Source organism: Amphiura filiformis, chromosome 4 (assembly GCF_039555335.1).
Source record: "Amphiura filiformis chromosome 4, Afil_fr2py, whole genome shotgun sequence".
NCBI lineage: Eukaryota > Metazoa > Echinodermata > Ophiuroidea > Amphilepidida > Amphiuridae > Amphiura > Amphiura filiformis.
The window spans coordinates 76,894,738-77,157,979 of NC_092631.1; the positions used below are offsets into that span (position 1 = coordinate 76,894,738).

General features: G+C 35.8%; 4 protein-coding genes across 5 annotated transcripts; 3 read left to right on the top strand and 1 right to left on the bottom strand.

Moving 5' to 3' along the window:
- The first annotated feature begins 10,948 nt into the window (after positions 1 to 10,948).
- Positions 10,949 to 135,192, top strand: LOC140151435 (myosin-I heavy chain-like). Of its 2 annotated transcripts, XM_072173776.1 has the most exons (25): positions 10,949 to 11,145; positions 30,059 to 30,375; positions 78,449 to 78,592; positions 99,564 to 99,820; positions 108,574 to 108,740; positions 118,748 to 118,844; positions 121,316 to 121,393; positions 121,638 to 121,797; positions 122,828 to 122,934; positions 123,635 to 123,761; positions 124,395 to 124,513; positions 125,134 to 125,281; positions 125,497 to 125,642; positions 126,075 to 126,172; positions 126,809 to 126,884; positions 127,271 to 127,374; positions 127,878 to 128,077; positions 128,511 to 128,571; positions 128,713 to 128,818; positions 129,038 to 129,244; positions 131,243 to 131,511; positions 131,848 to 131,944; positions 132,852 to 132,966; positions 133,726 to 133,859; positions 134,289 to 135,192. In XM_072173776.1, exons 2-25 carry the CDS (start codon positions 30,081 to 30,083, stop codon positions 134,319 to 134,321), a joined length of 3,345 nt encoding a protein of 1,114 aa, XP_072029877.1. In that variant the 5' UTR covers positions 10,949 to 11,145; positions 30,059 to 30,080; the 3' UTR covers positions 134,322 to 135,192. The 2 variants fall into 2 exon arrangements, with proteins under 2 accessions (XP_072029877.1, XP_072029878.1); XM_072173777.1 differs by lacking the exons at positions 10,949 to 11,145; positions 30,059 to 30,375 and adding an exon at positions 53,211 to 53,815 and having other exon boundaries at positions 134,289 to 135,190.
- A 17,140-nt stretch (positions 135,193 to 152,332) lies between these two features.
- Positions 152,333 to 165,530, bottom strand: LOC140149590 (uncharacterized). The gene is made up of 10 exons (XM_072171666.1): positions 165,347 to 165,530; positions 160,502 to 161,096; positions 159,872 to 160,016; positions 159,086 to 159,115; positions 156,847 to 156,929; positions 155,639 to 155,709; positions 154,564 to 154,663; positions 154,418 to 154,515; positions 153,500 to 153,537; positions 152,333 to 152,824 (listed from the first exon to the last, which is right to left on the bottom strand). The coding sequence occupies exons 1-10, from the start codon at positions 165,426 to 165,428 to the stop codon at positions 152,666 to 152,668; spliced, it is 1,401 nt and encodes a 466-aa protein (XP_072027767.1). The 5' UTR covers positions 165,429 to 165,530; the 3' UTR covers positions 152,333 to 152,665.
- A 95-nt stretch (positions 165,531 to 165,625) lies between these two features.
- Positions 165,626 to 197,812, top strand: LOC140151436 (nuclear protein localization protein 4 homolog). Its single transcript, XM_072173778.1, is given in 17 exon segments — positions 165,626 to 165,754; positions 177,360 to 177,440; positions 178,194 to 178,306; positions 180,437 to 180,646; positions 181,901 to 181,949; positions 182,840 to 182,934; positions 184,006 to 184,129; positions 184,647 to 184,826; positions 186,598 to 186,684; positions 187,855 to 187,926; positions 188,209 to 188,335; positions 189,808 to 189,968; positions 191,512 to 191,583; positions 193,502 to 193,720; positions 194,851 to 194,962; positions 195,909 to 196,010; positions 196,013 to 197,812. Coding segments are annotated over 17 exon segments (1,857 nt in total). The 5' UTR covers positions 165,626 to 165,739; the 3' UTR covers positions 196,051 to 197,812.
- A 23,794-nt stretch (positions 197,813 to 221,606) lies between these two features.
- LOC140149936 (uncharacterized) lies at positions 221,607 to 224,039 on the top strand. Its single transcript, XM_072171949.1, has 2 exons — positions 221,607 to 221,678; positions 222,378 to 224,039. Exon 2 carries the CDS (start codon positions 222,415 to 222,417, stop codon positions 223,834 to 223,836), a length of 1,422 nt encoding a protein of 473 aa, XP_072028050.1. The 5' UTR covers positions 221,607 to 221,678; positions 222,378 to 222,414; the 3' UTR covers positions 223,837 to 224,039.
- The last annotated feature ends 39,203 nt before the right edge of the window (positions 224,040 to 263,242 follow it).

Genomic DNA, 263,242 nt, shown 5'->3' on the forward strand with positions numbered 1-263,242 from the left:
TTATAAATGTAAAGATTTTTTCTACTAAAATTGGTTTTTTTGTTGCTATTATTCCAAGACCACGAATCCAACGTGGGTGCTATGCTGTGACTAAATTGGGCAGGCTTACTAATAAATACTACATGTTTAAAGTTGGTAATAGCAGTGGCGTAGGCCTACCGTGACCGCTCCTACCCAGGGGGGCTGAAGAAATTTAAATTTTGACGCCCCTTCCTCAACAGCCCGAAAAGGTTGACCCCATTTTTTTTCGGTGGTTTGAAAAGTGAAGAGCAAAAAAAAAAAAAGGGTTTGACCTGTACCATTTTTTCACAGTTTTTTATACTTTTTCAAATTTTTCCACCCTCTTTTCTTTGCACAGCCGCCATCGGCGCTGTGCATTCTTTTTTCCGCGTTCTTCTTCTTTCAGCCATCGTAGCCACATGCTTTCAGCCATGTTGATCATAGTTGGTCACTAGGACTATTGGTGCTTCAACATTTCTGGTTGCCTGAATTTGGAACATTATATAATTTGGGTGATTTCATTAGATGGGTGTTATCATGAGCAGCATAAATTCTGCTCTTTTTCTTGAGCAGCTTGTTTAGGGACCGTTCACAAACACTTGTTAGGGGGGCCTGATGCAAAAAGGGGGGCCCTGAAAATTTTTTGACCATCCTAAAGGGGGGCCCTGAAAAAATTGACCACAAATTTTCCTGGAAAAATTGAGTTTATATGCTTTTCTATGGGGTTCACTGACCCATAATTTTCATGTCAAAAAGGGGGCCCTGAAATTTTTTTTTTTTTTGCATCAGGCCCCCCTTATAAGTGTTTGTGAACGGTCCCTTAGTACATAGTCTCCTACGCAGCCAGTTTGGTTACGCTCCATCCACACAAACCTGCACAAACAATAAATTTTGTATTTTACACTATTTTGGCCCATGATCGGGGTGAATTTTGGTGGAAAAGTGGCTCCTTGTCCCTTTTCTTTTCCTATGCCCTTCAGATTTTCTCTTTCAAGTCATTTTTTGTCAGAGGGCATTTTTTTCTTTCACAATACTAGACCAATTTGTGCCAAATAACTTGCATTGTATTGTGTATGCTTCATAGTACTTTGTTACCAAAGCAATAGCTACCAAGGAGGCATAGGCCTATTTATATTCCTAAGAAATCATACACAAGACATTCAAAATATGAAACGAGACTCCAGAAATGTGTTAAAATGCATGTAAATGCAAAAATCTGATATAAAAAGTTGTCTGAATTAATGAAAATGCTGCTTCTCCTCCATTAGTCTCCACGGCAGCCAGTTTGGTTCCGCTCCCTCCACAAAATGTCTGTGTGGAGGGAGCGTAACCAAACTGGCTGCGAAGGAAACTACTCCTCCATGCATGCTGCTCGGGATGCCATTATGATTATTAAAGGATCTCTGGGGATGCTGCTGCAACTTGAAGATCATCAGCTTTAGCTTTAGTTTAGTCGCCATGATAGCATCATGTTTGTAGCCAGTGGCCCGGGCCAGTGGTTTGCAGGTAAGATGATTCGTCTCTCCATGGTAGGTATTATAGTCTCTCAAACCAACATATGGCAGCAAGCGGGGCAGCAAGATAATGTAAGATAGTAAATGTAAACCTGTATTTTAGCCAGAGTCCGGGGCTAGAGTATCTCTAGTTCACCACGTAAACTTATGGCTCAAAATTCGGACCGATAGTATCAGTTTGTGAATGAGGACATCGTATAAGTTCCTTGTACTAGAGTATCTCTAGTCTTGCCAGCAAGACTTCAGTCTTTATCATAAACATAATGACATCTACAACTACAAAAGTATGCTGAGTTATAGTTACTAGAACTATAGAGTATCTCGAGCTAAGGGACCATATTTTTCCAGTTTTATCTATCTAATCAATCTGCAGCATAGGCCTACTGCTTACTTGATTTATCTTACAGGAAATGAGTCAAGGAAGCTTAAATTGTACCCGGGGGGGGTACTTGGATTTATTTTGGATGGGGTGTGCAGCTCAGCCTCAAAACCCATACCCACTTCTAAGAGTAATTTTGCAGTGGTAGGGTATTCTGAAAGAAGTCCTAAGTTAAAGAGACTAAACTTATGTTAGTCTCTCCTGTGGCCAGTGCGTGGTGGCACCAGGAATTTTTTCGGGGGCACAGTGAATTTCTGGGGGAAATTTACATAATTTGGGGTTTTTGCCTCAAAACTGGGGGCAAACTTTCATTCATTCATTCATTCATTCACTTTATTTATACACGGTTACATGTTCAAAAAAATTTGTTCTTCCACACGTCCGTGGTGTAAAACATTAAACATAAAAACAAGATTAAAAGATCTATATAATAATACTGGTAGTCTGTGACTCTGTCTGTCTGTCTGTCTATCTGTCTGTCTGTCTGTCCGCCTATTTTCTCGGAGACTGGGGGTCGCACGTTCCTCAAACTTGGTGGGTGGGTGCAGCTTGACCCGAGACAGAACAAGTTTGTATTGGTTAGTGGGTCAAGGTCACCCGAGGTCATCCAGGGGTCAAATTAGTAAAACTATTTTTCTCGGAGACTGGGGGTCGCACGTTCCTCAAACTTGATGGGTGGGTGCGTCTTGACCCGGAACAGAACAAGTTTGTATTGGTAAGTGGGTCAAGGTCACCAGAGGTCATCTAGGGGTCAAATTAGTAAAAACTGTCATATGGGCATGTAACTTGGTGGCTAGGTGCATCTTGACCTAAGACGGAACAAGATTGTATTGGTTAGTGGGTCAAGGTCACCCAGGGGTCATCTGAGGTCAAATTAGTAAAAACTGTTTTCTGCCTATTTTCTCGGAGACTAGGGGTCACACGTTCCTCAAACTTGGTGGGTGGGTGCATCTGGACCTCAGACAGAACAAGTTTGTTTCGGTTAAAGGGCCAAAATCAACCAAGGTCATCCAGGGGTCATCTGAGGTCAAATTAGTAAAAACTGTTGTATGGGCATGAAACTTGGTGGGTACAGTCAACTTTTAGAGTCAAATTTTTGGAAGGTCATTTTGGGGTCATCCAAGGTCAAATTACTAAAAATTGTCATATGGGCATGAAACATGGTGGGTACAGTCAACATTTAGAGCCAAATTTTGGAAGGTCATTTCGAGGTCACAAGGGGTCATCTGAGGTCAAATTAGTAAAAACTGCCCTATGGACATAAAACTTGGTGAGTACAGTCACCATCAGCCAGGTAATCGCGACAGCCGAGAACCGCAAAATACGGGTAACCGCCTAGTAGATATATAAAAGAACATTATTATATACAGGTTATTACAAAACATGATAAGAGATCGTTTTAAAAACAATTATCTTACAGATGTAAAGAACTTTAAGAAAAAATACATAAATCTTTAAATAATTCAAAGTTAAATTTACAATTTTTCAAAATAATAACACCAAAAACAATTACACAAATAATATCTAGTTAAAACATATTGAGATGGATTGCATTTAAAAATAATGTTTCTCTTAAGTAACCTGTTTTGAAATTGCAAAATATTGCACGCTTGTTTAGTCAAATCAGGAAGAGCATTCCAGCATATTGCACCTTTAAACGATAATGATCTTTTCTTGAACTCTGTTCTGGGTTTTGGGATGAGAACGTTTTTGTGGCCCCTTAGATTGTATCCAGAATTTCTTGTAGAAAATCTATTTGTCAGATAGGAAGGCACATGGTTATTCATTATTTTATACAGAGTCCACACCACCAAATCACACCACCAAGGTAAATGGCCGATAAAAAAATCAGTGTTTTTATTGTGAGAACCACACCAGGGTTGATTTAATGGGAAAAAAAGTTAGAAAGAAGGCTGATGTGCCTATTTTTTGTGATAGCTGTACTTTGTGGATGGTTTTCTTATTATCTAAGTATAAAAAGATTACATTTGTCACAATTCTGAAATTTGAGGCACGTTTTTTGTTCTTCTTCGCCAGATGACGTCACTACATAGAATCAGTGTGCTGTAAGATTGACAGGATGTACGTAGTTTTCGACGCCATCACTGCGAAAAAATCAAGCCGCTTACCTACCCAATATTTGTTGGTTTTATGGTAGAAAATATCATAAACAATAGGTAAAATGGTGTTTTGAATGAACCAGGGAGGTTTAACAATGAGAAAACGACCAATTCCTCCATATTTTTTAACACATAAATGAATAGGAACTCTATTTGGTGGTGTGGAACCTGTATTTGACATGTATGACAGACACTCTAGAAACACTGTCTGGCGATGCGCTATATTTAGATCACCGAAGCGAGATAAAATTCAAATTGTGGAATAGTATATAACCAGATTTGTCTGTTTTGGGGTAAGTTTTTTGCTAATTTTGCATTACCTGGGGGGGGGGGGTGGGGGTGGGGCGGGGGGCTAGATATGGGGATTTGGAAATATGCTCAAAAATGGCTTTAGATTGAATTTTGGAAGTTTAAGCTTACTTGAAAAAGTCTCAGTACTGGAACTTTACCATGCTAAAGTGCATGTAATTATTAATCAGCTAGTCAAGACCATTCTTCTTGCACAAGATATAAGGCCTATAGGCCTAATCCTGAACTAAAAAATTGGTGTTTTGTCGAGTAGGCTAGGCGCTAGTTATTGACTCCGAGACATGACTGAGTTCAGCTAGGCCTATGCAGTTGCAGTAATCTGTCTGATTTCAATGTTGTTTTTGTTCAGATATGACCATGTATGTGACCATCTGGCATCATGATGAAGGTTACAGAAAAAATCCCTCAAGCATTTTTGACTATTTACAAGAAAACCGCCGCAAACAAGAAAAGCCTTTAAAAAGGGAAGCCGTGTTTCATGGGTAAGTCCAACTATCGCTTTGCCTACCTGACAATAGGTCTGGATATGTTTGTTTCAACTTTAACATGTGTTCTGTGACTCAATTAAAAACATCTGAAAGGTTGAGAAGCAAAAAATTAGGCTCTGTCTGATTATCATATCTTAATGTTGCTATCTTCAGTAGATAGCACATGGTTAGCAATGCACATGCTGCATTAATTTGAGTCGGCATCAATACTTAAACTTGAATGATTTCACTTTTAATGGTCAATATATGTTCAGAAAGGCTGAAGATCATGTAAAATGGGGTTTTAAGAAAATTTTGGATCCTGTAGAGTCCACACCACCAAATCACACCACCAAGGTAAATGGCCGATAAAAAAATCAGTGTTTTTATTGTGAGAACCACACCAGGGTTGATTTAATGGGAAAAAAAGTTAGAAAGAAGGCTGATGTGCCTATTTTTTTGTGATAGCTGTACTTTGTGGATGGTTTTCTTATTATCTAAGTATAAAAAGATTACATTTGTCACAATTCTGAAATTTGAGGCACGTTTTTGTTCTTCTTCGCCAGATGACGTCACTACATAGAATCAGTGTGCTGTAAGATTGACAGGATGTACGTAGTTTTCGACGCGTCATCACTGCGAAAAAAATCAAGCCGCTTACCTACCCAATATTTGTTGGTTTTATGGTAGAAAATATCATAAACAATAGGTAAAATGGTGTTTTGAATGAACCAGGGAGGTTTAACAATGAGAAAACGACCAATTCCTCCATATTTTTTAACACATAAATGAATAGGAACTCTATTTGGTGGTGTGGAACCTACATAGTACTTGCAAGGTGATTATCATGCCTTTTTCTTAAATTGTGCCACTTCATAGTGCTTAATGCTGCCATCGCAGATTCATATCGACCAACTGGGGGGCAAGAAAAATATTTTTGGGGCAAATGCCCCCTTGCCCTCCCCCTGTAGCACCGCCACTGCCTGTGGATTTATTTTGCCAATCCATACCCAGGAATCCATGTTCTTAACAGCATTCGTGAATGGAATATCAACAGCGATTGCACACCATTGCATACCTTAAATTACCTTTCCGAGTGCGATTTATAGCACACCTCAATTCCTAAACTTCTTACCGAGTGCAATTTAATAGCACACCTGACAGTCTGCATTAACATTTTTAGAAGTGTGTATAGCACCCCTTTTATTTTCAAAACTCAACCCCTGCCAATAATTAAATGTCGGTTCACAAGCTTTATTCAAAATCTCGGATTTTGACAAAACTACAGCACAAAGTCTCGACTTTGCAGGTATTATGTTGGTTTAATCAGAGAAGATGAGATAAAGTACATTACAATTGTGTAAAAAACAAAATTTTGAAAAAATTTTGAGGGCGTCCATCCTCAGTAAATGTTACAATATGACTTTAAGCCTTATGATCTCCTTTTATAGAACCCATACCATTACCATTCCTCTTGTGTGTCTGCTTTATTTGTCTCAATATTTGAGTGGAACCACTTTAGATCATGCTCCCCTTCAACCTGTGCCTTACACTATATACTGTCAATGCTGCAATTAGCCTGTTCCAATAGACTGCTTGCAGTCCCTTTTTGATTAACAATTTACTCCAGCTGTGCCCACACCGCATGGTGACCCCTCTGCCTTTGCAGATGGGAGCAGTTCTCGTTCGGAACTTGTAATCATTGTGAGATGAGTTGATATTTAGGTATAAATTTCAAAAGTATATAACAAATTACAATTTAATTTTTTTCAGTGTACAGTGGCATAGCAATGGGGGGGGGGGGGAGCAAGGGGGCACATGCCATCCGCATTCTGCACCCCCTCCAAGCAATGAAAGTCAACATTTTTGCCAAATCATTTGGAAGATCAATTTAAGACTGATTTTGCGATAAAAAATTCAAAATAAAAAGCATCCTCTTCCTCCTTTATTTCAAAAACCCAGATGTGAAACATGTTTTTTATTTAACTTGGCCTTATGTTCACCCTGAAGACTTAAATGAGAATACTTTGTGTTTACATTAACAAGTCAGTACTGTTTAGGTGATCATAATGGTCCCGTAAGCCAATAAGTAAGAAATGTAAACTTTTCCTTTGTATTCTATATTAACCCACATCCAAAAATCAAGTCTTCCCTTGGTGCATTGCATGAAATTGAGCTAGATCTAACATGGATCTGGCTATCGGTCTTTTTGGGTACAGGGGATCCTGGCCAGCCGGGCCTATCCCATCAAAAAAAAAATTTTGGGTACCGGGTGGGGAAATTTGATACAGTTTTAGGCGATTCTGACAAAATTGTTGCAAACATTTTCGACTCCAAGGGCTTCCCCCCCATCCAGAATGGCAAAATTTGCATTTGCTGTAAAATTTGGGAGCATGAAGCGTGCCAAATTTTTTGGTGAGTTTTCAAAAATCTGTTTCTGCCCCTGGCTTTAGAGAATGGTTATTATTGATACATTAGAACAACTGAACGCGATTGATTATCATGTCCAGTTGACATCTTAAAAGTATGATGTCAACCAAATCATAGTTAATTTAGGATTTTGTGATCCTAGCATTCTCTCTTTGACATTTTTCAGTAGATATCCATGATAAAAAGTTTATTCCCAAAATGTCAGTAGATATCCATGAAAAAAGCTTATTCCCAAAATTTCAGTTGAATCAGATTTGTGATGACGTGTATTACACGTACCCAGGGGGCAACTCAAGTTTCATAGTGTACAAATGCGTTACCAGAAAAATGCGAATTAAGCGTCCTTTTCAGAGTTTCAGATAATGAAAGCAAATCATGCAAATCCTGTTTAGGGGGTCAAAAACACCTGTTTTCAAGGAAAAGGGTTGTTTTTAATCTTTTTGTTGGTGTGTTTAGGGGTCATTTTTGGATGCTGCTATTTCACAAAGCATGTTTCCCAGGAACATCCCCTAAGTATAAATATTAGAAAATTATAAACAAAAATATGTAATATAAGGGTTTATTTTATCAAAAACCTGTAAGGGTGGTAGCTTTCAGATAACATTCTGCTTGGTGGTATCTTTCAGGTACAATCCTGTTTAGGCGGTAAATTTTGTTGCGAAATAGCACTAAATTCCCGTTTAGGGGTGTATTTTGCTGAAAAGGACATCCTGTTTAGGGTATGTTTTGAAAATCTCTGGTCATGTATGTATACACTATGAAACTTGACTGGTGGCCCCCTGGGGTATTACACTGTTCCATAGGACACTATGTTGTAAGTTTGTTCTGGTTAACCAGAACATAATATTTATTTTTGCTTAACAAATTCTGCAAAGAAAGTTTTTGTACGTACACATTATGTAGCCAGATGTTTCCAGTGGTATAAAAATCTCAACTTTTTTTGAGAAGTGGGGGGGGGGGATCAGGTTTATGGATCACAAAATGCCTCTTTAAGACCCTGTTCTTCAACAAAGATAAGTAAATCTTGATTTAATTAAGCGTGCTTACACATTGCGCTGAATGAAGATCAAACAAAGACCATACTCATTTTACAAAAATTAATGAAGATCCAAGAAAGCTGGGTGAAAACATTAATTAGTGCTGATTCCTTGTCTTCTGTTGACATTTTATGCTAATGTATAAATACGATTGCTTGTAAAACAAATTAAATCCTAAAAAACAATTTCTAAGTGAGTAAAACTAATGCTGAATTTTTTTTTTTTCTCTTTTCCAGCTAATGCTGAAAGTTAGTGAAACGGATGCAAGTTGACACAAATACCAATAGACAGCTGTGTATGTAAGAATTTGGACTTAGGCTAGCCATTGTCAGCTGTTATGTGATCACTTTACTTCATCAAATAAAGCGAGCATACACATTACAAAAATAGCTTCGCCAAATTAAGAATGTTATTGCTTCATCAAAAGTACTTTTTTTGCTTCCCTAAGTTGAACAAAGCAATTTTAAGCTTCATTGAACGAACACCCTAGCCCTACTATAGGCCCTTTTAAACACACTATACCTGAGAACCGCCCGCAAAACCCAGTGACCGCTCCACCCCACCTGGAGGAGTGGTCACTGGGTTAAAAGCCAGGGTTAATGATGATATAGCATGGTTTTGGATCACCATGGTCTAAAGGCCCTATAGGGCTACGAACACCCAATGCCCCCCATGCAGTCAGAACTCTTGCACCCCTGTTGTCTCCCAGTAAAAACCCAAAATTATAAAAATTTCTACTTTTTGCTGCAATTTTGTGCAAATTTGGTTGATTTTGTCCCCTGAAATTCACTTTGCACACCCCCCCACCCCATGCAAAAAAGTCCTTCTGAAATGATGCATGATGGGAAGCCAGTTTGCTTGCTGTAACCCATCCATAACCCAATCCATGCTGAAAGAATGTAATTCTGATGCATGTCCTTGATAATTGATCAGATTTGTAGGATTATATACTATTATCCTCATTTAGATTAAAACTTAAGCAGCCTTCAAAGTCACTGATCCAAAATGGAGTAAATCAGTCATCCTTTTAGGACTCAATTCTGAGTAATAAATAAAGAGAAAACACAGTTTTATTACAAATCAATAACAAGATCATGACTATTATTTGAAATTTTATACATTTTGATCATGTTGATAAGAAAGAAACTGGATATTATGATCAATAATCAAACATCAATAAAAGTTGGTGCTCTTTTTAAGAAGCCTTTTTGAACAAATTCTTGAGCACACCCTCATGCAAATAAAGCTCAATCCTGATATAGATAATCCATATTTACCTTAAGTAGATGGGTACACACATGAAGGGCTTTAATATTTTGTTGGCACATTTGCGCATTATTATTATTTTGGTAGTATTGATATTTTCATGTGTTTATGGGGAGTATAATAGCTGCCTTGTTGGTTTCACTGACATTTGATGGATTCGTTGGAATCGCGGTATGTGAAAATAAAACCCATGAAATTCATGCTTGCTGCATCTCCACTGAAGTAGTACATGACTGGCTGATGTTGATAAGGCAAAAAAAGTTGTTTGATCAGACCATCTGACCCTAATCTGGAAAATTTGGAAAAAGAGGTGTATTAACTATTATGGCCAAATTTACCATTGGGCCCGGGCCCCAAAATTGCCCTGTGCATCTATTAAAATCAGAACAAAATATGCTTTTCTCCCTCTAAAATTTTAATGCTTCTGCCGCCACTGTCGATCTCATTCGTAAACCAAAACTTGGCCACTTGAGTACACATGTACTCCTGATGGATAGTTTTGGGCCTCCAAATTTTGACCTGACCCAGGGCCTCCAAAAAATGTAAATCCGGACGCACATTTTTGGGGCCCTGGGTCCACGCCCATGGTAAATTAGGCAGGGCCGTAGCAAGCGGGGCGGCCGGGGATGCCATGGCCGCCCACTTTTTGAGAAATTTATTATGTTTTTCTTTATATCTTTATTTCAAATTGGGCATATATTTGTATTTTGGCCGCCCCACATTTGTAATGGCCGCCCCACATTTTTCAACCTTGCTACGGCCCTGAAATTAGAACCTGCACAGCACACAGCTCTAAACTGTTTAAAAACATACAATAAAGAAATATTCCAATTCATACCTACTTGGGCTATTTATTAAGCTACTCAAGCCTATGATGTTTTAGCTATGACCATTTAAAGTTTCACTATGGACAATCAAACAGTTAATTTTTTGTTGCCTAATGCTGTTCATCAGGTTGGCAGGTTGGCAAATCATCATGAGTCATGACCGTCCAGAAGAAGAATACCGGATGAGCACTCTTATCTGAAGACTGCATCCTGGAACTGCATCATCATTTTAGCCAGAATAAAGTTCAGTGGTACGTAAGGTCCGAGTCAGGTCCCAGGTTCAAATCCAGCCAGATAGTCACTAACAGATAATCTGTGCATTTGTTGTGCATTTTCCTTTCATTGAATTCATAACAATCTAACATGGTTCAAAGATTTTTTTATGTTAGCCATTGCAATTTGGCCTTGTATTGGACAAAGTTCTGAGCATTATCACACCACATACGGCAGCTATGTGACATACAGCTTTTCCTCACTTCACCTGTCCATTGTCAGTATTGGGACTTTGCCTTAAGTCACAAATACCTGGCCTATTGTTGGTTTTTATGTATAGGTGATGGGAAGGTGTGATTCCCCTATGTGACAGAACCTGATTCAGACATGCTCATGCTTGCATAGCGAGCACATGGACAATATGGGCTGTTGTTATGAGGTCATTAATAATAAATAGAAATGAGGACATCAGTTAGTTGGTCAATTGGTTTATCATAGGAATTCAAGTTGAGAAGTTAGTTGTTCAGTTGAGGAATTATTTGTGTGCATGTGATTATTGAGGTGTTTGCTGCTTGTGCAAAAGGTAAGTTCCAAGTTTTGTATCGGTATTAAAGTATATTTTCTCTAAAACTTGAAAATGTTAAAAAAACCACTAATCCGCAGTGGTATGACAGGTGCTAGCTCACAGCAGAGACGAATTTGACAGTTTACAGCAGTTTGTGCACAAGGTCACTCGCAATACACACTTTACTATTGCCGCTTGTGATATCATTCAATAGCTCATATTGGTGCAACCCTAGACTGTGAGGGGGGGGTATACCACCCCTCCATATGGTTTTTCATTTTCATCATAAAAAATTGCATGTGTTTACACCCAAATAACCGATCAAATAAAAGATCAATCCTTTGTGCCCATTTTATTGATACAATTTCTCAGGCAATTTTTACCCCAGCACCTTACCCTGGGGTAGGGCCAACCATCAAAATGACCATGGAGGGCAGTGAAGCCACCATAGGTTTCTAATTATCATTTTGCTCTCCTCAAATTATTCAAACAGATATTGACTTTTTACATGGTAGTTTGGTTGAAATAGTCATTTCCTTTCGGAGATTAAAAAAGTAGTATCATTATTGAATTTAGACTATCTACTGAAGATAGCTTTTTAAAATTCATACATGTATCTCAACTTCATATCTGTGTTCACTGTTCAGAGCTACTTCTCAGCAGTGGCATAGCCAGCACTTTTTCAGAGGGTAGGTAAAGGGAGGGGGGGGGGAGCCAACTTTTAAGGGGGGCAAAAAGTACAATAAAAATTCCCTTTAAAAGGGAAAGCCAGCTTCAATGTAGAAGAAGTCTTGTAATTAGCTTGGCTGGAAGGCATTTTTAGGATCACGCTTTTGTACAAAAAGGGCTAAAAAAACATATCAAACATATCAGGGCAGCCAGCATCCCACAGGGAGGGGCAAGAGGGGGGGCAAGACTTCTCACAGTGGGAGAAGCTGCCCCTTATGGCTACGCCACTGCTTCTCAGTGTTGAATATCTCACTTAGTGGCTAAATTTCCAATGGTGGAGGGGGAGGGGCCGGGGGGGCACATCAAAACTTTTTGGTGGGTATGCTCCCGGAATTTTGAGGTGGTGGGTCTTTGGGAGCTGACGGCGTACTGGTAAAAGGGGGTCTTTCGGAGCTGCGAACCGGGCTGTGAACAAGTAAAATGGGGTCTTTTGGAGCTGCGAAAAGTCAAAATCAAGGGTCTTTCTTGGCTTGTTGGTTGAAAATCGCCTGGAAAAAAACCAAGAAATATGAGGAATGAGCAATTTTTGGGTCATTTAGAGCTGAAATTATCAAAATCAAGGGTCTTTCGGAGCTTTATTTTGGTCAAATATAGGGGTCTTTCGACTGCGAAACCCAAAAGGGGGGTCTTTCGGGGAGCATACCCATATGGTCATTTGTGTTGAGTGCCCTCCGGAGGGTCAAATTCAAAACTCGTTCAAATAACTGTTCTAACAAAATTACTCTCGCAGAGCAAATGCGCACAAACATTTTCAATTTTATGGGGCAAAATGATGATAATTTTGGTCTAAAGCAAAAACACATCACAAATTTTGGTAAATTTTGTCCAGGTATATTTTTTTGTATGCCACTGACCTTACTTCTTATACCACCCAGCTGATATATTAGCCTGAATATTATGTTTTCAACTTTTTCTTTCTCTTTCCCTTTACAACAACTATCAATATTATTTTCAATTGGTGTGAGGAATTCAAGAAAACCGCAATCTATTATTATTTTTGAACTAGCAAATTAACTACAACTTGTAAGCTTAAAGAATATAGCATGTAGACATGTTATATCAATATTATTGAAACCTATCACATTGATAGGATTATTTCAATTTCCCTTTGATCATGGTCAATCATCATTATTAAGAAATTGACATTATCGATAACAATCCGCAAGACCTTTGGTATGGAACTTAATAATAAGCCCAAGTATATTGTTAATCTATATATTAATGCATGGTTAATGGCTGGCCTTTTGAAGTTGGCGTCGTATTAGACCTATGTGAAATTCAAATTATTTTGATTCTATGAATGTCCAGTAGGGAACAAAAAATTGTTGTTCTCCATTGTGTGACCTAAATTTTGAAAACTGTACAAAAACTGTTAAAAGAATACCAACCCTAATCAGTGGGCAAGGGGGCAGCTTCCCCCTGTGAGTGAAGTCTTGCCTCTTGCCCTCGCTCTGTGGGATGCTATAGCCATGCGCGTATTTTGGGGGGCTTTGGGGGCGCGAGCCCCCGGGGTAAAAGTAGGGGGCGGCCAAAACAAAGGGGCAGTGGAATTGAAGAAGAAGGGGCGGCAAAACAAAGGGGCGGCAAAAAGAATTAGTAAAGAAAAATGGGCGGAAATAATTTGAAAACATATACAAAATTGTGAAAAATCCTATAATCCTTTTTCACCTTTTCGAGCTGTTGAGGAAGGGGAGGCAAAATTGAATTTTCTTCAGCCCTCCAAGGTAGGAGCGGCCATGGTACGCCACTGATAGCCGCTCTGATATGTAAGATTTTCATTCCTTTTTTGTACTTTTTTTTTTTTTGGACCATTTTCGTCAACTTTTCCCCCATTGAAAATTACCGGGCACCCCTTTACCCCACCGAAAAAGTTCTGGCTACGCCACTGACCCTAATATTCTTTATACAGTTCTTTTGCTTTCATGTATTTTATTTTGACACAAAATTATACTTTGTAGAAACATGAATAATGTGAAGAAACCAAGGGGGGAAATTAAAACATGGTGCAAACTTGCAAATAGTAATAACATTCCATGGCCAAAGAGGTTAGTAACCCTCCTGTGTCTTTCCAAGAAATTGCATTATTTTGAACACAATTATACCGGTATTAATAGTCATGTCTTTACATGTTCACAATAAAAAGATCAATTACCAACAATATCTCATCTCTTGTATTAAACCTCAAAAATGCCGACAAAAGTGCTCCCTATATAGGCTACACCTTTATTAATTTTTTTGTTTTTTTAATCAATACTTGACATGTTCTACATGGGAACAACCCATAAGCCGAAAGGGTCATTAATCCAAAACTGGTTAAAGGCACACATAAAAATAACAGATGTAAAAATTAGAGTATAAACTGACCAGTATCAGTAGGTACCAGTTGTAGTCCTACTATTTCATGGCATATTGGATGGCCTAGAGGCAATGCCGCCAAGAGCCATTACGGGCCCGGGGGTAAAATGAACGTCAGGGCACCTTTTTAACGGGCCCCTGAGATCTCTTTTCTTTGGTTTTATGGGCCCATTAAGGTATGTTTTCTTTATTTGTACGGCCCCATAGAACCCCGGGCCCAGGGGTAATGCACCCCCTTACCCCCCTTGTCGGCGGCACTGCCTCGAGGAAAGTTAGCCCATATTTGCCAGACTTTCTTGCCTTCAAGGTTAAATAAACCTACTCAAGTTGCCGTCTGGCCATGGTCAGGCATGCAGTCGGATCTTTCCCAGGGAAAGATGACATTCCAATCTTTCCCTTTAAAGTTGGTATTTAGGGCATTAGATTATAAGGATTATGGTTAAGTGTAGGGTTAGCATTTTAGGGTTATCTGTTAGGGATAGGGTTAGGGTCAGACTTAGGATTGGAGTCAGGGTTATTTAGGGCATAGGGTAAAGTATAATGATTAGGGTTTAAAATACTGTTATTGGGTTTTCAGGCTAATGACCCTTCAGATTGACCTGTAACTGTTCTACCAATCATCATCATATGCCATGCAGCCTCACTATTTCATTCTACTACCCTTTACTTGTTGTTATGGTAACTTTATAGCAAAGATGATGCAACTTGTTTCAGTTTAAAAAAATTAAAAATGGCAGTGTTGATCAATTATGAAGCTCCGTTCAATTGTGTGTAACTACAAGTGTCCGTACAGACAGATCTCGTGAAATCCTCCAACATTGACTAAAATGTAAGCTTTCATCCTTGGAGGTGAGAGGAGAGAAAAAGAATTAAGCTGAATTTATACTTGATCGCTTTTGCAAAAAAGAAGTCTCAGCTTTCTAGCGATTTCGCTTGACACATGAATGCATCAACCAATCATTTCCTATCAACTGGATCTATTATTTTGCTAATTAATCTACATTTCTCGATTATTAAAAGGGCATTTTGTGATCCACAGCCTCATCCCCCCACTTTTCTCAAAAAAAGTTGAGATTTTTATATCACTGGAAACCTATGGCTACATAATGTTTATGTACAAAATATTTCTTGCAGATTAATTCGTTTAGCAAAGATATCGTGAAATTTGAATTTCGTTGTGGGGCACCAGAATGAAATTACAACGCATTGTCTATGGAGCAGTGTAATACACATAATCATGCATAACTCGCAAACGCAAAATCGGAATCAACTGAAATTTTGGGAATAGGCTTTTTTCATGGATATGTACTGAAAAATGTCATAAAAAGAGGATGCTAGGATCACGAAATACTCCTTTAACTTGCGGTACTGAAGTAATTCAAAACAATAGTATTGACAGCAATGGATGTTCTAAAAATGTATTTTGTGGCATTTAGAATATTTTAATTTCGAGAAAGTACAAATTTAACAAAGTTCTCACAACTTACATTGTGGAGGTTGGTGGCCTGCGACCAGCATCCACTGGTCTTCAATGCCGACTGATGTTTTAATTGTTGTCTGCAATCGCTATCGACATGATAAATATAAATGCAAAAGCGATGAGCGATGTATCGCTGATTTCCAAAAGCGATGCATCGCAATCACTCAGATCGAGTATAAATTCAGCTTTATGCATAAAGGTTATGGGCAATTTGGGGCAAAAAATGGGTGTGTTTTGGTGGATGTTGACATTGAGGATTCTTGTAATTGTGTATGACTTTGTATTCACTCTATTAATACTTTGAATTTGTGGAAAGAAAGCAAAAAGCAATTATGTGTGGCTATTGGGCATAATTTTCTTTCATCAGAAAGTGTTACCCTTTTAAAGTTCTTTAAAGCAGTCATGGGTGTCACCGCAACCGTTGGTGCCACCTTTACTTGTGTTCATTTTCTTGTTTGAACTCTCAGTCATTCACCTGTAAGCATGGGTTGATTCATAAACTGATAATTATTATAAACTTATATTATCAGCATTATTAGATGTAGATATGAAATTACCCATAATGGCATTCTTTTATTGTTAATCGTCATATTGATTGACCAATCGTATTATCTTGATATCAGTATGTCTAAGATATAATTCCACTAAGTTCTGTAAATTGATAAACATATCGAAAGTTAAAGTGCAGTTGAACAAGTTAAAGTTAGGAAAGTCCCATGACATGGCACTAAAATTTGTTTGGCTTATAATTGGCATAATGCGTGTCTGGCACGTGCTTATGTGAATTTATGCAGCCATAACGAAAACCAAATAATATTCGCCAATTAAGCTGAACAAACTTTAATTAGGGAAGAGACATTAACTAGGTTGTATATGGTACATGGGCGTGGTGGCGCAGCAGTAAAGGCTTCAACAAATCACACGGTAGATGGAGGTCATGGGTTTTTAATACCTGAAACGCCAATATATTTTGCACTTGGGCAACACACTTTACCTCACTTGCCTCACCCCACCAGATGTATAAATGGGAAGCTGCTAGGGGACACATACAATAAAAGTCAGTAGCGTGGCATGAGTCATCCTATGGGAGGGGGCACCACCTGTGATATGGGCTCAAGCCATTTTTTGGCAATTTTCCTTTGGGATTTTCTAAATTTTTAATTTGAATGGGGGAACATGCTGGTGGTGTAGCATGAGTCATCCTATTGGACGGCACTGCCCATGATGGGGGAGGCACTGGGCTTGATCATTGATGGGGGAGGCACCAGGCTTGATTGGGGGACACAAGCTGTATTGCTGCAAATTTTTCTGTTGGATTTTCTAAATTTTCAAATCGATTGGGGCATGTACCCCCATGCCCCTATGATGCTACGCCACTGATCTAAGTAAGTGCTGAGAGGTGCTGTGGATGTACCCTTGTTGAAATGAAATGATTCTGACGTATCTCAGTGGCAACTGGAATAAAACATTGTTGTAAGTGTTACCTTATGGTGAAGTGAATCACAAACATTTACTTATATTATTTTTATTCTTAATCTTACAGTTACTAGGCTTAGATTTCACAACATGACTGTTAAACCTAAAATTAAGCAAATCCAAGAAAACCACTTGTTTTTCTTGCTTGAACTTAAGTCATTCACCTGTTAGCAATAAACAGGTTGATCAATTATATAGATGTATATTATCACCATATCATAGATGTAGAAATGAAATGACCAATTATGGCATTAATTCTTTGTATTTGGTCATTGTCATATTGATTGACCAATCTTGAAATTTAGAGGAGGGTCATTTCTCAAAATTAGTGCAATTCCAGATAGTTTTCCTGTGGTGGGTCATTCCACCAAAAGTTATAAATTTGTGAAAATAATAACTTGGGGTTATTGACCTCCCATAGATCACTGATCAGGCAATCTTGATTGTTATTATTGTTGGCACCATCATCATTGATAATTCTTTTTATTGTTATTGAACATACATGTTATTGTTGATGTTATTATCATATTTTCATAGCAAAATGAGCAACAAATGTGTAAGGCCAGTAAAAAGTTTGTCTGTTCGTCTTAGTAAAATAGGCAATGCGAATTCTTAATTCTTTTTTTGTTGCGTTCTCGTACATGGTTTTACCCGGCAGTTTTTATGTTTTTGGGTATGTATAAAAGTTAACCAAACATTAACTCATGAGTGATGATTTCTGTTTAAGATTGCTCCCTGTTCTTGCTTGAACTTTCAGTCATTCACCTATGCATTAAAAATAAAAGGTTGATCAATAATGTAAACCTATTATTATCAGCATTATCAGATATAGAAATGAAATTATCTATAATTGCATTTGTATTTTGGTCATTGTCATATTGATTGCCCAATCTTGTTATTGTGATACCAGTATGTGGAGGGTCATTCCACCAAATTTGGTGAAAGCTAAAAATGCATGAAAATAACCACTTAGGGTTATTGCCCTGTTATAGATCAGTTGGCTGATGTAGGAAACAAGAATGCAACTGAAAATAATGGCAGTGTTGCTGATTTCAGTCTGATCAGTTTGATCTGTAAAATCACCAGAATCATAATAATTTTTCATATCTTGATGCACTGATGAAGATTAATCATAGATTACTTAGTGTTTATTAAGGACCAGTGGCGGCACCAGGAATTTTTTTCAGGGGGGGCATTGGGGCAGAGTGAATTTCTGGGGGCAAAATCGACAAATTTTGCATAAAATTGCCGCATAAAAAAGCGGAAATTTACATAATTTTGGGGTTTTGCCTCAAAACTGGGGGCAAGAAAAATATTGGGGGGGCAATTCTTTGAGAGAATAAAAAAAAAAAAAATATTAAAAAAATGATTAAAAAAAAGAGGAACTTGGAATAGGTTGTAATGTACATCTTCCTTTGACCTGGTTTTAGGCCACAATTGTCCAAAATTTGCCGGATTTTAATGCAAATTTTCACGCACTTTGAGCACTTTGCCAATGTCATTTGAGGATACTAAAGCAACTTTAAAGCAAGAATTCTTGAAAATGTTACTGCACAGTGGGGTGGGGGATATAACACCTCGATCCGGAGAGCCAGGGGGTGCCAATCATGTTGCCGGCAAAAGGTAAATCCAGCTCTGTTGTGGAAAATGTTAAAAAACACAGAAACATGCCTGGAAACATGATCTATGCGTCTTTCAGCCAAAAATCAGAACTACATGTAGCAGACAAGTTGTTACTGTTCTGAAAATATTTGCTGCACTGACGCTTATGTTTGAAATTTGAAATATTTGTATCATGTGAAACAGTTATCTTTCATGTTAGATACCATACCTGTTTAATTATGTATTGAAAGCTTATTGAATTTTGGAACTATCATCTAAATATTATTCCTTGTAGATTAAAGAGCGGCAGCATAATCTGTGGGGCCAATGTGCCAATTAAACATTCTAGTATTGATTCTTCTTTTTCTCAAGGTGAATTTATTCACTGCACTGAGAACTTTGTTGAATATAGATTCTGTCTGGCCTCTCATTGTCCTTAAATGATGACGTACTTTAGAGATCTGCCTATTTAGTGTAGGCATCAGTGTTGCCAGATCCCTTACATAGGGCCTGATTGGGCTAGATTGGAACTACCGGATGATTTTTGCCACAAAGGTGCAGACTGTTGGGCAAAAATTCACTTTTCAGTGGTGTCACATGAAAAAGTTAGCATTCTGGTGCTTTTGCATAATTGTTTTTGCCAAATTCAGCACCCCTTAAAAAGCCCTGACTTAACATCACACAAGTTGTTACCCTCAACATGCTCAATAAAGAAAAAATAAACCAACATCTACCTGTTTCATTTTCGCTATATTTCAAAGAATGATTGAATATATAGGTTATTTATTTATTTATTTATTTATTTATTTATTTATTTATTTATTTATTTATTTATTTATTTATTTATTTATTTATTTATTTATTTATTTATTTATTTATTTATTTATTTATTTATATCTATTTATTCATTTATGTATTTGTATATTCATTGCAAGTTTATGGGTTTTTTTTGGGGGGGATGGGGCAAAGTTAATTTCAGGGTGGTCAAAAATCATGACATTTCTGCAAACTTGCTGTCAAAATTGTAAATTCTTGATTTTGTTGGTTTTTAGGGAAAGGGGTAACATGGGAAGAGGATCTCTGACTGTGAGATCATCGACATATATAATCCAATATTTGGATGAAAGAATTCACTTACTTAAAGGAGTATTTCGTGATCCTAGCATCCTCTTTTTGTGATATTTTTCAGTAGATATCCACGAAAAAAGCTGATTCCCAAAATTTCAGTTAATTCCGATTTTGCATTTGCGAGTTATGCATGATTATGTGTATTTTACTGCTTCATAGACAATGTGTGTTGTAATTTCGTTCTGGTATACCAGAACAAAATTCAAATTCCACGATATCTTTGCTATTAAACGAATTAATCTGCAAGAAATGTTTTGTACATAAACATTACGTAGCAAGAGGTTTCCAGTGATATAAAAATCTCAACTTTTTTTGAGGAAAGTGGGGGGATGATGCTGTGGATCACGAAATGCCCTTTTAATTCACCAAAAATTGTGCTTTTCTTTTTGGCAACTTAGTTGCCACCTTGGGTGTATTTTGCTGCACCTTTGGGAATTTGAAAAACTTGAGAACAAAAGGCAAATAATAGGACTGACATTAATAGGAATGTTATCATAGCACCAATATTGTGATCATTAATCAATAATTAGAGCACATGTTGTTTAGTTGAGTCAACATTATTAATGTGATATTCGATAGCCATTTTGTTGTTCAGGTGAGTTGTGGAGGAATAGATTGGCACCTGTGCATGCGAATGGGATCCATAAGTTATGAACAGATAATATCCAGTAAGTAATGATCAGTACAATTTGCTTGATAATGATTTTGTATATATTTATGATGCCTTGACATTGTCATATAGTTCACATTCATATTTTGTTAGATCCAGAAGTAACAATTAACTTTTACAAAATGATAATTTTGACCTCTCTGGATGCATTTTTTTTATTTCAATCAAGAACGGATATTTGATCCCACAATTTGCATTGTGGGACTTGCATATATTTTTGTTTTGACAGGTGTATTTTGTTGGTTCAAGGAAGAGCTTGGGATGGACTGCTTGAGCCACTGTGATATCATATTATGGTCACTGTCATTAGTGACATATTGCAGAGAAAATATTTGGCTTGGATGAAAATAGAAAGTAAACAAAGTTAATGCAGCACGCAATATTATTAAATGAAAAAAAAAACGGGTATACATATGTGCATAATGTGCTACTGTGTCATGCAAAATTGGTCTTCTTTTGAGCAGTCAGGAGAATCAAGATCCTGCCCCCCCCCCCCACTTTTGAAAACTTTCATTTTTAGGACTTTTTGGCAACTTTGCAGCCCAATTCTTTCACTTTTTATCATGACATAAAACAAAAACAATCTGAGATAATAAATATGAGAAAATAAATGCATAAAGTTTCAAATTTTAAAAACTATGCACTTGATCTGCTGAGATAAACCTGTTTGAAACCTTGTCAACATGATTGTTTGATTGGTTCTAAATTTGACGATGAAAGGAATTAATTTTCAGTTGTATTGCATACATCTATTGCCTGCAATATTTTAAAAATAGAAATGGTATTTTAAGAAAAAATCCTCAAAATTAAAAAGTGCAACATCATTTGGAGGATATGAAATTCATCATGAAAGTATGTGCACTGTTAATAGTGTTAATGTGTTTTGTTTTCACATTGATTAACATGATTAAGTTTTGGTTTTAACTTTTAATGTCGGAAAATATTTAAATGCCATTTTTATCAGGGTAATAAATGTCAGATTAAACTCTATGATAAATGACTAATCCAGATTATGAATGATATTACTGGATTATGTTTGATATTATTTTGTTATTAGTCAATCAACTTAGACTAATCAAAGGTGATGAACAAAAGTAGCAATATCTCAAAAGGCTGCCTTGTTAGAGTTCTGTAATGCGTGTTAATTTTTGCAGTATTTTGCGATCCTCTTTTTATGGTATGTTTCGGTATACATCCACAAAAATAATTTATTCCCAAAATTTTAGTTCATTCCGATTTTACATTTATAAGTTATGCATGATCATGTGTATTGCATAGGCGCCATAGGTCATTGTAATTTCATTCTGTTATATAACAGAACATAAATATGAATTTGACAATATTTTTGCCAAGCAAAATCTGCAAGACATTTTTTGCAAGTAAACATTATGTAGCCAGAGGTTTCCGATGGTATCAAAATCTCAACCTTTTGTTTTCAAAGGTGGAGTGATGAGACTGTGGATCACAAAATGCCCCTTTAATAATTATTTATTTTTTTTTGCTTAAAAATATTTGTGTGCACAATAAACTTTGACCATTCACATGTAATTTGAGGAATCATCTTTTATGGTATTTTTAAAAAATTATCAGCCTGAGTATAAATAAAAATAACACAGGGCAGCAACAGTATATATCACTTTTTGCATCTGGACTCGTCAAATCATTATGTGTCAAAGTACTTCAAATATCACAGGTAAGAGGCTTACATATAATACACTGGAGCATTGAAACATTACACATAAGCACAAAAGATCAAGTAAAGGATAGTAAATAATTCAAATTTAATGTTTCTCATGTTCTTTGTGAAGCGTGGTTCAATTGGTAAGTACCCACTTGTCTGACCGCTGGTCCTATCGTCGTATAAATCTCAGGCATCATCAAAATATAGTTGTAAGAGAATTTTTCGTTTCTACTCCCCTCACTTTTTAGACCTCGAGTGGGCTGGTGAACAAAATATTAGGGGTCAGCAATTAACCATTTCAGTCTGCAAGCAATATTTCTGTCTCTGTATGCACCGGTTTAAACATGTCTTACACCAAGCAATTCTGTAAAATTTGTCAGAATTTGTGAAAAGGTTCACTAGTCTTCCTTCCTTCCTTCCTTCCTTCCTTCCTTCCTTCCTTCCTTCCTTCCTTCCTTCTTCCCTTTATAGTTTTATATTCACACCTTGCTATCTACTGAAGATAATTTTATACTCACACCTTGCTATCTACTGAAAATAGTTTTATATTGCATCTTATCTACTAAAGATAATTTTATATTCACACCTTGCTATCTACTGAAGATAATTTATACTCGCATCTTGCTTCCTACTGAAGATAGTTTTATATTAACACCTTGCTATCTACTGAAGATAGTTTTATACTCACACCTTGCTATCTACTAAAGATAGTTTTATACTCATGCCTTGCTATCTACGAAAGATAGTTTTATACTCATGCCTTGCTAAGATAGTTTTATACTCATGCCTTGCTAAGATAGTTTTATACTCATGCCTTGCTATCTACTGAAGATAGTTATATACTCACACCTTGTTATCTACTGAAGATAGTTTTATACTCATGCCATGCTATCTACTGAAGATAGTTTATACTCACACCTTGCTATCTACTGAAGATAGTTTTATACTCATGCCATGCTATCTACTGAAGATAGTTTTATACTCACACCTTGCTATCTACTGAAGATAGTTATATACTCACACCTTGTTATCTACTGAAGATAGTTTTATACTCATGCCATGCTATCTACTGAAGATAGTTTATACTCACAGCTTGCTATCTACTGAAGATAGTTTTATACTTATGCCATGCTATCTACTGAAGATAGTTTTATACTCACACCTTGCTATCTACTGAAGATAGTTATATACGCACACCTTGCTATCTACTGAAAATAGTTTTATACTTGCATCTTGCTATCTACTAAAGATAGTTTTATACTCACACCTTGCTATCTACTGAAGATAGTTTTATACTCATGCCTTGCTATCTACTGAAGATAGTTTTATACTCACACCTTGCTATCTACTGAAGATAGTTATATACGCACACCTTGCTATCTACTGAAAATAGTTTTATACTTGCATCTTGCTATCTACTAAAGATAGTTTTATACTCACACCTTGCTATCTACTGAAGATAGTTTTATACTCATGCCTTGCTATCTACTGAAGATAGTTTTATACTCACACCTTGCTATCTACTGAAAATAGTTATATACGCATACCTAGCTATCTACTGAAGATAATTTATACTCGTATCTTGCTTCCTGTTGAAGATAGTTTTATATTAACACCTTGCTATCTACTGAAGATAGTTTTATACTCACACCTTGCTATCTACTAAAGATAGTTTTATACTCATGCCTTGCTATTAAAAAGATAGTTTTATACTCACACCTTGCTATCTACGAAAGATAGTTATATATGCATACCTAGCTATCTACTGAAGATAGTTTTATACTCACACCTTGCTATCTACTGAAGATAGTTTTATATTCACACCTTGCTATCTACTGAAGATAGTTTTATACTCACACCTTGCTATCTACTGAAGATAGTTTTATATTCACACCTTGCTATCTACTGAAGATAGTTTTATATTCACACCTTGCTATCTACTGAAGATAGTTTTATATTCACACCTTGCTATCTACTGAAGATAGTTTTATATTCACACCTTGCTATCTACTGAAGATAGTTTTATACTCATGCCTTGCTATCTACTGAAGATAGTTTTATACTTACACCTTGCTATCTACTGAAGATAGTTTTATATTCACACCTTGCTATCTACTGAAGATAGTTTTATATTCACACCTTGCTATCTAGGCCTACTAAAGATAGTTTTATACTCGCATCTTGCTTCCTGTTGAAAATAGTTTTATATTAACACCTTGCTATCTACTGAAGATAGTTTTATACTCACACCTTGCTATCTACTGAAGATAGTTATATACGCATACCTAGCTATCTACTGAAGATAGTTTTATATTCACACCTTGCTATCTACTGAAGATAGTTTTATACTCACACCTTGCTATCTACTGAAGATAGTTATATACGCATACCTAGCTATTTACTGAAGATAGTTTTATACTCGGGCCTTGCTATCTACTGAAGAGTTTTATATTCACACCTTGCTATCTACTAAAGATAGTTTTATACTCACACCTAGCTATCTACTGAAGATAGTTTTATACTCACACCTTGCTATCTACTGAAGATAGTTTTTATATTCACACCTTGCTATCTACTGAAGTTAGTTTTATACTCACACCTTGCTATCTACAATCAAAATTATTATTATTTATCATGATTATTGGCGGAGCTACACACAGCTGATGGGATGTGCAAACAAGACGTACTACAAATAGCGATATGCATACAGTTTATATGATAAATCACTGATTCAATGTTTTAATATACACAAGCAGGCAATGTATTTATTCAGCACTCGGTCGGTGAGCTCAGAATAAAACCGGGATACCAGGTTTTATTATAAATGTTAAATTTTACTGTAATTAAAGCACTTCAGGCTTAGTCTTTCACAGGGCATTAATGTACACCAATGGCCATTACAATGGTGCAAAAAGTAGAAATTCGAAAAAAAAAATTGAGGGCGTTGCTGTGGAGCAAATCACACATTATGGCTTTAATGGGGAAAATCTGATTTCTTAGCTTGAACTTGTGCTATCTACTGCAGAGAGTAGAATGAAACACTTTGAATAATTAGTCAGCTGATGGCACCCTTCCATTCAGCAATTGATTAGAGAGATGTGGAAGTGAAATACTTCAAGCCTCTTCAAAAAGTGAGCTCTAGAGGGCAGCATGATAGATTAATTAACAGTGCAATTTTGGCAATTTTACTGACTTACACATCTGCAAAACAAATTCTGGCACCAGTATACAAATTGTAAAATGGATGAAGGTAAAATGGCAATCAAATTGCATTGCACTTTCCTGCTACAAATTAGTCAAAACTAGTGTAGGGCCTAAATAGTTATAGGGAAACTCAATAAGGCCAAAAAAAAAATATTGTTGTGTTGCCCTCAAGTGGGAAAATGGGAAAGTTGGGTAGGACGGTCGGATTTAGTTGTTTTTTTTTTCCTTCAGTTTTTAAAAATCCCCTCAAATATTAAATAATACTTCTTCAATTAGGAGACATTTGTCAATTTTGACTTCTGGATACCTGTTAGACATCAATTAAAGACTAGTCTCTCAATAAAATATTAATTTAAAGTGAAAAACTTTGATTTTTTGAACAAATCTGTAAAAATCATCATTAAAAAAAAAAAAAAATTGCTCCCCTGATTTTCCAGGATTTAGGGTCGGGCGATTGAGGGCAACACAACAATTTTTTTTTTTGCCTAATGGAAAGATTTATAAGCCTGAACATAACGCTATCTACTGCAGATAGCAACTGAATGAAAATGCTTCAATGTATAGTCAACTGATGGCGCCCTCATAAGTTTTGACTATTGCAGATAGCACCTGATGTAGTCATGGTGGCACCCTTCTATTCAAATGCAGTGGCATAGCCAGGGCGAAAGGGGAAGCTGTCTCCCCCCCCCCCCTCTTGTCCCACTACTAGGATGCTGATATTTGTATAATCTTAAAGATTTTGAAGCCTTTTTGTACTCTTTATCCCATTTTTGATCATTTCCCCCCTTGAAAGTGTTCTATATTCTACACTAACATACAGTAAAGCACCACCAGATCTGTATAAAGTGGGAGACAAGGAAACAGAACTCATGATTAATATACCAAACACATAATGCCCCCATCTGAATCTGGATATTCTACTATTCGGATATCGATTCAGGTGCATCCCATACAGTGTTGTGCTATTTTTAAAGTGATCATCAAAAGTGATCATCTTTTGATAGTCTGTCATTCAGGCAAATATACTCTGAAGGACTAGGAAGGCCAAGATATGATGCATTCAATAATACATTGTACTTTTACTGTCACTAAATTATATAAACCTATGGCCATTTATTTAATACTTTACTTTTGATAAGATCTGTATAATTTTGAGTTCAACTGAATGCATTCATCATGATTACTAACATATTTTTTATTTATCCAAAAACAACTATTCCATTGTTTACACATTTGATGAAACCAATTGAATTCATCAAAGATATGAGCCATGAGAAAATGACACATGTCATGTATTCAATAATCTGCTCCTCCTATTCTTAACATGACATCTCCTCATAGTAGGCATAGGAAACCACAAGTTCCTTGATGTTGACAATAGGACAGATGTAAGATGCCAGTTAAATCATAACACATCAATGATTTGATGTAGATATGTATGAAATCAAAGAAGATATCTTACCCGTCCCAAAATCCTTTGCAACAGGGCCGTAGCAAGCGGGGCGGCCGGGATGCCATGGCCGCCCCACTTTTTGAGAATTTTTTTATGTTTTCTTTTATATCTCTATTTCAATTTGGGCATATATTTGTAATTTGGCCGCCCCACATTTGTGATGGCCGCCCCACATTTTTCAACCTTGCTACGGCCCTGCTTTGCAATATGATACCTTTACCTCCTTTCATCAAATGACATTCCCATTACTTTGTACAGGTTCCCTTCGTTTTTCATTTTGAGAATAGACTGGCTAAACATGGGTCTATAGTCAAGAAATAAACATATTTTATAAGATCTGGATGTGCACTGTCCATTGAAGTACATTTCGTCACTAACAACCTGGATGCACTAGATAGCAAATCAGTACAGAAAATTGAAAAGAAAATTGAAATGGAAGAAATGCATTATGGGAAGGGTACAATTTTTTCTGGTATGAAATATGATTGTCAGTGCAAGAGCTGTAGGCATTCTTGTATTGTTTGTGATATTTGTACAATGTGTGAAATAAAATACGTTTTTAACAAATATTATGTGTGAATCTGTCTGATTTTTTTACTCTTTCTGATGTTTTAATAAATTTATAATTAAAAGACACAACAAAATATTGTTAATTCCACCGTAAATGATCGTTTTAAAATGGTATTCATTTACTTGCCCCTCTCCCCCTGAGAAAAATATCCTTCCTAAACGCCACCACTTTTCTGATTTTCGCGACACTATATACACGTAGTAAACGCCCAAAACACGATACGATTCAATCGGATCATGATAACATGCATATTCATGATCGATAAATGATATATTATTCATAAGTAGTGTTTATTTCCGCATATTAAGCGTTAATCAAGTATTCTGATTGGTCCGCATAATGTGAATATGAATATTCATCTCGAAATGTCAATATGAATATTAAGTAGATTCGGCCGTCTTTCATCTTGATCATGTCAAGTATATAGTGATTTATGAAAGGTTCGATCGGGAAAAGTGGTGGCGCTATATTAATAATTAATCAAACCAGCAGGGACACGATACGATGATTCGATATTTATTGAATATTTTTTATGATATTTTCTGATTACTTGTAACAAACAGAAAGAGACAAAAATAAGATAAATGAACACATAATATTTTAAAGATGTATTTTATTTGACAAAACATTTTACAAACAATACAAGAATGCCTACAGCTCTTGGTCAGTGTTAATTGATAAGACTGAGGACTATGCAGTACTGGATATTTGAAGTACTTTATAGCAAATTTGAGCCTTGACAAAAGGTGATTCTACTCTAAAATTTTCTTCGAATTGAAAGGGACAGGCATCAGTTGGGTAGACAAGGGATGAGGAGACAAGGGAAAGTAAGGGGAGGCAGGTAATAAAAATGTTGCTTGAGAGGGTGCCTCCATCTAGTCCTCATATATATAGATAAAACCTGTAAAATTAATAATATGTAAATACTGTAAAAACTTGATAGTTAGCATATGTGCTTACTGCTTACTATCGAGCACTTTTAAAACATGAAAACATGAAGTGCCCATCCACAAAAGTGTAAAGGGTTTTGAGCAAATCATTGATACACATACAACAAGTAAACCTGCAAATTTGTGTCTCAGCTCAACCCCATTAGCTCAGTTGGAAAAACGCAGGACTTTGGTTAAGCGCTTGATAGTAAGCACATTATGCTATCTATCGAGTTTTTACAGTATGCATTATGTATTTTATTTCCCACACTTACAATAATTGAACCAAATCTTAAACTTTAAATGTTAATTGTATTTCATGTTTGGGTTTAGTTCATTTAATTGTCATCTGCAGTTTTTAGCAGATGGGGAGGTGTCAGACATTTTGTGTTTCGAAGAAAAACATTCAGCTTCAAAAAATATGGGTTTACCAATTTTGGAAAGTGAAGTGAACTGGAGATTGTAATCATGAAGGCCCCCTTCAAAAACCTGGATCCACCCCTGTTTAGAAGGATCAGTGTGATCAAGCATTGTGTATGGAGACAGAGTGACAAGAATTTTGAAAGCAAAAATATAACCCACTTAACAATATGAGATTGATTATGCTTGATTTGAGAAACTTAATAAATTGAATATGAAAAATTATTCATCTGGCTACTTGGTTGATTGATTGATTAAATACTTGATTGACTTTCTGTCTAGTAGTATATTTATATTGGCATAATTTGAAATGACTTTTGTGTTTACAAATCACCCCCTCATCCACATGATACAGCTGCCGGATTCCCCACAAATTTCTAGCTCATTAACCAATAATGCATAAAGTATTATATTTGGAGAAACTTGACTGGTTTTAGGTAATCTGGTTCATTTAATCATAATAGAGGATTACTCCGGATATTATATTTATACCAGCTTAACTTAAATGGTTGTTTTGATTTCATAATCAAGATAATTGAATATTCCACATCTTTGTTTTGTTGCATTTATGATTTCCATTGTATTTTTGTTCGGACCTTTTCCTTGTTTTATTGAAAATTGGTAATATTTGTGCATGTAATTTTCCATGTTTTGACAATAAATTTTGAACTACTTTTGTTTGTAAATCAAATTTTGGATTTTATTACATAAGTTACATAGACCTATTTACATAAAAAAAGTCGCATATTTATATTACTACAGTAGCTGTGTTGAGCATGAAAAGTGCAAAAATGAATGCTCTGTGAATATGTCCACTTTTACAGTGTGACAGTGTCTAAAACTTTAAAAAATAGTTTTTTGCATTCTCATCAATTTTTTAAAAATGGTTTGTGTTCTTATATTTGTCATTTCCTTTTTTTTCTCTTTTTTTTCCCCTGTTCTTTCCCTTGCCCTTCTTAAAATTCAGAATTGCTCTTTCTACATGTTTTTTTCTCTTTTTCAATATTTTTGCTCCATTACTTAAAATTCTCCTTTAATTTGCCCTGTGCTACTTTGCTATCTATAATACTTGTTGGTTGCTTGTATGCATGTTTGCTTGCGCGCTTGCTTACTTGGTTGACTTGTTTGCTTCATTTCATGCAAGAACTTTCCAACTTTAATACAGCCAAACTTGGAAACTAGAAGAGATGACAGCCTTGATGTTCTTCACCTCATTGTTTCATTATTCAACAGGTGGTGTCAATATTGAACCAAAATGATGACCACAAGCTCTTCATTACCATCAACATCACCATCATCCTCATCCTCATCGCCAGCTGATGATGACATGGAGGAAGATACCCTCAGCATCTCATCCCTGGTCCATAACTCCACACAGACATTGGGAGTGCTGAAGAAATCAATGGCAGATATGTCTTGGATGGATTTGATGCAGAAGGGTGAGGATAGGAGGAAGAGATTGAATGTCTTCAAGACGGTACTGAGAGAACTGTCTAAGTGCTGCACTGATGTACAGGTGGGATTGAGGAGTACAAAACAAGATGCAGTTGGTAAGTTTGATTATATTTGCAGTTCATCTACATTTTGTCAGGTATAAAGTTTGTTCGGTTTATATAAGGCGGAAAAAATAAGACTTATAACACTGTAAATTGATATAGAATGGTGTGCACACTGTTGGGCGCAGTGCTTACTCTAGTTGTGTGTTGTGTAATGCGTGACTGGCGCATGCTTATGTGAATTTATGTAAGCATGAGTTGGGACTTTATTGATGTGCGCAGGAACAAAAGCTGAATAATTTCTGTCATATATAAGCCGAACAAACTTTAGTAAAAGAAGGCAGCAGGCCTGTATGCCAGGATTTTTTCGTGGGGATGCGGATTTTCCAAATGCAGCCTTTTCAAGAGAAATCTTTATTCTGGCCAAAAGCAGACATTTACCAACACTACAATTGATTTTTGGAGCCTATATTTGAGACAGATTTCACAGAAAGGTCATGATTTGGGGTATATTTACCTAAAATTGTGATATCTTACTGACAAGTAAAAAGTCAGTAGCTCTTGGAATAATTTGACTAGAGTAAAATGAAAATCATTGATTTTACTGTAGAAACCAATGGTGGGCCTCACCAATCCCCCCTCGACTCTATGGTCATCTTTGACAGCCATTCCTTCCCCGGGTAAGGCTGGGTGAACTTTTTTTCACATAAATGAGTGCAAAGGATAGATCTACGATTAGCTCAGATCATTTGGGCGTAAACGTGTGCATTTTTTGTGATGGATAAAAAATCTTGGGGGGATGGGTGGTACAACCCCCCTCTTTGTAGTTCTAGGGTTAATGGCACCACCCCCTCACACCCCTGGCTATGAGTCTGAAAGCACTCGGTTGTAAATACTCATCAAAGACCCAGTTGAATGATAACATATAGCATCAAGAATTTATAAGGTATTTTCATTTAGATCACCATGCTTTTTGCCACATTTTTACCATCAATCAACAGAATTTTTGCTTGATCAGTATTTTGTGCACTACAACAATGTTTGTGTACAGCGACAACTTGATTGCTCATTTTTAATTTCCCTATTTTTTTTTTCTATATAGACAAGAGAAACTTAAAAAAAGATTACAATGAACACAATCAAAACTGTTTCCTGATGACATTCTAATATTTTAATAAAATTTAATTTTATCTAATATTATCATGATTATACCTAGCTGCATGCCTGAATTTCTTTATAGTGGAAGTACTTTCCAGACTGCCCCCCCCCCTATCCCCTCCCCCTTTCATGGAGAAGTGTTGTGTAAAGCTTTGTGCAGTACTTTAATATACTTGTGTATCCTCAAGGAAGAAAACTTAACATCCGCTTCTCATGTTTACCAGATCTTTTAGGGAGAAAATGAGCTAAAACATTGCGTTTACTTGGTAAAGTAACTGTTGGTTTTAAAGATAATGCGATCCTAAACCATACAAACTACAGCAGCACTTTCACTTTGTTATTATATTTGCATGTGGCTTGGTACAAACCAACATGTTCATTATGAAGATGTTTGAAATAATGAGAAATCTTATCTAAAATGCAGAAGGAAGGCGATTTGTGAGAAAAGAATGGGATGTACTGACAGCAGGTGCAAAAGGCAGTAGGAATTGGGTTCAAGCTCCCCAGGTAAAAAATTGGACAAACAAACAAAAAACACTAAAAACAAAAAATTGACATTTCAATAGCGCAGTGTTGTGTTTGTAGCTTTTTGGTCTGTATGGTCCTTGACAGCAAAAATAGATGCAGGAGAAAAAATCCAACTCCCCGACACCATTGGCGATGCGGGGGGGGTGTTACGTGTGAAACACCCCCTTGGATCTGTCCAAAAAATGGGGAAAAGAACAGACAAAGAAAGAGAGAGAGAAAAAAAAGAGAAGGAGGGAGAGAGGGGGGGTAGGGGGAGATGAACAAAGCATAGGGGACATATTATCACAATTATAGGCCTATAGATGCCTTAACAACTCCCACACAAATTATCTCACCCCTATACCCGGTATTATCTCACCCCTATACCCGGTATTGACCGGCAACATACGTAAAGATGTTAACTGTTAAATACATGTCAACACCCCCACACCCGTACCCTCCCCACACCATCACACCCCTGGCAACAAGTTTTAATTGTTAATTGATATAGATATACATGTTTACACCAACACCCACCCCTACATCATCACACCCCACACCCTTACCCCAGCAACGTACTTGAAAATTATAATTGTCAACCCCATCATCACGCTTAAAAAACTGCATCACTTACACCGCATTGCGCCATGTTATCAGCTGAAACCCGTTTGCAATTTTTTTTCTGTCAACACACGGTGCAAGTACGCAAGCATAATGTACTTCAGATGATTTTTTACTTTGTAATCCAAATCTAATCGCTTTTCAAAATAAAATAAAGCATAATTAGACAGTATTTTGCATTGAAATAGCGTAAAAATTATGCACCAAATGGCTTCAATTGGACCTACATTTTGCTAAATTTCTGAGGCTTCATAGACCGTCATTTCACAAGTTTTCGGCTTTTTGAAACTAAAATTTTACACACTAATAGTGCCAAAATGTCCAGCAAATCGCTTCAATTAGGTCTTCATTTTGCAAAAGTTTCTTACTTCTGAGACTTCAGACACCCCTCTACATAGTGGATAAACAACTTACCATATTCGCTTCTGCTTTCGACATTTACCAATTTGTGTTTAACACAATTTATAGGCCTACAATTAACATGATTAAAGGGAAAACTTGTTCACGAAAAGCTTCATGGTCCGTTATTTCACAAATTTTCGGCTTTTTCAGACTAAAATTTTACACACTAATAGTGCTAAAATGGTCCACCAAATCTCTTCAATCAGGTATTCATTTTGCAAAAGTTTTTACTTCTGAGGGGCACATCCCCTCAGACACCCCCCCCAAGCGTCGCAAGAAGCTCAATGCGATGTCCGTTCATATGTGCCATTTTTAACATTTTTTTGTCATCACACCCCCTTGAAAAATTCCTCATGCACGCTACTGCCCGACACTGAAGACCACCAGCTTATTGCCACTGATCAGCATGCCCCACATAATTATTCCTGGCTTCCCCACCCCCTCCCACCATGCTCCCACACATTAAAAAATATCCTGGTACCACCCCTGCACTAGATGGAGTATGTTTTAAAGTCATCTTTTGAGAGCATGAGACTTGAGAGACCCCAAAGTAAAGCTATCTTGAAACATGAAATAAAATTTTGTTGGAAATCATAAAATGCTCTAATGAATATGCAACATATAATGGGAAAAAAGCAGATCTACAGCATACCTACCACATCCTGTGATTATGGTTAGAGTTTAGGGTTAAGAGTTATGCTGATTTCATACTCAGGGGCATAGCCAGCTTTCTTGGTCAGGGGGGGCAAAAAAAATTCAGGGGCACAGCTGAAAAAAATTGCAGTTGCAACATAAAATTGTTGTTGTAGTGAGACTGTACATGTTTTGGAGCTTCCAAAAAAGGCTTTATTAGGGCGATATGCGCGCGTAGCACGCAAAAAAATTTGAATTTGACACTATTTTTGCCCATCTTCGAGACGGAAATTGCTTTATTGTGACAATGTCTGCGCGCAGCGCGCAAATTTTTTGTATTTTACACTATTTGGGCCCATGATCGGGTGAATTTTGATGCAAAAGGGCTCCTTGCCCTTTTTCTTTTCCTTTGCCCTTTGGTCAGAGGGGCACTTTTTTTCTTTCATTTTTTGTCAGGGGGGGCAGTCTGCCCCCGCTGGCTACGCTACTGTTCATACTGGCATAGCACTTGCCACTTTGCTGTTCTGATGACAAGATTACTGTACTCAATCAGCGTCAGTCACTGCATTAATTTATTTTCACAACCCATTATAACTTTTTCATAAATGCAGGGTGGAGCTGTGCATAATTTGTAGTACATGTAGACCTGATAGAAGAATTATGCCTTTCAAAACTACCAGATAGGGTTCCTTCTATGTTTATCTTACCATCAACCAATGTTATTGATGCCATTTAGCAGGTCTTTATTGAGAAACCAACAACTAATTATCCCCTCTTTTTACCTGTCTCATCTACCGACAATAGCTAGCCATTAGTTATGGATAATAAATAGCGGCATGTTTGAAACAGTCTACTTGAAGTTATTGACTGAGTTTGTCTTGGTAAATACTTGGTGGGGTTAGCAATTAGACCAGCCAAAATATTATTACATTTGTTTGACTGGTACCACGTCCATTTCAATTGTGCTGGTATTGTTCAGTGTTGGTTGTTTGAGGTGGATAACTTAAGTAAACTTAACTTCAAGACGGATGTCCGGTTTTACAAGAATATGAAACCTCACTTGGCCTGTAATGTGTAGAGCTGCCCTCAAACAATATACATTGGATCCAGGTTTCTCAATGTTGAAGGCCTATTCTTACAATGATTTGTTCATCTGAAGGATTGTAAAAATCATTCAGATTTTGACACCTTTGTTAGTGCCATAGATGTGCCAACGTATAGCCTGCTAGTCGTTAAGCCGAAAGCTGTGTTTTAAAGGCAAAATGAGACATTTTACATGAATCTGTAATTTTGAAGCAGAGAAATTAACTACATGTATTTGAATTTGGCTTCAATACTGCTGTTTCCTTGTTTTTTCCTACATTTTTCATAGCAAAAATACATGCTGACAATTTTAATGATTTTAATCCTTCACTGACTCTTAGGCAATTTATAAACAATTTAAATTTTTTACACCTTCGCTGGGATCACTGAATAGGCCTTTAAAACAAGATCATTTTGGCAACATACATACATACATACATACATCGATTTATATTGCGCCTATACAATTTTAGCTCTAGGCGCATTACAATAAGAGAAAACAAAAAAAAGAAATAGCAATGACAAGAAATGGATCAAATTGGAAAAAGATGGGTTTTTAAAAGCTTTTTGAAGCTGGCCAGTGTTTGGGCCTCCCTGATGTTGCATGGGATTGTGGGAGGAATGGAGAGCTGTGTAGTATCCATGGAAGAGCGTAAATGACGAGATGTGGTGTAAGAATGAATTCCAGATTGAAGGTAGAGTGGAGCTATGTCATTGACACATTGATATATGATGGTGAGGATCTTGAAGTTGACACGCCCCTGATGGGCAACCAATGTAAGTCCTTGATGTATGGGGTTATGTGGTCACGACGTTTGAGGTCGTAGATGAGACGCACCGCCCTATTTTGAATACGCTGCAGTTTGGATAAATTGATGTTGGTGGTGCCAGCAAGGAGAGAATTGCCGTAGTCGAGGCGAGATAATATGAGTGCACGGATGATGTGATGGCATGAGTCTGTATCTAGGAAGCGCCTGACTCGAGCAATATTGCGAAGTTAAGAGTTTGGAAGTTAAGAGTTTGGCAGTTTGGCAGTTTGAGTTAAAAACATAATGTTTTTAGCAAATTCAGAATAACATGTTCAAATTTGTTCATCAAGCTAATCTAATAAGTTGTTTATTTTAATATGGTCAGCCCAAGTGAAAACTGTCAAAATTGGAAATTGTATAAACAAGCATTCTACACAATACCGTAAATTCCTTCTACAAACATATATGCCTCTGATGGTTTTTTTTATGAAAAAGATGAACGGCAGACATTCTCCACAAAAACATTTGGAGTTTGAGCAACCTTATCACGGATACAGGTGGCTGTACAAACATGTATTTATATTGTAAGATCAATCACAGATCTGTGGACCAATATATTGTAATATTTTTGTGGAGGGTGTCTGCCTTTCGCATCTTTCGTCAAAAAACCTCATTTGATTTAGAGGCATATTATGCTTTAGACGGAATTCTGCAGTAGCTCACATGCCATTGCCAATATTTATCTATGTTTTATGCAATAAAGATGAGCTACATGTATTATGATAAAAGTGACCAGTAATAATACAAATTGTATGTTTCTGATTCAGCAAATGTTTTATGAAGAAAATTTTTGATTATCCCTTTAATATTTGGCCTATAGGTGATTATTAAAATATTACACAGTTCACCTTTTACCCCTCCGCTAGCAGGTGTTACAACAGAACTACTGAAAATGCTTTCAGCCATAGACACCCTTACTCACATTGGTTAAAGGTGGGTGGTCAGATTTTTCCATATCGCTCATTCTACAAAATCCGGTGCCAATAGCCTTTTTTCCATTCTTTGGTCCACAAAAACCTTGTCGAGCATTTAGGGCATCAAATATGTTGTTTTTCTGGTAGAACTCAACGAGATCTACACGGACATATATAGTTTTCCATACTTTAAATGCTTTCTTCAGCCTGATTAACCCTTGCAAAGGCTCAAAAATCGCTAAAAATGCGTTTCCACAGCTCAAGTGTCACATCTAAACCTGAATATTTTCTTTGAATAAATACGATTTCTTTACATATTTGTTGTTTTTTAATTAGATAACGCACCATCATATTGTTTATCAACATTATTTTTTAGTGATTAAAATGTCTTTGTGTAATTCTAAAATAAATTGCACTTTCCACCAAAATGCTGTGAGCTACGTTACCCCTTTTTAACACACGTTATTGGAAAGAAGTAAAACAGAGGTATCAATGTAATTTGCGGTTTTTGAAAGGAAACACTCATAGGTTTTTAAAATCACAGTAAAAATCGTGATGCTGTAGCATTTTTGGCATAGAAATGTTGTAAACATTGAAATTTCGACCGACCATGTTAAGATTGGTGAGCTACGTTACCAGGATTCTATAGTATGCACTTGTATTACATGTACTTCCTAATAATATGTGAAAGCTACCAGTGGTCGAACCCCATTTATATTAGAATTAACCGACATAATGTTCTAACGTTCGCAAATTACATTAAAAACATTAAAAACCAGTGAACTACGTTACTGTGAGCTACGTTACACACTCATTTAAGCATCTTCAAAACTTCTATGAAATGGTTAAATCTGTTTTACATTTCACTCAAGTGATCTTTAATTTGCTTTTTATGACCTTGGATTGAGTAAAACCAGCCCATTTTATAGTCGGTAACGTAGCTCACATTACCGGTACATTGAGTTTTAGTGTTAAAAAACATCATGACTTCCTGAAAGAAAAATATGCAAGTGGTGTTGGCAATTTTTTACATCTGAAAGTAGTGATACATTTACTTTTAAAAAACACAAAAAGCAGGTCTTTTTGAACAACTTTTATTTTTTCTATTTTTTTAGTGGATTGGCACCGGATTTTGTAGAATGAGCGATATTGTGTTCTGTAACTCACATTGAGACCTGTACCTAAATGATCTGATTCCTATTAAAGTTTTGAGTTAAATTGCACTAGCAGTTTTGATATTACGATCAAAAGCGTGTTTCACAACGGCCTACAGAACAGTGGGTGGTAATCACATAGGGGAAGAGGCCCGGGATGAGGCTATCACTTTTTCGTTCATAACAAAAATAGAACATATTTCAGGCCTAAAATTTCAATGAGATTATCATTATGAAGAAAATGGGGGTTCTTCTGATGCTGAAATCTCCATGTTGATTTTGATAAGATTAAGTTGGGGGATGTGGCCTGGGGAGGTGGCTGTCGATCCGGTCATACTCCTTTAAGTGCCATGTGATATAAATATCAGTTTCATAAAATTATGACATGGAATTTGTAGTGTCAAATTGGTACTCATATGGGAGTGTGTGGCTTCAGGGAGGTTCCCATACCAAAAAAGGAATCTTAAATTTTTCATACTGTGTGAAGCATTAATCCTTAAAAAAGCTTACATGATGTAATTTTGTTTTAAATGATTTGCAATAGTGAATCACAATTTATTATTATATCTACTATATATACTAGCCCATACACATGGTTTTATGGGGATGCAGAGTTTGAAAAAGTGGACTTTTTTTTTTTCCAGGGGAGCAATTTTGTGAAAAGTTGACCTTCTCCCCCAAATCTGGAGCTTTTTTCACCAAAAAGGCATAAAAATCTGATTTTTTTTGTTGGGCCAGCCTATATAGGCCTACAAGTGAAACTACCTAGCAAATCACAGATCATAATAGAGATTGTTAGAAACAACTTAATGCACAAACAAAAGCAAAGATTATAAATGCTCAAACATTCATGTCACCTGCATGTTGTTTATAAAGATTAAGTTCGAATGTGTAATATGTTGCTATAGGGAACCATGATTCATTTTTTAACCCAGTTTTCAATAGAATTTAGTATTATATTTATTTCTTTTGTACTTTCTATTTCTAGTTTCCATAAGTGGGGCATACAAAAGTCCTTACTTTATTAAATGTTCATGATATTGAATGAAAGGCTTTAATAATATTTGTCACCTCGATTTCATGAATTTTATGAAATTTTTTTTGAGTCCTGGCTGTAAAAAATAAATGCAAATTTTGAAAATTATAAAACTAAGATCATGTTCCTCGTACTCAGTGAAACATCATAATTATTTAATATGTTGTTTAATATCCTGTTATGGTGGGGCAATCTATGATTGAAACTTCAAATCATACCAAGATTTTATTAATATTTAAATAAGTCTTAATTTTGTATTTGATGATAATTTTGTCGGGCTTATTGTTTTGTCTTTGTTTCATTTTGGTATTTCATTAGGAATTGAAATATCTGACCTATAAAGCTCTCAAAGCTTCATGATTTTAATTTTGTTTGTTTGTTAATTTTGATTGAAATTGCATTTTGATTTTTTAAATGATCCTAAGTAATAACCTCTAGTCTTACATACCATCTGTACCAAGTCTGGTTTACATCCTTCCAGCCATATCCATATTTTTATCCTCCAAGTAATTTTCAAATACCCATGACAAGGCTAACCAGCTTCCCACATCCCCCAGCCTGAAACCATACATATGAATTGCATTAGATTCCAGTATATTGTCAAAATATGGATTGTTTATTTTGGAAGAGTTCTTGGCAGTAAGACTTGAAGCAAAATTTCTACTACATCTATAACTGAACTGCATCTGTTTCAACTCTGAAGGGCCTTAAAGGGCCACATATGTGATCTGATCTGATCCAGCAGGCTATTGCAGTTGAAATCCATACACCCCCTATGGAAGACATGACCTTAATCTTCCACACAGGGAGTGTGTATTTCAAATAGGGTTACCTGAAATTAATGGGTGACTCCATTTGAAATATACACTGGTCATGTCTTCCATAGGGTGTTTATGGATTTCAACTGCAATAGCCCACATCGTGACTGATCAAAGGCAATTGTAAAATTGATATAAAGACAAAAATAGGGAGGAAAAAAACCCCAATAAAATGCACAGAACTTCACATTGCATAGAAGCTGTAACTTTGTCAAAGTATGCTAGTAGGATGTGTAGGATAGTTGACCAGGAATTATTATTGAACAAAACAAACACATAAGTTGCAATCTGCTACATGATGCATCATCTCATAAATGTTTAAAATACTGTATGGTTTCCATGGTAAATCATTTTTAACTAATCAGGTCTGGTTCTATTTTGCCTGAGGCTCATCTTGGTCAGGTCAAGTTTATTATCTGCCGCTGATATCATTTTAATAGGTTGCGTCAAAATACAGATGTCCTCAAATTCATCAATATTTAACCTGCCATCTTGAAATAATCAATTTCCAAAATGTGTTCAATATGTGTTATACCAGAATAGAAATAGCTACTTGATTGCATGTTTATTATTTGTGACTGCTATCACCATAGATTTTTTGTAGGATCTGAGCTCTTTATACTTAGCCGCAGTATGTGGCCTCTCAAACATGCCAAGCGCGTAGTTTGAGAAGCGAGTGCAAATCATGAGCTGACGCAACCAGGGCCGGATTTACCATTGGACCAGATGGGCCCGGGTCCTAGGGCCCCCAAATTTGGGGCCCCCAAAAATTGCCCTGTGCATATTCCTTTCTAGCCCGAAAACATCTTGGGCACACTGGGCCTTTGCATAGCAAAATGCATAGCTTGATTTGAGGCTAAATTAGTCTGAACTTAATATTTTTCACGCGCAAATATCCGAGTATAACATATGCTCGTCTTCCCGCCGCCACTATCGACAATATACCTAAACCTTAACTGAGCACTTGAGTGTACTTACCTTCCTCACGGTGAGTTTGGGGGGCCTCCAAATTTTGGTCTGGCCCAGGGCCCCACAAAAGGTAAATCCGGCCACGCAACCTGTCTGGGTAATATGGGGGGGGCACTTAACACAAATGGCCATACAGGTATGTTCCCCCAAGTAAACCGCTGTATTTGGACTGCATTTTGGCGGTTTGCATCTCCGAAAGGCCCCCTTTTACTGGTACGCCATCAACTCTCAGGGTACTGAAAAGGCAGCATGATTGCCCCATGTTTGGTACATGAGTAACATTTTATATATAGAATGGTAACTTGGTAATCAGCTGACTTTTCAGTTATTTTATGTTAAGAACTGGTTTTAGTCTTCAAATATTTTTGCATATATTTTGTGGTCCAGTTTTGTAAAAGAATCAGGCCTAAGTGTCGCTTTTGCATGGGTCAAACATGGTCAAGGTTAATCCACCAAATTGCTATCTTCAGTAGAAAGCCTGCCAAAGATTATTGAATAGCTTCTTAGTAAAGCCAAATAAGTTTTCAGCAAGAAAGACAGTAGACAACAGTTGTGTATAATTATACTGTGGGTTCTTAATCATATTAATTACAATACCCAATTAATTGAACTAAAAGATTTAAAAGTTTAATCTGCTGAATACATGGTATAAGAGTTGGATAATACATCACATTGCACCTGCCACTTTATTTAGATTTGTATATACGGACATATTATAGTGCCTATTATTTTGGTTAATTGTTTAGAACATAATCTTATGCATGTATACATAACAGTAAGTGTAGATTTTCCACAGCAATGTTAGGAAAGGCTAGGGATAGCTCAAAATAATTTCAGTACAATTGGGCCATACTCAATCAAATGCAATTGATACACAAAGAACTTAATAGTAAATTTGTGTGATCATAATAGTACTAGGCCTATATTAAAATGTTATTTCCAACAATGTAAACCAAAATGAATAAACAATTATTGTTTGTAAAATATTGCAATTAGAGCTCGTATTATTTCAAAAGTGGAAACCTTGTTTTTATTAATAAATAATTTGATCAATAACAGTAAACTAGGTTGTTTGTCAAGAAGGGTAAGGTAGTTTCTTTTGTTTATATAGTATTATAATAAATATCCTGGTTATATATAAATGAGGTGTGGCTGTGCATATAATTTGCATATGCAGGAACCCATTGTTAAGTGAATTTCAGGAAAATGCATTTTTCAAAAGAATTTGGTATAAATAATAAAGTAAAAAATTATAAAACTTTAAACATACTTTGTAAATTGTGCAAAAACAACTTGACATAAAATTGGCTTAAAGCAATTCTTCCCAAGTTTGAACTTTTGCATCCAAATCAGGCTACACAAAGAGATCCCAGGTCGTCTTAAAGGGAACGTTTTCACTTGACTCGTCTTATTATCCACGCAACAATTAGCCAACACACCTTAATGCATGTTGACGACTCCACTATGCACACCTGCCGAGTTCAACAACGCCTCAGAAGAAAACCCCTTTATTCTCTGTAACACCTTTTCTATTTATTTTTCACAACTCCAAATCACATGTTCGGAGTGAAATATACAAAACAGACATTTTCAAGTTAAGCTGGGATTTGAAGAAAATGAAAAGCGCTGTTGAACTGCTTGAGTACGTATGGTAGGGATTATTGGCGCATTGGTAAATTTGCCTTTTGGCATAAGACTGACTTTTTGGCACCTTGAAGAAAAACATGTTGGTACTTGATCGTTGTCAGTGGGAGGTTTTAAAAGTTGGGAATATTGGTAAAACTAGAGCGGCATTGGCTATGCTGTATATTAAAGTATCATAGAATTTCAGTTTTGTCTATTTAGTTACAAGAAATGTAAAGAAGTGTGTAATATCATGTGAAAACTTCCATTTAGTCAATGCAGGACTGAGAACTTGAGATCCCATGTTTGATTCTTGCTCAAGGAAATCATTGCATTCTAGGGTTTCTTGGCTGTCAAGATGAACTAGTGGTATGAAGTAAGCTGAAGTACTACCAAGATGAGATGGTAATAAAAATGAAGTCCATGTACATGTATGGTAGTTTATTTAATTAAACTATTTAATCAAGTTTGAAATTGAATTTGCTTATCAATGACTACACGATAGAGCACTTCAACACTGCTTTTTTAATGGATTTTTGCAATCAGTTGAGTAAATCGCCTTTAAACTCAATTCTTAGGTTTGTTTTGTTAACTTTTTGAACAAATTTTCCTTAACCAACTTCTTGTGCTTAGATATCTTAGGGTCAAGTTTTTAGCATTGTGTTAATATTAAGTCTTGTTGTATGAGACGGCTTAAACTGAACCCTTCCCATCATGCAGTGCTGAAAGTGCATATCAGTTTGCCCACTTATTATAATAGGCCTCTCCATTGGGTGGTTATGATACTGCGATACCTTTTGACACCTTTCGTGCAAGGAGAGTCCACACCTGGGGGGACACACAACTCTGGAAGTGACCGGGATGAGCGGACAGCAGTTCAAAACTATAGGGGTCTTTTGGTGAGAGCCTAGACACCGAAAAAGGGGGACTTTCAGTGAGAAGGTCTATAAAAAAGGGGGTCTTTCTGTGAGACTGGGGATAATCTGACCAAAAAAGTGCGTCATTCAGTGAGACTGGGAAAATTTTGGGTCAAGATATAAAATTTGATACAAAAATTTGAAAATTTGATAAATTTGAAAAAAAATAATACAAAAAATTGGGTCATTCAGTGAAAGATTATCAGAAATTTTACCAAAATTCAAAGGGGTCTTTTGGTGACAGGAAAACAAAAAAGGGTCATTCAGTGAGAGGGAGTTCATCAGTAAAACAAAAAAGGGGGTCATTGGGTGAGAGGAAGTTGGAAAATGGGGGTCAATGTGGCCCGGTTCATATCAACACAATTCTGAGGAACAATAAACCAATTTATTTTGAAGTATCTTAGCATTGCATTGTGGGATAGAATTCATTCTTCCTTCTGTTGTGTAATTTCCTGGTTAGATTCATTGTGGTAGAGATGTAATAATACATGTAATTCCAGCCATTGCCTGGAGAGGTTTGAAAATAAAATAATCTATAATACACAGGTGGATTGGATTGGTGAGAAAATCAGGACAATTATACTAAAATTGAGAAATATTAATGCTGACATAAGAGTTGAACCAATTTATTTTGAAGTATCTTAGCATTGCATTGTGGGATAGAATTCATTCTTCCTTCTGTTGTGTAATTTCCTGGTTAGATTCATTGTGGTAGAGATGTAATAATACATGTAATTCCAGCCATTGCCTGGAGAGGTTTGAAAATAAAATAATCTATAATACACAGGTGGATTGGATTGGTGAGAAAATCAGGACAATTATACTAAAATTGAGAAATATTAATGCTGACATAAGAGTTGAACTTTTCTTTAACAAATTAAATGTGTAAATTATGTGTTTTATCATAAAATAGTCTATGGTTTTATGCAGAAAATGTGACAACATGTGCAACATGCAGTTCATCAGTACTGGTAGCACAGACCAGCGGCGTAGCTGGGATTTTTTCCAGGGGGCATGCTTGTATGGGGCGGGGGCCCAAATCCACCAAATTTCCCTGCACTTGGGGGGGCAGGGGCCCAAATAGACAATTTTTGCCAGGCTTTTTGATAATAATCGTATGGTATTGTATATCCGGAGGGAGAGGAGGGGCAGAGAGATGGGGAATCCATACGATAATCGTATGGATTCCCCATCTCTCTGCCCCTCCTCTCCCTCTCTCCTCTTTTTCCTCTCTCTCCTCCTTTTTCCTCTTTTTCCTTGCACTAGGGGCAGGGGCCCAAATAGGCAATTTTTGCCAGGGGGAAAATTGACCCCCCTGCCCCCCGGTAGCTACACCACTGGCACCTACTGCCTGGACCTACTGCTACTCCTAGCAATTTGTGCCTACTAAGTTCCACAGGGCGTACACAGCTACTAAACATTTGTATGCTTCTGTGGTCATAACTTTGGCAATGCAAATCGAGACGTTTTCTAGAATGTTCTAATATTCTAAATGATGCCAATTCAATGCCAGGGAAGGGGAAAAGAATATAATTATATTCCCTAACGTCACATCAAATCATTGCGATATAAAAAGTGAAAGTAGATCACATGGAAATGGGCATGGAAAGCATACCTCCTTCATAATTGGAGCAAAACAATGTTTTTATGCAAACTTGTATACTTGACATATTTGTACCAAGCTGTTCAATCAAACTTCAATCAAAAGAAAAAAGAAAGAAAAAATAAGCCCCATAATTCTTTTCAATAGAAATATGTTTTATTATTTTGAACTTTTGTTGTAAAAGTGCACTGAATATATTATTTTGTTTTACCTTTCTGGAAAGATTCAAGTTGCATTTTTCTCCTAAAATATTTCTGAAATATGTAACCTAAATATTTGTTCTTTTTTACCAGTAAGTATTTTTAAGTAACAGCAACAATACCATGGAACAAGAATGGGAAAATATTTATTTCCATTCCACCTAAGAAAATAACATTAATATTCCCATCATTTCTTATGTATTTCTTACATGAGGAATTAAAATTTTCCTCCAAATCCTGAATTTCCCTGAAATAAGCTTTCTGAATTCTACATTTTTCTAGGCCTGCCAGGGAAATCAAATTATGTTTCTCTATACATAATCTATGGTCACTCTTAGATCAGGAATAGATTGAAAGTCTACTTGACTGATTAACCGCGGACTTTATACCTATCACCTTTCATGTACAGCATTTGACGCATTTCTTATGACACCAATCGCTCTTCATTATTTTTCTTGCAGTACAATATTGATAAAATCAAGAAAACACTAGGTTTTGTTCTTTGAGAAAACATCAAAGCACACCACCATAGAGAAATCTTGAATGACCTGTTTTAAATGGCCTGAATCATGTCAAGGATATTACCAGAACCACCCTACAATAAAACTATAGACCCTTAAGACTGTGACATCACCCTGTACTGTTCTGTTAATGGAGCATAATGTAGATAAAGAGAATAGTCGGTAAATTTTATTTTATGTGGTTTCTTAAGATCAGATTGGTTAAATAGGCAATTTGGACCAGATAGATCATTGAAAGTAAGTCAAACAAATGATGTCCAATTATGAAGGTTCTGCTCTGTTTGGAGTCTTTGGATGTTTTGTTTTTGATTTAATACACATTGGGATTGCTGAATGCTGAATGGGTTTATTGTTGGGATAGGTTTTATGTGCAAGTGATGTTAAATTGTTTTAATGAATTTGACATGTTTTATACACCTTATGAAAAGTGTTTGTACCAGGATGACTGACCTCAAAGGCAGGGCAAAAGTCAATTTATTGGTGTTGCCGATTCTGAGTTTCCCATTTAAAATTGCTGGCCTTTTGAAATCTGTTCAATACTGAAAACAAAGCCATCTTTTTTTTGCAACTGATTTATAAAGATAAACTAAAATATAGATGAATATACATTAAGGGCTCTGGGATGAGCATTTGGAAGGTATTTTTTGTGGGACATGAGAGCACATATCAGACATATCAAATTGCATTCTGAATATGTAGAATGTCCTGATATCAAATAATTTGGATTTTTTTGACAGTCAGTTGAAAATTTTGACCTTTCATATTGAAGATATACATTTTTCCCCCAAAAGACCTAATTTCTTTTGGTGTTTGGAAAAAATCCATATCTTCAATACAAAAGGTCAACATTTTCAATTGATCGTCGGTTTTTCATCCCAGCTACATAGCCTACACTTAAAGTACATAATGGGCGTTTAGCTGTGTTTAATGCCACTTTCTAAAACTCTGTCTTAAACTTTTGAGTCTATTATAGAGTTGGCTTACAGTAAATAGTTTTCTTTTATGTAAAAACAATTGTGTAACATTGCATTTTAACTTCCGTCCAATGGTGAAATAACACACAAAAAGTTGTTAGCATTAACTCTAAAAATCATGCCAATTTGAAAGGTGTCTGAAAACAATATGTGTGCTCTGTAGTTTGCTCTCTCTAATTTGGGACAAAAACAGACAAATACTGAACTTGCCTACTTATTCATTGCAAAATTTATATTTTAAATTGATGTTTACATTGTGGACTTCCAGTGTCAAATAGAACAAGATCAGGCAGCCAGACAACAATGGCTTTACAAGGAAAATGCATTGTAAAAATAAAGTAAAGTTGAGATGCCAAAAAAACTCGTGATTGACCTGCAAATTGACCTAGAGCAAAATCAAACAAACTTAATTGTTAAATTGGGAGAAAGTTTCATAAGATTTTTGTGATTGGAAAACACCTTTGAGGCTATAAATTTGACATGGATAATAGATTTGGGACTGAAGTTATACATACAACAAACTTAGTTCTTATTAGCAGGTCCGTGGGGGGGTGCACACACACCCAATTTGGAAAAGTATACAAAAGTCCCAAAATTTCAGAATTTGCGAGCATAGCGAGCAAAAAAATCAGGTTTTTTACGCTTTTTTGGACAAGAAAGGTCCAAATTTTGGGAAGAAAGTCCACTTTTCACAAAATGAAATCCTGCGTACCGGTCTGCTTATTAATATTAGGCTCCACTGGTAAGATGGTTTATTTTACAAAGTCTTAAGGAGAACATGGATCCTACACTTATGTGCCTCTGCTCATGCTGAGAACTTGGACCCTACACTTATGCTTGCTATTTCGGCCGCATCACAATCTGAGGAACTGAGCATTGAAGTTTTTATACATAGTGTGGTGACTGGGGAGAGACCCACTTCCCCTTCCCTGGCGGTTAGTTACAAGGTGATCAACTTCCAAACTACAGAACAATAGCTCCAATATATTTCAACACCAATCAATTGTTTATATACCCTATATAGATCATATCAGTACAATAATGGTCTCTGGGATCCTTAAACCCTGATTTAGGGAAAACAGGATCAGTTTATATTCTGCTGTAGGGTTGGTGAACTTGGTTTATAGATCTGTTTTCATTTCCACTTTGGCCTTTGGCAAGAAAAGATAAGCCTGTTTTCACTTTTTGAGGATGTGGAAATTATATGTGGGTTTTATAAAACAAAGAGAAAAAGCACCATATTTAGTGATTTTAGGGCACTCCATGACCTCTTCTTGTGGTTTGATTTGGAAATTTCATCTAAAAGGGTAGACTAGGTATTTTTGGTCGAAGCAGCCACAAAAATTGATTTTCATTGTCTAAATCATATATAATTGTTGTTAATGAGTTATGTATGTTTTACAAAAGTATTGTTTCAGCCCTCACTATAACTTTACTCAAGAACCACGGGACCTACAAAAGTATATCTGTGATATTTGAATTCCGGCCTCTACACACTCGCTATGAAATGTATCTATGAATATTCTCAATCATCCAGGTAGTTGAATAAAGTTAGATTAGGTTATAAATCTTTTCAACTGGACTTACTGTTTTGTTGACTACAGTATCACATCATATCTCTGTAAATAGGGAGTACGGTGGCCGAGCGGAACGGGCTAGGACTCATAATCGGAAGGTTGCGGGTTCGAGCCCCGGCGACACCATCGTGTTGTGCCCTTGAGTAAGGCACTTTATCTCGATTACTCCTCTCCACCCAGGTGTGAAATGGGAGCTGTTATGAATACTGTCCATTGAGCGCCGCCCCAAGGTATGAGCATGCCTTGGGCATTGTATGGCAGCTGACATATTCTAACGACGGCGGAATAAATGTAAAGCGCTTTGGTACATGTTCACATGTGAAAGGCGCTGTATAAATACCAACATTTATTTATTTATTTAAATATTTTTATCAAAAATTATTTGAAACATTCAAACTTTTAATATCAGTGATGTAATAAGGAAGTTTAAACAAAAAAATATTTAACATTAAACATGCATGAAAGTGTGGTTGATTGTCAATCAAGTGTTTGGCATACACATCTTGATTATAAGGAAGGTAAAAGTGTTTGATTTATACCCTGCCTACTGGCCATAGTCTTCAACACTAAAATTCCAAGTTTTGAGAAATTTTCTGATTTTTTGATAAAATATCAAGAGCTACATGTATATCAAAAACCACTGAACCAATGCTGGGCTTGTTTGTACTCATTTTAATGCATTTTTCATACTGATTCCAAACATGGACATGAAAATGTACAAATCTAAAATTTTTTAATTTTTAAAGAAAATTTAGAACTTGTCGTCTGCAAGCGACAACGGTGTGGAGTGGGTTAAGTTATTCATCTTGTTCAAACAATTACTCAACAAGTTCAAGCAAAACTGACAATTAGTTTAATGTATTATTGTTTACCATGAAATTATGAGGATAAGGAACATGCTAGATCCCTAGTTTTGTATCCCTTGACAACAAATTTTGGTGGTGGTTTTGGTGGTTTGTACTTATACATTGTACATATTTATTTGTTGGTTGGCATGCATTTTTGTAAAACACATGTTTTGATTGCATTTGAAATGAATCACTACCATTTGTAAACATTTTGGCATTATGAAAATACCGTAGAATTCCGTCTACAAGCATATAAGAAAACTCATATATGCCTCTAAACGAGGTATTTTTTGACGAAAGAGACGAGAGGCAAATACCCTCAACAAACACATTACAATAGATTGGTCTTACAATAATACGTGTTTGTACAGTTGCCTATATCAGTAATATAATTGTTCAAACTCCAAATAATGTTTTTGTGGAGAGTTTCTGCCTCTCGTCTCTTGCATTAAAAAAAAAACCCCGTTTAGAGGCATATATATGCTTTACAAGGTTTTACGGTATGTTATTAATGCACCCTAGGAAAAGTGTTCCTTACAAGAAGGTCCTAAGTTAAAATGCAGGCAGGATCACTTTTCCAGGTTATGTTACGACAGCAAAACCAATAAAATCATGCAGGGGCATCACTAGACCAATCAGATTGGGATGCACAGCATATTTTGCAGATGTGCATTGAAGAAAACTCATAATGTTTCCTCACAGTGGAAATGTGACTGATAATGGTTTTCGGTATTTCCGTACCCAAAAATTAATGGAGAAAAATAAAATGTGCAGTAGTGTGTTTTGTATGGAAACATGCTGTTTGATTCAAGTTCTTGCAATTATTTAAAATGACCAACTGAATGAAGAGGGTATTTTCTGAAACTGACATTTCTATATCTACACCAAGGTGAGCCTTATTTTAGGCGTGTGAAAGTCAATTCCGAGTTTACCGTCCCCTGCTCTCGTCACTTTTTGGAAACCAAAAATACCCACATCAAATTTTCAAAAATGCCAAAATAATTCATTATTTTCAAAGTATCAGTGTTTTCACCAGTTTTAGCAATTTGGAAACATATATTTTTGTTTGTAAAACATATAAATTCATAACTTGGAAGCAAAACCAGGCTCTTTTCTAAATTTTCTAGTCCATACCTTTCGTGAAAATTTCTTCATTGCACTTATTTCCATTTTGCAAATATCTGATGAAATAATGAAAAATGAAAAAGTCACCTCACCAACCTGGAAAAAAAAAGTGATGATAAACTCGGAATTGACTTTCATGGGCCTTAAACAAAACAACAAATTTCATGTTCCCCATTGGCATCCACTCAAAATTTCTGATTCCGCCTTGTTTCCCCCTTTTTCTCCATTTAAAACTTGTTGACATTCTCCTGGGCATTCTCCCCTCATGGTTCAAATAAAAAATCCAGATTCCTCCCTCAAGAGTCAAGACCCCCCTCAACAAAATTTGATTCCCTCTTAAAATACCCACTCCCCCTGGCATAGATATTGAATGGTCCCTAAAGCATTGTTTGTTTCCTAAGCTTCATCCATGAACATCAAGGGGCAGGTGTCCAGTTTGTTATGTACCAGGTATATAACCTTAACCATAGACCCTATTATGGTGTATGATATAACCATGATACCTCCTTCAAAGGAGGTAGTTCAAGTAGGTATGAGCATATTTGACTTGGGTTTAGACTTCAGGTTCTTTCTTTAAAAATAAATACTACCAAAATCTATGTTTGGATTTCTTTTATTCCTAGTCCAAACTTGGCACAATTTGTGATGTTGACTTGATGGCTTGAATCCATATCATGAGAGACAGAACTGGTGGCTGGTGACTTCTAGTCTAGGCCTGAAGTTTCCACTATATCAGATGGGCAGACATGCCCATTGCTCAACAAATTCATTCAAACATTTTGAAGAGAAGGGACATTTAAACTCTAGTGGGATGCGGATCTACCCAGATACAGATACAGATACATGTTCACAACCAATGACATAGCCAGCACTTTTTCAGAGGGTGGGCAAATGAAGGGGGACAAGGCAACTTTCGAGGAGGGCAAACTTTGACGCAAATGGTCAAAAATAAGCTCAAAAGTACAAAATAGGCCTAAATCTTACATACCAGGATGTGTGTGTGCAGGGTTACCAAAACATTTCAGCCCAAATTGCGGGACAAAAGGTGTCCCAATTTTTCTCTTAACCACTGGTTTCTATGGGAAAGTTAAGTACTGGACTCAGTCGCTGGAGCCAATGTTAAAAAGTCACCCAATTGTTTTCTTAACCATTAGTTTCTATGGGACAAATTGTCAAAACAGATAAAAGTCGCCCAATTGGGCTATCAATAATGAGTTTGGCAGTACGCATGTTTTTGCTTCATTAAAGTTTGAATATAATGCAAACATCCCATTATTCTACCATTTTAACTGTGCATCATATTTGTCTCATTTAAGAGGCAAACATAAACTCTTTTTCACCTAAAATGGTTTATTTACTTCCACTTTTTTGTCTAATATATCTATATTCAAATGTTAATTAAACTTTCTTTGAATGTATTGATTTGTTTAATATGGGGCACTTGGCAAATCTATGCTATTAACCATGATAACAATAAACTTGTTGAAATAGCACTCATACTTGACACTCAGGCTTGGGCAAGTCAAGATGAAAAATTGATTTTCAAATATTTCTTTGAATGCTAACAAAAATATCACTCAATTGGAATTTTATCACCATTTCCTAGCAATAAAGTTGGAAGATTGAAATATAAATCTTTTATGTACAAGTTTATTAAAAGTTTAGTGATATCCATATCCTCCAGATATCCTCAGCTCTCATGTTTTGTAAAACATCCATCTACATGGGCTGTGTGTGTGAGTAAATTCTCACCCAATATTTTGCATGGTAAGCCAACTGTTATAGCACCCTCACCCCTCCAAGTGCCTTTGAATAGTCCAAAACTATTATCAGCCATTGAGAGGCCTGGATTGGAACTGCTAGACTTGAACAAGACTTCAGCTCAACACACAATGTCAACAGGGACCATGCAGTGATTTCTTCTGCAGTCTTTCCATCGGGCTTGGGGATGAATCCCCCTGGATGATGTTTACAAATAAATTTATGTTTTTATGCATATTTATTCAACATTATAACAATTTTATGTTTCTGACTTGAAGTAAATTAAATTTTTAAAAAAATTGAAGAGAAAAAATTACTATGTGAAGTATGTTTACTTGGTTTCACTTAAAAAATCTTTAATAAATTATATAAATTTCAGTTTCCAAATTCCAATACTCCCTTTCCTCCATGACTTTGCAATGCCAGTGAATTGACTATGTTTAGATGATCAAGGCAGGTAGATTAAAATGCGGGTTAATTGTGTGAGCATGCATGCCAGCTTTCACACAGACAAACAATCATAGATAGACACAGAGAGAAATGGACTTTCAAAGTGCAGGAAAGGAAAACAATAGGAAACATTCCTGGAATATAGGGGGGATATAACAATAGCAGCAGGAAGTGAAATGACACAGTGAAGCTGTAGATAAGTGAATGGGGGAGGAGAAAAAAGAGATGCAGGGAAACAGAAAATCTGGAAAATGTCCCAATCAGGAAGTTTCTCCCAGGGAAACTTGGGCAGTTGTATTCATCCAATGTTACTTTTAATTTGTAGGCCTACATTTTGTGTAAATTACAAATATTTATAATGTTAATGTATGTATACTTTGTATGAGGTCCTGCTTGGAAACAGTGCTTGCCACTTAATCTGATTTACCCTCAATTACTCAGGAAATTTGGCTTTTCTAGATTTAAAAAAAAAACTGCATTTGAATATCAGAAGATTTTGATATTTTTTTGGGAAATTTGGTTTATCATTCTGGGGTATAAACAATTTACTGAGCATGTGAAAAACCTGCCTGTCATCAAGATTTTTTGATGGAAACCTCTGATTACATAATGTTTATGTACCGGTACCAAAATTTTCTTGCAGATTAATTCATTTAGCAAAAATATCGTCAAATTTTAATTTCGTTCTGGTATACCAGAACAAAATGACAACAGTGGCCCACGTAATCATGCATAACTCGCAAACGCAAAATCGGAATCAACTGAAAATTTTGGGAATAAGCTTTTTTGTGGATATCTACTGAAAAATGTCATAAAAAGATGTTAGGATCATAAAATACTCCTTTAATAATGATATCAATAGTGAATTAATGTGGAAAATAGCAAACTGATGAAAACTTGAATATATACCAACTGCTTTGATGCTCATCAATTTCAAGACTTATATCAAGTCTAAGTGCAATCAACCAGTGCAGTGAGCAGTAATAGTGCCACTTCTCAAACCAGTCAGTCAAGCAGCTAGTGCTGAACCTGTGAGGATAGCTCCCAGTCAATACCAGTGCTATGCAAGGCTAAGCTATTCAACATGATCAACAGAGAAAAGTTATGCTTTTAGCTTTGAATACATTACAAATTTGCAATAACAATCGGGCTGTTGCTTGAATTTTCAACTCTGACGACAACGCATCTCTCCTTGCAGGCAAATTACGGAATTTTATTTCACAATGAGGAGCTTCAAGCATGCTAAAGCTGTTCTAAACCTTGAAGCAAAACTGTTCCAAGATGTGGCATACATGATGTAGTATTTTGTCTGGTGGCACCACCCCCTATATATTCCTATGTGTACAAAGGATATAATTACACAACTTTATCCGTGGAATCGTGGATTTTTACATTTTACTGAAAACTAGGCCATGGTTGTGCATCTGTCTTGAGTGAAATCTAATATTTGAATGCAGATTGTTGTTGGTAACATATTTCCTGGGGTTGCACCATATGTCTGATATGCTGCTCTGGATTTATATCATGATGTACCTGAAGAAAATGGATTCATACTCTTGCTACTAGCCAGCTGGATACTAAACTTTGTATGTTTTTGATGACTTTGATGCACAAAATAAGTATATCGTAATAATTGTAGTCTAAATTTTTCATCAACTTGGAATTTTATTGGATATTTTGACAACTAGTGAAGCTTCACAATGACAAGCATCGCAGGCAAATCATTCCTATTGAATAGATACTTAGGGGAACTGAGGAACATGGGGCACCAGGAACGGGTACCACCATCGGGTAAGCAAGGTAGCCTAAGATTTTGCGGGACATTTTCTTGTAATTAAAATTACTTTGTTTCCGTTGACCATTCAATACCAAAACTTCTCAATACGTTATCCAGCTCAGGTGTGTCAGGTGGCAGTATTTATGCATGGACCTGAGGTTTTTATCAGTGACATCAGGACCCTGACAGCAAGTTCAGAAGTATGTTACTGCGTGGAAGCGGCCATTGACCCTGTCATCGCGTATCAGGAACTACCGGTCGCTTGCGCCCTATACGCATTATTGATCGCATAGGACACTTCTGCTGTCGACGCGTTCGTTAGCACCCGGCGACCCCCCGCGTTGCCATTAGCACCCCATGGCAGCTCCCATACCTGTGTCAATTTGTGATTCACGGGATCTTATTTTTCAGGCTCTGTAGCGTGCAAATTTGGCTGGTCCGATTTTTACAGTGGGGGACCTGATGACACACTGACTGGGGCCCTGCAATCCCCTCCCAGCTAGACAGGCAAAGTTTGATTCTGCCGACCTGCCTGACTAATTCAACTGTATTAAGCCAAACTAGGAAGAAAATGATGTAAAAAAAACCCTGGCTGGCACTGGCACAAAGTAATTAATTTATAAGAATTAAAAATACATTTGTTCTGATATAATAAGGTGTATCTGCTACATGCCATGTAGAGGATTGCAAATATCTGGGTAAAGGTGTTTTAATTTAGTTACTTTGTAATTTGACACTACTGACCAGTAAGACTTTTAACAATGATAGGTAAACTTTTATAATGTAACTCAGGTTTGAAAACAATGTCCAACTTCCTGGCCATTTAACTCAAGCAAAATTCACCCAAAGCAAGAAAACAAGAAAATCTTGTGTAATTTCCGGGTCATCAAAAGAAAGGGCGGTGAAACGGGTGCACCTAACTTGTATTTAAAAGTTTACAAAATGGAAAGTAAAATAGAAAACGGAAAAGCTCCAAGCTAAAATCTGAAAAACACTTGTAATTCGCACAATTAATCCCACTTTGATTTACAATCAATTGTGGTTACATTTAAAAAGGATTTGCCCCTTATTTTTGTTTCGATCACAAAATTTGCCCGACTTTCATTGGCTTAATTAGTAATAGTATTTTAATACAGCTCAAACCGACCAATCATAGATCATGTTTAGTATTAATTGGAAATAAAAAGAAAATCAGGGGTTGATTAAAACTTGACCCTTACACAAAGAACATGGTCAGACCACACCCCCAGGGGGGTTGCAACTTCAAAACAAGATCAGAAAATCGTCAAAACAGCCCCCTTGGTTGGATATATTGTTTGCCCATTGTGTCAAGAGTATTGAAGGTTCCGCACATCGTCACACCAATACCCACATGGTGGGTCGTTTGTCTTACTATATCATGTAGTGGATAGATAATTTCTTGGTTTTTGCTTCATTAATTTCTTGCATTAATTAGTGATACAAATACCTTTGCGTTGGTCAGTAAATAGTGGCAATTATAACCTGTAACTAGTAGTAGTACAAGTCAGGCAAATGTCTATTTTACAAGTCTGTATGTGTATTAGCAAACTTAGTTTGAACAGGATATACATTGTGGCCTCCTTAAAAAAGTGGAAGAAATATATTTGTTGTTTTTCCGTATGCAAATGTTTCCATGATTACAATTATGTCTGAAACAATTATTTTTATTATTAGTTCTTCTTGGCATATGGTTTATATGGTTAATTAATTGTTGTAAAAATCACATCATTGTTGCTGCTATGATGACATCAGAGATTCAGTTCAGTAAAGTCCAACTAAGAACATATCATTTGTCTTAATTGCTACAAAACAATTCAATGTTTAATTTCATTGTAATTCCCTTAATTTCATCTTAATGTTATATTTTTAATATAGTTACCACATCAAGAGTGCAAGCACATCCAAGAAAGCCAATTGAACCAATTTCCTCATAACACCTCTCCTCAAAAAAAAATACTATACAATAAACAATTATTATTGATTTGTAAAAACAAGTAGAATTTTTAAGGCCATTTGTATATTTACCAATGTGATAAGTGTAAATGTTGTGAATCAAATGTTCCTTAGGGGTGTGTGTAGAGTCAGCATTGGTCTCCTACCATCCATTGATGGGGAGATGGTGAAGTGAATCTCTCATTCTGGATGGCTTTTGTTTCCTCTTCATCCTCCAGACCTGATGTCTCCATTAAAGCATTGGAAGCTTTTAACTTGGTGGTGCAGTGACCTCTATTTTGGAGATTGTTTTGGTACATTTGTACTTTTTTAAAGAATTATTGTTTTACGTATTGATAAAAGAAACTGCTGAAATGCTGATTCGTTACTCTATCATCACCAATTAGTTCACAGTTTAGTAATAGTGCTAATTTTTTTGAATGCTAATTTTTTTGGATGCAAAAAAATATTATCCTGTTTTGCCAAAATACAACATTAATTTTGTGGGATTAAAAATATAATATCCTGTTTTGCCAAATGAAACATAACCAGATCCTAATCCTTTAGTTAGTTCCAACTGGCAATAAAAGTTATTTCAAACCAATTTTTGGAAATAAAAGGGCCAAAAACATACATTTTTATGGTGTTTTCTGTATACTGTGACAATCAATGGATTGGATACAAGTTTGGCAATACACCATGCACCGTACTGTAATTTTCAGTACAAAATATTCATGCATTGTAAATAGTCTCCCCACTTCCGTACCCTATGGTCCCCGTACAAACAAACATCACAAAGTCTAGGGATTTACTCAATATTCTTTTTCTTATTTTAATTCTGAACCACAGTACTATTAAAGCTTATTGCCAACCCACTTTAGTCAAATGAAACCAGGCTAGATTTTATTTTCAGGTAGTGTTGAATATGGAGTGTGGTCAATCTATTTATATTTTGGGTATTATCCTGACTACACAATGCAAATCTCAATACTTGCAATTAACTTTGACCCAAACAACTTTTGGCATCACAAATGAGCTTGAAATTCCAGTGTTCAAAGTTTATATCACAGGTTGTTTTCATTTGAAGTATTGTGACTTGTATGTACTGCAATACGACTTTACGACTATTGAATATGGAGAGACTTTAGATCTATTTTGGAATTAGCCTTTTTTTCTATACCCAAGCAGTAGATTTTCAAAAACAATGGTATTGAAACATGCATTAAATCTATTTGAAGAAAACTGACAAAAAAGTAATGTCTGACAAATTCTATATTCAGAGAAGAAGATTGCGATCATTACTACAGCATGCTAGGTGACAGCATGTTGTGATGGACAACATAATGCCTGGTAGAGACTATAATCTGATTTTCTTCTTGAAATATTTGTTTTGTTGCACAACAATGTATTTTAAAGACAGGGTAGTGATTTGTGAGGAAATGTTAGTAAAGAACTTATTAAGAATCTTAACTCCTATTGACTGTTGAGCTTGAGGTTTTGAAGTAACTGTAAAAGTGGTTATTTTTGTGTGTGTACATTTTTCGGCTTTGCCGATTTTTAACCATTTCACTTTTTTTTAATTGTGTGATTTTGAGTTTTCTTACGTATACCGATACATAAAAAGAACATATTTGTGTGTTTTTATTTTCACGGTAGCTACATTGCGCGTGACAATTTTTACTTTTACATATTTGTCTGTGGCTTGGGCAAAATAAATGAAAATGGGAGCTTGTGATTTGAAATTCCATTCATGACCATGATGTTTAAATCACATGATATCCTTTTTTTCACAAAATAAATCGCATCCCATTTTACTATTTTCCAAGTAATTTATGTATGACATATCATGAGTGAATTTCCAATACAATTCCATATCATGAATTTATCAATTGCAGTTACAGACTATTTTTGTACATTATCGTCTCTTCATGCCCATCTCTTTGATTTGCAACTCAGTTTTGCTCACACAGAATGTCCACCATTTCACACAAGAACCGCTATAATGTATGTTTCATAATATGAACCAACCTTGTGGGTTATTTTAAGCAAATGCTTACACACTTCTTACAAAGTCCTTGGTGCTATTTTCTAACCAACCAAATTAGAAATTGCTTCCCTGGTTGCAGCCAGTCAGGTCCTAATTATCATTAGAAAGAATTGCTTCTTTGGCTTGGTGAAGTACTTTGGTTGCCAGGGACAATGCCACAATTACTTCCATGCCACTGAATATATTTAAAAGATGTTTTGGTTTGTTGTAATGAAAAGTTCCTGGTTCCCTGGCTGGCTGGCCAGTTTGTGACCTGAAATCAGGCCAGAAATCAGAGAAATACTAGACAAGCTATTATATAGCTCTAGACGAACAGCTGAACATGCTGATGGTGAAGACATTTTTCCAATATTATTAGGATTATTATGTATGTGAGAAGAGGAAATGTTTGTCATGTACTGTATCCGCCCCTTTATAAAACCTCCCCATCCCCTCACATCCCCACAGATTAGACTGGGGTTTTCAAATGGACTGAAGAAAGATTGAGTTCCAGGGAGAATGAAAGTTTTTGTTATTCAAATTATAGTCCGATCCTGACTCCACTTCGCAGCGCGATGCGATGCTGCGATGCTTTTCAAACATCGCAGCATCGGGCGGTGAAATTAAAATGTACATTTTAATTTCATCGCGCGATGTTGCGATGTTTGAAAAGCATGTGGGGTCTGCATCTCCTTTTAAGGTCATTCTACCGACCTTGATTTTCCAGCAGCCAATCACCAGCGTGCACGGCTGCAATATCGCATAGCTGATGCGAAAAAGTTGAACATTGTTCAACTATTTCGCAGACCGAAATTTCCACCACACAATGATAATTTTCAACGCTGAGCTCGTAAAAACCTGACTCGGATTACAGTTTTATAGCATCGCAGCATCGCATCGTGCTGCGATGTGGCGTCAGGATCGGGCTTATGACATCGAAAGTCATCTGTAAATTTCCTAGAGGCTGAAAAAAAAACCTGTATAAAATATTCCTTTTGACAAATTAATGTATTCATTAATATCAATAATGTGATATGTGTGCCCATGTAGTCCACTCATGTTGTACATGTACATTGTCAAAACTCAAACCACAAGGCAGTCCAACATTGATTTGAACTTGGACCATACATGTACATAAACAAAAAAGGAACAATAGCTTTTTACCATAGCAAGCAAAAAGTTGTGATAATTGATATCATTTGTGTAATGATGTGAAGAATTCAAGAAGTCTCATGTCCAGAAGTCCCTTCTGTTGTATGGAGCCACCTGTCAGATTGTCATATGGTTCACTTACAATCAACACTTGTACAAAGACATTGAACACAAGGAGCAAACCAATAAAACAATCATTAGCCAGTACTAATTATAGCCTTGATGCCAATATGTAAGGATATAAAGTAGCTTATGGGAAAGGGGTGACCTTAGATGGGGTCATGTTAGTCTCTGCTGTAAAATGGAAAGAGAAAACTCTGTTAATTACAGCTTTGATTAGAGGCAAAGTCTTTGGGGAGAGGGTGACCTTAAATTGGGGTCATGTTGTTAATCAGTTTAGCAGACTGAAGTTTTGGTTGTCTGGGTATAATATATTTTAGGTCTGTAAATCATGATATGGATGGAGATGAACTTCATGTGTGGTAGTAAATCAAAATTAGTTGACAGGTATTGAAAGATTTGAGTCCATATGTGGAACAGAAAATGGGTCTGGAAGTGGTCAATCTGTTCATCATGTTCATAGACAATTTTTTTTACAGTCTATGGTCATCTCTTTCATCATGAAAGTAATTTACATGATTTATGATTTTTGAACTGTTTGGGATGAGAAAATGACATCACCACCTTTGTGAGTGGGAGATTGGGATCCCAAAAGTGCACTAAGGAGTGTGCAGACCCAGAGGTGCAGACCTTCCCTGATTTTAAGTTCAACAATAAATATATTGAGTCAATCTGAATGTGTCAATAGTATACTCTGGATTGTAGGAGGAAGTTTGGGTTAGTTGGTATACACTGCTTCAAGTAGGCCTATAGGTATAAGAGTCATCTAAGAGTTTGTATTGGATTCAATCCAAATATCTTATTCATAAATATTCATCTATAGTTGTTTGTTTAATTGTAAATAAACAAACTTGCCAGACATATATCACACGCCCCGGTATAATGCATGATGCCATACAGAATAATCACAATTTTCTATTGAGAATTATAAATTATCTGAAGCAGTTCCAAATTTAAGGTGGATCGAAGGGGACCATGACCTAGTTGTGTTCATGTTGCACTCATATATCTGTGAGCAGTTGTATGGGACCTATAATATAAAGGAAATCCCATGGCTTGATATAAAGGGTTTCATTTTTGCCCCATGTGCATGATTTTTCTCAGGGCATTCATTTTGGGGTTTTAACTTTAAAAAACATGTTAAAAGAACTGCAAGATGTATGAAAATATAAATGCAATTATTGGCTTCCTTGACTTTTTCTTTTTTCCTATAAAACATGGCTCCTGCCATCCCACAAATGAACATAAATTTGATTGTCATTGTCACCAGAAGAGAGTCATCACCTTTGTAATGAACATAATTAAAAATGCAGCCACTGCACTTCGTTAACAAGCTACAGTACAATGACTAGTACTGAATGCATTACTTCCTTTGTTTTTACTTAACATGCCCTTTTGATAAATAAATACCAACTGTTGTCATGGTTTTAGGCATCATTGATTTCTTGTTTTATGAAAGTGTTTTATTTTGTGCTGTACAATTTTGTGGTATTTTCAATATTATTGATGCAGGGACATTAGAAAACATATACAAGATTTTGAATTTTTCAATTAATAAAAATTGATCGAAGAACTTGGTAATGTCACTAATGTGTTCACCTGGGTTGGTTTATCATGTTTATTAATGGGAAATAAACAACAATATTGATGATTATGCAGACGTACTAATTTTGGCCTTATTGCTGACTAGTTGGACTAGGTAATGTTTTCTGTGCCAACAGTTAGTTACTTTACATCTAGGTTTGCCATTTAACAGATAATTTACTAGAAGTATTACCTACTAAATAAAAATACACTGTAGTAGATTGATATACACAAGAGAAAATGATGTAGGTCTACATTTTAATGGCTACGAAAAAAAACCCTGAAAACCAAATGAAATATAATGTATTTCTATGTGACTTTTCAAAAAGCTTACAATAGAAATCACAGTGAGTGACAATCCAGGGATGATAATCCCAAAGATGTAGCACCTTTTTTTTTTTTCTGGGCTTGAAGATTTCTGTTTTGAATTCAGCACACCATCCACACCACCAACCATCTTAGTTGACAATCCAACCAGATCTAATCCTAAATTTAATCCTTTGATTCCATTACTTATTATTTGTCTGTTTATTGGGAGATTTGAATAAAAATAAAATCAGTTGATATTCATGAACAAAGGTGTTTTCATGTGAGTACATCATTGTACCAAAATATTTTGGGTCATTTTTCATATTCACCGGTATATAATTTATTAGACATGCATGACAACAACTCAAGGAGCAAGGAAATGATGACAACCAAAGCTTCCACATTTTCAAGCCTACAGCATCGAGTTGGTTTGTGATTTCATTCAATAAAGTGAGAACTACTTGAGGAGCTGATGTTACATTTGTATATGTTGTTTACTTGTTTGTTTGTTTGTTTGTTTGTTTGTTTGTTTGCTGTTCTTCAGACCAAGGATTTATGAAGAGCAACTTTTCTACAGGGTTGTTGTGAATCATCTAGCCAATCAAAATGTAAACATACCATAATAGGTTTGAAGTACTGTAGGCTAAATTTGGGTGTCAACAGGTCTATTCAATAGATTTTTGTGGAATGTGAAAAATTAATAAAGACCTAGAAATGGTTAGACCACCTAAACGACTGAAGAGGTAGAATCATCAATAATAGCTTCTCAAAAATTGCCCAATATCCAGGTACCATTAGCAACATGTTCTATTGGAAACTATTGGAAGCATGCACACTTTATTTGTTGTAGAATGTGTACAGGAAACCACCTCTATTTACATCAGAATAGCAATTCACTTCCTCTAACTAGCCGACATTGTTCCCTGAAGTGCAATTTCGGGCCTTTTTACAACAAACCTATAATTTGGGATCCCAATTTTCTATTATATGTTCCATATGTGGCCAATTTAGTTAATTCAAGAATTCTTTGGTGCTAACCGTGCTATCAGCATTGAACACACCCTGCATAATTTGATGTGAAAAGGATCTCTTCCGCCTGCCTACCTGGAGCATTTTGGCATGGTAGTTATCATACCATGCCAGTAAGTTTGTTACCCTTTTAAACCTCCTGTCTGGCCCGACATCACAGCCCTAAGCAAACTCCTTGCGTCATCGGTAGTCTTTTGTTGGGCAGTGGTGCAAAGCCCCCTGGCTGACCGGCTTGTTAAAAAATGCCGACCCCCTTTGCGAGTTCACCGCTAAGACTTCTTAAGGATGCTTAGCTAGCCCAATGTTAAATACTTTAACTTGTAATGAGTTTAACTTGTGGCATAAAGTGACAAATATGTTCACAACAACTTCTGAACTACAAGCCAATGCAAAATAACTTTATACCCTAGTAAACATATATAATTATGTTGCAAAAATTCAAGTACCGGCATATGCAGAGCTCTATGTGTATGCATCCTAAAAACACAACTAATTTGGTTCACTCGTGTTCACAAGTGTCAGGGGGAGGATGAGGAATAGCACGGAATAGCCAAGTTCTGACAATCAGACGGACAGAATAAAAGACAATGATTGATCACATCTATTTTGTATTGTAAAAGTTTCAGGAGAGTAAACACAATTATCAGTATTTGTGAACCTAGGATATAATTAAAATCATATATAATTTTTATGTTGATGGACTTCATACATGACTGGATGTGTATGGGCAATTATATTATACAATAGTGCAAATCATGTATAGTACTATCTATTTATTAATATTTTTATGATTATTTCTTAATAATATATGGTTGAATTCACTAGTAAATTTAATCTATATTGTATATGGCATTATCATCATTCAAAGTAAAGAAATTTGGCAGCAGTAAAAAAGTTTGACCCTCTCCCCGAAAAAAAAAATGCAACAAAATACAGCAACAAAATCATACCAGCTTTCTAAGACACAATGGTTTTTTTTTAAATCTTACATTGTAGGCCCAATTTTAGTTTTTTTGAGGATTTAGTATTTGCAATTTGCATTGTCAGCAATTAGCAATTGTAGCATGTCTATAGTTCCCTAAATTTAGGCTTGCTAGAAATGCATGGATTTTCGAGTCCAAGATACGCACCTTAATTTGTTTGGTAATTTCCCCCAAAAGTTTGTTAAAATTTATCAGGAATGCTAGCACTTGGCTCTTTTGAAACAATTTGTTTTTAGATTTTCCTCCAAAAGATGCATTTGTGCCAAAAAACTCAATTTGCGACAAAATAATGCAATTTGCCTAGCAGGTGTCAATATATATGTTACAGTGCTGCCAGTTGCTAGTATTTTGAGACGAGCATAACAACAACCGGTGTCATCAACCTCCAGGATGATGATGCTATGACTTAATTACTATAATTACTAGTAATTGTCTCATGCAGTCCTTAATTAACTCTAGACTCATTATGCTCAAGATAGTGTTTTGTGTTTGATAGTTACATGTAAAAGGCTCCTTCTGTTTGCAGTATAGCTAAGAGCTGCTATTATGTATGATGGTGTAATAGCTGTGCAAATTTATTAATTAGGTTATTTTGTTTTCATGTAGTCCTATACAAGGACCTTTGTTAGCCTGGTATTTAAAGACATGATCTATGTTGTGGGATGTCCAAAAGGATAGCCCCAAACCAGACCTCTGGCTAGGATTTAATGTTTTGTGTGCATATCTCCAAAATGAGGACTATTTGTTGTTGAAAATAAACAAACAAACATTGGTGCAGTAAGCAAAAAGTGGACCTAGGGTGTATTTTTAAAGCATTTTTAACCAAGAAGAAAGTGAACCTTGTGTGAATTTTTGTTTCAGACTAGCACCTTTTGGATACAACATGTTTCACACAAAAATTGACCTATGGTGGTGAATTTAGATGGGCGCATCCCCACAAAATATGCAATGTGTAGGTTATGTTGAGAAAATTGTGAGTTTTTAGAACGCTTATGTACATGTGTATCAACTATCATTCACACTCTTATAACGATCTAGTCAATTTGACTAGCTTTCTAGTGAAATAAGATATCTCACTGGATTTTCCAAGTCAAATTTGACCCAAAATCATGTGTAGAATTGAATTAATTATTTAGGTCAAATTTTGTGCTGAAAATCTAGGGAGATAATAGTTATACCCATCCAAATATAGGTAGGTCATTTTGACTTGCTGTGTCGTAGGAAAAAAATAATTATATCAGGGAATTTCTTATCACCATGGCGTTGCTATCACTACCAGCTTCACAGTTTCAAACTGCACATTCAGAATTAAATGAGCATGCCTGATCACAGTAATCAACTGGTCAATATTGATTATTTCTACAGGTTTCTTACAATTATTTCATTTCTTGTGGTCACTAAATTCACCAAATCTACTGAGGCTGAAGAATATAAAATCCATAGTGTAATTACCACATCTATTAGTGATTATAAATCGATATATATCATCTATTGAGCTATTTATACACGTACCCATAAGTTGTTGAATTTGGCAATGTAACAATACCAACAATGGATTTATTAATGAACTTGAGTTAAATAGTCACAATAGCAAGTAACAAGCGTGTGGTAAATTAAGTATGATACCATACATTTTATTGATATATGGATATTTTCTGTATTGTATTCATACCATTGTTGGGTACAATATGTCATCTTTCAAACTCTTGTATATTACAATGAAATGAACTAATCAAACAAGTTCAGAGCTGTACGTGTCATCACTTCCACAACATGCTCATCTATCAGGGGCACAGTTCTTTATCCCCAATACATTTGCACATTCATTGGATAACTTTTGACAATTTGGGAACTCATACTCAGCAATTGGAAGTCAAATTTGCATCATGATTGTTTAATTGAGGTTATTGAACTATGCCATTGGGATGAGGCCATTGTGGTCCAAAGTGTTAATGAAAAATTATTCAGTTGTTGGTGAACATCAACATTTTGATATGTACACTAAAGCACTGCATATTGGTAGAATCAGTATTAAGTCATACCCTATTGTTATACATTACCTTTCAAACTCAAGTTCCTACATTGTTATAGAAGTGAATTGAAATGTGCAATTTACATTACGTGTCATCATGTTCAGAAGTTTCCAGATATGTCATCTATTCATGTTACATACATACCACTTTACTTGTGGTTTATTGTGGTTTATTAAACCGTAAAACTATAGTAATATTTTTGTTGTATCAGTATTGTTGTAGTGTATTTTTGTTGAAAAGAAACGTTGGTAATATGAGCTAACACCCTTTATTGTTCACACATTTCTTTTTAAGATATGAGGGAACAAAAAGGTTCATGTGCAGCTTGATAACAGATTTAAAAATAAAATGACTTTTACAAATAGACAATTTAGTGGGCATAGATTGTTTATTTTATCATTATTATTATAGTGACTTTGTGCACTTTTGTCAGAAGCGTTGGTAATAAATTTGATAGGTTTTCATAGTGTGTATATGATAATTGGATTTTCTTTCATCCATTGTTGATTTTATTACCAATAATTTCCATCATAAAACCAAAGATCTCACTTATGATGTATAATTATAATGCCGCCCAATTGGGCTACAAAATCCCGGGTTTGACAACCCTGGTTTTGCATGCATTTGAAAGGAAATAGTGCCAACCTTAAATTTAGGCAGTGGCAATGTCAATATGTCTGTTTTTCAAAATATCAATGAAGCATGGTAAATAGCTTGCCATATTAGTTGAGCTAATGGTTATGCAAAGGTGTCATCCTTTTCAGATGTGTGTAAACTTGACCCTACAAATGGACCAGGTGCTGCTTCACAATGCAAAGGTGCCACCCAAAGTCCTTGCCATACTTGTGTTCTTTTTAACCCTTTGTGCCATGTGGCTATCTTCAGTAGATAGTACAAATGTAAATGCCTGACAGGATGGACACAAATAAAGGGTTCACAAAAAATAACTCCCCTTCTAAAATTACAAGACATTTCTGTGCATAACTTGACATACATTTCGTTGATTTGAAAAATCCAAAAACCTGTGAATAAAGGGATCATTTTCCTACCCTCCCAAAGTTCTTTCCTTAAAAAATCTTTTTGTTTTGGCCAAAAATAATCACATTTTCCAAAAATGATGCTTTCAGAAAAAGTTGCACTTTTCCACATCCTATACATTTAATGTACAAAAACATTCTCGATATCATTGTTTTGATTTATTTAATGGTGTTTTTGTTTTCTTTAATTTTTATGTATACGATTACCCAGTCACCCATGCAATCATCTTGCAGTATAAAACAATGACTAATTGACATGTACTGGGTTTTTCTAGAAGATTTTATTGAGCCGGTGTTTCAAAAATAATAAAATCAATTTAGGAGTTACAAAACATTTCTTTGCATAACTTAACATTCATTTTGTTGATTTGAAAAATTAAAAAACCTGTGAATAGAGGCATCTTTTTGCTACCCTACCAAAGTTATCCCTTCTCAAAATCTTTTTGTTTTGGTCAAAAATAATCACATTTTTCAAAAATGATGCTTTAAAAAAAGTTGCGCTTTTCAACATCCCATACATGTAATGTACAAAACTTTCTCGGTATCAATGTGACAATTGATTTAATTTTTTTTCCTTCACCTTTTGTCTCTGAACTCTTAGTCACCCATGCAACCATCACATAGTGCAAAATAATGATTTGTTGAAGCCAATTTTGACATAAATGAGGATGTTGAAAAGTGCAACTTTTTTTGAAAGCATCATTTTTTGAAAATGTGATTATTTTTGGCCAAAACAACAAGATTGTCAGACGAAAGAACGTTGGGAGGATAGAAAAACAATTCCTTTATTTGCAGGTTTTTAAATTTTTCAAATCCACGAAATGTATGTCAAGTTATGCAAAAAAAACGTTTTGTAATTTTAGGGGGGAGTTATTTTTTGTGAACCCTTTATATGTAGTTTATTGTAGTGTAACTATGTTAAAATCTAAATTCACCAACAATTGTTTTAAGAATTATCATATTTCTGGAGGATATTCTTGGACAGCTTGCTAAGGTTTTTGTAAAAAAAAATATAAAACAAGTATTTTTATTTAAAAATTACAATATTCTTGAAAATGTGGAAGAAGTGGGCTATTCCAGTTGAAATCCATACACCCCCTATGGAAGTCATGACCTTAATCTTCCACACCGTATTGTGAATTGCAAAGCTGGTTTACCTGAAAGGTGACTTCTTTTGAAATCTACACTCCCTGTGTGTAAGATTAAAGTCATGTCTTCCATAGGGGGTGTATGGATTTCAACTGGAATAGCGGAATGTAGTGTTCTTGTTGAAGTACAATGGGTACAAATGGGAATAAAATAGCAATAAAGAGGATATTATAGTCTAGTTTGTTTTTGCTGGTTTTTGTTCATGTGAACTGAAATGGAAAAGTGAGGATTTTAACAACTGTTGCAAGAAATTGAAAAAGGAAATTACAAATTAGAAAATGGGTATTGTTTTGGATGATTGGTAACCAGGCAGGTGTGTTAACATTGAAGGACAATGATAATTTTATTTGTCTAATATCGCTTGACCAAAATGTTTTGATTTCTGTTGAATTTTAAGATAAGTCATAAATTAATGGAAATACAGTGAATAGTGAAAATAATTATTGAGAAAACAAATCCAATTTTTAACATGTAATCACCATCTTTATAAAATGTGAGTGTCTCACAGTTACATAAAATCATCAGCTTATTTATTGGTATACATAATGTATTTTCTACATATAATTGAAAAAAAAACCAACATTTTAAAACCAAAATGATCGGGAGATTTTAGAACAATCATTGAAATTGATTTCTTTGAAATTTGTTTCAATACTCTTTTCTTCAACTGTTATCTAGATAGACATAATATTCCATGTAAAATGAAACAGGTCATACCAAAGCATTTTGAAACAGCTCAGAGGATATCTCGTCCAAGTTCAATTGGATTGGTTCCTTTATAATTAGGCTGATCAAAATGCTTACATCAAGGTAAACCGAAGCTATCTAGTCCGGCTTAGGATAATACGATAAGACCAGAGGATTTGATGCACTATGAGTTCCATTCATGGGGAACGGCTAATGCACTATGAGCCAAAATGATCTCACTTCATAGGCAAAGTTCAATAACCCATATTCAACAAGCATAGCTCAAATTTTGACCTCACATTGTTGGGTATGAGTTTTTGTGCTCAATATATTCAAAGGTCATTCTATGAGTGTATACTCATAATAGGGGTTAGGGAACTGTGCCCTAGGTGATGAGCATGTTTAACATCCTATAGTGATGGATTACATACATGTACTTTGATACTGATTAAGTGGTCGCACTAAGAAATTTTGTCGAGAAATTAACAGAATCGGTATTTAAATTTTGTTTAGAAATTAACGAGAATCGGTATATTATTGAAGAATTTTCAGAAATTATTCATAATTGTTTTAAGAAATCACCCTTTTTTATACCTATATATGATCATGATAGAATACAAAGTATTACAGTTAAGAAATTTACATGGAGCAGGAAACATGGCTTTTTATCACACTTTTCTATCTTATGGTTCGTATAATATTTCTGATATTGTAGAATGTTGGCATTTGATGTAGTAATAGTTCAGTAATTACTTATTCATTCTGGTGTGTGTGTGCATGATGTTGTAATGGCTGCTGCATGCTGCGACCTGGGTACTGGGTATATAGTTGGACTGGGCAAATAATTTAGATTTTGTTATAACAGCTTTCTGGTTGTTCCTTTTGTTTGTCTTAAACTTAAAGGTTACTAAGGTATACCTTTACCAATTAATCCAATAACTTCCAGTTCAATTAACTTTAATTAAATCATTTAACCAATTTACCAAAGGCATGTTTGGGGCAACAGTTTCACAATATAAACAAATTTCACAAAAGAAATTTAATAATCTGGCTTGATTATGTAGCGAATTACAAAATCAATTTCAAATTGAGGATATTATAAGAATTAAGCTTCCTTCTGAACCAGTTTGTGGTTAATTATATACACCAGATGCATAATTAACATACATATTATACATCCAGGAATTGTCATTTCAGATGCATATTAAACATTGATGATGCATGTAAATGAGTTGTAGCATGTGAATTAGTAAATGGGATAATTATGATTGTTGTTTATGAATGACTTTTAAAATTGATATATTGATGCTTGCTGTCTTTTATTATTACTCAACTGCTTTATGTAAATGGATGAAAAGTACAATACATGGCACTTGGCTCAGTGCAGTGAATTGGACTTCTAAATATACTTGACAATGAATCAACATGTACAGAAATGTTGGATATTTTCATCAAAAAAGCTGAGTGTCAAATAAAACTGCTCAATTTATATATCAAGAAATCTGGATATCTTCATCAGAAAATTTGTAACAAATGATCCAATCAAATAAAATTGCTTTGCATGTATCCATGAAAGTTAAAATTCACCTCTGATTAGGTCTCAATTAAGTAGAAGTTCAAGGCTATTACTAAAATCCCTGACAGTATAGATAATGGTTTCAACCTGTTATAAAAGCATTTTAATTCATCAGTAACAATTTGTTTATAAGGGCAACAGGTGACCTGTGTAGGGTGTCCCATCATGCTGATTGGTCACTAGTTTTACAAATCTCTTACACAGGCTGTCCACATTTTTGTTTTATGGCCATCCAGGTTTAGCAGTTAAGAGGATGAACCTAAATTTAATGCAGAGAGGTTGATTTGTGAACTTGATAGGTAATTTGAACAGGAATTACTGTACAGTGTGATATTTTTGTGGTAAAATTTTTTTTGCAGTATTAATTTTTTTGTGATTTGAAGTTGAAGTGTTTGGAGTAGTTTAGTGGTAACAAACAATTAGGCCTACACATTAAAGCATAGGGTAAAAAAATTGCTGAAAAGCATGAAAATAAAACCTCAAAAAAAAAACCACACTATAGTTTTCTAGCCAAGTTATTACTGTATTCACCTGACCGTGACATGTAATATTTCAAGACTGTGTGGTCTGTGGTTTATGCATTGTACATTTATGTATTGCAAATTAATATCTAGGCTCAAGAAGGCTAAAAAAAATTTAAGAAGAAACAATACGAACAGATCAAATTCATGAGGAGCATCAAAATAGTCATTGGCATGCTGGCAATATCATCATTAAAGAAAAGTCAATTTATGTTCATTTCATGGTAAATTGTAAATAAATTATAGTATACAATTAATTAATGCATAATTTTGTGATTTTCAACACCAGGTTCAGATACCTTCATAATTAAACATGGTAAACAGTGGAGCCAAGCAGGTATAGGCCTATATGTATGTTGTGGTGTTGACACAGCATAACTATTCAAAAACAGAATGTCTTTGATCTTATTATTTACTTACTTAAAAGTGTATTATATTAATATATTCAAGGTTGAACAAAAGTACCAATTAATAAGTTATAACCTTCAGGCATTTTATTAGCTAAATTGGGTAAAAATAGTAAATATCCTTTAAATATTACCCTAAATCCATTTCCTGTTTGCATATACGATAGGCAAACCAATTACTTTTCTGATCATGTAAGCTTTATACCGTAAGCTTTCTACGTAGAAACTCGTACGGTATCTCTCCATCTTGGCTTATAGGCCAGTAATCTCCAGCAAAATATCATTGGTCACATTCTCCCTGTAGCAACTTGAATCCTGGGTTCAGATGTGATCAGTGAATTAGACTATTAGATTATGAAACCCTTAAACTTGTTTTGATATTTTGAATGTAAGTGTTAACTTTTTGTGCAAAATTTAAGTGGTAAATATTTGACTTAATTCTTGCAAATCTTACCTTGGAGCAGAATTCTGCTCTTGTAATTTGGGTTAATATGGAGGTATTAAATGTGTTTATAACGGTGTTTTGTGTATAAAAATTAGGCTATCAGGTAATCAGTTGTTTACATTCTGAAATGTTTAATATTGTTGGCAGACTGAAATTAAAACTAACAAAAGGTTTTAGATCTTTTGAATAATTTACTAATAGGTCGAAACATATAAATTTATTAGTTAAATTGGATTAAAGGATTTGATCGCAGAAAGTTATGTACCTTGCATTTATATTTTGTAGATTTTGGTATGAAATAAAATATATTGTACACTCATAGTCATACCACAGAAGGGTCATACTAAAGCTTATTTACACTTTTGAACTTTTTTAGTTTGAGATTTTATCAATGGAACTTTCACATCTTTCATCTGTGAAATATATTAGCCTGTACACCCTCACCTTTCCTATGCCCGCTCAGAAATGTTTCATTTTCAATTTCATAGCATACTAACCATGATTTTTTATACATGTTTTGAAGTAATGTGCATGCATGATTTTGCCAAATGAATTGGAAATCAGTTACGCTCCATGTTATTTTCTCAATATAAGTATGTTTTACCTCTGTTAGTTATATAAAGTGTTTTTATTTTGTCAAATTTTTGCAATTCATGTAAAGTTTATGTCTATACAAGAAATAACCTGTGTACCCTAAGTACCCTTACACCTTACAGTGGTAATTTGCCCAGGTAATTGGTTGTCAGTGACCTCTGAAAGTGATAAATACAACACAAATTTGTCATGGACTAAGAAAATGTGGCATAGAAATCGGTAATGCTCAAAGAACACAAATACACTGGTGACCCAGTGTGAAATCAGATATAAATTTGAAGTAAATTTGGTCTTGATTTTGAGAATAATAGGCCTTTCTGTTCAGGGTTGAGATCATGACAGATTTAAGGAGGTGCTTTTGAGGGTAAATCATCCAAGAGAAGAATCAATTTAATGGAAGTAATTCCTTTTGGGAGGAAACAAAATGTTTTGGTGAGAACTTCCTATCTTTCACCTTTATTGCCCCATCATAAACAAAATCAAACTCGTTAGTATCATTATTAACCCTCTTCATGTGGGTGATGACTGTAGACGACAAGTTATAAATGTTTTTAAAAATTCAAAAATTTCAGAAATGTACATTTTTATGACCACATATGGAATCAGCAAAAAATATGTTGAAGACACAGGTTGGATGCCATGAGTGCCTGAGTCCAGTACCATTTGACATCAACTGTACCCAGAGAAGATACTGTACCCTTCCCAGAATGCTTTGTAACATGATCATCTCATTTCCTCAAATGACACTCCCGTGCACAGGTTCCCTTGTTTTCAGTTTAAGAATAAACTGGTTAAACATGGGTGGATAATCAATAAACATATTTTACAAGATCAGATCTGGATGTGCTTTGTTCATTGAGGTACATTTTGTCACAGGAAATAAAAATGCATTGTGGGAAGTGTAAGATATATTCTCTGATCTGTGACTATCCCTTACCAATAGGTTACCATACATTCAGAATTCACCTTTCCATACAGGATTAAAATGCACCTTCAGTGTAATGTATACGGACATATGATCCATCAAAAATTAACTAAGACAGCCTAATTGTTATCATTAATAAAGTTTTAATTACGGGGATGGCTCCAACTCTACCTGTATATGCACCTGCTCAGCGGAGGCCCAGAAAAGTAGTAGTCCTTTGTTTCAGTTTCTAAGACAATGCTTCTCACTTCTAATTGCCATAAGGCAAAAATAACATAATGTGACATTCAAAGAACCATGGGACTAATACTGGGAATGTTTGTACTTATTTCTAGTGATTTTAGGGACTTGAGCTTTCAAACCTAGGAGGATTTTTTTTCAAAAATTAAAAATAAGCTTTTTATAAGTGAATTGTTTTTAGTGCGACAGGTGTAATGTAATTAGATATATGGGTGGGTAACACACCAAATGGAAACTTTTCATTCAAATTTGCAATATTACAAACAGAAAAATGTTGCAGCAAGAGTAGACAAAATTTAACTTGACTTGTCACAAGATCAGTAAAATTAATATTTTTCATTCATGACAGTAGCACAAGCACAAGGTTTATTCAATTGTATCAGATGTCCGTTCGCATACATAGGCTGGACATTGTCTAGTTGATTATCTCAGTCTCCTATTTATTCAATAATGAGTGAGATATTTGTCGCCAGTGTGCTCCATAGATAGCCTTGCTAATTATTTGCCTTTTATAGATAAGTGACATCTGTATTGAATACAGGTGGGTAGTAATGATATGTGACATACGGATAATGAGATAAGAAATGATATCAAATCGGACGACAATGTTTGGGAAATTAATTTTTGGACATCAGTTGGCTATCTGATCTCAAAATATTGTGCATTACAGAGGGTATATTTAAAAGTTGAAAGTACTGATGTTACATTGTATTGAAGTTATGTATTAGATGTGCTATCTTCAGTAGATAGTAGTTTGAAAATATTTGAGGTAATGAGATGATATCATGTTCTACGTTAAATCTTTATTCTTTAGTTTAATCAAATATGTATTATTTTTTAATTGTTTGTTCACTTAATTGGCAGATACTTGAATATTGAAATGTCATGAACCTAAATTTTAGCAGGTCTTTAATAGAACAGTCAATTTGAATGGATTTTAAAATGATTATGTCACTGCCACTCCACCAATCAAAAGCAAGTTGTGTAATAATGTGCTATCTTCAGTAGATAGTAATTGAAGTAATTGTTGTGACTTGTGAAAAATCAGGTACTCTATCCTAGTAATAAACTGTATCTATGTGATAATAAAGAAAACTTGTGACTAAAGTTTACCAGGTTTATTGGTGAAAAACAAAAAAGATAACTTGATCAAAGGCTTGAAACCAACCCACTCCTGGCAATGTCTTTGTAGTTGTTAAGGTTGAGTCATTACAAGTATGTGAAAAGTTACACTGGATTTGATTATAAAGTCGATAAGTTAGAATGTTACTTTGTGTAGTCAAAGGTCACACCATTTTGTTTGTCTGAGTTTTTCTTATACCAATGCTGCCAAACAAGTATGAAGGCATGCACCTAAGCTGGGCAGCAAATATTAGCTTAATAGCTTTTGATGCTTCCGAAATGTGTTGAATTCAAAATGGTTGCTAAATGAATTATTTGATGTGGGTGAATAAGATCAAGTTAAGACGTAGCTGTTGTTTTAGTTTGTTATTTCTTTACGTATCCATTTACATTTTGTGATAACATTTTGTATTTTTAACTTATGACTCAGAAAGGAATCATTATTAACAGATAGTAGTAGTATTGATTTTTTGAAGCATGGAAATAGTAGATAAGATGATTTGAAGGTATGTAATTGGAAATAGGGAGAATGTCAAAGTCATGGTGCAGAACTAATGTGACAAACATGACAAAAGGGTTTTATCTCACTGTAGTCTTCAGCGAATCTCTTAATAATTCTATTTTTAGATCAATAAAATGTAGTAAGTTGCTACTAAAACAAGTGCATGAACCATGCGAACATGTCTCAATACGATCTACAAAATTACAAGTGATTGAATGTAATTATTTTGCAGGTGGACTAAACTATTGTGATCATATTTCTCACCAATTTATTTTGCACAAATCTTTGATTATTTTATCTACTTAGTATATAATTTTCCATGTTAGAAAACATATGGTGTAACTGACCATGTATCATCAATTCAATTCAATCTCTTTTTAACCCAGCCTGCTGGTGTTCAACCACGTGTACACACATTGAGTTATGGCAAGGCGCAATGAAATACAACTAATTGAAATGTTCACACTCATAAGTGAACTTTGCTGATGTCTTTATTAAAACCCACAAAAGCTTCAAATGCAGGTGTTGGCAGGTAAACGCTAGCCAACCAATCACACCCCTACCTGATATCACAATATTGCCTTAGCCTCCTACTAAGACATGCTTCATACAGACTTGCCAATTGCCTAGTCTCCTTCCAAGGCTGGAATTATCTATCCTATTCTGGTCATTATAATTAGGTTAGCCTCCTACCAAGACTTGCTTTATATACCTGTCTATTCATCGCTGGAGGTTAAACACATGGTGAGGAATCCTAGTGCTGTTACTGTACCTATGAGTTAGGTATAATGAATTTATTTGAGAAATATATTAATTTAAATTTTACTTGAGCATTTTATTTGAATCAAATTAATGTTCATTCATTAGTGTGAAAAGATTGATTCATTGCCATGTATTTTAAAGTAATGATGATTGGTCATCCTGATGTTCATAAATCAGCATTGTTTTATGATGACCAAATTAATGGCATTTGTGGTCACATTAGAATATATTTTCTGATGATTAATTTTAACTGCTAATTCAATAGTCATGTGTCTAAAAATGCTTTGAAATAATTGAAGAAAAGTTATTTTAGTTATATTTGTACATAAATAATTTTAACTCATGCCCATCACAAACATGAAAAGCAAATGGTTTCTTAGAGAACCACAGAATGTTTAGTCCCTCTCTCACTCCAGGCTCTCACTCTCTCTTCTATGTTTTTGGGTATTAATGTGTTTGTTCTTTTCAACCATTTTGGCCATTTTCCAACCACTGCACCCTCAAAAGAAAGTAAAGGTCTTTCAAGTTTTCAAATCATATTTCTCAGTTCAATATACAGGTGTAATTGTGGGTATATCTGTAGGTTAACAGAGGTCACACAGGTTAACATTTTGATTGTATTGTTAATTGCCGATTAAAAAACGTTTGCGATTAAAAAATGTCTGCGGTCTGTGGCTTTAAAAATATATTCTTTCAAGATAATACACTGAGAGGTGGAACATTTCAAAAGTACTTTGATAGACTAAAACTCTGAGCTGAACTGGGGAGATTCTTATCGATTCCGTCTAATCAAAAACAAGGTTAGCAAAACTAATTTATCATGATTATTACCAAATTTCATTTCTTATCAGAGGAAACAAGTGAGATTTGCAGACATTTAATCACACCCAAAGGGTGAATCTAATCATGTTACCATGGTAATTACAGGTGTTGTTGACCAATAGATAAACAGGGATGTAGTTTCAATACCAACTGGATGTTGTTTAGTGGACAAACATTAGATGCATGTTTGGCAACATTCTTTTGAGGAACAGCCAAGGTTGTGTGTTATGAACATTTTTGTTTGCTATGATAGCAAACTTGATTTCGCTTTTTTTTTTTCTGTAAAGTGTTACATGGTTGGAAGTTCTTGATTGTTGTTATGTTATATAGGCAATATGTGAGATGATTCAAGTAAATGTATAATACACAGGGGTACAGGGTCCTCTGTGTATTACTTATTATATTTTATGTATCAAAACTAAATATTTATCAGATTATGTTTCCATCTTCTTGAAATGTGTCATATAGTTTGCATCACTCATGCTGCATGAGCAATGATAGTTGGGATCTTCTTTGGAATAAATTATGGCTAGTTGTTTACAACTCATTACTGTTCGTTGTTAAACCATTGTATGTGTAGTAGACTGAGATGTATGCCGGATATTTATATTCAGTCGTCCTATTTCTGTTGCCCTGAAATCTAGCCTATCAAATGTGCAATGTTCCTAAACCTTCAAGGTGTTATAAAGAGATCTCATATAATCTTAACGCACCCGCTGTCGCTTTGTTCATCATAAGAATGAGGAGGGAGGTTTATGTGTGCCCTGACTGGGATTTGCTCAAGCCAGCTTCATCTTACACAGTCTCCAATATCACACTGAAGAGGTGATGGTCGTACTTTGTGGTAATCTATGGGCAGGGGAACAGTGGCTCAATTTTAATATAGATATTGGCTTACACTTACAAGAAAAACAACAGCTGTCATGGAGTTGAACCTTAAAAAGTTCAAAGCAATTGCATGATTGCATTTAAATACTATAGGCCTATGATAGCCAGGATTGGGACACCAAACAACTGACAGGGTCTGGTAAGAGGTCAGCTGAAGTTAACTAGGACAATTGCATTATGTTATTATAGGACCCAAATGATGACTATATACAGACATTAATATTATAGTGTGAAAAATCATACCAATCATTTACTCAAATATGCCATTTTGTCTCCCAAGTTAAGTTGGGCAAATTTGAAAGTATTTTGAAATAAACGGAATGGTCAAATTTAAGTGAATTTGAGTAACCTTTAATCAGAAGTCATAAAAGCACAGACTGAGCAATTGCTTCCATGAACAGAAGCCAGCATTTACCCCAAGCACAGAGTGAGCAATTGCTTTGATTTGATTTGATTGATTCAAATTGGCCTGTTTTTAAGTGGAATGGTTTTAAGTGGAACAGTGTTATTTGTTAGTCAATTTTCCTATTTAAAAGTGAACTAAAGGATAAAGATGTTTCACACATCAGTTGTGACTGGAATAGACAGCTTGTAAATGTTAAAGTGAATTTCATTTGGTTGGTATAGGATGTGTCAGTGGTGTATGAGTGTCTACTATGCCTACCTCTTACATACATTGAATACTGCACTATATGTTTTCCTTTAGAAAGTGAAGATAATATTCATCATATTGAATACAATTTGTAGTGATAATCAGTGTTCCGGCAACGCCATATGGTGCAATTGGCCCAGCGCTTCCAAGAATAAGTATAAGGCCTCCAAAGAAGAAAAAATTCCCAATCTAAGGGCAGCCCCTGGACCCGAAGTCCCTCAGCCAAAAATTTCACTCACAGCTAAAATTGGTCCAATAAAAAAAAATCCATAGAGGGAATCTAAGATATTGATCTTAGATTGAAACAATTTACATCCTAGATGAGTTTTCCTAATTATATCTCATCAATTTTATTATCCTTTTATCTACTCATAACATTAATTAAATGGTAAAATACCAGTGAAATGTTATATATTGTTACAGTATCTACAGAAATGACAAAATATTCAGTGTTAAAAATATAAATCATCTACATGTAGTTATTCTTTGGGTCGAACCAGTGATTCTTGAAAGAGCCAACGATAATTATAGAGAGTGATATTTCGAAGCCCTTTTGATATAAATTATTAGCTATTATTCAATACCTATTTAGGTGTGAAAGTCATTATCTTTATCATTTAAAATTAATTGAATGGTAGTAGGTAAGGTTAACATCATATAGATGCAAAATGAAATTGAAAATAAAGTGCGATTACCTGCTTTCGCATACCCGGGATCGCATATACACACAATATGGTGGATCACCAAGAATAGAGTGGAGATAAACACCTAGAATCATGGGTAATGGCTTCACTTACAAAAGAACAAAATAATACATCATTCTGATCATTTCAACATAATATACTCTAATGTGTATGAAAGATGCAAACTGAACATCAGAGTTGCAAAGGAGAAAATTTCAAAATTATGTTAGTGAATTTTGGGTTTTTGCAGGGGAGGGAGGGGGAACATCTGGCGGAAAGAGTTGGGGTATTTTCCCCCATGCCCTCTGTGGCACCGCTAGTGGTAAAATAACACTATCAATACAAAAATACACATTTTACAATACAAAACTTACATCTGAACTCTTCAAGCATACACTGTTCTTGTTTAATATCTAATAAAGAACCTTTCTTCTTGATAATTTCAGCTTCATCAGAAGAAGTGGTATTACTAAGAGAGCAGTTGAGAAGTTTGAGCGCAGAGATGATGTTCCTACGACAAGCTCTTGGAATGAAAGCAGCATCACAAACTCACACAAATGGGTTACCACACTTGGTCACCCCAATGCAAGGTAAGCTTACATAGCAAATTTTGTTTACTTGCTCTTTGTTTGTTTGTTTGTTTGTATGTTGGGTTGGGTTGTTTATTTGTTTCTTTCTTAAATGGTCACTCTGTGCAAGGATCAGCAGCCCTTAAAATATTCAAACCCAGGTAAAAAGCTTGTTGTGTGTGTTGGGTGGCCCATTAAAAAATATTGAAGATAAAGATGAAGCAAAAGAAGCCACAAGTTTGTTTGTTTGTCTATTTGTATTGTTTTGTGAACAGTCGCTCTGTGCATAGATACACTTGGGTCCTAATGGGACCAGCTCTAAAACAATGCTAAACCAGGGTAAAAATGCTGTATCTTGGTCTATAAAAAAGAAACATAATTTAAGATAAAGATGAAGAAAAAGAAGCCACTCATATGCATCAAAATTAATTAGAACAATTTAACTGTCAGCATTTGTGGCAATATGATCAAATAGAAAGGAAATACAATCCAATCTGAACTGCCACAGATACTTTTTGTGTTTTTGTACTTTGAAGTTTGCCTACCCAGTACCCATGCATTATTTCATTAATTTGAAGTATCATTAACAATGAATTGCTATGATATTGGGAGTAAATTGGAAAATTCATTGTTATACTTTGGGGACAAAAATTTTAGGCACTTCATTTCATTTCATCAAGGGAAAGTAGGATCTAATATACAGCAGTATTAAACTAAATTCAATTTTTTGTAGCTGCGCTTTCCTCTCTGTCTCTCTCTGCAAAATTGTTTGTTCTTTGCCGCTGTTATCAGGAAAGCAAAGGACTCCCTTATTTATCTTATTTGCTCTTTGCACAAAGAAAGAAGCAGCTGAATCAGTAGAAGTAGATTGTATAGATAGAAGAAGAGTATGATGTGGTTATTTGGAATGTTTGAATGTTGTAGGATGAACATGATAATTAAAGCTTGGGCTGGATGTATTTTTGTACTTTTATATTGTATTTTTTTTTACTTATAACTTTGGGTGTAATCAAATTTTCAACATACGTTGCTTCATTTGATAACTTAGTTAGCTGCGGGTATATAGTTTGATCAGCTTATGATTGCCGTGATGCCGGGCCTTGTTACACCATGGATTAATATCAATCTATCTTATTTTGAGAATAGTCTTGTGACAAACATCTCGTAAGAACAGGGATAGTAAGAAGCATCACACATTATTTATCGTAGTCCTATACTTTTGTCTACTTTCTTTAACACAAAAAACGGAGACCAGGCAAGTCAACTATATCACTCTTAATGTGGGTCTACTTTTTCGGAGGTAATGGTAAAAGTCTAATTACAATTCCCACCGATTATGAGCTGATCAAACTATAGCCAGCAAAACATCGCTTATCAGGCTGGACCAGAGCAAAAGAAAGAAACAAACATATCAAAATAATACATTATTATAATAGACTTTGACACTATAATAAATTCTTGTTGCATATAATATGATGTTTGATACATGGATCCAGTCTGTCTGCAGTTGTTGTTTCACATGATAGCTCATGATGTATGATGAAACAGGTGGAACACTCTACATGTAGCAATATGTTTCAAAATTTTCATTGTCATGGTTAACATGTTTGACAACTTCATTGTCAGAGACTGGGACAGAGAATTTGGAGAAAGATGTTCAAAGAGAACATACCGTAAAAATGTATTAATAAGCATATGTGCCTATATATTTAAGAAATAAAGGGTAATGCATTATCCTTTACACCCAAATAATGTGTCAAATGCGCCTCACCCATTATTTAAACGTGACAGCGCGTATCGTGGAAATATTGCACGCGTAACCAAGCGTAACGCTGTGCGAAGAATGTGTTACGGCGCTTGACCCATTATTGCAGAATAATGGGCTCTCACATGACGTGTTTTAACAAATCACAGTGCGCGATTCTGAATAATGGGTCGTAAGAGTAATAATAATGAGTTGCAAATCTTTTATGGTATTTCTGCAGTATGAAAGTGATCATGTCTTTATCCATCCCGGACAAGTGGGGAGATGGCAGGATTTCCAAAATGTGGGTTTTTTTGAGATTTCACCGCTTTACATCTAAAAATTTTTACCTGAAATGGAAACATCTTGTTGCTCTGAAAACTTTTTTTTTTGCATTGAAATGTTACTCTTTGTAAATCTTTGGCTATTTATAAACATGATAAAGTGATGTTGTACTATTTTAATATGTAGCACTGACTCAGTGCCCAGATCTCTACAGCACTGATACCCCTGATATAGCGCAGTAGAGCTGCAGAGCTCGCGCTTAAACTTGTGGGTGAGCAGTCCGCTCGGGAAGCAACTTTTATGTTGTACAACTAATAAAAGACATTGCATCCAAAAAAAAAAAGGCAGAACATGATACTGTACAAAACTCTCTCACCCCATGCCAGGGTCTAGTATGATTTATGCATAAAATAAATCACACAATGTCACACTCAATGGGGCTGAGAACATAATTCTAATTCTGAAACATTTTGATAAATGATCGCCATTTGTGCCCCATTGATTTCCTTGTAAGCATGCATGGTAAACAAGATATAAACTAATCAAAGAATAGCATGTCAGTCATGGCTATTGCTCAAGTTCAACAGATGATTTACAATATCATTTTAATTTAAAGACTCTTTACCCCAAGGTATAAAACAATGGAAGACTAATAATCCTCAATCCCAAATGGATCAAAATATGGCTATACTTTTACCTTACATTTTAAACTCTTTCTGCGGTGGATGCTATACTTTTGAAAATAAATTATCAGTTTTAAAACAATTATAATAATTATGTGTGTTGGTTCAATAGTGCTCATGAGAAATAGGCTAGGGGTTTCTGCTAAAAAATAAAGATGTTTCACATTTTGCATGGTTGCTATGGATACAATATTGTGTATTCAAAGTGTTAATAAAAGTATGTTTTATCAGCACATTTTTAGAACATTTGTATTTGAAATTGTCAAAATTCATGTTTTCTCAGGGGTGTCTTTACTGCTATCATTTTACCTATTATGAAGTTCCAATCTCATTTCAAATGCCAGAAGCAAACTAATATCATTTATGTGAATGTTTGATGTTTTATTGTAGGGATGAATTGGATATTAGTAAGTATCTTTTGGGGATTTGGGAGTTCTGTCTGTTTGGATAACCTACTTATTAAAGGAGATGTTTGAAAGAGTTTCAATTCCATCTTCCATCTGCTAATGCTTCAGGGAGATTTTATTTTATTTGTAATTACAAGTTCTTGGACAATTTATTTCAGAAATGTTTGCAATTAATCATTTCAATTATTTTTTGTATGTTTTGTTTTGAAACAGAAACATTATTGTTATTTTTCAAGAGAGGTAAATTTATGGGTTTTGAGTCTGTATAGAACAGACCAGCATACACTTTCTTTTGAAGATTATGATAATTAAAATCAGATGGGGGAATCTAACTCAATTCAAGAAACGAAAGTACTACATTGGCTACATTGTCAGAACTTAGCAAAACTGTAGATAATGATTGAAATGTTCCAAATATTAAAAACTGTTTAGGGAGCTCAATGTTTTGATTTCTTATTCCATTGACCTCGGCGACCTCCTGACCCGAGATCAGGTCATCCGTCATTAGGGAATTTCCCCATCATAAACAAAATCTGTCATGTATTACAGGCTATTAATATTATATTACACATGTTCCCCATTGGCCCTTGCATTTGGGGTGTAGCATTGCTTTGCTTCATAAAATATAATTGTACTATAAATTAAGTGAAATAAAACTTGCCTTCTTCAAAAGATTTGGTTTGGAAAATGATGAAAATATGCCTCTGCAGACTTGGGTTGAAGTAGTCCGATGAGTAGGACCTGTTTTTTTCTTAGTTACCAACTATACTCAGACTTTGATCGGTCAAGAAAGTCCACTAACGTGGTCACTGAACTTTCGCGGCTGGCTTTCGCGATTCATCTATTCTTTCTTGCGCCATGTGAGATAGTGAAATACAGTATGGTCACTAAGAAAAAAAGGTCCTACTTGTTGGACTAAGTTGAAGTGGGTCACTTAGTTTCATTTTAACCCACTCAAATTCCTCATCATATTTTGCAATATATGCATACAGCACTACTTCAAAAGACACAGTTTTGTTGGAAAGTAGGATTTGTAAGTCACAATATCTAATTTTTTTTTTGCCCCAATATTAATTCGCACAAATTTGTCATTCAAGGCAAGCCTTCTTTTGGAAATAGATTTAGAAATGGTAACAGTGCCAGGATAAATTTTAAAATAAAATTGATAGCAGGATATTAACTGAGCAATGTGATGACAACACCGCAGCGAATTCAATAATATATTGTTACTAAACTCTTCATTGAAAGTGAGCGATTACAGGTTATTACTGGCAAAAAATTGATTACAAAGATAGAATTTCAGCTGACATAAAAGTTTTGTAATATCCGGTGCAATTTAATTTAATCATGGTGGTGATGGTTGTAATCAGTTTGTAATTGTATTCATCACATCAACAGATATATGTGTGTCACCCATATATCATATCATTGTCTTCAAGAAAGCAAATACTTTGTGGTTCAGACGAAAATGTTGATTGGCAGAAGAAATTAGAACAGTCAACTTTGCCTTGAATATGTGATATGATCTGATTCAATCATACTAAAGTCGGCAATAACAAAATTGGGATAGGCAAAAATAAGGAGTGAAAAACAATAAAAACTTAAGAAAATGGACATGTTACAGATTATAATCAGTAATCTTATAGCCACAGAGCAAGTTAGAAATGATAATCTTACTCAAATTGTTAAAAAAAATCCTACTTTGAGTGGATCAGATCATGTAGCTAAGTTGTCAATAAGTTAAGGGCTGGGGTATGAACGTTTGGACAGTATTTTACCTAATTTATGGTGTTTTGGGGAAAAAATCCATATCTTCAATATACGAAGGGTTAAATTTTCAATTGATCGTCAGCTTTTCATTACAGCTACATACACTTTAAGTACATATCCTTAGATTTAGAAAGTTTACTTTGAGGACTGTTAAATATCAAAAATATCAATTTATAATCATTTGGACATTGGACATTCTTCGTATTCAGAATGCAATTTGATATGTCTGATGTGCTCTCATGTCCCACAAAAATATTGTTGAAATGTTCATACCAGAGCCCAATAAGATATCAAGATAAATCTGCCCTTCCTATATTAACACACTCCCCTGTGTAGTTCTCGAAAATTGGTTCATCAATCTACTATACACTGTATATCAATCTACTCGGCACAGTACATCAATTACTAGGTGGAAATTTTCCCCTAGCCTTTTTTGACTATTCAAAATGAAATTCCAAGTTTGTTAATAGCTCAACAAACTTTCCTACAATTAAGCTTTTAATATTGTCAACAATCAAACATATTAAATGATGTGTTATTCTTTTCCCCAAAGACCTGAAAATACCAAACCAACAATTCTAACAGGAGTACGCTGTTTGCTCTCTATTCTATGGTCGTTGTATGGATGATAGGCAGGCTGATGTGGGTGAGGCTAGTACGTGACTAGGCATACGCCCATTGTTTAATTACATTGTAATTTGTGGCGCGTTGGTATTACCGCATTGCTTTGTAAGGAGAGATTTGGATGTAGGGATAGTAATTTAAGAAATTTGATTTCAAATGCATTGGTTTTTAATATATTTTGTGTTTAATTCATTATTCTTAGTACTTTTATAGAAATATTTAGAAGTGTACAGTGTGTCTTCGCAAAATATGTTAATTAGAAAAAATAAATGCAAATTATACTTTTATGAAGTAAAAGAAAATGCTTTGCTTGAAAACTTTTGTTAATGAGCTTATGTTTTGGTTTCTTTTAAATTTCTGAAAAAATAATTATGCATGCAGAAATTTTGCACATTTTGCTCAAGTTCATACTTTGCATACTGTATTAAAATAATACTTGCAACATGAACGGTATCCATATATTTTATAATTTCTATGACAATATTCTATCCGTGCATAGACAAATGAATTATCATTCAAAAAATACCCAATTATAGCATAGACACTGGTTATAGAAAGTATTTTATTACAATGACACTGGAGCCATCTTCGGAATGATACTCTGTCACTTTATGAAGTAAAATAGTATTGCAAGTAATATCTATGAGATTAAATCAGTGTATTATTTCAAGAAATTATTAGTGTCAACTTTTTTGAGGCTTTTGTTTCATCGAATCTGAAACTTAGTCCAGGTGATGTGGTACTCTCTTGTAATCTTATATGTCAATGGGAAATTTAAGGGCATCATAGCAAAAAAGAAAACTCGGTATTGGCGGGCATTTTGTTAGAAGACAGGATTTAAATCCCTTGAGTGCCCATGGGGTTGCCAGGTGCGAGGTTTTATACATACAACTATCATGACCATAAAGGATTCACTGGACAAAAGTCACAAGGTTTTGAGTTGTTCACAATGTTGCTGGTTCATACATAGATTCTAGATAGTTTTAAAAAGTAAAAATACCAAGTTTGACTCCCCAAAATGTTGGAAAAGTTGTTTTAAGAAGTAAGTACATCTTCCTTACAAGTTTGAAAAATTAAGCAGTACTTTGTCAAAATTACATAATTGTATAGTTTTCTTGTGTTTGTCTGTTGTTCCTAAACAAAAAGCATTTTTGGAGCAGAGGATGGAAATTGCATCCAGAAACCAGAGCAAAAGTTTTGAGTTTTCACTTCTGTTAAAGAGTTGTGAGAATGCAGCTGGTTTATGCAGAGTGGCAAATTGCTATCAATTTGTCCTTAAAGTTCCTACATGTCACCTTCTGGTGCTCAACTTTGTCAAAGAAAATCATTTATTGCCTGAAAACTACTTGGATAAAAAATTTATTTGAGTTTTATTGCTGAATTTAATTCAGCTTAGTTGTGTAGCATTAGGGATAATTATGTCAAAAATAATTAGCCATATTTCAAATGGCTCAATAGCATTTTTTGACAAAGATGGTTAAAGCTAATAATCGTTTCACAATAATTGTCAAAACTACTTCAAGTTCTTGCACATAACTTATATAGCGTATTAAATCGCTATTGTGTGTGCTGTAGTATTGAATCCATTGTTTTTCCAGAGCTCAGAGTGATATAACTTGAGAAGTGGTAAAATCACCAAGGGGATGTTTGCTGCACGCAGATGGACTGCCCCCTAAAGCACGCTTTTTGAGTACTCCAAGTACTCGGTTTTACCAGGGGGAAATGGGGACAAAGTGACAAAATAAGGTCACTTTTAGGTCAAATTTCATTTTTCTTCTCCACCCCTTGAAATTTCTTTTGAGTAAGACATTGTCTGCTGCAGATGTCTATAGGCTACTATAGTTTGATCGGTCCTACATAGGCAAACCTCTGAATAGATGCAAGTTTGATGTAAATGCATAGCAGAAGGTTATAAGTGCATAATAATGATAAAATAGCATATTCCTTTCAGTCAACATTCCAGATTTGGATTTTTGTTATCATGTACTGAATAAATCATTTCTGCCCATGGTTATTGGATTAATACTAATTTAAATGTTGATTGCTATTGTTTTATAAAAAAAGGTTTTTTTTAATTGTTTTATTTTTAATTTATTAGTTGTGAACATGCTAAATGGGCTAAAAAGATGCCCAAAAAATTCTGTATTTTCTTCATGAAAAGTGAAAGATCAGTTCTGCCACCAGTGTTTCCACCAGTTTCTTTATTATCACCTTTGTAAAGATTGCACTGATTTATGCACAGGTTTAGTGTCAAATTAAGGCATTTCTCCATTTGTCCATTGGTATAAATTTAGCCAAGCGGAACTGATTTAAGATGATGAATGGAGACCTCTACCTAATTGGCATAAAAATGGCCAAATTTGATGTATTATATATATTTTATATAATGGAATCAAACAGGCATGAAGCTATTATCTGGTATTAGTAGTTCATAACCTTAGTTGAACTGATAATAATAGGAATAATCCTATTTCAGTTTTTGCTGATGGCCAGGAATTCCCTTCTTGTCATTTTGAAGGTAAAAAGTTCATTTTGAGTAATTCTAATATTATTGGCATGTGCAAAGAGAGGGGTCACGCCATCCAACCTTTGTCCGCTCTGAGTTTATGAAATTTAAGGGTTCTTTTTTTGGGGGGGGGGGGAGATAGGCATTTTGCCTTCCAGCTTATGAAATCATATTATATCACAAACTTCTAAATTTAAACAGATCAAAGTATATTATGAGGGCCACCATGTAAGATGAATCACAACAGTAATGTTCTCTCCAAGAAATTCCTTTGCATCATTAAATAGCCCATTTACCTTTTCACCACATTAAAGTATCTCCATTTACCATGGCTCATTTACGCTATGAAATTGATGGTTGGCTACTGTCAGAGTTTTGATATCAAAATATCTTTTGAACTTTTCAACTCCATGTGAATGGCTGCTTCTTGTTTTGGCGAATTTCAGGCACTTATTTCCACTCCCCCAGTGTTGAAGGTTTTTATATACAGGGGTCAGGGCCTATGCGAAAAAGGCATGGTTGAACTATGGTTAACCATGGTCAACCATGGTTCAACCATGGGTTTTGACCATGGTCAAACCATGGTCAACCATGCTTTTGAAAAATGGCACCACGGCCAGAGACCATGGTCAACCATGGTTAACCTTTTGACCATGGTCTATCTAAAGTGACCATGGTCAACCATGGTTAAAACTTAGCATGTTTGACCATGGTTGAACCATTGTCAACCATAGTTCAACAACCAGGGTTTTGACCATGGTCAACCATGTTTTTGACCATGGTCAACCATGTTTTTGACCATGGTCAACCATGTTTTTGAAAAATGGCACCACGGCCAGAGACCATGGTCAACCATGGTCTATCTAAAGTGACCATGGTCAACCATGGTCAAAAATTTGCATGTTTGACCATGGTTAAGAAACAATTAAGCAATCAAGGAAGAAACAATAGAAAGAAACAATAGCAATCAAGCTTAAACTTTAAATTAGCACCCGATAGAGGGCAGGGCCTGAAGAATGAGGGAAATTATGGGGTAAATATTTAACGGAATAAACTGCATAATCATTATAATTATTTAGATTTATTCCGTTAAAAATCTTATTTTAACTTATCAAATTACTAGTTTTTATATTCTATGGTGTCAAATATTTATTCACAACGTTGTAAATACGCATTAAATACGATTAATAACAACAGAGGGCGCTTTTTCTCATTCACTACCCAGAGTCAACCATGGTCAGGTGAGGTGATGACCATGGCTGACAATGCTCAGCCATGCTAAAGCATGGTCGACCATGGTATATTTAAGAGTGACCATGGTCAACCATGGTCAGGTGAGGTGATGACCATGGCTGACCATGCTCAGCCATGCTAAAGCATGGTTGACCATGGTATACTTGAAGTAACCATGGTCAACCATGGTCAGGTGAGGTGATGACCATGGCTGACCATGCTCACACATGCTAAAGCATGGTTGACCATGGTATACTTGAAGTGACCATGGTCAGGTGAGGTGATGACCATGGCTGACCATGCTCACCCATGCTAAAGCATGATTGACCATGGTATACTTGAAGTGACCATGGTCAACCATGGTCAAGTGAGGTGATGAACATGGCTGACCATGCTCACCCATGATAAAGCATGGTTGACCATGGTATACTTAAAAGTGACCATGGTCAACCATGGTCAAGTGAGGTGAAGACCATGGCTGACCATGCTCGGCCATGCTAAAGCATGGTCGACCATGGTATACCATGGTGACCATGGCAACCATGGTTGACCATGGTCAAGCCACCATGGCTGATCATCGCTGACCATAGTTAACCATGGTCAACCATGTTTTGACCATGGTTGACCATGGTTGACCATGCTAGCATGGTTGACATTTCGCCTAGGGGGCCAATCTATATTACAATCTACCACAAAAGTCTTCATTATCGATTAATAATCACAAGACTGGTGACTGTTACCAATAAGTAGTTAACATTGATTGTTCATACTTTGCAAAAAGCAGCAATTGAAAAACAGTCAGAGAGCCCCACCCGTGCACCCAAACCCTCCTGCACCTCAATCCTCCTTTGCCAGATTATTTGTCTTCGTTTTGGTTTTAATATAACTCTGTATAAATAAATATATTTAGGCATTACATAAGCTGCATTAGAAAAAGGGGAAATGTTTGATCTTTCATTCACATACATGTAAACCTGATATTCCAAACCATTCAAAAATTGAAATGTTAGGTCATACACTGCCCTTCAGAAGTTTTATTCCATCAAAGAGCAGCTTTAGCTTATTTACTTCAATTGTTCATATTTTCCCCCACATAAAAAGCCATCGCAGCATTAGATGTATCATGATGTGTGAGACCTCCAAGACATTCATGTCTGCACTCTAGGCACTTAACAATTGCTGGTCAAACGAGGCCTAATGACGCGGGGGTTTACAAACGCTTGAACCTTAACCGATGATATGGTCGTGTGGGAATAAATGGAAGGTGGAGAAAGATGGGATAGTTTGTGTTACCGTGGTTACTCGATTAAGCAGCGTGGGGGCTAAGAAATGAGCTGTGATGATGAGGCGTTTTGTGAAATGTTTGAACGTTTCAGTGATTATGTGGTTTGGTGAGTATAAATGAGAGGTGTAGAATGATGAAGGCTTAGACACCTGTATATTATTCTTGATGCAAAAGTGGTTTGTTAAATAAGTTCAAGTTGCAAGGAAAAATAAGAAAATAATGAAAATTTACTGAACAGAGTTTGAACTTTACAAGTTTTGATCAGAAATATTCATGAATTTTAAAAACAGGACTTGCAAGGGGCAATGGTGAGGGGGACAAAGTAAAATGGGGTGGAATCTTTGCCTAAAGTTTGTCATTTTCCCCAAAATATTGTGGGAGTTTGCATGATTATTAGTTTGGACAAGGGAAACCAGGGGTAGCCCATGTTTTGTTGTTATTGGAATTTTTTGGAGGGGGAGGGGGGAAATTCCCACATGGCACCAGCACTGCTCTCTACATCAATTGTGCACACGTTTGGATTTGTATTATTCAGATATAAACACAGTGGAAATGATATGGATCATTATATAAGAAAACAGAACTGATATTTAAGATTTAAAGGCCCATTCCTTCAATATTTGAAACAAAAAATATAAAAAATCGTATTTACAAACAGGTGCTCTTTATACCCTCAAGTAGATACCCTAAAACAAATACATGTCTTCCCCCTACACATAATATGTGCATGAATCACATTTTGTTCAAATTTGATGACATGATTTATTAAATCGAAAATAATAGAAAACAAGTTGATATCAAACAAAAATCACCTGCCCACATTTGACTGGATGCCCAGGTCTATTCAATAAGCATTAATATTGATATAATATCAAATAAAAATCTGAAAATCTTGATTAAATACATAATAAAAGCCTATGGATATAAAAAAATCCTTATCTTCTTGATCTCGGTGGATTAAAGTGCACCTGAAGTGATGTCAAATGCATTTTATCGTTGACATTTTTAATTTCCAAATTGGAAATTGAAATTCTGAGATTAATGCATAGGGCGGCTACTACACCAGCTGTTTGGTGAGGTTGAAAATGATGCTTATCTTTTAAATAGTTAGAAGGAATTGGCTGTTCTAGTTGAAATCCATACACACCCTGTACAAGACACAACTTTAATCTTCCACATAGGGAGTGTAAATTTAAAATGGAGTCACTCATTCAGATAACCCTATTTGAATTTCTTACTCCCTGTGTGAAAGATTACAGTCATGTCTTCCATAGGGGGTGTATGGATTTCAATAGGAACAGCCTTGTAGAAGAATGTACTCCCTGCTACTATAGGTTTATCATCTTTTGATGTCAAGATGTTATCAGTAATGCTGATGTATGTACTTTGGTGCACTTTGGTTTTGTATTTTGTAAATACCAGTTGTTAGTCTTGGATAAAGTGTTAATTTTAGGTGTTAAGTTAAAGCCAGTGTTTTATAATTTTTTCATATTTATTTTTTCAATAGAGAATTGTAAGAAAGTGAAAAGATGAAAGAAGAGGGATTGAAATAATAACGAAAGGGGACAGAAATTATATATAAAAAAGAGAAAAGAACTTACAGAAAGAAAGCTTTTAATAGAAAGAGTAAAAAAGTAAAAGAAAAGGTAACAAAACAAAGAAGAAAGAAGGAGAATGGAAAGGTGTGGAAAAGGAAGAAAAATGGAAATGAAGAGAAACAGAAAATATTTAAGAAAAAGAATGTATGAACATGGTAAAGTGTTCAAGTACAGTAATGAGCATAACTGAAACAAGAATTTCTCATATTTCAAATGGGCTGTCAAAATGCATTAAAATTTTATTCTTTCCATAGTTTTCTTTCTCATAAAATGTTAGACAAAAGGGCTAATCTGTAATCAAAGCTGCCAGGCAGCTTAGCATAATTTTTCACAAATTTTGACCTTTTTGCACCAATTAAAAAGACTGGTGTTACTTTCATCGGATTAAAATCACCATTCCTATAATATTGCTTTTGTTAATTTGAGCGATGTATTAAAGTGTGATACAATTTCTATCAATCCATTAAAAATTGACAGAAAACTTATCCTTTGAATGACATTTACTTGAAATGCCGCTCACTGATGTAAGAGGTCGTTTTTGGTCAAAAATTGGCTCAGAATTTGGTTTTTAAAATTCTTTTGTTTTCCTGATTTATATTATATATTATTTTCATAAAATTTTAAGGTAAAATGTTTTTAGTGGAGGATTTTGGGCTATCGGGACATTTTTGGCAAGTGTCTTTTGGTCATTGGTAGGAAAATTAAATTAGGCTTAGTTCATACTTGAAAGTGAGCATGCAATATTCTTGGTTGACTCTGGCAGAAATTGTGTCTGAATGAAGGATCACAAAATTGTTAGTACTTTAAGTCCAACTTTAAGTTGATAGTTTTACATTGCTAGATTATAGATTTGAAAGTGAAACATAAAATTATTTTAAAATACTTATAATATTTAAATAATAGATGCATATTAATACTATTTATTGACATTTTAGTGAAAGGCATATTTCAAAACTCAGTGGAAAGTGCTGTTCATAAGTCAGGAGAAATTGTCCACAAAGGTTCATATGCCACTGTTGCAGTTACGCAGAATGGGAACTTTCAGGAAATATCAAAAAATATGAATTATTTTCCTGTCTGCCTATCAAGGTATTCAATATCCTAGTATTATGCACTGGTATTGTTAATATGTGTTTGCAAACATTTCAATCTTGTTTTGCCCACCTCGATTGGGTTCATTTTTCTATTATATACTATACAGTTCTATCGTAACACGCTTGGGACAATTTTTTCTGAAGGTAAACAGAGTGTGACTTTGCCAGGGCAGTTGTCGGACAAAGAAGCAGGGTGCTACTGAGGGTTGAGATGGCGAGATAAAGCACATGCCTTTCGGGTATTTTGGGTGTAAAGTTATTATATTTTGGCGAACAAAGATTTTCATGATATTGTTATGTTACCATGTCAGTGCACTGGTTTATGAGAGATTTAGGTACTGAAAGTAAATGCAATATGTTCTAATGTGGTGTGACAATATTTATAAAAAATATGCATGTAGTTTTTTTGCAGAACTTTGGTTGTGATGCTGTGAAATTAAAATGTTTGCAAAATATATCGGAGTAGCTGACAGAGCGTTTCAGCATTACGTTCTGCTTATTGGTTATCTAAGAATACAGACATTGCAAGTAGATTTCACAAGATGACAGGTCTGTGAAAAATGAAATTGACAATTTTTTTGTCAACTTTGGGGGTTGATAGGCATTTCCTTAACAAAATCTCTATCAATTGTCCATGTTTAAGCCCTATCCTATCCCAGCAAAAAAAAATTGTTTTAGACATCTTCAGCAGCAGGTTAGAAAAGGTTGCAAGAATGTAAAATGTCGGGGTCTAAAGGGTATACAATGTAAACATGGTAAAGGGTATAAAATGTTTTCATTTAATACATTCAAAAACATTTTTTTGATAACATACTGCAAATATTCTAACATAATGTTATTTAATTATTGACAAAATATTTGCAAAAAACATTTCACAATAACAGTTTGACAACATTTCAAAAACACTGTTGAAACAGTGTAGTGTGTTTTCATACAACATGTTCTTAAAACATTTTCATGACCTTTATAGAACCCAACATTTAATGTTTTTAAAGCATTTTACCAAAACCAAACCCAACATATAACCTGTTTAAAACATTTTGTGTTTGCTTGGATGTTGCAGCTCTGTGTTTGGAGTGCTGGACCAAATTGCAACAATTCAATTTTAATGATTTTAATTAAAATCCTGCATGTCTTTAAGTTGTCAAACACTTTTCTGATATCACAGATTTGTTGACCTACCCTGTTTGTCCTTGTATGTTGTGTTCGGTTTCCTCAAAGCATGGGTTTGGTATGTCATAATGTAGCCTACAGGTTGTATGGGCAGGTGATACATGTCTGGTGTATAGATCTAACTAAGACAACATAAATTAAAACACAAAAACTTGTCTTTCTTCTTGACATAATTATTAACAACTACAACATGATACTGTACGTCATTTCTATGTTATCTATAATACTAGTAGTCTACATATTGATGAAAATAATTTCTTGAATGATAATGGTGAAATAGGTCAATGCTGATGTTGATGAAGAAATATAAACAATAATTTTATGACAGAAAAAGACAGATTTTAGCTACAGATGATTTTCAATTTTGAAACAGTATAGTTGCATCACAAAGGCAGCATTATTTTTCATATCTTCAGTAGATAGCAATTTTAGAAATCACATTAGACACTCCCACCCAAGGGTTGGTTTATTCATACACCATTACAAAAAGCTAACAATCAAACAAATAAAATTGACCTGAAAATATTTATAGTTATTATTCCAACAAGTTGACAATGTTACATTTTTTTGTCAAAATGCTTGTGATTATCAGACCTGCAAAACACTCTATATATTACACTGAGAAAGAATGGCAGGTCACAAAAATGGAATAAGCTTAGCATCAGGTTACATGTGTAAAATAAACCTAAATTATTGCAACTACCAAATGCTGCCAAATATTTTGACACTGTACTTGTGGTAGACAAAAGTCTCATAAATATTCAGATGAAATAAAATCCTGGTTAAGTGACGCCCTGATGATATTATGTCCGAGTAACTCTTTGCATACAAATATGATGTCAAGCTTCATGTGCCAAGCAACATTTTTTTTTTAATTTTTAAAAAGTATGAGCAAATGTCTCATTATTTTTTTTTCAAAAATATCCTAAAATAGTTCACTCAAAGGTAATACTTGGTAATTACTCTTGTTAGTTTAGACAAGAAATAAGGAAAATGTGTTAAATTCTGAGAAAAAATCAAATCCATGGTAGCTGTCAAAGTGTTAACTGCATATTGAACGGACCAATGATAATGAATGATTCACACATAGAATGCAAGAAACTAAGTGCCCTTTGGAAGATAGTGATACTATAATAGTAGCATTATACACCATACCCAAGTACATAGTGTATCAGGACTTAAGTTTGCAAAATGTGATGTGTGTGAGTGGAACTTTGACATGTAGGATGAGACTCGTAATAATGAAACAATTGTGTTACTAATAGAAGTTGACAGTGAAACACTCAGCCTGGGTATTGAGCATACACATCTTCAGGCCTTCAAAAAGCTGAATAAAATGTTTTGGGGGCAAACTGGATGGGAAAAGGGCAATCATTATGCACTTGAGTTTGTCACTTTGTCCATCGTTGCAAATTATGCAAATATGCTACAATGCATTAAAATGGTATAAAGTTTGTTTGCTTTTTAAAATATGTCTAATCATTCAAACATGTCATGGTAACATGTTACACTTGATGCACTTGTTGTTACTCGCATTCATTGGTCCTATACAACATCAGATTCATGCTTCACAGACACTTTAAGCTGTGACAAAAGTACATATCGTTTGGCCTTCTTTCATTCAATGAAATGGAATGTTATCAGATTTTTTAACAGATAAAACAAAACCAGGAACACACATAATTTAGATGCATTTCTCAGACATGCTGTGACTACTATGTACCAAACCAACAGTTGTTCTATATGCATAGTCACAAAGTGTGTACTTTGGCAAAAAAGTCACAATCATGATAACTTTAAAGGATTTTGATACATTTTGGTTTCAAATTTAATTGGCTGTATCATGTGATAGATTAGTCTCACCTGCACATAGCTAACCAACATTAGAATTTATATGTGACCATCCACCACAAATGGGCTCGGCATTTTCACTTTTTGAAATATTGGCCAGGCAAATCCTCCTCAAAATAAGCTTAGTAAAATATCAGTGAATTGGTTGGGAAACTTTCTTTGTTATGGATTGTTTTTTGATAGGCTTAATGGACCAACAACTAGCTTTGCTGACATTACGAACCAGTTGTGGTGGGTGGTCACGTATTACCATTTTACAGCTAGAATTTGATTGTTTTCGGTTTATTTGTGTTTTTGTTTTTTGATTTCTCTAGTATTTGATTCAAAACCAATGATCTTAGTCACCATTGAAACATAATCTATATTATATGATATATCTGTGGAAATTATTTACATTAAACTCTTCAGTCTGCAAATGGAACAAACATTCATCAAACCGAAATGACGAAAATATTTTATAATCTCAATATTGAACTACTTACTGTCTGCAAAATATGTTGGAAGCATAGACCTTTTTTTGCAGGGTCTATGTTGGAAGCAAATATTGTCTGCAATATAATTATTATGTTTTTCATGCACTACGTGTAACATGACTCCATACCGGCAGAATTGTAGAAATAACTATGAATATATATTTACACATTGTATATCATATTGCATAAATGTTGATTTGAAAAAAAGTACATTGACACAAGCGAGACTATATGAAATAATTGCAGGTCATATGCCTTCCAGTAAGTATATTGCTATCTGAATTTTAAATGAAATAATTAGAATCTAAGCATTAATCACCAATACCACCTCTAGTGTTAAAATTCATCAAAATAAATTGATAAAAAGGTGAATAATTAATTCAGAGATGCTGTTATAATGAATTATTTAGTAGCATGCAAATTTGATTTGCTGGCTGGTACAATCCACCCTAAGTCAATTTTCAATCAGTTATTTCAAAATGACACTAACATCTTCTAAAAGATTTGATAAAAATGAAAGGACAAAAATTTCAGTAGCTCATCAGTCCTTTGTATTGAACTTTATTTCAGACTTTGAAGTTCACAAGTGCAACTTTGGGTCATTAAAAAAGATTGAAATCAGACCCTATAAATTTATAGAGAAAATATCCCCAAATACAATACATCTAGTATCCCCTCCCGCCTTTGTGGTCCAACTTGCATTGTAAAAGTCGCTCCAAATTTTCGCCTGCAAGATTTGACAAGTTCCACACTTATAAATGAGACGTGATGCTTTTATACCAGGTATTAAAGCTGACAACCTTACGTCCCTTCTCCCCAGGATATCGGCACCGGTTCTTATCTGCGCTCTCGACCGTTTGCCGCACATGCCCTCAAAACATAGATAACATCAGGGACACGATAGTGCTAATGATAACACATGCAATGTGGCCGTAGGAAATTTATTTTTGATTTCTCAAATAAATAGAAGAAAATACCGAATTCTGAGTGTTTAATGGAAAAGAATGGTTGTAAAAGCAAGATGGATTTCTGTTTACCTATCTTATTGCTTAGTTTTCTTTATTTATCATAGTTCTTTGTTTTGTGGGAAACTGTCATCATGGAATGAGTCAAATATTTTCTATAAAATTCAAATATTTTGAGGAGAACAAGAAGCAATATTGTACCAGATTAATATAAAAAGTTAGGTAACAGGTTTTGGAAGGAAAACTCCTGGGGAAAACTGCAGTGTCGTCTCCTGTAAGCTTCTGCTCAAAGAGCTCATTCAAACAAGATACTACAAAGATAGTCAGAAAAAACCTGTCTTGTTCCAATACTCATTTAGACTATTTAGGGACTTGTTCCATTTTGCATATTATATTGTTGGAAGAAAGACAAGACCTGTGACTTCCATAATATAGGAAACTCATGGGAAGGAGGCAACACTGAGCAGGGCCAGGAGAAAGGGGATAAGACTTCTGCTAGGACACCATGTCAATGGATAAGAATAGTCTCTTAGAACACCATTATATAAATCTATGGGGTAGGAATGAAATCAGGAAGGTCTCTACATAGACCTGTTGAATCTTCATTCAATTTGGGATCCTGATTGGCAAAGGACTCTTCCTCTCCCCACCCAACCTACTATTCTACGGAGTCTATTCAGGCCATTGGTGCAAAATGATACTAATTTTTGTTGAGATAATTGTCGCAGATGGTTCTTGCCATTTCATCTGATGAAAAAAGACAAAGACATTTACATAACCTTTATCCAGGTGAGTAGCTGTGAGTGTTGGTTCACTTTGCCTGGTTTCTCACTCTATAGTCCAGCAGAGAGATGTAATTAGATGAGACATATCTGGTGAGAACTATTTACTGTCCACCATCATTACACAAATGAACAACTGACATGTGTCAGGCGTAATATTTTTATTTGACTGTCAGACCAGAAGACTGGAGTCTGACCAAAATCGAGAATATTGGATGTTTATGTATTGGATGAAAACAAGATGTTTGAAAATTATTTGGAAAAGTTCATTGGCCATGAGGGCTTTGCACTCTTTAGAATGAATATGGCTGCATCTTCAAGATGGCAATTGTAATTTTTGTTTTTAATAATATTTAGATTATTTAGATATTAATGACTATGTTTTATTGGTCAAATTATAATATTTGACATATTTCTCAAAATCAAAAAATATTGTGTGATGACGATGATTTTAATTTTAATATGATGGTCGATGATGTTGATGATGATGATGATGATGATGACAGTGTCAACGATGATGAGGACAACACTGATGATAATGATGATGACCATGATTATGATGACCCGGATAATAATGATGGACACCAACAAAGTGAATGTAAATTATGATTAGATCTTGATGGCAGCACTGTTCCATTCTATCATTATTTCACATCATCACCACCATCAATTGACTCAGATGTACTATATTCTCCCAATTCTTTCAAAATCCCCACTTCCCTCCAAAAAATGACAAATTTCAATCAAAGCCATGACAGATTGAAGCATTAAATTACGAATAAATCCCCTCTATTGAGCACAATTGAAATAGATTAACAAATATCTAGGCAAATGTATAGATGCCCGCAAGCTTTGTTTATAGAGTTGTATTTTTATGGAAAAAAATGCCTAATTTTGTAGTATTTAAACCCTACATCAACAGATTTGTAAAATGCCATTGGGCATATTTCATATTTGTTGGATGTGAGGTTATTTCAGTTGAGCAATATCTCAGATAGGATGGGTGAATGTAGGATTTTAGTGAGTTACTGTTTTGGTGAGTTTTGATAATTCCACAAAGGAGTTATATTGTGATTTTGTGTGTATGTTTGTGTACAGGGTGGGTGTTTTTTGGGGTCCTGGGTTGGGGTTTTATATGTTTGTTTGTGTGTTTGCAGGGGTGTTTTTGTAGAGAGGGTGCATGGGATGCCTACTGTTGGTGTCCAAGGTTGGGGTGCTAACATTTGTGTGTGTGTTTGAATGCGGAGGTGTTTTAATACGATAATATAAACCTCAAATATGAAACACGCTAAATGACAAAGTAATTTTGATAATGTGACTAAAATTTAAACTTATTTTTGACATTTTCAACTACAAATCCACTTCAAAATACAATTGATAACAAAGAAACAATTGCTGCATCCTCTGGTGTTTTGTACAAGTATTCAAACTTCTTACGCTTAATTTACAAATTGATGCTGCTCAACTGAGTTTGGCTTTCTGAACCTTTTTGTTGCAAGTGCCTCAAGTGAAAGGAATTACCCAGAGAGTTTAAAATCTGGTATTAAAAAGCTGCCCTATGCTAAAAAGTTCAATGGTTTTCCTAAAAGTAGATGAAGAGTGATGTCACTGTAAGAGATTAGGCATGTTATGAAGAGTTTAGATGCAAAATGTGGTAAACACCAGTTTCAAATTTGCATAGATAGGGTCACCGATAAATGTGCCCCAAACACTGCCTTTAAATTGGCACCTACCTTATAATTCCAAGGTAAATTGGTGAAAATATTATCAAAAGTGGCACATATTTTCTTAGTATTTTTTATATTTGCAAATATCTCATATTGAGAAGATATATATTTTTTTCTGAACTTGTGTTATGTATTTTCAGACCAAAATATGCCTGAAAATAATGCAAGAGGCAGCCTTTGTTTGCAAGTCAGTTGACCATAGCGATTTGGTGTTTCCAGGTCATTTACTATTAATGTTGCCTGTGTTTGTTCAGTCTGTTCTTTTCTTTAGGGCATCAATGGATTTAGAAAGTGTAGCCTGAGGGAAAACAGAAAGGTGTTAAACCTTGATGGCAGTTCACTTATGGGAATTTGTTGTCAGTTTGGGGCAAAAAGTGATCAAATTAACAAAAAGTATCTGTTATACTGTTTCGTTACTGCGTATAATACTAGTTTTGCTCCTTTGTTTTGATTTTTTTAAATATAAATTGATGTAAATTTGTTAAATTCTAACTACTTAATGATTATGTCAAAATTAAAACTGTAGAATAGGTGTAAACACATTTCATTCACTTCTACAATCCTGCTTGTAACACTCGCACATCCACTTAATAGCACAATATGCAGCAACCAACCAGGTTGGTCAAAGGGCGGGTCGAAGGGGGGGGGGGCGTGTAACAGGACTGCGCAACGCACACTTGTTTTAGTGCTTGTCCATTAATGTGACATCACCCTGACCAAAAAAATGTGTGTCAGTTATGTTTTTAATTGATATTCTAAACCAATTTTATATCATTTTCTTGTTTCTTTCAGCAGACCAAGGGTACATGGACCCCATGATCAGAGAATCCACCTCCTCCATCCCCTCCCATCACAACTCAAGCAGCAGCGGATGCTCCTGTGGTACAAACTCACAACTTTCTCCCTATTTCCTGCCCTCATCATCAGCAGGAACAGGGACGAGGGATCCTTACACTGAGCTAGAAGATCTTGTACATATGTCTGGGCCTTTGACTGAGGAAGCTGTGCTGAAAGTACTGCATCACAGATGGCAAAGGGGAGAGTGTCAAGTAAGTATAATTATGAAGAACTTTTTTTGATCAATCATTAATTTGTGCCCTATAGAGGCCGTCAGCCTTTTCCGCGGTATCTGCAATCTTGGGTACTGCCGTTCTGCATGTCGTGCATTAGACATTACGCTCCCGATTACGCGGAAGTAGCAGCGCGTGACACACCTCTTCAGTCAAGCGTCAACGCGGTGATCTTAACAACAAGGCACTCCGTAGCCACAATATGGCGGCGTTGACGTCACAATGACTACCTCTATTATCAATGATAAAACCTCTCTGTAGAGCTCAAAAAAGTTGTAAATTCTATGCCATAGAATCTAAATAATGCTCATTGTCTGGACACAGTTCTCCAATATGACCTTTGAATGTGATGGGTAACTCATGCTCCACAACTTGAGGTCACATTGTTAGATATGATTATTGAATTGAGGTTAATGAACTGTGCCATTAGTATGAGACCATTTTGGCTGAAAGACTTGTTGCTCCAGGTTCAAGTCAGTACAGTCATATGCTAAACAAAATCTGATTATAAAGAATTACATTACTTATCCATCATTTTGACTCTCACAAAAATCCCCAATTCTTAAATCAGTAGATTTTATTAAAATGTTAAACAAAACGTGTTGGATATAATTATGGCTCAATGTCATGAAGACAAATTGCTATACAGAACACACCTGGGTATAACAATAGTAGAACACTCATTTTGAACTTGGGCCATGATTGTGATGGATGGAATGGTGGTGAACCTATGCATTGGTCAGAATGATGTCAGAAGAGATTTGAGGACCAGTCCATAATATCAGAGTATTGAATGTTATATTGACATTCACCTGTTCGCCTGCCCAGACTGTGACCCCTTGGCAAGAAGAACATTGTTCAACTTATGTTGTGGTTCATATACAAATTAGTATATTACATGGGCATTATTAATGCAACTGTGCAGAATAAATGCTATCTACTGTAGATTTCGGTAAATCAAACAATTTTCAAGTTCAACTTTCAAGCAAGAATTTTTGTAAGTTTTTCATGTTTTATTTAAGGGGTGGGGTATGAACCTTTGGACAGTATTTATTGTGGGACATTAGAGCACATCATACATATCGAATTGCATTCTCAATACGAAGAATGTCCTTCTAATATCAAATAATTTTGATTTTTTGACATTCGCAATGTAATACACATTTTATGGCAAATGATTAAAATATTTTTTATATTTAACAGTACTTGAAGTAAACTTTATAAATCTGATAATATGTACTTAAAGTGTATGTAGGTGGGATGAAAAGCCGACGATCAATTGAAAATTTTGACCTTTCATATTGAAGATATGGATTTTTTTCCCCAAAACACAAAAAAAAAATTAGGTCTTTTGGGGAAAAAATCCATATCTTCAATATGAAAGGTCAAAATTTTCAATTGATCGTCGGTTTTTCCTCCCAGCGACATACACTTTAAGAATATATCATTAGATTTATAAAATTTACTTCGAGGACTGTTATATATCAAAATTTGTATTATATCGTGAATTTCAAAAATGAAAATTATTTGATATCAGAAAGACATTCTTCGTATTCATAATGCAATTTGATATGTCTGATGTGCTCTCATGTCCCACAAAAAATACTGTCGAAACGCTCAAAACGCTCATTCCAGATCCCTTAATTTCAACTTGTCTGTGGTATTTGGTTTGAATTCTTTTTATTTTGACTTTTTTTTACATTTCTAGGATTTGGATTTTTAAATTCTTTCTCATGCATGCATGATATAGCGGAAATAATGTACTCAGTGATTGAATGATTCTAAATAATTAATTAATACATTTTTTTAAAGTGTGTTTTGTGGAGACAGTTCAAATTTGGGACACTTATTTTTCACTAATTTGTTATTTAATTGCCATGACAGATTCTCTCAAATACACCCATCATGATGTTTATTCGGAAGGCATGTATTCATGGTGTAACCATGGTAATTGTATTGCCAACAAGTTTTGCATTTTAATAATAATAAAATATTGATAATTTTAGAACCAGTAAAACAGCGGTGGTTTGGGTATACCAGGAAAGTTGAAAAAGTCTCCTGGGTATACATACAACACTAGTCAAGCTTAAAAATATGATCAATTGAAGACATTAACATATACTGAAGACTTATGTAAAATATTTCTTTCTGCTGAAGAACCAACAAGGATTGACCACCAACCATGATAATTGCTCTTCCTTGGTACCAGTAAATAATACAATAGTATTTATTGGTCAAACAAGGCCATTCTTGTATTCAGGTAAACAGGAACTAAATCAATACAAATAAAAACTCATTTCACTGATTACTGGAGCCAATTATCTGTCTGTCCAATTAAGCCAAATTAACTCTTGTGAAGGACAATAAGTGAATTAGTGGCATATTCTCTTTGCAAAGATAGTAATTTTATTATATTATTTTGTGCTTGTATTTTCTGTCTTCACAGTCTTAAATATCAAATATGGGTTAAAATGACTAAACTGGATATCAGATTTCAACAGGATTAGGGCAGGGAATCACTGTATAAGATAATTATGATGCTTTCATGTGTGACTTACATAATCTTGACAGAAGTTATATTTTAAGGCAGTTGACATACGAAGTGAAAAAGTTACAAAAACAGATTTTGGCTTACAAGGTGTTTAAAACAAACCTGAGCACACAACTTCGCTGCACGTGCATGCATCCCACAGGATGTGATGATGCAATCGCAATACAAGCGATATATGGGCATGAATTTGCTGGCTGGCCCGGCCAGCGTAAGACCCGTGGCTAAGTGTCGGCGGCCTACTGCATGATATGCGAGGGGTCTCGGGCTCAAATCCTACCCAGAGCAAACAACTTCTTTGTTTGTTTTCTCTCTTTACTCCTCCTTCTTTCCCTGCCAGTTGCCAAAAAGCCCTTCTAGGGTTAGGGATAACCCTAACACGTAAAAATATTACAAGGAAAACCACTGTGCATGCATGCATCCCACGTGATGTCATTGCGCAATCACCCTAAGTCATTTATGGGCACCAAGTCGCTGGCCGGGCAAGCGACTCCCCTGTGGCATGAGGTCGGTGATCGTGTGCGTGGCACCTGAGGGGTCCCAGGGTCAATTACCGGGGGTGCCAAGTGAAATCTTTCTTCATCTTCTCTCCTTTTTCATTCCTTTTCTGCCTTCCGTCCGATAGCAAAAAAGCATGTTCCTTGTTAGGGTTAACAACCAGTATTTTCATTATATTTGCAGACTCTACAAGTTAACTGTTGCATAATTTTTAATTGATTACAACATCATGCTATATTTGTCAGATCAGTACAAACAACTGTCAAAATGTTTCTGTGACTTATATCACATCGATTCTCTTTCCTTTAATCAGGATTACCATAATTCAACCACAATCCATTTTTTCTGGCAATTAACCCTCAATAGATGTTTATTCAACAGTGTCATCGTCCATGCATCCAGACAATTCTCAATTCCTGAAGATATTTCTCAATTACCATAGAAAGTAATAAATTGTCATTAGGTCATTGATTAATTCTTTTGAATATTTTAATGGTATTCATCATCACTAAGGGGTGAGGAGTGTGCTTCTGAGAATCTGTAAGTGGACTCAATATTGGATCCATTTTTGGTCAAATTAACACAATTTTTCAAAAATTTAAAAAGAATTTTGAAATTTTGTCTCAGTCAGGTGGGTATTTCCAATTTCCCAGTTTTATACCAAAAGTTGGGGCTGATGCGACCTCTCTGGATAGTATCTATATTGGCGAAATAGCACAAAAGTAGTGCTACAAACACCTGTGTGCAGTAGGCCTATGGTTATTAAACGTTGAAACAGAGATCCAAGTCCTATATGACCATAGAGCCTTTAGGGTCTGCGATGTGACAAACATTGGTTCAGTTTGTTTTGCGAAAAATCCACTTCCCCTTGGGTGCGTAATAGTAGTCCTTGTAGACTGTGATGTATTAGGGCAATGCCCATGAAAATATATAGATGGATTAGGAAAGGCAACAAACCTAATCCGTATTGGATTTAGGTATCAATGCTTGGATTGGGGTAAGATAAATAGGATTGATGTCTTCATTATGTGATGATATTTTCATGGTGATGATGAGCAAGTTACCTGTCATTTGACAATAGGTAATGGATCCATATAACCAACTAAGGTGTTCACTGGTTTAGATTTCAGAGAATTTCTGACCTTTTTGGGACCTGGATAGTATGATGCTATGGGAAATCAAGATGTTTCTTGGATGTCACTCAACCTGTGGATAGGTGTGATGTTTGGAGTGGAAGGTGTTGTGGTGGCTGCTTACACCAAGATAACCCCATAACACATCAATCCCTATATAATATTCCACTGTCACCTGAAAATGGTATTGTAAAAGAAATCAGTTTTGTCAGCTAGTGCTCTGTCCTATTATCTGTTAGGATAAATGGCATAGCTATAGAATACCCATCTCACCTCCCAACACACAGGGTTAGGCTTAGGGTTAGGGTTATGTTAGGGTTAGGGTTAGGCACCCTGAGCAGGTTATTCTATAGTTTTGGTAAACCTACGTTAAATCCACACCATTGATTTACACACAAACAAACATTTTTAATTGATAATGCCTTATTCTTCACCAATCTACTCACTGACAGAACCCTGATATAACATATATACAATATAACAAATATTAATGCAACTGGAACGATCTTTCAACTAGCAAAGATAACCTTTGACCTGTAATTTATTACAGGTCAAAACACATGATGTCATCAATGGTGTGTAAAACTACGATTATTCCAGATAAATATTAAATGGCAGCCATTTTAAAGTAATTTTAATTATAATTTGTTTAAGTGATATTTGGTAGAACAATGCAGGCCTGTAGTCAGGATTTTTTTTTTTTTTTTTTTGAAGGGGTCAGGAGGGACTAAAAAGTGGACCTTTTGTGAATTTTCCTTTAAAAAAATGGCAGATTTTAACATTTTAACAAAAAAACAAAACCACCCAGTTTTGTGAATTTGGCCTTTTTATTCAGATTGCAATTTGGGAGGTGCATTTTTATTTGTACCCCACTACAGCTTTTTTGGGAGTACATTTATATGAACAAGTAATTTCCAATGAACATTTTGGCAAACAGATAAAAATGCTTTCATAGTGGGAGACTTTGTTTTGTAACTCTATTCAACGGTTGGAAGCCATCTTGTAAAATTACATGCACTCCGAGTGGTATTAATGTCTGAGTTAAATTTATCTATCACTGGTTTGTGCTCATCCCTGCTTTCATTACACAAGGATGGGGGAAGATGTCAATCTGGTGTTATCACAGTTTAATCAAAGGTAGAGAAAGTAATTTGTTGTAAGTCATCCCCGGGGGTGCCACTGTAATGGTGAAGGGGGGTATCAGGCGCGTCAAAAAAAAAAAAAAAAGCACCCTAAACAAGTATTGCTGAGACTGAAATTTGCACCCCTAAATAAGTATAAGTAGCGTGATTTGCTACCCTAAACAAGTAGTTGTCTTTTCTCTACCCCTATACAATTGATGCAATTATTACCCCTAAACAACACTAAGAAACAGGTGCTTTTAACCATAAAATAAGTAAGAAGCTGTTGCCTTGGTCAATTTTGGAAATAACTTGACCACAAACGTGTTTTTGCTTCCTTTATTAAATAAATGCATGTTATGAAAAGCTTGAACATGTTGAATGTAAAAGTGTCAACTTCAAAGGTTCATAACTTGAAAACTGAGCCCCCTACGTACATATGAACTGTATCAAGAGATAGAGCTCTTTAAAATAAAGCTTTTCTGAAAAAATTGGACAGAGCTCCTACTGCCTGACAGAGAAATTTAAGGTTTCCAAGAGCTTGCTTTTTAATCACAAGTCACTTATTCACAGAGCTTACCTATAGTACTAGTAGTAGCCTCCATTAAAACAATAGTTTAAGGATGCCAACTATGTTTTCTCAAAATTTGAGTTGGCAAAATCCCTAAAAAAGTAAGTCCTAAATTTATTAATTTATTCAATTTGGCAACTGGCTAAATTGCGAAAAAACAAACAACCCGGTTTTGAATTTGGAGTTAATAGGACATCAGTAAAATGGTCAAACATCATTTTTTGGTATTTATCAATTATTAATTTAAATGAATAGGACTAGCAACCCACTAATTTCAGAAAATCATTGATCAATACCGGTACATCATTAAAACAGTCAAGTGTCAATGTCAATTAGAATACTATGATAAGCAGTTGTCTATGCATGGATAAAGAAAATATATTAATGTGCCCGTGCTGCACCATGAGAAAGTCACGACAAAACAAAGTCGAAAACCATCTTGTAGGCTTATTCTTTTGCACAAATAGACCTAAATAGTTAATTAAATACCTTCAGAAGACAAAGCATGTGTAGCAGTTAGATAGTTAATAAAAATATTAATGTGCATGAAAAATCGGCAAGTTGGAAGAAAATCATTTCGGAAACCATCTTGTAGGCCTACAAAATCTAGATAGTTTTTTTAATGTGCATGCATCATGCGAAAGTCGGGAGAAAAACAAAGTCCGAAACCATCTTGTAGGCTTTTTTTTTTTTTTTTTTTTGCACTGATAGAGCTAAATAGTTAACTAAATACTTTCAGAAGACATAGCATTAGATGGTTGAGTAAAATATTAATGTGCATGAAAAATCAGCAAGTCGGAAGAACATTATTTCGAAACCATCTTGTAGGCCTAGCCATATAATTTTTTAATGTGCATGCATCATGCGAAAGTCGGGAGAATAACGCAGTCGGAAACCATCTTGTAGGCTTATTCTTTTGCACCACTAGAGCTAAATTGTTAACTGAATACCTTCAGAAGACATAGTATTAGATGGTTGAGTAAAATATTAATGTGCATGAAAAATCAGCAAGTCGGAAGAACATTATTTCGGAGCCCATCTTGTAGTCCTAGCCATATAATTTAGTGCATGCATCATGCGAAAGTCGGGAGAATAACGCAGTCGGAAACCATCTTGTAGGCTTATTCTTTTGCACCACTAGAGCTAAATTGTCAACTGAATACCTTCAGAAGACATAGTATTACATGTAGATGGTTATTAAAATATTAATGTGCAGGAGAAAATTATTTCGGAAACCATCTTATTGTAGGCTACAACAAGATGGTTTCCATAGGCCTATTAAATAATTTTTTAATGTGCATGCATCAACGAAAGTCGGGAGAAAAATGATGTATATTTTTTCCAGTTTGGTATGGGTTAAGTGTCTCGAAAGAATTGAGTCCGTTGGCAAAACCCCGGGGCAAAACTACCCTAAGTACGTAAGAGCTCCAAAAACATACCCTTTTACACCAATTTTACATGGATTTGATACCCTATTCGCGTTACGCACGTAACGTGCCCTAGTCTCAAAAAATACCCTTTTTACGTGAATTTACGGACGCGCCTGATACCCCCCTTTACCATTCGAGTGGCCCCCCCGGGAAGTCATCCTCAATGAGCCAGAAGAGACAACTGGTGTTGCCAGAATTGGCACCCAATGGATCAAAGCCTTTAGCCCCACCTTTAGCAACATGTATAGCACCAGTTCTGAAGAAAGCCAGTTTATCAGTAGAATAACCAAAGGGGGGGCAGTACCCTCCATTCCACCAAATTGGTTTGCCAAGTCATCTCACTGACCCACTCCCAGAATAACTTTTATTCCAAATGCATGTGTAGCGATCAAAAATTCGCAATTTGAATGCTGAAATGGATCAGAATTTAGTTTAAAATGGATCAAAAGGGTCATATTGCAATATTTGATTAATTTACAGCAAGTATGTGCATAAGGTTAGTACTTATTAAACATATCCCTAGAAGAAAATGTGTGCATTTTCAGGCTACATGGCAACTATGTCCCAAACCATGTTCACATCCTTATGCATCACCAACATTGAACCCAAGCACGCAAATTTATCACCTATCCATGAAATTAGTATGAAAAAAATAAAACACAAGCAAACTCGAGTACTGACTGTAAACTGTATGTCCATAAAAAGAAATTGTCTATGCTGTAAATTACCCATGTGATATCTCTCGTCACCGTGCAATCTCGGTCGTTGTGTTTAAGTGATCTGTGTCATTGATCAAGCTATCTCTATGTATCATCCTCTTATACACGCTTAGGTTAATTATTGGTCACTGTACTTAAGGTCCGGGCTTTTCTCTGGGGATTTTGGGAGAGAAAAAAGGAAGACAATACTTTCAGAATTTTTGAGTAAAATTACCTATTTGTACAAAATCAGGAATAGATAATTTTCTTTCTTGCCAATTAATTAAAGTTCATTGCACCTTTTGGCCAGGCTAGATTTAGCTGGGTAATGTAAGATTTTGGATGGCGGAATTGTCAAACATTTTGTAATGGATATATGTTTTTAGATGCTGCCTAAGAAATAATAAGTATTTTAGGAAATAAATACATTTGGAGTGAACTTTCCTCAAAAAATTTGAAATGAATGCTTATAATAAGTCAATTGAAATAGAATAATTAGATGTTTTGATTATGACTGATTATCTTTTAGTGACATTGATCATATAAAGCAAATCTGAATGAATAAAAATTGGTGCAGCAACCAGAAAAATAATAGAAAGCCATATTTGATCATGTGTGGTTGTACTGACAGTCATGTCAATTAAAACTCTCCTTACTAAACACTATACAATTTGGGTAACAATTGGTTCATCCATTGATTTTTCAATGTTTTTATCTAATTTTATATTTTCAGACAAGAATTGGTCCAGTACTAGTGAACATCAATCCCTACCGAGGCATCCCTACCGAACAAGTGCTACAACACAGCCGTCATGGGCATCATCCACATTTACATAATGTTGCTAACACAGCATTAAAACAACTCATCGAAACAGGCACCTCACAGAGTATCATATTAAGGTAAGAGATACTTGGTAAGATTATTGATATAAATGTGTCCCATGTGCTCTTTGGGTATTAGAAGATGATGCTAGAATGTAGCAGAAACAAGACAGTCAGCTGCTGCGCACATTTAGTGTGACACAATATAACTAGGCCAAAGTAGGCAGTTTATCACGTTATTACCATCATCATTAACTTGCCCATCAGTTACTACAGTGTGTCTCCTCTCAAGTTGAGAGTAACACCAAGAGATGTAAAAATTAAAAAAAAGTATATTAAGAGGAGTATTTTGTGATCCTAGCATCCTCTTTTTAATTTTATTTTTCAGCAGATATCCACAAGAAAAGCTTATTTCCAAAATTTCAGTTGATTCCGATTTGCGAGTTATGCATAATTGTGTGTATTATATATCACTGCTCCATAAGGCACTGTGTATAATTTCATTCTGGTACACCAGAACATAATTCAAATTTTACGATATTTTTGCGAAATGAATTAATCTGCAATTTTTTTTACATTTAACATTATGAAGCCAGAGCTTTCCTGTGGTATAATTGTTTTTTAGAAAGTGAGGGATGAGGCTGTGGATCACAAAATGCCCTTTTAACACTTGCGTTTAGAGTCCATGTTTCATAACACATGCAAAGAAACATGAAACTTTGTAATCTATTCTTTGTATGGGAAAGGAAGAAACATTAGATCAACTTACTAGTATTTCACATATAATAAAAAAGCTGACCAATTAATTCCAAGTTCAGTAGCTTTCAGTTTTTAAATGTTCTAATGAAACAAATCTAAAGCAGAGTTGCATGATGTAAAATCTTGCCATGTAATTGCCGGATGGCATAGGACTTAGTTCACTGTAGTGTGGATATCATTTGATTAAATGTTGTTGTTGTTGTTATGTTTATAATTAATTTTATATTTAAAATACTAAAATTAACACCAACAATGCACCATGACTGAGTTGAAACCAGACAAGTGGAGCCAGTTTTCTTTTATCACGTCTTAATCTCAGACGCTTTATTCCGCAGTTATTTTTCAATATCTGTTTAGCTGTCAACCTGTATTTCCAATCAATCTTTTTGTAATAATAGAAAATAAATATATTTGTATCCACCTGACTGTGCTGTATACACTACACTTCTACACTGCACTTAAGTTGGATTAGTGTCTTTAAGTATGCAAACAAAACACTTTGAATTTCAATGTCACTGAAATATTCAGCACCTTTCAGCAAACCACCAAAATGGAGTCCAAAAATCACAAACGACCACACACTATTTACAAAAGCTTTTTCAATCATCAAGGATATATTGTTTTTGAGCAAGAAATTCTTTATTGTTTTTGAGCAAGAAATTCTTTTGTAATTTTTACATTTGTTTGTTTTATCCGGTTATATTTGTATCAAATTAAGTGAGTCATAAATACACAATATTCCTTCCCACCAGTTTATAAAACAAATTTATATGAAATATTAATAATAGCGATGCAGTAGCGTAGCCAGCGGGGGGGCAGGTGGGGCAGAGTGCCCCCCCTGACAAAAAATGAAAGAAAAAGTGCCCCTCTGGCCTCTGACAAAAAATGAGAGAGAATTCAGGAGGGCAAAGGAAAAGAAAAAGGGCAAGGGGCCCTTTTCTAGCAAAATTCAGGGCCAAAATAGTGTAAAATACAAAATTTTTTAAAGGCTTACTGTGCATAAATTGTAATAATAAAGCCCTTTTAGCGGATAATGGGCGAGAATAGTGTAAAATACCATTTTTTCCGCTACGCTGCAAGCACATCATCCCAATAAGGCCCTTTTCGAAGCTCGAAGACATACAGTCTCTATGTATTGTATGATGCAACTGCAATTTTTTTCGTCTGTGCCCCCAACATTTTATTTTGCCCCCCCCTGACCAAGAAAGCTGGCTACGCCCCTGTAGCGATGATATTCTGAATTAGAATCAAAACATGTATAAAGAATAGTTAATTATTAAAACACTTACAAATTACTGGGGAAGTGTGCATCATTAAAGTATTAATTTAATGAATGAAGACTATATCAATAAAATAAAACCTGAATAATTGTGGTTGAAATAACTGAGGATTAGATGATCAAATGATTAAGTGTAATTAATCAAAATATTCTAAAGCTTATTGACAGGTTCATTAAAATATATATGATATACATGATATTAAAGGTCTCCTGTCTCCTGCTCAATGAAAAATTTACACAAATATATCGGAGAAGTACATTATTACAAAGCATAGTTCAGAATTGGTTGAAAATGCAATAACTCTATGTATGGACAGTCAAAACAAATTTTTGTAGGTTTTTTTTTTCATTGTCATAAAAGTGTCACTTTCTTTGGTTATGGTAAGATCATGCTTGTGAAATTACTGTGTGAGTGCACAGACTCTAGCGGGCCCGGCTAGCGGGTACACCCCATCAGTCCGAAACCCCATCAGTCTGAACCACCGCTAGTCCGAATTTTAAGCTTACCTAACGCTGACTCTAACCCTAAACCTGACCCTAACCCTAAACCTAACCCTAACTTTAACCCTAAACCTAACCCTAACCCTAAACCTAACCATAACCCTAAAAATTCGGACTAGCAGTGGTTCGGACTGACAGTGTTTCGGTCGGACGAGGAGACCCTATGTAAGCAGCCAAAGTCAATCCTTACATATACTAATATTTTCTTTATTTTTGTGCATTTCGAGGGTTCACCCTGTTTTTTTATAATCAAATACACATAGGCCTATAGTGCATTTAGGTAAAGCAGTCTTGTTTAATAATCTCAAGCTTTTGAATATATCATGTGCCGATCAATCAAAATAATTTTGATGAAGTTGAAGAGCAATTCAATTCAATTCCCTAACTTTAAATGAGGGAAATTTATTCAGTACATTTAAAAATACTTAATGTAAAACAGAAAATGTAATTTACCAAAATTTACAGTAATAATTGCAAGTGATTCAACAATTACTGCATTTCAATTATTTATTGCAAATTTGCATAAAAATTACATCAATATTGACCACAAGTGTAGTCATTTCCTTGTATATAATCATGTGTAGGACTGCTACTCTCAGTAGTGCATGAAGAAACTTAATTATTTATTTGTTAATTGTCTACTTCTGTTGTCAATGTATACGAGCAATTGTAAATAATAAAATCATTCATTATGTATGCATCAGAAAATACAGAATTATGAACCTTGAGAAATATCGGGATTATAGTGAAGCTGATAGTAATTAGTTTAGAAATACCAATTAGTTTCAACTGTTGATCGATTGTGCTGCTCATTAAACAATAAAAAAAACATGTCACTTTTCTCATTTTTCTTTGGATAATTGCTGTACTTTATAATAGTTAAGCTTCATGCATGGCATTTACATTGTATAGCTCCATACTAACATAGGTAGTTTACCATTGGAGAGTGCTAAGGAAAGGCTTTCTTTCACTAATGAGCAAAGTAATTAGTAGAGTATAATAATGAGCATTGTCTATATGCATGGGATTGTAATGGATGGATTGTTATGGATTTATCTATTTCTATTTTCTTACCCAGTTAAAAGGGCATTTTGTGATCCACAGCATCATCCCCCAACTTTTCTCAAAAAAAATTGAGATTTTTATACCACTGAAAACCTCTGGCTACATAATGTTTATGTACAAAACATTTCTTGCAGATTAATTCGTTTAGCAAATATATCGTCAAATTGGAATTACGTTCCGGTATACCAGAACGAAATAACAACACATTGTCTATGGAGCAGTGTAATACACATAATCATGCATAACTCGCAAACGCAAAATTGGAATGAACTGAAATTTTGGGAATAAGCTTTTTTCGTGGATATCTACTGAAAAATGTCATAAAAAGAGGATGATAGGATCACAAAATACTCCTTTTAGTATGTCATTGCTATTTTATGATATTGTCAGAAACATTACTTTGGCATTTTAATATTGAACCCAGATAAACAAGCAGAAGTAATCACACAGGTTGTTTGTCTATAATTGGTTTTGAATGTTTTTTGCAGACCTTTTAAATATCATATGCCTTTCGACACTTCCTCATAACACTAAAAGATACAAGTAAATTAGAGGATGGTGTAATAATAGTGCAAATAAATTGATCAGGATTACATGAAGAAGACTTCCATTATATTAGGCTATCATTAGCCTATATTGCAAAAACATAAGGCTTGTAAAAATTTTGCTTTGTTTTATCAAAATTCAAAATTAGGGTTGTGATCACTTTAAAAAAATTAGGGTGTAATATAAAATTATGCTAATGTGTAATTGAACAAAAAACATCAGTCACCAAGTGTCCAGAAAGTTGTTGTTGACTCGTTGTTGTTGACTCGTTGTTTGTTTGTTTATCTGTTTGTTGTTTTTCAGTAACTGTCATTCATATGACGATGTGATTTTTTTCTGTATCATGCTGATCTTGATTACATTCAGTAGAGAAACTCAAATGAGTCAAACGAGAAAATGATACAAGATCAAAATTGCATTAAGTGATAAAGATCTGAAACAAATATATGTATTTTAATATACTTGTTACTACGTCTAGTCACACTTACTGAAGATATAAAGATATCATGGTGATCAGAACCAATATTCTGATGTGAAAATTGCTGATTATTAGAGCAAGTAAATAGATGCAATTTCAACCGGTATAAATTTGTAGCAATTAACAAAACAGTCATTGATAGATATGGATGATTTACCTGATAAGATCTGTGTTTCATGCCAGAACAGTGACTGGTTCTAACTATGATCATGATATTGAACCCACAAGTTGAAATAGGGTAATGTAAATGTACATGAAGTCAAATTTACAATTCTTTAAGCCCATATGTGTACATCCATATCAACACGATGCACTTGTCGGCTGCTACATGTGTCTCATTTCACATAATAGCTAGGAATAAATACCAGACTCATCTCCAAAGTGTAGGTCACTTTAAATCATCCCAAAGTCACAAGGTATATGAATACAGAGAACATTCCCTAACTATGTGACTTTGGGATGATTTGAAGTGACTTCCACTTCGGAGATGAGTCTGGTATTTATTCCTAGCTATTATGTGAAATGAGACACATGTAGCAGCCGACAAGTGCATCCTTTTGATATGGATGTACACATATATACTAATACCTTGAAGTAAAATGATTATTTGCAACATGTGATGTAACATCATTGTGAGGGTTTTTCCATTTTCAGTTTTTATTTTCTTCTGATTGTGTCTGCTGCTGAAAACTTGAACAAATCTAATTATATTGTGTGCATGAGCAAGGCCAGTGGCGGCACCAGGAATTGTTTATGGGGGGCAAACTTGACAAATTGTGCACAAAATTGCTGCAAACAATGGACATTTACATAATTTGGGGGGTTTTGCCTCAAAACTGGGGGGGCAAGAATTTTTTTTCAATGCCCTTGCCCCTCCCCCGTAGGCTGCCACTGAACAAGGCTAGCCAGGACTTATTTGGGGGAGAGGCTACATAATACATGTAAAAAGTGGATCTTTGTAAATTTTTCCTTTAAAAAAGAGCTAATTTCAAAGTTTCTACCAAAAAAGGGGACCTTCTGTGAATTTTTCGTTCAAAACTGGGATCCATGATTTTACAGAAAAAAGTGGACATTTTATTAGGATTGGCATTTGGGGGATTATCGTACCCCCGCACCACCACCATGGCTACATTTAGCCCATTACAAGTTCAAAGTGACATTCACATATATTCCGTCATCATACTTGTAAAGCAAAATAGTTGGATTGAAAGTCAAAGAGAATTTGATTATTTGCAATACAATTTTAGTGACATATGAACGGTTTTGGTCAATGGTTGCAGTCGGTTTCTTTTAGATTGGTAACTTGTATTTGTTTGGCGCTGACACCAGGGAAAGTTGTTCGACCTCTTTCCTTCTTTACCTTTTTTTTTTTTAAGAAATGGTTTTGCTAAGATCTGCAAAGCAAAAGAGCTAATTGGAACAAGTATTGGATGAATTTTGCTCATTAGAGCATTTTCTTTGTGCCTTTTTGCCACAAATGTTCAGGGTTTGTTTCAGGATGTAGATTATGTGCGGAGGATATGGGTCGATGCATTTGCCTCCAACTTCTGCCATCTGGGTTTGATTCCCTGCAGAGAATGATGGGTGTCAATCCATGACTGTTCTTGCAGATCTTTCTTTAGGCACTCTAGGTTCTTCCTGCTTTCTCCAATTGGACCTGCACATATTTTTTCATAGTTATTATTGCTAGGTTTGCCAAATTATCTAAACCACGATTAAAAAGGTTAAAATTTAGATTATGACAGTCCTGTTGTCTAGTTTTATTAATGAGCAATATTTCTATCACTATTATTACCGGGAAAACAATTAATTGATTAACAATTTACCATGCATAATTGTTTATTTTAGTGATATAAATTAAATATTTATAATACAATAGGTTATGAGTCAAACCAAATTGAGTAGAGGTCAAAAGTGCTTGAGCATCTATTAAAAGCCATGTGTTAGTTTGTATTGGATGGTTTGTGGACCTGCGGCAAGTCGCAAAATGGATTCTCTCTTTGTTTAAGGCTCCTGGGTTCTTGGAAATACAGTATTGTATGACAAAGTGTGTTTGGTGCGGGGTTTGGTCACCAATTTGTTTCCTGTGTTTTAAAAGCTGGAAGAAATCTTGAAGTATTAATCAAATATGAGGGTCAAGAGAGTTGATGGTGTAAACAGTTGTGATGTAAACATTTTGTATGAGTAATTTTTTCAAAATTAATTTTTAATCAGAACTATTTGAAATATTATTTCAGAGGTCATTCATTTTCCACTGCATGCACACCCCCTCCCTTCATACCCCACACACACCTCACACACAACCCACTCCTAAACACCCAAGTATGTCTACCCATGACTGACATTTCCACCAAATTCATTGCTGCTGTTGTCATATATTTTAAAACATTTTGCTTCAACTTGTTGTGCTTAATATAGGGTTGTACCAAGAAATAGTCAACTTTGGGTACCAGGAGACCACCCATTAGCTGAGGGGCAAATAGGTTGATTTGTCATGTTTTTAGCATAAAATCAGGTGGAGGGGGACTTGTGCCCCTTCCCCACCCCACCCCACAGTATGCACCTGTATGGGATTACACTTAATGAAAGTGCATCAACCTTAACATGAAAGAATAATACAAATAATTGAAATATCAATTAATATCTATTTGTATGGACGTTTCTAAAAACCACTTACAAGAACAAACACATGAATATATCGCATAAGCAATATTTTATCTCTTGACAATATTTTCCCAGTAAAAACCACTTAAAAATACAACAAACATATAGGTACTATCATATGGAATTTCAATTATGTCTTTTGCCGTCCATTTAGTTGAGACAACAAATAAGGGAGTGCAACAAAAGGGTCTCTCCTCCTAAGGGCAAATATTATGTTCATGTATGCCAACCATTTTACCTAATGAGATTGTACCTTTTGCGGGACATTAACCTCTCTAAGTGAGGTACCAGCTATGTTATGAACAACCTGTTTTGTACTGGTCTTTAAACCCAATGTAATTTTATCAGGGTATTTAAAGTGCAATGTTTAAAGAGTATTAAATTATTAAATATTTTTTCAAGACTGGACAATATAAGTTAGTGACCTGTAGGTTACCATACATTTCTCTGCTGTTCGTTATGCGCTAGGATTGCTCATTTGGCTTAATTTTTCTGTACAAATACATGTACAAGGTTGGTTGAATATCATGAAGACTGTGTTTTTTTGCCTAAAGTGGTTGCAATTAGAGGAGCAAAATTATAGCAGATTCAGATTCACTTAAAAACCACACACATAATCGGTTCACTTTGAACTATTTTGTGGGCACTAACACTAACACTATACCATCCTTCAGGTGGCCTCCGCTTGATATGCCACTTTAGGCCTTATGCTATCCTTTAATTTTCTCATTTATCATTTCTGCCATTTGCTAATAATGATGAAATTTACTATTCTTCACTTAGGCCACTGTAATTAAATCCAGAGTCTCAAAGCTTTTTTTTTTTTTTTTTATTTGGGGGACAAGCATTTTGTGCAGAAAATATCCAATGTCTGTCGCAAATGTTAGAATAGTAGACAAGTAAAGTCACTACTACAAAATAAGTCTTCTTCAAAACTGGTTGTTGGAAACTTGAAATCAAATAGGAATTTTGAGTGTTATTTTCACCTTTTTGTTTAAAAAAAAAAAAAAGACATGAATTTCTTGATTTTCAAAGAGGACTATGTGCATGATTTTACTAACATGCGTGCGGCAGCTTTGAGACTCGGGATTTAATTAAGATGGCTTAAAAGAAAATAAAAAATTCTAGATCATAATAAACATGAAAAATATTTGCATACATTGAAAAATATTTGCATATACATTGATATTGTACAAGTTGTACATGTAGGAAGGTTATGACTTCTTGCATCGGCGAGAGTTAATATTTAACTCATGTACGCATAATGACGCTTTAAGATAACATGTATGTGTACACACTGGCCATGGCTTTAGGCATCAGCAGATAAAGGGTTACCTGAACCTGCAATACCATACAATATTGTGATACTCTGTATGTAAGCAAACCCTGAAGTTAAGAGTAGGCTCTAGGCTTCAGCAGATAAAACGTAACCGGTATCCACAGTCCCTCATTATGTTGTGATACTCCATATCGCTCATTCTACAAAATCCGGTGCCAATAGCCTTTTTTTTCCATTCTTTGGTCCACAAAAACTTTGTCGAGCATTTAGGGCATCAAATATGTTGTTTTTCTGGTAGAACTCAACGAGATCTACACGGACATATATAGTTTTCCATACTTTAAATGCTTTCTTCAGCCTGATTAACCCTTGCAAAGGCTCAAAAATCGCTAAAAATGCGTTTCCACAGCTCAAGTGTCACATCTAACCCTGAATATTTTCTTTGAATAAATGCGATTTCTTTACATATTTGTTGTTTTTTAATTAGATAATGCACCATCATATTGTTTATCAACATTATTTTTTAGTGATTAAAATGTCTTTGTGTAATTCTAAAATAAATTGCACTTTCCACCAAAACGCTGTGAGCTACGTTACCTTTTTAACACACGTTATTGGAAAGAAGTAAAACAGAGGTATCAATGTAATTTGCGGTTTTTGAAAGGAAACAGGTTTTTAAAAATCACAGTAAAAATCGTGATGCTGTAGCATTTTTGGCATATAAATGTTGTAAACATTGAAATTTCGACCGACCATGTTAAGATTGGTGAGCTACGTTACCAGGATTCTATAGTATGCACTTGTATTACATGTACTTCCTAATAATATGTGAAAGCTACCAGTGGTCGAACCCCATTTATATTAGAATTAACCGACATAACGTTCTAACGTTCGCAAATCACATTAAAAACATTAAAACCAGTGAACTACGTTACTGTGAGCTACGTTACACACTCATTTAAGCATCTTCAAAACTTCTATGAAATGGTGAAATCTGTTTTACATTTCACTCAAGTGATCTTTAATTTGCTTTTTATGACCTTGGATTGAGTAAACCAGCCCATTTTATAGTCGGTAACGTAGCTCACATTACATTGAGTTTTAGTGTTAAAAAACATCATGACTTCCTGAAAGAAAAATATGAAAGTGGTGTTGGCAATTTTTTACATCTGAAAGTAGTGATACATTTACTTTTAAAAAACACAAAAAGCAGATCTTTTTGAACAACTTTTATTTTTTCTATTTTTTTAGTGGATTGGCACCGGATTTTGTAGAATGAGCGATATGTAGACAGACCCTAAAGAAGGGATGGTTAGTGGGTGATACCTCCTGCTTTAGTTGAGGAATTGCCTTTTGTTTTCACACCCAAAGGATGGCCTGGGAAAACCCGGAAGAAACTGTTTCTAATAGAATTTGAGCCTCTGTCCATCTGAATTGGATGATTTTACATCATGGATATTAAGAATAAAGAATACATATGTAATTTTGTATTATTGTATTAATTGTTATTTCAGTGGTGCAACAGGGAGTGGCAAAACATATGCTTCACAACTGTTACTACGGCAACTGCATGAACTGGCTGGAGGAGGAGCAGAAACGGAGTCATTTAAGGTAAAAAGAGAAAGAAAGAAACATATATTAAAGGCCTTCAAAGAGACTTACAATTCTTTAAGTGTTCAAACCTTTTGTATAGGCTTTGATTTCATTGCAGCTTAGTCTGGTATTTTGAAATGTATGATGACAGGCTTTTCACCAAGTAACTTTGAACATTTCTTTTAAAAAATGTATTACAAGTTTGAGGACTTAGGATACAGTGCAACTTTCCTTTATAAATATTTTTTGTTAAAAGTATGTTATATGTTGTACAGTTTTGAGAACATTTAAATTTCTCAAATTTAACTTTTCAAATTTCCACTACCTTTGGCGAATCTTTGCCTTTATTATAAACTATAGGGCCTACATATCTTTGAACCCAAACGTTAAATCCGGGAGTTAAATATACTTTAAATTGGCAAAATAACAAAACATGAGTAAAAATTGACAGTGCAATACATTTTCCTAGCACATACAGCCGTAGGCATAATGGATGTTTACAATATCACGGTAAGGTTGCTGGATTGCATACATGACACATTATTGTAGGGATTTTGGAAGTCAGAAACTGTCAAAACTTTGTTGATTCAAAACTTTTTAACAATTCAATCTCTTGCATTGAACCTGGAAAGTTGACAGGTCTTTGTACAATGCAGGGTGGCAGAAAAACAGTGAATGACTGTCAATTTAACCTTTTACACATTATTGTGTGATTAAGGGGGAACAAACTTTGATTATTTCCAAAGTTGTGAAAAACTTCAGAAACATGTAGGCATTCTGCAATATGCTCAGTCTTGGTCCAAGATGTTGGTTGTTGAGGTAGCCTTTGATATGGGTGTGAGCAAGTCTAGTACACATAGCTGCCTTAACGTACCAGTATATTTATATGCACAATGTTCATTGAAGGCACATTGCATGCATAGCTGCCTCTGGTAAAATCAGTCAAATGATTCAAACTTAAGGAATCATTATCAATCTTTTACAATTGGAGTTAGGGACAAATCCTTGCCAATTAAAATTGAAATTGTGCACTCTAAAAAAGTTTGAAATCTCATTCCAGCTATTATTCAAGACATGGTATTTGGTAGTAAAATAGGAGTAACACTTGATGATATGATGGTGCAATTAGTCTACAGAAAGAGCAAGAGTCAATCCAAAGATCCATTTCAATCTATTTTGCAATATTCCTATCATTAACTGTCAAAAGATTGAAATATTTCAATGTGTCTTTGGAGAAGGTATATTTCTCTTCCTCTGACACCGAGTCCAGCACTGAGTTTGCGACCCCTTCCTTGATTAAATATGAAAGTCCCCTTACACCTCTGGAACTTAAATATATAATAGATTTTGGAAAAGAAGGAAGGTCATTTCCAAATTTAAATATTTTTAATTGACCAAAGTCACTCGTACCTGTATCCAACTTCAATAACACCTTTGTTCAGTTACAAAGCTGTTTATGCAAGACGAAAATAAAAATTCCCCATTGCCCCCATCAAAACTTCCTTATACTTTGCAACAATTCAAAAGTAAATAAAAATTTTAAATTCAAAATACATAGGAGCTATAAGTAACAATAGTTGTTTTTGCTGGTCATGAAACATGTTCAAGACGAAAATAAAAATTCCCCATTGCCCCCACAAAAACTTTCCTCACACTTTGCAACAATTCAAAAGTAAATAAAAAATTTTAGATTAAAATACATAGGAGCTATAAGTAACAATGGTTATTTTTACCTGGCCATGAAACATGTACAATTGTACAACAACCCTCACAGGTATACAACCAAGCCCTTTATTCAATTCTACCATTTTGTCCCGGATTTTGTCGCATTCCCAGCCAAAATGTTGATATCTTACTTTCGACAATTGTTGAATTTTTCCTTCTGTATGCAAAGTTAATCTGTCTAGCCCACACCATGTATATGTCAGTTGCGATTTGGTGTAACCGTTATGGATTGGCATAGCGCTAATACCTTGTATAGGAACTGTGAACAACTAAAAGGAACTTAAATGCTTTCTTTATTTCAGATATGGTATGTGATAAAAGTTGATTGAACCATTGTCCCAGATACCAAGTGCACTATTGCACACAAATATTTTCATAGGATATTAGTTTTGCTTTGCAGTCCCAATATTTATTTTGTATGTTGTGAATTTTAACAATTTTGTCAAAATATGTTTGCAAAAATGTTTCAGATTTTTCAAGCTTTTGGTGATTTGTTAGGGCCATTTAACCTCTTCCATAATAAAAGTCCCTACAGACTGATATTACTTCAAATATCAGTCCTCCCATATAATAGCCCCCCCCCCCCCCCGTCACCTAACCATTGATTATTAGTTTATAGGAATAAAATTAACCTAATTTTTTACCAGTTAAGTGGATTAACATTCCAAATCTAGGTACAGTTTTCATTATGTATACACATTTCTATATTAATTTGAATATTTTAAAATTACTCAATATTAGTTATTATTTTGTCTTTCTTTCAGCATCTTGTGAATGCTTTTACAGTGCTAAGGTCTCTAGGGTGTGCCAAAACAAAACACAACTCAAATTCTAGCAGAATGGTAAGTTTTTTCAAATCTCTGTAGCTATGAAACCTTGTTTCATTTATGTGATATTATTTGAAACTAGATTGTAGACTTTTAACAGGTCTTGTTATTCAGACTCTGCATGTAGTATGCTAAAAGAAAAATGATGGAATGAAAATAAAAACCAAAAACTTGCAACATTGGTTTCAGATTTCTCTGTTTTAAATAATAATTTCTTTATACATTTTTTAAAATTTACTGTTTTTCTTTCTTTCCACAGGGTCAGTACATTGAAGCGATGATGTCCAACTGTAGTATTTACCGTACCAAGTTACATTGTTATTGGTTAGACCAGTCTAGAGTTGTACAACCTCCTCAAGGAGAGAGAGGATATCACATATTCTATCAAATGCTAGCTGGACTGTCAGCTGAAGAAAGAGGTAAATTATAGCATTCATTTGAACTTTTAAAAACCTTATTAGAATTCTGAATCCAATGTGCTATTTGGAACTTATCTGAAGTTGTTGATCATTATGATCCTGGGGGAACTCGCTATTGATGTTGCATTATGTGCGGTCCTTAAGACCCCCTATTTTTTATCTGCTGGCCCAAAAGTAAAAGACCCGTTATATCTTATCCACCACTCTCCCAAAGATCCCATATTTTTCCTAATTGCCCGTTTTTAAAACAAAATCTTCACCAAAAGAACCATTTTTCGGCCTGCAAGTCCCCATTTTTTCTCAATTCTCATTCATTAAAAGTTACGGCAGCACATGCATACTGTATGAACTTCACCCCCAGGATTACGATCAACTTGTCCATTGCCCCCAACATTGTAATTTGGTGCATTTGGTCTTGAGACCTATCATTTTAATAATGAATAATATTTTCTTGTAAAGTTACCAGTCAAATCATTAACCTAATCATTTGCTTATTATTTTATTTCAGTTAAACTGCACTTGACAGGTTACAGTGCCAAGGATCTCCATTATCTCAACAATGTAACAGAATTCTGAATCCAATGTGCTATTTGGAACTTATCTGAAGTTGTTGATCATTATGATCCTGGGGAACTCGCTATTGATGTTGCATTATATGCGGTCCTTAAGACCCCTATTTTTTATCTGCTGGCCCAAAAGTAAAAGACCGTTATATCTTATCCACCACTCTCCCAAAGATCCCATATTTTTCCTAATTGCCCGTTTTTAAAACAAAATCTTCACCAAAAGAACCATTTTTAGGCCTGCAAGTCCCCATTTTTCTCAATTCTCATTCATTAAAAGTTACGGCAGCACATGCATACTGTATGAACTTCACCCCCAGGATTACGATCAACTTGTCCATTGCCCCCAACATTGTAATTTGGTGCATTTGGTCTTGAGACCTATCATTTTAATAATGAATAATATTTTCTTGTAAAGTTACCAGTCAAATCATTAACCTAATCATTTGCTTATTATTTTATTTCAGTTAAACTGCACTTGACAGGTTACAGTGCCAAGGATCTCCATTATCTCAACAATGTAACAGAAGCAGATGATTCTGAGAGGGATAGAATAAGATTTGATGCTTGGAGGGTAGGTAGACTCAATCCCGGTAGACTGATGTATAGGGCTGCACACAGAAAAAGATTTTTAGCTATTTGCAAGTTTTTAACCATAACACCAGTAAATGCCACAAATTACCATAGGGTGGGGCCTCCCCTGCAGTGGAGCTGGGTAGAAAACACAGAGAGCACCTTCGACCACAAACCCCTTCACATCGGCATAATGAACTATGGATGTATAACTCTAGAGGGCAGTATTGCAGATTTTGAATAATATGAATGCCATTTGATCCACATTCTGCAGTTCAAGTCTACTTCAAGGGAATGTCTTTTACAAAACCTATTGGAAGGAAAAACCATTACTGTATCATAGTATGCAATTCAATTTGAAATTTGGTTAATATATGTACTGATGCAGACTTCATTGTTATGGGTGAAGAAAAAACTATTTCTGTCAACAGTGTACTTATTCCTAGTGTACTTTTCAAGTGGCATCATATACCATTATCTGTCACTTCGAGGAATATTCAGTGAAATATCACAAGTGAAAGTTCCTGAGTGAATTTTCTTTCCTTGAGCGGGATAACATCTTTATAGGCTACATCAAACTTTGTCTTTCATTTATAAATTTTATATGCAACTATGATCATTTGACCACAGGTTAGTCCAAACTTCAGGAATACTCATTGTGTGTGTAAAATAATTTGATTATTTAATTTCTTCTCTTACAGAAATCATTGACATCTCTTGGTATTCACTTCTTTGATGTTATGAGAGTCATGGCTGCCATTTTGTTGCTAGGCAACATACAATTCATTGATGATGGTGGGTTTGAGCTGGACATCAAGGGAAACAATGGTAAGAAAACTAAAATTAAAATTTATAAACATTTTAAAATTACTTGTTGAAAAACCTGACATGCTCTGATCTGGCCAATGTTGACAATTTCAACTTTGTAATGTAGCCAAAAATAGAAATATAAGGAAGTGGACATTATGAAATACATATCATAATTTCAAAACATGTATGCCACAGTCATATAGGGTTTCGTGAAGGTTACTTAAAGGTGAGATTTGAGATGTTTTCTGGAAATCATGACATGCTGTGAGCATGTTTTTAAACAGATTAATTGTGAAAAGTAAAGAACACTGATCAATATGCTTTTCGTTTGAAGCAAAACGGACATACGGTTATAATACATCAATTTATATTTTCTTTGTATCAATAAACAATATTGCTAATGAGCTAATGACTGAAAAAGCTCATTAATATATTTGGTTTTTTGTTTGGGGATTTTCTTGATCCCTGTAGCTGAAACTCATAAAAAATGTGAGAAAGTTAATACTGTCCTTCATCACTGATCATGGTGGCACACACCTTGTTTACTGAGTTTACTCTCCCAACTACCAAACTTGTTCAACTAAACACTTATACGCTTGTTAAAAATGATTAACAAACTTATTTTTCGTTTGTTCCATCCTGTGTATACAGAAATCAAATCAGTAGCAGCATTACTGGGTGTGTCTGGTGTAGCTCTCTATAGAGGATTAACAACAAGAACTAGAAATCTCAAAGGACAGGTGTTCAAATCCCTCTGTGATGCACAGTCTGTAAGTAGAGTTGAATGCTAACATTGCTCCTGTTTCTGAATTATTTACACAGTATCCAAATCTTGCCCATAGCCAGGATTCATGGGGGTATGAGGCTTCCAAAATGTGGAGACATTTTTCTTAGAAAATAAATGGCTTACATTTTACAAATAGACTCGGACCCTTCCAATTTTGTTTGACATATTGGTCTTTTTTGAACATTTTCACTTAAAAACATGGACACTTAGTTGATTTGTGCACATTTTTGCACAATTTGGGGGAAAAGTGTATCAAGTGGCTACAAAACGTGTGTGGGGTGTGTTTGGGGGGCAGTTGTTGTACTCTTATCTTGAATTTATCCATGTTACTTGTACTCTGATCCATGATGTCTCTCTGGTACTAGGGAAAAAAGTGGTACATATGGAAACTGGCCAAGTGACATAGGTAGTATGAATGCATAAGCCTTGGAGGCTTGCAACCAGTTTTGTACTGGTTGCAAAGTCAATGACCTCTTTTTTTTATATAAAAAATGGAAAGTCAGTGACTTATTTTTATAAATTAGACTTTAAAAAATAAATAAGCAGGTGTTGCAAAACCAATATCAAATCAAATATTAACGATGCATTATTTGTTTTCTACAGGCCAATCAGAATCGTGACTCACTTGCCAAAGCCTTATACTGCAGGACGGTATCGGCTGTAATCAGGAAAGTCAACAGCATTACAAGACATAATAATACAAGACATTACTCAGCAACATCCAGTGGGAGTGATGACACGTTAAGTAATGGTAAGCTGACTGATACAAATCAACAATGCATGTAGCAATAAGTCACCCCTCTCTTGCCATCCTAAGTCATATAAAAAGGCTGAAATCCAAAGGCTACACTAAAGCAAGCCCATGAACCCCACACATTCTAATGGATATAGTACACTCTAACCCACATTGTACTAATTATGTACTATGACTTTTTGTAAAATATGTGGTGTTCTTTTTTCCTTCAGATTCCCTGGGATGCAAGCCTATGCGTCATCAGCCATCCCCTGTTCCTTCCAAATCATCTACCAACCAATCCTCTACCAGCTCACATAGCAGCATGGGTGATGGATTCATTAGTATCTTGGATATGTTTGGTTTAGAATCAAATGAGGTATGTATCCAAACTCAACTTTGATGTTACAGGTGGTGTTCCACAAGAATCAGTCACAGGCCCTTCTTGAAGTAGTATAAAGGATTCAATTGGTATCTTCTGGGTGTATTTGTTAAAGAATGAAATAAGAAATTTGCCATTGCCCCATGTAAACTTATATGTTTGTCTGTTTGAGATTCTAAGTGATTTCTTTTGTTTATATTTGATAATGTCATTGAAGTCAACACTACAATAACACAATTATAATAAAAAAAATCTGGCCTTTAAAATTAAATTAATAACGGTATTGTTCATATTACATTTGATATTTAGTACTAGCTAAGTTGTCAGATTTTGAGAGGAAGGGGATAAGAATCTTTTTCTTTGCTTCCATTCACTTAACATAATATTTAGCAACCATGTTAAAGAATATTCCTTTTTTGTTTATTCCAGTGCAATAAATTTGAACAGCTCTGTGTTAACTTTAGTGCTGAAACCATAGAACAGTTCTATACCACCAGGGTCTTCAAACATACACAAGATGTGTGCAGGTAGGTAGTTTTAACTGTGTTTATTCCCTAATACTAACCCTAATCCCCTAACCCTCATTCTTAACCCTAACAGGATTGTGTTTGAAATACAGTCCAACCTCCTTTATTCAGGCATGATGGGACCAGGTATAACCTGCAGGCTTGATAAGTATAATTCTACATTGAATGTCTAAAGTGCTCTACTACATACATTTTAAGTTGTGTATAGTAGGCCCTATACGGTAAACAAGATTTTCTTTCTGAATTGGCCATATTTTTATGTGTAAGAAGATCATTCACATTATTGTGTTCACTCTAGCATAAGTATGGGCCCTATTGGAGTATTTGAACGTTCTAAACGACCCCCGCGACTGTCAAGGTAAAATTAATTTATTATATAAGTTTGAGACAGCAAAAGATTACTCAATATGGGGTAATTAATTAACTCTAAAAATATGGTATTTGGGTGCTGTCCCGGGTGCTGTATGCAAAATAGATATGTCCTAAGTATATACATTAAAAACATGTTTTACTATGAAGATCACACATCTGAATAACACGTTAGGGGAGATATCCATATAAGGGAAGTTGGACTGTAAATAACTAAAGCTTGAAAACAGCATAACAGAGTAATAATAATTTCTTTTGTATGTACAGGCAAGAAAATGTTCATTGTGACATCAATGTGGAATACTGTGACAACACTCCTTGCCTCCAGTTCCTACTAGCACAGGTAAACACTATATTATAGTGGTATTTTATTGTTTTGTCAGGTCTTTTTTTAAGTCATAAAAATAGTAACAAAAGTTTTCTACTTTTCAATTTATTGTGGACATGGCTCATAGTCATGACTAACAATTTTTTTAAATATTGCTAACATTGTATACTTTGTCCAACTCAAAATTGAAGATTGATACCTTGTATCACCCAAGTTTGGTAGTGACATAGGTGTGTATAATTATAACATTTTTAAGACACTAACATTGCTACCAATGTTGGGTGAAATTAAGTAGGCCTATAGTATGAGCTACTGTCAGCTACATATAGTTATTCAAGTGAATGATTCCAATATGCAACCCAATTACTGTTATAAAATTAAATTATGTTTCTCTTTTTCAGGATCATGGTTTATTTAGTGTGATAGACAGTGAAAGCCGTTCATTGGATAACACATGTGATCAACTCATACAAACTCTTAATGTGAAATGTGCACAGAGCAATGGGTGAGTGCAACAAACGATATTTTGCTTGCTTGATTGCTTGCTTGATTGCTTGCTTGCTTTGTTTTGTTTGTTTGAGTTAGGTTTTATTCATACAAGGCAAAATCAAGTTAGAGATTTTAGGTTACAGCTGGAGCTGAGCTGGTTAGAGTGGTTGCCCATTTCTACTTCATAAGATGTATTGATGAAGTTGACCAATTTAACATTTTCCTTCACAATTTCACAAGGTTATATCATAAATAATTATTTTACCCTTCTAAGAAAATAATGGCACCCATTTATAGAATAGATTTAAAGGAATAGAGATAGAAGTGAATAACTTGTCTATAAAAAAAGTTGGTTCAGTATAACTTTAATTTATTGATTTTTTATGTAATGAGCATACCGATTAAAGGCAATATCATTGTAAGGATTTTTCTTATCATAAAGTCTTTATGTTTTTATGGATATTAATTATCCAAATATCAAATAAATCACTTTTAACCAATTAACTTTTCTATCTTCAGATACTACACCAGTGCATTAGAAAACTCCCACCAGTTCACTATCAAACATTCCTCACAAAACATCACCTACGATGCGGGCGACTTCTTAGACGCCAATAGTGATGTTATCAGCGATGACGTCATCACCATCTTTCAAAAACGCAGCTGTAATTTTGGCTTCACCACACATCTCTTCTCACAAGAACTCAAAACACTCCAAGGTATGGGTGGTTTATACATTGATAGTGCAATTAACCTCTTCTTCCAAACTATTAATTATAGTGTTTATTGCTGGTCTCGTGGCATCTATTACCATCAATATGTTGAGGTAGCTGTTAACTGATGGCATTTTGCAACATGCCCTTGTAAGGCTTGTATACTACAGGGATTTAAGTGAACGCACATGATTTGAAGCTGCACCTAATGAAATTTACTCTTACATCATTTATTGTACTTGCCTGAATAGTGAATAACAGACCATACAGATAGTATGATATGCAACCAAAATTTAATCTTTGGACGCATATTTTTTTTGTGACTGACTTTCGTAATTGGCTTATTAGTAAAAAAAATGTCATACAATTGCCGTAAGTTACATACAGCTGATTGCTGAAGAATAAATGTGTATACTAATTATTTTCTTTACTTATACAGGTGGTAGCCCCAAAGGATTGCTGTTCAGAATATCACCAAGCCCACCAAGAGAATGTTCAGGGTAAGAATTAATAGAACTTGTCACAATTACTTGTCTATGCTGTTCATTTTATAAATGATTTCAGTACATTACAATGAGATGAAATTGAAATTGGTTGATTTTATGTTCACACTTGTTACTGTTTCATCATCTATTTTGCAGGAAAAGTGAGACCTTTACAACTTACAGCCAAGACTTGGTGTATCGTCTAGATAGTCTCATCAAGACGCTGGATCAGACACAGACACACTTTGTCAGATGTATCAAGGTACATTTAATTTTTGTAGTCATAAAGATAGGGAAAAACAATTCCATCTCAGTCAATACCGTAATCATTTGAACAGGTTAACATGGATAGCGTTTTGAAGCAATGCTCTGCTCAATCCTTATTTTAACCAACCCAATATTCTGTGAAGAAAATTCTGTTATACAACTTGCCTAAAATTCACAATCTAATCTAATCAACAATTTTTTTATATCAATCCAGTCCAACAACAAAGAAGAGCCGACATCATTTGACAGTGACGTTGTTAAGCAGCAGCTGAGGTCCCTTCAAATCTTAGAAACAGTTCATCTCATTACCGGAGGTTATCCACATCAACTCAAGATGAGTGAGTTTGTGAGGAGATACCGGTTTCTAGCTCATCACAAGAGGTTGAGAGGAACATCGGATAGACTCCATGATGACTGCAAGGTAGGCAAAATGTTTTTGTATAGTTTTTCATTTGTGATAGAGGAAATTAGAAAACAAAATTTCTATACCAATTATAAAATTTGACAAGAAATCTTGATTTGTGTTAACAAACATTAAAGAAATACAAAAATTACACCTGATTAAAAGAAATGTTCATTGAGGATGAATTTAAACATGTTTCTTCTAATTTGCAGGTAATTTTACATAGATATTGTATTCTGATTCAAAGTATTATTTATATTGTTTGAGTGTCAGCAACCTTGTGTGTCAATTTCGTTACCATATGTGATTTGATAAAAGCAAAATTGGGACAATATTGCAATGGTTGTATTCAGAATTTGTGAATGTGATTTTGTCACTGTGAAAAAGGTCATCACCTGATAGAATAGATCCATTCTTGATTTTTTACTAGAGGATTCTGTTGCTGTATTTGTAATGCATTCCCATGAAAGAATCATCTATAATAAATTACTGAGTTTTTCGAAGTGGTAAGGCTAAAAAATTCTACGTTTTACATTTTTTCGGAAAACAGTTTTTTGCGCTGCGTAGAGTAAAGTTGTCCGCACCCCAATAAAACGTCCAATTTTGTTTTTGTTTACGTTAAGGGTGTCAAATTATGTTAATTAGTTTCAAAGGCACTAGCAACGCACCTGCATGCTAAAACTTTTCACGCCAACACAATACACTAATGTTGACATAGCCCGAAATAGCCTGAAATTAGCCTTCTGTCCTGGCATTTTTGTGAAGATACTATGCCTGTAGTCTGGATGGTCATTGAATTACCTATTTACAATAACATAGTATAGTACCAGGGACTGTGTATGAACACCTAATTAGTCACACATCAATAAAGTCAACATTTACTCAAAAGGATGAAATGTCCTTTTTGGAAGATTGTCAACATCTCATAATGTCCTTTTTGTAGGTCAAGATTGCCATCGTGAACATCTCATACCTATAAGGGGCTGTTGGTGTAGCCAAGTGAGGAGGGTATATAGTTTAATTGTGCTAATTATAATATGGTGCAATTGCCTATTTGCCTCTCAGCTCAAACCACTGAATTGTATTTACCATGAATAGGCCTACTCTGCTCTTTGTGGTAATGCTATGTTATCAGCATTGTATGATCATAACTTAATATGAAACAGAGTGTAAGGAAATGTGAATAAAATTGTTTCATCTGCACAGTGGTGTAGCCAGGACTTTTTCAGAGAGAGAGGGGGTGGACATGGCAAATTTCATGGGGGGGGCATTGTCACAAATGGGTTTAAAAGTAAAAAGTACAACAAATTTATCCAAAATGGGCTAACAAATAAAAAGTACAAAAAGTATATGCATACAAATCTTAAATATCAGGTCAGCTAGCATACCACAGGGGGCCAAGAGGGAATTGAATAAAATTGTGTTCATCTGCTCAGTGATGTAGCCAGGACTCTTGCAGGGGCCGCAAGGTACATTTCAAGGTGGGGACAAACTTGGACGAAAATGGTAAAAATGGCGAAAAGGTACAACAAATTTGTCCAAAATGGGCTAAAAAGTACTGTAAATGCATAAATATCTTAAATATCAGGGCGGCCAGCATCAAACAGGGGCAAGACTTCTTACGGTGGATATGCATGATATGATATGGTGGCAAAAAGACTTATTTCGATCACGATCTAATTGCAATTTCAAGCCATTGATTTATATGGAAAGGATACTACATATTATATTTCTAAATGATAATCTCCTCTCATACCATTAATCACATTAATTACAAAATAATTAAAACAAAATTTACAAACCGCGAAAGACTCTGACCGCGCAAGACGGGTAATCGCTAGTATCAATGAATTTGTCAGAAAAATAACAAATCAGAATCATTTAGGTTCGGGACAAGTGAATTAAATTCATGGCATGATAGATTCATGATTCTAATTTCATAACAAAATTTTAATTTTGCTTAAAAAGCATAAATCAAGTGTAAAACTAAACCCATTTTGTTGTTTCCATCTGCAGATATTGCTAGACTGTTTTCTTCACATCATGGACAATAGCAACCTTCCTTATGTCAGCACAAGATGGGCTCTGGGCACTAAACATATCTTTCTCAGTGTGGAAGCATGGCAATGCTTAGAAAGGTTACGAGACAGTCGACGCGATATAGCAGCCGTCATCATACAGTCTTATGTTAGACGGTGGAGTTGTAAAACAAAATGGCCGACACTGAAGAGTGTGTTGAGATCAGGTCCAAAGAGAGTGCAGTTTAAAGAGCCAATATATGAAGGGTAAGTGTTAATCGGTTATATTTTGGTATGAATTATTCACTCAGAAGAAAAAACATTAAAACACATTGGTTTTGGTACCACAGATTGTTAGTGATTTTTAAGTAGGTATACCAACTATGACCGAGGCACAGTGGTGAAGCCCTGCAGTAAAGCGATATGTGATTTAGGAAATTCATTTTAATGTTAATTCAGCAATTTGTTTTTGATGTTGAATTTTAACATAAAATAACTTAAAAAACTGCTATTGTCTAATTGTTATACATGTAAAACCATACATTTATATCAAAAGCTAAGGGCCTATTTATTATTTGATCTTATTTTTGTTACTCTTTTCAGAATACAATCTCCACCATCATCAGTCAGCAGAAGTTCATCTGAATCACACAGATATGATGTGGTCCAGGACAGTTGTTCCATGTATGCCATAGATTCTGTAAGTTACTGCGAAAATATAGTCTTGCTATTCTCCCCAATAAAATTCTCAAATTATATTATCTAATGTGCTGTTAAAGTCTATTCCACAAGTTAAGAAATTAAACCACATTTGTTGCCATCATACAATTTCAGGATATATATACATTCAACTCAGTATAGCATATTGTCATTTTATTTAATCAGGTGGTAAACATCAAATGATTAAGGAGGTACTACACCCCTCGATAAATTTGTGTCCATTTTTGCATTTTTCTCAAAAAGTAATAACACACTGGGAACAAAAGTTATGTATATCATAGGGGCAAGGAATCCAATTACTACACTGGAATTTCAGTGACCCAAGACAAGCGGTTCGTTATTTATGATCAGAAATAAGGTACCGCTAGGATGTACCTCATTTCCTATCATATATACTGAACCGCTTGTCTTGAGTCACTGAAATTTCAGTGTAGTAATTGGATTCCTTGCCCCAATAATATACATAACTTATTGTTATTATTGTTTTGAGAAAAATGCAAAAATAGTCACAAACTTACCACAGGGGTGTAGTACCCCCTTAATTAACTAAGCTAATTAAAACTGGACAATTTGATGAAGTGTTCAAAATCAAGACAAACCAATTATTATTCAAAATTCATGTTTCATTTGGCAAAAACTGGTTCTGCAACAGTTGGTTCTATAAAAGTAGCCAATTCCGAGCGTGTATTTTTCTCATTTTGCGGTTTTTGAACTACTCTTCTTGGTTTCAATTTTCTTACATAGACCTAAAATACAGAAATGAACATATCTTTATTTTTGTTGTAGTTGCGTTGAACTCAAAGTGCCAAAAATTAATTTACCGCAAACATTTTCACTTTTACAGTATATCTTTTTTTGAACACTTTCATCATATTGATATTTTACAGAGTAAGCCAGAGCCACCACCTGTTCCCAAGAATAGACCATTCCCATATACTGTGACAAGTAGTGTGAAATCAGCAGACTTCCCACAGACAAGAATAATGACACACAACTTCCCTGGTAAGTTTAAACTAGTTTACAGCTTGGTATATATATATATATTGGGGTCAGAATTTTTAGAAAGGGTGAAAATTTGTACCAAAAAGCTAGAAAAAAATGCAGATTCCTTGTTGTTTTTTTTATCAAAATTTACAAACATTTGCCAGAAATTGGCAAATTTACGGTCTACAGATTTACCATAAATTTGACAGAAATAGTTGAAAATAAGTATATTTATTTAGGTTTCTTTTTCATCAGATTTGGTATTTTTTGGGGGGTATGCTTTCGCAAATACCAACCAATTTAAAATCAAGACCCCACAGGTTTACAACATCTTTATAATTTAATCATGTTTGTATAGTACCATGGGAGTGAACACTGAACAGCTACGTTAGGAGTTGGTAAAACCATGTAACATGGCATCACCCTGCAGATGTGTAATAGGTCATTTAAGAATGCATACTGTACATGATGCTGATTACATAGTATGCTATGCTGATCGTGTAGGTTGGGTGCTGATAATGCGTTATCAGCACACAAAAATAGTTGAACTTGAATCGTATTGTTTTGGCCACTATTCACTTTTAAAGGTGATGATGTCATTTTGGTCTATTACTATGTGACACTTTTTTAAAGCCTTAAAAGAGGGAACTTTATATTCCTTGAAAATTTTCCATCAGTTTTCTCTTATTTTGAATAGTCACAGCTTACTTTTATATGGATTTACTTCGGCCAAAACATATTGCATGAAAATAACCTTTAATTTTCTTCCTTTTGCAGCTGACTGTAAGGATCCACTGGTGAAGAAAGGCGAGCTTATTCTAGTGATGGGTCCTTGTGATACTGATGGTTTCCTGGTTGTGGAATTCAACAATTATACACTCAAAGTACCTCATCAGCACACACAACTGAAGGTAAGTTACTCCTACACATTAGCAAACCTTCTAAATGCTACATATTGTTTGAATAATTTTTGACACTTCTCACTGAAGGCTCAAGCCCATTTAGTTATATATTTTTGGACACATTTTAGCCACTTGGCCCCACCTCTTCCAAGATTGACGGTTCTTGGCACACCCAGTGGCGGTAGAAAATCAATGGAAATCAAACTATTTTGGGCAAAAGTTGGCAAATTTAGGACAATTTTGTGATTTTTGCTGTCCCCCTGATTTTTTTCATATTACCCCCTTAAAACAAATCTGCCACTGGGCACTGATTCATAGCCCCACTGAAGCCAAATGGATAGGGAATGATGTATGAAATAAAAAAACTCAATTTTGCCCAACTGTTCGATGATAAAGCTTCTTATTCACTGTTGTTTTCTTTTCTTTTGAACTACACAGCCTACTGGGTACACTCTTGGAACCAGAATTTGAATGCAACATTAACAGAATTGGACAGAGATATAATAACTCAATTATGGACTCAAGTACAACTCACCAAATAGTAACTTTTGGAATGATTCAAGTATGGAGGAAAGAAAGTAGATGACAACAATGAACATACCCACTCATGTGATTTTGTGCAGACGATTACTGCATTATCTTTGTACTTAACTGCATATTCGTCTCAGCTGCACATGACAGTTAAAATAGTCACACTTGACAATTATTGCAGGAAAATATGCTATGGAACAAGTTGTTCCACTGCGCATGTTGTGTAACGCCCTCTATCGCAGTCACACTCACACGTGAGGCTGTGGATTAGGTTAAACTAATTACATTGGATTAGCATATAATGTGTTACATCATGATATTTTTTATTTAAGTACTGTATATGGCTAAATCTCCAAATGGTGATAAATATTAAAAACCAAACTTGCCATTTTTAGAATATTTCTAAGTTTATGACTGGGTTTAATACCCTAAAATAAAAGTATTAATGATTTTAACAACGATTGTGACTTTGATTTTATACAACTTTTCTCTCTCTTCAACATTCTTATGGATTTGGACAAATATTGTAGATCTTTGGTGTTTTACTAATATTTTCTTTTTAAATGTCATGTTAAATTGTCATCATTACCTTTTTTAACTCGAAATATCATGTTGCCAAATAATTGATATTTAACATTGTCATTTGTAGTATATGTAACTATATTGTATATGAATAAGACTGTTACAGGATCATATATTGCCCAGTCCTGATAGTTGAGTATCGTATTAATAAAAGTACCGCCCATCCTTGGGTCTCATAATGGCGATATATCAGACAACATACAACTGAGTTTGCCTCCTTAATTAATGTATTTATCTGTCTATAATTGTATATTTGACAAAAGATTAATTACAATATGTTATGTAATCATCTGAAAAGTTCTTTGTTTTATGACCGAAATTTTCTGTTTTCTAATATTGAAACACTATTTTGTAGACTGTAATACACTTTCTGTTTTTCTGTGGTTTGAAATTTTAAAGTCTACCTTCAAAATAGGCAAAGTGTTTAATTTATTTAAATATCTGATATTTTTCCAAAAATATTTGCATTAATTCTGTTATTGTTAATTTTGGCATAATGACCTCCAGATGGAAATATTAAGAAAATAATAATTATTAACTTTGGTTTCTAATTATTAAAATTCCACCTGTATAACTAGGCTTTAAAACAGATTTTTGACGATGTCAGTAAAACCAGACCATGTATATGGATAATATTATAGATAAATACAAACTTGTTTATATTTATTGAAGAAATGCTATACCCTCAAAAACTTGACCCAAAGCAAACAAATGAGTCTCGTATCGTTTTAAAAATGATAACGATGTTTTGGCATCACAGTAATATCCATATGGTTACCTTAATGTATTCATACGGTTTTTAAAACACCCTACATCTGTAGAAAACTTTCTACATTTTTAGAGCATACTAACTTTCATGCTCAATGCTGTTACAGTGAAAATTAAAACACATGAATACTTTCTGTTATGTATTAATGTCTATGTAAGAAATCTAAAAATCACAAATGGTGGAATTATATTGTTATTCTTCTGTCAGCACATCACATCAAAGCTTCCATTGGGCACCCCATTCCTTTTTTAAAGGAATTTTTATTACTGGCAGTGGACATTCTTGAATAACATTCACTAATTTAGATACAAGTTTACCATATAACACCACATGAGTTACTTAGTACTCAAGATTAATGCTATGGATGTAATATTATTTCCTTCAAGTAGACACTGGAAGAAAAATTCTTCCCTGGTAGCTCATTTGGTAAGAGCTCTGACTAGATACCCAGGGGTCTCAGGTTCAAATCCTGGTCTAGAATGAAAATATTTCTTCCTTGCCTTGAGAGAGAATAATGCTGGTTTCATACTTTCTGCCGCTTGCTGCTGAGCAGTGTGATGCTTCATCATGCTGCTTGCACCTGTCTACAAGCAGAGCGGCACAGCGATGAGCGGCAGCGGCATGGCTCTGAAAGCCACTCTTGCCGATCAGCCCCGCTCTAAAATCGTATTTTGTTCTCATACGTCAGAGCGGCACTGCTACGAGTTGACTTGAATTCACTGCCGCCACGGCAAAGTGATCAATATATATCGGCTTGCGTCTGGTCACCACTAACATCTTCAAAGCAGCAAGCGGTAGGAAAGTAAGAAACCAGCATAAAGTTATGATCATTTCTGTGTGTGGTGTGATCAAGCAAAATCAGTCTAATTTCGGGCATATTCAATTTTCACATGATTGTATAAAGTATTTGCAAAGCTACATTTTGCAAAAAAACCTTTGAAGATATGAACCATTGTAGTGTTTCCAAAACAATATGCAACAAAAGAAATTATTGTCTTTGTTTGGCTATTATCTGAAAATCAATGTATCTGACTTGCGAGTGATTTTGCTTGATAACATCACATTATGTTTTCAAAATGGTTGCTATATAGAGCACATAAAAAATGAAGGTTATAATTAGGACATTACTTTTCTTGAATATCACATATAATAACAAATTGATGAAAATGAATTGTGTTAAATTGTACCCTACTTACTATGAGTTCAGAACATACATTACACTATTGCATCTAGAGGCGGCGCAAGGGGCCATGGGGGAAATGCTCTGCCCCCAAGTATGAAAATTTCTACTTTTTGCAGCAATTTTGTGCAAAATTGGTTAATTTTGCCCCCCCTAAAATTCACTTCCCCATTCCCCTCTGAAAAATTTCTGGCGCCGCCACTGATTGCATCATGTCCATAATATGTTTGTGGTATTGTAAAAGCTCTTTCATAATTTTATCTAGTAACTATCAACGTTTGTAACTGTAGTCTGTAACATATGTATAGTGAGCAGCATATTTAGTAGCAATGATTTCATAGAACAACTTCTCGAAAAATCTAATGGGAGAATGAGGTTTAAACAGTCACATTGATTTGAACCATTTTTATCTCAAAAACAAAAACTATATTAACTTTGTATGTATTTGCTTTTACCCCCATTGGATGTTGTGTCAAATTTTTGCCATTTAAAAAAAACTATATGATCCTTGTGATGATATTGTGACCGCATATTGTTGACATTTCTAAATATTCTGCTCACTATAAATATAGTTAATGTTTTGTGGACTATTCATTAAGTTCTAATTTTGTTAAGTAATAGATTTCTGAGAAATATTCATTGTTGGGCAGAAAAAACCTTCTGTGTCATTGGCCCCTGAACATGTTTAAAGCAAAACCTCTTATGTAACCTGTTGGCAGTTTGTTTTAAACATGTTCAAAAGCACATACAATGTTTTTCCTTCCCAACGACGCATTGTTGCTCTGTCAGTAAACATTTATTTATAGTAGGCCAACTTGTTATTTTATTTTAGGGACATTTTCAGATTTCCTGTAAGGAGAGGTAGTTTTCAGATACAAAATGTTTAAACAATTGGCCAAAACTTTATTGTAGATTACATTTGACAGTTTCCAACAGGTTGAGGGATGGTTTTGAACAATTGATGCTCTTAGAATATTAAAACAAATGACTGACTGGTTTCTTTTCAAAATGAAAAGAACTAAAAGTATTTGTGATTCCAGAGATAGTGAGAAAATAATGTTTGTGGGACCCAACAAATATAACAATAAAAGATGGTAGACCACTAGCTGCTGATGAACTACATCCTTACAATATGACTGAAAACACCAGTCTTCACAATGCAACAAATACTAGCTACTAGCAATAATACTTAATTCTGAATGTTTAATTTTTGTGTCTGTAATACCCCATTTAATACATTTTCTGGTATGTTATTTATGACTATTTTGCTTGCCACATAAGACTTTGACTCCTTAATATTTGACCTAACAAGGAGTGGCGTACAGAAAAAAATTAGGCCAAACAAAATTGTTAGTCTCATGTCCCATGGGATTTGAAAACTCTAATGCTTTATGCGGTATTTTATTCATTTTAAATAATTTAATCATGTAAATTTGGGGTGTTTTGTGCCAAGTCTCCAAATTTAAATGCAATTATATAGTGTTATCTAAAAGTTGCCATGTTGCCAATTAATCTTCAGGAAATTTTGCTTGGATCTTCCCTGTACAAAGTATAGGCAAATACACATTTTCAATAAATGTTAAAGCAGTTTTAGGAAATTATGTCTGTGCTTGTTTTCATCCCTGCACATATGAAACCGAATAATTTTACAGCCAAATTAAATGAATAATTTTACACCCGATTTCAGCCAAATTCTTTATGAAAATGTAAAAAAAAAAAAAAACTTTGCGATTTTGTATGGCCAAATGTGCAGCATAAATCCAATGTGCGTGCGGGACACAACTCCCCCTCCCTGAAATCATGCACATGGGGGAAAATAAAACCCATTACAAAATGCCTTGGGATCTCACTTAATGAACCCACACATTTCCCTATGAGTGTGGGCTTATCTCAAAATTCGAGCACAGACACCGCTATCTTGGGCACCACGCCAACCTGTCTTAAGTTAATTGAACTTGTACTCATACTAGGTCTTTTAGCCCATTGTTAATATGTTATGACACATTATTTGTACATGTTTGGTGTATTTGTTCCATTTAACATGGACATTAGTTTGACCTTGATGTACAACAGTAAACACTTGTCATTCATTTTTTCACACAACGATATGTATTATTGAACAAAATGTACACTAATTTATATTATTATACAGATATTATTTATAAAAATGTGGTACTCTTGTACACATGATATTATGTTAGCAACAATAAATAAAATAAAAAGTTGCGGAAATTACAAATGTCTTTGTTTGTTAATTTTGTGGAGTTGTCACTTTTTGTCATACATGGGTAAGATTTATGTAATATTGGATGGGTTTGACACAAGAATATATTGCACAAGGAAGAAAAATATTGCACAAGTGGAAGACAAGTGCAATTCCCTATTGTTTGTATTAAATACCCCCTATAATAAATGGCCCGTCCAATTTTTCAATGAAAAATGAAAATGCAAAAATGTCCATGCTGTGTGAGAGTATAATCTTAAAACTTGCATCAGTCATGTCAGTGATGATCGCTAATTTGCATACACCTAACCTATCCAATTCATTGCCTAAAGTCGTATGCAGACTCCGAGTATTAGACGTATAATATTTGTATGTAACATATCTATGTTATTTAATCTATTACCATTCTATTTCCAGTAACGTTTAAGTTAAAACGAATGTTTGATGACGTAAAATCGATATGTTACATATAATATCTAGCAGAAATATATTATCGATTTTACGTCATCAAACATTCGTTAGAACTTAAACGTTACTGGAAATAGAATGGCAATAGATTAAATAACGTAGATATGTTACACACAATATTTTACGTATAATAAAAAGTCTGCATACTGCTTAATAGAGGTTATCTGTGTTATAAGCTGCATATCCTATCAGCGACTGCTACACCATGTTTCAAAATAGCCCGCCAAAGTCATGCAGGTAACTCCCGAGGTTGTGCATTGGAATTGGTCTGAATGAGGAATACTATGGGAACCTGCGCCTTTTGTAATTAGAAGTCGCACATGAGTAAATGGATAACCTCTATTATAGTAGAATTTTGTTGACAAATTTGATCTAACCCGGTGCGAGTTGTGATGCTGAAAGGGATCTTGAAAAGATGGACTTAAAAACATGTGCAGACAAAATCATTCAGAAGATAGCCATGTTCAAGTTTCCTCCCTCATGACCAGCACTTAAATCCTATCACTACTTTTGGGCTCGCCAAGTCCTTGATATGAGGGCCACAGACTGCAGCTGCTTATAATCATGTGTAAGTTGAACGATCAAACTCGGGTTGAGCCTGCGAGCCCGTAGGGCGAGACGAGGTTGTTTGGCGGTTTGTAGACTAAGCCTAAGTTTGATTTTTCAGCATACGCACGGTCAGAATGGCTGTAATCTGTGGCCCTCACTGACTTCACGAGCCCAAAAATAGTTCAAGCAGGGAGGAAACAAGGCTATTCAATCATTACTTTTTTCACTGTTCGTCACATACATAGGCCTATTCTTTTGAATTCAGTAACAAGGGTCGATGTTTGGTATAGGCATTTTGTACAGTGCCATGGGCATGGGAGTACCAATTGGTTTTTACAAATTTTTTTCTTTTTACAAACTTGATATCTTCTATAATAATCCTTACATCTAGTTTCTTTCCCAGATTTGTTGGAAGATCTCAATTAATTAACACAACAACAAAAAAGAAACAATACAGTAACGAAATAATGTGATTATTCATTTAATTCTAATTATATAATTTTGTCCAATTATACAAATTCATTTTGAAACAATTTGTTTGTATAAAATATAGTTACACTTTCTATATGTGATATAAGATATTTCAATATTTTATCTAAGATTGTAAATCTCAAAAATTCTTCCTTTGATAATGAAGTAGATCAAGTAGTCAATATGATTTCTGTGATTGGGCAAACTTACACTCTGTATCCAAGTTCTTGGGAATGTAGTGCATAGAATTTTTCTGAAAGGCTAATACCTCCCTTGTATTTAAATTTATGATTTTGCATAGAACTATACACCTTTACAGTATAGAGGCAAGGGAAAGGTACTGGTATATCGATATGCTTGAGCAAAAATGCATACAACCACTACACTGTTTAATAGCCTTATTGTGACATGGTAGGAGTTTTAAAAGCACAGGTCCTAAAAAAATATGATGCACGCATACAGCGAAGGCAAGGAACAATGGAAATTGTGATGATGCATGTGTATACTGCCAGGCAATGACAACACAAGTCAACTCATCTATGAAGAAGTGCAAGGGGGGGGGGGAGAAGGGTCCTAATTGGTTCATTGAATCACATCATGAAATATCAGCACCTCATTCTGTCAACAGGCTGTGTATAGTTTGATCAGCTCATGATCGGCGGGCGTTATAACATTGTGGATTAATATCAATATATTTTATTTTGAGAATTGCCTTGTGAAATTTCTCCAGAAGCATCACAAATAATTATTAACTGAAGTCCTATACTTTGTCTACTTTATTTAACAAGCACAATATGGACCAGACAGGTGAATTATATCACTCTTAACATGGGTCTGCTATTTGGTGCAGTGGTAAAAACCTAACAATTTCCGATTATGAGCTGATGAAAGTATAGCATAAATTATATTTCTACAAACAAGCACATGTATCTGCAAGTGCTAAAGGACCTTGACAAGAACTTGGATGAAACATTTCATACCTTTTAATTAATTACCTTATTTCATCTGCAATCTGATATACAGTAGTGGTTACAGTTAGAGTATGATTTTTAAACATGTAAATAAACTTGATATTATTACAATTACAAAGGGATATCATGTGGGACAATACTTATACACTGTCCAACCCAGATTCATTTGATTGAAAATATTTGGTATACTAATTAACATAACATAATTTGAGTTGTATTAGACATATCCTATTAATTAAAATACTTCTTTCCACAGGCAGGTTCTTGGTCTTTGTTAGGTTCCCATGCTCAAGCTAGGGGTGTCAAAGGTAATTATAAACAATAATAAAATGGGTAAAATGCCCCCCCATGCTGTAACTGAAAAGAAAGAGCAAATTTTATCGGAAACAAATACAGGGATGTAAATCTTCAGGAAATTTCCTGATTTCAGGAAATTTGGCTTGGATCTTCCCTACAAAGTAGAGGGAAATACCATTTTCAGGGTATGTTTTAAGTAGTTTCAGGAAATTATGTCAGTGCTTGTTTTCATCCCTGCACATGTGAAACCGAATAATTTTACAGCCAAATTAACTGAATAATTTTACAGCCGATTTCAGCCAAATTCTTTGTGAAAATGTAAAAAAAAAAAATGTGCAGCATAAATCCAATGTGCGTGCGGGACACAACACCCCCTCCCTGAAATCATGCACATAGGGGAAAATAAAACCCATTACAAAATGCCTTGGGATCTCACTTAATGAACCCATACATTTCCCTATGAGTGTGGGCTTTTCTCAAAATTCGAGCACAGACACCGCTATCTCGGGCACCACGCCAACCTGTCTTAAGTTAATTGAACTTGTACTCATACTAGGTCTTTTAGCTCATTGTTAATGTCTTATGACACATTATTTGTACATGTTTGGTGTATTTTTTCCATTTAACATGGACATTAGTTTGACCTTGAAGTACAACAGTAAACACTTGTCATTCATTTAAAATGCCCCCCCCCCCATGCTGGAACTGAAAAGAAAGAGCAAGGTATACCAACTTGAGTGGAAAAAAGTAAAATACAAACAGTGTGCAGGGGCTTTTTGATCCCCTGCATACTTTTTGTGTTTCACTTGTTTCCCCATATCAAGTTGGTATACCTTGCTCTTTCTTTTCAGTTATTCGCATATTCAAGGTATCCTCTTGTATTTTATTGATGTGTTTTGTGTCCTCATCGATTGGACTTGCCAATACCTACTCTTTGCAGGGAATAAAGATCGCAATTTTCTACTCTCTGAGACTCAAGATTTAAGAAGCCAATGAGATCCACCAATACACACATTCACTATAGGCACTGGAATGAAATAGCTATAGTGTCCACAACTTATAAGTTCCCCCCTAATACTTTTTAAATAAATCGAAATATATTTGACGAAATGCAAAAATGTAAAAAGGTATGGATAGCGTTATTTGTTTTATAGCGTCACATGTCATTGCGTTCAGTCACAATGATTCATTATGTAAAAAAAGAGACCGTTTTAAACAGTGTCAAAGTTGCATCTGAGTCCATAGAAGTCTGCTCTCAAACAATACTGTAGGTTAGGTCTATTCTACAGTAAGGTCTATTCATGTGTTTGTTAAAGAAAACCTGACTGCTATGGACTCAGGTGCAACTTTTAAAACGGCCTCTTTTCTTACACAATTAACCATTGTGACTGAACGCAATCAGCCGCGGATCCAGAGAGAAAAAAATACGGGGGGCGCAAAATACATGAGATTTCTATAGGCGACGAAGTATATGGCCGCGAAGCGGTCATGGCGTCGCGCTTGCGCGACGCAGGGGGTGTCTGAGGGGGGATGTGGCCCCCTCAGAAGTGAGAAACTTTTGCAAAATGAAGACCTATTATTGAAGCCATTTGGTGGACCATTTTGATATTATTATTGGGTGAAATTTGAGTTTTAAAGAGCGGAAAATTTGTGAAATGACCATGCCGGCTCATTTCACATTCGTGGACAAGTTTTCAATATTATTGTATAAATTCAATTGCTTTAAACATAAAGTTCCGGGTATCTAAAGCATAAAGAAAAGTACAACTTCTTTATACATACGCAGGGGGGTGTCTAAGTTACAAAATTGTGCAAAAAGAAGGTCCAGTTGAAGCCATTTGGTGGACGATTTTGAAACTATTAAAGTATTATTGTGTAAAATTTTAGTTAGATAAAGTTCGGAATATAAAGTAGGTGTGTCTGAGGGGGAAAATTTTGCAAAATGAAGGACTCAATTACTCGTAATTTAACCTTTCTCTTCTCTTTTTCTCGCCTTTCTCTTCTCTTTTTCTCCTTTTCTCTTTCTCTCCTTTCCCCTTTTCTCGTTTTTTACGGGGGCGGGCGCCCCATATTTCCTACTTTTGCTATTTTTACTGGGGGCGCGCGCCCCCTCCGCCCCCCTGGATCCGCACCTGGCAATGATGTGTGACGCTATAAATTGGTCCATATGTGTAAAACAAATAGGGCTATACATATCTTTTTACATTTCGTAAATATTTTTGGACTTATTTTAAAATGTATTAGGGGGGAACTTATAAGTTGTGGACCCTATATTTCCTTTCATTTTACCTCATTAGTCTGGCTCAAAATGAAAAGGGAACATATCTGATAATGAAAACTAACATGTTATTAAAGCAATCATATGACAAAATCTCACAAGCATGGGACCATGAACACAATCCAAGAACCTCTCCTGGGACGACTTCTATATTTTATCATTTTAAAAGAAGATTGTTAATCATTTTCTTTCTAGTTTTCAGACATATGTGACATGATCAAGGGGAATGAGTCACATGTCGACCCTGGTCGAAAATGAGTTTTACACATGTTTCTAAAGAGGACATTTAGAGCTTTTAGAAACTAAAAACCCCATGTTGATACAACTTTTCTTTGCGAAGTTACGTCAATTTATCAATCGCTGAAAACAATATAAAACAAAAGAATTTAAAAACTTTCTTTGTCAATATCTCAAAATCAATATTAGCGACATCCGACTCATTTCCCTTGATCGTGTCACATATGTGACCCATCACATCAAACACATGGCAGTTGTCTTTGACAATGAAAATTTGATTAAACAAGTTAAAAAAGAAACTGTTTTTCTGCTTTAAAATGATATCTCACATGTTGTTGTCAGTTATAGATTGTGGTAGAATATTGTATTTTATGAGATGAAATACATCACAAATTCATCATTATATTCGTGATTTTGTTATGTTTTCTTTATTACCTTTACATGTGGATTTCTGACCACTGCTGTTTTCCAATGCGATGGGTTCCATATGTGCTGAAACTATGTATAGCACACACTATTACACATGCAAATTGACACTTATTGACCATATATAAATTATAATGCTAAAATAAAAACTGATATTAAAAAAAAGTTCATGTCCGATGTCAATCAAACTCCCTGCGGTCTGTGATTGGTTACTATAGTGCATATCTAAGGTAGACACCTCCCTAGTCTGTCTCGGCTCAAGTTGAGAGTAATACCATTTTGGATTTCACAGTAGCAGATTCAAATCACGAATGCTAACTTAATCCTGTGGGGATATACACATGCAATGCATAGAAGGATGATGTATCCTTACGCTGGTGACCCAATCGCATAAACACACTGAGATGAGACACATTATAGGTTTATGCTACTCAACCATGGACAGCGCTGAGTTAGATTGACAGAGATGTCAGACCTGAAGTAGTTTTTCGTTATTTCTATCTTTTATTATAGTATCACTTTCAGATATATAATATATAAATTATAATTTTCTTGATATATTTTAATACTTATCAAAATTTCTTTGGTAGTAGTGTTACAGATTTCAATACTGTTTACATTCCCTGATAATTATATGTACAAAATAATAATGATAAAAAATTCAAACTAAAATTTGACATGTAGGATACACTTGATCAATGACCTCTGGTTTGCAGTGGGTTCCATTTTTTTCTTTTCTGATTGATGAGCCCAACTCAATCCTATCACCCTTTCAAGCTTACCAGCTGCAGCCCATGTATATATGTGCTGGCCATAGGCTTCAAGATAACAAATTTCAAGTATTTGTGATATTCTCTCAAAATATCGAGAGCTATCTCAAGAACCACCAAATTTTGGAATTTTTATAGAAAATTTGGAACTTGCCGTCTCCAGTCTACACCCATGTGAAATCTGCTAGCAAGTTTAACTTTACTACCAGACGGGTATAGTAATCCACTGGTATCAGCTGCTAATTCTTGTAAGTCAGTCTGGTAACTTATCAGCCTGATTGATGCGATGATGGAGTAAGTGTGGAGGACTCTGCCCTCATTGATGATTACAAACTCTTCCAAGCAAATCACAATCTGTGATGCAATAATTTACCATCAAAGGTGTCATATATGGAATCCTGTCCATGGTAAGGCCAAAAAAACACGTTTGTTTCCTGTAGCAGGTCCAAAAAGTCAAATACGAAATGTGATTTTTTTTTTAAATCCATGTCTTGAAAAAAATAGCCTTTTCTCTGCAAATGGGAATTTAGAGTGGGTTTCTCCGACACACAAAAAAAGTCATATTTCTTCATATTCAAGAATATTTATGACCCCTTTCAACCTGCAGTAGATTTTCACTATGCTCGTTTGTTGTGTAATATGTAAATGTTTACTCCAGTAGTGTTTTTTTTTCTTTGTAAGTGAAAAAAATTCAAATGCGCACAATAAGCCGTCAAAAACGAAATGCGCGCACTACAGGAAACAAACTTGTTTTTTTTGCCTAATAAAATTATAAATGTAGTAAAGCTGTTTCTCAAAGCCTATGAGAGAAAACACTATGTACACCATTTCCTTGGCAGCTTGTGGATCCAAAGCATCAACCATTCACTGAGCATTGATCAATCGGCAATCCTGACTTTTAGACCACCCATGCTATATAGGGCTAAAAGTTACTATTTTAACAAGCTAATGTTTTTCAACAAGCTTAAACTTTCGCCATCAAGGTTAAAAAGCTTTTATTCATCTTCGCCATCAAGGTTAAGTAAGATATTTTTTTTAAATTCATTTTACTCACCTTTCTCTGGGTATTTTCCGAGAGCAAGATTGATGTCCCGATCGCGTCAAGGATTGCACTGTCGTTCTGTAACCTCCCCCCCCCCTCCGAAAATCTCGATCTGAATAATGAACCCAAATTAGGGGTGGGCGATTTGATATAACCTAGTTTAACAAATAAGTATATTTAACGCGAAATAAAGTACCAAAAGTAAGTAACTATAAATATTTAAGGTAGAAACATCGGCTACGGTGTCATGCACAGATTTAGTTTAAAATGATACAGGATGTGTAGTTGGGTGAGAAAAACTTGCCTGCCAAATTTTAATTTTTGCCAACAAAGCGTTTTTGAGTTATGCCATTTTTTGTCATTAGGAAACCCCATTGACTTTGCACATAAAGTGGTTTTGACACTAAGCCTCGTTTACTAAAATTGGTAAAAGTTTGGAAATAGATACTATGTTTAAATATTATTTTTTCTCCTTTCTATCCCCTTTATAGAACTGCTTTTTGGATCTTTTTATTACAAAAATGTTACCAAATAATATTAGTGACTTTTTTCCTATATATTGGCCAGTAATAAAGGGGATATTTGAAGGTAATGTTAGTACTTGCTCAAATTTTCTTGATTTGATCTAGAAACACTGAATGACCCAATTTCATAATTATTGTCTGAGGTAACCATAGGGCCAATTTTAACAAAAGGTGTCATATGAAAGGTAATTAAATTTAGAAACTTTTTCGCCAGCTTTTTTTAATTAAGTGTTTCTATTTTAAGTTATGGGTGTTTCTAGATTTCCCTAATTTAAAAATAGAAAAATGATTTTCTCAAAAAATAAACACTTTATCAAAAAAATCTGGCGAGAGAATTTAGATATTAGGCTTATTAACCACCCCACAAACTTTGGAAACCATATCACATTCCCTCTAGGCTAGCAATAATTATTTGTAGAAAAAAATAGGATATTTTCAAAAAATAAAGAAAAACATAAGAAATGTTTAAATTTTCATGAAACATTAAAAATAAGTGGAGTAAAGACTTATCTTAAATTGGTTATATATTTGATATGGATACATAATTCTGATTTGATATAGTGGCTATTTTCCTGCATGGGCCTATTATCCTACCTTAAGAACAATATTTTCCAACAAAATCAAACAATATAAAGTAAAAAAAATATTTTTCAACGTTTTTACACATTTTTAAGTGGTCAATTTTATCTGCTGACCATTGGCACTAGATGGGACCTGGAGGTGGATAATAGTGTGCGATGTCATCTATGAGATAAAGATGTCACCGTCTGCACGATGTTGCCTGCACATCATCTCATCCAGGTGTGTTGGAAGCAAGGTGCAGCTTGCCCCCCCCCCCACCCCCCGCTTAAGCTCAGCTTTTATATTGCCCCAGCCCTCAATGGAGTTGGTGTGGACAGGCTGACCATAGGCGCTCGTGGTGACAAACTCCACATCATGAATCACAACGTCATGGTGGTAGCCTTCCTGGTCCAAGGTAGCATACATCTGTGCTCCGTCCGAATAGATGATGGTGCCTGGAAGAATGTGCCTCTTAATCTAGGGAAGTACTGTGTCACGTCTCCTGTCGGGTACAATCCACAACATTCCCCTGCTCGTACGCCTATCCCAGGCACCAAACACCCACTGGCCCAGAGGAATCAGACGTCCCCTGTTGTACTTCCTCTTCCCCTTCAGCATACACTCGTCAATCTCAATGATGCACCCTACTCCACCAAACATAACTGGATTGTCCCGAAGCCCATCTGCTGCAAATGTCGCGCAGGAAGTTGAACCAGTCGATAATGTGCTTTTGAGACACTGACAGCTTCAACAGGGTTTCAATGGTATGAATTGGGATTTTATACGCGAAACAGTAAATCAGGGATACCAAAACTTGCAGATCAAGATGACTTCAGTAGAAGAAGCTACCGATCCGGACAGTGCACTCCTTTCTGCAACCGAGACACTGAAACTTACTCCCATCAATCCCCCTGGTCTGATTCTGTTATGACTAAGTGTGGCCTCTGCAGTTGTTACAAAACAATCCTACATTGTAGGTCGGTGGCCAATAACAAGCGATCTTTGCGATCAAAAATTAGTTTTTGCTTGTTAAAAAAAGGGTAAAAAATCATTTTTAGCTTGTTGGATATTTTTGCTTAATAGTTTAAAGCTCGACTCCTTATATGAAACCTTTAGTTTAAGGAGGCACACAGGATCACTAATTATCCATTATCATTCACCTCATAACTCGAAAACTATTTATAAATGTAAAGTATATAAAAGTATACATTTTTTTAATGGAAATGAGCTCATAAATCCATTTAAAATGTCAGTTTTGGGTCAAAAAGTACAATTTTCGAGAAAATCCCAAAAAGCGGCTTTTTTGACCAAAAATTTTGGTCCGCCATAAAAAATTATTTGAAAATCAAAAACTGTAAAACATGAATTTTATTAATTTAGACAAATAAATCTAGAAAGTGTTTTTTTATTTTTTCGAAATTTTGCTTAGTTTTTGAAATATAGGCAAAAAAATCAGTAAAAAGCGTGTGACCCGTGTTCTAATTTTTGAGTCATGGGTGATAAAAAAAGTTCTAGGCCCTAATTTAAAAAAATGAAAAAACACTATCTAGATTTTGGCCATATCTAAACGTTTGACTTAAAAACTTACCTCAGTGATGCTTCATTTAGACGCTATGGCGGACCAAAAATGGTTAAAAGTGGTCAAAAGTGAACTTGCGAAAATCGCGATTTAGAAAAATACAGCGGATTTTAGGTCCATTTTGAAGATTATTCCATGAATATATAATCCGGTGACTTGTGACGTTTGGTCAAGTTAGAAAATGAGAAGGGGCGTCCAACTGCAGCAGATTGGCATTTTTTTTGGTGATTTAGAAGGTAAAATATACAATATAAAAAATTGTCCGTGCACATTCGGCATATGTTTATCCACATGGTTTAGCCATTTTATTTACTGCAGTCTTGTTTCCATGGTGCAGCAGTGCTTCCGGCAAGGCCGCAGAGTCGCGTCGGCGTTTGAGGAGCGACAGGGCGCAGCGGACAGACTGACAGGTTCTGCGAATAAGTTGCACAGTGCATGGTCGTGTTGCCGCGAACGAAACCATGATTATTTAAGTACAATTTTGTCCTGTTCCGTATAAAAAAAAGATCATGCTCTGTATTAAAATTTGCGGACATCAGAACATTAAAATTAGGATAGAATAACTGACAAGCAATTATTTTAGCAGATAATCAGGAAGTTTTATGAAATAAAGAATAAATTGAGACATAATCATGATAATTGCGATTTCTGTTTTGTACTAATTTTCATAATTTTGCTTTAAAAATGCAATGTTTTTAATTTATCGTTTTGGTGATTTTCTTTCTTTTTTTTTTTTTTTTTTTTTTTTTTTGGTTTTGACAAATATTGCATTTTATGTTCATTGTCCTTTTCTGAACCGCAAACATGATGTTGTTACTACTGGTTGCTTTTTCTTTTTAGTTGGTGCTTGAGAGGCACCACAGCGGCCCGTCCGCGCCAAAGATAGGCATTTTAACGCCCGTTATAGCTAGGCCTACACCACAGGAATCCCAAGTAACATTTTAAAAGATTCTGATGATGTGTCGCATTACTCAATATTCCGTTTTTGTTATTGTAATAGTTTGTTGTTATCATATTGTATTCTAAACTTTTTACGGAATATCAAACACGTACAAAAGTCATAGGCCTATTATAGGCCTAAAGCCACAATAAAGTTGTAAAATATTTTGTACCGCATAAAAAGCGAATAATAATACAACAAAAAAAAATCAAAAAAGTGTGTGTCTGTTGTTGTTTTCAATCAAACAAACGTGTAAAAAGTGGGGTAAAAGTTGTAATATGTCTTGAATAAACTTCTTGTAAAATGGACAAAAAGTATGCCTAGGCATATATGAAAAAAAAAAAAAAAAAGGAGAGGTAACAAAAAAAAAAAAAAAAACACGGAAATTGACATATAGCCTAACAAAACCGAATTTCAAAAGTAGAAAACGGAACACTTATGGCTTTAAATTAGATTGTGGTTTTACGACCCTGTAAGATTATGCAGTAGGCCTACTACCGTAGGCCTATATAGGCATCATGCTATAAAGAGCGTTTTAAAACACTGCATGAAAACATTCACGAAAAATGCTATAAAGCAGTTTACCTTTTAAAGTATGCAGAAAACATTATAAACGTGTGAAAGTTGAAAGCCAGACAAACATTGCAAATAAAAAAGCATTCAGCCAAAACATTCGCAAAAAGTGTTGTAAAACCAAAAGCTTTTATCGCAATCATGGCATATGGTAGACCTAATAGGCCTACTAATGGAAATGTAGTTAAAATGGGTTATGAAAAAAAGCACGAATTTGCGTTTTTGATTATATTTCTTTGAAATTATTATTTAGCATTAAAACATTCACGAAAATGCTTTCATAAACGCGTGCTCGCTATGCCAATTTCAAATATCGACATTTTTGAGTTGTAGGCCTATGCCTAGATGGTCGATATGATGTATTGAAATGTCAACGTTTTTGACATTGCGTTAACGGTCAATCAGGAGTAGAGAACGTTTGAAAACGAATCTTTAATCCGTGTTTTGAAACATTATTCAGGGCCTTAGGTATCTAATATAGGCCTACCGGTAGTAACTGCTTGCCTATTTTTTGTGGTCTTCAAAATTAAGACACGACCGCCGAGGCCCCGACCCACGGCTGGGACTGCATAAAATATAATAGGCCTATATTCTTGTTCAACTACACCAACTTGGTAAATCAAATAATAACAATGAAATTAATGAATGAGCGAATGAATGAAATAAAACAAATTTTTAAACATAAAATAATAAGCCCAATGATGTACTATACGGGCTAAGTCTAGCATACTAGCAAAATATTTAGGGCTCACGTTTTCCATCGTATCTACTATAGATTGCGTCATAATTACAGGGCTTCTGACTAACTACTTCTTACAGATAATTTCACTTTTCAAGCTGATAATGAAACTTGAAAAACAAAACAAAAACAAACAAAAATTCACTATTATGTTCATAATTATAAAAAAAACACCTATAATTTATACCACTATATCAGCACTTTTTTGGCGAAATTTATCGAGTAGGCCTACTGATTCTGGGACGGGGACGGTGGTGGTCTGTCGGCCCGCAGTTTCTCAATGCAATGGTGCAAGCTTTACCTACCTTGGAAGAGATCAATACGATAAAATACGGTAGTGATCGCGATTAGCGACTCTAGCGCCACAATCAGCAATCACCTCCTCCATCCAGTTTACCATGTGTGCGTGTCTTTGCTGGCTATGTATCGCCGCAGTATGCAGCTACGAGAACGCGATCTATTGCGGAAAGACAATGATTTATTTGCTTTGGCATTTTGACGAATTTTTAATGAAAAAGGGTCTTTAAAATAGCTTTTCTTATGGTTCAAATTTTAAGATTTCTTTAAAATCTATTAATGACAAGATAAAATACGGTTTAAAGATGACATTAGTGATGAAAACTCAATTTTGGCCATGTAACACTTCAGTGATCCTGTGTGCATCCTTAAGCTTGTTAGAATATTAAACCTTGATGAAATAGTAAATTTCAGCCCTATTATCCTATATAGCGCGGGTGGTCTAAGAGTCAGGATCGACGATCAATCCACCATGCTACCTATGTTACTACAGAACTACTGTGTTGCTTGAAACTGCATATTTTATATCCCACAAAACATTTCAAGTCCTTCATACTTTCATACAAATTTCAGAAATAGCATTAGGCTCCCATACTAATGACATACTGTATTTTTGCTTGGCAAGGTAGTGACGTCAGTGTACATTTCTTTGGGAGCAGCTTCAGATCGCAAGTACTAGCTCACTACCACCTACCCACACGAATGCTGATTATATGTGCACACAACACAGCTGCCTCAACACGTTGACATCACTGCCTTGTCAAGAAGGAAAATTAACATCTTATGTATATACCTGATACCATTAGATTACATATTTTTGATTGCTTCCAAGACTTCCTTCTGCATGGTCATACCAAGATCTGCCTCAATGGCCATACTGTCTAATTCTGCTATACATGCCTCACGTCGCGCCTTGATTTTACTGATAACCTCCTCCCGCTCACGGATGAAAGCTCTCAGACCAGTCTACATGTGTGTAAACAAAGCATGAATTTCAAATTTAACATTGATGTTATGTATGAGGCTAGTCGTTTTAAAAACATGTTTAGGGGTTTAAACATTGACTTAAAAAAAAAGTGAATTTTTCTGATCATGTCATGAAAGATTTGGTCATGAATGAGTACATGATTATATTTGAGAAGGCCGGAAGGGCACAGTCAAACTCATAACAAGTGTTTCATTTGAGAGTTGATATGATAATGTATAATTTTAGTGTTGAACTCTAAATAATAACTTCCAAAACTCTAGGTGCAAATGTTTGACAATTCCATTGATTCCAGTGAACTTGTAATTTGTACCTTTGGAGACCCCTATGGCAGTTTATTTCTAACAATTTATCTTTAATAATTGTTCAATTAAATGCACTTGAATATATGTTATGATATTAAAGCTAATTTTTTTATTACTTCTGTGGTCTGTGCTGTGTGCCATGCCAAGTGTAAACACAGAAGTGATAAACATTCACGCTGATTGGATGATCCACAGTCTTGACAACAAGACGATTTACCCATTGGTTCGTCGGTGCGTAGAAGGGGAAGAGACCTCTCCACTTTTATGTGATCACCAAATCACCAGCATGTATCTGGACCAAATAAATAATAAAAAATTACTTTAAAATGGTTCTGCATTCCTCAAACTTACCACATCTGGTGGCTCCTCCTCTGGTTTTTTCTTCATATCTGTGGTAGAAAAGAATAAGACTTGAAATCAAACGTATAATGTATAGCATGATAAGGAAACATCAAATCTCGGGTATCCTTGGTGTAAAACTGCACAAAATGGGGTATTCCAGTTGAAATCCATACACCCCCTATGGAAGGCATGACCTTATTCTCCCCAACGGAGAATGTAGATTTCAAATGCAGTCACCTATTCAGATAACCCCATTTGATAGTCACACTCCCTGTGTAAGAGATTAAGGTCATGTCTTTCATAGGAGTGTATGAATTTCAACTGGCATACAGTGATACCAACGCCGCGCTTTAAGCGCACAATTGGGCTACTTGGTGATCACTTGCGCTACTCAAAAAAGCATGCCGCTACTTGCCTAAAATTGGGCTACTTTTGCCAGTGTCAGGGTGCGGCAGTAATTTGATGTATTTTCCTTTCAATTTAGCTGATTTATAAAGGTTTTGAGTCTCTAAAACTCCCAATTGGGTGATTTACGTTCTGAATGCAGGTAAATCCCCCAAATATCCGGTATTGGGTGCTTTTATTGGAAGCTTAAAAATTGGGCTACTTGAGAATCCTTTACCGCGGCCTGGCGAGTCAATGCGCTGCGCCTTGATGCTGAAAAGTTTTGGCAACACTGCTGGCATAGCCCAATTAGCATTGCATAGACATCTTCTGTTGAAGAATTAAACAGCTTTATTCCTCAATCTTTCTTTTAACTATGCGCCAGCATGCTTTATAGGCTATAGCTGGCCAGGCCTGTGCATTTTGCATAAGTCTGGACCAGGGATTTTCCATGGACTAAAGCATGTGTCCCAACCTAGGTAAACAAACAAACAAATGGAGTCTTTTCACTAGTCACTAGTCTAACTCATGAATATCTTTCACCAAGACTACTCCCACAATTCCTCTTCACATATTCACATGCTACTAAGCATTCAGCATTCAGATGGCACACCCTTGATGTCATGAGCATACTATACAAGCTAGATTCAACCTAAAAGGAATCTTACTTTTTAGTTTAGTCTACCTACTTTGGACACTGAGCCAGTGTTTGTCTAACATCTCTCTGCAGTTTGTTGATTTCCTCTTGATATTGCACAACAATACTATTCCCATCTGCACGTCCAATTCCTGCATAAATATAAAACATATCACAGAGAAAAGTTACTAATAACTTGTAGTCGAGCATGGATTGGGCTATCCCAGTTGAAATCTATACATCCGCTATGGAATATGTGACCTTAATCGCCTGCCACACAGGTGTATAGATTTGAAAAGGATTCGCCCATTTAGGTAATCCCATTTGAAATTCACACTCCCTGTGTCTTCCTTTAGAGGGTATAGGTCATATCTTCCATTAGAAGGTGTATGGACTTCAACTGGAATAGTTAATTAGGGCTCCAATTTGGTACTTGCCTTGATGACTGATGCCCAGATGCCCACTTGGGAGTGAAATATGTGAAATATGAAGAAAAGTGTCCCAGGAAAATTTCCTGGGAGTTTTGCAATTGATTGCAGTTGAAATGCTGGTTGGTAGAGGCATGTGAATGACCTTCAAAATATACGAGATCTGAGGTTAATTCAAAAATAATATACTCATGAAATACTGCAACTTATGTATTAATAGAATCCCATTGGTCCAATTTGTGTTGCATCATCTTATTTTCTACAAAGTGTGATCTGTTGCTCTTTTAAAATCTATTTGTTGCCAGCAGGAGCAAGATTTTCAAATCAAAGGCCTGTCCTTGTAAATTGAAATAAACAAATGATTGCAGCAGACGCAGAATGTTGCTAGTGCAACCAAATTCCATAAAATGCACAGCAATGTTGCCAGCACATCAGCCTGGATCTTTCATTTCTCCCTAAATTTTCATCATGTGACCAAATAGTGAAAGATCAAAGTATTGCACTGGGCCATTCCAGCTGAACTCCATACACCCTCTATGGAAGACATAACCTTAATCTTCCACAAATGTGATTACCTAAATGGGTGACTCCCTGTGTGAGAGATTAAGGTCATGTCTTTCATAGGGGTATATGGATTTCAACTACAATAGCCCATAGTCAGCTCAAGTGATCTTAGCTGCATGTATATAGTTTTCTTACCTGCTAGAAGGCCCTCTAAGTCTTCAATTTCTTGCTTGATTATGTCAGCTGTCCTCTGTTGGCCATATTTCCTGAAATACAAAACACCACCATATATAACTGTATAACTAGGGTTATAATAATGAGGTAGACTGACCAGACCATCTATCCATGTATGGGTAGATACGCTGGTAGCCCACAGAATACAGAATCAGTGCAAATGGTTGTTTAAATACCACAATACTTGGACACCACAATGCATTTTATTGAGAATATTTGTTTTCTTTAACCTTCTATTCAAATTTGTCATTTACATCAAATTCTTTGTGATCATCTATCTCAAAGATGGTTGGCATCTATTTTAAAGATGGCTGGACTTGGACGGATCACTGGTGCATATCCTAACAATCAACTTAAATAGCAATGTGGGCCCACAAAAGGTGCACAGAATTGTAATCACAGCATCTTACAAACATAAATCTCTCTGTAATTATGATTAGCAATGGGGTACAAGAACAAGATTACAAGCTTATTGCTCAGCTCAAATAATAAAAGGGCCTGTGTTTGTAATAAGAAATGAACCAATCTGAAGGTTCCTAGTGCAACTAAATTAGATGTGCAGGGTGGAGTATGTTTGTGTGTGGTGGAGGGTGCATGTTCAGTTAGCAGAGCCTTGACTATGTCTGCACCTTATGCATAAGGTTTTAATTATCCAATTAACCAATTCATGATAAAAGAATCTATGAATGAAGTATATAGAGCAAACATAATTATACTGATTTCATTGGAGAGTCGGATTTAAAACTACAAAGGCCCAAAGGCACAAAATAGTACTATCATCAGATCGATTTAGCTCCTTGTACGTAAGAAAATTGTACTCCCGGGATTGTACTGATGTTAGCTTAGATCCATACTTTTAACAAGAGCTTCTAATGGGCTATTTCATTTACAATTCACACTACCCCTGTGGAAGATTTGTCTAAAGTCTTCCACAGGGGGAGTATGAGTTTCGAATAGGATAGATAATTGGGTAACTTCCATTTGAAACTCACTCCAGTTGTGGAAGATATAGGTAAAGCCATAATATGGGGGAGCATGCATGGGTTTCAAAATGATTAACTCCGACCAATTACATTTGAAAAACATACTCCCCTTATACAAATTTCCAAAATCTTCCACAGAGGTAGTGTGGATTTTAAATGGAATAGCCCAATGATAGTATTACTTACCTTCCGGTATGAAGAAGTCTGCCATCAACTGAATATATATTCCTACGGTCATAGTATGCTTCAGCTTCTTGTATGTGCCTCTCCTATCACACAAAAGAAATATATAAGGTAATTTTAATTCAAAGTAGTCCTACCCAGCGCACTGAATGGTCTATTGTTCTATTGTGTCCGATTTGAGCGCTGACATATTGGAAATTGTTGCCAATCAATATTCATGAGAGTGTATATTCAACGTCCAATTTTCGAAATTGGGTGACTTGTGCTTGGCAGGTGTAAAATACATCTGACTGGGCGTTTTAAATACGTGAACGATAAAGGCATTGACATCATCGAATGGCTGCCTATAGTGCTGTTAGTGTTAGGCCTATGTGGGGGGCTATGTTTAGTTTCTATAATAATTATTATAAGGCCTACATTTATTTGTCATTCCTTTCTTTTCCTTTTTCTGTACTTATTCTTTCCTTGCTAAAGTATCACTCCCTCTTCTTATCTCCCTTCCCTTATCCATCCCCTCATACTTTTTGTCCCCTCTCATTCCTATCATTTTCCTTACCTTTCTATTCGTTTATTTCTATTTATTTATTTCTCTTCATTTCTTCCTCTTTCTCTCTTCCTCCAGCCCCCCCTCTCATTCTTCATGTCCCCTCCTCCACCTCTTCCTCCCTCATCCCCTCCCAAGACCTCTCACCAAAGAGCTGCCCCCCCCCCTTCAGTATGCCACTGTTTATGACATTCTCCTTCTTAAAATAAAATAAAATGTCAATTTGTGAAACAACTTTTATATAGACCTATACCGGTATACTTATTATATGTTACATGTATACGTAGCTATTACCATTATACAGTACTATAGACATGCAGACATGGCAGCCTTGATGTGTAATCATTCAGCAAGCGCATTCAATTTATTTAAATGAAGCACCTACAGTCAGTGGGGTGACAACGAACTGTACATCAGCTGCTAATGTGTGCCTTTTGTGCTTACGGCTACTCAATCACACCCTTGAGTGTTATGGTAACAAAGGGGACTTTTCGTTCCAGTAAGCGCTTTCACACGACTTTCGTTTGATCACTTATTGACAGTAGCCTGCTAGGTAAAGCGTTAATACACTGTCGGGTCAGCTTACCGATTTAATGGTGGAAGCCCTTTGTCCCAAACAAAAGGTACCTTTCGATGAATAGCTTGTCAGATTTCAAATCCGCCCAAGTGAACAATGCGTTACATAATCTATTGCCTCTCCATCTTTAATAGCTCCATGGTCCTACCACTACAGGCAAATTAAGTAATTCTTGGCCAAGCTGGAACACTATGAACGCTGGTGGCTCCGCGATAAACACACACACACCCCTAGCATGGTGAGAGAAGAAAGCATACACGCGCCTTGCATTGCATACACACTTAGTACTCTATATGGATGCAACATGCTTGTTCCAGCTTGGCCAAGAATTACTTAATATACCTGTAGTAATTTACTAGTAAGTAAGTAGTCCAAATTCTACTTTTAAATTCAATATCTCTCAACACAATAGGATATTCCATTTGAAATCCATACACCCCCTATGGAAGACATGACTTTAATCACTCACTGGGGGTTGTAGATTTCAAATGGAATTACCCATTCAGGTAACCCCATTTAAAATTTGCATTCCCTGAGCAGAAGATTAAGGTCATGTCTTCTATAGGGTGGTGTATGGATTTCAACTGGAATAGCCCAGTAATCCAATTTTTGGCCATTCCAATTTGACTCCAAACTGTGTTGGCCACAGTTGTCATTTAAGATGGGTGGGTCTGTCAGCCACCTTTTGAAATGTTTTGAAATTTTCTGTTCAAAGTTGCTAGTGGTCTGCAGTGAAAATTTGGATAATGTTTGTTTGTTTTTCATTTTGTGTAGTGGCAGCAAAAGCATTAAAATATAGAGGGGACAAGCATATTTGTGCAAAATTTTAGCCAAAATAAAAGTAAATTTTGGTATTTGATTTTTTGGTAATTGCAATTAAAACATGGGCTAAAAAAGAAGATGCACAGAGCAGTTATTACTTATTTTCCTCCATGGAAAAATTTATGGGGATGTGTCCCCACAAGCCCCTCCCCCACTTCCACCACCTACATTTGTTGGTTTGTTATGTCATGGCTAGTGAACAATCTGCAAGAAAGAGGACATACATTTATATTATACTGATGAGCATAAAAACATGTACCGGAAGTACTGTATATTATTTTATTCTAGGCATCACTTACCACATCATAGTGAAACAGCTTCTTGGGATTCTGAAGGACAAAAATGTAAAAAGAAACATAATTATGATTGTAATCAAATAGAGGTAATGTGGATCTAGACTGAAGTCTCAACAAAGATAGAACTCACAGCTATTCTTAAATAAAGCTTTGTCTTTTTGAAAATTCCAGGCATACTATAAATCAGTATCCTCAAAATCTGGGATGAGTACTGTAAATTGCACTCCTTTGGATCATTTTTAGCTTCTGATGGGACCAATATTATTGCACCTGCAAGTCTCTAAAGTCAAGTTCTGTTTTACTGATGCAAGGGTGTGGTTGGCCTGTTATACCAAAAGGGTGCTATTCCGAATTGAGGAGAATGGGCATTAAATTCTGAAGGGGTGTTATTCCAAATTTAGGAGAACAGGCCAACATTTGGGTTGTGGTATGGCTAAGGGTTAGGGTAATAGTACAGGTTAGAGATTAAGGTTAGGATTATTGTTATGCTTAGGTTTTTGCAAACAATTTCAAATAGACCCTCAATTGGGAATAACGCTCCTTTGGAATAACACCCCGTCAGAATAACAAGTAGGAACAGTATGGGTAAGTATATATGGCCTTCTGTTTGTACAATTTGCTTCTAGTCAAACATTTTCTGGTGAAAATAATATTTATTAATTATCTACAATGTATCTTTATTGAGGGTAAAACTTCATTCAGTGACTAGCACTACTGTCCAAGCAGGCCCTCATACAACTAATAATAAACAAATATAACTCTATTTAAGGATAGATATTACATACTTACGAAAGGTTTAGGTGCCTTTGGCATGACTGTATATGGTATTACACATTCATCATAATGTTGGACAGGTGGTAACTCAGGTGGTAAGTCTTCCATGTCTGCTAAACATGGTAAGAATACAAGACATGTCTTTGGATCCACTCCACATCTGCAATAAAAAATATCACTAATATTTACAACAGTTCAACCCTGGGTAACTCATACTTATTGAACAGGAAAATGTATGTACATTGAGATGTGGAAATTAATCATTTTCAACCTAAGGATGTCACTTTTGTAAAAGTAATGGTTGGATGACTTAGTTTGGTTTTCCTGAATTTAAGCCTGATGGTACATTTGTGAAAATTGCTTTTTCAATTGGCTACATGATCAAAGTAGCAGAGTTACAGTACATGCAATGCTGTTTGCATTTTTTTCTAACAAGTTATTCACTTGAGTAAAATTCCCAATAGGAAAATTATTTTCATAAGAATGAAATGTAGTTTTTCAATTTATGTATTAAAAACCTAGTGAGAAATCACTCATATGACATTATGTATGAAAGCTATGAGTCAAATAAAGAACCTAAGAGTGAAATATCAATACAGCTCACAGGTAGAAATCATTATGTTATTCACTAAAAGATAAACTTACAATTCTATTGGTGCTTCATCTGTAAGCCATGGAGCCAGTTGTAAAATTCCTTTTGGGATTGATCTTCCAATTCCATTATTAACTTTTTTTCCTCTTTCTCCACCTGCATGACTATGATGGAGACTAGGCTTTTCTGATACCCTACACCCACTGACTGAAGTTCTGCTAGTCTCTGCCAAATCTGAATGTGTAACATTTAATGTCAAAACTTGTTTTGGTACAGGTGTTACTGATGTTGTTTCAGGGTTATTTGATGATGAAGGTAAAGTTGCAGAATCTTTGTTCTGTCCTGATTCTATTGCTGATTTTGGTCTCGACTTGTTCAGCACAATCCTCTCTTTCATTATAGCATTGCTAGTTCTATTATTCTCAGGCTGTGTTGGAGTCCCAATCCTGCCATGGGCACTTTGAATTCTCCGGGATTGTGAGTTGTGCGATGTGCGGAACTTCCGTGTCTGTTGAGGAGATGGAGGTGTTGGCTCGAATAGGAGTTGTGTGGTTTTTAAGGTGGTTTTGTTCATGTTATTTGAATGTTTGGGGCTTCCTCTAACATGTACGTATTGTAATCTTCCAGATGGAGGCCTCGGCAACACAACTAAAAAGTAACAAAATTTGTTCAATATATTATTATACATGCAGATGAAAATAAATCCTCTTGTAATATCCTAATTTCAATGTCACATGCATCTCAATGGCAATTTTATGTTGAACTTCACACAGCTCGTTAGTTGCTTCCTGTTACTGCTGCAGCTTTAATTAAAACATTTTTGTGATATAACTCTTCATTGTTAGACGGCGAAAAAAAACTCAACCTGTTTTACAGGTGGATGGACTTTTCAAGTAGGGTCTATCTGATCGCATAGTCAAGATGCTGGGCACATTCCGGGGTACTGGTGGTGATCAAGCTCAAGGTGATTGACAGCAAGGAACACATGCTGACCAGACAGGGTCTAATTCTGCATAAAACCGGGCAAAGTTATTTCTATAGATCTGCTGCGCATTCAAATTGCATTGTATTGCATCGTAATTTCATTTGTGTCTATGCTAATTATGTTTACACAACATGAACTCACGTGTTTTCAAGCAAATTCGCCGATAATAGGTGATCAAAAGCGATCGGAATGTTACAAAAGTACAGATCGCATTCAGCTTACTTCATATGAGATGATCTTTGGAAAAATACGGCATAATTTGTCTTGGTGTTTGCGGAATGCCATGCAGTAAAATATTAATACGTTGCGGCAATTCATGATTGACAGCTAACAATCGGCGTGTCCTTCGTATCCTCCACTGTCAATTTCTTATCCACTCACTAATCCTCACAAAAGCTTTGTGATGATTACGTAATGTGTGGAGGCAAATTGCAATAAGTACAATGAAATAATGAGTAGGGCGGGCTCCGAGGCGGGTTTCTTCTTCATCTTACTTAACAATATAAAAATACAAAAAAACCCGGAAGCTTGTCGTTTGGAGCTCTAGCTGAAATACAGCAAGATAATGTAAGATAGTAAATGTAAACCTGTATTTTAGCTAGAGTATCTCGAGCTAATGCTGACTGTGTGAAGCTGATTACATATATGCTGGGATTTTACTGTTGTGTTAGGGGTTTGGCATATTAGTTACAAATATACTTCTGTGATCTATGTTAACAATTAAAAGCTAGGTGCCTCTAGCGTACATATATATGAAAGTTCATTTTTTATTACTTCCATGGTCCGACCTGTGCACCAAAAGTACACACAGAACAGATAAACAATCACCCTGATTGGCTGATCAGCGCACTTGACCAGAAGTCGGTTGACCCATTGGTTGTCGGCGCGACGCATAGTAGGCGACCTTGTTACTTCTACATGATCGCAATTCTACCAGCGCGTACCTGGACCATGGAAGTAATACAAAATTAACTTTAGTACATATGTATTTGTACTTTACACACTGCACACATGCCATCCATGTACCGTATTGTAAATTCCACCACCATACACGTCATACCCCGGCGTCATACATATGTTGTGAGTTGCCCATTGTCAACATCACAGAAGTATGCTCTCATCAAAACTGAAGGTTTACTATTAGGATTAACTACATGACAGCAATTTATACTCGATCGGTTTTGCAGAAAAGCAATTCTCGCACATGCTCTATGTTTACTTCCGTTTTCAGAACATGATCAAGCCGATGAATTGATAATTCGATATATAAATCGCCGTGGCAAAAATGATGTCGCTTTTACGAGTTGAAAAATATCTCAACTTTCGAGCGATATCGCTTGACACGTGAATGCATCAACCAGTCATTTCCTATCAACTGGATATATTATTTTGTTAATTCACCTTTCTCAATTATTAATTTTCGAAAATGAATTAACTCAAAGCAATAATTATTGACAGCAATGGATGTTATAAAAATGTACTTTTGTAGCCTTTGTCGTCTGCAATCGCCCTGATATGCAAAAGTGATGAGTTTTCAAAAGCGGTCATCGCAATCGCTCGGCGATTGAGTATATTCAGTTAGATGAACGCAGCTTTCAACAGCTGTACTCGATCCAACCACGATCGTATATAGTGCATATTTCAAACTACAATGCGAACGCACAACCTTGGATACAGTGCTAACCATTTTTTTTGGGGGGGGGGTGGACAACCCTGGATATAACCCAAGAAAGCCGTTGAAGCATTATTCCATTGGAGTCCATTTGAATACCGGGACAGGTTGAGAACAGTCAGAGGTAATAACACTCTTTTTGAAACTGGCTGCGAGATACATGTACAGGTGTGGACCCGGACCCTCCCAAAAAAAGAGGAAAGAAGAGAAGAGAAAGAGGAAAAAAGAGAAAAAGGGAAGAGAAATGGGAGAAAAGGAGAAGGGAAAAAATTGGTTGGGTTCACTTCCGCATTACTCACACACCTGCACACACTATCAAATTCATGTACATCGTGGAACATTCTCTTTGCGTGGCTGTGCGTAGTAAGCAGTTGTACGCAGATAGCCTCGCTAATATGGACACGTAGAGTAGCAGCGTAGTTGAATGTTCCATGATGTACACAAATTTAATATTTTTTCTATAGCGTACAATGCCGTACATCGTGAAGTTTACGGCAAAAATCGTCACACTATTGAAAGCTGCATTCATTCATCTGGAATTTCCACTAATACAAACCATGAAACTAAACTAAAACTATAGCTAAAATAATAGTTTCTCGATCACGAGAGCTCAATAGGCACGCAATGACAATTGCGTCGGCGTACAATGAACGCCTACCACACACGCCTTTGTGTAGCGCTGCATTTCCTGTGCGTGCACAATCGATCGCGCTATATATATATAAATCATCTTTATTCAACATAAAGAAAAAACATATAAAGCCAGATCTACTGCAACCCATTCCGTTGCAGGCAAGGCAGGACAAAAATACAAACATTTAAATAAATAAGCAAAGTTGGAAATACTCATGGCGGGAAGAAAAAGTTAAATAATTTCATTTACATTCCAAGATGTTTCATATCTGGCGATGAAAATGGAATAAGATGACATTAGGGCCGATTTAATCAACTGGGTCTTGAGATCAGAATACTTTGTGGGAAGATTGAGATCTTTTGACAGACGAGTCAGACTATTCTTGTTGTCGGCGTCAATGAAGCCTCTTGAGCCTACTTCAACAGCAACAAGTGAGCAACAGTACCCGGCGTTAGTGATGTCGGCAACCAGGGAAGAATAGCGATCAAGTTTGGTGTAATGAGCTTTACTGATGTTTGGTTCAAATGGTACCGACAACTCAAAGAGAATGACTCGCTTGTCAGAAGGCCAGTATAACACAATGTCCGGTTTTTGAGACGTGGAAATGATATTGGTGGTGGTATGGTCCCCCCTCCTATGGTATAATTTTCCAGATCGGCATAGATTTTAATATGAGAATTACGAAATGCCTCCGACTGTTGAAATGTGGAAAGAAAAATACGGATGAGGTTGTTGTGTCTCCATAGATACATGTCCAGCATATTTTGGCAATTATTTAAAATGTGCAGGAGAGTACCTTTCCCCTGACAAAGGGGACAGCTGTCCGTAAGCCTTTTTCCCCATCTTTTCAAATTGGTGAATGATGGCAAGGAATCTGGAGGCATTGATTGCAAATTTAAGCACACCTTTAATGAAAACATAATGGATTTCCAAGACAGATCGGAATTACATTTTTATGCCTGTCCCTACCTTTGTGTTAGTCCGAATAATCAGACCCAGAACAAATGAAATTAATTTCTGACATTATCGTGTACTGGGTCTGAACTGTTTTCATTCGAAATCTTGATGGCAAATTGGACAATAGAAGCACATGGTGCTACTTCACAGCTTTTTAATCCCCTATTCATGTTGCGTGAATCACTGATTTAGTCTCTATTGTGGACCATCCTTTTGATACTTGAGTATTTGGACAAGCGGAACAGGTTTGACAGGCCCCTTTGTCTACCTCTCGGTTTGTAAACAAACGAGGAGGTCGAAATCGTCCTCCTCGCCGAATACGAAAGTCAGCGTAATAGTACGGCACTACCTTTGTGTAGCGCTGCATTTCCTGTGCGTGCACAATCGATCGCGCTATCATGTCATTCCACTAAACTTGCGACATTACGCAGTGCACGCAGTACATTCACACTCTCATGATCGAGAAACTATTATTTTAGGCTAGCTAAAAAAGTTTAACTTTAAGCTTACTTAAAAAAAGCTTAGGGCATGATACATATAGTGGGGTGGCGTTTTATTATTATTTTTTCTGCATATATAAGGAATTAGGATAGAAGAGAAGACAGCACTTTGTTTTGATATGTGAAATACACTATTTGGTTATTAAGCACCTTCTTTGGTAATCTCTGTTTCTTCTCTTTCGTTGCATTTTCCCGTTGCTGCAGACGCTGACCCCGTTTCTTCGTCGGCCATTTTTGTTGTGAACTTTAATGATCACGTGATGTTTATTTTGTTAAATTTTCACTTAAAATCCCTAATAAAATCTCTGAGATTAAAAACATCAGTGAATCTATATTCAAACTTTCTTATTATTAAATTTTAATTAATTAGATATTTGTTTTAATTACTTTTACAATGTTTTTATTGTGTCTCGTCTTCTACGAATTTTTGCGAGACGTTGATTGATTGCAAATGGCTGCCGTCTGATCAAGAATAAACTCGACAAAACAGTGCTCTGAAAGTGCTGTTTTCTTCGAAAGTGTATCATCGAGCTCGGATTGAAAATGTCGGAAGGAATTGTAAGTAATAGGTCTTTGTGTGTGATAAGTAGATCCGAATTTGAGTGTATAATTTCTCTAAAATGCACCCGTTTATTCTTTGTTTATATTTTTGTCATGTCATCAGCCGTCAGCAGCATTCAGTGCCATACAGTGGTCCTCACTCATTCACTCATATTGCACTGATAATGACTACATGCATCATTATTTACATGTACAGTAAAATGAAGTATTTCTTGGCCAAACTGGAACATGCGCGTTGCGTCCATGTAGTGTTCTACATGTACGCAATGTAATTAAGGCTCGTGTGCCGCCCGTGTTTCATCATGATCATGCTTTCTTCTGTACCGTGCTATATTCGCGTGCCACGTGTTTATCGCGGAGCCACTAGCGTTCATTCATAGTGTTCCAGTTTGGCCAAGAAATACTTAGAGAATAAACGATAGGAATTTTTGTTTTTACTATCCTCTACCGTGTGCACGTGTGATAGACGACAGGCAGGTCCAATATTTTGAGTAGTGCATGCAGTGGATGCTGACGCAGCCGGCATCCTATCGTTTATTCTCATTCTTAGTTGACCAGTTAAGACTGGGGGTCTGGATCAATTCAGCAATGTGCGGACAAAGCCAAAAATAAAGGTTCATGGAATTTGCCTAAATCTTGTGATAGGAAAGGTATTTGGGTCTAATGATTTTATAACTTGATCAAAAATTCGAAAATCCTTGTTGCCATGGTAACGGTTCTTTGAAGATTGCCACAGGGAAAGTTCATTTTTTCAATTTTACAGTTCGAAAAAGACACATTTTTCTAGCTAGCACTAGGTCGCATGTCATAAGTTGGGTACAATTTCCATTACATGGTCAAAAATGACAAAAAATGTATTTTTTGATATGTTGTATACAGTATAGATTGACAACCTCTAATAATTAACACAATTTTTAACCTTAACACATGCTTAATTTTCGAGATAATGCTTAATTACTAATTAGTTAATACACAGGCGTCTATGTAAATCTCAATTTTCAAATGCATTTTTCTCAAATCGGACCTCAATTACAAAAATGACTAAAATTTTTATTTTATGCAAGAATGTCATCAGATTTGGAGGATATGATCTCAATACATTAATGCTTCAAATGAATTATTTAAAACAATTGTATGTATGTTAATTACATTGTGAAGGTCAATGACCTTTTTATGAGTAATTAGCGAGACAGTTATTCTATTATTGAGGAAATGAATATCAAGAAAAGAAATGTACATTAGCATGTTGCTATTAAAAATACTGAAATTCAACTAGGATTTCATCAAAAATGAAAAAAATGGAACATATAAAAATGATATAACCCTTAAGGTGGTACTACACATTTGTGACTATTTTTGCATTTTTCTCAAAAAATAATAACACACTGGTAATATAAGTTACATATATTATAGGGGTAAGGAATCCAGTTACTACACTTGAATTTCAGTGACTCAAGACAAGCGGTATGTTATTTATGATAAGAAAAGAGGTACTGCTAGAATGCACCTCATTTCTTAACATATATAATGAACCCCTTGTCTTGAATCACTGAAATTTCAGTGAAGTAATTCGATTCCTTACCCCTTTAATATACATAACTTTTGTTACCAATGTGTAGTTACTTTTTGAGAAAAATGCAAAATTAGTCAAAAAAATTTTCAGGGGGTGTAGTACCACCTCAAGTTGTCAGTAATTGTTTTAGTTGTACAAATTCAACATTCAAAGCTGTCAATACATCATACCCTCACTAGATTTGAAAAAGTAACCAGTAGTTTTGACATGCTGACATGTGAATTTTCACACAGGCCCTATTGCACACTCCCGCATCCGCCTGCTCCACATCCGCCTGCTCCTCCACCCCTGGCATTTTTCATTTCAACTGATGTGATTTTTTTACTGAATAATGTATAATTATATGCTTCAGTAGACTGAAAGAGTATAAAATTAGGCTTAAAATGAGGTATCAACCACTGCTGTAGGATATGGGGTTACGGAAAGCCGATCAAATTTGTAACACAATTTTCAGAAAAGTGTAATCCCTCCACCCTTTTTGCATACCCAACTTATGACATGCGACCACTAATGAAATTGCTAGAAGTATGGAACAATTTAAATTGCTGCTGATAAATACCTATGTATTAGACGTTACAAAAATAGTATTGCCAGTTTTCTCACCCACCTAGAATATTGTGTAACTAATATGCAATGCAAAATCCCTCTTTTTTGCAATTTTTTTCATTAGTAAAAGTGGTATAACTTTGAAATTCAATAACTCTCAAGAAGAAGTTTGCTGATTAAAGTCAGGGGTTGGATGAGAATGACTATGAATAGGGATGATCAACCAACCAATAAAAAAATTGGGGTCTTTACCCCATAACGAAGTTTTACTTTGAAGAAAGTTCGCTATTTTCGATAAAAATTACATAGCACTTTCACAGTATAAAAAATCCTTTATTGGCTTGTGATTTGCAAATAACATACCCAGAATAGTTCATTGACCCATCACAACCATTGGTTATCATTTATTTAAGTAATTTTCACTTAGTAAACTGCCAGTGACCCCTCCCCCAGCCATATGGTTTAATGCATGGAAATTCATTCATTCATTCATATTTATTCGGCAAAATCGACAAGAACAATAAATATAATCAATCACAAATTATCACAAATTTAGCATATATGAAATACATGGATACAAGCAAAGACACCAAAAAGCCGAAATGCCAGGATAACCCATAAAGTCTAGCTGCAAATGTGTAAACTTATTTCCAATGGGGTCCAACATAAAGACAAGACGGTGCCTGGGACGTCACGGAGGACAAAACAAGCCAAAGGACAGAAAGGAACAGGTTACACAAATGCAGCTGACTCTTGGGTTAACGCACTTCTGGCAAGGTGTTTTTTTATGGCATATTTAAAAGTATTTTTGTCAATAATAGCTTTGATTTGGGATGGTAAATTATTCCAATCAAGTGTAGATTGATAGAAAAAAGACTTTTTGGTGTAAGATCCTACTCTCGGGACATGGAAATTTGAAGCACTATACCTAGTGCATGCGCGTATTTTTTTGGGGGGGCTTTTAGCGCTTAGCCCCCGGGTCAAAGTAGGGGCGCAAAAAGCGAAGGCGGCGGAAGAAGAAGAAGGCGGCAAAAGCGAAAGGCGGCAAAAGTAATTAGCTAATAAAAAAGGCGTAAAAATTGAAAAAGCATAAAAAATTTGAAAAAAGGTTACTTTTGGGAACGCTAGCGCCTAAAATCTTTTTTTTTTTTTTTTTTTTTTTTTTTTTTTGCTCTTCACTTTTTCAAACGCCCGTGAAAAAAATTGGGTCAACCTTTTCGGGCTGTTAAGGAAGGGGCGGCAAAATTGTTTCTTCTTCAGCCCCCCGGGGTTGGGGCGGCCACGGTACGCCACTGTAGTGGAATAATTATGAACATGGGATATTTTTGTAAAGAATTGATCAAGATAAGACGGAAAATGTGCAAAGTTAGGCGCAAAATGGTTACCATGGGCATTAATTTCTTGGTGGTGGTTATCTGTCTTTTACAATCTCTACTCTTCCTAAACAATGGATAAATCGATTATAACTATTGAAACCAAATAAAACACATTATATTTCAGTTGGTCACTACTCTGGAGTAGGCTACGGGTTTTCCATGTATAATAATCATTTTTACTTCTTATTTAGGCCTATATTCACTACAGGACTCTATCTATCAAGACTTTATCTGAAATACCTCACCAATAATCTAAATATGGTTTAAACATAATGAGAATGTGATAATTTCGTGGATTTATAATATTAAAGTCCTTTTTACCAGTTGTTTCTACCTTATCTGGGGTTTATAGCACCAACAGCAACTGACATACCAAGTAACATTTTTCTTTGTTTTATACAATGTTATCTATAAATCTAGTTCTAAGACTGCATGATACTGAAAACAAATCTCAAATGTAAGAAAGATCAAACATTGTACAAAACAATAGAAAAATGTTTATAAAAACATGGGGGACTGGACAATGCACTTGAATTATTGTTTTTAAAATGCAATGTCACATATTTTTTTTAAAAGTTAAATGTGGACATGGTGAAGCCATTGCCAACCCATCATAAAGTGATGCTCAAGTCTTTACTTTGTGTAGATTGTTGTTAGAATTATAAACAGAGTCGCTCATGTGTGGAATTTTCTAATGAGGTCATGAACAGTGCCTGACAGATGTCTGTGAGAGTTTTGATGCTGACACTGCTAAGTTTGTCATCTTGTACTCTAAATAATCTATTTGTCCCCAAATTTAAGTAATAGGAGTAATGGGATGATAAAGTTCTGGTTTCTGCACCGTTTGCTTTAGGCACTCTTGATATACCATTGTATCTGCAGGATCTGCAAGTTCATCATTGATCTCTCGGAAAAAAAACTACGTGTGTGTTGTGGGGTCAGATACTCGTCTCAGATGTAGGCCTGCTAAACATGCTAAATGCCCTCTTGTTGCTATTTTACATCCGCCAAAAAACGCATTTGCCTAGCAACAGCAGAAGGGTCTCTCTATTCCCAGCCCGGATTCCCAGTGACCTCTCCATGCTCATACCCATCAATAATAAATTCTTTCTGCTTCTTGGAAATTGGGTTTGTTTGTTTCTTGCTGACTATAAGCAAAATTATATAGGTTCAATGGCAAAATGGCTAATTACGGGTGGACGTTTCTCATATTCAGAACTCTCACAGTTAAATGCCACTAATATCAGGTGAAACTATGATTTAGATGCCAAATGATCAAAAACTCAACATAGGTTGATTTTCTTGTATTAACGCACTGAACCGTAAACACCTCAAAATGGCAGTGCTTTTCGAAGCTGAAAGTTACAATATGGTAGGCGAATATTTACTAAAAACCGTAGCCGCGTATGAATTTTGGTACTATTACAACAAAAATGTCATATAATGAGAGAAAATATACCATTTTGAAGCATCAAACCCTAAAAAGTACTTTTTTGGCTATATTACTTGGTCAATTTCAGCGATTTTAAAGCAGTCTTTTCAGATGCTATGCAAACAAATAGTTACTCGTCGTATTTCCATGTATCGCCCATGCCTATTAGTGGTATATAACCTTTAGGGCCAATTCATGACCTAATCATATCTCTGATTCAGGAAGAATACATTGCTGTCCGTTTGTATTTCCTCTTATCTTGGCTAGAAGGCTTTTTAATTTTGATGTTTGTAATTTTGTCATATTTTCCTGACTGAATGTGAGCTACTAGCGTCAATGCTTCAATGCTTTATGTATGTCGATGTACATGTTTCCTTGGGTAACTGAATAGCGTTTGCAATACCTCTTGAATCCACCGTAGCTAGTAAATTCATCTACTGAAGATAAAGCTTCACATACTTCCTATTGCTGATTGGTGTTCTCGTAGAATTGGTGAACACTGTTAATTGTACTGGGTTAGTTCTAGTAGCTGCCTGATGTTAAAAGCTGCACATAGTTCATGATGTTGATGATTTTCAAATGTTTCTTGGTTAACATTTTCTGATGTTGAATTCCCTGAAGATCCATCTCCTGGAGATGAAACTTTACATGCTTCCTGATGTTGAGGGCTAAGCTTAAAACTTCCAAACGGCGTGCCAAAAAGAATTGCTTGCACCTTCCGGCCTGCCAACAAATCTTTGCCCCCCCCCGCACATGACATATGTTTGAGTTCCCAATTTGCAACCCTTATAATAATGGTCTAGATGTACATGTATAATGCAAGCGCAGTGAGCAAAGAATTTGGCATATTTGAACATTTCTGCACTGTTTTTCTAAGCCCTCATCAGAGCGTGTCTGTAGTCTGCCCCGTAAATGTGCTCCAATGTCCATTGCCACCACCTAGCTTGCAGTGGCAAACAAAAACCTGGGCAAATCATTATTGCACAGCCCCTGATTGGTGTTCTCGTAGAGTTGGTGAACTCTGTTGTTTGTACCGGGTATCTAGCTGTCTGATGCTAAAAGCAGTGGCAAACTTACAAAAACCTGGGCAAATCAGATATGTCGTTTACCGGTATATTGACACTACCCTATGAGCTCATCTGCGACGGCTTGGAACCATAGTATAGGTTCATTTGACCTGCCAAAATTGCTCCCCCTCCCCTTTTTGGGGGGTTGTCAAAAATTCTTGGACCCCCCCCCCATATTTACCCTTCCTACAGGGCTTATCATTATTTCACAGCCCCTGATTGGTGTTCTCGCAAAGTTGGTGAACTCTGTTGGGTGCACTACACTAAATCCTTCCGCATTTGGTGTAACCCTTCATAGTTCCGGTAAAAAATAGCACCTATGCGAAATATATCGGCGTCCCGAGGGAACTAAATTTGAGTGACTCTTGGTTGTTTTGATAAAAAAGATAGAATAGGAGCTCAACATTACATATCTGTTCAGAAAATTTTCTGAATCGAATGTGCATGGGTAATAGGCCCTCGGAACAATATCATGGCCGGAACTGGTAAGGAGGCGAGCGTGTCGGCTGAAATTCGGGATGGCGCTGTTCAGGAGTTCGTATCTCGCAAGTTTGTCTTAACTTGTCCCAAAAAATTAAATTTAAATAAAAGGTTAATCTTTATTTAAGACATTGGTTTGATCAAAATATTAAAAATGTTGTTACATGGGGTAGAAAAACAAACTTACTTTCTTGTATTTTCCCGTGTATTTCAATGGGACGATTATTTAGTGGTCCCCTTCAAGACTCATTTTTAAATGCTATGGACATGATTAATACCTGATTTTAAGTGCCAAAAAGTTGAGATTTTTGACTGAAACTGATGTCTTTGCAAAGAAAAAAAGTCGGTTTTTCTATTTGCGTCTACAAATACGCGATTTCCTTCTTAAACGCACGAGAAATTAGCTTCAAAAGCATAAGTTCCGTCGAATTGACAATTTAAGACCGTGCTTGAAATTGAGCTATTTTGGCCCCAATATCATAGAAGTGGTCACTTTTGGTTATCTCGGTGCTGAAAAAATGAAACATCTTTGGAATTATTTTGATGCAAAATGTAATTATAACTTCAATATAAGATCAAAACTCAATTATAACCGTTTTGAAAATAATCACTGAACCTTTAATTGGGTCTCAATAGACATTTAAAGTCAAAGCATACTATATTATGGCCTAATGATGACAAAATAACGGGCATTTTTATCTCATGACCAAATGTTCAATTCCCAAGAGAGAAATTTATCAATTAATTCTAATGATGGGGTTTCTTAATTTTAGATCTTGCAAAAATAATACACGCAACTTGGAAATTTAACATTTTAGAGTGTCAAATTACCGTTCTATCTACCCATAACACCCCCCCCCAAACTTAAGGCATATGCATATTGACACGTCCTTAATCTAAGAGTGGGGGGGGTGAAATGATCACATGTCGCCGGTCATGTTAAATTTGTGATTGTACATATATTTTTGTAAACAAAGTCACTTTCCTGATGTTAATGGGATTATAAATACAGTTTAACATGGTCAAAATGTTGCTCTGGCCCTTGAATGCTGAAAATTGCGAAAAGTATCATATTTTCACTCAGTCCGAGCTTGTTTGGAGCCCTGTTTTATAACTTTGGAGTGACTAGCAATAAAAAGCAATTACACCTTTTTAGGATGTTGACCACTGATTCCAAAAATAAAGAATATCAAAAATATTTTTTCTTATAAGGGTGCACTACACTAAATCCTTCCGCATTTGGTGTAACCCTTCATAGTTCCGGTAAAAAATAGCACCTATGCGAAATATATCGGCGTCCCGAGGGAACTAAATTTGAGTGACTCTTGGTTGTTTTGATAAAAAAGATAGAATAGGAGCTCAACATTACATATCTGTTCAGAAAATTTTCTGAATCGAATGTGCATGGGTAATAGGCCCTCGGAACAATATCATGGCGGAACTGGTAAGGAGGCGGCGTGTCGGCTGAAATTCGGGATGGCGCTGTTCAGGAGTTCGTAACGCTCAAGTTTGTTTTAACTTGTACCAAAAAGATTAAATTTAAATAAAAGGTTAATCTTTATTTAAGACATTGGTTTGATCAAAATATTAAAAATGTTGTTACATGGGGTAGAAAAACAAACTTACTTTCTTGTATTTTCCCGTGTATTTCAATGGGACGATTATTTAGTGGTGTGTGCCCTGTTGTTTGTACTGGGTAGCTAGCTGTCTGATGCTAAAAGCAACCTGTCTTCCAAGCGCTGCCCTCTATCTGTATTTGAATAGCGCTGTGATCTGTCTAATCTGCTTAACATGCTTAAAAGGCCTGTATGTATAAATATAGCTTGTTTGTACCATTTAAAACTGAGACTCAAATTTAAGAAGTCACTTAATCTTTTCATCAATAGAAATATATTCAATAATTGATTCATTACGGTTATTTAAACACAATCCTTTTAAGCGAAACTTTTTGCCATAAATTCCCTTAAAAAATACACATTTTTTCAAAAACTTGGTACTTTTAAAAGCCAGAACTTCTTTAGAAGTTGAGACCCCAATTTTTTGAAACTATATATCTGTCAGCAAGGGTTCACTCTAGCTATGCCACCATACAATTACAAAATATCAACTTCTTCTTTACAGTTACACCCCTTCAATGTTGGGGTAAAATGACATTTACAATTTTTGCCCAAAAATGTGTTTTTTCTACTTAAAATTAAAGGATCTTTTAAAAGAGTGACAAGCTCTTTCTTCATTTTCAAGGACTACCAAAGCATGCCCCTATCTGAAGAAAAAAATTAAAAAATTATATCACATCTTATATATTTGTGGCATTCGACCAAACTTTGCCCTTTTTCAAAAATGAAAAATGTAAATTTTGGTCATTTTCGACTAATATTTGTTTTGTCCGTTACCATGCCAACAGGCCAAATGCAACTTTTAAATGTCATTTTTAAAATGTCCCCCTAAACCCTTTCCATGCTAAAAGAATCAAGGATTTCTATTTTTTTGAGTTTGTCCACATATTTAAAATTTTGCTTGACGGTAACAGACCCCTAGTCTTAAATATTATTCTAATAACTGTAAGTTACTGTCATAAAATCTCCCCTTATTATAAAATGAATGAATTGAAACTTGTTTACAACTTCACGTTGCGCGTACGGTACTGCTATCACGTGTGAGTATTTAGCACTAGTTTACGCATACAACGCGATGCATATGCGCACCTCTACAAGCGTGTTACTCGTTATCAACACTCATGGTGACGTGGGGTCATCTATGGCCTGATAGACAGCACCCGAAATCATGCGATTGTCCAATCAGATTATGTGTTTACGAACTAGACCAAAAATAAGGGGGGTTATAATTTTTTTACACCAAAATTAGGGGGGTTATAGAATTATTAGGCCATGTAAAATTAATATTTTGGTTCTCGTCCCCTCCTCCTCAATTTCTGGGATTTGTCAGATTTTTTAATTTTTTAGATTTTTCAATTTTTTAGACTTTGGAATGATTTATGAAATCTTCATACATATAAATAAGTTTATTAGAGAACAAGCATCACTTCCAAGTCTTTTGTGGTACTCTAGGCTAGGGGTCTATCCTCAGAATCTCACATTTGAAAAAAAAAAAAAGGGCCTCATCGTTTCCTCGAGCACTGTTGGAGAAGACCGAAAACTACTGACAATGCCCATTTTACATTGGAAAAAAAAAAAAAAAAAAACACCTCCCTCCCTCATCAATTCATGAAAATCCTCTGGACGAGAACCAAGTCCAAAACATTAATTTTATACGGCCTTATTAAAGGAAGTCTCCGGCAATCACAACATTATGCCTTATATGAAAGAAAAATAATTATCAAGCATAGTTTTAATTAAAACAAACTCATAGTGACCATAAAAACGAATAAAAACATCCGACTCTCAACACGCGATATTCAAAATTCCCGGGCACCGAAATTGTCGAGTGCAATGACGTCCCAATAATACAATGAAGGCTGACGACGATTGAGCACAAACAATTATTACGTCATTGCACTTAAACTATTTCAGTGCGGGAATTTTGAATATCGAGTGTTGAGAGCCGACTGTTTTTATTAGTTTTTATTAGTGGTGGGTTATAGAATGATGATGCTTCAAATTCCTTAGGGAACCAGCTTATTTGATGCAGTATGATCTCCTGAGCATTTTGACACCTTTTTCATCCAAATCGGCCAAAAAATGAGAAGGTGCTGACCAAAACAAGTATTTGGACAGGGGGGTCTGTTGGGGATGGGTCTTAAAATCAATATTTTCATCAATAATCATTATTATATGCCTGATTTTGTGAATGTTGGTATTGATTTGTATGTAATTGATGTTTAGAATTCCATTTTTGAAAGTTGCATAAAAATTGGAGTTGTCGTTTTCTTAAAATGGCCATTTTACGTCCAAATAAGGATATGAGGGCGCTTCGCATTTAACTTGCAACGATCTTTAAAGCGGAAATTTCAATGGTGTATCTATGAAGATAATCATAGGTAGTACCTGCTCAAGAAATTTGAGCGATTTACATTGTACGGTTTGATTTTGGCAGCCATTTGAATATTTCATAGAACGTTGCCATTCAACTGTACAGGGGTCAACGCACTTTAAAATGTGTACGTTTCAATGGAAGGCTTACTGAGAATACGAAAAATGGTGTCACGGTCAAACGAAAAGAAATATAATGCCCAAATTTCTTGAGGATGTGCCACATGTGATTATCTTCATACCGTACTGACATCATTAAAATTTTATGTGTAAAGAACGTGTGCATGTTTTATGCAAAGCGCCCTCACATCCTTATTTGGACGTAAAACAGCCATTTTAAGAAAACGACAACTCCAATTTTTATGCAACTTTCAAAAATGGAATTCTAGACATCAATTACCTGCAAACCAACACCAACTTTAACAGAATTAGGCATAAAATAATGATTATGGATGAAAATATTGATTTTAAGACCCCCAACAGACCCCCCCCCGTCCAAATACTTGTTTTGGCCGGCACCTTCTCATTTTTTGGCCGATTTGGATGAAAAAGGTGTCAAATTGCCTATGCCGCATCAAATAAGCTGGTTCCCTAAGAAATTTGAAACATCACCCTTTTTAAAAGGCTGTTTAACCTACCCCTATTTTTATGGTCAATATGAGTTTATTTTAAATAAAACCATGTGATTTGTGCTTGATAATTATTTTTCTAACATATAAGGTATAATGTTATGATTGCCGGAGACCCCCTTTAAGGGCTGGTGACGCAAAATCTTCGCACGCTGTTCGCGCAATTTTTTAAAAGTTGGGCATAAACAATGTTTATAAACAACAGTTATGCCTACTGGCACGGATGTATGTGTGATCGCGGGGTAGGAAAAATGAAGGAAAATCACATTTTTTAATAGTATTTCTTGTAATGTTTTGTTGTTATTTTTAAATAACAATCATACAAATGTCCTCCTCACATCAAATCACTTCAGCTTTGTAGAGCTCTACTTTTTTAACTTGTCAACTCTTTCGTTATTAATATTATTACAATATTATTATATTGTGCTCTTTTTATATGTAATTATAACTGAATAAGTATTTTCTAAACTTAACATCTGGAAAAATTTTTCTCTCATTTCATTTTTATAGATTGTGCGAATACAGACCTTTGAGGGCAATAAACGTGTGAGTGCACCAGTAGGGACAACTCTGTACAAATTCTTTCAGAAGGTAAGATTATGATCCAGTTCATAGTGAGTGCTCTCTCTGTATCAGTCCATTGTCTGAGGCCTATCATGCATGAATTGCCCCCCCCAAGTCACAGTTGCATGTATTAGACCATGAGACATGACAAAAAAGTTAGGTTAAACTTTCGGTGCCCTTGCAATAAATGTGCTAATGGTCATCAAACTTGCTCAAACTGTGTGAAAAGTTATACCTACATAGATGTAGTCTTTTATAGGATTCAGCAAATGTATTATATACCTGAGAGCTAGTATGTTCTGTACTGCTCTTCACTTAATACCAACAAAGTCAAAGCTCAAATTTTTCACTCTATGGTGTCAAAAATGTTCAAAGATTTATGAAAAAGATATCAAAATTTTTGTTTTGATAGTACAATGTACAATTCAAATAAAGAATAGTTTGCACTATTTTGGATGTTTCAACCTTGATAACACAGCAAAATGTCAACATACATTGACCTTGATCTAATTAATTGTTACCAAGGTAAAACCTTCCTAGATACTGGAGACAAGTAAAAATTGTGTTACATAATAGTTTTAAAGCTGTGGTTGATTCTTGCAATAAAGTATACACCCTTTTAAAATTTACTAGTGAGTGTGCCACAACCACTACTACCAAAGTTGATCCCTAGAAATTTTAAAAAGTGTATACTCTCTTTTAAAAATTGCAAAACGGAACTGAATGGGATCGAAGAAGTTTTGATTAAATCCAATTACTGATGATGTGTATTCTTTGCAGGTATCTGAGACAGTTGGTATAGATGTTGGTGAGTTCCAGCTGTATGTTAATCGAGATAGAACTAACCTGTTAAAACCTTCAAGTAAATCTACTCTCAAAAGTGCAAAAATCAGGTAGGTCACTCATCACAGAACGTATCATTAATAATATCACCTGTCAAGATTAACAACAAGTGAAGTACCGGTATGCAATGGATTCAATATTAGGCCTGTTATCGACTGTCATATGTGTCATATTATCATCGATATGACCCTAAATCCGACATGTCAAAATAAATTATCCTTTTCGACACTTCACAACAAATATTAAAAAGGGAAAAAAAGAAAGAAATTTCCATGCTATTTTGTCCAAATAAGCTTACCGTACGATCATGTTTTCATCGGAAAGTCAAAAATTACCTCCCGAAGTTGACCCGAACCCGGAAGTAGAGCAAACCAGGAAGTATCATACTCGGCAGTCCACGCTTTTTAAAGCGTGCCGGTTCGAAATTCTGAAAATTGGTAAAAGCGTGGAGGTTTAAACTTTTTGGGTAAAAAGCGTGGAATGGTATAAAGCATGGGAATGAAATAAAAAGCGTGGGCTTGTTTCAGCTTACAGCATATTTTTATTGAATGTTAAAACAATCATAATTCCAAGAAAAATCGCCAAACCTGCGCAAGATAAAATTCCATTTGATGCAGGCCCAGCGCCTGTTTACGTGAGTCCAGACCAGCACAATATCCTCCCCGGAAGCCCTTCCGTGATATGCAAATGTCCGATTTTTTCCATGACGTGTTACGATGTGTGGTAGTTAATTCTTTACATCGATCGTATGTATGAGTGACGTCATTAATATGAATAATTGATTGAGCGAAGAAGGGTAGGATATAAGTCACAGAGCGCATGCGCGAGAAACGAATCAGTTCATGACAAGAACAACATTTGGACGTAAAAAAGTACAGTTATGCATTAAAATGTTTATTGTATAGTACAGTAGTAGCTTTTCACATAAAATTTGCATTGTTCACATAATGTATCAACTTCATGGAGAGAAAAACATCGGACTAGCACATGTGAAATAGGTGCAGAATTCGGCATACTTGATTTACTTCGAATTTCGTGTGACTTCATCAATGGATACAAAAAGTGGTGGGGTCAGGAATTTTCAGTATAAAGAGTGCCTCAGTAAAAAGCGTGGGGGTCAGGAATTTTCAGTATAAAGGGTGCCTCAGTAAAAAGGGTGGGGGTAAAATAAAAAGGGTGGGGGTCAAACCCCACTGCCGAGTATGATATGTTTACACAGGAAGTCGGCAATTGTAACTCATATAGGCGTGCTTTTAAGTTTATCTATCGATTTTTTTCAGCATTTTAAAATCTCATTACAAGTTTCGACACGTGTTGATTGTCGTATTTTTTTCTCCAACGAAGTGTTGAATTAGAAATCATGTGTCGATAACAGGCCTATGCAATATTGACATATCAAACAATCATCTAAACCTAAAATCTGACCCTAATTGTTCTCTTATCCTTATCTTTGTGGGAGGTGGCAGTTAGGCTAAAAGTTTTGCCTAAAGCCACTTAACTTTGACTCTTGTCACCAGTACTGTAAAAGTGGACATTTTTCCACGATTAATTTTTTGCACTTTGCTAATTTTTAACTGTTTCCCTTGTTCATAAATTCACGCTTCTAAGTTTTCCTTAAATTGACCTATACACAAAAGGAATAAATTCCTGCGTTGTTTCATGGTAGCAGCTTGTGCGCGAAAAGAGTGAAAATAAATGTAGCGCGAAAATTTCCACTTTTACAGTAATGCCTGTATCATACTAACAGTCACAGGCGGGATGGAGAGACAAACCCTGGTATGGATTGTGACTGCAATTTGGATCATTTTCATGTTTTTTAGTTCAACTGATAGTAATTTGACCCTAGGCCAACTACAGTCAGTCTACAAAGTACCGACGCGGACGTACACATTGTGCCGACTTTGAAGGCACACATACCTGCAGCAGAGACACAGCACTGCGCATTGTTAACGCGCTGAATAGGCATGTATTGTCACTTTGTACTTCAGAGTGGACAAACTGTAACAACTTCTGATTAATACACCAGGTAGCCAGTTTTCAGCTTGTTTGACCAGATGTAGAAAGAAATACTTTTTAAAAACTGCTATAGTATAGTATAGGCATAGGGGGTAAAATATTAATTCTTTAATTGTAACCTGTGTACATGTATTTATTTATGTGTGCTTTTTCCCACATTGTAGACATGGAGACATGCTGTATTTATTCTCGTATAAATCAGTTGCTGACAGCGGTAACAGCTCATCATCATCAGCTGCTGTTATTGGAGGGTCAGGTGAGCCAACACCGTCAACATCAGGAGCACCTGTTGCACCTCAAGTCATAGAAGATGAAGTGGACCAATTCTTAGCCAAACAGGATGGCAAGATCTACAGGAAAAGAGATGAACAATTGTAAGTTAGAGAGAGTGGATGGAGAGTTAGCAAATTGGGTACAATATACTTATATAATATTGGATGGCTGTGAGTGTGATATGAAAATATACAGCAAGAGTCATGGAAATATTGGCAGAGCCAAAAGTGAGTTTGGTATTTTCATGACAAATGTGGTATATTCTTGTATCATGTTGGTGCCATTTGGAGACCAGTTGTTTAGTGTAATCATTTTCGTTATGTTTGCCGGGAGTACAAAACAACAAACGTCAATCAATTACGCCTGCTTCGCTCTTTCTGTGGGCACAAAGAGTTAACAGCACATCTGGATTTATTCATAAAGTATTACACAAGCTCTACAGTTTATGGCATAACATAATGCATGATGATAAAAGTGTCCAACTCACCAATGTCCTGACCATCTAGGACAAGATTACCTGCCCAAATCCTAGTATAAACATTTAGTAATTTTTGGTATTTAATTCCTTCACAAACCTGCCAGTTGACCGTGCCAACAATTGTGTACCTTTAAAATACAGGTGTTAATGATTATGCACATCCTTAATGATATGTTAAAGTGTACCCTGTTCTCCATGAGTGATGTGGACAAGGACCTCAGATCCACAAGAAGTATGCTCATCTCAACATCCACAAGTTTAAAATTAGCTACAGTGTAGTGGATTCCTGGAATAGGCTACCATCGTCCACAGTAAATGCACTAGTTTCAAGACAGAGGTGGAGGCATACTTATACAGGAAACTTAACAAATTCAGTTACTACCTCATCAACAGGATCTTTCTTGTTGTTCATGGGGCAAATAAACCCATGTCATGGAATATTGATAAAACTTAAAAAACAAATTATCAAATACTGATACAAGTTTGGCAAAAAAGTTCATAAATTATGCTGAACAATCTACACTTTCCAGAATTTGGGGAAATTTTGGAATAAATACACCCATCTCTAAACCAGTTTTCTGATATTTGAAACCCAATGATATACCAAAAAGGCTGAAAATGCACCCCCAATCTGGCACACATCCCCATACCCACCTTTTCACTAAGAACCTCCCCCACCTGAAAAATAAACCTTTTTATCTAATTGTCTATTCCAAGAGTTTATCAAGGTAATCCTAGGTTTCCAAAGCCCATTGTACATTTTGCATCAGAGAGCATTTATTTGTGATAGGTTGATTGTAAAACTAGCACAAGTTGCATTGTAATATACTCTCTTCAATGATTTAACAAATAAATTGGTTTGTGCTTTATTTTCTAGGTGTCACCATGGTCCCAATGCCAAATGTGTACATTGTGTCCCATTAGAGGTGAGTAATAATATCATTAAGAACATTTAAGACTTAACTTGATTCTGGTCAACCAGACACACCTATTTTTGACGGACAAACTAATGTTGTGACTGAAACCTTTAGTCCTTAGCTGAGTTGTGATGCAATTGCCATTGACTACTGGTCGTTTTCGGTATAGGTGATCATGACATTATCATGTAAAATAAAATGTTAGCATCTAATTTTTATCTAGATATCAATTTTACAATTGCTGCCATTGTTAGACTACAGAAATTACAGAACAAATGTGCCAAGCTGATATATCATAAGCCCAAGTCTGATCATGTAAGCCCACTCTTATTAGATCTTCATTGGCTACCAGTTCATGAGAGAATCAAGTTCAAGACACTCACGATTGTGTACAAGTCCCTGAATGTCCTCTCTCCTTAGTACATTTCCAACTGTCTCACGATCAAGAGCTCCATACATACTATGAGTACTAGGTCCAGTGAGAGTGTTAATTTTATCATTCCTCGCACCAGGAAATGTGCTGGGGATAGAGCCTTTTCAGTGACTGCCCCAAGGTTTTGGAATGGCTTACCATCTACAATCAAGAATGCCATCAGCCTGGACTCATTTAAGTCATTGATCAAAACTGACTTATTTCCATAATTTTCGCTGCCATTGCTTTTTGTATTTTTGAATTTTTTGGTTTTCTTTTCTCTTGCGCCTTGAATCCCTAGGCAAATGCGCATATAAATACTTCTTGTTATGTTATGTTATGTTATGTTATGTTATGTTATGTTATGTTATGTTATGTTAGAATCCCGATTCCTCATTTGGGGATAACAGGAAAAATGCAAAAGCAAGTATGTCCTCTTCTTTCATTATATTTTTGTAAGATATGCTTCTTTTCATTCTTTATACAGCCATATGATGAGAGGGTATTAATGGATAATGATCCTCCAATTAAGCATCTGTCATTCCATGCACACCTACGCAAACTCACAGGTGGTGTAGACAAGTAAGTATTAAGTTGTGGTCCAAATATTTTTTTAAAACTTGCTTCATAATCCTTCATTAGAGTTGCTTTAACCCAACCGCTGACATTTTCTACAGCATAAACTAAAGAGATACAGACTATCCGCAAACAGCCAAAGTCCCAGCATCACCCATTAATGACGGCCAGTTGTTCCATGAAGTTCGATGTCTGAAACTGCTAAAGTTTGTTTGGTTTATATAAGTGGAAATTATTCGGCTTTTACAGGATCTTAGCTAGAAATTGAGGGTTGCCCGTCATTTGAATAAAATTGCCTGTCCTAATTTGACCTTTAAAACATTTACCAGACATCTATAGCCCAAAAAGTTCAAATATGTGCTGATATGGCCTTGTTCTACAAATTGGGTCTACTAAAAAGGGCAATTAGCTTCTCAAAACGTCCAAATTATAATATAGCATCTGTCAAAGGCATTAATTTTGCCTGTCCCAGGAGCAAACTGGCTGTCTAAAATGACGGCCAGACGGGTGGCTAGCTAAGACCCTGCTTTTGTTACTGCGCGGAGTGCGTACGTCAATAAAGTCCCAACTCAAGCTCGCGTAAATTCACATAAGCTTGCGCTAGTCACGCATTACGCAACGCACACCTAGCGTAAGCGCTGCGCCCAACAACGTGCACGCCATTCTATATCAAGTCTTATTTGTTTCGCCTTATTTAAGCCGAACAAACTTACTCCCATACAGTTTATGGTCTTCATGTAAACACAAAGACACGCAATGCTCTGTTGCGTAACACAAAGGCATGCAACGCTAACATGATAGAATGATTGGCCCTCATGAATAAGGAGGAATTCACAGCATACAAAGCACAGGGACTTTGGCTGTTTGCGGATAGTCTGTTATATCTTTAGTTTATGTGCTACAGTTTGGAATAATGGAACATGGTTAAACTGCTGAATCTGCTAAGGCGACTCTTAAATTTGTTTAAGTTTTCCATCTTTACTTACCCATCTCACTTAGTTATGACAATTAGCATGATTATTGTCAAAGTTATCCTACTTGTCATATTTAATATATGTAATATTTTTCATTTCACAGAGGTAAATTCGCATTCCTAGAGAACATTAGCTGTAAACTAAAAGAAGGCTGTACAGAGCACGCTCCATGGCCAGGTGGTATATGCACTAAATGTCAACCTAGTGCATTCACTCTTGATAGACAGGTAAGTATGTCAACCTTGTCAGAGATCCCACTTTTCAGGAAATTTCCTGATTTTAGGAAATTTTAAAGAAAATTTACAAATTTCAGGAATTTTTTCCCTACCCTTCCGGTACAAAAGGGTAGGGAAAAAGTGCATCTTTAGGATTTTTCCATGTTTTTCAGGAAATTTTGACAACACCAAGTGGCATCTCCGACCTTGTGCACTTTAATCATGTGTGACCATTCATGACAAAGGGGCCGTTATGTCAGCATAGCTAGTTCTGATAGATAATAGAGGATTTCTCAACTTATTTACTACCTTCCTTACATGCAAAGCCAATATATCACAATAAAGCTTATTTTGAGGGGAATATGCCTGTCTAATATCTCAAAGAAAAATGCTGACTTCAATACCCATTTGTGGTGGCTGGATACATAATACAGTTTGCAACAGCAGACAAGTTATATCACAAGTGAATGTAACAATATTTTCATCAAATGCTGGTTTTTATTTTCTCATGAATTTGATTTTTTCCCAGACTTACAGACATGTAGACAATATAATGTTTGAGAATCCTTTCATGTTCGATCGATTCTTGGACTACTGGAGGAAAACTGGAAACCAGCGAATTGGCTTCTTATATGGGAAATATGAACACCATAAAGATGTTCCACTTGGTATTAAGGCAACAGTATCATCTATTTATGAACCACCTCAGGTGAATATATTTTCTTTTTCTCTTTGTTATGATATGATATTTGTATAAAGCTTTGAAACATCGCCACCCTATTCATTAACCAAATCACGTAGCATTGCATGATCCTGGCATCACCCTGGTCTGTTTTCTTGATAAACATTACACATGCGTTGGCCAGTACTGTTTATGTGGTAGCAACTGTAGTCTTGTCAATCCAAGGTTCAAAGCTTGTTAGGTCAATTGTGTCTCAATGAGATTGAATATGGTGAAAAGGTCACCTATAATTTGGTTCATCTCATGTTTGGAAGTGACGTATGTGCATATTTCCCGTGCCGCAGTATCAAATCGCGCGCGATATGTTAAACAGCCTAAGTGTTCACGCACACGTTCATGAGCGTTTGTTGGCACGCTTGCAGCGCAACCACGAAGAAGCATTGACATCACTACCAAACTTGGGGTGAACCAAATTATAGTTTGAATTGTTTCCCTTTTTTTGGCCCTTTTGCCCCCTACTAGACTTTGTCTGGAAAATAATCTTCATACAGGCATTCTTACCCTTTCCCAGCCACACCCTGATGTTGTTATAGACACATCATGCTGGTGTCTAGAGGCTGAGGAAGGGGAGCATGTCTAAAATAATCTTCATTTTGCTCCAGATAGTCATGACTGCAATGACTAGGATGACTAGTTGGAGGTCAAAATAAAAAATTAAAAAAACCCAAGGTAACCTAACTCCCAAAAATACATGAATATTAGAATGGATGGTACAAGCAACACCCAAATTACAAAATACTAGAAAATTCTGCAATTCTACTCACAAATAAACTTGAACCAAGTCATAGTCAGTTGAAAGTCAAGACTACTGCAGCGGTAGTACCGCTATTAGTTGGGACTACGACTAGATAGTCAACTTATACTTAGTCATGCATTTTTAGTAAGTAGTATAATTATTGTGAAAATGGTGGCTTAAGCTGGCTATTGTAACAAAAAGAAAGTTTAGTCAAGTTAAGGTTACTTTTAACATTTATTTTATTGTATTTTTCACAGTCTTGGGTTCAGAATAACTGCCACCTCTTCCAAGAGATGATTATGTTTTATGATTATGTTTTAGGGCTAGGTATAGAGTTAGGTTTAGGATTAGGATTATAGATAAGGGTTGAGGATTATGAGCTATTATGAGCATGGTCAGGGTGGTGCCCATTAATCTGTTTTATCCTGTTCTATGAATATAATAAGCTTTGATACTGATTACTGATGCTTAACTTGCATTTAGGAAAGATGCATTGAATAGTTGCTACAGTTTCTACTAGGGAAGCTTGGTACTGGCTGATGCTCATGCCATGTTTATTGTGCAAAAAGAACTGAGTCATATTAGGGTCACAAATGCTACACAGCTTGTTCAGCAAATGAGCTAGTGATGTTTCACAACATGATTCAATTAGCCAATCAAAACACTACTGTTAAAATAATGAATATTTTCTGTCATGCAATCGTTAAAATCACAAAGTTTAGAATTAAATTTTTTACTGGGACTTACTTTTACAACTTGCATATGATAATATCAGACTTCATCAGGCAACTGACCAGCTGGACTGGTCATGTGTGTGTTATACATACTACTGTGTTATACATGCTACAATGCCAAAAAGTGCAGAACTTCTATGATAAGCATTGCATATCTTAACGTTTCATTTCACATGTTAACATGTGGTGGTATGACTAAAGTAAACCTTTGGAGGTTTTACCTAAATCAAAATTAATCACTAACATTGTCGTTATTTGTTTATTTCAGTCATCAACAGCTAACAGCCTAGAACTACATGAAGATCCTCATGCTGAAGTAGTAGATTACATAGCAAATAAACTTGGTCTAAGAAAGGTAAGCAGACAAGTGATGTATCCCTTGGTACTTGGTAGTGTAATCCTTTTACAGCTTCATCTTGAGCTAAACTAGGATGTAACAGTGCAAAGTGATGTCAACAGCCATGGTGCGGTGCATAGTGAAGAAGGTGAATTGGGAATCCCAGCACTTTCACATAATGCTTAGGCAATAGAAACAAATTAGTTCGATCTTTTGATCGATCATCGATGCTTGTTCGATCCTTATTATTAATGTAATCATAATTATATAGCTATTGTTAATTGTGATAACATGTGAATCTTTAGCTGTATTAACAATGATCAATATAAATGTAGCATTAATTCTGGCCAATTAGTTGTTAGTTCATTAATAACAAGCATCGAAGCAGCATCGACGGCCGATCCAAAGATCAAACAAATTTGTTTCTGGTGCCTTACAAATGAAAGTTGTCAACTATTTCCATGGCCCAATTTTATAACATGCTCTTGGTTGAATTGATTACATACATACAAAAATTTCTTATAGTTTATACGGCGCTTCTTACAGAGTGATCAGAGCGTACACAAAAAAGAGAAAACAAAAATAAACAAAAATCAATCCGTTATGATGGTGAGATCCAAAAATATGATCTGCTAAGTCCATAAAATACCATGTGTATAAAAGTGGATAAGTCCACTTTTGACAAAATTTTGCTTACCAAATCCAACTGTCAATCATAATATTTCACAGGGTCAATGAGAAAAAATTCAAATAATGGGCTTTCCATTGATACCAATATATCCATTTTGATGGTGAAGATGTGGGATTGAGGTGTGTTGATCAGACCATTATCATTCATATCTTTTGCTGACATCTCACAGAACTATATCATGTCAGGATAAGGATTATGTCAACATAAATGAAAGCCAATACTACTATAGAGGTAGTCATTGTGACATCAACATTGCCATCTTGTGGGTACAGAGTGCCTTGTTGCTAAGATCACCGCATTGATGCTTGACTGAAGATGTGCGTCACACGCTGCGACTTCCCCGTAATCAGGGGCGTAATGTCTAACGCATGACATGCAGAACGGCAGTACCCACAAGATGGCGGATCCCGCAGAAAAGGCTGACGGCCTCTATTGCAATAGATCAACCAGTTGTCCTGAGTGTAATATTTGTTTGTTTTTGTTGTTTTTTGCTTCAGGTTGGTTGGATATTTACAGATTTAGTTGCAGATGATCTAACCAAAGGCACAGTTAAACATGTACGCAATATGGTAAGTTCATGTCAATTATTTCAATTCAATTAATATTACTATTATGTCAAGAATTTTTTTTTTGTATTTGAAGAGAAGACAAAAATAATAAAAAGTGTGTAAAATGGAACATTTGGTAAAAATTACAATACATGTAGCCTATGGGGCAAATTCAATGTCCGAATCAAGTTAAATTTTGGAAATAAGCTATTTTCTTGACTACCCATTAAACAATACCCTAAAAAAGATGCTAAAATCATGAAACAGCTATAAGCTTATCAATTGTATTTATGTATCCCTCAGGATGCTCATTTTCTGAGTGCAGAAGAATGCATCATGGCAGGTGAATTACAAAATCGTCATAGTAACCCATGCAAGCTTGCTGCAGAAGGCACCTTTGGATCCAAATTTACCACATGTATCGTAACTGGTAAGTATATGCTTTGCTGTGATGGGTAAATGAAGATTGTCTACCTCCAAATGAAGAAACTGTAGAGTAGAGAATAAAAAAGTCAAAGTTATTCCCAATGCAGTAATATCTTGTTCTTGTTAAGACTACAGGAGTTGTGGAAAACTTAAATTTCCTGCACACTCATTACAGTTGAACTTCAACTCCCTCCAACTTCAACTCCCTCTCCACTCCCAATATGGGAATTCCATTCCCTATCTCTGATTCTTGCTGCCATCCACTCTTGGAAGAAAAAGAGATTATTATAATTAAAGACAGAGATAAAAAGAATTTATCGCGTCTGATGTCACTGTCAATTACGATCCTTGATTGGTTTACACGGGTTAATAGCGCGTAAAAGGAAGACAGATCTATCTGGTGCTGATCGGAGAAAAGGAATAGCAGCAAATGGCGAAAAATAACGTACTTTTACAAGGCAAAAAGCAGCTTTTCTAGGCATTGTTGACATGGTGCCTACACGAAAGAAAGTTTCCTAATATAAAGACCTAACTTTTGAGATGGTTTGCATGTTTGAAGGTGCAAAATTAACAATAAGGCGCCCGGTTATACCGCTGAGTTCAGCAAGTCACGGCACTTGTAAACAAACCATGCTCGAATTTGATTGACAGATGACGTCAGACGTGATAAATTCTTTTTATCTCTGTCTTTAATTATAGTCCTGTATCTCTCATAAGTTTTCTAATAAACAAGCAGCTGTGCATGTTTGGAATCAAGCAAATTGACAAGCGACAGTTGTAATTGAGGGTAATGATTTTACCTGTTATTTTTCGGTTATTTTGAAACATCTAAACATTTGGTTGAATTATGTGATGAATCAAGCAAAATGAGTCTGATCTATCAAATCAATTTCCACTGGTGTTTGATTTTCCTCCCTTTCCTAAGATGATTTGAGATATCAGATCTCAAATTGTATTTATGCTGGCATGTATGATTTGAGAACATGTATAGACGAATCCAACGATCCACATTCCTACCCCTCACTGGCGGTCATAGCTGGGGCTATCCATCCATTTTACGCGACGCCAGTATCATAGAAGATGCAGCGCAAGTGCTACGCGCTCCGATGCGCTCGTGATAGTCGGCTTCTTGGATCGCAATCCAAATGAACTAAGCTAGTTTGTCGCGGATGGCCCTCAGCTATGGCCGACTTAATCCTGACCATCACTTGGCTCGTCGGATTCGTCCAGGGCCGTAGCAAGCGGGCCAACCGGGGATGCCATGGCCGCCCACTTTTTGAGAAGTTTGTTATGTTTTTCTTTATATCTTTATTTCAATTTGGTCATATATTTGTATTTTGGCCGCCCCACATTTGTTATGGCCGCCCCACTTTTTACAACCTTGCTACGGCCCTGGATTTGTCTATGCCAACAGAGGATGACTATAGTTAAGGGCTGTGTCAAATAGTCTATCAATGATGATTTGATTTGATGCAGGTGATTCGACCAATCAGATCCACACAGAGGCATACCAGGTATCCAATCAGTGTATGGCATTAGTACGAGATAACTGCCTCATACCAACAAGAGATGCACCAGAACTGGGTTATGTCAGAGAGTCTACCAGTGAACAGTATGTCCCTGATGTCTTCTACTCGGTAAGTATATGCCTATCTATTTGAAGAGTATTTTGTACGGCATGTATCTCATACAAGGGTGCACTTTGTTTCCCTGACTCGTATGTCAGTAGACAGCAGAACATTTACTCAACACAATGGCTGTGATCCCATCTCATATAACATGTATAAGCATCAAAATCCAAAGATGGTTATTTACATAAAGAAAAACTTAGTTGGTCCACATTTCCCTATGTGGTGTGATCAGTATCTCTTTTGCTATGGTTCAATGTATAGAAATAGGACCAGGTGAATTTTAGCATGTCCCAGATAAAAATGCTGATACCACAAAAAAACAAAACATTTTGATTAATATCCATTTCTTCTTGCCGCCCAAAAAAATATTTCAATGTGTAACCTATTTTGAAATACACCCTGTATTACAAGGGTCGCTCTAGGCTACATTTTTGCGTCCCGGACCCACCAAAACCCGAATCTCACGCATGAATATTGCAAAAGCAGTGAGTTATTGCGTCCCGTCGTACGCAACAAAAATTCCCACATGTTGTTTTCTATATCCAGGTTTCATAAAACTAGGCTCAAAAGTTTCCTCAACTTGCATTATGCACATCATTTTTGAAGCAACTGAACCCCTGAAATACCAAATTATGCTTTGTGAGTGAAAATTTTGACAGCAAAAGAGCCGTGATATCGAAAAAATACGACAAGATCTCTGGCTGCCATTGTCTGTTTACTGGCAACTACAGACAATAGAGGGCAGTATTAAAAGTATTATTGCCCAGCCAGCGGCGGGCGGTAAATATTAGGTAATTATACTAATTTGATTGAAATAAAAAATTAAATTAAAAAAAAAAAGAAAAGAAAGAAAAAAAGAAGAAAAGAAAGAAAAAGAAAAGAAAAAAAGAAAAGAACCCGTTCATGCATACCCAACATACCCTACCCCCTCACCCCCCAAAAAAAAAAAAATAGTATGGTATCACACAAATAGATTGAATTTGCTAGACAATTATGAATAGTTGGGACCCCGATATTTCTTTAGGGACCCCTCATTTTTGCATTTTCTGTTGGCTCGGGGGTCCCAAAGGACCCCCGAGCTTTTGGACCTAGCGCTACCCTTGCTGTATTAGGATTAAAAAGAATTTTGTTTGCTGTAGAGCTTGCACATTTCATTTGGAGAGCAATTTTACCACATATATTTTCCTAATTTAAAAAATCTAGAAAGATTATATTTTTGTGTATATGAGGCTGAAGAAGAAAAATGTTTTTAAATATGTGAGATACCTCTTTTGACCTGTTCAAGCAACTGTTATTATTCGTACGTAGATGAATGGTGATAAATGAAAGTAATTTGTATACATATTGTAGCCTTGTTAGGGGAAGAAAATAGCTTCAAATATCCAGAAATTGGTTGCATTTGGTGAATTAGACTGGAGGGGGTATTTGTTTGGGTGTTTGCAGTGAGTTTATTAGTATTATTATTATTATTTGAGTTGTGCACTGTAGTTAATAACAGAACCAGTATTTCACTCATCTCATCTTACTTTGATTACCTTTTCTATTGCAGGAGGTGGATGAATATGGTAACAAATCAAAATCTCTTGCCAGACCCCTGCCTGTAGAATTTTTACTAGTTGATGTAAGTATGTCTTAATTAAAGAGGAAGCCCCGTCAGAGCAGTTCTTCTGGGGTGAACCAACCAAACATGCTTGGTTGTCAAAGTAATCAGTGACAAGGTTATCTCTGAATTTGACACGGGCGAATTGATGTAATACATCAATTAGTACCTGTCAAATTCAAAGATAACATTGTCACTGATTAAGTTAATAACCAGGCAGGTTTGGTTCACCCAAGAAGAACTGCTTTGGCTGGGCTTCAGCTTTAACAGCATGTTGCATGAGATATATGTTATGTGGAAGGAATACTGAAATATATACATTTCATATTATGCTCAAAATAAGTGATATATTCACTAATAAAGGAGGGATAATGAATGGATGGAATGAATGATTTGCATAAAGATTATAAAGAGAGTTTTGGTAAAGCATGACTGGGCCAAGAGGATGAGAGGGGGGGGGGGGGTTACTGGCTATTTTCAACTTTTTTCAAATAAATCATCAGGGTGAAGCCAAAGTTTGACATGTTGTAACAAATCCAGAATTTGTGCATGTCTTTGATAAGATTATTCTATAAATTTTGTAAAATTATACAGACTCTATCAAAATAATTGGTACCCATCAGTTTTGATGCGTATTGCAAAGCCTGCGCACTTCTTCCAAATGCAATATTGGATTGTCTTGGAATGACCAAAATTTGAAGATTTATGCCCTTTCATAATAAGGGGCTACTTTGGTGTGGCAGTCTGCAATCCGTGAAATTAATAGTTGGCACACTTGCACTAAACAATGGAAATGCATGCCCTATTAAAATTGGGGAGGCGAGTGAAACATGCATGCAATATATGTAAAGTACAGACTCCCCCCATATCCCACCTTCCCCACTCCCCATCTTTCAATGTTGGAGGGTCTCACGGACCTGTTGACAACATGGCTTGGGCCAACATTGAATTGGGGGAGCGGGGGCAGAGATATACCAAAAGACAGGCAAAGTGTGCCAACCTTTTTTTTCGTGGATTGTGGTCCGTAAATAATGAAAACTGGTGGATATTAATCATGTTGACACAGCCTGTAATAAAATAATGTGGTCAGATGCACAATTTTGAGAAAATCAGTCTGAAAGTGATTACTCTTAATTATAATAGGATTTTGTATTGTTTTGTATGCCAGATCACACCATGGCTGAACAACAATACAAACCATATGTGACCTGCCACCACAATAATAATAAATAAATAATAAATTTTGGATTTATAAAGCGCCTTTCTCCAGATCTTAGAGGACTCAAAGCGCTGTAATTTCGCTGCAATGGTGAATCATCACAATCAGATCGCATCAGCTAGGTTGCTGCCGAACGGCGCACACCTATCCGCATTTAGATTGTAACATCCACCAATTATCTGTGCAGCTCCCCAAATTCCATTGGGTGAAGGAAGTTTTGATAACCAAACAACTAATCACCGATTTTTGCAATACAGGAGGAAACCGGAGATCCCGTGAGCAAAATGAGCTAAAGTTGCAAGTTGGTAGTTTTGAGACACCCTGGCTGCTGTGTTAGTGTTCTTTGTTTTAAGTACACCTGTTCAAGCCAGTAGTATTCCTGTATGTCTTTTGTGAATGGAGACACAATGGGCCATTTTGGAAGGACATAGTATTGACTTGTACAGGTGCGCTGCAACCAAAGAATATCAGGTGCGCTGCAACCAAAGAATATCAACTCAAGTCAGCAGCCAGGATGTTTCAAAACTACCAACTTGTGACATTACGCTCATTTTGTGATAGCAGGTCATGTCACATATGCGGTCTATCATCAGTTGATTCAGAATGGGGAAATATTGCATCTGTGATGATATTCTGTGTGGTGCATTACGGTAATTAAATCCATGCCAAATTTAAAGTTGATGTTTAATCACATCGTGTATTTGTTTACCTCTTATCTAGGTGCCTTGTGCCTTCTCCAAAGATCCTATCTACTCATTCAATGACAGACCAGACATGAAGCATTTCCCCGTAGAAAACAGGGCAGAGCTAGGTGAACTACAAGACATCAATGCAGTAGCAACCTATATGAAGCAGTTCCAAGAGGACAAATTTCTTGAAGCCATGTCAGACTTCCACCTACTTGTGTTCTTAGCTACCATGGATATGTTACCACTCAGGGTAGGTCATGTGTGTTTGCTTTGGGTCAATAAAGCCTCCAGCATACTTTCCTGCCGCTTGCCGCTGCGGCAAGCGGCAGGGCGTTCAACCAATGACAAGCCTTGATTGTGTCCGTTTGTCTGCAATACGCGTGCGCCACGCCGCTCAGCGGCAAGTGGCAGGGTAGTATGAAACCAGCATAATACAAGTCTGGGTTGCCAGATGGACTCCAGTTTATTTGTTTGTTTGTTTGTGTGGAGACACGCTTGGGTCCTGATGGGACCAGACTCAAACAAAATGCTCAAGCCAGGCTAAAAAGCCTATATAAAGCATGCTAGCCTGTATGGAAAGAGAAGTAAGAAACAGATTTGAAGACAAAGAACAAGGAAAAGAAGGCCACTCCCAACAATCAAGTTAACTACAATTTTACTGTCAGCCTTTGGGTCAAGAGAAAGGAAGTGCTTAATCCAATCTGAACTGTCACTGAGGCTGTCATTATACCAAAAAGAAATATCAAGTTGTGTCAATTTTAATTACAATGACCTGTACCCAACTTGACAAAAATCAAATCATATGAACATTGCAGGATATGATATAGTCTGTATACCTTCCTCGAGTCAGTAATTCAGATATTGTTTTTTATTGTATCTCTAAATTCAATAATTAGATGTATATAAAAGTATACGTTTTCAGAAAGGAAATGATGCAAGGAAACTAGCATAACACATTTCTGCAAAAATACTGTATCATAAGAACAGGTTGTTTCAAGTTGCCAGAAAAATGGATTATTTTGACCCACGCTGTTTGTGTAAAGTACAAAAAAATCTCCTCAACTTGAGGTGAACTTTTAAATTATAATTGTTGAATGTCGGTGACAGAACTAAGCCATTTTAAATCCTGCCATATAGTGTTTGCATTATTAATGATTAACATGAAGAGTTGCAACCACATCCCCCTACACATAGGTGGTTATGAGATTGGCGGTTGGACCTTGTTCCATTGTTTAGAACAATAGAAACCAGCTCCAACTGGAAGGAACTGCCCGTAACTGCCTGTGTCGACCCCCGGTTGAGGTTTGATTTCACCCCTAAGCAAACTGAAATATTTGTTGTGTAGAATTTCAACAGAGTTTCTTTTCCAACATTTTTCAGGATCACATGGACTCCTTACTTGAAGCAATCAGATCTGGTGACATGGAATTAGCTAGAGCTTGGTCTAAAAGTGAACAGTGGGCAACTATAGAACACTTCTTAGAAGCACAAGGTATGCATTGTGGTGGATGTTAAACAAGAGAATGTTCATTATGGTTACACGGATATGTTGATAGTGTGGATTCATGTAGGACGGGTTCTCACTTGGCGGCCCATAGGCCAAATTTGGGCTGCAAACCAATTGTTTTTGGCCCTTGAATTACTCTAAAATATGTATGGCAATATAATAAAAGCAGGTGTACTTGACCCTCACACAGGCACCTTTTAAATATTTTTGTCCCTCTCTACAGTTGAAATTGAGAGCCCCTGATGTAGGAAGAGTGGTATACCCCACGCTCAAACCAGAACAAAATATACTAAGAAATGGCAGGACAATTTTGCCATCATTAAAGGTGTTACCGATTGTCGTATTATTGTCGACATGACCCTAAATCCGACATGTCAAAATAAACTTTCCCTTTTTGACACTTTACAACACATATCAAATAGACAAAAAATGAAATTTCCATGCTATTTTCTCCAAATAAGCTTACCGTACAATCATGTTTTCATCGGAAAGTAAAAAATTACCTCCCGAAGTTGACCCAAACCTGGAAGTAGAAGCATGTTTACACCGGAAGTCTGCGATCGCAACTCATATCGGTGTGATTTTAAGCTTATCTATTGACTGTTTTTGAGCATTTTAGATCTCATTACGAGTGTCGACACATGTCGATTGTCATATTTTTTTCCCAGACGAAGTGTTGAATTAGAAATCATGTGTCGATAACACCTCTAGCCATCATTGCAAAAGCTTGCTCAGACAACTTCTCAGGAATAGTTCAATTCTCTTGTAATATGCACAATTTACCTGATGTGCAGGAACAAATGTAAATGAATATAAAAATTGCTATTTAAATGGTGTTAAAATCATTCCCATGTGACAGTGTGTATAGAAGCAACTTTTTTGAACGTGTTTGTTTGACTTACTCTTTTATTTCCTTTCTTTTTCATTTCAGCACCCAGTCCTACTCTAGGTGGCGCATCAGGCTTCTCAGCACCAGGCCCCGTATCAGCTGGGCCTAACTGGACATGCAATCATTGTACATATATCAACTCAGGGATAGGGCATTGTGTGAAATATACGAAAACCCCAAATAACTAGGCAACTAAATAGTCCAATTGTCATGTTAAGTTTACTAGAATGGACGATCCTTTCACACTTCCAGATGTGTGTTCCCACCCTATATATTGCATGATAAAGAATGAGGTCATGCCAGGGTCATGCGATGCTACTGGGCTTGTTTAGTGAATGAGGTACAAATATTTTATTACGTGTTCAACAGTCAGTCAGAACCCCACTTCTGTATTCATGCAGTATACACATTAACTCTGTTAAAAGGTGTCATTGGCAAAAAATGGGTCATTCTAGTTCAAATCCATACACCCCCTATGGAAGACATGACCTTAAGGGTAGACAAGGTATTGTTGGTCGAAGCCGCAAAAAAAAAATTGATTTTCATTATCTAAATCAATATGTTATTGAAAAATAACACTTTGATGTTTTGCAAAGTTCATTCTACAAATCATATACTTTGAAAACTTGCTTGATTTATTATTGTTAATGAGTTATGTACGTTTTACAAAAGTGTTGTTTCAGCCCTCTTTACAACCAGAGGGCCTACAAAGTATATCTGTGATATTTGAATTCTTCTACACATTCGCTATGAAATGATCAATACAATTTTTGTCAAAGCTCACTACCATTCACAAGATGCTGTGAACTACCAAATTGCAACAGTTTAAAATAGTTGCTAACCTTCCATACAAAGAGTATGAATTTCAAATGGGATTATCTGATTGGGTGACTCCTTTTGAAATCTACACTCTGTGTGTGGGATATTAAGGTCATGTCTTCCATAGGAGGTGTATGGACTAACCCATTGTCAACTTTGACCATCATGATGGCTAGAGATATTCTTGGACCTGGTGGTTCAGCCTGTTGCGTAAATGTAGCATACTAAGGTAAGGTGCAATCTTCTGGTGCACATTATACGTGCGTGTGTTTATCACAGAGCTACGAGCCTGCCGAGTGTTCCACCTTGGCCAAGAATTACTCAAAATATCTGAAGTTGTTTGTAAGAAGTGCTTTGAAAAAAATAATGTGTCAGGTGTGTTCAAAGAACTGGTAAATTGTATAACTCATTGTAATTCTGAAATAACATACACTTGGGGCAATTTTAGCAGGCAGTAAATACTCTCTACGCGAAATTTGGCTGCAGACGACAAGGTCCAAATTTTCTTTAAAAATTCAAAACAAATTTAGAATTGTTGTTCTTGAGATGGCTTTTGATATATGGAGAAAATATCTCAAAACTTTTTATCTTGAAGCTGTGGCTAGCACACAAAGCGTTCAAGGTTTTTGGTAGAACATATTCATCAGGATGGATAAAGTAAACAAGGTTTGTTGTATCTGATCCAGAAAATGCACTTGTGTACGTTTCAGCAAACATTGTTACCTTTGTAAACACTTGATGATGAGTGATGCTAGATGTATCTCCAGCACAGGTCATGGTGTTGCCAGTTGATTTTCCATGAGTTAACGGTTTAGTAGACATTTAAAGGTGTGATTTGCTCATTATAAACCAGAACACCAATAAAATTGGTATTTTCAGAAGAGGCATAAAATGTGCGAATTAACCCTGCAAGCATCAAATGCGAAATGAGGAAACCTGAAATTTAACATGAAGGTAGGGTAATAGCAGAGAAGATATCTTACACTTCCCATAATGCATTTTAATTTCCTGTACTGATCTGTTATCCAGTGAAGCGTGTCGATAATGACGAAATGTACCTCAATGAACAGAGCGCATCCAGATCTTGCAAAATATGTTGATTAAGGGATCCAAAATGAGCGTTTATTGCATTTTCGACAGTATTTTTTGTGGGACATGAGAGCACCTCAGACCTATCGAATTGCATTCTGAATACGAAGCATGTCTTTCTGATATCAAATATTTTCATTTATTTAAAATCACAATATAATACAAATTTTATGACAAATTATAAAAATTTGATATTTTCAAATTTTTGATATATAACAGTCCTCGAAGTAAATTATATAAATCTAATGATATATTCTTAAAGTGTATGTAGCAGGGAGGAAAAGCCGACGGTCAATTGAAAATTTTGACCTTTCATATTGAAGATATGGATTTTTTCCCAAAAGACCTTATTTTTTTTGTGTTTTGGGAAAAAAATCCATATCTTCAATACTGAAAGGTCAAAATTTTCAATTGATCGTCGGCTTTTCATCCCACCTACATACACTTTAAGTATAAATCATCAGATTTATAAAGTTTACTTCAAGTACTGTTAAATATAAAAAATATCAATTTTAATGATTTGCCATAAAATGTGTATCAAATTGCTAATTTCAAAAATCAAAATTATTTGATATCAGAATGACATTCTTCGTATTCAGAATGCAATTCGATATGTCTGATGTGCTCTGATGTCCCAAAATAAATACTGTCCAAACGTTCATACCCCAGCCCTTAACCACTCTATTCTCAAAATAAAAACAAAGGGAACATATACAAAGTAATTGGAATGTCATTTGATGAAATGAGGTGATATCATATTGCAAAGGATTCGGGAAAGGGTAAGATACCTTCTCTGGGATAAAAGTATGCATAAACTTTCAAGCGAGGCTGTCAAATTTGGAAACCATCATTTCCATATTGACAGGAGCAGTTTTTACTGTGGATAGTCATAAACAACTCACAGAACAAGTCAGTTGCAATGAGCTATTCTCGTTGAAATCCACACCCCTATTGAACACATGAATATAATCTTTGACAGGGGGGAGTGTGCATTTCAAATGGGGTTACCTGGATGGGGAAGCCCCTGTTGTGGGGAAGATCAAAGTGAAGGGGTGTATGGATTTCAACTGGATTAGCCCAGTGTGTTATGGAATGTGCTTTGCATTCTCCCTTTTAATGCATTATTCCAAACTACAAGAACAAGAATTACTGCATTTCAAAATCAATGCATGCATCTCTATGGTGTATGGTCTAAATTGCCATTAATTCCATCTTTTTAATAGTCCAGGTATTGTTGGTCAAAGCAGCCAAAATTCATTATTTAAATCAGTATTTCGTTGAAAAATGACACTTTGATGTTTTGCAAAAGTTCATTCTAGAAATCATATACTTTGAAAACGGGCTTGATTTATTGTTGCAAGATGCTGTGAACTACCAAATCACAACAGTTTAAAATAGTTGCTAACCTTAAGCTATGGTCCCATCCAACTTTTTTCTCTTCCAACAGATGCAAAATATTCGAATGTGAACAAAAATACGGAGTTGACTCAATGTACTTCTTTATAAACACAATAAACTAAAGAAATACTTCCGTAATCAAAAAGATGTTTCAAATATATACACAAGCTTCAAAATAACCAGGCACCCAGGAGCCATTTACCTAATGATCATAACATTTTGGCTCCTGATCCACACCAAAGTCATATGAACCAGGCTCTACATTTTTTTAAATAGAGCCTGATAGTTAAAGCAGGTTTTGTATTTAATGTGTACAATTGAAATTTAAACGACTTTTAGCTCTTTAAAAAATGACTCTTGGTTCACTAGATAATTAGAGGACCAGGAGCTGCTTGTTCCAAATGTGTGGCTCCTGGTCCAGATCTTCTTATTTTGAGGCTTGTCTATACATAAAAAAATCATCCCTAATTGAAAATTCAGAAGACTCGTTACAAAGGTACAAACAATTATGTAGGACCGAGTATACTGTAATAAATGCCTAACTGCAGTTATATACAGAATTGTAACTTTGCAAGAAATTTTCTGAATTTCAAGAAATGGATAATTATACTGTTGAAGAAATCATTTTCCAATTGGAAATATTGAACATGTGAAATTTGTGTTAAATTTATAGGAAATGAGGCAAGACAGCTTGTAATTGCATTTATATTCCCATAGGTCTTGTGGTTCTTGAGTTACTGCCAATAATAGCCCAAAACAAAAGATTTATATCAAACCTTGGGATCTCTGTTATATAACCCATACCATTCCGCTCGTGTGTCAGCTGTATTTGTCTCAATATTTGAGTCAAAACACTGCTAAGTCATACTCCCCTTTGACAAGCCTTAATGCAAAGAATATTGTATGCATCATTCTGGACTAAAATTAAGAACAAAGGTTACTACTTCTGGCATATCAAAAACAACAGATACAGCTTTATTTGATTTGACATTTTAATGACATGCACTGTAACTATAGCTAATTTGAATTTGCATGATTAATTTGTACAAATATGTTACAACTACTACATTGAAAGTCATTAATTACATCAATGGGTATAGACATAGTAAATTATTGAAATGCTTTATTGCTTATGATTTGCAAATATTTAAGAAAATTGTTACAGAGTACTTTAAGACATGAATAAAAGTATGTTACATATGGTTTACATTGCATTTGTGTGACTTGTGTAAGCTGTGTTAAGTGTTGCATTCACATATAAAAATATTGTTGTTTTAGTTTATTTGGTATGAGAGTCTCAATGGGGATACACGATGGCTAGCAATATTGTATTAGAGAAATATCAAAATAAGTAGTACAAACTATACATTGCTATAGTAATGGTCATAGATTGGTGTCGGATCAAAATGATTTGCAGTACCCTGTATTATTTATTGCCTATACAAATACTCACTCCAACTGTAGAAGATTTAGGTAAAGCCATAATACAGAGGGACTATGGGTTTCAAAATGATTAACTCTGCTTAATTACATTTGAAAAACCTGATTTGAGCCATCAACCGGTTTTCTCCCAGGTTTTATAACCTTTCACATATTCTCCCAGAACTAACGCGGGGTCAGTGATTTAATTTTAGAACTTTCAGTCCGTGGTTTGGCATTTTTCATACTGATCCCGTTATCCCCTTTGATAGACTTGTTTTGCAACCGATCTGAGATTACGGTAGACAAAGTATATATGAACGGATTGATGCATGAATTGATAGGTATAATAAATGTGACAATTCCGGCATATACCACTGGGTTTAAAGTAATTGTCTTACTTTGTACAAGAATTGAGAGCACAACAACTAATACCCAGCAGCAGAAATAAGTAAAAACGAATCCTGACATTTTAAAAGCCATTCTTAGTTCATCATCAACGCTACGAGATCGTCCAGCTTTGCGCGACGTCTGTTTAGCAGTGATAAATATGGCTATGTAACATAATGCAACTATAAGGAAACACCAGAGGTTTAAACCGGTGAAAATAAAATCGCGATGGAGAAATGCGCAGTAGAGTGACTACCAAGAAAGACGGATTCTTTAGCCTCGCCTAAAATAAGGTCTTCCTCAAATAAACTTGTATTCATGTTTACCGGTTTAGTTTCTGTAATAAAAATGTTGGTTCTTGAAATTGGTAACCTACACAAACTTCAGAAACATCGTAAAGTGATGGTTTAAAAATTGGTATTAAAATCGATGTACTGCTTATCATCAATGAAATGCACCAGAGTATGGTAACTACAACTTTAACAGACATATTGCGCAAGCGAATACTTGAGAATGGAAATTTGACACCCATGAAACGATCTATGCTGATGAGGGTTATAAAGAATACGGAACCCTCACTTGATAGTAGCGATAAAGCTCCAGCTAATCTGCAGAGGATACTTTGACGCCAATATTCTGAATGAGATGGAAAGTAATCTTGGAAACGGATGTCTGCTGAAACCAAGATCATCATGTAGATACCCATCAACAAATCGGACAACGAAAGATTCGTTATCAGTATAAACTGTACGTATCCTCTAGCACTACTGTAATGTCCACATCGTGTGTACAGGACAAAAAGGTTACCCACAATTGTGGCAATACCAAGTACCCATACACTCACTCTTAGAAAAGAGTATGGCAAAAGTCGCTCACATGATAAGAAGGGCGAACGAGCAGCCTGATATATACACTTTGCTGATTCAACAAAACAGCAAGTAGCATAGTTATCAACAAAGATCGTGGTCTGTTTTGGAAATGCTTCAAATAAATCACCAGTAATCCACTTGAGTGGATTTCTTGGCAGATCCAAAGTTATCATCAAGTCAAAATACTGGAAAACCTGAGCTGCTAATTCATCTAAATTATTTTTGGAGATATTCAAAAATCTTAGTGCGTGCATATCTTGAAAGAGTGTACTGGGCAGATTTTTGAGATGATTTCCAGCTAAAGACAACGCTTCAAGGTGATTTAAATCTTGAAACAATGCGGGGTGAATTTCATATATATTGTTGTGATCGAGATACAAGATCTCAAGATTCGTAACTTTCTGAAATAAGGATGGCTCAAAATTAGAAAATTGATTGTACGATAGATGTAGTTCTACCAAATCACTGAACCCGGTTAACAAATCCAGATTAAGGGTAGAGATTGTTATGAGAAACCGTTAACCTGTTTATATTATGTGCATCTGTAAATAAACCTACGGGTAAACCTCTCAACCGATTATGATCTAGTTCTAGTTCTTCTAGATTATATAGATCATTAAATACACCTTTTTGTAGTTCCTCAATCCTGTTTATATCCAAGTCTAACTCGACTAAAGCGGTCATATTGCGAAATACGTTCAAATGTACCTTTTCTATTGGGTTATTATCCAAGTCGAGTTCCTCTACCCCGGTTAGTCCATCAAACATACCGGGTTTAAGTTCAGGAAATCGATTCCTATCCAGATCTAAAGCCGTCACCGTCATTAAGCCATCAAATGCACCAGGGTAAATTTCCGTCAACCGATTTTCTTCTAAATCTAAAGCTTCTAATCGCGTTAATCCCCTGAATGTATATGGATGCAATACCTCCAGTGCATCCTGATTTACTCACTTGTCCTGCGAAGATCACTGCTCAACTACTCCACTGAAGACTTTTATATCCTTTGCATAAAATCCTTGCATAGGTGACTATTTCCATAATGGTGCTATTTTCACCTTCCGCACAATTTCTAATGGAAAACAGGCCTGCATTCAGCATTTGTCCCCCTGTTTCCACCTACATTGACAGATGTTTTGTTTCATAAACCAGATTTCAGCAAGTCGACAGAAGAATATATTCCTTTTTGTTTTTGAAGAGGTACGCACTTTGACCTATACTAGATCTTCTCCGATATCACTGGCTAGAGTAGTATCTTAACTACATAAAATATTTCTGGTTCGCAATTTCCATTCTTTGAAGGAAATTGGCTCTAAGCACACTATTACTCGGACCATTTTCTTGTATACCAAGCATTGTAAAATCCCATTCTATTAATAGTCAATTACTTCCATTCATATTTTCACAACATATGGTGTAATCCAGGATTTCCCCAGAATAATTATATACATTAACCTTTCATATTACATCACTTGGTATTCCCAATAATTATGATGTCATGTTCACTTTCCAATCTTGGGGATTTCCCCAATTTTGCAACACAATGAACATTCTAGAAAGGGAAATTCCAACAATCCAAAATTAGAAATGATTTAATTTGTTTTTGCTTAACTTGATGCATTAGAGGGGATTCCCTAAAATGTCTCATGAAATAGATTTTTAATTGTAAACAAAGATAAATAATCAAATTAAATTACTCAGGGCACATCACAACATGTGTTCTATTTTGTCACTTACAGAGAATAGCACATCAATTATCTTTACAAATATGTCAAAATCATATTTTTGATGTTATAAATTTTCAAATAGTCTCCCCCGAACTATCAGTCTGTGATTGGATTTTCGAACTTTCAGTCTGTGATTTGATATTTTTCATATTAATCCCGTTACCGCTTTTGATAGAATTGTTTTGCAACCGATCTGAGATTACGAGTATTACGGTGGACAAAGTATATAGGAAAGGATTGATGCATGAATTGATAGGCATGATAAATGTGACAATCCAGGCATATACCACTGGGTTTAAAGTAATTGCCTTACTTTGTACAAGAATTGAGAGCACAACAACTAACATCCAGCAGCAGAAATCAGTAAAAACTAATACTGACATTTTAAAAGCCATTCTTATTTCAGCATCAACGCTACTAGATCGGTCAGCTTTGCGCGATGTCTGTTTAGCAGTGATAAATATAGCTATGTAACATAAAGCAACTACAAGGAAACATAAGAGGTTCAAACCGGTAAAAATCGCAATGGAGAAATACGCAGTAGAGTGACTACCAAGAAATACAGATTCTTTAGCCTCGCCTAAAATAAGGTCTTCCTCAAATAAACTTGTATTGATGTTTATCGGTTTAGTTTCTGTAATGTAAATGCTGGTTCTTGAAATTGGTAACCCTACACAAACTTCAGAAACATCATAAAGTGATGGTTTAAAAATTGGTATTAAAATCGCTGTAATGCTTATCATCAATGAAATGCACCAGAGTATGGTAACTACAACTTTGACAGACATTTTGCGCAAGCGAATACTTGAGAATGGAAATTTGACACCCATGAAACGATCTATGCTGATGAGGGTTATAAAGAATACGGAACCCTCACTTGATAGTAGCGACAAAGCTCCAGCTAATCTGCAGAGGATACTTTGACGCCAAGATTCTGAATGAGATGGAAAGTAATCTTGGAAACGGATGTCAACTGAAACCAAGATCATCATGTAGATACCCATCAGCAAATCGGACAACGAAAGATTCGTTATCAGTATAAACTGTACGTATCCTCTAGCACTGCTGTGATGTCCACATCGTGTGTACAGGACAAAAATGTTACCCACAATTGTGGCAATACCAAGTACCCATACACTCACTCTTAGAAAAGAGAATGGCAAAAGTCGCTCACATGATAAGAAGGGCGAACGAGCAGTCTGATATATACACTTCGCTGATTCAACAAAACAGCAAGTAGCATAGTTATCAACAAAGATCGTGGTCTGTTTTGGAAATGCTTCAAATAAATCATCAGTAATCCACTTGAGTGGATTTCTTGTCAGATCCAAAGTTATCATCAAGTCAAAATACTGGAAAACCTGAGCTGGTAATTCATCTAAATTATTTTTGGAGATATTCAAAATCTTAGTGCGTGCATATCTTGAAAGAGTGTAGATCTCGGTTGTTTAGATGATTTCCAGCTAAAGACAACGCTTCAAGGTGATTTAAATCTTGAAACAATTCGGGGTGAATTTCATATATATTGTTGTGATCGAGATACAAAATCTCAAGATTCGTAACTTTCTGAAATAAGGATGGCTCAAATGTAGAAAATTGATTGTACGATAGATGTAGTTCTACCAAATCCCTGAACCCGGTTAACAAATCCAGATTAAGGGTAGAGATATTGTTATGAGAAACCGTTAACCTGTTTATACTATGTGCACCTGTAAATAAACCTACCGATAAACTTCTCAATCGATTATGATCTAGTTCTAGTTCTTTTAGATTATATAGACCATTAAATACACCTGGTTGCAGTTCTTCAATTCTGTTCATATCCAAATCTAACTCGACTAAAGCGGTCATATTGCGAAATACGTTCAAATGTACCTTTTCTATTGGATTATTATCCAAGTCGAGTTCCTCTACTCCGGTTATTCCGTCAAACATTCCTAGTTTAAGTTCAACAAATCGATTCCTATCCAGATCCAAAGCCGTCACCGTCATTAAGCCATAAAATGCACCAGGGTAAATCTCCGTCAACCGGTTCTCTTCTAAATCTAAAGCTTCTAATCGCGTTAATCCCTTAAATATATATGGATGCAATACCTCCAGTGCATTACCAATTAGGTCTAAGAAAATCAACGAAGATAACCCATCAAAGACTCCTAGGTGCAGGACTTTCAATTCACTAAGATATAGCAGTAAATATTCTAAGTTCAATAGACCTTCGAAGACTCCCTGATGAAGCTCAGTGAAACTGTTATTGTTCAAGTACAGTTCTTTGACCGTATTCGGCACTTCAATGAAGGCATACGGCTCTACTGCATCAAGTGAAATATTAGCCAAGTACAGAATAACCACATCCTCCGGGTAGAAGATACTGGACGCTGATTGTACACCATTAAGACAACTGGTGGTTATCGTGTTGTGACCAAGAGTACATGAACAATCATCTGGACAATATGGGACATTGCAGATGGAAGCATTCTTTAAAATGAAGTATTCTTCTTTGAATGGTAACCAGAAACCCACATCATCAGTAGAGCATGTGATATTTTCGGTTGTGCTGGTGATTTGTGGTAACCAGGATGTCATTATGAAGATAAGCAGTTCGAGAAGTATGGTATCCCAAATAACGACCTCCATATTGGATTTCTTGATTCTTTCTGCAAATATGATATGAATTAAGAAAGATTTAGACGTATTCCATAATGTAATAGTTTGATTAACCTAAGCTGACAAAATCCAACAACGCGTAGAGCTACTTAGAGTAGATACTGGCCTGCACGAAGCAATTAGCTGCAAAAAGTGGCATAAATATAATTATTTTGGATGATTTCATATAAAATGACATTATATTACCAACAACAACACCAACAAAGCAAGCAGTATGATAGTCTTAATAGGTAATAGAGAGCTTGCGAAATGAACTTTAATATTAATTAATTAATTAATTAATTTTAAAATTTAATATTAAAAATCTAAAATTTTCTTCAAATTTAACGGCAACTGCACATCGATTGGGTTTCTGACCCAGGTTTCTTGCTGCACCAATAGCGTCTTGTCGCTTAAGGGTAGACGCGGTATTGTTGGTCGAAGCAACCTAAAATCGATTTTCATTATCTAGATCAATATATTATTGAAAATTAACACCTTGATGTTTTGCAAACGTTCATTCTACAAATCGTATACTTTGCAAACTTGCTTAATTTATTGTTGTTAATTAGTTATGTACGTTTTACAAAAGTGTTATTGTCTCAGCCCTCTTTACAACGTAACTCAAGAACCGCAGCACCTATAAAAGTATATCTGTGATATTTTAATTCTTCTACACGCTCGCTATGAATTGAGCAATGCAATTTTTGCCAAAGCTCACTACCATTCGTAAGATGCTGTGAACTACCAAATCACAACAGTTTAAAATAATTAATAACCTTAAACTCAGGACATACGTATCAATGGGTGATCAAAAGAAGGGCATGTGTAAGCGACTGCTTCCTTTTGCTTGGTCAATTTGGTTATTGGTCACTCTTCTATTGGTCACACTTCTATACAAAGTACAATGGATGATTTCATATAAAATGACATTATATTACCAACAGCACAAACAAAGCAAGCAGTAGGGTAGTCTTAATAGATAATAGAGAGTTAGCGAAATGAACTTTAATATTAATCAATCAATTAATTAATTAATTAATTAATTAATCTTAAAATTTAATATTAAAAATCTAAAATTAACTTCAAATTTAACGGCAACTGCACATATATCGATTGGATTTCATGCTCAGGTTTCTTGTTGCACCAATAGCGTCAACATACGTATCAATCAGAATCTCTGCGTATCAATGGGCGATCAAAAGAAAGTCATGTGTAAGCACTGCTCCCTATTTTGCTTGGTCAATTTGGTTATTAGTCACACTTATATACAAAAGATTCTACTTTAGGCGCTTCGTTTGAATAAACATGAATGTACTCGCAAGTCTTCAACAGTGATTACGTCGGATGCTAGCGCTAATCTGTGTATCATATTATTTTTAAACTCAATAACAAGTTTCGATTAATATTCTTATGATAGTGTAGTACCCTATGTAAGGATTTTCAAACGGATTCTCCTCCTCTCCCGTTCCCCCCGTCTCTATTTTCCCTCCTCTCCCCTACATCTACTTTGCTCCCTAAAACTTTACCCCCTCCTATAATACCCCACTCCCACTCCTGGGCACTCCCATTTCCCCATCCCCAGTGGCGTTATCAGGGTTTTTCATTTAGGATGGCATGGGGAGGCGATTTTCAGCAGTCCCCTTGGCTACCACCACTGCACCTCCCTGTCCACTTCCAATGCCCTCCATCTCCTCTCTACCCACTTTCATACGATATGCAACATTATGACAAATTGTATTAAAAAAATATGCACCTGCTATACTATGATTTATATTGAAAGTCGTCTCCCGGGGAGAGGGGATGGGGAGAAAATTCATAGCCAGAATTTTCCAAAATTACATTATGACGTCATAGCGATATTATGTGGGGAATGTTTGTACTTATTTTGGTATCACTTGGTAGAAAAAGACCAATAGCTATACATTGGTGCAAAATATAACGTCATATGACGTTTATATTTGAAAAGTAGGGGGTATTGCTACAACTTCCTCCTTCGTAGTCCGTATTACAAAATATGGCTTAGTAGTTCTAGGGTTAAACATGACAAAATTCAATATAAAACAAAACAAGTATTATGAATTTTATTTCATTATTTCCGGATGAACATTCTTTATGCTCAGAAGCGATTGTAATTGTTGTTCAAACTTATTACATGTATGCTTTTTGGCGCTGCTTCTAATAGAGTAATAAATTACTGTGTTTTCTGAGTAACAGTAAAATATGAATGAAGACAAAGAAAATGTATGCTCTTAATCTTTAATATGTCAGCTTTATTTATTACTTCCATTAACATGATTAATTAATGTTTTTTGCCATATCGGTTTCCAACACCAACGGAATTCTTTTGTTGTTTTTAAAAGGTCCCTAATATAGCGACGAGCTGATTAATGTTAAAACTGTAATATTAATTGAGTTTCAATTTCACAGAAATATTATTACATGTATTATCATCAACATGCGAGCGATTATCTTTTTGTGAAAAAAATTCGTTCAAAATATCTAGGATCAAATAAGAGATTTCAGTTGCACTCCGGGTTGCACCATTAGACCTGCTATAAGTCCTCAGGCTTTTCCGTGGTAATAATAAAATTTATCAATTTTTCTTATCACTTTGAACATGTTTGTATTCATAAAAATCATCATGGTCAATTTATAAACATAGACCATGTGTGCAGAAAACATACATACCATAATGTGAGTGGACACTACGAATGAGCCGTAAACTCGGCAAATTGTATTCTGAGATACAGTGCAATATGTGCGTGCAGATCGTATTAATAGGTGTCTCAATTAGGCGCGACATGTTTCTCATTTGATAGCGTTTAAACCAATCAATAATCCTATTGCTGAAGAGGATAATAATCTAATCATTAAATAGTTGTAGTCTTTGTTTGCTTTGGCTAAATCCTGTTCAAGTGGTGGGTTACAATTGCATTGTATTTTGTCTAGGTATGCATAACCAACAATAACAATGAGAGGACATTTCTGAACCTCGTTGACTTAGGGATGATTTGAAATGACCGCCAATTATGACTTTATTACCAGCAATGTGGAAAAAGAGAACCGAAAAAAGTTACCATTTTGTTGAAGGAGCAGAGTTCAACAAACCATAACCCCGCTTCTGGATATCGTTGAAGTCAAATGATATACTATTTTAAAGCTTATGATATATATTTTCTAAACACGAAATAAATCAAAATTGACCGGGCCGACTTTACGGCTGATTCGTAGTGTCCAGTCACATATATTGGGATATGTTGTTAAAATGTGATTTGAGAGTAGAGCATACATTATAGGACAAATAAACATAATTTTTCACCAGGTTTCCACGTCGCAAATAATAAAGGAGACAAGCAGAAAAAGTGATCCCGCCCGGGAATCGAACCCAGGACCTCAGGTTTACGAGACCTGTGCCTCAAACACTGGGCCACGGGAGCTTCATGATTAGGCTGGTTGAAATTCGAACCCATAAGCGGTCACTTAAACTTATCTCCTCCCCGCAAATTGCCCATAGTAGCTAGGACCGTAAATGCGAGAAATAAATTGCCATCCGCACTGTGAGGAAATATTACATGGAAAAACAAGTGGCATGATCGATGGGAATTATATAAATAAACAGAATTTTTCACCAGGTTCCCCGTCGCAAAAAATAAAGGAGACAAGCAGAAAAAGTGATCCCGCAATTAACAATAATTACCTGGTTGACAACTTTTAGCAAACTTTTGTGAAGGTTTCAGTCACCAACGTCGTTTCGTCCGTGAAAAATAGGTATGCCTGCTGACCAGATTTAAATTAAATCTTAATATACTTACTTGAGGGTTTCGTCGACCATCCAATACTTCTCGACTACAATGTAGCAAAATTACAGAACACTCCGTCACTTTGTACTTCTGCCTTTCGACAACAGTGCGGTCTAATGTGCTGCAGCCCAAGACACCGTACGGAATCTATTTTTATACTACGATTCTGCGAAAACATTATCGTTGTCACATCACATACATGGTGTCCCTGAAAGAACTGTATCGTCGCAAACATAAATTTTGGGTATTTTAATGGCCGAACCAACCAGATCTAAATACAGGGTTTTATACCGGAAAATTTGGGTTTTTTTTTCTAGGTATGAAGAGCATTACTATTGGTAGTATTGTTTTAATTTCTAAGATCTACATATATTTAGCTTTCTTAGGAATTTTAGATTTTAGAAACTGGACGTTTCTAATATAAGTTACAGGATATTGTGTAAAAATGATGAATTCCAAGTTTTGACAAAACAATCTATTTTGAAAACCTGTAAAATTACTAAGCGTTCAGCACAAAGTTACTTGGAAAATGTTATGCAGGTACATTTGTTGTGTCCTGTTCTTACCTCTACTAAAAAGTCGATATCTATTGATTATTTTTGATGTTACGAGGTAATACTTGTTTGGAATAAAGGATTTGTTACATTTGAGTGACCGTATACTATTCTTTCTTTGGCGGCGGTTTTGAAGACAATTATTGCGGTGTGTGAGTTTCATCATTTGAAATGCAGGCAGAGATAGATTTGTCATTAAAGTAGAGAAGGTTCGTCCTTAGTGTCACAGCATGTATTTATGTCCACAGTATATTAACAAACCCATAGCTACGTAACGGAGAAATATCCATATAAGAATTTTACGAAAACACCTCATTTTTAATCCGTTCTACGGAATAAAATACGTACCAATGAATGACAATAATAGTCACCTCATGCGAAGTATTGGCAGTCCTAAGGCACCACATCGATTTCGGTCCTATAGCGCTACCGATGACCCTTTTCTGTCATACCCTGGTGATGTAATAAATTGTATCAATTATTATAATTAACATTTGCATAGTGTTATCGTTTTTAATTTAAATAAAAAACAAAAGCACAACGGAGTACGATAGAAAGAGTCATCGTTATACATATCGGGGCACCGATAGCGCTATAGGACCAAAACAGATGTTGAGCCTAATACAGACCATTAATTGCTATTAATGGTTTGAAAATGAGGTCGTTTTGTAAAATTATTTCAAAAACGAACAGAGTTGTCAATTGTCAAAATTCGAAAAGTATCTGATAAGGTGATTTATTCCTCAACCACGTCAGGTATTTAGTTCTGGTTGGTTCGGACATTAAAATACCCAAAAAATTAAGTTTCTGACGACACAGATCTCTCAGGAACATACTGTACCAAGTGGGGTTCAGAGGCGTAGCGTGGACAGGGTGGGCGACTTGTCCACCCAGGGAATATTGGGGTGGGGGGGGGGGGGGGGGGGGGTTATAGAAACAATAGAAAAAGAAAGAAAAGGGGAAAAGGAAAAGAGAACGGGAAAGAATAGGGGAGAAAAGGCTGAAAGAAAGGACATGCAGAAAAGGAAGAGAGAAAAGGAAAAGTAAGGACCAAAAGTGAAAGAAACCCATGAGAAAGGAAAAAAGTACGAATAACAAGAAAGGGAACTGGATAAAAAAAGAAAAAAGGAAGCCTAATCAGTGAGGGAAAGAGAGGAAAAAGAAGAGAAGAAGACAACATGAGTGAAAACAAAACCATTTGGCATAGGGGGAATCAACTATTCAAGTAATGAAAGTGGGGGGGGTGAAAGAAGGGGAAGTTGAAGAATATGAATAAGACAAAAAAAGGAAGACCAGGCATGGAAGGAGAAGATGGAGTTAGAAAGGGAAATAAAGAGAGAAAATCGATAGGGCTAAGGAGATGGGCAAGAGAAAGGAAGCAAAGAAGAAAACCCAAAGAAAGAAAAGAACATGAGTTAAATCATAAGAAAGAAAACCCTAAAGAGAAAAGGGAAGGGAAAGAGGAGAAGAATGTTGAATACAAATGAAGAAATTAAATCCAAATTTAGGGTGAAATAATTTAATTGAATGAACTTCTCTCCTTTCTAGGCATGGTAGGCTTTTTTGATTGACAATTTTAATAAACAGGTTTTGTGTTTCAAATTCATTATAACATTACAGTCAGCTTTTGTCATATTACGGCTCTGATTTCTTGATAATGAAAATCCAATCTTTTTATGCTTATATTATAAGCCGTTTGTTTCATCTCATCATGCTCATAGTATCCGTGGTCATTATTTATTAAGATATTAGAGCTCCGAAATGACAACAGATGTGCTTTTATGATGAATGGGATGTAATAATGTCTGTTAAAACCCGTGATCTGTGGGTAAAACCAATCTGTTCACAGTTAATAACATGACGATCATGAGCTATTTTAGGAGGTAAAAGTCTTTGCACGCCGCAGTTAATATGATTTAATCATACAACCACATCATGTATCCACACTACACATGTTTCTGTTTTACCTGTGCAATGAGCAATGAGCTGGTATTATAGTTTCAGTTGGGTGAACGATTATAAAGCAAACGCAAGGTAACAATACTATGTGGGCCTTTGTTTACGAAATGAGACAATAGTCTGCATATTGTTAACTAGCATTCTTGAAAATGAGAAACATAATGGTTGCAGACTTAACATGGTTTTTGGAAATAATTTCTTCATAATTTTTGGTGTTATCTGTCGTTTACATATCCTTCCTAAAACACCAAAGTGCGAATATTTCCAAACACCTAAATTAGCTAAAAATTTAGGACATGTTTCAAAACTATATTTTCTAGAATTTCAGAGAGAACTTTAAATATTGGCCGGTTATTTTTCACACAGTGACGTTAACTAGGCGATGCCCAATTACCTATAACATACACTAAAACACCAAAGTGCGAATATTTCCAAACATCTAAATTAGCTAAAAGTTTAGGACATGTTACAAAACTATATTTTCTAGAATTTCAGAGAGTGAATGCCCTATACTTGTTACATACACTGTTTTTAGAGGTCACGCGTCAATGGTGAGAGTACTGTGTATTATGTATAGGAAAATGGACAGTAACTGCAGTATGAAATGTCCTACATTGTATTCTGAGTTAAAGTGTAAAATGTGCATGAAGGTCGTATTCATACAGGTACTTCAATTTGGTGTGACATGTATCTCATTTTGATAGCCCCAGTCAAACACCTTTTAACCAATCAATAATAAGAGGATAATAAGCTTATACCTATATCTATAGATTTTTAAATAGCTCTAGTCTTTGTTTGCTTTGGCTAAATACTGTTCAAGTGGTGGGTTACAAAGCATTGTATTTTGTCTAGGTATGTCAGAATGGTCGACTGCAGATCTGTCGGATAACGCCTTTTCAATGGGAAATGAACTTTGCTGCTTGGATGATGTCACGATGAGGTTAGCATTTAATCCGTATTGAAAAACGTGTTCCGACGGATCTTCACTCGACCAGCCTCATGTTTAACCAACAATTAACAATGAGAGGACATTCCTGAACATCGTTGATTTGGGGATGATTTGAAATTACCGCCAATTATAACTGTTTGATATTTATTACTATACCAGCAATGTGGAAAAAGACACATGTAGAGCCGAAAAAATGTTACCATTTTGTTGGAGGAGCAAAGTTCAACACACCATAACCCCGCTTCTGGATATCGTTTGAAGTCAAATGATATACCATTTTAAAGCTTATGATATATATTTTCTAAACACGAAATAACACAAAATTGACCGGGCTCGAATTAACGGCTCATTCGTTGTACGGTGTACGGTCACATAATGTGCAAAACGTCTCTACTCCGAGGAGGGGGTGCCCCTCGGGCTTCTTCCCAGAATGATCAATATAGAGTAGCATTTGTTGTAAAATTTGGCGGAAATTTTTTCACGATTGGGCTTGCGATCCCCGGGTTGCGATCACTCTCCTTTCAAAACCTTGATCAGCCCTTGATTAGCGTTTTGTATGAGAGGTGACATTTGGCCTGAATTGTCACAATGTGGCTGATAAGAACAAAAATGGGTAATTTTTCCAAAAGGTAGGGTGCACGTCCCCTGACCCATCTCCCTACCTCAAGGATTGGCGCACGTACCTGTGGAACTTATATTTGTGGAAAGCAAAGAAGGGGAAGGAAAAGCAGTAACGAGAAGATAAAGAAGGAGAAAAGGGAAACAGAAGAGGAAGAAAAGAGGTAGAAAGAGAAGTGGAGGAGGAAACTAACTGAGAGTAAATTTACATAATTTCGCCCGTGATCAAAATTTGAGTCTGGCTATGACACCTTTGGTAATTATAAGAAACGTCGATCATTTTCAAGCACTCTAGACACATGATACAAATGTGGACATCTTTTACATCAATACATCAGTATTCAATGATGGAAATTTCTGTACAATATCATGCATTTTCAGATTATGATCGATCACAAGTACTTTCTTCATTTAAGCTTGCAGGCTTTTGGCTATTTTTTAAAGCCTTTTTAAAATGAATATTGACGACAGAAAAATCGTGATTATATCGAGGATAGGAGTATCAAATTTTCATTATGGACAAACTCTCACACAAGTTGGTTTCTTTCAGAATATTACCTCCCAGTTTTATCTTGACTTGACTCTACTTACACTCACAAAACAGGATTTTCATAATTATACAACATGATATAGTAGAGAGGCCACATCGGTCTATCTGCTCTAGTTAAGGTTTTCGTGAACAATTTTGGACAAAGGTGCCAGCCGGGTTGAAATTAATCATAAGAGTCTCATTTTTCTGATTAACCCAGCTGGCATTTCTGAAAAGTGACGTGAGATGAGATATTTGGGTTGAAAAATGCAGTGTTTGCGATTTCCCCCCTTTTTTAAAAATCAAAAATGCTAATTATTAAAACAGATATAACTTTGGAAGTAAATATGGTATGAACTTCATATTTGCTGTTTATCTTGATGCAATATTTTGGGTGAAATGCATTATTTTGAAGATTTTGTTCAATTTTGACAAAAAAATGGTACATGGTAAAAAATGGATTTTTAAGTCAATCATGACAACTTCCCGAAACCAGAGGTTTTTGACCTATGACCTCTTGAAAAATCGAAGGTTAACATATGATCGTTTTTGGCACGGTTTTGCCAAAAATTGTCAAAATTTACTGAAAATGGCGGGAAATGTGGTTGTTATTGTGATGTGCCCTGAGTAATTTGATTTAATTTAATTATTTAACTTTGTTTACAAGCTGAAAGTATTTCATGAGATGGGAAACCCCTTGTACGTGCAAGACAATGGTGTGGAAAGTCATTTTGGTATTCCCCAAATTATTGTAAACAAAGTCAGATCTATGTTTGGAACTTGGAAATCCCCAGTTCAGTATATTGCACCATAGTCAGAAAACCCCCAGGAAGTGATGTAATGTGAAAGGTGAATGTGTATAATTAATATTGGGAAATCCCAAGATTGCAGCAATGTTGTGAAAATGTGATTGAAGTAATGGTTTATTAATAGATGATGGGTTTTTTGCATGAGTACTGATATAAAAAGCTGGAGGCTTTTGTTGGGACTTTACAGAATGCCGTGGGAGATTGAGAAACTCCACATGTGTGTGATGGTCTTCGTGCTTCAAAAAGAAGTACATTTTAACCAGTTTTTATAGCCAATAATTGAGCTAATTTTAATACACCAACGAAGGAGATAGTGAGCAAACAAATGTGCTCTTCCTCATCGAAGGATTAAAGTTCTTCTGTCGAATTGCTGGAATTTGCTGGTATTTTGAAGACAACGCATCTGTCAAAAACAGCGGAGCTGTGTTAAAGAAACCTGTTCCCTGAAAAAGAGAGATTGGTGGAAAAACACCATTTTTGGAGAAAGCAGCGCAAGGAGATATATTTGTGGAGAAAGCAGCGCAAGGAGATATATTTGTGGAGATAGCAGCGCAAAGGAGATTGGAGGAAGCATCATCATTTTCGTATGAGGATTTTATACGCAAGGATATTTATAAACGCAAGTGTACACTGGATTTCGCTGATTTTCGCAGGACAAGTGAATAAGGATATATTACATCAGTCATCCAGAACATTGCAAGAACTCTAGGATCACCAACAAGAAGACAGCTGGTTAAGTACTGATATAGTAAAACTGTCATTGTGTGATTTTATTGTATATGCGATATTGTTATTATATGTACCAATCATACTCTGTTTTCAATTAAAGACTTAGATTTTGTTAGCTTAAACAAACAGTGTATTTGTGTTGTGCATTCGTGTGAGTTCGGGAAAAAGGTGATTTTGGCCTTGAGTCAAGTACGACTCGTAACACTATGGTAACTGTAAATAAATTTTCTCTAAAAAAAATAGCGTAAATGTTTTGGCATTTTTGGTAAAAAATTATAAAAATTATGAAAAAAACATGTTTTAACCCAAATTTCGCCTCAATATGATGGTATGATGGAATATTTTTGTTCGCAGATATAAAATATTCATATGCCCTCTATTACTCAGAGCATAATTTAAAATTGCAGTCAATTTTCTTTTTAAAGTTATAGATTAGATTTGACATTTTGGGGGGAAATTTGAAAAAATTCACAAAAACACATTTTTAACTAAAATATCTCAGTTCACGTCACTTTTCAGAAATGTCAGCCGGGGTAATCAGAAAGTTGAGACTCTTATTGTTTATATTAACCCGGCTGGCACCTTTGTCCAAAAATGTTGCATGGGACCCTTTGTAGCCAGAAAGTGGCCTCTCTACCAATATACAGAAGGTGTACGGTTGTATGCGGATACGCTTTTAATTGTCATTCGCACATGACGAAGTTTTGCACGTTGTTCACTAAAAGCTTTATTTGTAAGGTATCAATTGCAAAATTATATTTAATTTTATACCTACATGAGACGAGCCGTAATATGTGCTCTGAACTGGACTTAATTTCAGGCAAAATTTAGCTTTTTTTTATATATACTTGCTTTCCATTAAGAATAGAATCAAACTCTAAAAGCTTTTATCTATAGTGTTATAAGTAAACAATTTTGTTATGGTGCCAATATTGTTTGGGCAAAGATATTTACTGGGTGGATATTTTGGGACAATGGGAATGTGTCCGTGCCTTAAGTAAAGATACCCAAACTATTTCTATATACATTGGTCACAATGAAATGATGTTTTCCAGAATAGAGATGCTGAAGTGTTGAGTTCGCTCAAAATCTTTTCAGTTTCCGTAACTCTATTGTTCAGATACGAAAACGCAAGGGATTCAGTAAGTTTACTGTAATCTGACTTCATTGTTAACTCTGAAGTACCAATCAGCTTATTTCAATAGAGGTAATTCCTGTGTCAATAAAGCCCATAAAGGCTGGAGATAAAATAGTATTGAACACTGGTGTCCGACCGCTGTTTTAATGGTCTAGCGCCCTCTCGTGTTTGACAGTGATAAATTGATTCACATTATTATGACAAAATGCAAATCCGAATGAAAAGGTCCACTTTTTCTGTAAAAACGTTGAAAATAAGCCCTTCAATCACAAAAGGTCCGCTTATGAGCCTGTCGCGCCCCATTGCACTTGTGCAGGGCCACAGTGTCGCCCTTCCCTCGTATCAATGTCTATCTCCCTATTTTGCTTCCTCCTGCCCCCCCATGATCAGGCTCCCCACTCCCTCCCCGGTCCCTACTCTCTCCTCTCGAGCTTTCTCTTTCTAGCCTTTCCGTCTCGCCCTCTCCTCTCTTTCTTCCTCACCCCCTCCAACTCTCGCTTGTTCAGTCTCAATTTAAGTATCTCCCTCCTCCCTCCCTCCCTCCCCCTCGCGAAATTTATCAGTACTATGATCCATGACTGAAAATAAGCTCTGCAAAAATAAACATTTAAAATAAACCCGAGTCTTGCATATAGGCCCAACCAATTATCAGATTAGCTTGCCATGAATAGAATACATTATCTTTGCTCCAATGCAAATTCTTTTGTATTGCATTTCAATATAAAACATGATTACCAAATCACAACTTGTACGCGCCACATTGGGAGATATTTGACTATTTTAGACGCTCGTTTCATCGCCAATATGAAAGACTCATTGCTTATAACTTGGCAACATGGTCAGTATATATTTCAATGCAAGACTTTTTTTACGATCCACTTACGTCTAGGCGTAAGTACATATACACCAAACACAAGTCAATTGAAGCCGTACAATTTACCGCGAATTTAGGATCGTAAAATTTAGACTCTTCTTTTGTCTAGATTGGCACCCAACCGCACATCTCAAGGTTTTATGTAAAAAATCATTATAACACACCAAAACGAAAACTGAAATTCACGAGCTTCAAATTTTCAGTAACTAACAAAAGGCTAGAATAAAAGATTGGTCATACCTGGGAGACTACCACTTCAGAATAACAATGACTTACAAAAACTATTACGGATACGGAAACAGAAACTGAAAAGATAAAACGACGGCAAGTATGTGCACCTCTAAATAATCCTACTGGTAAACTTGTTAAAAGATTATAATCTAGTTCTACTTCCTTTAGATTGTGTAGACCATTAAATACACATGCTTGAATCCTGTTTAATTTTACATCCATATCCAAGTCGATTAAAGCAATCATGCCGTCAAAATACGTTGAAATATACCTTTTCTATATAATAAGTATAGATCGTTTCTCTGCAGCCGTCACTGTCATTCATTAAGCCATCAAATGCACCAGGGCACATCGTCCACGCCAGGTAAATAATTAATTTGTACAGGCAGTAAACGAACCAATAGAAATACGACATGCAGCAAAGCACGTATGTCTATAAAATGCCCTGAGGCTGCTGAGAGTAGCTGCTAAGTTACAGCATAAGCTGATTTTATACTTCGCGCGTGGTGAGCGATTGGTATTTGACCAATATTGATAGCTAGCTTTTCCCGCAGTTCTATCTCATTGGCTAAAAACAATCGCTCATTCCCCGGGCACATTCCTCAAGCACATAGTTGCATTCAGATGAATTGAGTGACCACCACTTGAAATTCTGGTATAATGAAAAAAGAGTAATGGTAAGAGTAATGTATGGTGATGTATTTACTATTGATATTCAATGTACGATTACACCTCAAATCCTTTAATATATCCCATTATGTAACGTACTAGTATTTGTAAAATCGTATTATTAGACTTGCAGTTGAATGTATGTGTTGAAAGAATATGGTAAGCTGCTGTCTGCGCTTTGCACTTCCAGTCTGCGCTTTGAAAACAAAAACGGATAAAAATCGAATTTTCAACTTCGCTTCCTCGGACACATGCCAGTGGAGGCATATGACTTCATTAACCAGAAGCTGTGGGGGACACCAACAACGATTTACAGCCACATACTATTTAATATAATTACATGGCTATGGGTCCTGATGCTTATTGAAACTTTGTAGTCACCTGCTCCGCAGTCGAATGGAATGAAATGACATTACATTGCATTGCATTGCATTGCATTGCATTACATTACATTACATTACATTACATTACATTACATTACATTACATTACAATACAATACATTGCATTGCATTGCATTGCATTGCATTGCATTGCATTGCATTGCATTACATTACATTACATTACATTACATTACATTACACCAGCAGTGTTACGGACATGCTTCATGACCTGAGAAGGGAAAAGGCTCGCCTCATAACTATATACAAAGAAACTCACAAGTTTACACCATCTAACATCAGTCATCACCTGACCAAGAACACTACAGCCAATACGCACTACTCGTCAAACTCATGAACTTAACTATAATGTCATATGCCCCAACAAAGACGGCTATAAATTCTCACTTTATCCACGGACAATACCCAAATGGAACTCACTGACAAGACAAGACATTACATTACATTACATTACATTACATTACATTACATTACATTACATTACATTACATTACATTACATTACATTACATTACATTACATTACATTACACCAGCAGTGTTACGGACATGCTTCATGACCTGAGAAGGGAAAAGGCTCGCCTCATAACTATATACAAAGAAACTCACAAGTTTACACCATCTAACATCAGTCATCACCTGACCAAGAACACTACAGCCAGACGCACTACTCGTCAAACTCATGAACTTAACTATAATGTCATGCCCCAACAAAGACGGCTATAAATTCTCACTTTATCCACGGACAATACCCAAATGGAACTCACTGACAAGACAAGACATTACATTACATTACATTACATTACATTACATTACATGAAGATATAATTATTCTAACCGAATATAGTCGTTGCTGGAGACACACCCCATCTACCCCTACATACCCCCATATCAATAAAAAAATATTTGATTTAAACAGAGGCAAGGGACGCCGCCACCTTCCACCCACATATGACTCGGTCATCCATTCATCTGACCGTCGGAGGTCAACATCCGTTACTACTTCCGGTCAGATGACCCATTTTTCCGCTACCATCAAAACCAACATCAGTCGGCATCAGTCGCAGGCCACCAACCTCCACAATGTAAGTCGTAAGAACTTTGTTAAATTTGCACTTTCTTGATATTAAAATAAAATGATTGCCCCCCTCCCCCGCTCTTCGGGTCGAAGTGTAACACCATGAACACCCACAACCAAAACCGTTGTAAAGTAAGTTTTTCTCAAAGAATTATTGTGAACAAATTTATACCTTTATTTATTTTTATTTTGAGAAACGTATTTTTAAGAAGAATGGCTACGAAGCGTATCATACCATTTATTGAACATGTTGAAGAGACGCTAATTTATTTATTTTTTTAAGTCTTACAATTTTGTCAAAAAACGTTTATGGAATTGTGTAAATAATTAAGTGTCGTTGATGAGGCCCTCGGAATGACAGGTCTTCTATGTCTCATTGACAAGTAGAATTCCCCCTGGAATAAATCGAGCAAACACGTCATTGATAAAAAATACACCGACGAACTCTTGAGTATAGTAACTTTTCAGCCTTTAATTCTGAACAAAGTTCACTGATATACAAAAACACTGAAACTCTTTATTCATTGTTATGTTTCCTATTTAACACGAACTCCTTTCATTGCGACGTTCACACTTGATTAGCTTGATAGACCGACTTGATAGTGAAATTGTGCACCAAGGGCTGTGCAATAATTATGGGAGGGTAAAAGGGGGGCAAGAAATTTTTGGCGAGCCGAAGGGGGGGGGAGCAATTTTTGGCAAGCCGAGGGGGGGCAAGCGATTTTGACACACATTCATGCGGTGCCTTTTAAATAAAACGCTCTAAAAAGTCTTAGGAAAACAGTGCTTAAATATGCAAATTTTCTTGCTCGCTGCGCTCGCAACATGTATCTAAATCATTTAAGGTTTGTAAATTGGGATCCCAAATTTGGCATGCACAAGGGGGGATTTTTGGCGGGCCGAGAGGGCCAGCGATTTTTGGCGAGCCGAGAGGGGGGGCAAGCGGTATTTGGCGAGCCGTTTGGAAATTTTACCTCATAATTATTGCACAGCCCCTAAAGTGAGTGTCTAGATAATTTTCCAGTTTTGTTATTTCCGGCTTGTCGTTCTGATCTGCATCTGCCATGAATTTTGGTGCACAATTTTGATAGATCTAATTAGAAGTATATTTACAACCCTAAGGTATGTATTGTGGGAGTTGTGTCTGTGTAAGTGATATTACTGCTTTTCTCTGATCGAACAGCGTAAATATATAGAAGTAGAAGTGAAATTCGTTTAATACGTTTATATGTCAGATATATATAATATATTTATTGTCGTAATCGTCGTTGGCATGGTTTAGTGAATACAACTTATTCAACTGAACTTGATGAAAAGAATTCGTATATTTTGTCAGTCAAGGTCGTTCTTTGGCTCCAGTTCCAACCACTGTTTTTGTATATATAGGCTACATGGCTGATATATAGAAGAAAAATAACGCACATTAATTACTGCTTGTTTCGATTTAATATATCGGTTGAGAAATTGTTGATTGATTGATTGATTTGTTGGACTTTTTTCGTGAAATTGTTTATGCATTTTATGACACGAAATCGTTTTTTAAACCATTTGTACGGCGTTGTCATACCAGGAACATCAATATCAATATAAGCATGCTTGCATTAGTCGTCACTGGTAGTTTATGCTTGCAATTGTCAATAATGAGACATTTAGAAGAGTTCTAACATAATCCACTATTTAACAGTGAACAGGCCAATACAGTTAACCTGAAAAGGAAAAACATGAGGTTATTTTGGGTAACTCTACTTGATTTATAATTTACATTTTAACCTACAACCAACACTTGCTAACAAAGCTGACATATTTTCTTTGATATTTCAGAGTACGAGTTTGCCTATGGAGTTATAGATCATCCATCATGGCCAACGCTTCTTCCAACCCTCACGGAAGAGGTCGTATAACTGTGTCTGAGGTTGTTTCCAAGCACCTTGAATGTCTTATTTGCTATGATACATACGATACCAGTAATCCCGCCAAAGCGTTACCATGTCAACATACATTCTGTTTGAATTGCATCAATCGGTTGATACAGAAGAAGAACCTTCAATGTCCGCACTGTAAGCAGATTCATAAGGTGCCTAAAAAGGGCCCTCAAGACTTCAACACATGTTATCAAATCATGAGTTTAGTTGAAGATTTTCAGAATATCAAACATGAAAAAGAGAAAATTGGCACAGATGATGCAATGCATGCCGGTGAGACTGCATCGAGCGCGAGCGCCAGTCCGGAAAATGCTCTCTGTAACGTAGCTATTCACCAGACAGACAAGTTGTACAATGAAGCAAAAGATATCAAAAATCGAGTCGACAATGTCTATGAACAGGCTGTGAGGGAGGTGAAGGACTCTTGTAGTGAAGCTAAGAATGACGTCACTGTGCGACTGCGAGAAATAGAAAGATTGATCCATAAAAAAGCAGACGATAAAGCCAATACAGAAACGGCGCGAATTTTATCACAGAAAGAAGTGGCAACTAGAGGCATTAAAGAAGTAGTGGGACAGTGTAAGAAGAGGTTAGGAAATTTACATACTTCACGTCAACTTCCTGAAGATGAATGGGATGACTTCAACGAACAGTTGCGGAGTTTGAAAGATATTACATCTAATATTTCTCAGAATTACCACCAACTTTCATACACAACAATGGCATTGCCAAAGAGAAACGCGTCTGATACTATTGACGATTGCCACAAGCTGGATGATATTCACGAAGAAGAAAGAGTGCTCGTTGTTTATTACAGCGCGGATAGCGATAGGCCTGCCATCCCTTTTAACATTAGCAGACAGCCATTGAGGAAACATTCCAGCGAGAAACGAAATCGAAGAGAAGATCGAGAACCTGTCCACGTCATGGTTAAGACTAATTCAGCCGACTCACCCAATTACCACCCACGAATAATTCTTTCAGAAGGATTGGACTCAACCACATATGATGAAACTAATCTGCAGGAACCCGATATTCAAACAAACCAAGATGTCCCCCCTTTGCCACCGAAGACCACAAGAAATCAAGATCCTTCCAGCCATGTACCTGCTGAAGTTATTCCTCGACCCGATCTTCCCCCTTTGCCACCGAAAGCGTCACCGAATCAAGGCCATATTCCTTCTAACCCTGTAGCTGATGTATATGATCCTGGACAAACTCTCGCAGGTAATGAAAATGCCGAAGAACAAATCGGAGAATTCAATTATCACGCACAAGGTACATCGAAGCCACCACCTCCTTTACCAGTGAGAAAACAAAATCCACTCGAAAGAGCGAAACACGTTAATGAATATTAGGTCTGGACTTAACTTCTAGTTTAGTTATAAGCCCTGGAGTATAAGAGCCAAGTTTAGGTAATTTGATTGTGTTTTATGGTGACTTTGAGGGTAATTTACCAGAAATTACCAAGTTAGGATTATGATTTGTATTGCAATCTTCCAAGTTGACAACGCTAACCCCCACATCACCAGGGTAGTCAACCAGTGGCGTAACCAGTGGGGGGGGGGGGGGGCAAGGGGCCCCCCGGACACAAAAAAAACTGGGAAGAAGAGCAAAAAATTGGGAAGGGGGGAAGGAGAGAAAAAGAGGGAAGAAAAAACGGGAAGGAGAAGAGAAAAAAGGGGTAAAAAGAGGGAAGAAGAGAAAGGGAAAGAAGAAAAGAAAACAGAGGGAAGAAAAAAGGGAAGGGAGAAGAGAAAAGGAAAGAAAGAGGGAAGAAGATCTATACTACTTTCATTGTGAAATTTTGTACTCTGAACACTGGATTTTTAGCTTCTAATATGCCAAAAACCATGAGCTTCAAAAACCATGGACCCCACCAGGGGCCCTAAGGCGGGCCCCTGGACCCCACCCGTTTATCACTTCGCGGCAAGCCGCTCGCGATGCGCACATAAATAATACAACTTTTGGTCAAAAAATGGGCAATTTTTCAATCGTGCCCCCCGGAAGGTCAGGTCTGGTTACGCCCCTGTAGTCAACGACTACCTATTCAGAATATGGGAGTAGGGCCTAGAGAGAATGGAATGACCTGCCATCAGCCCAGACCTCAACCTGATTGAATACTTGTGGGACCAGCTTGGTCGTGCTGTGCGGGCCAGAGTAGAAAATGCAACCAGATTGAATGACCTGCGACGAATCCTGATTGAAGAATGGAATTCCATCCCACAGCATGAGGAGGAGGAGGTGCCTGGCTGTTGTGGCTGCGCATTGTTTTCCACCCCTCCATTGAGGTTTGTGACTGGTGTTATTTGAGCACAGAATAATGGTTGAAAAAAACTTTCCAAAGTTTTGTTGAGGAGTTTATTACCTACCACCCAAAGAGCAATAATCAGCAAACATATTCACTATAACTGGCAAAACCATCTAACAACCAAAATGGTGTTCTCAGTCGGAATAACAGTTGATTCCGATATAGGTCTACAACTTCCCTGTCAAAAACAAAGAAAAACAAAATATGTACGTAATATTCAACTGGAAAGACATGCACAATTCAACATGTTCTTATCTTTAAAAGATATCGGTTATAGATTTTAATGGTTTCAGTTCAATTTGGACCATTAACGGTATTTTTAGTAGTGGGTGTTATTTCCGGGTGTTATTTGTGATTAGTTCGACGTCTTCCGGGTAGAATCGATCCTCCAGTCCTCGAATACTCACGCACGGCCACTCCACTGTGCTGTATTAAGGCAACGTGAAGGATTGTAGGTAAAAAATGGCGCCACCATGAGAGGCCAGAAGGATTCAGGCTATCTTCCGGGCGTATTTCAGTTGATCAGCCGAGAACAGAAAACGCGACGTGGTCTGATTTCGCAACGAAAAAAATGTTTGACTTTCTGACTAAATATTAAGGAGAAAATAAGGTTGTAATAATTATAGACCCTATCGAATACTACGTCACTCGTCCTCATTATATGTATGGCAGGTATGAATGGTTGTTGAATAGAACAAGAGACCTGTCCCTCTAACACTTTATATATAGAATGCCTGTCATTTCAATTATTATATAGTTCCGGTTGAGTTTATTCGATAGGGTCTATAACGAAAATGAAATACATGTATTTTACTCAACTTTCTTAGCCTATATAGACGGAAATATTGTATGTCCATTGTACCAAACTGAACTTACCGAAGAAGAATAATCGTTTAGCATTCATTAGACAATTTAATATAAAATAATATAATATAATTCCGTATCGTTCAGTTTGTGAGTACTATAAGCATGCGCGTATTTTTGGGGGGGGGGGGCTTTGGGGGCCCCCCGGGGTAAAAGCAGGGGGCGGCCAAAATGAAGGGGCGGCGGAAGAAGAAGGGGCGGCAAAAACAGGGGCGGCAAAAACGAAGAGGGCGGCAAAAAGAATTAGTAAATAAAAAAGGGCGGAAAAATTTGATAAAGCATAAAATTTTTTGAAAAAATGGTACTATACATCAAAATGTGCTTCTTTTAGGGAGCTAACGCCTGAAACCCTCTTTTTTTTGCTCTTCACTTTTTCAAGCGACCGAGAAAAAATTGGGTCAACCTTTTCGGGCTGTTGAGGAAGGGGCGGCAAAATTGTATTTTCTTCAGACCCCGGGGTTGGGGCGGCCACGGTACGCCACTGTATAAGCGTGATGATCGCGTATGCGGCAGAGACTGCAATTACATTACTCGCTGCCTTGCGTCGCGCTCTAACTATGCGTCGCGCGTTGGCAATGGCGTGCCGTATTGGCCTGGCGGTAGTCGCAAGACAGAAAACTGTAAAAGCATGCGTGGAATGCAGAAAAGTTTGGAGTATAACTTGATTATTTTAGGATTGTGGAATATGATGATGATAAATCCGTTACTATCACTTGTTTGAGGTCGTATCACACTCGGCCTGCGGCTCGTATGATACGACGTCAAACCAGTGATATTTTTCGAATTGCATGTAACAAACAGCGGCTAACCAATAAAACCGAACGTAACTTTTAGGCATGTTGGTAATGGTATTCAATATTCACACTCCAGGAGAATGACAATATGGAACATGAGTTTAAGGGTTCCCTATTTTAGCCTTTGTGTGTTTCTCATATTGGTTTCATTTTGATCCATTTTACATTTTGTAGGTAGTTATTGTATTTTATGTTTGATTTGTTTGATCACGATCTATGCTTTTGTTTTCTTCATTATACTTATCTTTCAAATTGTTTCAAAATTAGTGGCACAAATATTTTGTTTGAAACGTATCAGTCACCTACCTGGACAACCGATTCTTTAGAAATGCTTAGTCGCGCTAAAAGTCGATCGATACATGTTAAAATCAGCACAATTCAGAGATACACCTTTTTGCTATGATATTAATGTTCTCGGTCAAATATAAAGCAATATTTTTTTTTTTTTCAGTAATGTCAGTTAAAAACTTGGTGCTTGGATATGCATTTTTTTTTAAAATCCTGGTGTTAAAATTAAGCATCAAATTGTATCTTTTAGTGTGATATTTTTGATTTTTATAGGGCTTGAGTTCGCCTGCGAGCTTTTTACGGAATTGATTTTTAGCGTCTCAAACTAATATAGTTTGCTAAAGAAAGATATTTCCCACCTCTGTAAAGCACATCGTGTGGGTCTATATATTATAGTTTTGTCAGAATTTCCGTTTTATTTTACCCTTTTTCCCTTCATGCTCTGAAAATGTCAAACTCGGTGCTTTTATCTCGTGCGCAACCAGCAGAAATAGTCGATATTTTCATTGTTGTCATCCAGGGCAATTTTCCATTGAAAAGCAAAGATCATGCATGAAGATTGCCCGACTAGCGATTTGGTAGCCCAAATCCCCAATTGGTAAATGAGGTGAATTTTAAAATTTGCTCCCGTGATAGCCTGCAATTTCAATTTATATGCATTCCATGATTATGAAAACCATTTTGTCTGTCTGTGTGTTTGTTTACCTAGGTTAGTCCGTATTAAGAGACGCACGCTTGAGGTTCATGAAAATCCACGGTCCAAACCTAGAAAAATTAGCGTGTTATTATAGGGATTTTAATCTTCTGTCCCTCCTATCTCCATGTGTGAATCCAGTGACGTACCCCCCCCCCCCCCCCCATCGCGGGTTGCCATTTTCATTACACCCTTCAGACTTGTGTTCGGGTTTCTGTAGAGATTCATCAGTGTTCGGGTTTGTTTTTAATTTGACATGTAGGCCTATATATAGGCCTAACCATATTTGTCATAATTAAGCGCTATACCTAAATGTATAGCTATGATATATATTATTATGTAATATCATGTACATGTAGGCCTATAGGGTGGGGTGGGTGCAGAGGTGTGTAAGGTGGGTAGTGGGGGTGTATGTAGGGAAACTTTGGTGTGGTAATCAACACACTTTAACCATGACTTTCAATGCAAGGCTTATTGTTGCCACAAATGTTTTTTTTTCCTTACGGTTATTTAATAAGTTTTTATAAACTTCCATGTTTAACCTGGTATTGTTTTGGCTGCTTCATTAGGGCCTATGACTTTCGGTGGGTTTCCAAAAGCAGTTTCAAACAAACACAAACAAAAGGCACCATACCCAGTCACCTTCATGACAATTGAAACACTACGTCAAGTATTAACATCCAAGTTATTCTGTTTTAAGCAATTTTAAATAATTGCTTGAACAGGTTTTTGTTTAACAACAAAAAACTGTTTAAGTTAACAATGAAAATGAATGGTTCTTATAAGGCACAATCTCTGATGAGGAACTCAAAGCGCGTAAAGCACGAAATTTACAAACAAACATAAAACAATCAATTTATAAAGATGTTTAAAACAAAAACCTGTTTAAGTTAACAATGATAATGAACGGTTCTTATAAGCCACAATCTCTGATGGTTCTTATAAGGACAATCTATTTCTGGCGTTTAAATAACGAAAGTCTGGGGCGTTACGCCGGGGCGTTACGAAGGTTATTTCTTTGGAAGTGTGTTCCAAACAGTTTGCTTGATCATAAAACATACAGCGTAATATAATGTTTTGTAAAAGAAAGTTTTGTTTAAAATATTGCCCAATTGCATGTAAGCCTTCGGGCAAAGTTGTTTTGAGGAGAAGCAAATTTCAACACATTGGTCCGAATCACTCACGTGATGATGAAATATCCTCATCGTGCTATAAACATGATCAGTATAGGAGCGCTATTAGGCCTGGGAATTTCGTTGCTATATTGAAGTTCTAGCAACACTGTATCATGCCGGTATTCCTATTAAACCCAGGGATATCGATCCACAATGCTAGTATTATTAGCCTTATATTTCACGCGTTGATTTTGAAAAAATTTCAGCCGGTGAAAAAATGGTGAAATCAAAACGTAAATTCTGACAAAACTATGATATATCGCTCACGGTGATGTGCGTTAGAAAGTTGGGAAAAATCCTTCATTAGCGTACTATATTACTTTGAAAAGCTAAAAGGTTGATCCAAGAAAAGGCTCGCGGGCAGAGTTTAAGCCTATCAAAATCGAAAATCTTACACGAAATGACTGAATTTCACGCCTAAGTTTAACACTAGGATTTAGAAAAAAAAATAAGTATCAAGCACTACAATTTGACCTGACATTTACTGAAAAAATGAAAATGATTGCATTTCATTTGGCCGAGAAAATTAATTTTACATTGAAAAGGTGTAACTCAAAATTTAGCTCGTTTCAACACCAAATTCGATCGTTTGTATTGCCACATTAAATGACTGAGTGAGCCTTGCTAAACAAAAGAATCGGTTGTCCAGGCTGCTAACTGGTATGTTTATATGATAATATGTATTCTGATGCATGATGCAGTCATGTCTACAGTAGAATTCATCTCGACCTTTGCAGGACTTAACCCCATTAAAAGCTATTAAACCAAGATAACACTCATTGAAACAACTCAACTGATTAAATCGGATCTTCTCTGGTTGTGCACAAGTGTCTGTTTTCATGTGCGATATCGCAATAAAGCTGGTATTCATAGCTTCAGTTGGGTAACCGATTATAAAGGAAACGAAAGGAAACAATGGTATGTGTACCTTTGTTCACGAAATGAGACAATGGCGTGCTTTTTGTAAACCAGCATTCTTGAAAATGAGCAACATAATGATTGTTGACTTAACACGGGTTAGAAATAATTTCTTCATATTTTTTGGTGTTATCTGTCGTTTACATATCCTTCCTAAAACACCAAAGTACGAGTATTTCCAAACATCTAAATTAGCTAAAAATTTAGGACATGTTACAAAACTATATTGTCTAGAATTTTAGAAGAGTACTTTTAATATTGGCCGGTTATTTTTCACACAGCGACGTTAACTAGGCAATGTACTATTACCTATAACATTAACTAAAACACCAAAGTACGAATATTTCCAAACATCTAAATTAGCTAAAAATTTAGGACATGTTAAAAACTATATTTTCTAGAACTTTAGAAGAGTACTTTTAATATTGGCCGGTTATTTTTCACACAGCGACGTTAACTAGTCATATCCCCATACTTTTAACGTAGGGCTATTTGTAGGGTCACGCGTCAATGGGAAAGAGCACTGTGTATTGTGTATAGGAAAACGGACAGTAACTGCAGTATGGTTTGTTTAAGTGAGGTATTGCTTGCATTATCAATGTTGTTTTCATGTTCTGTTATGTGTCGTTCAGGGCGTGGATGTTGGTCATCCATACCCTCTTTTTTATATACACCAGGCACAAAAAGAAACTCGTCAGTTATATTCATCCTTGCTGTTCAATAACTTGATAATTTTGGATTATTCTGAAATATACATTTTGTTAATTTGACCTTGCTTTGAAAAACGAACAAGAATTGACCAAGATATGCGCCTCCTCAAACCCCAAAATCAAAAGTTGCATTTTCAACGATTTTCAATGGGAACGCATCGTTGTATTGCACACAAGCACCACGGGCCAATCAATAAAGCACACAGTGTAACAGGCACAATTGAATCGTTAAAATTGCAACTTTTCATTTTGGGGTTTGAGAGTTTGGAGGCGCATATCTTGGTCAATTCTTGCTCAAAGTTCACAAACAGGGTGTCAAATGAGAAAGAAAAGTCCAATTAACAAAATGTATATTTCAGAATAATCCAAAATTATCAAGTTATTGAACAGCAAGGATGAATATAACTGACGAGTTTCTTTTTGTGCCTGGTGTATATATGCTACTAAATCTATATTTGCTTGATATTTGTATTTACCTTTCACATATTGCTTGCCTATATTTGTTACAGTAACTGTAATTTAAGCACTTTGTAATAATGCGCTATACATGCTATATAAGTGTCTGTTTATTATTATGCACTGGGTTAATCTCATTATCTCCCCATGCCTGGGCCAGGATAGGTCAGCGAAGGTATGCATATGTGTCCACTACACACACCCTATCCTTTACGATGGGAGATAACTTTATGGTTTGTTTCATTTTATACGGATAATGTCTAAATTCTGAATCTTTATCAAGATCCAACTGAGTGAGATACACCCTAATCCCCGGTCTAGATCACGTATATGATTCACGTAAATGTGTGCAATATTTCTCTAAAGTTGCTACTTGAATGCTATAATAGCCTATGTGTTTCGTGTCCGGGTTTCGTGTGAGTGCTTATTCATGGCTTTGGCGCTAAAACGAAACCATTCAGACCCATTTACATACATGTATGGCATGATTTAGGGCAAACCTCATTTTGTAAGAAGTCATTACTGACAAAACTGTCGCGCTTGTACGTGAAAGTGTATGAAGTCATGTCTTACCAAATGAAAGTCGTATTTTGTAGCGTAAAATGTAATAATGAGAATCTATCAAATTGTCCTAAACCTTCCTCGTCAGGCATACTGCAGTTACTGTCCATTTTCCTATACACAATACACATGAGTGCTCTCACCATTGACGTGTGACCTCTGTGACGTGTGTATGTAAGTTAACGTCACTGTGTGAAAACTAACCGGCCAATATTATTTGTACTCCCTTAAATTCTAGAAAATATAGTTTTATAACATATCCTAAATTTGTACCTAATTTAGAAGTTTGGAAATATTCGCACTTTTGTGTTTTAGTAAGGAAGGGCACGTCATGGCCTGCAAAATTCCTTGTGTAAATCGAATGCAACTTTTAGTGATTATCACTCATTTTGTGGACCGCTCTCTTCCGAAGGGCATTAAAACTAAACCACTTGACAGATATTTTTTTGTACTTGATGTCAATCAAGAATACTGTATACATTACGTGTAGGCTAAAAACTGAGTAGGTGGGCATCTGCAAATGGTCGTACCTCCCTGATATGTAAATGACAGATAACAGCAAAAGCAACTCCCAAATCTGTCCATAACTTTGGTCAGTGGAGAGAGCCAGGGGATTTCAAGTGGGTGATTATTGAAACCACGTGTTTCTCATTTACTTGTGTGATACAATCACAGTTACTCTGACAAGTTTGACATGAGTTATACCATCAACAAAGTTGGTTAACAATATGCAGACTATTGTTCTCATTTGGGAAACAAAGGCCACGCACAGTATTGTTGCGTTTGCTTGAATGGAGCATCCAACTGAAATTATAATACCTATTTCACCACAGCCTATTGCGATATCGCACAGGTAAATCAGAAACACGTGTTTGTGGATTTAACCAGGGATATGAGACACATCCCTGATTTAACATAGTTGAGCTGTTTTCAATGAGTTTTCCTGCAAAGGTCGTGGTGAATTCTGCTGTAGACATAACTGCATAATGGTTGAGATGAATGTGTCATGAAAACGTCGACTGTTAATTTGATGCTATAATTATTACGGCATCATTGTGTTATCTTGTTACAAGTTTATTGTTTTTGAAACTAGATACAAATAGGAGAAGATTCACCACAAGTCACAAAACTTTAGCAGTACGGTCGCAGACCACTTTTGATGATTTGCCAGATATAGTGTATTTTTACGCTGATTATTACTCTTTGGGTGTATAAGGTTCGAGTGGGCCATGGCCATGTTGGCGATGAGCATTTCCTAATGTAATTTGTGATGAGGGGGTACATTATAATTTAAATAGGTCCGTATACAAAAGTTAGTTCGACATCCTCAGGACGTTTTCTAGTTGAGCAGCTGAGAAACGAAAACATTGGAAAACGCGACGTGGTCGGAAAAACACCCAGGAAAACGTGTGATTTACTGGCTTAAATATTTAGGAAACAAATAAACATGGTATTCAATATTCACACTCCAGGAGAGTGATAAATATGTAACATGAGTTTAAGGGTTCCCTATTTTAGCCTTTGTGTATTCTTCATATTGGTTTCATTTTGACCCATTTTTTCATTGTGTATCATAATTATTGTATTTTATGTTTGATTTGTTAGATCACGATCTATGCTTTTGTTTTTTCATTATGTTACTTATCTATCAAATTATTCATTAGTGGTACGAACATTTTGTTTGAAATGTATGTTTATATGATAGTATGTATTCTGATGCTTGTGTCGGTCAAGGTTTTGCTTGCCTTAAAAATGTTTTCATGTTCTTTTATGTGTTGCTAATGGCGTGGATGCCGGTCATCCACACCGTCTTATCTTTTTATTTATTGCCGCTAAATGAAATGGTTTTTTATCTATTATTTGCTTTGATATGTATTGCTTGCCTATATTTGTTCCAGTAACTGAATTTTATTACTGTAAAGCGCATTGAGGCACTTTGTAATAATGCGCTATATAGGTGTCTGTTTAATTATTATTATGTTTAATAATACCTTATTATAGAACAACGGTTGCACTGGGTTAATCTCATTATTTCCCCTTGTGCTGGGTCAGGAAAGGTCAGACAAGATATGCACATGTGTCCACTACACACACCCTATCCTTTACGATAGGAGATATCTTTATGGTTTGTTTCAATTCAAATGGATAATGGACAATTCAGTTGGATAATTATTATAAATCTTCATCAAAATCCAAGAGAGACAGTAACACTCTAGATCACGTATATGATTCACTGCCAGTGGCGTAGATTTCTTTTTGACATTGGGGGATCATTGGATGGGGTTGAAAAAAAAAATAAAGTGAATCCAGCACCTTTTGGCAACAGTATAAGTTTATGGGACAAAAGCGCGCAACAAATTGCCACATTGAAGCTAAACTGATGAAATATGGTGCAAAAGTGGAATACATTCGCGCGAAGCGCGCATAAAAATTAATGTGCACTGTTGGGGCTAAAATGGCTAAATATGGGGCTAATTTGGTCAAAAACCCACATGCAGGCGTTAACATGGGGGGTATGATTGTATGGACCACCCCTGCCGAAATATTGGGGGGATTTATCCTCCCATCCCCGGGATCTACGCCTATGTTCACTGCTTACACCATCGCACACTGGGAACGAGGCTACAGCCGGTTTACGCGAGAGGAGCAGTGAAGCAAGTCACTTTTGAAAAGACCATCACCCAAGAACGCGAAAGCTAGAGATGATTATACTGAATTTGATTTACCTAATAATTCGTATAACCACGCCATCTAAGGTCCGTATAGTAGAAAACGATGTAGGTGGCGTTATCAATAATATTGTGTACTATTTTGTTAACATTGGCCGCAATCTGTGGCCCGCCAACACGCTTCGGGATGGACAGAGCTCATCAAGAATATAATTTGTTTCTTATACACTTTTTAAATGATTAAAGTGAAATACTGTGGTGAGTATAGTACGATAGTAAGAATGACATTTTCACTCTTCAAGGAACCATATAAAAGACTAGTCCAAAAAGGGTTGTCCCTCTCATAGCGCCTTAAAGACGGGACATTTCTTTTTTTTTTTAATCTCTTTTGGAGTGAATTTTATTCTTTTTGGAGTGCATAAATACTCACTATTTTACTGACTAAACTCTCGAGATCGTGACATGAAAGTGTAATAAGTCATGTCTTACAAAATAAAAGACCAGTTTACCAACCCAAAGTGTTACAATTAAACAATACAACAAATAAACATAACTAATGGATAGAGTGTCCGTCTAGAGATCGAAAGGTCGTGGGTTCGAATCCCATGCCGGCACATTCCCTTGCTTTTTTTTCAAAGTTGGGTTGTGTGCCGGTCGGGATTTGTGTTTATTTGTTGTCTTGTTTAATTGTAACACTTTGGGTTGGTAAACGGTTCTTTCTTTCATATTAATTACATTCAGTTTTTTGAGATAAGGCATCAAAATGAACTTTTGGAGTACACAGCGGCGTTAATTAATGATATTTCAATTAATTAATTGAGTCTGCATTTAAAATTTCACATACTGCGTTAGTCCATCGCCTTACCCACAAATCCTCCTTTTTATGGTACTCTGTGATTCGATCGCTATTTTTTCTTGTGCAATCTTGTGCTTCTCAGATATACGTGTATGCAAATACCCACATCTTTACAGTCCGGTAGAGGGATGGCAGGAGATTTTCATACATGAACAAGTTCATATTTCTTAACGCAATTATCATGTGTCAAAAGATAATGATTTTATGGCGTATTCAACTAAAGAGCTAAATTTATAGTTTTGAACGCTCGCGCTTGGCGATACATTACAACATGTTCTTTAGTTGAATGATGTATGATGCAGAAGTCTTTTTACCTTTTGTGAAATATTTAAATGTTATGAAATGTTGAAAATAAACCTGAGGCTGAAAGTAAACACGTGCAATTTATCATTTTTTCCTTGTAAGATGACTGTAAAACGCATGTTGATTTGAAAACTATTGTTCATTTTCAAGTTTAATTAATTACTAGCATAACTTGATCTTGTTTGGGAACAGGATGCACTCTTTTCATCATTATCATGTTTTCTCCTTGTTTGAATAACCATGATATTCCCATTCCCCATCTCTGTAGTTTCCTCTGGTATTTTAATTCCGTAAGGACTCGGATAGCGACGTTTTCACGTATCAGATATATCGAATTGCATTTTGAATACGAAAAATGTCCTTCTGATATCAAATAATTGTGATTTATTGAAATTCCCGATATAATACACATTTTATGGCAAATGATTAAAAATTGACATTTTCGAAATTTAGCAGTCTTCGAAGTAAAATTTATCAATCTAATGATATGACTTAATGTTTTCAAATGGATTTTACCAGAGATATGAACTCTAAAATGCAGGTTTTGCGGTAATTGGCAGTCACTCATTGCATGCATTTAAATTGGATATCAATAAAGGGTTTATTAGTTTTTCTAATCGCAATACCAGTGATAATAAAAGGTTGAGATAAAAAATTTAAATTAAACAAAATACCAAATGGCTTTGCTCTTTCGCTTAGATGAATTTAATTTCCGGGTGTTACGAGCAACATTTTTATCAATATTATATTGACCATGTTGACAATGAATCAACTATAAGCAGTCAAGACTAGTGTAATTAGAGTAATGCACCTCCTTGACAGAGGATACATCCTACATGAAACATACAAATAGTGGGAGTAGGTTTAGTGGTCTCCACCCAAGCATAACTCTAACCCTAACCCTAATCAACTTTGCTCAAATCTGGTTGAAAATCACACTTCAGTAAGGTTTTTCCTTAGTCGTTAGAGAAAGTAAAAGCATAGTTTAGCCAATTTACGTCTTGTACCATTACCGTTTTTCAATGTTATTTTAAATAACAAGCCATTTTTAATAATAGATTTAAAATAAAGTCTTTTATACATGATAACATGTATTGTTATTTTCAGTAATATTTCTCTTTTGGGCAACCGCGGGCTTCACTTTATCCACCACTTATTCCCTTCCGACAAGAAACTTAGTTTTGCCTTATACAGACTTGACATTTAGTATGGAATATTTTGTCGCAAATTTCAAGACTGGTCTGGAAGGGGTCTGCTTAAACTGCACGGGCTAAATATTAATTGGAGTGTGTCGGGAGATGATGTAAAATAATTGTTTGGTAGAAAATGTGCTTTTCCAGACCAGTCGTGAAAATATTCCATAAAATATATCAAGTCTGTATTATCGAAAATTAAGTCCAGTTCAAAGAACATTTTACGACGCAGACAGCTACAAAATAAAATATCAATTTTGCTATCATTATTACATTACAGATAAAAGCTTTTTTATTCCTTGAGTGAAAAGCAAGTACAAACACAAATTAAGTTCAGTTCAGAGAATATCTCACGGTTCGTCTCCGGTACAGATAAAGCTTTTAGAGCTTGGTTCCGTCTTTAATGAAAAGCGTGTTAAACATCGTCACGTGCAAGTGACAATTAACAACGTATCCACATAAAATATCTGCCATATGAAGTTGTCAACAATCCTACATGTGATTTTGTACGTGTGTAAATTATGTTTAAAAGTTGCATTGCGTGATGCGTGTCAGAATTTACATTACCAAGTTCCTATTGCTATTGCCCCAGAGGTACATTGCTGTCCAGCTACTTCTCTGGTACTGCAGAGTACCTGCGTGGGTACTGTGATGTGCCCTGGGTAATTTAAATTTGATTATTTATCTCTGTTTACAAAATTAGACTTATTTCATCAGTGATGACATGTGTGGGGAATCCATTCTCATTCATCAAGTTGATCAAAAGAAATTGAATCAAAGCTAATTTTGGATTGTTTGGACATCCCCTGCTCTCTAGAATGTTCAATGTATTGCACCATTACGGGTATCCCCGATAATGTAAATGAATAATGACTTATGTTGGGAAAACCTCAGGAAGTGATGTAATAAAATGATTAATGTTTATAAATTAATCTTGGGAATTCCCAGATTGCTCATCTAAGTGTATTGCCTAATGCTAATTGGAAAGAAGCATTTTAGCTGGAGGAAGTGTTAACTGTGCAAGGATTTGAGCGTTTGGAAAAAGCAGCATCATTTCTGTGCGAGGATTTTATGCAAAGGATATTGTTACGAGTCGTACTTGACTCAAGGCCAAAATCACCTTTTACCCGAACTGACACGAATGCACAACACAAATACACTGGTTGATTAAGCTAACAAAATCTAAGTCTTTAATTGAAAGTAATGTAGGATTGGTACAATATATGACAACAAAATGAACATATAAAATAATCACACAATCACAATAATGTTTTAAGTTATTGGTACTTAGCCAGCATTCTTCTTCTTGAAGATAACAGAGTTCTTGCAATGTTCTGGACGGCTGATGTATATATCCTTAATCACTTGTCCTGCGAAAATCAGCGAAGTCCGTTGTACACTTGTATATATTTATAAATCCTTGCATATAAAATCCACACACGAAAATGGTGCTGCTTTCTCCCAAATACTAAACTCCTTGCGTCGTTCTCTAAACACGTTTATAACTCCTTGCGCATTTCTCCAAATACTAAACTCCTTGCGCAGTTCTCCAAATCTCTTTAATCCTTGCGCCGTTCTCCAATACTAAACTTGGTGCTATTTCCACCTGTCACACAATATCTTCAGGAAGCAGGACTGCGATGCAGTTGTCCCCACTTATTTTGAAAGTTGTGTTGCTCCTTTAACCAGACTTCAGCAAATCGGCAGAAGAATATATATTCCTTTCTTGGAAGAAGTACGTTCTTTGACGTATTCTAGATCTTCTCCGACAACACCGGCAGGTAGTAGTGCATTGACTACTTAAATTAATTCTGGTTAGCAATTTCCATTGATATGTAACTTTATTTTCAATGAGGAATTGGACTGTAAGCATATTAGCTAGCTAGCCCAGATCAACACTATAAACTGTGACAATAATTGTGTTTACATTTTCTTATATATCAAGCAATGGGAAATCCCAAGTATTAATAGCCAAATGTGCTCTTGGGAATTCCTTAGCCTTAATTATAACATTAACCTTTCTCATTACATCACTTCCTTAGGGGAATTCCATTACATCATTTTCACTTTGCAACCTCAGGGGGTTTCCAAATATTCCAATTTAAAGATATGATTCAACTTGTTTTGCTCAATTTGAGAGGGGAATTCCCCCCAAAATGTCATCACTCATGTAACTCTGTAAAAATAGATAAATCATCAAATTAAATTACTGAGGGCACATCACAATATATAAATTCAAGTGTACAATGGACTTCGCTGAACAGTGATTTTCGCAGGATAAGCGAACAAGGATATATACACCAGCCAGCCAGAACACTATAATCATCAAAAAGAAGGCTACTCATTATGCAGTCATGTCTACAGCAGAATTCACCACGACCTTTGCAGGACTTAAACCCCATTAAACCAAGATAAACCTCATTGAAAACAGCTCAACTATGTTAAATCAGGGATGTGTGCGATGGTCAATGGGCTGTGGTGAAATAGGTATCATGATTTCAGTTGGATGCATCATTACAAAGCAAACGGACAGTGAAAATACTGTGCGTGGCCTTTGTTCCCCAAATGAGAACAATAGTCTGCGTATTGTTAACCAGGCTTGTTGATGGTACAACTCATGTCAAACTTGTCAGAGTAATTGCGATTGTATCACACAAGTAAATGAGAAGCATGTGGTTTTAGACTTAACACGGTTTGGAAATAAGTTTTTAATTTTTAGCTCCCTATCGGGCAGTCAGAACTCCATATTTGGGAGGGCTCGACAACAATCTTCCCAAAATCGCATTTTAATAATTTTTAGATGACCATAGAGGAAAAGAATTGAAGTTTATTTACAGCTTCTATGGCGAAAATTTATCAAACCGATCACCCGACGGTGTCCCTTCGAAGTTGGAGCTATCACAAGTCAGCTGTTGAGCACAATTTGCCATTGAAATTACACGTCCGACTGTTATGAAATTTTGGAATTCTCTCTTCGGAAAAAACAACAGCTTTCCCGTGACATTGTTATACTTCAAATTGTAGTATGTTAAGGATGGATATTATAATTCACATGTGAGCCTCTATGGCTAATATTGGGTGAAGGGTTTTCCCACCAGCTCACTAACTAGTTTATTCCCTATATCTACAGTACAGCGAGTGAGGTCAATCATCAATTGGAGCGCTGTGTGTGCACTGAATAGGAAAAACGGACAGTAACTGCATGATGTGGTTAAGTACTAATTAATATTAAAATTGTGATTGTGTGATTATATTGTATGTGCATTTATTGCTCGTACCAATCATATTTTACTTTTAATTAAAGACCAGATATTGTTAACTTAATCAAACAGTGTATAATTGTTGTGCATTCGTGTGAACTTCGGAAAATGTGATTTTGGCCTTGAGCACTGGCCCATCAAATATACAAAAAAAAAATCCCCTTCATAGTCTGAAATTGAACAAAATGCGTGTGTTTCGCGCGCAAATGTCCCGGTAAAACCGGCACAAATTATTCTCGTCCCCCTAAATTGTAATGTAATTTGTACATGGTGGGCGAGATTATGTAGATTAAGTAATTTTTCCTCTTCAACTTCTCTTTCTCCCTTTTCCTCCTTGATCTTCTCTTAATTTCATTTTTGCTCCTCTTCTTGGCTTTACAAACTAGTCAGGGGCTGATCCAGGTTTTGAAAGGGGAGTAGGCCGGAAGCCCAAACAAAATTACCACCCAAATTTCACGGCAAACGCAACTCTATTGGCCACTCTAAGGAGAAGCCCGATGGGTAGCCCGTCCTAGGATTAGAGGCATTTTGCACAAAATTTTGTGAAAATTTATTTAGAGGAGAGGGCTAGCCACACCCCGAGCTCTCTTGGATAAGCTATTGCGTATATAAAAGTCTCAAAACCGGGTTGATTGTGGCACACATTGTCTTTTTGTGTTATGGATATAAAAAAAGTGACCGTTTTTGAATTTTGATTTGGACACCCGTAAAAAATGGTGCACAAAATGCAAGTTCTTCCAATTCAAACTCTGCTAAACAAGCATGAACATATTTTTACACTTTTACGATCCTGATGTAGTCCCCCAACCGGTTTAGATCCGCCCCTTCTTAAAGGGGGTAACCCTATCGGTTTAGGATATGGATTCTCTTCAAACTTACATACAATGTCAAACATTGTCCCCTTTATCCATCTATGTGAGAAAACGGGAACAATTTCAGCATAAATGTGAATAATTAGCATATTAGCAAGCCAATACACTGGTACGCGAGAATTGCATTCTGGTCAGGCATCCCGAAACAACGGCCGAGTGCATGTCTCGGTGGAAACAGGAAGTGTTCGCCTTGGCACTGAAAACCGGCTCGCCCCTGTACACTTTTATACCCTCTATTCATACTGATTAATCTTTAATAAAATTCCCTTTAAAAGGGAAAGCCAGCCTCAATGTAGAAGAGGTCTTGTAATTAGTTTTGGTCAATGTGAAAGGCATTTTTAGGATCACGCTTACATCCATGTTACATGACAGTCCACCAAACCATCAACGATGAGAACATGAACACTGAAACAGCAGAAAACATTAATTCCTAATCTCATGTCAACTCTTTAATTTATTACTCCAAATTGTTCTGGTCTGGTTTATGTTGTTGTTGTTTTGTTTTGTTTTTTGTTTGTTTTTTTGGTTTTTGGTTTTGTTTTTGTCTTTTCAGCTTTTTACCCACGATATCTCAATTTCCAATTTTGTAATACCAGAACTTATGAACTCAATATCTTCGCTTAGGAATGTCCGATTGCACTGCTTTCGATATACCACGTCACAAATACACTGCCGGTTTGAGTTAACTTACATGTACATTTTATTTTAAAATAACTTGATATTAATTCGCAATGTATAGTTTAAGGGGGTACTACACCCCTGTGGTAAATTTGTGGCTATTTTTGCATTTTTCTCAAAAAATAATCACACACTGGTAACAAAAGTTATGTATATTATTGGGGCAAGGAATCCAATTACTACGCTGAAATTTCAGTGACTCAAGACAAAAGCGGTTCCATACATATGATAGGAAATGAGGTACATCCTAGCGGTACCTTATTTCGTATCATAAATAACGAACCGCTTGCCTTGGGTCACTGAAATTCCAGTGTAGTAATTGATTCCTTGCCCCAATAATATACATAACTTTTGTTACCAGTGTGTGATTAGTTTTGAGAAAATGCAAAATAGACACAAATTTATCTAGGGTGTAGTACCCCTTAAGCCTACTATATTATAATAGATAGTGGCCAGCACATTTATAAAGGACTGATTAAACTGTGTTTTTAATGTGCTGATCATGTTGATTGCTAGTCGGAAGCTATGGACATGGCATCTTACCTACTCCATTCTATAACAGTCTGCCTAGTGCCTTGTGTGTTTTCTCTTCAATCATTTTGTTGAATGTAATTTTATGAATCAAATAAAAAAGATAGAAAGTGACTTCACATAAGTCATGTGTCATTTTATTTATAATAAAGACGTTATTAAATTTATAAAGTAAGACAATTTATTTATCTATAAGTGCATGTCAAATGGGGGTACATTACTATAGGCCTACATGCATATAAATTATGCCCATATTATAGCTAGGCCCTAAAAACTTTATTTTGCATCGGATTTTTCCCGTTGAAAAGGCAAAACTGATGTTTATGATAGCATCCATTTCATCAATAACATTTTAAGTCATTTTTATCCATAAAACGACACAGGATATGATAGATAACTACTTTCACATCAATATGGCCCATATGATCACAGATTGTTGAGAATGTGATATGATGAAGATTTTGATTCTATAGATCTGTTTTATCAACATGATATCACGCTGTTCAGTGGTCAAAGAGTAAGGACCCCTGGTCAAGGACACTGATATGACATCATAGGTGATGTAATTTTTTTCTGCTGACCATATGATGCTGTATATTAACTATTATTGTTACATTTAGGCCTATACCTAGAACTTTTAAAGTCATAATTTAGTTCAAACATAACTTCGGTAATACTCACTCGTTTTCATTCGTTGAAACGGCAAAACATACTTACTTTTCCTTACAAATCGAATAACAATAATTTTAAACATTCCACCTCAAAAAGTAAAATAAAATAATTCTTACCAATACCAATAAAGTTAATCTCTTGAGCATACAAACCCAATCTCAGAAATAGATACCAGCCCGCGTATGGGATGGCGAAAACATTACATATCACTGCGCTCATTATCATTCTTGACAAGATAGCCCATGCTGTATTTACTTCGCTTAATTAGTTCTTTATTTTTGAGCTATATCATGCACATTTTCACATATTTATGATCTTTTTTGTTTTATTTTTTAACTAATTTTTTAATGGGGGAGGTGCTCTCATAATTTTTTTCATATTCCTCGTATCATGCTTGACAATATAGGTCATGTTTTCTTATTTATTTCGCCTCTTATGTATTTCTTTATTTTTGTTTTTTGTTTTATATCATTATAGCGCCATCTATAGTTTGACATTAGGGGCCTATTTGATGTATTTTTGCGGACGAATTGGTACTGGGGTGAAGTCTTCCGAATCTATTCCGATTTCATTCTATGACTACCCAAAACTCCCGTGTCGTGTAAAATGCGAGCAACTGGTAGCCTGTAACAAGGTGTTTGTTTCAAGATTTCTTCGGAAATACATCGATTTGAAGCGTCAAATTGCAGGATGGTAATGAGAAAAATAAGATTCATTTTATGATATCAAAAACTCATCAACAATGAGAAAATTCGGGAGGATGATGCTGTTGATCGGGTTACGGACCTTTAACCGTAAAGCTTTGCTAACGACAGTGGTTACAAAGTCCGTCCGGAAATCTTCCATAGCCGCTCTGCCACTCACTTGTAAAGTTATCATCTGCCAAAGTTATTATACTCATGTACTGAATCCACGGGCTGAATCCTCGGCCTTTGATCGTAATTTAACCAATATCATGTCTACCGGCAGTTTTACAGTAAAAATACGACAGACGTCCGTCAAAATAAAAAGGGAACAACACATTTCTGTTAAAAGGGATCGGAAAAATGATCACGGTTGATTGTTGATATAATTATAGCCGTAATTTAACGGATAGCCTATATATATCGGCAGTTTTACAGTAAAAATACTGCAGACGTCCTTTAAAATAAAAATAGAAACCAACATATTTCACTTGAATGGGTATTCATATAAATTATGCACGGTTGATTTTTCGTTGGGAAAAAGCACAAATGTGACCATCACGTCATGCGCAGACATATCGATCGGGGGGCTCACTGAAAGTGTTTTTGATTGTTTTTGCTGTCACTCAATAAATATCTTTTTAAATATTATTATATTATCGACCGGTGTTAGATAAGTTTTCACCGAATTTCGAATGTCCAAGAATTGTCCTGGTTTCGCTGGCAGCATAAAAATTATAACAGAGTCAAAACACATCTAAGCATTAGAAACGCGCGAATGTGATTTGTAACCCAATTTACTGCATTGCTGTTTTGCTTCCAAAAATTTGCCCTATTTATAATTTTATATTATACTATCAGAGAAGTCATGAGGATACGACATACACCAGGCACAAAAAGAAACTCGTCAGTTATATTCATCCTTGCTGTTCAATAACTTCATAATTTTGGATTATTCTGAAATATACATTTTGTTAATTGGACTTTTTTTCTCATTTGACACCCTGTTCGTGAATATTGAGCAAGAATGGACCAAGATATGCGCCTCCAAACTCTCAAACCCCAAAATGAAAAGTTGCAATTTTAACGATTCAATTGTGCCTGTTACACTATGTGCTTTATTGATTGGCCCGTGGTGCTTGTGTGCAATACAACGATGCGTTCCCATTGAAAATCGTTGAAAATTATCAAGTTATTGAACAGCAAGGATGAATATAACTGACGAGTTTCTTTTTGTGCCTGGTGTAGTTGAAATTGTCTTGAGGGCTAGTCGGCTAGATCATATGTTTTATTTAATAACGGGGCTGTTGCTATTAAATAACTATTATTTTCTATACATGTGTAGGGTAAGAATTGAATTAGACAATCAATAATAGCTTGGCACCATCTGTTTTGAGATCTTTGTGTGAAATCACCAACATGTGTGAAAGAACGAGTTGCTAATGTCTCTTCAAAGCCATTGTACTTTCCGTAGTTTCCTATAATGCAACAACATTGTACAGTTCGATGAGATACAATTGGATTGAGCTTCAATGATGAAACACGAGTTTTGTTCGTGGTAATGTTTGGACAGTTCGAATTGAAGAACAAGGCATTTTCCGAATAGAATAAGATACAAAGGTTCTCAAGGATTTGCAGCAGATATAATTGTTGACTTACATTTCACCATGTCTACATGTAAATTAATGAAAGACAGCTGGATTTACCAAATTTCAAAATGCTGTTTCAACTTTGGGGCTTCGCTTTGCGTGTCACATGCTATACTGCAGGTTTGTGTTTGATTTTGAGACTCTTATTTATTCCAGGACCGTCAATGTTCTTCACCCTGAACATGCTGAATGCAAAACTTTATTCGTAACCAAATGCTTCCTGATGTACATGTGTCAATATTGTTTTCCATAGATGAATGGGTTTCCAATATGTGATGACTTCGCATTCGGACAAAATGGATAAAAAATAATAATATTGACTTAGAAGAAAGACACATATTTAATGGCAAGATTTCATGCAGATTGGATTCTATTCTTCGACCAAAGATACAAAAATCATATTTACTCAACTACAAATTTGGCTCGGCGATTTTATTAATCCAAATAAAACTCTCTCGCTTAACAAGTATTTAAACGTTTTTAATGCATATTGATTATTATGTCAGTATTGGGCATGGCGCTATATGTCATAATATTTCTAACCGGTCGGGTCTTTTGCTTCTAAAATCATTTATACTGTATAGACGCATTGATGATATATGTTTCTTTCACTTTAACGAACACACGATGGTTTATTCACACGCTGTTCGATGTTATTTCTACGTGTGCTTTATAGCTGCAATACTAATGGTGCAAGAAATATGCATCGTGAGCACCACCTCTGCTGAAATAATTTGTCAAAATCAGAACATCACTTATTGGTTTCCTCATGAGGAAGAGTATGTGGCATTATCATCTGCAACCACTTGCGATATTATTTGCCCATCTCAGTGCATCTGCACCATTGGGAACAGCACCCTGGATATTCACTGCAATGATACTAATGTGCAATCAGATTTGGTATTTCCTGAACGAGTAACATCTCTATTCTTAGCGAACCATTCCTTGATTGCTATAAAGCAATTTTCATTCATTGATTTCGCTGAGACATTACAAGAGCTGTATTTGAACAACAACAGTATATCTAGTCTTCAGCCACTAGTGTTTGAAGGTCTTGATAATGTAGAATCCCTATACTTGTACAACAATGCGCTCACGGAACTTCTGCCGTATGTTTTTGCTGGACTTGATCTGTTAACGCAACTCGACCTTGTGGCCAATTTCATATCTGTCATACATTCTGGTGCATTTGAAGGATTGATGAAATTGGAAGAGTTAAATTTGGGATTTAACGCGTTGACCAAATTACATGCAGACGTATTCCAAGGATTACCGCATTTAGTTACTTTACTTATAGAAGCTAATTTTCTGTCTGAAATAGATGCAGATGCTTTTGAAGAATTAGAGCAATTGGAAGCGATTGATCTGCAAGGGAACGTGCTGACGGAACTGCCATCAAGTGTGTTCAAAACATTGATACATCTCCAGGAAATAGATTTAGATGAAAACCGTATTGAGATCATACCGGTTGATCTTTTCCGCAGACTTTCTGAAATCATTGAGCTAGACTTAGATTATAACATGATTGAGACACTGGCGCCGGGAGTTTTTAATGAACTGCTTCAACTAGAAGAACTTGAACTTGATCATAATATGTTGACCGAAATTCCCGCTGGATTATTTGACGGCTTAACGCATATGATCAAATTGTCATTATCGCAGAATTTAATACATAAAATTGATCCCAATGCTTTTCAAGAACTGCCTGTTTTAGAGGAACTTCATATATCATACAACAATCTCACTGAACTACACTTCACTTTATTCAAGGACATTCCGAATTTGACCATACTTTTCTTAGATCATAATAACATTGAAGAACTGCATCCAGAAACCTTTCATAATCTAAATCATCTCATTGCTCTTTCCCTTGCACAGAATCATTTACAAAATTTACCACCTGATATTTTTCGAGGCTTGTATTCCCTGACATATTTGAATATCTCTAGGAACAATTTACATAGATTGGCAGCTGGTATATTTGATAATACAAATGCAATTATCACGTTAGATTTAACGCATAATCCTTTGGATTGGGTACTTAAAGAATCCTTTGAAAGTTTGGGTAAATTAACAACAATATATGTAGACAACTATGCATCTTGTTGTTTTATTAATTCAGCAAGATGCTCCTTCGAGTCACCCCGTTCTCCCTTCATTTCATGTAAAAGACTGTTGCCATACCATATTTTAAGAGTGGTTGTATGGGTAGTTGGTATTGCTACAGTCGTAGGTAACCTCTTTGTCTTGTATAGGCGATTTGGACAAAGCACTGTCAGAGGGTATGTTCAGAGTCTCTTCATAGGGAATCTTGCCATGTCTGATTTGCTGATGGGTATGTACATGATTATCTTGATATCAGTAGACATGCGCTTCACGGATTATTTTCCGTCCCATTCTGAATCTTGGCGTCAAGGTATTCTTTGTAGAGTAGCAGGGGCTTTGTCGTTGTTATCCAGTGAAGCATCGGTTTTCTTTATAACATTAATCAGCTTCGACAGATTTGTGGGTGTCAAATTTCCATTTCATCGAATTCGATTGCAGAAGACTTCTGCCAAGGTAGTTGTGTCCATATTGTGGTTGGTTGCGTTGCTCATAAGCATAGCCTCTGTTCTGATACCGATCTTTAAACCAAAACTATATGACGTTTCTGAAATTTGCGTAGGGCTCCCGATTTCAAGAACTCAACATTATGAGGTCGTAACAAAGTTATTCAATCTGAATACAAGTTCATTCGAAAATAATTTAGATGTGGGTAAAGCGGTTGAAGCTGTGTACCTAGGAGACGAATCTACAATGTTTTTCTCCATTGCTATATTTACTGTTTTAAACCTTGTCTGTTTTGTAGTAGTAGCCGTCTCGTATGTGTTTATATTTATTACCGCAAGGGATACATCACGTGAAGCTGGTCGTACCGGGCACATAGATGATGAAATCAGAATGGCAATCAAAATGGCGGGCATCGTTTTCTCTGATTTTTGTTGCTGGATGTTAGTTGTCGTGCTATCAATACTTGTACAAAGTGGGGCAGTGACTATCGATCCAGAAGCCTATGCCTGGATTGCAACATTTGTTTTACCTATCAATTCTTGTATCAATCCGTTTTTGTACACTTTAAGCACTCTGATATTTGATGGTCGACGTCGACAAAATACGAGCAAATTGAGCAATAGTGGAATTAAAATGACGTCGGTAAGCCAGGTGCAATCGACCAATATAGGATCCAAATAATATGTCAAACTAACAGGATTAATAATCGGGGAGGGGCACATCATAAAATTTTGGTGGGCATGGTCTCCCAGAATTTTAAGGTGGTGGGTCTTTGGGAGCTGACGGCTTACCGGTATAAAGGAGTCTTGAGCAGCTGCAAACAAGTAAAAGGGGTCTTTTGGAGCTGCTAACAGTAAAAATCAAGGGTCTTTCTTGGCTTTCTGTTTAAAAATTGCCTGGAAAAAGCCAGAAATGTGAGGAATTAGCAATTTAGGGGTCTTTTAGACCTAAAATGATTCAAATGGAGCTGCGAAAAGGGGGATCATTCCGGGGAGCATACCCATTAGGTTATTTGTGTTAACCCTCCCGCTTTAAAATAATCTTATTTATCCGTTTAAAAGTAGATTTCATCCTCTTTTATGCTCAGCAGCGTTACACTCCTGCAAATCGAATGGTGTGGCAGTGAACTTATAGAACTCTTTTTATTGTACGAGTAACCGAGTAGAATATCCCTGTAAAGGAATTAAACCATATTTTTCTGGTATTTTGCTTTCTCTGAACAAAGGATGTCCATTATTTCTGTATTTATTGGCTTTCCATGAAAAAAGGCTGTCCATTATTTCGGGTAATTTGCTTTACGTGAGCGTAGGATGTCCATTAGTTCTGATATTCCGTAAGGAAAGGATGTAGGTTATAGCTGGTATTTTGCTTTCCGTGAAGAAAGTATGTCGATTATTTCCAATATGTTGCTTTCCGAAGAAAGGATGTGTCCATTGTTTCTGGTTTTAGTCTCTGAAAAGTGTTTTGTTTCTGGCCATTGGGCTATCATACTCTTAAAGCCATAAGATTTCACACCACCAAATAGTATAATATGGTTGTGTGCCCATGCATTGCCAAATTAAGCATTAACATGAGCAGAAATTTGCATAATTTTAGCCAAATTTGAATTGATCATGATTAGTAATATTAATTCCTGATTAGTAATATTAATTCCTGCAAGTATACTACAGATGGAAGGGATAGAGTATTTTTTAATGATTTTTAAGCAGCCTTTTCTATACAGAAACACTGGCACGATTTTGCCTGTAAATTAGGTAATTCCCAGACTTCATAGACTTCTAGGGCCAGTCGTAAAAAATAATGACGGTCAACCTATATTTTTACCCACCCAGAGGGATCAGGCTAGGGCTAATTTCAACCATCATAGCTGTCGCTAAGAACTGAGTCGCTCCTGCAAAGAAAAAATGACGTTTTATGAATGCAAATTTAGTACATATCTCTATGGGGGATTTATTTGGTGGTGTGAAATCATAATGTAGGAGCATATTGTAATTTTGTTGTTCTTTACTCAAAATGCTGAAATAATATTAGTAATAACTGTATTGAAAGAAACCCCACTTGCTATTTTGGCCATTTAACGTGGAGGACATAATGTATGAATACATTATGTCAAAATTGCTCTGTTGATCTGACAAACAATGAATTGGCCGATTTCATTTAAAGTTGGGATGTGTAAACATTACAATATGCCAAAAAATCAGGTTTGAAAAAAAAACCCGATTTCATAATGATCGTACATTTAATTTTAATCTGTGTAGTCGATTTGACATCATTTCTACTGAAATTAGGTCTTACTAAATAAATTATAAATTCTACTAGACTAGAATGAGAGTCAAATTTGACCCAAAATGTTGAATCTAGAATCGGGTCTATTTGTCTCAGAAAATCTAGTGAGATTACTTCACTAGAAATCGTGTCAAATCGACTATGTCATTTTGAGAGTCTGCCATGAAATTAGTAAAGACGTGGTTTAGGCATAAGTTCTTTAGTTGTCAATTATTGCAAATGAGTTTTATACATTCGAGTACCATTACGAAGGGATATTGTATATATTTGCGGGTTTAGAATTTCCTAGTAAAACTTGCAGTAATAATTGACACAAATTGAAATTATTGTGACATTAAAGACCCATTCAGTGATCCCAGCACAAGTGTAAAAAATTATTAATTGTTTATAAATTGCTTAAAAGTGAAGGACAAGTCAATCAAATTGTCATTTGGTATTTTTGAAATGACAAATTTGACAAAAAACGAGGAAAACAGTAGTACTGACTAAGTTGAAGCCCCATTCAAATACATGTAGCTAATTTAGATACTGTCAGTATCTAAATTACAGATTCGTGAAAATGTCTTATTTTGTCTTAAATACACGGCTTTCGGCTGAACCACTCGCAGGCTATGTTAGCACATCTATGACAATGACAAAGGTACCAAAATCTGAATTTTGATGATTTTTACGATCGTCCAGATGAGCAAATCACTGAATGGGCCTTTAAATATTCGGCGAGCGAACTATTTTAAATATAACTTTATATAAAGTATAATATTAATAATGTATTACTTGGTGTAACTGTATATATGTAATGTTATTGCGCATTTTTCTGGAAAGCTGATAAATTGTTACCAAATGAAGCTTTTGATGTGCTGAACATATCTGGATATGGGCCAAACTATTTTTCCAAGATGGCTACAAAGGTGTGACATTAAAAATCACACAAAACTCACAAAAGTATTCCACTAGCCCTCATGATTCAGAAAAAGGTATAATTTGACCCATCTATGATGTACGGTTCTTGAGTTATATATCAGCGAAAATGTCGAAGGTCCTATTTTGGCCAACATCAGAAAAATGCTTTGATTGTTTTAATGGAAAACATGGTAATAGGTTAACTCTATGGACATTGTACTTTGTATTTTTTTATATGTAATAACACATTTTATTCTGAAATTCTGAATGCAAGAATAATAACTTGAGACAACTTTCAGCTTCAGTGGCTCCTGTGGAGCCCCCTAATGATCTTTTAGTTCTAGAATAGTGTATGAGCCTGACACCCTCAGATGTGGTGTTTGGTGCCAGTTGGTAGGAGGAGGGGGCAAAGCTGCACTACTGCCATAGGTGGTTGATATCATGTGCTACAAACAAATGACTGATACCAAATAAACTGGAGTGGCTTCTTGCGGGAAAAGGTCACCGACCTTTTCGTTAATAATGCGACAACACAATTTGAGCAAGTTTGAAATTTGACCCTGTCTAATGTTCGATGACCTATTCCCGCCAAAAAGCTATTCCGGTTCAATTGCTTTCAGGCATTTTTGTGTAGCCCACGACCTTATCAACAACCTATGCTATTAAAGTGCAGCCAAGTGGTACCTCATAACTCCTGGGGCTCACCCACTAGAATTGTCAAAATATCATTTTTGATGGGTCAACTAAATATGGTTTTCAGTTGACTTGAATTTTTACTTTGGTCCATGTATAAACTGATGATGACTTTCCCGCCATTTTGGAAATAATGTAATTTGGCGCCATATCAATGCTATCCAGATGTTTTTAGCACATGAAAAGCTACATTTGTGCCAAATTTCACCCAAAATGCACAATACTTTCACCATTTTGTAGCACAAAATAGCTTTTGTATACTTGTACTGTACTTACAGTATGCCCAGCACCTCCTGGGAGATACTGAAGGGATGCTGCAGCCAAACAAAATTGTTTCGCTTGCCCAAGATCGCATTAGTTGGAGAAAGCTTGTAGTCGCCTGCTCCGCAGCCGACTGATGATGATGATGATGATGATAATGCCGTATTGCAATATTTGTTGTTAAAATTTGATAATTAAATAAACTTACGACTCCTACTCTTAAAACATCTGCGCTTTTGCTACTCTGTGCTTCATTGATGTGCGATGTCATTGCGATGTAAAAAAGTAACTCAGCTGTTATAAATACGCCTATAGATTCAGAACAAATAATTGTTTTCACAATATGTCAACATAGAGAGAAGGATGATTTATTTACACGCATTTTGATACCCCATTCGTCAAATGTTCAATATTAACAACACAGTAGTGCTTTTACAGAAAAATACCCGAATTTAAAAGTTGCAGTTTACAGCGATCAATGGTTATAATGCCAGCACTGTAAACACGTAAAGCCCGCCATTATCTTCGCGCGTACTTCAAATCAATACAAATAACGGCAACTTTTAAATTGGGGTATTTTTCTTTCAAAACACTGCTGTATTGTCAATATTGAACAAAATTGGACAAATGGGGTATCAAAATGCGCGTAAATAAATCATCCTTCTTTTTTTGTTGAAAGATTGTGAAAACAATTATTAGTTCTGAATCTATAGGCGTATATATAACAGCTGAGTTACTTTTTGTGCCAGTGGCGTAGATTTCTTTTTGACATTGGGGGGGATGAAGTTGGAAAAAAATCTTGAAGTATATTCAATCCAGCACCCTTTGGCGGCAGAATTAGTTTATGACATAAATGCGCGCGAAGCGCGCGAAAATTTTTGCTATTTTGAAGCTAAACTGATGAAATATGGTGTAAAAGTAGATTAAATGCGCGCGAAGCGCGTGAAAATGTGCACTTTTGGGGCTAAAATTGGCAAATATGAGGTTAATTTGGTCAGAAAACCATTATCAGGCGTCAACATTGGGGGGATGATTGTATGGACCATCCCCCTGGCAAAATATTGGGGGGGATAAATCCCCCCCCATCCCCCAGGATCTACGCCTATGTTTTGTGCAGACTTTATATTGAACAACACAAGACTCGTCTCAGATTGATATTACATTGAACATGCTGAACGCGTTTTGCCACCAGGCTTTTTGCCATCAATTTTAGACCATGGTTTTTACCTTTGCATCAGAGAGCAGGGCTTGAATAATGAGGAAAATTGTGGGGTAAATTAACGGGATAAACTGCATATTCATACTTACAGATATTCATAGACAACACAGTTGTTTGATATATATAGAATTGGCTTCATTATTAACTAAATGCAAACTATAGATGGCGCTATTTACCCTAAATCATATTTCTTTATTTGCAAGGGTTAGGTGATTAATATTGCCATTAAAACAGCTGGAATAGGTGAAACAAGCAATAAGGACATTTTACATAAACATATTTTATCAAACAATAAAAGGAATTATTTGTATTATAAGCTTGAAAGAGTAATTTCCAGTAACTAAATAGCGCCACCAATTTTGTCTTTGAAAAAGCTTTAAAAAATACTATAAAAGTGAATACTTTTGTAAAAGAGGGGAATTAAAGTTGAGAATGACTCAAAAGCATCTGTATACATTAGCATGATATCACTTGCCACAGTTTAAGCCTAAAATTAAGGTCACTTCAAATCATCCCCAAGTAACATGGTTAAGGAATGTTCTCTGTATTCGTAAACCATGTGACTTGGGGATGATTTGAAGTGACCTCCACTTGAGTTGAGTGTGGTATTTATTCCTAGCTATTATTTGAAATGAGACACATGTAGCAGCCTACAAGTGCATCGTTTTGATATGGATGTACACAATTACGTGTCGATCAAATGGCGACGTCAAACATTAGGAAACGAATTTGGAGAAAACCTTCTGTTAATAAAATACTATGCTGAGCCACCAGCCTGGGTGGCTCACGCTCCAGTAATTTCAGATAATTGAGCTTAGTAATACATCAAAGAATGTCTTCCAATTCATGAAAACGAACAGATAATCAGCTTATCGGATTAAAATCTTATAGGGAAGGTCTTGCTGCTCAGCGAGTGTTTGTAATTATCAGAAGGTTTTCTCCAAATTCATTCTCTAATGAAATGGCGATAATGCATCCGACCGACCTCCATGCCCCTTGGAAAGGGGTGGCATGTTCATGCCCCAGTGATAAAGAAACATGTAGCAGTGGCGTAGCGTGAGTCATCCGATGGGGCACCGGGGGGGGGCACCGACAATGATTGGGGGCACCGGTCTGATTAGGGGAACAAGCCGTTTTTTGGCAATTTTCCTAGGGGATTTTCTAAATTTTGCAACCGATTGCCCCCGTGCCCCTATGACGCTACGCCACTGACATGTAGCCATAAAGACACAACATAAGAATTCACCTTTTTGCATATGGACGGAGTTATGCTACTGAAAGTAATTATAGCACAAAACAAAAATCTATCATTAGATCAGACCATCTCATATTTGAAGACATACATAATTATATCATGCTATATTTGTTAATAGTGAGTTAATACAAATGGACTTATATTATTACATTCTCGTAAATATGCAATATGTCATAATAATCAATAAAATGATCCATGCATCATTCCACATTTGAACAGGATATATAGAATATCGAGGGTTTAAGGCAGGAATACTCTTTCTGCAATAGCTGCGGGATGTCATATTAGGAGATTGTATACAATAAAGAATACAGAAATTGTCAAATGTCTATAGGGCAGCTATTGCAGATAGGGCTTTCTGGCACTAATCCCGCAATGTTCATCATTAAGAAAACAATGAGAATGATAGATTAAACAAATGAGGCTTTTGGGTAGTATAAAACCAACTTTGTAACACTTACGCCTGCCGGGTCAGCCGCTTAATTAATTTAGGGATTCAATCATGTTTCACCGTTGTTTATCACCGATTAACAACGATGCGTCCGCGTCGTCTGAGTGGTTTACCACTCAGACGCGCCGGACGCTACCCCCTCCCAATAATTCCACATGAAGTTAAAAAATGTGACCAGATATCCCAGAAAAATGGGTGCTTTTGACCTATGTTTAGCTGACACCGACGGCACCCACAGGGTGGGTCACCAAAATTTGCATAACATATTTTGAATTCTGGAGAAAAATATATGAAAACAACCAGAGCAAAGATTGCTCACGACCCCATGTCGTCGGATGTCTGCCAATCAAGAGAGTCCTGTTTCTCCCGCTACCAGGGTTTGTAAAAACCTTGGAACATCAGCCCACAGGATCTCGCAATCTGATTAGCCGAGATTGCGTCTCATCATTGATACCCAAATTTCTTTTGTCCAAACCAGTTTTGACTAGATATCAACGGATCGGAAGAGATCGGAAATTACCGTGTTATGAATGGATCGGAGATCGTATCTGAAATTGGAAACTACCTCCTAATAAAATTGATGGAAATTTCCGTACATTATTTTGTGACTAAGAATTTCCTGAAAAGGACCTCATCCCAATCAACATTAGGCCTATGCACGGTTACACACAGGCATAAACGCACAAGCCTTACATGATGCAGTTTTGTCTGCAGTAGTATTCACCACGACCTTTGCAGGACTTAAACCCCATTAAAAGCTATTAAACCAAGATAACACTCATTGAAAACAGCTCAACTATGTTAAGGAGGCTGTGTACTCTCAGACATGCATGTAGTAAAAGTGCAAGAACTTTGTAATTATTCGCGCAAGGCATATAAAAGTATACATTTTTGTAAAGGCAAGACATCAATAAATCTGAATATAAATACAGATTTGGGGTAAAAACAACAATTATGAAGAAAATCACAAAAAAGTGAGTTTTTGGCAATATTTATGAGGTACATCATAACAAAAAAACACTCTTTCCAAAATATTTTATTTTGTTTTTAGCTCAATCTTGAGGCTCCATTCCAAAAACGGTTTTTTAATTTTTTTGATATTGGCCTTAGTTTTTGAGATATTGACCATATAAGGCATCAAAATGAACTTTTTAAAATTCACAAAGGCCTATTTGCAAAAAATGATGCCTAAAATCGGAAATAGACCAAAATAAAAAAAATGAGAAAACCGTTTCTTGAGTCGATCATGCTTTTTACGATGATCATATTTGCTTACCTATAGATGCTGTATTTATTGAGTTATCGTGTACCTAAATCGTCATTTTACCGAGAAAATGAACATTGAAATAATGGCCGTTGAAGTTTAAAGTGGTCACATTTTGCCATTTCATCGAATCTCACAGGAGAATGCGGCAGTTTTCGTTTTTCTACCTTATATTACGTGAACATCGGGTAAATCCACAGCCCGTTGAGAAGTTTGAGCGAAATCCATTCATAACTTGATATTCAAATCGAGGAAAAGAACTTGAAAAACCCACATTTTATCAGCTAAAACGGAGCCATTTGACCACTTGAAATTAGTGTTTCCAAAGGATGCGCCACGCATGCAGATAAGCGTCGCGTATGCGTAGCGTATCTGTGCGTTAACAAATTGTGCGATACGCAACGCGATTCGTTGTTGCGCGCGTGTACCCCGCTGATACAACAAAGATTTTCTCTCTTTTAAAATTGCAAACACGAATGAAATAGTGAAACAAAATCCATAAAATAGCGCAGTTGGAGTTTATAAATCTGGATTTTCTTTCCTCGTATTTATAAAAAACATAACAAAGTAACAAATATCGAAAAAGCTCAATTTTGTGAAAGAAACAGCGTCTTGAGTACACAGCCGCGTTAAATCAGATCTTCTCTGGTTAAATCCACACTACATATTTTACCTGTGCGATATTGCAATGAGCTGGTATTATAGTTTCAGTTGGGTGAACGATTATAAAGCAAACGCAACTTACGCAAGGTAACAATACTGGTGGGCATTTGTTTCCGAAATGAGACAATAGTCTGCATATTGTTAACCAGCATTCTTGAAAATGAGAAACATAATGGTTGTAGACTTAACACGGTTTGGATATAATTTCTTCATTTCTTTTGGTGTTATCTGTTGTTTACATATCCTTCCTAAAACATCAAAGTGCGAATATTTCCAAACACCTAAATTAGCTATAAATTTCGGACATGTTACAAAACTATATTTTCTAGAATTTCAGAGAGTACTTTAAATATTGGCCGGTTATTTTTCACACAGTGACGTTAACTAGACAATGCCCTAATACCTATAACGCCGTACCAAATAATTTCAGGACCGTCTTTCTAGTCCAATGCTCTACAAACGCTTCAACCTATACATGCTGAATGCCATGCTTTATTCGTGTCCGAATACATCCTGGGTCATGTAGGTACTTGTGTAAATATTGTTTTCCATAGATGAGCGAGTTTCCAATAATATGAGATGACTTTCGCATTTCAACAAATATGATAATAGCTAATAATGTTGACATTGAAGAAAAGCAAATAAACAAAGATTTCATGCAGATTTGATTCCATTCTTAATGACAAAGAACACAAAAACGTCCTATTATATTTACTCAACTACAAATAGGGCTCGATAATTTTATTAATCCAAATAAAATTGTCTTGCTCAAATGAACCCAAACAGTATTTAAACGTCGTTAATGCAGTATATTGATTATTATGTCAGTATCGGGCATAAAGCTATGTATCATAATATTTTTATCCGGCCGGCCCTTTGCTTCTAAAACCATTACACTATACTGCATTGAAGACAGATCTTAACGAATACGTCATGATTTATTCGCACGCTTCGTGTGCTTTTTAGTTGCAATATTAAGGGTACAAGAAAATAATTGGTCAAAATCAGAACATCACTTATTGGTTTCCTCATGAGGAAGAGTATGTGGTATTGTCATCTGCAACCACTTGCGATATTATTTGCCCATCTCAGTGCATCTGCACCATTGGGAACAGCACCCTGGATATTCCCTGCAATGATACTAATGTGCAATCAGATTTGGTATTTCCTGAACGAGTAAAATCTCTATTCTTAGCGAACCATTATTGATTGCTATAAAGCAATTTTCATTCATTGATTTTGCTGAGACATTACAAGAAATGCGCGGGTTTTTTTTTTTTTTTGGGGGGGGGAGGGGGCCTTTGGGGCGCGAGCCCCCGGGGTAAAAGCAGAGGGCGACCAAAACGAAGGGGCGGCGGAAGAAGAAGGGGCGGCAAAAAGAATTAGTAAAGAAAAAAGGCGAAACAAATTTGAAAAAAGGATAAAAAATAAATACTATACATCAAAATGTGTTGCTTTTAGGGCACTAGCGCCTATAATCTTTTTTTTTTTTTTTTTTGTGTTTTTTTTGCTCTTCACTTTTTCAAACCACCGAGAAAAAAATTGGGTCAACCTTTTCGGGCTGTTGAGGAAGGGGCGGCAAAATTGAATTTTCTTCAGCCCCGGGGTAGAAGCGGCCACGGTACGCCGGTTACGGTTCGCTATCTCTAAGGACCACTATCTCTAAGGTTCGCTATCCCTAAGGTTCGTTATCACTAATTACGAAAAAGGTCCACTATACCTAAGGTTCGATATCACTAATTTTGAAAAAGGTTCGATATTCCTAAGGTTCGATATCACTAATTTTAAATAAGGTTCGCTATCTCTAATTTTAAATAAGGTCCGCTATCACTAATTTCTTGAAGGTTCGCTATCTCTAAGGTTCGCTATCACTAATTTAAAATAAGGTCCGCTATCTCTAATTTTAACAATCCCGGTATCCCTAAGGTTCGCTATCTCTAATTTCAAATAAGGTCCGCCATCTCTAAGGTTCGCTATCTCTAAGGTTCGCTATCACTAATTTCAAATAAGGTTCGCTACCTCTAATTTCAAACAAGGTTCGCTATCTCTAATTTATAATAAGGTTCGCTATCTCTAATTTTAAATAAGGTTCGCTATCTCTAATTTTAAATAAGGGTCGCTATTTCTAATTTTAAATAAGGTATAGATAGCGGACCTTATATGAAATTAGAGATATCGGACCTTATTTAAAATTAGAGATAGCGGACCTTTTTTAAAATTAGAGATAGTGGACCTTATTTAAAATTAGAGATAGTGGATCTTATTTAAGATTAGTGATAACGAACCTTAGGTAGAGCGCACCCTAATCAAAATTAGTGATAGCGAACCTTAGAGATAGCGAACCTTAATTAATTAGGGATAGCGAACCCTAAACAAAATTAGTGATAGCGAACCTTAGGTATAGCGGACCTTTATTGCAATTAGTGATAACGAACCTTAGAGATAGCGAACCTTCAATACATTAGTGATAGCGGACCTTATTCAAAATTAGTGATAGCGAACCTTAATTTAAATTAGTGATAGCGAACCTTATTTAAAATTAGTGATATCGAACCTTAGAACTAGCGAACCTTATTCTAAATTAGTGATATCGAACCTTAGAAGTAGCGGACCTTTTTTAGGTATAGCGAACCCTTTTCTCTATTAGAGATAGCGGGATTCTGATCTCCATAGACTTTACACGTTAGTGATAGCGAACCTTAGAGATAGCGAACCTTAGAGATAGCGGTCCTTAGAGATATAATAGCGGGATGTCACCGGTACGCCACTGCAAGAGCTGTATTTGAACAACAACAGTATATCTGGTCTTCAGCCACTAGTGTTTGAAGGTCTTGTTAATGTGGATTCCCTATACTTGTACAACAATGCGCTCACGGAACTTCTACCGTATGTTTTTGCTGGACTTGATCTGTAAACGCCACTCGACCTTGTGGCCAATTTCATATCTGTAATACATTCTGGTGCATTTGAAGGATTGATGAAATTGGAAGAGTTAAATTTGGGATTTAACGCGTTGACCAAATTACATGCAGGTGTGTTTCAAGGATTACCGCATTTAAAATCCTTATTCTTAGATGCTAATATTATGTCGGTAATAGACACAGATGCTTTTGAAGAATTAGAGCAATTGGAAGCGATTGATCTAGAGGGGAACCCGGGAGGGGAACATGCTGACGGAACTGCCACTAAATGTGTTCAAAACATTGATTAATCTCCGGGAAATAGATTTAGATGAAAATTTCATCCGGAAATGAATTTTGATGGTTTTTACGATTTACCGAATAAATAAGCTAGAATATGGGCAAGTGGGAGAAGTCTACGTTTCCACAAGTTCCACATAAAATAAAACACAAACAATGTTAATGAAACCATGGAAGTAAGAGACATGGAAGCTGGTCAAATACTACATCAAAGTGAGTATCATACTTGGAACATTCTGGTCAACAGCAATTTCGGGCAGCCCCGGGCACACAAATAGATGCGGGATTAATTTTATAATGTAACGCATGTGCCAAGTGCGCATATCAAATTTTACGGCTAATTAGCGGTTTAGAAGTAAATGCATGATTTCCAATATTTTGAAATTAAGAAAATCTGTAAGTATAGGGTTGAACTCGATATTTTGATTGGATTTCTGTAATTATGGATTACAAATCTAACATCCCTGTCACTTTTTCCGAATATAAACAACATACTTGAAACATAATCAAGAAAAAACACGATTTTTGCTCATAATAATAAACCTGTAAAAAACGAACTGGCAATAAAGGCGGCAAGTATGATCCACATCAAAGACACGCTGACTACATTGTTATCACAATAGCTTGATACGGACCCTCTATAGAATGTTACGTAAATAATTCAATAGGTGTTGGATCGACCAGCTTCCATGTCTCTTACTTCCATGATGAAACTGACTGTTATTTCATGAAGTCCTCTTTTAATATTCGGATAGCATAATAATTTCAACCAGAATTGTGTACTTTGATCTGTACAGTACATCCTCTCTCTACGTCTCGACTGTTGAGTAACCAATTATTGTTATGTGTTCGTCCTTTATTTCTCTACATGAAAAGGAAAAGATGAATAACATTATTATCCAAATATTTCTTACAAATTAATGTGTCTGACGTTCTTTTATTTTATTTCTTTTATTTACTAGTACGATGATGAATGATGAATATCTTAGTACAAGTCTTTTGGCTTGATTGTCACAGCATACAAAAAAAACCTAAAAACGCATTGGCACTTATTTCCAAAAATTTGCCCAATATTGAAATTTTAGACTAGAATAGAAAAGAATTTAGAAAAGAATAGACTTTTGTTGCCCGTTAGTACCAAGTAAAGGATTATGATTTAGCTATGTTTTCATTTGGCTAAACAGAAAATATTTTTATCCAAAAGAATTAGTGCTGAAATCTTCTGGGAGTAGTTCAGTGATTATAAAGTTGTATATTCTCCCCCAATCTATTATACACAGCTTGTTATCCTTACTCTGAGGTTATGATGTACGTGATAATATTATTATAATATTATAGACTACATAAAAAACTTACCGCACGGCTCATTGGCAGGTTCTGAAAAGGATAATTAGCGATATGTTAACTCATTTGATTTGTTCGTTCGGTGAATAAATCAAAGTACTTTTAAGTACTTTGATGCAGTACTTGAAGGGATTTTGCAACTCACTTTGCTACGTTGGGTCTGAAACCATCGGACTTCTTCCGGCATCTGATTGATGATGGGGTATCGTTGTTGTTCCGGTTGCTCTAATAAGGACACTGAGCACTTCTTCAGTCCAGAAGAGCAGTGATCCTTGACAAAGAGGAGAGGTAGATCTAGAAAGGGGTCAAGGAATCCACGTGGGACTTGGCGTAACGTGTGTCATCACATGGGGGCACCGATGATTGGGGGAGTACCGGATCTGATTGGGGGGGCACAAGCTGTTTTTCGGCAATTTTCGTATGGGATTTTAAAAATTTTCAGATCGATTGAGAGGTACGTGCCCCCGTGCCCCTATGACGATACGCCACTGTGGGAGAGTGTGGAGGAGCCCGCAATTCACACGCATGGGACCAGGCATTATGAGATAGTCCTCGCTGCCGACGTTACATGATGCAGTCATGTCTACAGTAGAATTCATCTCGACCTTTGCAGGACTTAACCCCATTAAAAGCTATTAAACCAAGATAACACTCATTGAAACAGCTCAACTGATTAAATCGGATCTTTCTGGCTGTGCACATGTGACTGTTTTCATGTGCGATATCGCAATAAAGTTTGTATTATAGCTTCAGTTGGGTAACCGATTATAAAGGAAACGAAAGGAAACAATGGTATGTGTACTATTGTTCACGAAATGAGACAATGTCGTGCTTTTTGTAAACCAGCATTCTTGAAAATGAGCAACATAATGATTGTTGACTTAACACAGTTTGGAAATAATTTCTTCATATTTTTGGTGTTATCTGTCGTTTACATATCCTTCCTAAAACACAAAAGTACGACCCTCTCCAAACACCTAAATTAGCTAAAAATTTAGGACATGTTACAAAACTTTATTTTCTAGAACCTATTTAGAATAATTTAAATGTAGCTTTTACCGTTTTTTGTGGCATCCTTCAGAAGTGAGCGGTCCGATACCAATATTTTCGGTCAAATCTCCATTCAATTAACACGGGGAGTTGGCTAGCTATGCCTTGCCCTCACTCATATTTTACAAAAGTGCGACCATTTCTGAACATCTAACCTAGCTGTAATTTTAGGTCATGTTAGAGAAATATATTTGCTAGAAGTTTTGGAGAATAAATAAAATATTGGCTGGTTATTTTTCACACAGTGATGTTAACTAGGCAAGTGTCCATTCTCCCAACATACATCATTTGTAGAGGTCACGCGACAATGGTGAGAGCACTGTGTATTGTGTATAGGAAAACGGACAGTAACTGCAGTATGACACCATCATCAATCAGATGCCCGATGAAATCCGATGGTTTCGGACGCAACGTAGCAATATGAGTTGCAAAATTTTAGTCGAGTATTAGATTTACGTGATATTAAGACTTCAGATTTAGATTAGATTTTAAAATTATATTTTAAACTATACTGGATGAATAATCTACACCAAGATGTTCTGGATTTACAAATGGTTCATATTGGTCTATTGAATGTAATAATACAACTCTGACTTTCCGAAGGCAGCTAAAATAAGATACACATCTCCGATTCTCAGCAACTTTCGAATGCTTGCTCATGCAATAGCTTCTCCGACGTTGCTAAAACACAGCACTTAGCTAAAAATAAAGTCCCCGCTTAACTTGATTAAAAGGTGAACATACTAGTACTAAATAAAAGCAATAAAGCTGATATAAGCATGTGGGAGGAGATTTTTGTTAGCTGCATCATAATACCAATATTGTGTAACTGACCTAGCTGATCGCGGTCTTTTCAATCTGCATGGTCGATACCCATTTTAAAAGGGCATTTCGTGATCCACAGCCTCATCCCCCACTTTTCTCTAAAAAGTTGAGATTTTTATATCACTGGAAACCTCTGGCTACATAATGTTTATGTACAAAAATATCTTGCAGATTAATTCGTTTTACAAACATATCGTGAAATTTGAATTTCGTTCTGGTATACCAGAACGAAATTACAACACATTACGGTGGAGCAGTGTAATGCACATAATCATGCATAACTCGCAAACGCAAAATGCTAGGATCACGAAATACTCTTTTAAACAGTTAATTGCACTTGAACTTTTTGAAACGCATCAAATATGATTTACAATTAATTTCTCGGTCATTCCGATTTCGATATCATGTTGCAGCTAATAAAATTCTCTACACGTTCATTAGGATCGTAATTGTGCACAAGGTTATACCTTTCGATCAAAAAAGGACTTCTTTTTTGGATGTGTTTATTACAGACGAATCCAACGAACAAGCCAAGTGATGGTCAGAATTCAGTCGGCCATTACTGGTCCCGTCATTCTTTTGTCTACGTGTAACACATGTGATGGAATGCAATTTAATATCCCCGCCATGGCCACATCATTTCACATTTTAGGTGGAATAGACCAA

Bases quoted from the DNA above. Each gene is read 5' to 3' on its own strand.
- LOC140151435 (XM_072173776.1), top strand. From the start codon at position 30,081: ATGATGACCACAAGCTCTTCATTACCATCAACATCACCATCATCCTCA. The intron at 121,394-121,637 runs GTAAGTTTTTTC...TTCTTTCCACAG, and splicing joins ACTCAAATTCTAGCAGAATG to GGTCAGTACATTGAAGCGAT. The intron at 128,819-129,037 runs GTACATTTAATT...ATATCAATCCAG, and splicing joins ACTTTGTCAGATGTATCAAG to TCCAACAACAAAGAAGAGCC.
- LOC140149590 (XM_072171666.1), bottom strand. From the start codon at position 165,428: ATGGCCGACGAAGAAACGGGGTCAGCGTCTGCAGCAACGGGAAAATGC. The intron at 160,017-160,501 runs GTAAGTTTATCT...TTTTTATTGCAG, and splicing joins GATGAAGCACCAATAGAATT to ATGTGGAGTGGATCCAAAGA. The intron at 154,664-155,638 runs GTAAGAAAACTA...ATATTTATGCAG, and splicing joins CTTAGAGGGCCTTCTAGCAG to GAATTGGACGTGCAGATGGG.
- LOC140149936 (XM_072171949.1), top strand. From the start codon at position 222,415: ATGGCCAACGCTTCTTCCAACCCTCACGGAAGAGGTCGTATAACTGTG.